The sequence below is a fragment of the Venturia canescens genome, chromosome 1, assembly GCF_019457755.1.
Source record: "Venturia canescens isolate UGA chromosome 1, ASM1945775v1, whole genome shotgun sequence".
NCBI lineage: Eukaryota > Metazoa > Arthropoda > Insecta > Hymenoptera > Ichneumonidae > Venturia > Venturia canescens.
This window is the reverse complement of record NC_057421.1, coordinates 10194288-10442263: the sequence shown is the minus strand read 5'-3', so window position 1 is coordinate 10442263 and position 247976 is coordinate 10194288. Positions and strand designations below refer to the sequence as shown.

At 40.9% G+C, this 247976-nt stretch overlaps 10 protein-coding genes and 6 long non-coding RNA genes across 32 annotated transcripts; 8 read left to right on the top strand and 8 right to left on the bottom strand.

Annotated features, from left to right (window-relative positions):
- Window positions 1–1357: 1357 nt before the first annotated feature.
- On the bottom strand, window positions 1358–31504 carry Hipk (Homeodomain interacting protein kinase). Of its 6 annotated transcripts, none has more exons than XM_043427954.1 (16): window positions 30599–31504; window positions 16584–16922; window positions 15124–15438; window positions 14588–14680; window positions 14273–14491; window positions 13391–13763; window positions 13009–13226; window positions 12579–12902; window positions 12172–12498; window positions 11596–11760; window positions 10549–10967; window positions 10086–10364; window positions 9791–9950; window positions 9131–9354; window positions 8187–8516; window positions 1358–6891 (listed from the first exon to the last, which is right to left on the bottom strand). In XM_043427954.1, exons 2-16 carry the CDS (start codon window positions 16917–16919, stop codon window positions 6693–6695), a joined length of 3981 nt encoding a protein of 1326 aa, XP_043283889.1. In that variant the 5' UTR covers window positions 16920–16922; window positions 30599–31504; the 3' UTR covers window positions 1358–6692. The 6 variants fall into 6 exon arrangements, with proteins under 6 accessions (XP_043283889.1, XP_043283880.1, XP_043283905.1 ...); XM_043427945.1 differs by having other exon boundaries at window positions 9791–9953; window positions 30599–31503; XM_043427970.1 differs by having other exon boundaries at window positions 8220–8516; window positions 9791–9953; window positions 30599–31503.
- A 1528-nt stretch (window positions 31505–33032) lies between these two features.
- Window positions 33033–38059, bottom strand: LOC122415750 (uncharacterized). 2 transcript variants are annotated; one of them, XR_006261965.1, is made up of 2 exons: window positions 35403–38059; window positions 33033–34321 (listed from the first exon to the last, which is right to left on the bottom strand). It is a non-coding gene; the product is annotated as an uncharacterized lncRNA (long non-coding RNA). The 2 variants fall into 2 exon arrangements; XR_006261966.1 differs by having other exon boundaries at window positions 33033–33254.
- Window positions 38060–52723: 14664 nt separating this feature from the next.
- Window positions 52724–57844, top strand: LOC122415561 (mucin-5AC-like). Of its 3 annotated transcripts, none has more exons than XM_043427780.1 (5): window positions 52724–52809; window positions 54735–56224; window positions 56297–56531; window positions 56639–56815; window positions 56910–57844. In XM_043427780.1, exons 1-5 carry the CDS (start codon window positions 52764–52766, stop codon window positions 57068–57070), a joined length of 2109 nt encoding a protein of 702 aa, XP_043283715.1. In that variant the 5' UTR covers window positions 52724–52763; the 3' UTR covers window positions 57071–57844. The 3 variants fall into 3 exon arrangements, with proteins under 3 accessions (XP_043283715.1, XP_043283725.1, XP_043283707.1); XM_043427790.1 differs by lacking the exon at window positions 52724–52809 and adding an exon at window positions 52884–53143 and having other exon boundaries at window positions 56931–57844; XM_043427772.1 differs by lacking the exon at window positions 52724–52809 and adding an exon at window positions 52884–53143.
- On the bottom strand, window positions 57810–60593 carry LOC122415578 (uncharacterized). Its single transcript, XR_006261944.1, has 3 exons — window positions 60073–60593; window positions 58656–59581; window positions 57810–58522 (listed from the first exon to the last, which is right to left on the bottom strand). It is a non-coding gene; the product is annotated as an uncharacterized lncRNA (long non-coding RNA).
- Window positions 60594–70718: 10125 nt separating this feature from the next.
- On the top strand, window positions 70719–78036 carry LOC122415904 (uncharacterized). Its single transcript, XM_043428481.1, has 2 exons — window positions 70719–71464; window positions 77063–78036. Exons 1-2 carry the CDS (start codon window positions 71179–71181, stop codon window positions 77176–77178), a joined length of 402 nt encoding a protein of 133 aa, XP_043284416.1. The 5' UTR covers window positions 70719–71178; the 3' UTR covers window positions 77179–78036.
- Window positions 78037–91833: 13797 nt separating this feature from the next.
- On the top strand, window positions 91834–101686 carry LOC122413830 (cyclin-dependent kinase inhibitor 1-like). 3 transcript variants are annotated; one of them, XR_006261628.1, is made up of 4 exons: window positions 98219–99709; window positions 100322–100508; window positions 100609–101095; window positions 101182–101686. XR_006261628.1 is itself a non-coding variant. In XM_043424451.1 (3 exons), the coding sequence occupies exons 1-3, from the start codon at window positions 92201–92203 to the stop codon at window positions 100807–100809; spliced, it is 408 nt and encodes a 135-aa protein (XP_043280386.1). In that variant the 5' UTR covers window positions 91834–92200; the 3' UTR covers window positions 100810–101686. The 3 variants fall into 3 exon arrangements, 2 of the variants coding, with proteins under 2 accessions (XP_043280386.1, XP_043280377.1); XM_043424451.1 differs by lacking the exon at window positions 98219–99709 and adding an exon at window positions 91834–92220 and having other exon boundaries at window positions 100609–101686; XM_043424442.1 differs by having other exon boundaries at window positions 100609–101686.
- A 5631-nt stretch (window positions 101687–107317) lies between these two features.
- On the top strand, window positions 107318–118932 carry LOC122408211 (uncharacterized). Its single transcript, XM_043414863.1, has 2 exons — window positions 107318–109772; window positions 116431–118932. The coding sequence occupies exons 1-2, from the start codon at window positions 109082–109084 to the stop codon at window positions 116529–116531; spliced, it is 792 nt and encodes a 263-aa protein (XP_043270798.1). The 5' UTR covers window positions 107318–109081; the 3' UTR covers window positions 116532–118932.
- Window positions 118933–126131: 7199 nt separating this feature from the next.
- LOC122408221 (uncharacterized) lies at window positions 126132–137900 on the top strand. The gene is made up of 8 exons (XR_006260395.1): window positions 126132–126254; window positions 128195–128282; window positions 129038–129456; window positions 129794–131187; window positions 132759–133344; window positions 133465–133581; window positions 133685–133872; window positions 137486–137900. It is a non-coding gene; the product is annotated as an uncharacterized lncRNA (long non-coding RNA).
- Window positions 137901–143046: 5146 nt separating this feature from the next.
- On the top strand, window positions 143047–148353 carry LOC122419336 (uncharacterized). 2 transcript variants are annotated; one of them, XR_006262874.1, is made up of 6 exons: window positions 143075–143367; window positions 143476–143656; window positions 144757–144934; window positions 146749–146857; window positions 147497–147664; window positions 147866–148353. It is a non-coding gene; the product is annotated as an uncharacterized lncRNA (long non-coding RNA). The 2 variants fall into 2 exon arrangements; XR_006262873.1 differs by lacking the exons at window positions 144757–144934; window positions 146749–146857; window positions 147497–147664; window positions 147866–148353 and having other exon boundaries at window positions 143047–143367; window positions 143476–143923.
- A 3992-nt stretch (window positions 148354–152345) lies between these two features.
- Window positions 152346–166742, bottom strand: LOC122419335 (vascular endothelial growth factor D-like). The gene is made up of 5 exons (XM_043433784.1): window positions 166327–166742; window positions 162208–162313; window positions 156958–157280; window positions 156202–156386; window positions 152346–153709 (listed from the first exon to the last, which is right to left on the bottom strand). The coding sequence occupies exons 1-5, from the start codon at window positions 166453–166455 to the stop codon at window positions 153583–153585; spliced, it is 870 nt and encodes a 289-aa protein (XP_043289719.1). The 5' UTR covers window positions 166456–166742; the 3' UTR covers window positions 152346–153582.
- A 1413-nt stretch (window positions 166743–168155) lies between these two features.
- On the bottom strand, window positions 168156–176614 carry LOC122419334 (tetraspanin-21-like). The gene is made up of 11 exons (XM_043433783.1): window positions 176519–176614; window positions 175306–175369; window positions 175134–175224; window positions 174098–174269; window positions 173839–174020; window positions 173295–173477; window positions 173030–173206; window positions 172629–172934; window positions 172413–172542; window positions 170277–172313; window positions 168156–170193 (listed from the first exon to the last, which is right to left on the bottom strand). The coding sequence occupies exons 2-9, from the start codon at window positions 175338–175340 to the stop codon at window positions 172489–172491; spliced, it is 1200 nt and encodes a 399-aa protein (XP_043289718.1). The 5' UTR covers window positions 175341–175369; window positions 176519–176614; the 3' UTR covers window positions 168156–170193; window positions 170277–172313; window positions 172413–172488.
- LOC122419333 (phospholipase D2-like) lies at window positions 175600–184522 on the bottom strand. The gene is made up of 14 exons (XM_043433782.1): window positions 184273–184522; window positions 182631–182991; window positions 182430–182550; window positions 181690–182349; window positions 181075–181342; window positions 179800–179962; window positions 179320–179520; window positions 178519–178792; window positions 178046–178269; window positions 177717–177953; window positions 177399–177639; window positions 176782–177111; window positions 175840–176622; window positions 175600–175716 (listed from the first exon to the last, which is right to left on the bottom strand). The coding sequence occupies exons 1-13, from the start codon at window positions 184463–184465 to the stop codon at window positions 176521–176523; spliced, it is 3375 nt and encodes a 1124-aa protein (XP_043289717.1). The 5' UTR covers window positions 184466–184522; the 3' UTR covers window positions 175600–175716; window positions 175840–176520.
- Window positions 179762–181629, top strand: LOC122419337 (uncharacterized). The gene is made up of 2 exons (XR_006262875.1): window positions 179762–179968; window positions 180996–181629. It is a non-coding gene; the product is annotated as an uncharacterized lncRNA (long non-coding RNA).
- A 1043-nt stretch (window positions 184523–185565) lies between the features above and the next one.
- Window positions 185566–194263, bottom strand: LOC122419332 (phospholipase D2-like). 3 transcript variants are annotated; one of them, XM_043433778.1, is made up of 13 exons: window positions 193165–194263; window positions 192200–192560; window positions 191999–192119; window positions 191259–191918; window positions 190271–190538; window positions 189756–189918; window positions 189230–189490; window positions 188426–188699; window positions 188127–188347; window positions 187798–188034; window positions 187474–187714; window positions 186840–187169; window positions 185566–186679 (listed from the first exon to the last, which is right to left on the bottom strand). In XM_043433778.1, the coding sequence occupies exons 1-13, from the start codon at window positions 193352–193354 to the stop codon at window positions 186578–186580; spliced, it is 3429 nt and encodes a 1142-aa protein (XP_043289713.1). In that variant the 5' UTR covers window positions 193355–194263; the 3' UTR covers window positions 185566–186577. The 3 variants fall into 3 exon arrangements, with proteins under 3 accessions (XP_043289713.1, XP_043289715.1, XP_043289716.1); XM_043433780.1 differs by having other exon boundaries at window positions 192200–192533; XM_043433781.1 differs by lacking the exon at window positions 193165–194263 and having other exon boundaries at window positions 192189–192330.
- Window positions 194264–197345: 3082 nt separating this feature from the next.
- LOC122411699 (mucin-17-like) lies at window positions 197346–240933 on the top strand. Its single transcript, XM_043420705.1, has 16 exons — window positions 197346–197605; window positions 202047–202137; window positions 220530–222536; window positions 222948–222986; window positions 223325–223528; window positions 225619–226956; window positions 227057–227206; window positions 228918–232076; window positions 233748–233957; window positions 234141–234224; window positions 234534–234734; window positions 235150–235614; window positions 235766–235840; window positions 237312–238616; window positions 238862–238905; window positions 238992–240933. Exons 2-16 carry the CDS (start codon window positions 202048–202050, stop codon window positions 238993–238995), a joined length of 9375 nt encoding a protein of 3124 aa, XP_043276640.1. The 5' UTR covers window positions 197346–197605; window position 202047; the 3' UTR covers window positions 238996–240933.
- On the bottom strand, window positions 205761–210641 carry LOC122411707 (uncharacterized). Of its 4 annotated transcripts, none has more exons than XR_006261199.1 (5): window positions 210350–210641; window positions 207176–207317; window positions 206925–207072; window positions 206755–206845; window positions 205761–206667 (listed from the first exon to the last, which is right to left on the bottom strand). It is a non-coding gene; the product is annotated as an uncharacterized lncRNA (long non-coding RNA). The 4 variants fall into 4 exon arrangements; XR_006261197.1 differs by lacking the exon at window positions 210350–210641 and adding an exon at window positions 209635–209719 and having other exon boundaries at window positions 207176–207703; XR_006261198.1 differs by lacking the exon at window positions 210350–210641 and adding an exon at window positions 209635–209717.
- Window positions 240934–247976: the final 7043 nt, after the last annotated feature.

Here is a 247976-nt window from a genome sequence, read left to right as displayed (position 1 = left end):
CATTGCTCTAAAACTAACGATTCTTGCTAGGAATCGCTCATTCCTTCGTTTCCAACTAGGCTTTACCCAAACTATCCGTAAAACGGCATGCGAACATTCAAGGATTAATTTTGCAACACGAGATTCGGGCTTTGTTATGAAAATCACTCGTGTACAAAATTTCGTGTTAGAATATGACATACATATTTTTGTATGCGTATATATATATATAGTTATGTATTTTTTCCTCAGTTACTCGACCCATAAATTTTTTTTGTCACTTACTCCAAACTAACTAATCTAATTTACTGTATCATCGACGAACACAATTATTCCGCGTCGACGTTTTATTTTTTTAGGCACTAAATCTAAACCTAACGATTATTTATAGTCGTTTCCCATTAATAAATGTATTTACACACTTTTTTTTCATTCTCCAGCACGATCTAATGATCCATTTTGTTAATAGTTTAGTACTTTAGCAATATATTTTTGTCCCCTATCCTATTTTGCAGCTTAAATATAACGTTATCATTTTTTTTATATGTGTAAAATATCACAACTAGAACCATTGATACAGTTAACGTATGTTTATATATACGCGAGTGGTTTTTTTGCTCCTTTCTCAATTCTCGAGGAGCTCAAGATTCGATTAGCTCATTTTAATTGGTATGTATTTGTAAAAATCGTAACTTGTATCATTCGTGGTTCAGGGCATCAATGACTTGCGAGTGACTATGGGTGTATAAATCATCGACGACTATTATACTTTCTATTTCCAGGGGCTTCATTATCCAAATTCCTTTATACGACCTCGTATTGTGAAAAAACAATAAATCTACAATCGATATGTTATCTCTTTGACACTGTGAATTTCAAAAGATTTATTTTCATGAGAATTATTTTGGAGAATATTTAAAGTCGATTTTGAATTAGCCATTCTTTTGGTTACGTTTTTTTTTCATTTCATTCATGGGAAGAAAATAAATGGGTGGTTAAAAAATACGAATGCGAATATTCATTGAAGCTCGAATAAGTGCATGAAATTTCATGTTTCATGAGGCCGAATATGACAAAATAATTTTTTACTGTAAGCGTACCTCGAAAACTTATGAAATGCGCAATTATTGTAAACTCCTGCAATCAAGAACCGATTGATGTAAAAGAATATTTGTCAGGATTACAATCATTTTCAGGCTGACTTCGAACCCACTCCATTTGCTTATTACGACCAATGCTAATGAACCACCAATAATATTTTTCTTCATTACTTCGAACCATAAAATAATTTACCCACAAAAAGATTTACTCCATAAGAATTCATTAACAAAATGCCATGAAAACCAAACGAATGGAGAAAGCAAAGGACTTCTTTCCATTAGGCATTATCCAATATTATTTATTTTAATGACATTTACAAATAAATTTATGTGGAAAAATACATATTTTCGTTTCTTCACAATAAATCGAAACATATTTGTACAAATAGGATACACTGTGACAAATTCCTATTTGTCCAGACACATATTATAATTGTACGCGAAATATAATTCGTGCATTACAATTCATAGCGGATCAAATCGTTAAATCGTTGTTTTAGAAAACATCATTGGACGTATTTTTCATACTAAACAATTAGAGCGAGTCCGAAAATGAATGCTGAAAGTACGGTGTAGGTACGATCGGTCAAATTTCAATTTTCCTTTTATCGGAAAAAAAATCGAGCTTCAAATTCGTGTGATAAAAGAACTAGTCGTAGGAATAATCGAAGCCATAAACTGGGGTCGAAATGAAAAAACGACTCGATGCATCGCGTCAAGGTAAATACAGATAATTATCGTCGATCGTTGTTTTTACAAATTCTACAAACATATCTGTGGAGGCGCGGCGTACGCATACATTTATATACATATAGACATAAACACGCGAGGAAATTGTAATTTTGATGTACAAAAGTCCCATTCAGTACTTCTATTTCCTCTTCTCTTACGTTTCATGCGTTTATACTCGAACTTTTGTTGCGTTATTCAAAGGATTCATTAGAACGTACTACCGTGCACGTTTTTTGTTCTCGCCTATTAATATGTCTCATTTATTTTATTTTCATACCCAGATCTTAAGTAATTTATTTATATATTTGAGACAATAAGAATGAAAGTGGAGCAAGCCTCGTGGGTAAGCACAAAACTAGTTCACTTTGCTCCCGGCTCTCCATATATGAGTGTGCTTATGGGTATTCAGTATTACAGTATATACATATAGATATATATTTATTACGATTAGTCGTCAAACAGGCACATCGACTTGGTTAAATATTCACCTTTTCCCTTTATTTCACAGCAATCATAGCAATGATAATAATGTCATAAACGATATACGTGTCGTTAGTAGGTCACGCGTTATACGTCCTCGTCAATAAACGTTCAATTCCCGGACTTTTCCTTGCAATAGTCTTTGGAAACGAGGAGCTGGGCCTCAAAAACAAAAGGGAAACACGTTAGTCTCCTCGGAAAACGCGTTACTGGGGACCCCTCGTTAATATTATTTTCTCTTCTTCGCTAAGTCGTTATTCATGAACGACCCAGGAGGTGAGAACGCACATTGATTTGATTGAGTCTCCTCCGAGGAAGTTATTGACCGTAGGACGCAAACGATAAATTTGTACAAAGTTTTTTTCTTTACTTGTATCGTTTGCTAACACGTTGATAGATATTCGCCTTCTACTCGAATGTTTTAAAAAGGCTGGAGAATGGCTAAAAAAGGAATAACACAAATGTTTACCACTCTACTCCCGTACTTATCGCGGGTTTGATACGTTCAATTATCATGTATAACGTAGCGAATATAATTAACAACGCGCTATTCATCCCTTAAAACTCCGTTTTTCACGGACACCTAAATTGAAAATTGTTCCTCTTTTATTTTTCGTAAATGTGTGTTGTTCATTGGGACGCCTTGATTCAGAAATGAGCACGAGTTGTTAACTAAGAAAGGACTTTTCGTGTCTTAAATTTTTATCGATTATTTTGTAAGAGCTCGCACATGCAGTCGCCGCGTGGTTTCATACTCCAAAAGGAAAGTTGACCGGGTGTCGCGACGCAACAAGGAAAACAGAAAAAATCAAATGCGACTGTTGCTGCTTTCCTATATTTCGAAGATTTTAGCCGGCAACTAGAACCGTTTATAAAACTCATGATAAAAATTCCAGAACTATAAGAGCAGATTCTTAGAAGGAACGAGATTTCTTTTCAGCAAGCAATCCCCAAAAAATTTTCATGTTCATGCTGAGGAAAATTAATTTTTCGGGTTATTCGGGTCAATTATTTTCATATGTACACAAAAAAAAGCCACGAATACTCACAGAGGAACGTAAGAATGGGCGGTGGTTACTACTTAATGCGCAAAAAGTCATTCTCGTTTAACGTAACATTGATTTTTCATATTTTCTTTGAATATTCTGCGATGATTTGCCATTTCGTGAGGAAGAACATGATTCGGTAACAAAATGAGGTATTGATAAAAACTATTGCGACGAAATAAAAGATTATTTACATTTATGCACGATTTACCGTTCTTTCTGTTTTCTTTCTCATGATATTTCATTGGGGATTGTTGCGTTTTACTCTCCGACTGAGAACGCGCGACGGGCAATTATTATTACTTTCGTAATCCGACAATGGATGTTATGACAAAACCACACATTCCCGAAAAAATTACAACATTAATAGAGATGTACGAACCAGCCCAAAAATTTATTTAAAAAACACTTCCTGGATACCAAATTTTTTTTCGATATATGTACACACGTCCAGAAAGTAAAAGGTTCGCAAACGAATACATCTCGATTTTTTTCTTTCAAATATTCCCCCTACTATCAATTATTTCGTAAAAGTTATGTGATGTATTTTTTACTTCATACTTTTATCTCGTACTCTACCATTGATTTCAATTTTTTCTTTTTCGTTATGGGAAAGAACAAACCCTGACAAAACATATAACGACGCAAACATTTCAAATATTTAACCCTACCTTTATCGTTCAATTCTTACTATTTTTTTTATGAACCATCATGTGTCGCAATAATAATATCTTAAACCATGTGGTAAAAACTATATTTGTATTTGCAAATAAGGTAGATCACTCTTATGAAATAATTGATAAGAAATGATAATGATAAAAATACCGATATTCGCAATACACCGATAATAGCAATAATAACCTTGATGATACTAATATAAATGGAGGAAATATACACACATAATGTTTTTCGTAAGTTAACAAATACTTTTTGTCTTTTCTCAAGAACCAGCTAGTGGATGCAGTGCAAGTGTAGATTAAGAAACGTGTTCTAATCTTTGTTTGTAGATAAGTTTTCTCGATTCAATGATTTTTGTTCAGGGACAATAAAGCAATCGATAACTATCAATTAATAAAAGAATTATTACATTCCACTGACTGAGTTTCTTTGCAAAGATAACAAGACAGTGAACAATAAATTTACTTGAAACGACAATGTTTCACCATATTGATTGGATTTTAAACTGGACTGAATGTCAATTATTTCTTCGTTTCCGGAAATTCCGTGTAAGCGATGAAAGAGAATCGATGAAAAATATTTCCTGTACAAAAACTATTTAAATGTTTCTCAAAATCCACCTTTCTGTTGAAATACATCCACTGCATTTCGAAAGTTGCAATCTATTTATTATTTAATGGGTTTGCTCAGAGTTATAATAAATTGGAAAAAAATCACACAGCACGCAACGAATTTTGAAAAAAAGGCCTTTACACTAAAAACCCCTCGTTCAGACCCAATGCACTACGAAATACCCCTTAACGAATACAAAAACAAAACAATATCCTCATGCTAGTAAGCTGAGGAATCTTGGTGAATATTTTACGCAAAATTCCTAAGCTATCGAAAATATTTGAAAAACATTCCGTATGGTAATGGATTCGTCACAAGTAACGAAAAATCTCTTACAATCCCTTTTTTCCTTCTAATATGTACAATTTACCAGGGAAGAAACACGAATCATGAAAGACGCGGGGGTGAAATGAATGACGTATACAATAAGAATTATTAATGAGCAGTGGAGTTAAACACAAAATATAAAATACGAATAATCGTAAAATGATAAATATATAGGTTATGTTACGAATAATTTTTTTTCACGTCAATGTCATCTTGATTGTAAGAAATTCCATATACATTCGTGATATCGAATATAAATCCACTATTTCCCTATCTTTCCTGTTATTTTTTCTTTCTTTTATGCACAAACCTCATAATGGGCAATACGAGTTCTATGTTATATACAATATTTCATTATGTTTTTTGATAATGTTAGTTCTAGTTGATAAACTAGAAACTCAACTGAATAATTAGATCAAAAGTATCGTGTGAAAATTTTTTTGCCGATACGCTTGGACCTGAGTATCTACATTTCACCTTCCTTCCGTATCTATTCAAATAGAACTGACGAGCGTCCATGCTTAAAACATAATTCGTCCAATCAATCAACACTCCAGTTGAACCGAAACATTTGTTTCCACCACTTTTTGATTTAGTGTCGCAACCGTAGGAGTAAAAGAAAATATTCATACATCACACTATGTTCGTGTGAATATTTTCAATAATTTCTGCCTGATCCAACGGTTATTGAAGATAAAACGAGATGTCAGGGTAGTCCAAGAACGTGGTATGAAAAAAATGCGAAAATTAGAACCTCAACACACTACTCGAAAGAATTAAAGGATAAAGCTGGGAGCATCGAATTTTCAGGCTGTTTTCAAACAACTGTAACTCCGAGAAAAATAGTTGTAAAATTTATTTCAAAAAAGCAAAATATAGCTTGAGACGCGGATGAATTGCGAGTCATTTTGAAAACTTAAGATTTCAGGCGACATTTTGCTTTTTTGCAATAAACTTTGCAAATATTTTTCGCGAAAATACAGTCGTTTGGAAATAACTTGTAATTTCGATTCTCGCAGCTTTATTTTTTAATTCTTTCGAGAAGCGTATTTTATTCTACGCCTCATTATTTCATCCGGTCTATTTGACCATGTGTCTGAGTCGACCGTTTTTGCGATTCTGACATTGGAATTTCGCAAGTTCAACAGAGTCTCATTGCTTGGGAATGCGACTTTGAGGTTATACACAACAAACCTCAGGCAGAGCTGAAACAATTTTTTTATCTTCTGTGTATGGTTGTGAGTGTATTCAATTCGGAAACGGGCAGTACGAAGGGAAAGAGCGACGTACGTACATTTCCCTGCGTAGGACGGATTTTTGAAGTTTCAACGTGTCATAAATGTTGAAATAGCCTAACTTCTCCGCTTTTAAATTTTTTCCCTTTTTCATGTTTGTTTGTTTAGTTCCAATGCGCTAATTTTGTAACTCGATAAAATGTGAAAACGAGATTTTTTCGTCTCGGAGTAAAAAAATTACGTTCTTTGTGTTTCTTTCTTCGTTCTTCCACTTTCTTCACGGAGATTCCCTTATTGTCGAGTGTCAACGTGAGCACCGTTCAGGCTCGGACTTCGTCGACTATTTTCTTTCCTGGTTTTCTCTAAAAAAAACCCAAACAAAAAGGATGTCACGTAGCCATTTTTCATGACTTTTTGCTCCGTTTTGAGTCGATGAAATAATTGAAAATTTGCGCGCGTTATATTTCAAATTCCTCGAGATGAGAACCGTTCATTTTCTCAATTTATTCCGTGAACCATAAGCCAGAGGACTGATATTGATGTTTAGCCGGTGATAAGGGAGCCAGTCCGTAGACTGCTGTTGGTTGCATATGAGCAGGCAGTGGGTGAGCCGCGTGACTCGCCAGCAGTGGTCTTGCCGAGCTATGATGTGCCGGTGGTGGCAATGCTCGACTAGAATCATACAACGTTAGTGGTGACGAGCTGTAAAGAGAAACAAACAAAAAAGAACACGCGATAAAACGCATTAGAGTCTTGTCGATTCAGTTGCAAATCTTCGATCTGCATTTTCATCATACTATTTTCTAATTATTTTTGTTTAGAGGCGAAAAGTGTGACAGCAAAGCTCTGAATTACTCTGACAAATGCGGTTCTTCGAAACAATTTGACGATCATTCAGAGTGCGTGCTTATAAATTGACACTAATTCATATTACACCAATGGGTGAAAATCAATTCAGTAAGAACCGAAAAGAGGATTATTCTTCAAATTAATGATAATTCATTTAGTGCTGAGAAAAAATTCATTTTGTCTGCACAAATACAACACAAAATGATAGAAATTTTGTCGATAAATGCAGAATAATTGTGGTGTTTATAAAAAGCTCAGGTAAGTAAGTGAAGAATCAGTAAAATTTGTATTGTCAACTATACTGAACCGAGACTACCAATAATTGAAAAAAATTCTTGCAATCATTATAATAATAGTACTCAAATCATGCAACTTTTCTACGTTTCAGACTTTCAAAGGTCGATTGATCAAATCGATTGATTACTTAGAAATGATGCACTAAACTACGATATACTTGGACATGGTGTATTCAGCGGAAATTGATCTATTTCTTTGCCTCAATTGTTCTGCCAAATCATTCTGATATACAGGTCACATGAACATACTTAATTTGTAAAATCCTCAATGGTCAAATTCAACAGTATTTATAATGAGCAATGAAAAGTATACAAATCCGTAATTACAGACTCGATTATTAATTGCTAAACGAGTGAGTTTGGGTAATAAAGAAAAGTAGCAAGATAATAATACAGTTATTGAAAATAATACTTTTCGCTTATGAAATAAATTATCTTTTCGTAAACATGTTGAAGCGTTCAATTTCGTCTTGTTTTTTTAATTATCAAAATCCATTGAGCTACTATCGAATCAACGAATGGACATTTCTGTATTTAGCATTTGAATACATTTTTTTATCAAGACATCACCGAGAAATCACGAGTATTTAAGGAAATTTTTGAATCAACTGTCCCAAATAAATCCATAGAGGTAATCTGACGTAAAACTTAAGGAATCCATCCTAATTGTTGCTCTTGATGAACCAAGAGCATCGGCGGATAGCAGAAATAATAAAGAAATCAAATGCTACTTATCACACGCAAATATTCGCTCTGAGTGGTCAAATAATTGGTATTTTAAAAGATATGAGACGAACGAGAGAAATAATATTTAAAGTAAAGTAGAATAAAGTAATAATAAATGGTACACACATGCATGCATCAACTAGGTGTCTAGGTACCCACCCGGGTGTGAATCCCTGATAGGTGGGCACTTGCTGTTGCTGAATGGCGGTTGGAGCCTGCGAGGGTGCGGCGGTAACGTAAACAGGCGGTGGTACCGGATGTGCCCGCGATCTGACATGAGCGTATTCCTGGTAAAGGGGTTGACCCAGGTGTTGAGCTCCCCCAACCACCGGTCCACCAGCGGGACTTCGGCCACCGCCACCTCCACCTCCGGGACTCAGATGAGCCGGGTGCCCGTGGTGGCTGTGGCTGTGGCTATGTACCGGATGACCCGCCGAACCCACCACCTGGCTCTGCCTACAAAAACCCCAACCAACGAACACCGTTTTTGTTTTTCTTTACAATTTATGCATTTAACAGTCCTCCGTCACGATTATTTCAAATACGCGCTCTTCATCATTTTTTCGTTCGGGCAACAAAAACCAAAGAAAAAAATACGCCCGAGGCTTCCAACAATTCGATTTGATGCAGTTTTTTCGATTACGAATTATCAATTTTCAAGCAATCACCGCAATCCAAATAAACTATATACGCTTTTTTCAACTGCAATATTTTCAGTGCAAATATAGAGGAATACAATCTGCAAGAATTTCTCGATAGCGAGCAACCTTGCTTTACTCACGTTCGATTAATTTCAAGCCCAGGGCATTATTAAAAAGTGACTATGAATATGTATCAAATAAATTTATACCATTTTCAAATAATTGATTCAATACTCAACAAAAGAAAATAAACGTAGCTCGCTCAAGGTATCTGATGAATTAATACATGTATTCCCCTTTTCATTCGGTACTTTGAACAGTTTTGTAACATTTTCAAAATTCCACGAGTGCAATTTGAACTTCGATGCAAAAAAAAATAATACATGCGTTTTACTGATCCGAGATAGTTCATTCCATTGAAAAACTGACCTGTATTGGTGAACCGGATTCGCGACTGTCCACTTTTGATGATCCCTCGAGTGTGCCGCCGGCGGTTGTACGTACTCGTGTTTGTATTCCGCTCGTTTGCCTGGCCATGATACGCGCTTTTCTGCCCCAGTCGTATAAACAATATGCTGCTCTTGCAGATGAGGATGCGAACTACTCGTTGTAACGTACTGTAACAAGTAGTCATGCATGTCATAGCCGTCGTCCTAGAAAAAAACATTCCCGAGACGTTTTATTGAGATACGAGTGGCCAAGTGTCTCCGTTCGACGCAAACAGCTTCTCTCGTCGTAATCCTCAATTTTTCAAGTGTTTTTTTTTTCCCCCATGGTAATTAAGAATAAATGTACGATTCTACAGGATACAGAGTTCAGAATCGAAGTAAAAAATATTTTCATTTTGAGTGACATAATAAAGAAGTGAAACTTCAATCAAAGATCAAACTCCATTTTTCGTGACAAAAAAGGAATTCTTGAATGGATTTCATTAAATACAATTCACGCGGAAATGGTGAGGATTCATTTACAATTTCTTTGAAATATACGAAAAATGTTTGTTAATAAAATTTGTCGTAGATGAGTAAATCAGTTGGGGAATAAAGTAAAGAGATACAAAAACTAGGGGATTGCAGGAAAAAATCTAACCTGATAAGTCGGTGGTTCTTTGCAGGCTGGCGCGTGGCACGGATGAGGCGCAAGATACTCGACTCCCGGTTCAGGTTTTGTTGCCACGTTGATCATGTTGCACTCGGACTGTACTTTCGCCAAAAGTCGTTTCTTCTGGGATTGCGACGAATAGCCGGAACTACTGTGCGCCGAATAATCATCACAAACAATTAAAGAGTATGCTCATTTTGGCATAACCACATAAAGGGAAAAACAATGTGAACTTAAATTCGGCTCGAACATCTTTTTTTCGATTTCAACGCCGTACACAAACCTTATGTGATGTTGAAGCTGTGGCTCGTGTTTTATGTGCTGTGTGGTGTGTTGAGGCTGCGGATGATGTTGCGGAAGGTGTTGGTACAAATGAGCATGACCTCTACCGGGACTAGCTTCACCATCGCTATCTGCTACAGTTACGCAACTAATGACGTTTTTACGCTGGGCCCTTGTCGTACTGTGCTGAGGATTAGCATGGCCGTTGCTGTGAGTTTGTTGATTGCTGATCGAATGTGTCGTCTGCGAATTCTGGACGATTCTCGGGGTCGATTGAGTGCTGGAAACAAAGTTTTTATCAGAAAAAGTTTTAAAAAAACCGAATCACGAATTCCAACAGACAAAAATAAACTAGATTTAAAAAGATACAGGATTAAGTGCTCAAATTGTCTTTGCTCTCGAAGAACTTGTGATGAAGTTAGTTTTCTTTTTATACTGAGAGAACTCATGGTGCAAAAAATTACCATTTTCCCGGAGTTTCGTCCTCACTATCGCTGATAGTAATAACGGAAACAGCCGGTGAAGGGGTATCGTGTATCGTGATGGTTTGTTGACGAACTGACGTCACTTGTTGATGTTCGACATTGTGATTACTGACGTGTTTACCACTGTGGTGATGCGACTGAACTGGCTGCTGTTGCCAATGTCCGTTTACAGGGGAATGACGCCTCATACTACTCGGTGGTGTGCTTTCTTTGACGCGTTTTTTAACCGGACTCAATTGTTGAGTTTCCTTCTTGTGCTCATGCCTGTGTTGCGATTGTTGCGGTACTGTCAGATGATGTTGATGATGCTTTGTTACGCTCCGTTTTCCCCAACTCTGCGAAGGGTGCTCAACCAATGCACCAGTGTTATAAACTTCGGCAACGGGGAACACCGGCCGCTGCAACTCCCCCAAAACAATAATTTCATTAATCTCATTGTTTCATTCATCACATATTATAATATAAATTCGCGGAGTTTTGATCGAACCACCACTATTCTTTTTCGAAACGATAAATCATGTTTCATGGAAAGCAGAACGATTCTAGTGCAATCCAACTCAGTTTTTGTATTCCTTCAAGTTTTTTGGATTTGAAGCGCGTAGAATATTCTTAAAATTGCAAGTCTTTTGGAATCAGAGAGGCAATTTATTTACTGTGTATATTTTTCAACGAAACACGTCCAGTTTTTGATACTAATAGCACAATTCGTTTCAACAACCGAATCTCTTGACCTGAAAAGTGAATAAAATGTTCGAATACTCGGATACTTTGTAAGAATAGTCTGGTATTTGTCGAAGACATGGATTGGGACCATACAAAGGGTGAGCGAGAAGGAATTTTCGTAAAAATTTGTCGGCAAGTTCGTCCAAAGGTGTCCAAAAGAAACGCCAACGTTCGATGTTTCTCTCGATTTCGTTCCATAACGATCTTGGAGTTAGTAAAAGAAGGAATATTAACATGCGAATGAAAATGTTTAGAAATGCAGAAATTAGTAGGATTTGAAGATGGGAAGGGCAACGTATTTACCTGCAGGATCGCGGAACTATCTACGATGAGAGGTCTACCCCAGTCACCAGCGTCGCTCAAAAGAGGCTGCTGAATGGCTGCATGTTGGGGTGGCAATTGTTGCCAGGATGGTACGATTGCGGCCATTTGCCTACTACCACCGGGCCACGAAGTTTGTACCGCATTCTGAAAACCGATCGTGGGACACTTATGTACACGCGGAAGGATCATTCACCAGGTTATGAAATCACGATACAAGTACCAAAATTCACCTTTCACCAGGAATTTCATAGGGTCATTAAATTATTCTCTGATAATTCAGATAGAAACACATTTCGACTTTTTCTACATACTGTGATACACGTAAAATTTATATCGATTTCACTTGATGAAGAAAAAGTTCTATAAAGTCTTCGCAATTTCTGTTTATATGATTTTTTTCTCTTCTATTTAAAAATTGGGTGTTTCATGAAAACTTAAAGTTTCGTTCATCTTTCTAAATGGAAAATTTCCATTATTTCAGATTCGACTGTGACTCCTTTTTTGCTATAAAAAATATTGATACATATATATTTAAATGAATGTATTGTAACTTACGGTAAGTAACATTTGCCGTCCGGTTTCAACCATGGAAACCGGAACTGCGGCGTATTGCTGTTGAGCCGCGGCGGCCGCAGCCACAACTGCTTGTTGCGATATTATCGACGGTTGAATTTGCAACGGTGCCTGTTGAGCTTGTGGAGGTTGTGCAACGACGACGTGTTTCGCCGGGCTCGGCATCGTCTGATACCCTGGAGGTGGACACAGAATTCCGGGCACCAACTGATGCGGAAAATCATGAACAGCACTTCGTCCGCTGTTCGATCCGCTCGACGACCCACTGTATTGCGTTGCTCTCCGACTGCTGTTGCTGTATATCTGATACTGAAATATTAAATAATTCAACAAAATATAAATCTTTGTTTTAAAAAATGTTTGAAGAAAACTCCCTCGAGGGTACTAACCAAATTGTCATATCCGGGCTGGGCGGTGCGATGTTCTCTGACTAACCGTTGTACTTGATTCGTCAATTGATTGTTGAAAGTCAAAGTAACTGCGCTACCGTTGGTCGTGGGTACAAAATTAGCGACGAGAGATGTCGGTGGTGGTGGTTGTGGAGCCGGTGGTGGTTGATGATGTGCCGGACTTGCGGTGAAGTCACCGGCTCTTCGGGCAACCTCCATCATTTGTACCGATGCCTTGACGTTGTTGCAATGGGCGTAATCCACAAGATGGTTGAGTGATACGAAGAGGTGATCACGCGCTTCGACGGGCGTAATGCGGCGCTCCTTTTACCAATTAAGGGGGAAAAAACAAAGTTACCGTTTGATTGAAATGAAAACAGAATCATTGAGAAATTTCTTCAATTCTCCTTTATCATCAATTAGATATTACTACCTGGTCCATAGTGAGCATCCTTTTGAGAAGGTCGATGAATTCTCTTCTATCGGCTTTCTCAGCAAGAAGCTGACCACCCTCGAGATCCGTTGGTACATTCACCTGACCGATATCGTCCAGACAATTGAATATATACTTTCTAGCTTCTTTGGATTTTATACCGGTCTCTGCCTCATGCTCTTCTGGAGTTTTCAATCTCCAGAATGGATATGTACCTGCAACAATAATGCAAATAGAATGAAATATTGAACAAACATTCACTGGGTTTTCTGCCCAGCAGGAAAACGATAAAAAATATTTTTCCAATTCTCGTGAAGGAAACTACTAATGAATTAAGGAACGATTACTCATTCGATCATGTTGAAAATAATGGACTCACTGTCGGTGTCTCGGTAGAAAAATTTGGTCGTTTTGCTGGCATTGTTGAGCATGTGTTCAGTCGGCAAGCCCTGCGTTTGGCTGATGTACCGAATTTGATCGTACTCCGAGCTTCCAGGATAAAGCGGCCATCCGAGAAACAACTCGGCCACGACACATCCGAGCGACCACATATCAATCGCCTCGCAAAATGGTAATCCAAGAATAATCTCGGGTGCCCGATAGTAACGCGATTGCAAGTAAGTATTACAGACGGCCTTTGACACGTGAGAGGCGGACCCGAAATCGATTACTTTGACGCGATATGGCTGACGAACGGGGTCAACCAACATTATATTCTCTGGCTTCAGATCGGCGTGAATTAAACCCAATTGCTGAAATTACCATTACAATCTTCATTAGTCAGTCGTAAAGACAATAATATTTAAAATGAACGTCGAAATAATGATAAAATGTTTTGGGAAGTATCGCAGTCCACGTATTTTCACTGTATTATACTCTTATTATTGAGTCTGACCATATGTTACGATATCTCATCATGTTTTGGCGAACATTTTGAGAAACACGCAAACACAACGGTTTATCGAAAAAAGGTCTTGATACCACGCCAAAAAAGCTTACGATTACTAATTTACTTTAGAACCATTTTCAATTCAATGAAAACTCTACAATTTATTAAGTGAAATACGTAAACGAGTGCACTGCACAAACTTCCGAGCATTTGAAGAAAAAAAAAAAAAAAATTGTTATTCTTGACAAAAATCGATCTTTTTTCATGAGAGAAGCAAATTCAACAATGATGATCGTTTTATTTTTTTTTTTTTTGAAACTTCAAATTTATTTCAAATTCAAATGTTATTTGTATAAATGGATTTGTACATACCTTCAGTTTGATTAAGGCTGAAATAACTTGTCCGAGAATGGGCCTAATGTATTTGAGCGGAAGAGGCGAAAACTTGTTCTGCTTCAGAAAATCATAAAGATTTTGTTCCAACATCTCGAAGACGAGACACGTGTGTGATTTGTGTTGAAAACATTCGTAGGCGCGTACAAAGTTGAACTCATCCGCATTTTCCTGACTGAGACGTGACAGGATGGAGACCTTTGAGGGGAAAGTAATTTTCAAAATGAATTTCACCATTCCTTGTTAACGCGGCGATTTGTATTTGAGAGTTAAATAAGTCAGAAAGGAGCTCACCTCAATTTGTCCTTGGCGTGCATACGATGGATGATTCTTGAGAATTTTGATAGCCACGATTTCGTTTGTTCCCTTTTTCCAACATTTCACAACCTAAGAGAGGCAGAAAGAAAGAAGATTTAGAAATTTGCTTTGATGAACAAGAAGTTCATCTGAACTGAAATTTCGAAGCAGACCTTGGGATCTTTCATTTTTTGGTATAATCAAACTTTCTCATCAATCAGTATTTGCAAATCCAATTGATCGAAAATAATAATTAGCTAACCATTCAATAGGTGATGAGCCATAATAATTGACGATATTTTGAAAAACCAGACCTACTGACCTTCGACGGTTCATAGTAATTGTAAATTTCAATTATTCTTTCATTACTCTTCCTGCTTGAAAAAAACGTCTTTCGATCGACCGTTCGGATCATGAAAAAGTTCCTCGAAGCAAATTACAGCGAAGATAATGGTTATGATCGAGACTCTCCTCCGCTCGATTGACTCAAAGTCATAATTGCATTGCGGTTAACAACACTAGGAAATTCTTACTTGTCCAAAAGTGCCCCGTCCGAGAAACTCGAGGACCTCGTACTGATTGGTCATCGAGTACAGGACTTCGTGCTGGACCAATTGGTAATCACCGTCGCCCTGTGGATTGCTGCCACCGCCAGCCCCGTTGCCCGTATTGGCAACCTGTTTGCTGTGTGACGTCATCGTCGTCGTTGTCTTGTGTTGTTGTGGCTGTTGTTGTTGTTGCTGATGTTGGGTACTGACTTGAGGAACTACAGTGTTCCCCCCCGTTGGATTCGTCGTGGAATGAACCGCGAGTTCCTCACCATTACCCTCTCTCGACCAAGTTTTCCGCTGTCATTCAAACAAATAACAACGTTAATAAAAAATGAATTAATGTCAGTCCAGATTAGTAGAAGAAGCGAGATTTTACATCCTTTTTCGGTTGGAAACGATCTTGATTTTGTCCCCATCAAATATTTTATAGCATCAACATTGAGGAGTGAAAAACGAACGTAAAAAATGGTTCAACGAATCGCGAAGTGAGCTCATCGTACACAAATCGATTTTGAAAGTTCCACGAGGTTCGTAGACCGTACTTTCATCTTCCAAATTCTTTTTTTTTCCATTTACAGTTTTTCATCTCACTGTTCATGGGATTGCTTTATCCGCGATGGAAGCAGAGAGCGAAATGTTTACTTGGATCGTTCGTAACTCGTCGAGTTGAACCAGTCAGTCAAATTTCGTTACGTTTTTACGTGAAAACCTATTTTACGTGAAAACAGCGCGAGGTGGTTTTCAATCAGCCAAAGTGTAATGAAATTGGGCCGTCTCGCGAACGTCTATCGACGCCTATTACGTGCACATATCGTATGCCATTTATCGGCGCAATAGCATCGTCTTGTACGGCCCCCGTATATAGCATACATCATCGCGGGGCAGGCATGAAATATGAATAGCGGAGAAGGGCCTTGAATGTAATCGATAGTTTTACCAGCGCCATGCGGAAATGTTATCTGGGCTTACAAGATAGAAGTAGAGACGCACAGTTAGAAAGAGAGCGAGGGAGAGTCAAGGTACACGTATGTATCTGAAAAGGGAAGCCGGGAACAAAATCAATGTGTACGTGCGACGTAGGGGCGAACCGCGATCTCTCCGATTCGCTTTCAGCGTCGATAAGCTTGACGAAGGAAATGGAATCCCGAGAAGTATAATAAGCTGGAAGAGCTTTTCGCTCGAAAACAGAAAAAAACGAAGAGGAAGAAAAAAGATTGATTTGCGGCTGATACGGAGAGCGGGATGATCAGAGGCAAACAAGCAAATGAAATTGACCTTCGTGCCGCAATACTCGATCGCGCAAGAGTCATGAGGCAATTAAGAACTCCTACTCCCACGCCTGTTCCAACAACTTGAAATGGAAAAATGTGTGATAAAAGTTTGAAACGAATTTACAGGCTGACAGACCCAGTGCCCCGATCGATTTGATCGATCTTGCCCACCTTCTGACCACAGCGCTGATACGTGTCTAGAAGCTTGATAGTCGATGCTCGCACCAGTGTTTGTTGATTTGGACTTTTCTGCAGCCCATTATTGTGCAGCGTTGTAAAAGCGGTGTTGTTACCGCTCACGGAGTATCTTTGCAGTCCGATATTGTCGAACTGGTAGTCACCGGTCGATTGGACCAACGGGTGCTGTATTACCGGCTGACTGACATTGTAATCCAACTTGCGCTTTTTACTGTGATGATGAGCGGTATTGTTGCTGGAGCTGCTGCTGTTGCTGCTGCTGCTGTTGACGCTGCTCGTCTGCTGAGTTTGGATGAACATGTCACACATTCCCTGCAACAATAAAAGCGAGGATCAGCATAACGAAATCAAGGAATCTCGCAGGTTTTTATTCACTGGAACCTCGCAACAGGAACGAGCACCGATTTAATGGATGCCAAATGCCTGAATTATCAAAAAATCGACGACCTACGAACTCGATTATCCCCCTCCAATCGGCAAAATACTTTCGATCCGTCTAAAGCGCGGAGAACTCGTGAAACTGAGAAAGCAGAATGACAAGAGAAGCTTCGAGGCAAGACATTTGCGTGCGTGCGCCTCTTCGTTGAGCCCTGATGTTCGGATATTTTTTTATCAACCCGCACTCGATTGTATGCTCCGAATATAAATTTCGCCCCGATAATCGGGTTTCAACATGGTTCGTGATGATTCAGCGTAAAGAGCGCGATAATGTTGAATAGGAAAGTTTGGAGCCAACGTAAAATCGATTATTCTCATTGTAATCGTCGGGAACGCAGACACACGCGCGCACCACGTTGAACCCAGAGCGAGATGGACGCGATCGTAGCGATACGGGCGTGTATCGTGCTGGCTACAAAGCGTGGATTTGTCGCGGTGTACGTGAACTATCCGAGCTTAAATTGGCGTAGATTCATGAGGAAGCCAGGTTCGTCGTTCGTTCGTGCGCCACACGATGAACCAGGATAATCCTACGTCTATATAAGCTCGTAGGTGCCTGTGCGCGACGACCCACTTCCCAATGAGTCAGCCTTCTCGTGGATTCGCCTCCACAGTGGGAAAAAAAATAACAAGAACTACGTACAGCCGAGCACACACTAGGCAAAAGCATCAGAAAGTGAGCAAACAACAGGGACGAGCGCAATAACAGAACGGCAGCTGCTACGAGCTCGCACAGAACGCGACGAAAAAATAACGTGGAAAGAGAGCGAAGTAGATCCATGCGCCGGCATTATACTTTAACATATTAATAATAATGAAAACAAAGCGCTCATTCTCTCGATAACTATTTCCGAAGTTTCAATCAACGCCCCAGGTATTTCTCCACTGAGAAATATAAAACATTGAATAACGCGTGATCGAAAGGAAATGAGGACTCCGATTGCGAGTACGCTCGCTTCGTCTTTCCCGGGATTTTAATACTCGCGGGGACGTGAGAGACGAGCGAGAATAGTCGTGAAAGAAAAGAGCTACTTCGAGCCACTTGTCATAACCGAAATTGCACGAGGAGGCCGCGTGTCCATCGCGCAAGAAACTTTTCTTTATTTTTTCAATTTTTTATTTATTCTTTTCAAGGATAGCAAAACTCCGCGAACTCGAAATTGCACAGGGTTTGCTTGACATTCTGGGGAGGAGAAACGCGAAGCAGCCCAGCCGCCCGCCGACGGACGCAGATTTCCTTTTTCCGACGGAAGACTCATCGCGTGTAAATCTTCAGAGAAAATCTCCCGATCGACGAAACGGAGCGATTATAATTGCCAGCAGTTGAGCTCATTTAGACGACGCTGAAGTTTGCAACGTTGGAGTCCAACGAAATTAGGGAAAATGCCATTTGTAATTCACCATTTTTTTAATTCCACGAATCACTGGTGTAGACTGAAAAAATACAAATTGCAAATTAGGCAGGTAACAGAATTTCAGAATTACTGGAATTATTGGAGAATCTTTTTTAAATTATTTCGTTGGACTCCAACGTTGCAAACTTCAGCGTCATCTCATTTAGCCGTTTCTACTCGAGTAGAAATCAATCGATGGCATGACGCTGAAGTTTCCAACGTTGGAGTCCAATGAAATGATCGAAAAAAACTCTCCAATAATTCCAGTGATTCTGCTATTTTGTTCCCTGCCAAATTTCCGATTCGTAGTTTTTCAAACTGCACCAACGATTCGTGAAATAAAAAATTGGTGAATTACAAACGTTTTTTTCGTTCATTTCGTTGGACTCCAACGTTGGAAACTTCAGTGTCGTTCGATGTCGAGATTCGATCGGCGTTTCGTTGCAAAGTATCCATCGATTCGTTTGTTCACGCTCAAGATTATGAAAATAATTTGAGGTAGATCGTGCGCGAAGAATCGTATTTTAAGGGTGTCTAAATTGCATCGATTTTTACTCCCCAATTAAAAATATAATCGCTTTAAATTAATGACAGTGTTATTAATTCGAATTTGTAAATAAATTTTTTCAACTTATCTTTCGACGAATGAAATTACAAGCCATTAATTAATCGGCGATTCATCATTGACTTAACCCCAAATTTCATTCGGCCCTGGCTAAAATTATATTGATTTTTACGTAAGAAATCGCATTAGAGAGCGCAAAGGGAAAACACAACGGAAAATGGATCAAGAAAAAAGTGTTAATAAAAAGACAGAAGGCTGTGACAGGAATGGACCAAGCCAAGACGAAACAAAATGCCGAAATAAGCAAATGTGAAGTTATACGAGTGCTCATTACCAATTTTGTTCAATCTTTAACGTAATACATTTTTATTACTAGCAAGACAATCGTCTCGAATTTTCCCCAAACCTTCATTATATACTTCGTTGTTATTGAGTACGTTTTTCGTAAACTTCGTAAGAGGCGTTCATTCGTTATAGTGAGAGATAAACGATTTTTTACCCTGTGTATTTTTCTCCATATTTAACCCTTAATAGTCACACGGGGTATATTGGACCCCAGCCGTTTTCGAAGGACGATACCAAATAGAAATTTCGAGAAAATGGGACTTGTGGTGCCCTCGGTCGATAGTTCGAACCTTTGAGAAGAGAGCCTCATCGTTATTATTTGAAAAGACTCGTTAGTTTAGTTTTGGTAGTCGATCAAGTCAGACCGTGCGAAGATCTGGGGTCCGATCCACCCCAGCGTGACAAATTTAACTAATACTACCTGAAAGCGTGATTTCTCAGGTTTATAGAACGAGTTGATTTTTGTTTTTAACTAAAAATTACGATTTCTACATCAATTTTTGTGAAAAAAGTCATTTTTCCTGCATTCTTTTCTTTGACATTTTTTTTAATATTAAAAATAACACGAATAGAGTAAAATCGTTATGGTCGTTTCTTAAAGGTTCAAAATACATTGCAGTATTTTTATTTTATTTTTTTTTTTACAGTTTTTCAATTATTTATCGTCTCCCCAAAGTGAGTGGGGTACTTTAAGACGAACCCTTTAAAATTTCATGTGCTCGTCAGTCGACTAGTCATTCAAATTGTGTAAATTTCAAGACTTTTTAAGAAAATCGTTTCATGTATGAACTACCTTAATTCATCAATGTGCAAAATGACCGAAACTCATGAAAATATTGAGTCGAAAACTGTGAAAAAGTGGAACGAGTAAATCCTCAAACGATCTATTCACTGATCGTGAAAAATGTTAAATATTCGGAATGAAATTTTTTAATGAAGAAACTCAAAGATCCTGCCAATTTTGTCTTGCTCTCAAGTGAACTGTCCCGATAGTTGTTCACTGAAGTTCGCCCATACATTCGCCGGACCGATTCGAAGTTATCATCGGCAAATGAGTAGTAATTTGTCAGATGGAATTTGAGCGTAGATGAGAAAATTTTTCCATAACCTTTTAAGGATGGGGATTTTTACGTTGAAATCGGCCTTTCTTTTTACGCGAAATTTGTGCATAATATCGATGAATTTATTCAGGTGAAGTGCCCGACCAAGCTAGTGGTCGACATTTCGACCAGATCCGCCCTTCAAAGATTAAAAACTCACCTCAGAATCGATGAATAGAAAAATAAGCGATTAAAGTCTGAAAATTCAGTTGCAGTTAAATTTTGTTTTTTCTATTTTCCCTTACAAAACCTTTCCACCGAGAAAACTTGGGCAGATGTCGCTCAAAATTTCATGAAGAACCGACGTTTACGCTTTTGAGAAGCGCCACTAACGTGCGGGGCTGTCAAGCTTTATGAAAATCTCAGTAAAAACGAAACTCCATTATTTTCATGTGCCTTTTCGTGCATTCGTGTTTATGAATAATTAATAAATAAGTACCGTATGATACGTGAAACAGGCGTGCGATAATAGCCAGATCGACAAAGAGGTTTTTCGTCGAGGTCTCTCGTTTTAATGTTACGAGGGAGGGTAGCTGCGAAATATGCAGCGGTAAACTCGTCAGGTCGCGGCGTTGTTGTGTCGACGTTTCTTAAAGGTCTCGTCACACCAGGCCAAACCGCAGTGGCGTCGTATTTTGTACGTTTTTAATGAAGCACCGCGCGTCGGGTAACGGGCCCGGCCGAATCGTGGCGGCGGATTCCTCGGCGAGAGGATTTCTGCACCGCAAGCGGGCTGCGATCGGGCCCGATCCGTCACAGAATGCAGTGGATACAGGCGGAATAAATCCCGCTAGGTCGGCTCGAGATCGTGCTCGAAAACGTGATAATTTATATCCAGAACGTTTGTGAATTCAGAAGTCTTTGATTCCTCGAGTTTCATCGAAATTAATTTCGATGAACTGTATTTCAAAATGGAGAAAAATAATTTTTTTTTTATCTCATTTCCAGTCTCCAACTGTAAGCTGCCATTGTTTTGGCATTCAATAGTTTTTTCGGTGTTTTCTTTTCTTTTCGTTTAGAGGGTAAATCCATTGATTTACTCTACTCTATTTTTCACTTTTGTTTTTAAATACACCATACTTTCATACATTCATACTTACATTGATTCGACAATGCTGAAGTTTGCAACGTTGGAGTCCAACGAAATGAAGGAAAAAAACATTTGTAATTCACACGACGCTGAAGTTTCCAACGTTGGAGTCCAACGAAATGAACGAAAAAAACGTTTGTAATTCACCAATTTTTTATTTCACGAATCGTTGGTGCAGCTTGAAAAACTACGAATCGCAAATTTGGCAGGGAACAAAATAGGAGAATTACTGGAATTATTGGAGAGTTTTTTTCGATCATTTCGTTGGACTCCAACGTTGCAAACTTCAGCGTCATTTCATTCGTACACATATACAATTTGCGCTACAAACGCATGTTTATGTAGAAAAAAGAAAATGAAAAAAAAAAAAAAAGAGAGAAAAATCGAAGTTTTACCCAAAGTTCAAGCCCATTTCCAGAACTTCTCAAGGCCGAGTGAAACTGAACGACTTTTTAAGGATTTCAAAGTTTCCAAGGACTGCTAGAAACCGCATGTTTTTGCTTCATCTTCCAATCGAATATGATTTTCAAGTAAAAAAGTACTTTTTCAGAAATCTACCTGCGATCTATTTCGAAATAGATTGCTCACGAACGATGCGCAGGGCTTATTGACTCGCGGTGTATTCGCACATCTGTCGAGCAAACGTGCCAGCCACGCTGGTGCGATTGGAGGGTTTGCACAATCGAGCCCTCGCACGATGAATGATTCAAGGGTGTTCGATAGCGAGACTTCTTCAAATTCAACGCTCCTAAGAATCGATACTTGTCCCGAGTAATTTTATAAACCCATAAAAATGAGAATACTCAAGACAGGAAACGAAAAAATTAAAAAAAAAACGCTTTTTCGCTGCAAAGTGTGACGCTGAAGTTCGCAACGTTGGAGTCCAACGAAATGATCAAAAAACTCTCTAATCATTCCGGCAATTCTCCAATTTCGTTCCCTGCCGGATTTTCAATTCGTAGTTTTTCAACCTGCATCGATACTTCGTGAAATAAAAAATTGGTCAATTACAAATCTTTTTTTCCTTCATTTCGTTTCGACTCGAACGTTGGAAACTTCAACGTCGTTGTAAAGTCGCGCATCAGCAGGTAAACTGCGGATTGAATCAGAGATTTTCCCGAGCGATGCAGCCGTTGAGCAATGTGCACGGAGCTTGAAGCGTGTTTACTGGCCGTTCCTGAAAGTGCTCCACTGCAAGTTTTTCTCTGACGGTGAGTCAACGCGTCGGATATTAACGTCACTCGTGCGTGTGTCCGTTTCTGCTGTTTTCATTTTGTTCTCTCGAAATATTAAATCCGCAAACGGCGCCTTCGTAAACGTAAAAAAAATTCATTTGCCACAATCTTAGTCGTCGATCAGCGAGCAGGAAATCTGTGAGTTTGAGCCGTTCATGCTCGAAGCCCGAAAAATAATATTTTTGTTGCTACGTGGCTTGGGTACGATTTCAAAAACGATGTGGATCTTCCAGGCGAATCAGTTCGCTTGTGCCCCCACCGGAAATCGTGGCTTCTGCGATCGGTCAAGCCCGCGACTTCCGGGTTGCGTACGGGATATCGCGATAAGAACGTGAGCGAGGAAAACGTAAGCTTTAAGACGCGAAAAACAATGACAATCGGACGATAATGAGAGACCGCGGTCGAGTCTCCTCGCGTACTCGCCGGAGCGCGAATCTCGAGTGACGATTACCGACGAAAGTGGAAGAACGAAGGAGAACGCCGAGAATGAGAAAACAATATTGCGGTCGTTTTGATACACCGCATAAATTACCAAGTTGTTTTCGCGCTAAGATTCGTGATCGAAATCGCTGTGTTTGGGTAAGAAGGACGCTGGTGTTTTTGCTAATGAAAGGAAAAAAGTTTCTTCCAAGTTTTTATAAAAGTATCGTTTCTTTTCGCATCGAGAAAATGCAAATAAATTTTTATCTTCAACTCATTTAATGTCAAACGGAAAAGGTCGTCTAATACTTGAATCTTTAAACGCGATTATCTCAGAATTGTATTTTTTGAAAAATACCTTTGCGGTGGACACGATTACTAAAAAACTATTAATCCGATCCATACGAAATTTATACCACTTATTTATTATAATAAAATCTAGGGCCTGGACGAAGGATTTCGTATTTTGTTGGAAAAAAAATTGTAACAAAAAAAATCGAAAATTTAGCGACTCGAAAAATGAATTTTTTGTTAAAACTGTCGCCATTTTTTTAAATCAAAATTTTTACAAATCCTTCGTCCAGGCCCGAGCTATTATTTTAATGAGTAAGTGGTATAAATTTCGTATGGATCAATTGATACTCAAAAAAGGTGCCATTGGAATACAGCTGGAGTTTCGCTATTTTAAGAAATTTTTTGATAGAAAAAATTGTACAAGTTCATGAACATAAGTACAAATTAATGTCGTTCACAGTTTTTCAATAAGCATTTATTTTCTTGTCAAAAAAAAATCAAGAAAATCACGTTTTTTCGGCCGCTGCGAGTCTATATAAAGGCCTTAACGAATTTGAGAATGCGAGGAAACGAGTAAATTTAAAGTTAGGCTGGGTGGGGTTCAATATGTCGAATAACTGAATTGTAGAATGGTCGATATTTCGAAATTTTTAAAGTTGTGATTTCAGTTTGGAGTAAAATAAGTAATTTGAAATTCTTATTCCTGATCATTCGTATTTACCCGAAAATATATATTTCAATAGTTTTCATTTCGAATGCAATTTTAACAGACCATCCGAATGTTGAAAGTTCATATTTTCGAATTCAAAATGGAGAATAATTGTTTTACAGACAGACCAGAATATAGAGTAGCAAAAAATCGAAAGTGAATTTTTCGAACCTATAAAACTTAGATATGCGGAATAGCGATAGCTCGAAAAGGCGAAAGTCAAAATGGCGATGTTTAAAATTGGAGATCACCGGTCTCAGTAAGTGAGTGAGTGAGACGCGTGTATTCGGAGCTCCGCTGCATTTCTTTATTTTGATCGATCGACTTTCCAACGTTTCGCTATTTTGACTGTTCGACTTTTTGGTGTTTCAGTATGTCAACCTCAGTAATATTTGGTCTTTCGTTATTATATTTTCAAAATTGTGAATTTTCACAGTATCGCTGACTGTAGTAATTTATGAATCGAAAGAGTAATAGTCGAATTTTCGAAAAATCGTTATTTTAGTCATCGTCCTATGGGCGATTGTTACATTCTATTTTCGATGTAAAGGTGCTTCGAACCTTGCAGTTTCTGCTTTATTTATTTTCGGCATTTAAAGCTCTAGTCGAATCTATCTGTCTCCATATTATCATTCGAAATTTATAAACTCGAGATTTTAGCTGTTCAAAATTTTAGTCATTCCAACATTTGATCCCCACCCAGTTAGGCTCTTAAAATTTAAGAGTCTCATAGATTTTCATAAAATTTGCAACAATTATCCATTATTTATCAATTGTTAGTAGATTCAATAGTTGAAATGGTTTCCTGATATCTTTTGACGTGGAAAAATCAACCTCGCAAGGTTTTTTATTGCTGCAACTGAACTCATTGCAACGTTTTAATTTCATCTTTTCATTGTACCGTTCAATTTTTATTAGTACGTTCGTATATTATTTAATTTTTTTTTACATTCTTTTTGCTGTCGATTACGGGGCAGTGTAGGGAAACTGGAAGTTTGAGATTTCTTTTGTGTATATTTTTCTAGTTTTTTGTACATTCGAAATGAGCATAATTAAATTTGAATTTTTAAATATGAAGAATCCCAACAACCGAAGCTCGGAACTTATAAATTTTGCTCAACTTTTGACTTTATTGAAGGAAAATTTATGAAAAATTGTTTGTTAAAGAGATCAACCAATGAATGAGAGCCGCAGTTACAAAAAACTCTCAGTTCAAACTACGTCAACGTCGTTGAGCTAAATATGCCCCTGGTTTTTTCAGAGGCCGAAAAAATGTCCTGAGATCCGAAAATTTAGGATTTGTCTCGGAACTCGCGTGCCTTCGCCGAACATCTTGGAATTCGTCGCTCGTATGACGTCTTTTTACGGAACTCGTCGAAACAAGGCTCGCATGCGTTTTTCAGAGTCCACGAAGACGTACGCAGGCGTTGAAAAAAAGTATGACGCTGAAGTTTCCAACGTTGGAGTCCAACGAAATGAACGAAAAAAACGTTTTTAATTCGCCAATTTTTTATTTCATGAATCGTTGGTGCAGCTTGAAAAACTACGAATCGCAAATTTGGCAGGGAACAAAATAGGAGAATTACCGGAATTATTGGAGAGTTTTTTTCGATCATGTCGTTGGACTCCAACGTTGGAAACTTCAGCGTCATAAAAAAAGTAACAAAACCTCGAGAAATGCAGGGAGGAGACAATTTTGGAGAAAATTCTCAAAATTTTTCGATTTGCTCCATATTTATTGGCTGCCGGCAACAGAACTCGGAAATCATTAGAAAAATGAATACAGCGAGCGGACAGTGACAGAAAATTTCGAAAAATTCAGACGGTAGCGTCGTATCCAGTTTCCGAAACCGCAGCTTTGACGTTTGCCATCGAGAACGTGATTTTCCATTCGTACAGCCGGAAGAACAATATTAAGGTACTTTCGACGATGGAACTGAACGAAAAACGATTTTTCGGAGTTTGCTCCAGAACTTACTTTCGTTCATTCGAGTTTCGACATCTTTTTTACAGGAAGTTTGGACGCGACGTTTGGAGCAGCCTGTAAGTAATGAAGCGAGGAGCCGAGCGAAAGAAAATTGAACGAGGGAAGCCGGGACACGTGTGGAACCGACGCGAATGCGGTTCTCGAACGGTCGTTCGGCCCGGTCTCGTTTCACTCCGTTGGCCTGAACGCTAGCACCTGCGTTTTCTCATCTCATACAAATCCCCATCCCGTTGATACACACGCACACGGGATTCCCACCGTCCAGCATTCGGGCTCAAATTCACTTTGAAAAACTTGCGATATATTGTGACGAAACGAACTCCCCGGAACGCGATCCCTTCGGAAAAAAGTTCTTCGAATTTACTTCGATTTGAAATTTCCTCGAGAAAATACGACGCTGAAGTTTCCAACGCTGGAGTCCAACGAAATGAACGAAAAAAACGTTTGTAATTCACCAATTTTTTATTTCACGAATCGTTGGTGCAGCTTGAAAAACTACGAATCGCAAATTTGGCAGGGAACAAAATAGGAGAATTACTGGAATTATTGGAGAGTTTTTTTCGATCATTTCGTTGGACTCCAACGTTGCAAACTTCAGCGTCATGAGAGAATGGCGAATCCAACGGGAAATCGAGTTCGCACGACACCGAGGAAAGTCGAATCGATCACTCCGTCGTTCAACTCGATCGGATTTTTCTCAATGCACTATTTTTTTACGAGCAACTGTGTTCACCCTCGATATTTGTTTCATGGACGACGAGAGCAAATCAGAAGATAAATCGCCAGCATTCGAATGAAATTACTTGAAAAACACGCAGTCTGAGGTCGAACGGCTCGTGCAAACTGGTCAAACGGGTGCTACGTTTTCAAAATACACTTATCCTATGTGTTATGCACTCATTGACGTGGGCTGAAGGTTCATTTGCGTTGCGGAACGTCTTATCAATCCTAAAAGATATTAATAGCGGTTATGGTGCGCGGAATATTTAACCGGAGAATGCCGAATTCCACGACGTCATAATTTCAAATGACGCTGAAGTTCGCAACGTTGGAATCCGACGAAATGGTCTAAAAAACCCTCCAATAATTCCAGTAATTCTTCAATTTCGTTCCCTGTCGAATTTGCAGTTCGTAGTTTTTCAACCTGCACCGTGAAACAAAAATTGGTCAATTACAAATGTTTTTTCCTTCATTTTGTTTCGATTCGAGCGTTACACAATCGAGTCGTTAATTTCAATCGAATTTTCAGAGTCGACTGTGTTTTTCCCATTTTACTTTCCTTCAACTGAGAGAAAAATTTGGTTGAAACACTTGAAAAATGTTGAATTTGACTAAAATATTAAGTCCCATACGCACGAAAAAATATTCATTAAAATTCACTAAATATTTAAATAATGGTTCAAGACAGCGACTTGGATTGAGGAAGTCGAGTTCGTGGAGGCATGAAATAAAATGCGGTTCGTTAAAATCGGTTGAGAAATCTGAATTTTCAAAAGTTTTACGAACAAGCTCCCTCACGACGCTGAAGTTTCCAACGTTGGAGTCCAACGAAATGAACGAAAAAAACGTTTGTAATTCACCAATTTTTTATTTCACGAATCGTTGGTGCAGCTTGAAAAACTACGAATCGCAAATTTGGCAGGGAACAAAATAGGAGAAATACTGGAATTATTGGAGAGTTTTTTTCGATCATTTCGTTGGACTCCAACGTTGGAAACTTCAGCCTCATGCTCCCTCGCCATTGATGGAAGACTCTTGCGAGTCGACTGCTTTGCGACGCTCCGTGAGGGACTTGTCACAGTGTGCTGCAGCAGCGCAGACAATCGTGCATGATTCGTTGTAGAAAAATCGAGTGTGTTTTCATGTCTAGAAGTTGATGAGAGAATAAAGCAGCTACGAGTAAACCCCCTTGTTCTTTATTCCACCAAGTGAGCGAAGGTCCTTTGATTATTCATTGCAATTTCCCGATGCGGCCGGTGGGCACCGTTCGGTCTCGTCACTGAGAATCGAACCCCGATGGCCTCGACGTCAATCTCGGCTGCCTCTCTCTGCGCTGGTAGCGGGACGTGGAACGTACTGATAGCGCGATATCTCCGGTCGTGTGCGGCGTTAAACAACCGGTTGAATAATTTAAGTGGAAAAATATAATGGAGAGTTTTGAGGGTTCCTCCATTTTGAAAGTTTCTTTCCGAGGAATTGAGCAGAGTGCTCGAGAGCCAAGAGCGGCAAACTTACGAAAACATCGTTCTCCGGGCGTCTGACATTTCGGAAGTTTTCGCGAAGCGTGAAATCGACGGACAAGAACTTTCGGAGGCTCGCGTTTCCTAATTTTCTCACGAGTCAAAAAAAACCGGTCGAAACGTCGAGAGAGTGACTTGGGCCAAAAATTCGAGGAATAAAGTCAAACCGCGCCGGAGAAAAGTCAATCTGACGGAAGGCCAAAGCTGATAAGAAAGAAAAATGGAAATGCAACCGGGCTGCAAGCGTAGTTGACGAACGAAACTTTCGATTGAAAATTATACGAGTTCCGGTGCAAGCACGACGGACGCGGGGGCGCGAGCGAACAGCCGGTTAATAAGAGGACGGGGAAAACGAAGCGAGTTATTAAATTCGTGTCGATAGTCGGGCGATCGATGGAGTTTGAGAGAATTTCCTCGAGGAGAATGAAAATTTGCTTTCCTCTTTGGCTTATTCCGAGGAGAGAGGCGCGCCGATCAAATAATTCCGAGCGCTCGGAACGATCCGGTGGAAAGTACCGACGGCGTTGCGTGTGTAAAAATAGATAACGCCGAGTTACACGGGAAGAGAATGGGCTGAGAGATACAGAAAGGCGGCGAAAGAGAGGAAGAAAGAGAAAGAGAGAAGATGCGGACGCAGGCGTGGAAAAGATCACGCACGCGAAAGCCAGAACGCGCGCGGTGAGATGCGACGAGCCAAAAAGAGCGCCGCCTCTCGTGCGGCTCGTCTTGGCCACGTTTCTCTTTCCCACACTCGTTTCCCTCCAAGCTCCTTATTCCCCTGAGCATAGAAACCGAAATCGACGATTTTTCATTCGCCTTCTCTTCGTCCTATTTTCCCGTCTCTTATTCTCCTGCTCGCGGGAGAATAATCTCGGAGAAAAACCGTGAGCGATATGACGCGAACGAGATTAGCTATTCGTGGACATATGTTTGACAGATTTCCGAGAAAAGTCGACCGACGATCGAACTTTTTATAATTCCCTCGGACAAAGATCAGTTTCAAATTTTATTTCAAAACAACGTCCGACGATTGTTTCCCTTGAAATAAATGAGCTCGTATCAGAACGAAAGAATTCCAGAAAAACTGCTTTTCGCGCCACAATATTTTTTGAGGTATTTAACACCAAAACTCGGAATTGTTTCAGTTCGAATGTCATGTTTGAGCGAGCAATTGGAAGGTTTCCAGTGAAAGCGTCAACAATTCCAGTTTTTCGGAACGATTCCACGAATAATCGGGGGGTCGAGCGGTTTCTCTAAGAAACCATCTTCGCCGTACTCTCGAACAGGAAACAACTGTTTTGGAACGATTTTTTCTAATAATTCATCTCCCGGATCAAGGCTCGTTGAAGAAACTTGGTTCCGGCGAAGGATTTTTGTTTGATCGTCGTAGCGGGTGAAAAAGCGACGAACGGGTAAAAAAGTTATTGTGCCAGTATGTGCCGTTGGCGAATGCGCCAATGAGTGTAAAATAATGGGACAGAAGAAGCAAGCAGGAAAAATGTTGATATCGTGTCTGGCTCGTACAGCGAAGGCGATTCGCTCAAGTGGTCGGCAAAGTTCGAACAGTCGACAGAAACCGGCCCCTTTACAGTATATAAATTACGTAAATATATGTACACGAATATACGGGCTGTGTGGCAGCGAAGCAACGGAATAATCGGCGAATGGCGCATCTATTGGCGTGTCGAGTACAGCAGCGTTGTCATCGTCATTTCTCTTTCTTTCTCTCTCTCGCTCACGCACACGAGGATACAGAGACACACATACACACGCGTAGGTAGGTAGACTGGAAAACTTGGCAAACATGTGACGCGATAATGAACCATTTCGTAAATCCTAACCAACAATATTTGCACGAGCATATTACGACTTGAATTTACGAGTACGGGAATACGCAGTACGCCAAGTTTATTGTGGGACAACCGACGAAAACGTGTGACTCAATTATGAATCATTCCTAACGACTTAAAACCGTATTGGGAACTAAGACAGTTTTTTCCAAACTGTGATTGAAAGAATGTAGCAACTGCACCGTCGGAGACAATGGAAAGATCGATGATTGTACGAGTCTAGTTTTGTTTGTTGGATTTCATCGTTAGATGACGTTTTGTAATGACACAGTTAATAAGAGGTTTCTGAAAGAGAGATGGAAGGCAGTGTTTTTCCTTTACCTTTCACTCCTCGGCCAGTGTCTCTCTCTTCACGGACGGGCCCGGTCACGTAGCGTCATGTTCTTATTTAAAACCTCGACCCGGACGCAGACCAGCGAAACGGCCGCGATTTCGGGTTACCCAGTCTCTCCGTTTGTGATGGAGAATTATTTTTTTTCTCTCTCTCTCTCCCTCGCTCTCTTTCCTCCTCACTGGCCTTTTCGGCTCGTGTTTTCTTCGTGGTTTTTCGTACTTTCAGCGAATCCCAGCCATCTTGCGCGTGTATTCGGCACTCTCTCTCCGTTGCCTCCGTGTCCCCGTAAGACAACTGGAGTGCGAGAGCGAGAAAGAGAGAGAGTGAGAGAGAGAGAGAGAAGTGTATTGCGTTGGACCCAAATGTGTGGGTACGATATGGTCGCGCTGTCCAAATCCAGCTCGTATTACCACGGGATGTCTTGCTCGATGAATTTTGAACCCGACTGTTGTTGTTTTAGTTTGTTTTTTGTATCAAGAGTAACGGTTGAAATATACTTTTGTTCAGTATTAATGTCGCGTATTCCTGTCACACTATTTTCGCCACTTTTCGATAACCTCGCGCACCCCAACAACGCACATTTTATTTTTTATTCTGGCTCCTTTCTCCGTTACTTCACACACTTTCACACGTTTTTGGCTTCTTTTTCACACTCCCCCCGAATTTATCTTGCTCGTGTCACTATTTAATATAAACTTTATTATTTATTTTCGCCCAGCACTATTTTATTTACAGTATTGGCTGAGCGCTCTTTCCCGCAGGGTAAACGCGCTATTTACCCCCCGTGCAAATTTGGTCAAGCTCTCATCTCTTGGCCTCCTAGTAGCGTACACACCGCGGCCATCCGTCCTCACGATCGAGGAAACACACTCGCCAACTCTCGACTGACGACGGTGGCGACGAGCCGCGGCCGTTCTAAACATTCGCCTCGCATCGTTCAACCTCGGCTAACCTCGTGCTTTTACGCCACTTTTTCGCTCAGGGCCGTACGACCGAGTGACTGGATTCACATGAAAAAAAAAACGTTTCGATTTTTAACGTTCTATCGACATAAGTGTTCCCATTTGAGTTCAAGCCCTCTTTATATTTGGGTTCCGGATATTCAAATGTCACGGTTTCATTTATGCACGCAATATCGTTGCGATTCATCATATTGCAGAGTAGCAATCAACTCACTCTTTTGGAAAACGACAGCAAAAAATGAAAAACGTATAACAACATGATACAGTTATATACTGAAATCGTTTCGATCGATGATTTCAAATCTGGAAAACTTTCGTGTTTCGAAAAATTTGACGAGATAACCTCAATTTAAGTCGATTTAGCACCATTTTCGAGCTGTTCGAATAATATTGTGTTTACATCCCATCATATTTCGTTTTTCAATGGACGAACGATTGCATGGTTAAAAATGAATACAAAATACTTTGACGATAATACAAAACCAAAGTAATGTGAAAAAAGTTGAAAAAATGATTGTCCCATTACGTAATATACTGTAAGAGATTTTAATATTGAAATTTGACACGTGCATCCATCGCATCACGAACGCTCGTGTATACGATCACCATGGAGATCGAAATGCCGCCAAAGACCGAGCGATGGTCAACGGATCTTCGTCCCTGACCACGCGACGTCACTAGCGATTAAAGATGATGTGAAATACCCGACGTTGGAGCCGTCGTCGGACGGTCACACAACCTCGTTTCCTGTCGCACTCCCACCCGCGCGTATACGCATCGCGATGTGATTCCCATCGACTTAAAGTCCAATGACATTGTTCGCGTATCGTCGATTTTACGAATTCAATACACGAAAATAAATGACCTATGTAGAAGGGACTACGGGCAAATTCCCCACTCTTCAAAGTGTTTCGACCCGCATAATAAAAATTCAGGTACTCGCAGAAGCTGCTAACGTAATTCTTCGGATTGAAAAGCTTGGTACAACTTTTAGGTTACCGTACCGCGATCGTCGTATAACGTTATTCCCCAATCCTCTTTGAATCTTCCTTTGCAATAAGGGTGGGCGTCGCCCAAACTATCTTTTCTTCTACGATGAATGGAAAACAGCTGCATGTGTTATCAATTTTTTTCATTGAAACCCGATTCCGTTGAAATATTAAAACACTTCGTTGAACAAATCCAATGGAACGGAATGCTGCACCAAAACTCTGTCATATTTACTCCCTATAAAGAAAACGTTCTATCTATCTGATCACATTTTTCGAGAAATTTCGCTCTCTACGATTTGAAGAACCGTGTCATTTTCACCACTTTTAATCATATATTCATCCCCTGTGTATGGCGATACAAACGTATTTTAGGAAAATATCTCAGGTGTAGGAAAAGAAGAAACAGGAATAAATGTTTATCCGCAGAGTATGGAAGGTAATAATGAATCAAGTGTTTCGCGCAGTAATCCGCCGTCAATAAAGAATGAAAGTTTTATTGGAGGAAAAATACTCGGAGGGTCGTTGTCTCGATATTCATCGTATTTTGCGGTTATAAAAATTCACACGAGCCGCGTCCGATGACGTAGAATCTGAGGGGATTGGAGACAGATTCGTATCAGTTTTTCCTCGTTCGGTGTGGGCGTCCAGACGCGGCATGCTTCGTGGAACATGCCAGTATTTTGCCACTCCTATATATATGTATACATACACGAAAATTTATCATATATGTAGTGCAACGTGAATCTTGACACGTGTTTCGTGCTTCGTCACTACAGAAGCGGGTGTTGCGAAATTTATATCACTAATTCCAGCGGTATGAACGGGAAAAAGCCAATAAAGCACGTTTGTTGTTGAGGTTATGTTTTCAAAGGACTGAGTTATATCGCGTCGTGCGTGAAACGACGTTCACCGAAATAGGCCCAAAATTATGTTTGTTCTCATCGTCTCATGCTTCGCGTCGTCCAAAAACCTTGTCGACGTATCTCGTGTTTTTATTATTTTCACTTCATTACGATATGTGATAGTCGCGGACTTTTATTTTCGTCAATTACGAGAATACCAAAAGTCCGATAGCTCGCGACGAAAATGGCAAATTTTTTTCCGGAACGAATTGTTCCACGTCTAAAGAGTTTTTGTGATAAAATATTTACAAAACGTCACTTTATCATGCAGCACTCTCCATTTGATCGATAAATGGGGTCCATTCAATTGAATTATTTTCTCGAGAAATTCGTGATTCTGTTCAGTCCGAACGGAAGATAATTACCGAATTGCTTTTCGCGACTACCTATTCTGGCATTTTTCGACTCGTACGAAATTCAGTTCGACGACACGAAACGTTGAACTACAAATAATAGAATCTTCAAAGATATTTTATTGAAAATACAAAAATATGATGAAATGAAAGACTTTAATCAATGAAAATGAAGTTGATGGATTGAGTCAATGTTTGCTTGCTCGATTGGATGATTTTCGAGCGTTTTTTCGAGGCTGAAAATGCGGCGGCATATCTTTTTGGTATGTAGAACAACGCGTAAAAGATTGATTGGATCCATACGCGGCTTATACGATCGTGTGGCCTTGGCTAATCGTGTTACACTCAGCGTGTTCAATCCATTTCGTACACCGTCGTCTACAGTTCAACAATTCACTGCTGGTCCTTGAGACAGATTTTTAGCGGAGCACATCCGCCGCTAGTCTACTTATTTGTGTTTCAACCTGTCAATGGATTTCTGAGAGACTGATGACGGCGCTCCTGCGGTGGAGAATATCAAAGGAGAATTTTCGCTTTCATCAAATTAATCACGAATTCTCTGCACATGAAAAAAAAACAGACTCGACGTTGAAATATTTTTAATTCGAGCGTTAATTCGAACACTCAGTAAATACTGGCGCCAACGATGTTAATGAATTTAAGGGGTTTCACCAGAGTGAGGGGCCGAGAACGCGGGCATTTTAAACCTTTTTAAACGTACACAAAAATTTTCATTTTAAATTTTCATGAGCTCGGTGAATGAGGCTAAAAATTTCGTCACAAAAAAATCGTTTGCGCAGGGTTAACGGCGGAGTGGCGTCGCGCGTGTCGTCGGCTCTCTAAGAGTCGGAAGAATTTTCAAATTCTTTTGTTCAATGGCTATCGTCGTATGATCGAGAATTTGGGAATTTCTAAAAATAGCAAAACGGCGAGTGGATTTAAAAACCTGGGAATTGTGCTCACTTGTCGAGTGCAAAAAATGCAATAAAATGGACGTCAATTCGATCCTTCAATGAGAGCAACGTGGGCCGATGACGGAAACGGTTTCTCGCGGATGCAGCTTTCATTAAGGGGATCAAACCGAAAAAACATTTTGGCTTAAAACAAAATAATTAAAAAATGCTGGCCCAAGTTATCGGCAGACCCAGCAAAATTTTAGTCTCCAAATTTCGTTACGTCATCTGTCACCAAACACCGAAAAACGGCCATAAAATTCCTGTAAATGTTCCGCCCAACAAAATGTCGAAAAGGCTCAAATTCGACGAGCCCAATTGTCTTCCCACCCAAGAAAAAGATCGAAAACAACAAAGACGAAATTTTCTCCGGATTAGTTGCGAGCTCAACCGCGATTATCACTTTTCACATCGAATATCTCGGTAGCCATGCGCTTTTCGGAATAAAAGGTTTAGTCACTTTTTGCAGTGAATTGATCCAACTTTGAGCCTGCAAAGACGGATTTCCAAAAAAATATTTTTTCATTGTTCAAAAACGTGCTCAAAGTCGATACGTGCGCGTAAAAATCACTATTTCGGTTAAATCTCTCGTAAAAAATTAAATTTTGACTTCTGAAAAAAATCCTTACAGAGTTTTGCAGACAAAGGTCCATGCTTTAAGGGAAAAATAGTCCACTTTGCAACCCTTCCAAAAAGTCTATTTATTTTGGACTACGAAGTGGCTATGCTCCCTGCCTTTAGAGAGGGAATAACCATTTCTTAATATCGGCGGTTTTACTCGTGAGATGCTCATCTGTAAATGCAATTCGTGTGAGAAAAAAATGTTGGGCTCAACCTGACCCCAGATGCACACTAAGGCTTAAAATGAGTTGAAACGTCCGCGGAGCCGGTTGAACAGTTACAATATAGGAGACGCGTTGATTGTCGTACCAATTAATAACAATTTGTTTTGTCGTGTGTGCCCAGCGAGCTCGTCCCATCGAGAGTGTCGAGTGTCAGCTCGTGTGCGAGCATATCCGGGGACACTGAACTGTCCGCAGTCCGTGCGGGCAAGACTCCGAGGTACAAATGTATAAATATGCATGCGAAGCAGTGCGCATTGGTGAGTTCCGAGTCTGGATTCTCTGCGTGAATTTTTCTTCCAACATTAATGTTCCGGCGGTGAGCGACTTCTCCGCGCGGCGTACGAATAACTCGCGGCGACGCGCATTCGACGAGCTCTTAGTCAGCTTCGCCGCGGACTAATCACGGCTACAGCAGAATTGCGCACTGCCGACTCTTTTAGCACAATGAAGCGTTAATTCTTGGAAGAGAAAAAAAGTATCTCGGAGTCGAGTCGACGAGCGGGGGAGACGATCGAGTTCGTCGTGATTGAACATCTTTTTGGGCCCGCGGAATTTTATCATCTCCGGAGAACTCAATGAATCCGCTTCGAATAAATTTCGTAGCGCGACGCTTTCGATCCGCGCGAGGCGAGTGCGCTCGTATTCTCTGTTCGGCATCTCGGCTCTTGCGCCAAGAAGATTCGGCGCATGAAACAACGGTTCTGCGGCGAGCCCAAGCCGGTGACGTTCGAGTCTGAAAATATTTTTGGCTCGAGCGAATTTCCGAAAATTTTCATCGCACGACCTCTCAAATTCGCAAGTTACGCGTCGAATCCTCAAAATACTCAGTTTTTTCAGTCAGACTTTGAACATGTTGTGCGAAAAAGTGCTCGACGAGCACTCTTGTCTCGACAAACATAGAAAATTTGGCCTCTAAACACGGCCGAACGTTTTCCACGGCAGGTGGCAATAAAATGAACACGAGACTCGTCGCTGTGTCTCGCTATGAACATTTTTATTCCGCAGGGACGAGGAAAATGCTCAAACGCTCGGTAATTAACTCCCAGACGAAAATATCACGTTTTCTCCGGGCGAATCGACTTTTCCGGAGCAAGCCGTCGGTTTTGCGGCGTTTTCACCATTAAGTATGCACAGAATGCTGCTTTATTAGAGACCGTTATCTTCGTTATGAAAAAACGAAGAAAATGATGTATAATTAAAGTTCATTGGCGCACGCGAGAGGCACTTTATGCCGGAGATAAAATTGGGCCGATTTTTTAGCCCAGTGTCGGGTTAACGTCGGAAAAAATAGATAGTGGGGTGTTCCAGGCTCGAATACCGATGCAGCCCGCCCGGTCGAGCGAGCTCGGGTTGGTTTGCAGGCTCCCGAGGTCCGAGCGTAGGATTCTCGTATCGATTATTATTCCGTGCAATAGAGAAAAGGGAGAAGAAGCGGACAAAGTTTCCGTCGCGTTTGTATCGTTGGTCCTCTTTCCCCTCCGCACTTTGGAGGAGCTCGAGGGAGTTGCTGTTCCAACGAGATAGTAAAAATAAAGTGAGCGGAATAGCCCGAGTTTTCATCGGAGTTCTTCGACGCGTAACGTCGCCGAGTAATCTCGGAGCGCCGGTTTTCAGCTCGTCGCGCCGCGCGTCAATTGTTCCCGCACCGTGAAAAACTGCCAGGAAAGATTTTACGGCTGGCTGAAACTGCGCCGTTCACGAGACTTCGTTCTGGCCGTCCAGCCTCGAGAACGCGCTAGTTTTTTCCTCCGCTGGTGCAAACGCCGCTAAAAACTGCGTCGGGGCACGAAGAAACCAGCGGATCGAAGTCCCTCGTCGGTTTTTCTCTCCGCTGATGAGCCTCCGATGATCGGCGTTGCCCAATCGGCTGCTGCTGCTGCGTCAATTATCCGATGATTTCTCGGGGGCCATCGAAGCAGGAAAACAGCAAAAACTTCTCTCTCGAACAGCGCGATAAACCAAAGTGAGTTTTCCGCTGGATTCTTGCTCGGCTGAATCGACCTCACTTTCTCTCGTAGCGAGTTTCGTTCGCTCCGTGCTCCGCGGCTCTATGACGCACAACAGCGAGCCAGGCGAAACTTTCGAGTTAAAAGTAGCGCGATATTCCGAGGCTTTGCGCTCTTCGTAAACCGCGAAAATGGAAAACATTTCCTGAAAATTCATTAATCTCTGATAAAACACACTGTACGAAAATATGTTTTGGGGGCGGCGAATAAGTTTCGAGTGAAAAGAGACGATTCGGGGGTCTCTCGTGACTCGTCGCTCGTTATTTCACTTTCCGTCATTCTAAGAGTCATTAAAAATCGATTATCCGCGACTATTTCCGAAACTACTGCTCACCGGGACGCGTCGATTCAAATGGATTTCGATTCTACTCGTCATTCCGTGTCACGTTGACTTTCGTCTCGGTCCCCGATCAAAAAATATATGCGTAAAGAATTTTTCAGCTGCTCCCCGACTGCGGATATCAAACGCCATCAAAGCTCTCGCGCAACGGACAAATTCTGGTGAGACTATCGCTCAATGATAATGTCGTTTACTGCATCGATCGTGAAGTCTTTGCGCGGTAGTAAAGATTCAATCGACGTTCAACTCATCGACGGTAGATAAAGAAAAGAACGTTCTTATCGGCGTACAGTATTCAACGAAAAGCTACTTATCCGTAGCGATTATTTGTTGTGTTACATCTCTGTAGGTTAGATGTCGCCACTGTGTTACAGAGATTTGTTCTCAAAATGTTCTCAGTAGATTGATTAAGGAAGTTGAGGCATTAGAATGAAAATGATGTCATCGCTTTTAAACCGATTGCATCTTATAAAGTGAAGTGTAAAAAAAAATCAGTTAAATTTTCAGACAGTTTAGAAGCGTTGTTGCTGAGAAAAATCAATAACAATTTGGGCCAAATAACATGTAATCTTATGGAAGTCAAGACACATTCAGTGATATCTCCGTTAAAAATGATGCTAAAAATATGAAATTTTTTGGGCAACATGAGCAAGGCTTGCTGAACAATGTCAATTTTTTTCAGATTTATTAGGAGATTTACTGAGATTATATTAATAATAATCTGTTTAAGGCATACATTTACCAAATTTTATTAAATTCTTATGATTTTGAAATTCTTAATATTTTTAACATGGTTTAGCATGGCAACATTGTATCGTCGCGATCCACCCTCCTTAAAATAAAAAAAACTACTTTTGAGCTGCACGACATAAAAATGCACTTTTATACTTTCGGTACAAGGAAAAAAAAACAATTAATTTTGAACGATGAAGTATTGATTCAAATTTTAATACCTTTGGTTGGCTTTTCTGGTGAAGAAACGATTTTCAATGAGCTGAGCTCGGAATTCCTAACGACGTTGAAGCATCGATATTTTTTATGTTTAGCGCCTTAACGATGTCAGTTGACTTCAAGGTAGATCGTGTCCGGAGGATCGTATTTTATGGGTGTCTAAATTGAATCAATTTTTACTCCCCAATTGAAGAATCGCTTTTAATTAATGTCAGAGTTATTAATTCGAAATTGTAAATAAATTTTTATCAACTTATCTTTTGGTGAATGAAATTACAAGCCCTTAATTAATCGAAAATCCATCATTGAATGAACCCAAAATATCATTCGTCCCTGGCGAAAATTCTATAGTTTTTTACGTCAAAAATCACATTAGAGAGCGAAAGGGAAAACACAACGGGGAATGGATCAAGAATGAAGTAGTAATAAAAAGACAGAAAGCTATGACAGGAATGGGTGAAGGCAGGACGAAATAAAATGCCGAAATATATGTTTATTACTAGTAAAACAGTCGTCTCGAATTTTTTCTGAGACCTTCATTAAATACTTAATTATTATTTTGTACGTTTTTCATAAACTTCGTAAGAGGCGTTCATTCGTTAAATTAAAAGATAAACGATTTTTCACGCACAGTCCCTATGACCCTGTATATTTTTTTTTATATTTAAACACGTTTTTCTCAATAACCAATAAAACGAACCCTTTTAAATTTGATGTCCTCGTCAGTCGTCTAGTTATTTAAACGGTGTAAATTTCAAAACTTTCTTAAATCGTTTCGTGCATGAACTACCTTAAAACGCTAACGAAAGCAAGAAAAAGGAAAAATGAGTGAAAAAGAATAGCATTTAATGGAAATCTCGAACTTGACGTTGACGAATTGTCTATAAACAAATTTTTCCTTATCAAGATTGGAGGGCTATCGCTAAAATTATTTCGTTGCTTGTACAGGTGTGGGAGGTCTGTCTGAGCGGAGCCGTAAAAATGCAGGTGCATCGTTTTCGTTAGCCCTGACACAATGGACAGTAAGTGTGTCTTTCGATAATGGAGCAAGAGAGCAGTCGTAACTTTGACTAAGGAAGCAGCAACTATCACATCGCGGATATCCGGTATGACAGGAGACCTATCTTTGAGAAAAAAAACCGAAGAAAGAAGGTCGGGTCGTTGGTGGGTGCGTACCGTTGAAATTTAATTTATCACGTTAATTGATCTCGATTTTTCACAAAAACCGAAACAAAAAGTAGGACGGCGCAGTTGTTTCTGAAGAAAACACTTGTTGACAAGTCCCTGCGTCGGGGAATTTGTAAGGAGGAGGAAAAATACAGAATTCGAGGCGTACCCGGAGGGACAGAGTCGAGCGGACTTCCGAAAGCGAAGTCCATCGAGTGCAGTCGATGACACGTGTGCGTCCGCATGATTGACTTGAATTTAGTGAAAATTGATAGGCCGGCGACGAAAACATCGCGCGATATAAAATTCGAGGCACAGACCGCTGGCGGAAGAGGAACGAAGAGAAAGATGGAAGATGGAGAGAAAATAAGCGTCGCGCCTTCGTTCCGTGTCTCCGGGGAACGCGAATTTTAAACGAGATCGCGAAAAGAGAGACCGAGAGCAGCCAGGAGAACGCCATATGGCTCGCGTGTGCCCCCAGCATGGAACTAATGGGTCAATGTTACCTTTGTATACCCGGACACTGCGAAGACCTTCAAGTGCTCGAGCGTCTTTCGCACCTGAACAATCAACCGCTCTGACTTGTTCTGCCCCTTCGAAAAATCCACTCTCACAATTTCCTTCCAAAATGTTCTCCCCGGTGCTTCGGTTTGCAGAGCCACCCCCCCGGAATCGTTGGATCCATCTTCGAAAATGACTGATCGCTCCATAAATACGTTCACACTTAATTTACCCCCAGCGTTCCATCAATCGAGCATGGAAAACCGTTGTATCCTGCACAGGCTCGCATGAAATATTTTTTTACAGAGTGCAATTACTGAGAGCTATAAAATTCGAGCGGAGGAAGCTCCAACTATTTTATTGCTCTCACCCCCGCAGACAAAAAGACTCTGCTGAAATACAAACTGCCACTTTCCATAATTCTCTATTCGTGCGTCGAGGAAAACTCATGCTCGATGAGCTTGTACACTCATCGAGCCGGAAAGAACGCTTTTACAGTTTTTGTTTCTCTGGAGTAATCGAAGGACGAATCTTCACAAGCAGTTTGCTTCGTTTAAAAGAAAAATATTCAAAAAAGTTCAGTAATTTGCTTGTTGAAATATATTTTTTTATGGTACCAAAATGCAACGACGAAGTGACAGGTTTTGAGGTCAAAGTTTCGATGTTTGCTCGAAAAAAGCTTTTCCGGGGTATTTTGCTCTTCGACTTTGGCAAAGTTGCTTCGACACAAACTTGCTTCGACACAAAGGCTTCGGTCAAGCGCCTTAGAACAGCGTGAATTTTGACTCACTTTCAATCCTTCGCCTACGAATTTGGAGCAACAAAAGAAGATTTTTCCAGTCCTCGATTATTCAACAGCTCGAAGATTCCGCTTTTTGCGTAAGAAATTTTCGTGATTCAAATTTGTCGGTGAAAAAACGGTTTGCCTACGCGCCTGTCAAGTCGGTTACTTTATCGACGAAATTATTCTCCCTGCAGTAGAAAACTTCAGGTTTTGTGGGCGAGAGAAGTCGAACACGTGGCGAATATTGCTACGGAACATAAATTTCGCCGTTAAAAGTGAGCAAGAAGCGCCACAATGCACGCTTTCTTAACAACTGGATCGTTAAAGCCCACCCGAAGCCTTGCCCACGGACGTACAGTGTGAAGAAATTTACAATTGTCTTCGAGATGGATCGCAGGTGAAGTTTTTGCTTGGGTGAAGCAACGTTTTCTAGAGCGGACATCACTCGAGGCGCGGGAAGATCTTTGCGAGTGAATTGTTCCGACGACAAGCGACACGTGTAACCGCTCCGAGTCCCGACATAGTTCCGTTTTCAGGCAGTGAGAAAACTGGCGAAGCATCGGATCGGAGCGGAGGCGAAGATTCTTCATTCGTGACAAAGGAAAGTTCTTCGAATTCGTGTTATCATTTAAGGGTGTATGTAAAAAATATCGACGTGTCAAACTTTCCATGAATTTGAAATATTTAATAGAGTTGATCACGTTGCATCGATTAAAAGAAAAGAAAAAGGTACTTAGCCGATGGTTAAAAAGAAATATTTAAGAATTAAAGCCGCATTTAACTCCGTGTCATTTGTACCGGAAGTTGACAAAATCGAACTAAAATGATAAAAAAGTATATGAATCGTTGTCGCAACGCACGGCCAAAAAAAAGATTTTTATAAACTTCAAACTTTTATCGTTTTTTTCACGCAAAAAAAACCACTGTTTCCAATTTCGTTGTGGAGATGTTTGGGTTTAACTCGCTCGTGCATGACCACAGTTATCAAATTGGATATTAATTTTATTAAAAATTGTAAATTATGATTCAAAATGACATAGTTTTTTTTATTAAAAATTATAAAATGCAAACAGAAATGATTCGCCAGTGACGTTTTAACATAAAACATAACCTTAAAAAATAAATAGATGTACTGCGGAATTGACCTTATATACATCCTTAAGGAGGAAAATAATTTTTTATGCCTCTTTTTCTCAGGCACGAATTGCGCTGGTGAACCTGTGAGAAAAAAGGGTTCCAGTGTCTGCAGATCGGAAGGTCCGTACCCGGAGAACTCGAATTGCGAAAAATGTTTCTCGCGGTAGCAAAGACAGTACGCGAAAGCCATCGGCAAGGTGAATTTTGACTCGAAATATTGGCACAAACGAGGAAAAATCGTCGCTATGTTTAGCCGGGCATTTATTAAATTTGATTTTAATCGCGTGCAACAACAAAAACGTGCCAACTTTGTCTCGCTCGGAGTCACATGTTTTTTCAATCCTCTCCGCCATCGATCTTCAAATCCTCACTCGATGTTTGTGCTGAATTGGGTGGGTGGCCCGGTGAACCAAACGCGGAACATTCCCGTTCGGTCGAGCGTGTCTGTGTTACCGATCATTATAATTCGTTGAGCGGGCATAAATATTATTGTTTTCTCATAAAAGAGACTGTTAAACTGATTAAAAAAATGTTCACGAACCGTAAACGCCGCGATGGATCGAGACACTGTTCGTTAAAACATCGGAAAAATACTCGATGCGTCACGATTGTGAGAGATTTAGAATATTTATTTATAGTCTTGGGGACAAGGGATGAAAAACTCGAGAGCACCTCGATCTGAAAATATTTTTCATCGATCCCAGAAGTACTTATGAATTTCGAAAATTTCAGAATCTTTAAACGCGTTGTGAGTACCGGAGAAAAGCTCTTCGATGCTGTACACATCGAAATATTTGTTTTCCCAATTTACTTTTGCCGGAATGCAATATTTAAATTTCGATAAAATTCTCACCGCACATGTGTATGCGTTTCGCGGTTCTCAGAGACCAGCGAAATTTATGAAATTTATGAAAATTGCTCCGAACCGTCACACTCCGCGGATACACGAATTGCGGGCGCTCTGTCCCGTTCACAGGGTGTCCGAACTGTAAATTCATCCTCCAAAATAAACTCCGTTAAATACCAAAAACTGTTTCTGGGCCGTATGTTTTTGGAATTCTCACGATCGTTTTTGTGGAAAAAAAGAACGATGAATTTCGTACTGAAATCCATCGAGGAAGATTTTCTTCTCGCGCCTCGAGGAGACTTTCGAGCCACGAAACAAAACGTCGTCGTTTCCCGAGTCGAAATCGCCGCAGTGTTTTTGACGAATTTTGTAAATTGTTGTCCCAGCGATTCTCATGAGAGCGATTATCGCGGAATTGAAGCGCAGTGTTAGGATTCACACCGCGGACACCTTGTATAAAAACCGTGTTTGCAGGCCCCTGAGAGGCAAAGAGTAGTAGCTCCTTTCCGGATGCTCGAAGTCGAGTCTCGCTTACGCCTCTTTTCGTACGAGCGTTTGCTACGTACGAGTAAAATATTGACACGAAAAAGACTCGCGCGAGCAAACAATTCGTGCGTGTACAGCGCCCATATTTATGCATATATACGAATGTAAGTACCAGGAAGTACATAAATAATTTATAAGTCTTAATTCTGTTGGGTCACGTCGATCGCTGGAGAGAAAAACGGCTCGGTTGTATCGGCGGTGAGAGAGCGGTGCGTGAAACTTTTTCACTTCCGGTCACTCGTTGACTAGAATTTCACATGCATCCGTGCACCTTTCGTCCTAGATTCGAATATTGAATGAATTTATTGCTCGCGCCTAGGCGATAGATAACGCAGGGGTTTCTATTGAGGGGGTGGGGAACGAGCGACCCTCGAATTTCGTTCGGTCGTGGAGTCGCCCGACCATCTATTCAAGTCTGCTAATATCAACATCTGAATTTCCGTACAACCAATGATTCGAAGGCACTTCCGGTTGGGTGTTCAGAGGGGAAATCGAGCGGACGTTTTTCCTCGTTTTTATCGCCTGAATAAAAATTTCGGTAGGCGAGTGATTGATGTAGAATTTCGAGCGGTTTATCTGCTTCCTTATTCCTCAAACGGGGGCGTTCATAATTTTCATTATATTTTCAATTCCAAAGGAGCAAAGGGTAGAAAATATCGTTGGCAGGGCTGCCACCGACACACGCTCGCGTCGAGAAGACCGTTTTGTTTTCTCTCGTGCTTTTGCTGAATCGCGGTGACGTAATCTGATGGATGTGTCTGTGTTTTTATTTGTGTCTCCCTCGCTCTCTCACTCGGCCCTCTCTCCTTCTCTCTCTCGCCGAGCCCCCTTCCCCCCCTCCTCCTCCTCTTTTCTCTCGCACTTTTCGCGAGAGGATTAAGCCGGAACGAGCTAATAAAGAGGCACGAGTCGATATCAAGCGTATTCATTTATTTGAACAAGAGAGCTTATCACGATACACGCAACAATGATTCACGGTTTCGTCTTATTGAAATAACGGAGAATTTCTGAACGTCGCTACCTCGAAAACACACGACACACGGAGCCGCGTTTCGCTCGTGTTTTTCTCGCGCATCCCCGCGCTTCTTACTCTAGTGAACCACCCACCGATCCGATGAGACGCACCGGAAACTCGATACAAACGTATCGAATTTATCCTTCAATCTGTCGTTACGTGTGCCTTACCGATTGAAAGGGATGTTCGAAACGCAGATGACACTCGGGAAATTTGACACGAGACACTCGCCTCCATTTCTTACACTCTCGTAACCCGCACCCTCGACCTTTCCTCAAATTATCGGAGCTAACCGTCTTTTTCTCCGTCTCAGTGATTCCTTTGTTTTAGTAATTAAATCTCTCATATAATTATGCGCATCATCGGACCTCTCCGAGGTCCTCAGAATGAGCCATTTTTGCGATTTTATTCAGAATAATTTTCCCGGTTCGGGAAAAAACGGATTTTATGAACGAGAAAAACGTTGTTTCGTGGTGCCATTGAGTTGAGAGGGTCAAATCAACGATTTTGTGCTTCAATTTCCCAAGATTTTCAATTTAGCGAAATTGCAGAAAAAGTGTTTCATCGTCTGCGACTGAAAGCGAGGCTGATTTGTGAGGTTCCGCCAATCGTCTTGAATGAACTGAAAAAAATGACGGAAAACTGCACTATTTTCATCGCAGGGAAGTAAAGTTGTGATTCAGTCACTCTCAATTTTCTAATTCTTCATTTTTTTAGGTCAATCATGCCCGAACGATCGTATTTTAGGAGTGTCTCTAAATTAATGTCAGAGCTATTAATTCAAATTTGTAAATATATTTTTTCAACTTGTATTTTGGCGAGTGAAATTACAAGCCATTAATTAATCGAAAATCCATCATTGTCGAATGAGCCCAAAATTTCATTCGTTCCTGGCTAAAATTCTATAGTTTTTTACGTCAAAAATCACATTAGAAAGCGAAAGGGAAAACACGACGGGAAATGAATAAAGAAAAAAGTATTAATAAAAAGACAAAAGGCAATGACAGGAATGGACCAAGCCAAGAAGAAACAAAATGCTAAAATAAGCAAATGCGAGGTAATACGAGTGCTCATTACCAATTTCGTTCAATCTTTACCGTAATATATATTTATTACTAGTAAGAAAATTGTCTCGAATTTTTCCCAAACCTTCATTACATACTTCACTGTTATTGTGTATTTTTTCATAAACTTCGTAAGAAGCGTTCATTCGTTATATGGAAAGATTACACATTTAAACTCTGTGTAAATTTCAAAACTTTCTTAAGAAAATCGTTTCGTGCACGAACTGCCTTAACTGTTTTTTCGCATTTTCTTTGACAATTGCCAGTAAAAAGCGCGTGAATAAAAAATCTTGATTAGCATCATGAAAACTTGAGTAAAAGTTGGGAAGGAAAAAAAATTTGTAGAAATTTTTATCCCGAGTCCATGAATTCGTGGTTCCCACGAAATCCGTATTTTCAGGATTTTCGTCAAGGCCCCCTAATGAAGGTGTCAAAACATTTGTTGGGGATTTTATGACGAAGGAGGCAATTTTCGAAAGAATTTGTGGCCGTTTCGAGGGGTGCGAGATGGTCATGAAGATATCGACAGGGATGCAAAAGCATCGAAGATTGCTCCAACAATTTTTTTTCGGGAGTTAAAAATCATGGTAGACTCCAACGTTTTTCTTTTTTATGTGCTGGTCACTGCCGTTTATCCGGCACGCTCTTCCGGGCGAAGATTTCGTCAGGACTCCGACGAAAAGGATTCTGTCCGTGCAGGAAGTTCGTGTTTTTATTGTTATAAATAGTACTCGAGGAGAAGCGCACACGCTGGAAAGGAAGGAGGCAGCTGGTCGAACGGAGGAAAAGAAGAAAAAGATCGAAGCAAGGCGTGCGTTGGATGGAACATCGTGTTATTATTGCCTAGTAGTTTCGCCTCCAGCTCACAGCCCCAAATCGATCAAAATCACTCGCCAGGCGAGCCCACTGAATCGCTTCGAGATTGCTATCGACCCTTGTACCTTAACGACATCGTGAAGCATTTTTTTTGTTTTATCTCCCTCAGACATGCTCGTAGTAAAACGAAAGTTTTTTCAAAATGTATTTTAACGGAGCAACGTATTTTCGGAAGCGATAAAGTGCATTTTCATTGAATATTTGATTGAGCAACTCTGGGAAGCAGCACTCGTAAGAAAAAATTCTATTGAAACGAATTTGCAGCTTCTTTATTAACGCGGAGCTCGTCAGACCCAACGGGAAAGGAAGCGTTGAGAAAAGAAGTTTGAAAATTCCTGCAGGAGCGTTATTTACTGGAGGGTTTTTGCAGTAGCGCCAAAAAAGGAAAGCTCTCGTTCGTCTACCCTCGGTTAACGAGAACCCCCGCAGCGACGAATGTGCATCACCTGGGAAAAGGTCCGCAGCTCGTACAGGAATCTGAACATTTATCACAGGAGGACAAATTGTGTACGGGAAGGTAATGACCGCGAGGATGCGGACTTTTCTTTTGCTCTGGGAACTACAAACATCGGAAATTACCGTCCAACTACAAAGCTAATGTCTCGCCTCTGATGGCTCTCTCCTGCGGTTCTCTCTTTCCCTCTCTTCCCTCCTCGGTTCGCACACATTTATATTTTTATTTTTTCGAATGAGCCCATCTTTCGAACATCGCTGATTGAGGAACAGCTGTGAAATTTCGTATGTATCTCGTTCCTGGTTAAGGCAGCTCGCTCTTCGTCGCTGGTTTCATCTGCTTTTGTCGCGTCTACAGCATCAAATGCTCGTTGACCTCTCTCAGGCACGTGGCCATTCTCGGGGAGTGATTTTTCGTCGTCTTTCACTCTCCTCTGTCCCCTTCGTGTTTTCTGTAACTCAATGAGCTTCGTACTGACTTAATTCTCGATGCTTTTGTAGCAAACTTATTCGTCCGCGGTTCAATGAAGCGGGCAGTTGATTTCGCTGCAGCGGACCGTTTGTTTGATCTCTCAATAAGATCGAGAAGCGATGAAGTTCGCTCGAGCATGAGATTGCAACGCAGTCTCAACAATAAAACGACGCTATTTGAAATGGAAACTTGTCCGTTAACCCTTCGGCTGCACACCTGTTTTCACTGATTATTTCCAAACCCTCGTTTCTCCGACTCAGACCGCTCGATTTCGATCCGTCATGCTTGATTATTTTTCAACTCGAAAAGTCTTCAGATTTTTCAACGTCGTTTTCATTTACAATTAAGTTTAAGTCCAGCGAGCAGAATGCAACATTTTGAGCCACGTTAGCCAACATTTGTTGGAGTTTTGATTCTGAAAAACCTGAAATTTATATGGAAGCAGACGAAGATTCCACCATCAGCACAATTCTATTCAATGATTTGTAGACCGAATATTTTATTTCAATTTTTCATTCGAACAGGCTCAGACGTTGAAAAAAAAAGAATATTAAGGATGGAAGTTGGAAAAATGATCGAACTCTTTTTTTGAACGCGGCTTTCCGGAGATTAAGGGGAGTCCTGCTTTAGAAAGTCAAAAAAATTGATCGTTTTCGGAAATGTTTTTAGGATAGACGAATCAACTTAGCATAGAGAACTTTTCGGTATAGTTTCAAGAATATTTAAAAAGTGCAAAAACATTTTTTCAATGTGAGAAATACCCATTTGTACGTGGTTTATGCGCAAAGCCTGATTGTCGAAATTTCTCAGCTGTGTATAATGTGGAGATCGTAATTATTGTCCGAAACGAAAATTCCAAATTTTTCTTCCATTTTCATATATTTCCCTTCCATATGAATCTATGAAAACTCGACAAGATTGCGAAATTATATATTTACAGCACGTTGAAGTGCTATTCTTCTGTTTAAGGAGCGTTTTTTTGAAACTCGCTAAAAATATAAAATTTCGCAATTTTTTCGGGTTTTTACAGGTTCATATGGAAGAACAATATGTGAAAATGAAAAAAAAAAATTGAATTGACTATCTCCACATTGTACCCAGCTGAGAAACTTCGACAATTAGACTTGACGCATAAACCATGCACAAATTAGTATTTCTCACATTGAAAAAATGTTTTTGCACTTTTTAAGGTAAGAGTCGCGCGACCCTATGGTCAAATGACTATTTATTAATCGTCCAAATAAAATAGGTTATAAGAAAGGTTTTCTGTATTGAATAAATCTTAGGGCAATTTAAACCGTATTCGTATAAATGTATACAAGATCATATTTAATAATTTATGATTAGAAATGTCTTATGATTGCTTATTTGACTCGGTTTTTCAATACATACATATCGGTTCTCTTCTCACCTGACAGTCGACAAACATCCTAGCCTCCAAACTCGCCGACTATCACGAAAAGTATACATATATGTATACATTCTTAACGTTGCCAAGTTATCGAGCCACTTCATGGGAGTCGATCTCATGCCATTTTCTGAGTTTTCATCGAGATTATTTTAAAAATTCTCTTCCAATGTGTCGATGGCCTTATATTTTTATGGTCACATTGGAATCTTTATAATACAATCTATGAGGAGGAATTTTAACATAAACTATATCTAATCGATAAGGAAATGAATTCTGCAGTCATAGTGTTGGCGGGATGGGTTTCTCATGAGATGCCGTGTTATATTTATATTTTTGATCGTAAATTTCTTGATATAATGTTCGGTAACCTATTAAATCCTTTAGCCATATGAAAGTTTATCACGTAAAAATGATATAATTTAAAAATCACGAGTTCGTCTAATATCGATTGTCGCGCGACTCCTACCTTAAATATCCTTGAAACTATACCGAAAAGGTGAGCTATTTCCGTCTGTCCTAAAAACATTCCCGACAGCAATCGATTTATTGATTTTCTAAAGCAGGACCCCCCCTCAAGTTCAGCCCCAGGAATTGATCAATGGGAGAAAAATGTCCAACTTCTGGTTGGAGTGGGGTGCAATTATTTTTGTACCAGAGTGCGGCTGAAGAGTCGGAATCGATTTTCTGATGGACGTACGAAGCCTCTGATCGATTGAAAATCCGTAGTTTATGAATATTGTTGAAATGCGAGTTCGGTGGTTGAGAATTACCGTTAAAATCGTTAGCGAAGATGGACAGTTTGGTGATGAATTGTATACGAAGTTAATATTCGATGCTTTACAGATCTTTCAGCGTGCCTTTAAATTAAAAATGCTTGGCACGATTGTAAATAGTCGGGACACGAATTATCGCAATGTTTACCGATGGCAATTGCCGTAACTCTCCTCGCGCAAGATGCGCCCATTCTCCCGAGTGTCTCGTTCGGCTCGTTAATTTACATGGACGTCGAAGCCGGTCTCGGTTAGTCACGAACCAGCTAAGCGGCGAAATGTCTCGTCAACGTTCAATAAAAGTGCTATTCATAACTCGGCTTCGGGGAAATAGAATTCGTTACCTATATACAAAGCCTTTCTGTATTCTTCAGGATCCAAGGACTGCCGGTAAAATCGTATCGATTAATATCCCACCGGATGAACTGCAGCGATGATATTTTTCAAACACCGTCAATATGCTGCTCACAATTCTTCATTCATATTTACTCACCTTTCAGTCAAAAGTTAACGAAGAGAAACGAGGATGCTTTCGCATGAAATGTTTACAGGGAACGAAATATAAACGCACTCGATTTACAAACTGCATCGAACTGAACTCGCTAAAACATTTTGTTGATTCCCAACGAATCCCATTTCTCTCAACCGGAATATTCGCTTCGATGCTGGCACTAAAATGTTTTATAAATTGGACAAAATAGTGGGAAAAAGCGAATAAAAATAATTCGTCGAATCAGCAAAGTTTTAGGGCACCTGAACGAATTCGCGTCAAGCGAAATATCATGAAAAGAAACTTTCGTTTGTTTTATCCCATTTTTTATAATTTACTGTTAACTTCAATTATTGGTCCAATTGATGGAGTGAAGTGAAACTGAAAGTGGTAAAAAACCAAGTGAATTTGTCCAACGAACATTTTGTTTTCTTGCCGTTGGCCTCGAGCCACGATCGAAACGAAAGACTAGAAAAAATCCGTTTCTGTCGAGGGTCGTTGGTGCTTATCAGAGCAGATGGAGGTGCAGGAGCGTGTAGGATTGAAGTAGAAATCGAACGGAGCGATTATCTCAATTATTTAAGTTGAGGGGCCCTAAATTTGAGAATGGATTCGCGGAGGTTGTAAAAAGTAAAAACACACATTGAAAATAATGGTCGAATTCCTGTCGGGGCCCACGCGGGGGTGACTCGATTAACGAAATTAATCGTTAAATTATGAAAAACTGTCTCGGTCGAAGGAAGTCAATAAATGTCGTTCGCCGGACAGCTGCGGATATCAATGACATTGGCGGGCCTTTTTTACAAGTCACTGCTAGATTGGGCGAGCGAGCTGGATTGCGACGGTGCATTTAAGTACGCGGCTCCTGCGGCAGGATAATAATATGCGTGACGAGAGAGGGAGCAGAGACTGGGCAGTTCCCGTCGTGTGCGCTTGTTCTATGCGTAACCGCACTTCCTATTTATATCTATATACGCACGTATATGACCAAGAAGAAAGAGCATGCACACACAAAAACTTACCTCTTTTCTCCGACACCCCCTCCGGCTCAGAAAATTACCGGTTTCGTAACCACGAGTTGAGTTACGCCCTCCCCCAACAACAATAAATCGAAGGGTTTGTTCCGGTCGCCTGAAACATTTTTTGTTTTTTTGAAATCTTTGACATAAAACCGTTGCATTTCAATTTCAAGGAGGAGTTTATGGAATTTACACGTTAACCGTCCAACACATGATTACATTCTAATGGATTTGATCGATCCGTGGATGCAACTGCGTGCAAGTTATTAATGACAAAAAATACGATTTTTTATGGTTTGTATAATGAATCCGATTCTTTTGGTACTTTGGAATTACATGAAAGGTACTGCAATGCCACAGTCACCGGGTATTTAAGGTAGTTCATGCACGAAACGATTTTCTTAGGTTTTTAAATTTACATAGAATTTTAAATTGTGCGTGCACGCACATCGATATTAAATTTAACGGGTTCGTCTTATTGGTTATTGAGATAAACGTGTTCAAATATGAATAAAAATACACGGGGTTATAGAGAGTTTTTGAGGTTCAGTCGGTGGTGGATCCCCGATTAATGAATGGCTTGTAATTTCATTCGCCAAAAAACAAGTTGAAAAAATTTATTTACAATGTCGAATCAATAACTCTGACAATAATTAAATTAATTGGGGAGTAAAAATCGATCGAATTAAACGATCATAAAATACGATCGTTCGAGCATGATTTATCTTAACCGGAAGTCCGATCATTTATACCAAAAACATCGTTAATCTTCATTTGGAATTACGGTAATTCGATGTTTTACAAAATTTGATGAATTTTCACTAAAAATTTACTTCGTTTATGGTAAAAATCCTCATAATTCCGTGACGGCAAGTCAAAACTGTTGCGTTCCATTAATTTTTCATAAATTTCCTTCTCCGTGTGCTACCAGGAGAGAAATGAAGTCATGAAAAAGATTTGCGACAACGCTATAAAAGAAACTTCAAGGTCGTTACTTTTTTTTCTATGCAAAAAAGTAACTTGAGTTGTCAGGTTTATGAAAGTGCTCAATTTTTAGGTGTGACGGTACGGCCTCCGCGGCCTTAATCATTGTTGGAACGAAATGAAAAAAAAAGAGAGCAAACGCAATGTCATGAGGAAGAAATGTGATGTCATGCACGGAGATTCCAAGACGGAGAGGGCATAAACATGAAATTTGATTGTTACAATAGCAAGCAGAACAAACGACATTGTAACGTGGTAAAATCATTAAAATGAGTAAGGAACAAACCACGTACGACAGTGTTTTACCAATTGATGATGCATCGACGCTCACGCTGGTGGGGGGATCCACTGATATTGGGTATTACAATTATATCGTCTTCAATAACCACGCTCAGTTTATCCGCGATATTTTCAGTTTTTCCGCAACTTCGACAACGCGCGGTTCACCTCTTCGAACCAATTTCGCTTTCTCTCCGTCGCTTCTTAACGAATTTTCTTATTGCAGCAAAGTCAACATTGCTGTCGATCGATATCGCGATCTTTTGATAGCCTTTTGTATACCGGTGTGATGAAGTGGATGAAACAAAGTTGAGAATTTTTTTTTTTTTTTTTTTTGAAAATAGTGATTTTGAAAATGAAACACATCTGGGGGTTGTTTATTGTTGGCTTGGCAGTACTCGCCATCACCGAGGGTAAGATGTGCCCTGATTATTCGTATTTTGTTCTTATCATTCCATTTTTATCGCCATTTTATTCAGCGTGTGGTGTTTCCAGCCTCTGCTTTGATAATGATCTTCAAAAATTCATTGGTAGACGTAATTTTGAGAATAGAAAAGTTTTTAAAATCACTGAGACCTTTGAGAACGGAAAGAAAAATCGATCGCGAAATCGAACCCCCTAATTTTTACAACTAGATTTTAGCCATTTTCCAGAAGGTGAGAGTAAAAATAGTATATTACACCACAAGGGCAGAAAGTTTGATATTCCTGCACTGCGCGTCACAATGCCCGAGGCGAAGCCGAGGGCATTTGACGCGCAGTTCAGGGCTATCAAACTTCTGCCCGTGTAGTGTATACTATTTTTCTTCATAGCCGGTCGAAAGTACGTTTCTTCCGAAATACGCATCTATCGATAGAAGATGTTTTGATGCCTGCCCCCGACATTTGCTGCACGAGCGAAGCGAGTGCTGCTGGTCGGGGGGGCAGGCATCAAAAAAACAAGATATTAGCAAAGATAATTAATATGAATATTTGCATTCCTATGAACCTGAAAATAGATCATTATTCCGAACGACTATATTCATTTTATCAGCCTGGTCACTTTATTTTTGGTTTTCACATTGATTTTATCTGGAAGGATAAATGTGTGTTATTCGTTCGGATTTGTACTGTTTTGATAATAGTGCTTGGAAATAATATGGCATTTCCATAACATATTTCCGAATGAATAACATAATCTTATTCGTACGGTTTGCAGATGACTAGACCCAACCTTTCAAAAAACACGTAAGCAATATCTGTTCAATCGTCAAACGTCAAAAGTAAAAAAAGTAATTACGTCAAACCTTTCGGAATGCAGAAAAAAGTTTTTGCTCCCGCCGAGACAAATGAAGCGCATGCAGTTTTGACAGCGCAGAAATGTTATCTTTCGACTGAGGTGTGCAGAGAAAAATTTTTGCTCCCGCTGTCACAGCGAGCGTGTTTTTTTTTTTACCAATGCAGGAATGTTGAACTTTCGGCCCTGAAATCGGGGCCGAAAGTGCGTACTTTCGACCGAGGTATGAAGAAAAAATTTTTATCATAGCAAGCGCATAAATCACATTTTCATATGGGACTTTCATTTTTTTCATCAACACACGGTTCGTCTTGACTCGCTCTGCCTATAAAATTTTTCTTTTTAATACTTGGCGTCGAGACGCTGCCACGTTTCTAGATACTTAGAACTTGCTGAGCATAAATTATTGTTTTTTACCTCGACGACTGATTACTTCAATTCATTGCTAAACCTGCAGGCGAACGGCAGATGAAAACTACTTTGTTGCTTGCGCTATTTGTTTCTCATACTACTTCGTACGTTTAAACGGTAAAAGTGTTGATGAAGAAAACCGAAATAACCAAAATTACTTGTAACTGTAATTTACGAACCGGAAGAGTCTCATTTGAATTCATCAAAACGAGGAAATCATAGAGAGGAATCAGAGAATCGATTTTCTGAAGGACAAGTTTTCTAGAAGAAAATGTTCTGCAGCTGTTGAATAGTTCATTGTTTCTTCATCGTATTTAGCGAAACGGCACCATTCGAGAAGAACGACAAGTACAACGACAGAAGGGAGTACGACAGTGGAATCATCGACGAATGCGACAACCTCGATGTTCCAGGATTCGACCTTGAGTCTGGTGATATCAACGGTTCCAACGAATGCGAGTGAGGCGAAGAACAAAACGAGTGGCAAGGGAAGCTCCCACGGGTCGACGACAGCCGCGCCGTCGAGTGCGACATCTAAAAGTGTCAAAACTACCGCGAGCCCATCGAACGGTACGACGCATTCTGGGAACACGACATCATCCATTTCCACGACGACTCCGAAACCAGGGAAGGTGACGAAGCGTCCATCCAAGTCTTGGAGAAGAAAATCGAAGTCAAAGAGCACACCGTCAACTTCGACAACCCCAAAGCCAACTGCCGCCTCTTCGACAACGAATTCCACAAACAGTACGAAAGCTTCAGGAAAAAGTTCCACGCCGACGACAAATCATCACGCGACGACGACCGCGCCGCCGAAAACGGCGTCAGCGAACGCTACCAACTCGGCGAACACCTCGACGACTGTCGTCCCACTTGTAACAACAAATAATACGGAAAGTACGAAGCACGCACATGAATCATCCAAGAGTCCGCATAAAACAACGAAAAGTAGTGTCGCCTCGACGACACCGCAACCTTCCTCCGCGTCAAAACACGCCAGCAAAAATACGACCGCAACAACCGTTGCCAAAACAACTACCGCCAAATCTAATCACAGCATGCACGCTACGACAGCATCACCGAAGACGACATCTCCGGTGAATAGTACTACAGCACATTCCAACGTCACCACTCATCCAGCGAATCATACCGCAACGACGAAACCCTCCGCCGGAAGTACGAGCCCCAAACCCACCACGATAAAGCCATCGAAGGTCACGAAGCCGAGTAAAGTGCCAATGGAAACAACGATCCCGAAACCTGTGACTGTCCGACCTACCGCATCCATGAACGTCACCAGCCGCAGTAACAGCACTACGATCCATGCGAATGCAACGACGCCTCATCCAAACGTAACTACCAAACATGTCACCACCCCGAAGAGTGCTCTTCATCATGCAACGACCCCTGCCCATTTGCCAACGGGCACAACCATAAAATCAGCAAATAACACAGTGGGGAAACCAACGACCAATTCGACAGCCAAAACCTCTTCTCTCACGACGACAACTCCACACCCGAGCGTTCTCAAAGGAACAACGAAGAAACCATCTTTCCTCGAAACACTGAAACACCTGACACACTTGGGAAGTCATGGAACAACCAAACATCCGCCTGCTTCGAATTCAACCGACAAAAGTAATCAGACGCTGCCTGGTACAAAGGCCACGACTGTTCCAATATCAACGACCGCTTACACCATGCCAAAATTCAGTTACGTCGTTAACGATAGGAAGACCGGTGTGCCTTGCATACTTTCGAAAATGTCTATCAGCATGTCGATATCGTACGAGAAATCCGACAACGCGGTAAGTAGCTCTCTGAACAGGTCATTTGGTCCTTTTGCCATGACGATAGTTGCGTATATTCATTATATTTAGATAGCGGATGGTACTATGGTGGTGCCGAATAACGCGTTGACCGATGGTACCTGCACCGAGGAAACTACGGAGATGAAGCTCATGTGGAGTGCACCGAGGAGGCGGAAGCGTGATTCAGGGCACAACGGACTCAACACGGTGATTCTCAATTTCGTGAAAAACGGTAAAGTCTCTTCACTCGACAGTATGATCTTCGAATTCTTTTTGGACCCGGTGCATTTCCCTGGCGCAGTTGGTGAGTCAGCTCGACCTGAAAAGATACGAAGGTTTTAATACCAATCGAATAACTGCTTGAAGATTCTTCGATAACGCAAAGGAATCGTTTGACTTTATTGATAACAGAGAAAGTTCTGAAGAGGAACACGACCAAGGGCCTGGGACTTTTCGCATCAACGCCCAACACGGGACATTACATCTGTGAGGACGAGATCTCCATCAGCGCAAGTAACGTGAAAATCACGATAGCAGACGTATCTCTAATCGCTTTCAACAAGGACAAGAATCTGAATTCAAAGAAAGGTGAGAAATTACCGAATCACTCATTATTTTCATTATTTCCTCGTTTTCGCCACATCATTCAAAACGTTGTTTTTCTGTGCCTCAAACATGAAAGACACTTTGTTTTTGTCATTAGTCGAAAAATGCACACACAAAGTGAGCTTCAAGAAAATCGCGGTGATCGGTGGAGCCGTTGGTATCGTCCTCCTGGTTACCGCTCTGGGAGCTTGCATCTGGCGAAGTAAAACGCGCCGAGACAATTCAACGCTTCCTTGAACGAGAGGAGCAGGAGCCTGAAAACCTTTGAAAGCAGGAAAACGAGTTAGCGCAGTGTGATCTTTTTTGTAAATAAAGAAATTTTGATGATGGGGTTTTATTGGAAGATTTATGAAGGTGAAACACACACACACACACTTCGCAATGTCAAGGCCACACTTCCGAGTGAAAGATGACATTATTTAGTTAATTTAACGATGAATATTTATCTAGGTGCCATGCATTGATAATAATGTAGAAAAAGGGGGGGGGGGGTGCAATCGTTCTATGGAAACCAACGATTGTTTGGCTGAAAGGAAACTTTCGTTCATAAAAAACTAGAAATCGTTGATAAATGAGTCTCGAAGCGCGTAGGCCTGGGAATTCGTTCCTTCGAGAATAGCCGCTGTTTGACGAAAAATTCAGGGACTGATGGAATACTGACCCTCGCACGTGGATGTATAAGCGTCACGGGTATGCGCCCAATTAGCCTGTTACTCCTGTAAAATCGAGCATTTATCGGGCGTCATCTGGTCGATCCCCGTGTGAAACTCTCTGCATCCCCCCCTCAAAGCTTTCCATAGCTTATACGAATTAATTACTGAAATAAAGTAGTCCCCGTAGCTTGTAACACGATGTAATAATTCAATCCACGTCTACGATCAATTAATCTTACGCTTTACTTTATTCCGTGCAACGCAAGTTCAAATAAAATTAGCCAATTGGTTTGTCTCAATAAACTGTAACGACAGGCACAGCAATCGTTCATTTTGAATAAATTACGTTTCGCAATGACAGGAATGAATTATTTTACGAACAGAAGAGCCGAAAGCACTTTCGAACGATGTTCTCGTGAACTTTCAGCTCCCAATCGACTCCAATTTTTGCTGGAGGTTCAACTGCTGCCAAAAAACAGAATCGACTCCACATTTATTTCGAATCCTGGAGGAGCGAGCGAGCACTCGAGAATCGTCACTTTTCCCATCTTCATTTCAGCCTCTCGATTCCTCAAAATTTCTCATTACGTTTGTGCCACATGCTGCGAAACTTTGCGAAGAATATTATCGGCATACCGATCTCAGGATGATGGGGCCGAAGACGTGATACGACGATCCCTGTGGGCACCAAACAATGCGGATGTCGTATGGCGCACAATACCGCAACAAGCATCTGTTGCCTACGAACCGCGAATGGAATTCGGGAAACAATTAAAATCGTGCAACAATCCAGAGTGCCAGAAATAGTTGGGACTCTCTTGTCTATCTGGTGTTTCGTTTGAAAACGAAGCGATGAATTTATTGTGGGAATTCGTGAAGCGAACTCGCTTGAAACTCGACCTTTCGAGCACTCGCTTTCTCACAGTAATTAGAGGGACCCCCTTGAGCCCTCCGTCATGGATCATCGGCGGTTTTCATTTTTTCTCACTCCAACTTAACGGGAGGTTTCTTGCACCCAACGAAGACCGACGAACATCTGCAAAAACCGTTTTATAAGTGAGTTCAAGAGCAGTGAGACCAATAACAGCAAAAAATATTGTAACGTGGGAGTTATAATAAAGCAACGAAACGGTTTGGAGGTGCAGCTAATTTTCCAATTTCCGGGCAACCTTTGGCATATGGTTCGCCATCATTCCTCGACTTTTTCTCCAATCGAAAAACTCCGGAGGATCACTTCACCGCTGAAGACTCATCGTTCCGTGAAACCTCGATATCTCATGCGAGGGTACGCCTCATATGTGAAAATCACTCGTCGCTGGTGGCCTTTTCTCTTTCGTCCATTTCTTACACTAATACTGAAACTTTCGATTCCTTTTCAATACTTTATTAGCGGAGACTCGGTGAACTTTGGCTGCGATTCGATGTTCAATTTCTGAAAAATAATCAGAGACAGACAGACAGAGACAGAGACATGCAAACGCGACTGGCACACACTCTTCGTATGCAAATATTTGAACTCCGCTCAAACAAATTCTCAGTTTCCGTTGAAAAAACCAACATTTTTTCTCGCCCTTTATACGAAACAATGCATCAAGCTTTGAACGTAACACACTTGCGTGTCAGAATTGGGTGTGTATCCTTCAAACAATTTGAAAATTTTAGCTCGCCCGATAAATTGTTTTCGTTCTCGAAAATATATAACTCGCGGGGCAGGTGGCACAAAAAAAAACAGTGTAAACTTGCACTCTAAACAGTACGCGATGCAGGTGCACGCACGGACACTCTTCTTTTTCTGCAATTCCTTCACTCCCATCAATTTTTCTGGTCAGTCGCGATAAAGACGTGATGCGAGGATTTTTGGACCAGGATTTTTCACTATTTATTCCTTGCCTGGCAATTACGTTCCAAAATTTAGCCTCATTATCGACTCGTTCATTTTCAAAAAAAGAATTTAAAATGAAGGAACTTCCAATTTTGACATTTGCACGTCCAACGACAAATTGGACTCAATATTTTTACTGCTTCTCTGGAACACGAATTGCTCAAAAATGACGGAATCTTCTTTGGGGTTGGATGGATTTCTGAATTGCAGATCCTGTAAACAAACAACGTTGCATTTCGTCAGAGATGTTGGTATTGCAACTCATAAATGTAAATTATACCTTACAAAGTAAAAATGAACCCGTTTTGCTTGCAGAATTTCAGGAATACATTATAAGAGCGGCACGCGAATCGAAACCTTTCGCAAAAGTCGACATGAATGTGAAACTGAATACTTTCGTGATATCGTGCTGTGAGAACAAACTGTGGAATGAAAGATCCAAAAACCGAAGAGTTCGAAAAAAAATCATTGCGAAACGTTGCATTAAGAGAGGAGAATTGATTTCTGTCATGTATTTCGACTGTATTTCAACGCATTGCAAACGTATTGCTATTTTTCTTGGTTTTCTCGCAGCAATTGTATTTGCCAAAAAATTTGGAGTTAGAAAAGAGAAACGATGGGAGACTGAGCGAGGCTTTTCTCAGAGTTCTGAAAGGAAACGACGGTTGTGTGTCTCGGGGCCTTGTTAAAAATGTTCCTTTTACCTGTCTGCTGTGGGTCTTTCCTCAAGGTGCAGACGCTCGTCAGCTGTTCGTCGTCCCACACATAAACGTTAGACTGCAAGTACGAGGGGTTCTCTTTCTCTCGCTCGACGTCTCTGTCTTGCACTCGTTCTCAATAGACTCTGCGATCGCCCTTTAAAAATTTAAAGATCCCTTCCAAAGAAATTCCATCCACGCTGGTGCTAGTTGCTCTTTTCCGCGTTATTCCAAATCGGACGAAAAAATATAAAGCGCGCGTTTGCTCATAACGACGAGGCTGCACCTCCTGTGGGTGTAGAAATATTCATGAGCCTCGACCTCTTGTCAGAGAAAGAATGTAATTGTCACGATTCACCCGGAGAAGACTGATGTCGCTCGATGCCCTTCTCCTCCGCAGGTTAAGAAGAAAAAGAGCATGAAAGAGAAAACACACCGGCACACAGGAACACGAGGGCATTGGAAAGGAGGCGAAATGGCCCATCGAATCGTCCGGATCCACGATCAATGCTTGGCAAGTGCTGTCTTTCTACATTCATTTTGCAAGGTCGATGCTGAAGAATAAAATCGAAAATTACATTGTAATATTATCGAAATTTGACACTCGGCTTCACGTGCTGAAGGAATTGAGTATGAAAAAAAGAAATAAAGTTCATTTTCTTGCGCGCACGACGAACATTCGTGGCATTTTTTTCCATCAAAATTTGAGGAAATCAAATATGTTGACTTGACAAAATTTCATGATAAAAATATCAAATTTCCCTCGCACATGTGTTGTTCGTATAAAAATATAACTTGAGACTGATGCATCGTATTTCCTCGTACGTATTAATCTCATGGAATGAGTAACTTTCTCTACGAATCGAAATGCACGAAAATGAATCGGCTGTACGTCATAACGAAGGATTGTCAAACTTTTTGTTCTAAACTATGGTTTTTTAAAAAAAAACTTGAAAGCGTACTGCGTCTCGTCGAAAAATATTGATATTTCTTGGCTGTAATAACGCGCGGTCGAATATACACGGGAATTTGACGAGCGTTTATCGATCGTTTGTATTTGTATTCGATAAATTATTGGCGTACATACTCTCCGTGAGATTGTGACAGAGTACAGTTGAATAATCGTCGGCGTGTCTCGCGGCGGAGCCTGAATTCTCGATAACATAATATCGGTGTGTTGTTAATGAGTTCCGCGTGACAAAAACACACCGAGCGGCCGGGGGGGAGGGATTCGGGAGGAGAAAATATGTCGCGGATGGTAAATGAAGGTTGGCGATGGCGAGGGGAAGAAGAGGGTTAAAAGTATACGCGCAGCGAGCGGCGGACTGTGAAAGGACGGCACGCGCTTCGTGAAGTTTGCCACGCGACACGTAGCAACGAAGAACACGAGACAGATCCTCTCTCGCGTTCGGAGAATCGAAGAGATGAAACGAGGCACTCCGGAGCCTGTCGGCCGAATCGGAGACGAGGTGATGCTTTATTCTATGGAGGCCTTTGGCGTTTTGTTTTCTTTTCCTCGTAGATCTCTTTTCGCGTTTCCTCTGCTCCAACGGCGTCGACCAGGAGAGCCTTTGTTCTTTGAAGAAAAAAAGCCTCGTGGCACACTTCCTCGGCTCATTTATTTCTCCTTTATTTATTTATGGCTCTCGTCTCTGTTTGCGTGAAAGTTCTATTCGTACAGTTTTTTCAATTTTTTTGTGTACACATTTCGTGTACGGCGAGTCTGGTTCCGTGGGTTCCATGAAAGGATAGAATCGAAGGAGGAAAATGGCTCGGAGGTAACAGAAATCAAGACCTTCCTTATCTCCGAGTACCCACCAGATCAACATCGTAAAGATAAAGCCTGCAAACAAAAATTGGTGAAAAAAAACGTTTTCTCCTCTTAGAATTCTTTTAGCCAAGGATCGCCTGGCGTTTCAAGCCCAAGTCCGAATTACCCGGCACATTATAAACCGTCGTTCGGGCACGAAGACAGCCAGAGCAGCTTCTGCACCGCTCTCTCGTCCAACGGTTTTTCGTACGTCCTCTTCGTCTTGTACCTCGCGATCCTCTCGCACGCCATCTTTCTTCGTCCTCGCGCCCTCTTCTTCCCGAAGGAATGCCTGCTCGCACCGTCCCGACGATCGTGCTCGCTCTCGCTTGGCTCCTTGGAAACACGAGGAGCAGGAGACGCCGCCCGGCGCAGATGGGATTGCGTTTAATGAAGTCTGGCAAACACGCTCGAAAACGTTCGGTGCACCTGCCGCTTTCGAGAAACAGCACAAACCAGCATCGCTTCCAGGGCCATCGCACAGTGCGAGTACCTAACCGCACACGGCCACCTCCGAACTGGCAAGTGAGTCTCGAGCGACCCTTTTCTGCACAACTTTTCATGCCGAAAGAAAGAACCTCGTCCGTTATACTTGCAATTGCCCTAAGGCTCCTCCGCTCCGTCTACAAAGTAACGATTCACGATTGAATATTTACTCCGATACTTTTACACTCTAAAACCTCCCGATGGATCATGCAAATCTCGATTTCCGGCGATCTTACAAACCTTCGAGTTCACTCACCATCTTCGATTTCATCGCGGCAGCTTTTAGCCCCACAATTGCTCAAACTTCAAAGATTTCGTCGCGTCGCACAGCTCGGGATTAACTGCAATTAAAAAATAATAATATTAGAACGATTTAGTAAAAATAAACAATAAATAAAATCGAATGTTGCAGATTCTTTAGCTCCGAAAAGAAAGGAAGTCTCCGAAAATCTTGATTCCCGAAGAATTTATGAGAACGGAAGTGGCATTCGGTCAAAGGTAAAAGCGTGTCGATCTATGGCTTTGTACGAGTGTACAAAGCTCATGGACATTATTTACTCGAAGATGACAAAACTTATCGGTACAAAAGATGGATCGATCTCCAGGTAGATCGTATGATAATCGATGTGCGGTGAGTTTAACACACGAGTGTAGGTACGTGCGTCGGGAGAGAAGTAGCAAAACAGGACGTGGGAATATGAGATCCTTTTAAGGATGCTGAGTGGGGTGGGTGTACGGCTCGAATGTATATTCTAAATATAAACGCGACGGTTGAAGAGGAAGGGACTGCGGGGGAGATCCTGTGCGGCGAGGAGCCTTTTCCAGGCGGGCTTTAATTACTCTACCACGCATCTGGGATATTCGTTTGTACCGGAAGTGGTATGATACTCGAGGGTAGAGCACCGGGAGTGTGTGGAAGGCTGTGCGAGTTTGGAGTCACGGAGAGTCTGCGATCGATCACTCGCACGCCCGGCACTTCGATGTTTATTCTCGAATAAACTCAACTCAGCGAGGCGACAGTACAGTTTTATGCTGTTCTCTTTACCGAGTCGTCGAATTGGATCGTTATGAATAACGATCGGAGAGATACGAGTTTTTTTCCGAGGCTCTTATTTCCAAGGATACCCGACTCCGGAACGATGATCTTAGGAAGAAAAACATCGATATCCTCGAATAGAACACCCCCACGAACAACGACATGTGTTCTACGCGAAACGGGTTTGCTCCTACGCGTTTGCTCATACGAAGGATAGAAAAAAGAGGATCAAGGGCCTCATCATTCTCTTGCTCTCTCGCTGTCTCTTTCTCTCCGTCCGTCTTCCTCACTCGAGGCGTGACTGGGTATTTTCAGGATCTTTCCAAGGAGCCACAGCTGCCCTCGCCACGTTCGCTCTTGCTCGCTCACCGCGTAGGAATGAAAATCATATCCGACCACGAAAGAGGTCCTACGTTCTCTGCCCGGCTCTGTGTGGACCAACCGCCACGAGCCGGAGCAGAATTCATCTTTTCATCTCTCTTTCTCTCCTTCTTCCCAAGTCCTTCGCTTAAATTTCGGGCTTTTTGATCCTGATAGCCCTCCAGATAGAACAAGCTCCAGCAAAAGAGAGGAATCAACTGGAGAATCTCTCACTTGCGAGTGGGAGGCTGAGAACAGCTGGTCGCCTGGCTTCGAGAAAACTCGGCGCTCCCTTGCCCTGCTCTCCTATCGCTACGACGTGGCCTCAGACATACGCGTACAAAAGTACTAAATTCTGCGGTTTCGAGCCCAACAACCAACGGATTTTTGGGGCCCCTCTTCCTTTTTATCTCTCTCTCTCTCTCGCTCTCTCTCGGTCCTTTATTTCCTAGCCAGATATCCTTCGTCAGCTCCGCGTTTTTTAATCCATCCAACCCTGAGACCACAGTCTCTCCACAATCTGCATCGTTGATATGAATTGCTTCCATCAATCCCTCCACTCCACGTTTTCGAGCCAACGAAACGATAAAAGTGAGCTCACGAGTTACATTTTTCCACACGAAACGTCAACGGACATTTTTCCATTTGTTCCTCGGACTTTGATAATCCACACCTGAAAAAAACAAAGTCAAATTTGAATATCTCTCTTGCAAACGAAACCCAGAGGAAGGCAGCAGATCGTCAGAACAAAAAAACGAGACAAGACGCATGGGAGTGCGTAATTGAACCGGCGATGAGCCCGTGGAAGAATTATGATGCGTGCTGCTCACGCACACGGAGCGTTTAGCACAGGAAATATGCTCGCCGTAATTTACGTTATATAACTTCACGCATGCATGCGTTCTTGCTATTCGCGGAGTTTAATATTTTCGTGCATGCCCGTCGCAGACACGAAGGAACGACTACGCGAGTGACAATCCTCCCGTTGCCCATGTGCAGCATTTCGGAATCGTTCGGTCCGTCAGACGAAAAAGTAACATCAATATTTATAGGGTTCTGTCACAAAAGCGAGGAGAAAAAGTTGCACGAGGGAAGACACTCTCAGGCCCGTTCAAATCTTACAGAAAAGCGCACGTGCGCGACGTTGCGGTTGTATATTTACGAGGAAACTTCCTCGGGACATGCGGCGAGGTTGGACCAAAAAATAAAAGGCTCCGTATCGAAGGAAACGAACATTTGTTTATGTCCTCTCGCCCTACTTCATTGTTCAATTCCATTATTATTCCACTAAGAAGGCAAGATTGTCGTCAAGGACTCGAAGAAATCGCTTCGGCTCGTCCTTCAAACGGTTGCGTATCGCATTACCAGAAAATGTGACTGGTCATCCCGGCTCTCTCTGGTCATCCTAGTTCCATTTTCATGATCTTGATTGAAAATTGATCTTCCCATCACCAGTTCCAAAAGTACGTAGATCGAGAGGTTTCCCTGAATCAAAATGCGAGTTGAGAAAAATGTGAGAAACTCTTTCCTCGTGCGTGCGGAACAGCTGTTACATTCGTTACTTTCCTCAACCTCGAGGCTTTTTCCGATTGCTATTTCGTACCCTTTCGTCGGTACAGCTGCCGGGGCCAGCACCGATTCGCAGAGCCATCGGTACTTCACGAAATTCATAAGAATTACAGGGGAATTCGTTTCGCCAGTGTCGAGGAAAGAAAAAGCACTTTCCGAAATATTAGGAGGCCCCAAACCCTGCATTTTTCGCCCCCTCGACGCTACTTCTACGTGGGCTCTTGACGAATGCGAAAATTTACGTCCACTGTAAATTAATGCAGGTAGACTCGGGCCAAAAATGGTCGCTGGTCGAAGGAATTGGCTGTTGACCAGGGATTCCCAAGAAGCCTTGCAGTCGGCAAAAGGTAACGAGACGGAACAAGACGAAGGAGAAGCGCTCCGAGAGGGGGCCAGAGATAGAGGCATCTCGCGTCGAGATAAACCACAAAATCTCGTAGGGAAAAATTGATGGGAGAGGGAAGTTGGATGGGAGGGAATAGAAGGGAACAGATTCGCGGTCACGTGGCACTGAAGGGCAGATGACCAAACACAAAGTGGATATCGGATTTCCTGCTGGAGAAGGTGCTTCGTGGAGGATGCGCTCCCCACATCCTCTCGTCCCAGGATATGTATATACCCCCAAGAAAGATACCATATAATACGAGGCACACGCGCAGTTGTACCGACGCGAGTCCAGAAGTCTACGCAACAAAGTGTTTCCCTGTGGATGGGAAACTTCGAGTTCTCCTCCTCCGAGGATTCTGTTTGTTTTCGAGTTTTTACGTCATCGTATTTTTTCGCGTTGGAGAGGGTAAACGAAGATTGAATAGCTCGACTCTTAGCGTCGTCGCGGACGGCGAGCACACGTTCTCGGAGTAAATATACTTCGAGGAAAATGTGATTGATGATTTTCGGGTTGTCAGCTGAAATGGTAAACGGCAGAATAGGCTCTCGGATGCTCCACGTCTCTTTAGATCGAAGGGAAGGAACGATGCCTCGAACATGATCCTTTTCGGAGGATGCATAATCAGGAAGTAAAACCTCTCCGCGAAGACGTTTCGGAGACGATTTCATTTGTCTCGAAAGTCAAATAAAATGATACCGCACAGTTGTTTTTCGAAAGTTAAACGCACTTGGATGCGCAGACGAAGAGAATGCACCGAGTGTGTGTGTTTAAACTGGCGTTGCTCGTGCTGCTCGCATCCCTCGATTATATCGAGGCTCTTGGTGCTCCGGAATACCGGAACGCCCTTGACCATCAACTCCTCCAGAGCTCAGGATCACGGAGCGAACAGTAAGAGAGCGAGAGAGCGAGCAAGACAAAAAGATGGAAGATACGAGACTTTTTGCTCGTGGCAAACTCTTCTCGACTCGCTTTTAAATCTTCTAAAGCCACGAGTATCGCGCATATATAGCCAGATGCGACCAGGTGTTGGCCTCTCCTTTTCTTCGTCGTTTTTGACAAACCGATCGCCTGCGAATAGCAGCCAAAAAAGGGTAGAGTTACGATTCCCAAGTCTTTTTGTCGGTTGTATCGATACTCCCTTCTCCCTCTTTCTCCTCGCTGCCTTCTTGCTCGAGTAGGGCCAGCGTCGATCTCACTTTCAAAACCCTTTGCTTATTCAGCTCTACGGACGATCATCGTCGTCTCGACTCCCGCACAAGGACGATCGATTCTCCAGGACGACAGTCAGCTGTTCCGATCAATACGCGTCACTCACAACTGTAACAAAAGAACAATATGAGAGAATCGATTTTTCATTCGTTATCAAATAATAACAATAATATTACAAATCAAAATGAGAGTTTCACTCATTTTACCCTCGACCAATCGCAGTAGGAGAGCTTTTTCAAGCTCTGTCTTTCAAAAACGAGCTAACGGCGGTTGGCCATCTCCGGGAGGTTTCCACCAGGAAATTGAAGCTTCCCTCGCTCCCTTGAACAGCGAGACATCTCGAAGGAACGTTGTTACGAGTACCTGAAAGAGCATCGAATAAAAGGGTCGCATTAACTTTCGTCGGCATTGGCATTCGCATTGCAGAGTCCGAATGAGCCATCGGACGTTAACTCGGACGGCTCGTCAGACGCGAAACCGTGAGGATCGTTCTCCCGGATTTCGGCAAAATGGCAGTTGACGAGCGGCTATTTACGGGGGGATTCAGGAAGTGGGTGTGTTCGACGTGGGACGAGGCAACTTCCTGCGGGCATCCGCGTGTGCGTTGAGAAAAAAAATCTCTGAAGCGCCCCGTAAAAAACGATCGTTTCTTGGTGCGAACAATGAGGGAGGGGAGCTAATAATGATTATTCGTGCGAGGAGCCCCGATCGCGGGAGTGTTTCGCGAACGGTATTGCGGAACGGACGGAACCGAGTTAAAAAATCATTACATCGAGTGACCGCCGCAACACACGTGCAAACGCTCTGCTCTTCCGATCCGCGCGTGTGTGAGTTGCACAGCCGATAATGACAACTTCCTCGAGAGCCACGAAACCGCGCGCGTACCGTATCCCGGTGGATTCATCGTGTCGTTTAAACGTCCCTGCACATCAGTGTGTGTGTGCGTGTGTGTAAACTGCATATCCTGGCGAGAGAACCCCCGCAGCAGAGAGAGAGAGCATGAGGAGTGAATGAGAATGGCGAGCGTGGACTCAACGAAATCCGAGAGCACGCGTTCCGGTCTGGGGAGCTCCCATGACCGGAAGTTGTATCTGACAGCGTGAAGCGACCAACGCGACGGTGCACGGGCTCGTCGATTGCTTTGTATTTCGGAACTCTCCTTGTCCGGAGGACTCTAACCGTATCATCGACGTCGTTGTACTAACCCCTTGGCAACAGCCAGAAACGAGCTCGATCGCTGACGAATCAATCGCAGGCTCCGCGCTATCCGCGCACTCGAAAGGAGGAAAGGACGCCACTGGCCGCACGAGTTCGAACGGTTTTCACGGTTCTACAGTACTTTTCATTTCGACACGATAATTTTGTGCACTCGTCTAATTTGCAACGATAAAACTGAAGAATATCGAGGATAAATAATCTTTGGGAATCGAGGATCGATTGTTCGACGAAAATGGTGTTTCGAACTGTCAATCGCGAGCGTTTCAGTGTCCAAACTGCGGTGGAATCTCAGGGAATACGAAATTCGTAAAATTTACGGTGTGTTGCCGGTCGAATTTTCAGCGCGCAGGGGACAACGATAACGAAAATTTTCCCTTTCAAATGACCTGCCTCTCGAAGGTTATTTCACTGTGTGCTATCCCGATTCTGTAGAAATTCATACGGAATGCGATGGCTAGAAAGAATTATTGAGAATATTCAAAAATGAATTGACAGCTGGAGAATATTTGGAATTTTTAAATCCGTTTTGAAGAATTTTATCGTATTCGCACGATTCTGATGGGAATAAGTTTATATTTCTGGCACCAGCAGATTTTGTTTGGAATTTATCGAAGAATTGACGCTTACACGCACGTTCGAGATGAATAATCGGAGGTTAGAATATTCCATGAAAATTTCACGAAAAACTGCCGTCAATTTTTTCGTTACAGTTCAACCGTCGTTCTACCGCCAGATCAAAGTGAGTTGAATCACATTAAAATCTATTTTGATCGTTGAATGAGTTGCAGAAAATAGTTGAATCGACAGGGGGCGAGTATAATCACGAGTGTAATGAATAACGAAGCGGCAAAGTAACGCCCGCTGGTTACGCGATGCGGTCTCAAGCCTTCACCTGTCCATTCGTTGCGTCCGCTTTGCAGCACAGTCTCAAAAATACTTATGCCCCATGTACGAATAACCCGCATGCTAAATGTAGGAGGCGCGGGCAAGAGGAACCGAGGGAGCAAGTCGATCGCGCACATTTTCTGTAACGGTCAAATCTACCCCGACATCACTAATTCTTACTTTACCGTGATACTGTCACGCGTTTTACAACGCTCTTCTCTAAAGCGGGCCCGTATATTTTCGTGGCGCATTCATCGAACCCTCGCGGCTGTTTCAAGATTTCGAGATTCTCGATCTAACACACGACGCCGCCAAACGCCGCGGTGCACGGAATCTTTGTTCGTACACTCGGTGCTGACACAAATTTTCGGTCGGGCGCGGTACTAAAACTGTCTCACTTCACTGCTCGCGTTCTAGCGATTGCCTATTCGGAAATGCATAAGACGATTGTGAACCACGGATTACGACAATTCGACTGATGTGCAGTAATTTTTCATACTTTCGAGCATGCTTTTTCTCGTATGTTTATTTCGAGAAAAAAATTCGGAGGGCTTTGTGTATTTCGGTTTCCCGAAAATTCCACCAGTTTTTACTCTGCCGCGAGAGTCGAGCGGCCGGAGTAGCTAATGATTTACGCGCGAACGTCGAGTCAAAGAGCAAGAGAAACTTATGGGTGGAGAAAGAGGGAGCGAGAGAGGAGGATAGGGAGGGCAGTGAGCGCGAGGGAGATCGAGGCGAAGAGAAAGGAGACGGAGCGAGAAAGAGCGCGAGACGGGCGCGTAGTTCGGTAGCACAGATAGAGTCCCGCCGAAAAACTCGCGTCCCGTTGCCGACGGGATCCCGATTGGTCAGTTTAAGAAAGTTCCGGTGGCGGGGCCATAAGCGCGCCTCACCGAAGACTTTCCATTCACGGTAATAGAGACGAAGAATAAGAAAGAGAAAGAGAGAGGAACGGAGACGAGTCTGAAAGTGAGAAAGAGGAAAGTTTGCGCGGCGGACTGCGATCTTTCTTGATTCCCATTTCGAAATAAAAAATTCAACCCACATCGAATGCCAAGGAGGAGAAAGAGACAGAGAAACACAATCTGATTCGTGATCGTTGTATGCAGCGGGGTACTTAAAAAAAGCATATATACGTGTACGTATGAAAGAGTGGAAAAAATAGAAGACCCAAACGTACGAGCAGAGGGGAAGGTGCGCGCGGTAAGCAAAGTTTCGTGAACGCGATATATACATATATTTCTCACCTCTGTTTCTCGTCCGTCTCATTCCAACTCCCGATTACACTAGCGCAGTCCATCTTTATCGTCCACTCGATCTTTCTCTTTTTGCTCTTTCGTTTTATCCCCTCCGCGTGCCCTATATGGTCACGTGTCCGTGTGTACATATATATATATATATATTTATCATCGACAAAGCCCAAAGAACACGAAACGGAGTATACCTGGCCGGCTTTTAAAATCGCTTAGCATAATACGTTGCTGATGTGTATGAATGTGGATACGTATTTCTGGGTACACGGATGTACGGCGCGCACGCACACTTTCACTGCGAAGGGGCACGAGGGAAGCGCTGAGCGCGTGTGCCCGCCATTTTTCGTGCGCAACTTTAACGCGCACCAATAAAATTCGAACTTTCGAACGTTCGGGATGGTGGGGACGACCTCGTGGTCGGAGCCCTGCCGCGGCAAATCCGACGACGAACACTACACACCGCACAACGCCTAACGCTTCCCTCGGATCGCTTTCGAGCTCGCCACTCGACCGCGAGCTCACCAGATCGTTTCTGACCGTTGCAACGTTAAGGCCGCGAAATTTTCTTATACTTCGTATTATTATTTTTGACCATCACTCGATCGACTCGTTCTCTTTATATTATTTTTTTTATTTAATCGAAAAATACCGAAGCAGCTGTCGCCACGAAATACGTCAATTATCGACGCAACAAAAATTATTGTGTTAAATTCTTTCGAAAAAAAATTGAAATCGCCCCTTCACAATTCTCCGGCGCACACACGCCCGGACATCTCCGTCCAATTTCGTTCTTTATTCGACAAATAAAGACGCATCGAAGAGGAAAAAAAACACGAGCGAGTGCTTCGCCAATCGAGGGAGGGGGGTGAGGGAAGAAACGCGTGACGCCGTCGTGAAGATGCTCGCCGCGTCACTGCGTCGTGAAGTGCACTTCGGCAACGTGTTAGCCTCGAGGATGCAGTCTCGTGTGCCACGTTGTCTGTTCGGCTCACCAAACCCGAAGGAAACCGCCGAGATGCTTCAGGATGCCCTCGACATGGAAAGAACGAAATTCGCCAGGAGATGGGGTGTCGATCCAAGCTCCGAGGACAAGGAAAATTTCCAACGAAAATATGAACGAGTCGACGGCCGATCGCCCAGGAAAAATCGCACGACACCCTATTCGCGACAAACTAGCATTCACGGTGAGCTTCTTCGCATTCACTTTGTACTATTTTTTATCGCTTTTCTATCGCCATTTCACGTACTTCGTGTATCCGAGTGTCTTTGCTCCTGCGCCGTTTATTTGTGCATTATTATCCTCGATGCCTGATTCCCGTCTCGACTCGTCGTTATTTCCATTTATGGTTACATTTCGATGAGAGTTTTAACCTCCACAAACCGCATTAATATCGAGAGAATATTAATGAAAAGTGAAATTGGTCGGTAGTCGATAATCGGGGGAAAACAAATGGCTTTGTAAACGAATAAAATGTTGTTGGTTCGATCACGAAGCAAAATAGCTTACAAGGCATGCGGCAAAGAAATTGAAAGAAAAAAAGTGCTGAAGCTGCGACACAAAGTCGCGGCGTCTCCGTGTCCCGCGGCAACGGAGGCGCAGTTTTGGCGGGAAATGAGTTATCCACGACGCAGCAATCTCGCAACCGTCTCGGCTGTTTACCGGGTCGCCGAGTGCGAGGGGCCCCTGCTCCCCGGCCTCACATTTTCTACGCACTTTCTTCGCGTACACAAAAGTTTTCTTCCCTCTCATTGTCCCATCTGGAGACGCACGAACCCCATTAACGATTTTTCCACTCTGAGCGGATGACACGAGAATACACTTGGACGAGTCACTGCTTTTCGCCGATTTTACCAATAGCCGTAACGGCCCGGCGACGCCAAATATTTAAAAAGACCTTTGTGCCTCTTTTCTGAGCTTCAGGCAAATAACAAAACGTCTCGGAAATCCGCTTCGACTAATTCTCGAAAACAACCGACCGCGGACAACAAACATTGGAATTAAATGGGAAGATGATTTTTTTCAACCAGACCGAAAATATTTTCGGAAAGATCGTTCCTCTCAAATCCGGCTCGAACAACGAAAAATGAATTTTTTACTTTTCTTATTTATTCGCAAAACGCATAATTTTCAACCAATTTTAATATAAAATATCGCCAATAATTATTTTCTATAAAGGAAGCAAACCTCCAGAAATAACTGCAGACAGTAAAAGTAGTAAAAGCTAAAATAGAATCCACATTTTTAAAGTCATGAAAACGACGCTGAAGTTTCCAACGTTGGAGTCCAACGAAATGAACGAAAAAAACGTTTCTAATTAACCAATTTTTTATTTCACGAATCGTTGATGCAGCTTGAAAAACTACGAATCGCAAATTTGGCAGAGAACAAAATAGGAGAATTACTGGAATTATTGGAGAGTTTTTTTCGATCATTTCGTTGGACTCCAACGTTGGAAACTTCAGCGTCATGTCATGAAATTGAAACTCGTCAATATCAAAAGTCTTGAAAAAAAAAAACGTGAATCGTGGCTGGACCACAGTTTTTCGACACGAAATTACACTTTTCGAAAGGTCACGAAAAGAGATGAATTTCGTATAGTTGAAAAGTGAGTTGGTCAAGCGAATTGCGGGTCTAGACTGGTCGAGGGTGAATCACTTTCGGCCGGTGGTATCGTTCTTATGAGTCACCATAAACGCACGTATACCTGAGAGGACCTCATGACTCGAGTCCTCCGGACGTTTCATCATTTTTTCTTTTGTAAAGAGAACGGGAGATAAAATTCTCGGAATATATAGTCGGTAGCTGGGTCGGAAGAAACTTTCGTCACGAGAAGCGAGAGGAGTGTCGAAAATGCTTGTTTTTTTCAATTTTTTATTTTCGTAGGGTTCCCTGTGAGAGGAGCAGCGGTACAATCGTGTAGGAATTCCCATCGCTTATCTCGAGTGAACGGTGGCAAGGGCCGGGAAAGTGCCCTCCCAGGATTTCCAAAATTTTTAGTCTAATCTTGAAAAAGCCTCGGAGCCGTTCCGGAGATCGTGCTGCCTCGAACTGGTCGTTTTCCACGTCACGTTCACGGACAGTGAAATCCTCGAGCGCCAACGAGCCGAGACAAAACGGGGACCGCGTGACACCTGTTCGCACTGCTTACCACCCTCGCGCCGTACGTTTTGCACCCTCCTCAGAGGCGACTTGACAACGACGTGTGACGATCGTCCACAGCGATGTTCTCAAGACTCGACCCTTTGGGCTCATTTTCGCCAGTTTTTCTCACGATTTAATCCAAGTACACACGCGATCTCGGCTGTTGTGTGTGTTTTTTTAAACGCATTCTCCCGAGCCCGGTCTGCTGAGTGACGAGCCCTTTGCAAGGTCGAACGAGCACCTGTTTCTTTCGTGAGCAAAATCCTCTCCGCAGATACGCCGAGCATTTAGCACGCAAAAGAGCGTAACCCACATCGATCCGCGCATAGAATAATGCGAATTATGCGCGCTATTGCTTCGATAAAAGTCCGTGCATTTTTACAATCGCAACAAGGCAGACTCGGCGAATCCATTTCCGAAAGTAATTTCATTGTTGGGAGAAACGAAATTCGGGATTTCTCCTTGGTTTAACGAAAAGAGTTTTCTCAGGATTTTATTACTTTCTATTAAAATGGAAAATCACTGTGAGAGTATTCGAGAAGAGCGCAATTCTCATGCGTAACGAGCGAAAGGTAAAGGGAAGTAAAAAAGATGCTTCGCTTACTATTATTTTGGGCACAAATAATAACGATCCTCAAAAATTTGATTACGATCTCGTGAGCTCGAGGGGCTCGAGGGGTCTTAAACGAGATCATTTCTTTGTTTCGGAGCATCGTATATATTCTCTCTCTCTCTCTCCCCCCCCCCTGCCTTCGTGCATCATTTTTTCTCTTCTCCGAGATAGCAGGAAAGTCAGTTCGAAGTCGGAGCTCCTCGCTACTTAGTGTTCTTTATGATTTGCTCGTTTTACGATCGGTAATAACGTTACGAGAAGTTTCAGAGGGCCATTGTGCCCAACGGATTCTCACGAGGTTGTACAAGCGGCCGCCAACCGATGTTGGTCTCTTGCGAGAATATAGATCGAGAAAAAGTTCGACGACCGGCTGTCGAGGATTGTGCGCCACAGAGAAAAGTGGGAACAAGGAACCGAAGAATAAGACGTTGGCCGGGAGGAGAGCGCCGGTGAAAAAGGTTTTTCTGTGCTGGCGGGGTCCGGAGAAAATACAGGGACAACTATTTACCCCCGTGGATTCGATGCGTTACTTCCCCGAGGGTTCTCGAGCAAAGCTCGTAAAATCCTTAGCGATCCCGCAGGGAGCCGTGAGAATATCGAAAAGCCTGAAGGAAAACACCCCTTGCATCTTTCCTCGTACGATTATATTCGAGGAAGAATAAAAAAAATGAAGAAAAATAAAAAACCGACGAAGAAGAGAGGAGAAAAGAAAAAACGGCTCCTGCCCCTGCTCCAGGGACAAGGAAAAGAAAATGGTCCGAGGAGAGAGGGAGCTTTTGCAGGTGGAGTCTTTCCAGTACGCGATTTTTTTTCTTTCACTTCCCTCGTCACTCTTTGTACGTGGATCGAGTCGTGAAGATCGGGCCACGTGTGTGCCTTCGCCTCGAATCTCGAGTTTTGTCTCGCTCTTCGTGCCTCGGCTGTAGATTAATGCCCACACACTCGCGCACTCGACGCGAACGAGAAACCTCCAGAAGAGAGTGGGCTTTGTCGAGTTGAAGGAATAAAGAAAAAAGGACTCGAGTTAAAACTTCTTGTCACAGCCAACACACGGGACAAATTTGCCGGCGAAAATCTTCGGCTCTTTCTATCGCGAGTCGAAGTCAATCGGCGGGGTATAAAAATCCAGGCTCGTCGGAATTGTCGAGCCGAGCGATTGTGACAGAGGCAAATATTTTTTCATTCTTCATTTCTCGATTCCTCCATTTTAATTTGATGCTGAAGTTTCCAACGTTGGAGTCCAACGAAATGATGGAAAAACACTCTCCAATAATTCCAGTAATTCTCCTATTTTGTTCCCTGCCAAATTTGCATTTCGTAGTTTTTCAAGCTGCACCGACGATTCGTGAAATAAAAAATTAGTGAATAACAAACGTTTTTTTCGTTCATTTCGTTGGGCTCCAACGTTGGGAACTTCAGCGTCGTATTTTAATCCTCATCGACTCGAATTCTGGAGGACAAAAATGCAAGAGCTAACGAGCCAAAAATTTTGCTGCGCCCTCGAAATCGTTGGCGGATTCACTGAAATAACATTTTGCGTCTCAATATCCGATAGCTCAACTCACGACTGCGGGTTCGGGAACCGGAGCAGGAAGTAATGCGAAAAAAATGAAAAAGATTCTCGCGAAGGGTTTTTTTACACCAGAAAACAGATGTTTTGGCGTGGTTTATACGCGAAGTTTCAAATATCCCTGGTCAAGTGGAGAATGGACGGCTTGGAACGAACGAGCCAACAAAAAGAATGGGGAGAAAGAGTCTGAGATACTGATGGAAAGAGGAGAAGAGCAGGAGCGAGGAAGAGAGAAAGTGACCATGCGCCATATGGTGTACCCGTAAAACTGTCTTCATCCATTTTTCTCTTTTTGTCTCCCATGCTCCCGGTCTCTTGAGCAATAAGGAAGAAGCAGGATTGTGTGACTCGGAGAATAAGCTCTGGAGTTCAAGAAATTGTGCTTGGTCCGGAAGATCGTCAAGCCTTTCGATTGAGCGACTGAAATAATCAGAAGAGCGAATTTCACGACCCGATGCTCTTCCCCTTTTCTCTTTGGTTCTGTCGCTGGAGTTGCGAACGATGAATTGTAGCAGCGAAAAAACAAAGGAATCGACTCGAACTCCGATTTTTGTAATTTCCTGAAAATTGGGAGCGGACAAAGGCGTCGAAATAACAGGCCTACAAAACGATCGCGGGCAGAGGGTGCGAACTGAGAAAATAAAAAGAAATTGAATCGGGGAGAGGGCGAAGGAAAAAATCACGTTCCCGTAGGCGGATCATTGGTTTCGCACCTGTCCGCAGACTTTGTAAATGTTGTGTACGACACTTTTTATATGTCTACACTAAACGACGTGTGTATGTGGCAGAGTGGTTGGATGGAACAAGAATAAGTTGATCGTCTCGGGTGTGGTGGTTTGCAGCGAAGGGTCTTTCTGGGCTCAGACCCTTCGCTGAAACCTCCAAAGACTCAGGTGCTACCTGACCAAGGGAGAATATTCTTTTAGGGTGGCTCGATCCTCGAGGGGAGCAGGCCCCTTCGTCGTCCTTAATGTCGTCGTAGTTACATGCCTTGTACGAATCTTGAGCCCTCGAAGACGGTTGTCCAAGCTCTCGTCTCTTTGTTGTGAAAATTTCCTTTTTCATGTGTTTTCTTCCCTCTGACACGTGTGTGCGTGTGTGTGTATCGGTCTGTATCGACAAAATATGCGTGCAGCACGTCGGCATGGCAGGGTGTCACTTTTCCTCGTCTTGTAACCAGCGATATTTGGAATAGCAGAAATATTTTCCGACTTTCTACTCTCTCGTGAAATGCGCGAAGGTTTTCTGACACGAGAAAAATTTCAAAACTTTATTCACTGAATAGCAAAGTACGATAGCAATAAAAAAGGAAAAAAGTAATAATCATTTTCGTCATGAGGCATTGCTGTTTTTTTGTACGATTATATCGTTCAATTACGAACAATCGCTAATGCAAATATTTCAATGATTCAAAGTGATGAATTATCTTAATAATTTTTGTTCATTTGTTCCCACAGAATACTGGCGAGTGCGAAAAGTTTGCGAACCTAGCAAAAAAGGCCTCACGATTTCTTCGGAGAATACGAAGAAGCAGTCGCAGGATGGTCAAAAATTGTTGGGTTCTCCAAAGTGATAATTATTTCGAGAGGAGCGTTTCGGAGGATGACAGAGAAAAAGAAGACGAAAGAAAAATGCGAAAATCATCGACATTGTCCGAGGATGAGAATTCGTGGAACGATGTCAACGTGATCGACGATTTTCGATTATTTATCAACGACGTAACGTCGCGAACTTGTATATTTATTAATTAATCATAATTTCGTTACAACTAAATGTAGCTCATCGCGTTCTTCGAATGATTAGTTTTACGGGACCGCATATACCTCTCAGTCAGGTTTTACGAAATATTATAACGAGCTTTCGGAGTTTCTGTGGTATTCAAACGCTCCGTACTCACTTCTTTTTTTCTCATCATTTTTTTCCTATTGTATATAACTGGATAAGAATTAATGGAGGTTGTGGTGGACGATTGCTGATGTTGTTGTGTGGCTAAAAATGTTACGAAATCGTTGTCATCGAAAGACTGATCTGCCCCGTGACAGGCTTCGATCTCAGTGCGACCATGCAAAATGCTCTCATTGAGATCGAAAGATCTTCTACAGTACGAAAGTATGAAGAAAAATCTCACGAGAAAATAAGCTACGAGCTCGGTAACAGTGATCGTTCACTGGAAGCCTGAAACTGTCGATTCGCTTAACAAAGCAACGATGCAGCGCCTCCAAAGACTAATTAATGAATAAACGAGATAACAACTGTATTAATTACTTATATAGTTACCTCGGCTTAACCGAGACGCGGAGCGCCAGATCCTGTGTATATCTCAACCTAATATTAGCCAATATTCTAGTCATTTAGTCATTAAACGTCAATCGAATTTAGATAAATGACATCGATCAAATTTTGTATAAAAATATATACATTTTTAAACATACTGAAAAATCTACTTTTTTTCGCTATAACGTTATGATGCTCCCCTTGTTCCTAAGAACGTAAAAGTGTGGAAACCCATTTGCGTTAGTAGAGAAAATAATATTTTTGTAAGACAATTTTCTACTCGACAAGGAGCAATTTTCACGCTACAATCAATGCTTTCTCGCGAGCATTTTCACGGTGATTCTATCATTTTTTTTAATCAGTCTTCGTTTACTGAACCCAGATTTAATAAGAATAGTAATTAGTAAGAAACAGTTGGCGTATTTCTGTAAAAATTGTTTGAAAAGAAACAACTTTTTTGTTTTTGAGCAGCGTTATTCCACTGCGATTATTCCGAATGATAGAAACATGCAAATCTTCAAGATTGAATGATCGAGTGTACATTTTGAAAGAATAGACATTGAGTATATATTTGTCCGAGAGAAATGCCTCCGCAAAAAGAACATTTATCTCTCGGCAACATAATCCGTGAGAATCGAATCGAATGATAAGTGCTAAGCCGTTCTTGCTGATGCTTTCTACACAGAGAATTGATAACGAAACAAGATCACGTCTTCGAGAGGTAAAATGACACTATCGAGTTCGATACAATAATTGATTCTGCGTTTCGATTGAAGAAGCAAAAGGGGAGCTTGTAATCGATATTTGTGGATAAACAAACAGCGGCTTCCACCGGCTCCGTAGTACACGAGAAAAATATTTTCGATCCGGTTGCTCGATGAGTCCACACGCCGTCATTATCGGTGGTGCGCTGCTTCTTATGTTTTATTTCTTTTTTTTTTTTTTTCACCAACTGTTGGTACAGAGATTGCTGAGCGTGAGTTACACGCTCAAATAAATCGGAGCTACCCTTTGATTGCTGAACGAGCGCGGATACCACGAATCCTATCGCCGAACCCCTCGAATGAGATCATTTTTACAGGCAGCAACCGCTTAAAAAATTATATTTAATCTTGTCAAACCGAACGCTGATCAATTGTTGCGAGTGTGATCAAGCTCTTCGTGCTGCTTCTTCAATTCCATTTGACGAGAGAAAAGAAATTTGATACAAGAACATTTTTATCGGAACAACGAATCGTGTCGAACTAAATAAAAACGATTGACTCAACAGAATATTTTGTTCACTACAAAAGTTTTGTTGGATCAACGAATATCTCTTTTCAGTATAGAAATGAGCAAACCAAACCAGAAATAAAATCAAATTCAACAACTTCAATCTCGTAAAATTGTCAAAAAAAAATGCTAGAAAATACAGAAATTCTTTGTTTCGACATCACGAAATGCCTCGTCATGTCCTTCAAATATGTACACAATACCCTACTCAAGGGAAAATACCATCTGCCCGCACGAGGCACACATGATTCATTAAATTTTCGAGTTCGACGTGAAACTGATAAAAAAAAATATAAAATAAACCTTGAATTATTGGCCACGTGGCGATAGCACGTGCCTACCTCCTTCTCCGTTTGGCAGGCTCAGCATTTGCTTTTTTTCTGTTTTTTTTTTTTTTTTTTTTCAATAACTACGGCCGCGCGACTTTCAAAACGTATAATTATACGACCGGTTTTTTGTAATATCTATCGTCGAATCTTGCGTGTGTGTCACCCGCGTCCACGTGTTCTCTGCGATCACCATCAATCCGCTGTAGCAGCGAGTATCAAGGGCATTAAAAACGCACGCACACACATCCATGTGGTTTCGCTACAAACTTTAGCGCGGTTCGAGTCTATCCAAATGTACTTTCATTAGCGAATTTTTTGCTCGGCGACAAAAAATGACTTGGCGTATAGTTTTTTCTCCTCTGGCGGGAAGAATTGTCGGAAGCAGAGTTGACGAATCCTTCCGGCAATCCAAACCCAAAACCCCTCGAAGCTCTCTTTTGAAAAGGAGTTTTCGAAAAATAGTTTCGGGAGATTGCGTGGCTTGAGAATCGATTTGATGAAAAAAATATTCTAACTTGCTCCCCTCGTTCATTTCTACCATGTTAATGTATCTTTAAGGCATTTCTAATCGATTCAAAACCGGTCATCGGATCCGGTGTTTCGTGGCTTTGAATTTCTATCATTTTTTCCTCGAGATACTAATGGATTCCAGAAGAGCGACGATCTTTCGACGATATTCCTTGAATGCGTAAATTTCTTGAGTCAACTCCACACAGTGGTTCGAATAATTCGAAAAATCTTGCGTGATTCCTTGGCAGTGGTGAGTGTGCGGTCGGTGCATGACTTTGACGATCCCTCGGGACTGAAGTCTCGAGCGAGGCCGACACTCGGATGGGAGACCGCTCCGTCACGAATTGGCAAAAACCCTGCGGGACCAATCGGACGCACTTTCGCAGTCGAATACGTCGTCTAATAATTCTCCTGATTTATAAATGCCTCAGTGAAAGTTTACGGAACGAAGATAAATGAAAATTCGATACGACGACCAAAAAGTACTAAAAAAATGGAGACCCCCAATCGGATTTTCCCTCCGAAGAGAAAGAAAAATCAAAAAATTTTATTTTAATATGGAGAAAGAGGCACGAAAACGATTTGGGAAAGCCCACGTACGCACGTTTTCGCACATCGATCAAGCTAAATGGGATCTCGCCACGCAAGGAGTTTGCTTGCGTGCCGGATCGCCCACGCGAAATCGTTGGCACGCGTATTCGATCCGTCACCCAAAATATCGTGCAGTATGCAGACCACGTAATGTCGTAAACGAATCGTATATGTGTGTAGTAATAATTTGTGGAGATGGCTGAATCCTCGGAAATTAGGCAGCTGAAGAGCGAGCCAGGATGGTTCGAGCTCGAGTTTTGTAACGTACCAATCCACCTGGAGGCCTTCGCTGGGGTATGAGGGTTCGGTGATTCCCTGCCTCGACACCCCCCTCGGATCTGACAGGGCTGAGGCATCTGGGGGAGAAGGGGGGTCCGGATAGGACGGCCAGCAGGAAGACCGAAGCCCGTACACACTTTTCCGCCATCGGGAAGCCTCCCCCGCTTTTACATAGTAATGTTCCCCGCTGTACGATCCGAGTAAGCACGCGATTTGTGCTCGAGCACGCACCCCCATATCGGCCACGTGTACACTGCGGACCAAAAGTATTTCGTCGGGTTGAAAAATCGTTGCTGTTCGAAATAAACGACTTTGGGACTGAACCTACGGTTTTTGGTTTAACTGAAGAATTTTTCGACAGCAGGCCTCATCGGTGAATTGAATATAAATCGATAATAAACATGAATTTTTATATTTTTTATTACATCCTGTAAAATACCCTATTCATGGAAATGGCACAGGCAGACATTTGCCTCTTCTAAGAGGATCGCGATTTTCATCAATTTTTTTCTCGATCCTCGAACCCTGGACGTTGAAATTTATTATTAACCCTTAGTGTGCATCTGGAGTCAGGTTGAGCCCAACACTTTTTTCTCACATGAATAGCATTTACAGATGAGCATCTCATAAGTAAAACTCCCAATATTAAGAAATCGTTGTCCCCTCTCTAAAAGCAGGGAGCATAGCCAACTTCATACTCCAAAATAAATACACTTTTTGGAACGGTTGCAGAGTGGACTATTTTTACCTAAAGCATGGACCCTTGTCTGCAAAACTCTGTAAGGATTTTATCCAAAACTCAAAATTTAATTTTTTACGAGAGATTTAACCGAAAGAGTGCTTTTTACGCGCACTATCAACTTTGAGCACGTTTTTCAACAATGAAAAAAGATTTTTTTGGAAATCCGACTTTGCAGCCTCGAAGTTGAATAAATTCACTGCAAAAAGTGACTAAACCTTTTATTCCGAAAAGCGCATTGTTACCGAGATATTCGATGTGAAAAATGACCTGGGCCAAAGTGACCCCATGTGCATGAAATGTCTCACTGTGAAGGTGTGCACACCAACGGTTAAGATCGGTAGCAACGACAAATACACAAAATTCAAAAACTCTTTCCCACCATTTCCCGAAAACGAGGACCTTTTTTCTCAACTCAAAATCCACTGATTTTTTTGCTTGGAATTATACGAAAAAAGGAATCGGCAATAACGTAGGCTTTTTGAGTTTCCGCGTCTTTGCTGGATTCCACACAATGGTAAAGATAAAAATGACTGGAACGTTCGCTACCCGAATTTTCGAATTCGATCCAGTCATTTTGACGGTTACTGTATATCGCAGTTCATGTAACGATTTATGTACGGAAAGAGAGCGAAAGGGAAGGGGGAAGGAGAAAGGATCGAACTTGGGGGTGGCGGCTGCAAGAGCGCGGCACGGTTAATTATAATGCGCCGTGATGCACACCGCAGTGAGGTCTGATCGGAAGGGAGGGGTGTGGAAGCTCTTAGGGAGGCAAAAGGCCCGATGAGCGAATATACGTGAAATGAAGAGAGAAAGAAAATTTGAGGAGGGAACCCCCGCGTGAGCGCACAATTCGCCGCAGCTGGTATTCACGTGCGGCCTTAATGGTTGTCATCCTAGCTGGGCTATTTCGATAATGCAAACTAATTCCATAATACCATAATAACCCATAGCCCTGGCTTCACCTTTTCGAGAGGACGCCGATATTTCATGAATTTCAAAACAGTCGAAGAAAATTGAAAGTGTAATTGAATATGGTAATAATCGGAGTCCGGATCCGCCTCGGTACTTGGAATAGAGAGAACCATTTTTTTCACTGTTGCCCAACGGATCGATGATTCGAGTGTGTGAATGTCCCCATTCGTTCGATGTACCAAAAAATCATATAATTGAGAAGCGTTTATGGTCGATAAATTCAACAAAATAGTTCAATTAATATCTCAATTGGAGTCAGCGATTCAAGCTTTTTTTGCTTCCAATTAATCGAGAATTTGTTCGATCAACAGAATGCAGCTTAATTGGACGAAAAAATGATGGATTCGATCACTCGTTATTAATCGAAAATGGTAACAAATTTATTTTATTGAACAGCAAAGCTTTTCACTTTATAATCAAAACCTCCCCGGAAATAAATGAAAGGAATATCCGCCAAGAGAGCGCTTCACTGCACCTTTTATTTTGGGGACTTCTAAAAAGACTGAAGTAGAAGGAACAAACATGACTGTGGTACTTTTTAAGGCAGTTCATGCACGAAACAATTTTCTTAAAAAAGTCTTGCAATTTACACAGAGTTTAAATGGGTAGTCGACTGACACGCATATCAAATTTCAAAGGGCTCGTCTTATTCGTTATTGAGATAAACGCGTTTAAATATGAAGAAAAATACAGGGTTACAGGGACTATGCGAAAAAAATTGTTTGTCTCTTTCCATATTACGAATAAACGCTTCTTACCAAGTTTATGAAAAACGTACACAATGAAAATGAAGTATATAACGAGGGTTTGGGAAAAAATTCGAAACGATTGTCTTACTAATAATAAAAATATATTACGTTAAAGATTAAACGAAATTAGTAAAATGAGCATTCGTAACTTCACATTTGCTTATATTTGAGCATTTTGTTTCTTGGCTTGGCCCATTCCTGTCACAGCCTTCTGTCTTTTTATTAACACTTTTTTCTTGATCCATTTCCCTTTGTGTTTTCCCTTGTCCTCTCTAATGTGATTTTTTACGTAAAAAAGTATTATTTTCGCGAGGGACGAATATGAAAATTGGGGTTCAGTCAGTGATTAATTAATGACTTGTAATTTCATTCGCGAAAAAATAAGTTGAAAAAATGTATTTACAATATCGAATTAACAACTCTGACACTAATTTAAAATGATTATATCTTTAATTGGGGAGTAAAAATCGATCGAATTTGGCCACCCATAAAATACGATGATTCGGGCATGCCTCAATATGAAGCTTTCCTGAAATCAGAGTCTTCGTATTTATTAAAGTTTTTCGTTTACATTTCGATCCACCTCTGGAACTGCATTAATTCAGTACGAAGGATTCACAGTCCGGTAAACTGTATAAATAAAAATACAGAAGATTTTACAAAATACAATGTTATGAGGAGCACTCGATAAGATCTAATGAGAAAAATAAACAAAAGAGATTCAGTTATCGATAAGAAGAGAGTCGGAGGGAAAGAGGGAAAGAGAAACTCGTCCCGATAAATCATACGATCGCCTTGGCCGCCTCAACGAATCGATCCACCTGCAAAGAAAAATCAAACAGGATATGAGAGCGTCACGCATTACTAGAAATCTCAAGATATCTCCGTTACAACTTAATCGTCTGTTTATTTTTTCGATATTCATTACTCAGCCTGTATCTTGTTGCAGCGTAAATAACTCCGGTTTCTTCGCTGGTCGAGTCAGTCAGCGAAGTAGGAAGAAAATGCGAAAAAAAAACAACACTTTAAATAATTAGTGAGACGCGTGAATGACGGGGAGAGCCCTAAGAAAAAATTAACGCGAAGAAAAAGATTTTGGCACTCGACACAAAAGAAAACCGTTGCAACTCGGCCTGCGAGGGACATTCGATAAAAAATTGATCTCATAAACGCGGATATCAGCCTAATGGGCTAAGATCCAGCACCGAGGATTACAAAAGTAGTACATTAAGACTGACATCCCGAAAACATCGATCATTCCCAGCCAGAAAATGCCGATGGCCCGAGAGTCTCGAGCCCGCATCCGAAAATTCATGTTTGTAAAGTTTTCGCGCGCGCCAATCCCCCGGATCGGTCTAATCGACTCGAAATTCGATTCGTCACAGCGCTTCCCCGGCAGGACTCCGCGCGATCGTCGTTCCAGGATCTCCCGCGAGCAGTGACTTCATTATCGAACATTAACGCGCGTTCGATCGATCATTCGACATGTTTTTCAGACCGCGGGGTTACAAAGGTACCTTAACGTACCGTTTATTCGTCAATCGAAAGCGCCTCCACGAGGGTGAAGCTCTCGTCGATTTTTATTTACCGCGAACGGAAATTGTCGGGCGCATTCCGGTCCAAGTTCGCCAAAGATTCCTCTCGGCTCGGCCACGTTTTTCAAATCTTTCGCTCAACATTCCGAGGAGCACTCTCTCCCCTCGATTCTCATCAACCACCAAGAAGATTAATTCCCAACGATATTTTTAGTGAGCCATAAAAAAGTGTGTTTAGCCTCTGAGCCAGGACTGCCTGGACCAGTGAAAAATCAATGTTAATTAGCGCGGGGAGTTTTCGCTACCGGAGCCCAATCCTCGCGACTGTTTACGCTCGCATTTACGACCTAAAACCACGAGATGATTTACGGAGGGCCTTCCGCGCCTGCAAGCGACAACTTATGGGCACAAACGACGCGAATACACGTGGATTCCTGTGCATGCGAGTTCGACGCCTAAATACGAGGCTGGAAGAGCTTTTCAACGCTTTGAGTATATCGAGTGCGAGCGGATGCACAGCGTAATTTTAACGTTTACGCCCGTGCTCCGTAAAGTGTAACATTTTATTAGTTTTTCGTATTATCGTCTCACTCCGCCGCCGTGCGTAAGTTTCGCTCGTTTTATTTCGCCTCTTCGTTCGCGGAGGTCCGAAAGCCTCGCTGGCGTAGATGCCCGGAACTGAGGGGTAGAGCTCGCGTCCAAACGCGTTGAAAATGAGAGAGAAAGAGGGAGGGAGAATGCGAATAAAAATGGGATACGATCCTAAAAATACAATGTTCCGAGAGCGCGAGTAAGCACCGCAATTACAGTGCTTAACGTTCGAAACAATTTCGCAGCATGCATATGAGGACGGGGGAGAGAAAAAAGGCCCAATCGCCGAGGTATTATCAGGCATTTGCTTACAACATAATTATCAGTCCGAAAGAGAAGTACGCGCTCGCGGAGGATCTGCGGAGAGGAAAAAACGCGGAGGAACATTGGCGCGCAGCGCAATGACGCGTTCCGACCACGAACCTCTCAAATGCTTCTCTCATAGTCGAAAATTACGAGGTATCATTACCGAGGATTATTCCCTCGACGAATTGCACTGTATTTGCTGCAGGCCTCCAAAATGTTACAACATTTTTTTCCACTTGGCAGAGTTACTGCTTTTAACACGAGATATCGAGAGAAGAGTGAACGTCCCGTTGACGATCTGTTATTCTTTCTCGCCGGAACAAAACTTACGAGTGTCAAATTATTGTTTTTGCTTCTCCGAATAATCGGAGAACTGCCAAACTTCAAAAGTTTGCCAAAGAAACACTTTGTGTTCAAACTTTCTATCAACTCGAAGAGCCTCAAAATGTGTACACTGATTCAGCGACCAGAGCCGAAGAATCGAATGACTGAATCGACCAATTTCATTTTGCTCGCCACGTTCTGCAGTGATCGAACAAAGCTTTGATCGAATCTATTATTTTTTCATGATTTCGATATAATCGTAGGTTTCCGATAACTGGAAAGGCCTGCGGGGACTTCCCCCCTCCCCGTTCGCCGTTAAAGGGACCGAGAAATTTAAACGGTCGAAGCATCCGAGAATCTCCACTCGTGTCGTCTGCGCGGTGCAATAAATTTCTATTCAAGATCGATATCACGGTTGGTGGCACAGGAATTTTGAACTTGGAATTTTGGGGGTAATAAATAACGACGAGGAAGACGGGTCGTCGCGAGAAGGGCTCGGAGGGGTGAAGGGTTGCGTTCGTAACTCGGAGTCGAGCTCGTAGTGGCGCAACGCAACATTGACAATGGCATTATGTGCGAGGTCCTAATGAACTCGTACAGCGACATTAATCTCGTTTTCGCGTTCAACGGTAGCGTCCAACAGAAGGACTAAATGCATCATTTCGGCTGTTTACCTTCTGCTCTTTTTTATAACGACTCCCCTTTTCTTCAAAATTGCTTCTGACACGAGCTCGCTTCATCTCTCTCTTCTCTCTTCATTCCTCTCGGTAGAGGCATTGAATATAGATCCTAATACGAGCGTGTCAGGGAGTCTCCGGGAGACAGTTATTTATGCAAATTGACGTTGATGTTCGCACTCTGGAGCACGCGTGTCCTTCGAGAGTTGTGCGAGGGAAAAGGACGTCGGATAAGGAGCAACCGACGTTTCACCAATTAAAGCCCATTCATGGCCCAACGCTCTGGACGCGTGGTTTATTTATTTTTTTTTGTTCGCCGATCGCAAACTGTGCAATCTCGCTTGCATGAACGTCCGTTGAGTAAACCGGTTCGGTGTACTTTTACGGTTTTTTGGATCAATGGAATCTGGCGAGCGACGAACGCACGTTTTTTTCGAACTTTTCGGTTGCGAGGCATCTCGACGTAGCAGGAAGTTTTTCGCTCGAGTCCTCGAATACGAGTTTCCTTGTTTCCAGGGACAAGCAACTTTCCCAATGCAGAATCCACGCCCGTCGCGTCGGCGATATGGTTTCGAGCGTTCTCAGCAGTGTCAAAGATCCTCATTGAATTTCAACTCATCGCGGAACCGGCGGTCTACGCATACCGGGAGCAAACGCATCTTCTGGCCTTGTCCGCACTCGTGAGACCCGGCGAAGGCTGCGAAAAGGGCGCGAGCTGCCCTCTCGGTATGACTCGGAACGTACACCTCCAGAAACACCTTCCACGAGCACTTCTCCACTCGAGACCGCGTCCCACGAGGGCCACGGTGGCCGATCGTTGGACCAAGACCACCGCAAAAAGCTTCTCACAGTACAGAGACCGTGGGGAAGATCGAAAGAGAGAGCGAGGGGGAGAACATTGACAAGTGAGAAAGTGGCGAGTGACCAGGAACATCCGGCGACCAAAACTCTCGAGCTGTAACTTCAGACCAAGATATCGTGTCTTTCGATTCGTCTCACGGTGGTGAAAAGTAAGAAGAAAACTCTTGGGAACTCGGAACTGCACGATTTATCTCAAGGGGCTACGAAAATCGAGTAAACCCCTGCCAAGTCAAATTCCTGGGCGTGGTAGCTGAGCCTTGTCGCTGAGGAAACTTGCATTCGTTTAGGTTTGCAAAAACGTGGCTTTTTCCCAACGATTCAATGGCATTGAATCATGGATTTCAACTAATTTATCAATCCCCCCATACTCAGATGGACAAATTGATAAATTCGATGACATTAAAAACTATTTTTCAAGTACCTCTGCAGCATCGAGAGTTGAGACGAAAACTTAGGGACGCACTGCATCAATCGATTAGTCACGATCGACGTTAAATTCGATGAAAAATCACAGCGATTTTGTTCGATTGATCGTGTTCTCGTGATCAGGAAGGCCACTGATTGGGGATGAGGGCAAAAGTGCAAGCGTTAGCTCGAGGCTCGCACTTCGTGATAATTTATTCTCTCAGCGATCTTTACGAGCGTTCACGGTTCCTTGGCGAGCGTTAAAACGCACTGTTCCGGAGACCTTTTCCACCTGATGGCTTCTGCTCATCCTATTCGCGGCTTCCTCCCCTCTTTCCAATTTCCACAATGCGGTTATTCTCGACGCAGCTTCCTCGTAACCTTCTTTCAGCTTCGTCGTTCCTTTTTTTTCATTATTTCCAATGAGCGCTTCCGCAGGTTCGTCGACATTCAATTTTCGTTCGAAATTATTCGGAGAAAATAAGCTTTTCAAAAGGCAAATTAACGAATGTGATGGAGTAATTATTCTCAAAGGTGCTCATTTCCTTCGATCAGTAAAAGCCTTTTAGGCCCATTAATCACCAATTTTCAGCGTCGCACATAATCAATATGTCGAAAATTACTCAGGCTCGAGAAACAAAGTTCCGAGACTCGAGTACGCTGTGAATAACACAAAAATCTGAAAGTTTTGCTCTTCGTCGAGGCTGCAGATAAATTTAGCCCAATTCTGATCTATCCCACGAAAAGTCGATTTCTTCTTTGAATCAAAAAGGAAGGGAATTTTTCACTCGAGAATGTGTGGGATCAAATAAAAAGGTCTGAATTTCAATAGCTTCGAACGTACACAAAATAATATTTTTTCATTTTATTTATATTGAAATTACAATTTTATTGTTTATTTGACAAAAATAAACTGTTTTTTGCAGAGTTGCTGTTCGCGTTGAATTTTTATTTGAAATTTGCTCATTTAATCGCGTTTTTAGTGACCAAAAATCGGGGACAAATCCTTGAATTTTATTCAGTCGATCACAACGATTGGGTTGAGCGACGAGTAATTAATTTTGCTTCCAAAGTTTGAGAGCAGTCGCTATCAAAGACTTTTCATTGTAATTTCAACAGTCAGTATTTTTGTGAGCTTTTTGTGCGCTTACCTCGCAGACTTGCAGGTACAAAAAGCGTTGGTGACGCTCGATCTGAACGAGGCTAACAAGGACTTGGGCGATGTCTCTCGCGCCACTCGTAGCATATACGGAACAACAGAAGGGCAGGATGCCTCACCTAAATCCTGTCTGGGAGGTCGGTGAGGATGCTCCCGAAGCGTGAAATCACTTCCACCGCGTGCTCGTAAATACGAGTCAAAATGATCGCTCTTCGTCGCGAGGTCCCTAAAAGTTCGAGAATCGTGGCAGAAACTGTCGACTCAAAATTCCGTCGATTCGATCTATTTTTGGGTGTGGAGAGCAACGTTCGATGATTGAGTCAGCGAATCGAGCGCCAGAATCAACCGAATTTTTGTTGAGTCAACGAACTTCCGTTCGTTGCAGTTCGCGATCCATGCACTGATCGAATTTTGATTTCGCCGAATCGCTTTCCTCCCTGAAGAATAAAAACTTTAGTAACTCTTTTGTGAAACTCTCATTGGCACAAATGGAATCGTCTGTTCCGATGCGCCTCGCAAAAGGCTCGCTCGAAGACACTGTGCGTGTCGGTCGAGTCATTTGATGAAACGAAATATCGTTTTTTTCACAGTTGGCCAGTTCTGCGAACGATCAACATCCTCCCTCGACTCTTTCGTTCTCATGGTTCTTCTCTCCGTCCATTCCTTTCCCTCTTTCCTTTTCGCTTCGAATATATCGTTCGTTTCCGGGGGTTAAACACTGAGATTACTTCGGGGCAATGCTTCGGTCAACGTTCAATGACGCCAAGGAATTTAGGTTGCAGTTTGAGACCTGCAGCTCCTCGCTGAAGCGCTTCAATTCGTGGGCTGCTACTTCGAAAAAACGTGAATTATTCTGCGGTCGAAGAAATCATATTTTCATAAAGAAACGGTGAAATTGTAGGGAAACCGCGCCGGAAACTTCAAGAAGTGTCACTAATTTTGTTCAACGTCCCTGAAATCATGTTTTAGAATCTTGACAACTTCGCGGTGAAAAATTCGCAACGAAGCTCGAACGAGCGGCGCAGGAAGTTGAAGTATCGTGCGCAGAGTTCTCAAGGCCACCGTCCATTGTGATATGGACGACGCGCTCTCTCGGTGCTGTTCATGCGGCAAAGCGGTGCGAAAAATCGAGGAAAAACGATGACAAGGTCGAATGGAGATTGTAACTCGAAATTTTGATGATTGCACAGAGTATTTTCTGAGCCTACTTTTCCTTGTGGTGGAATCACAAAGTCGAGGATTTCGAGTGACCCGAACGCGTCGTCGCTCAGGTACGATCGACCGGAAGTACCGCGAACTGGCTTTCTCTCTTCCAAAATTCAAGATTAGCGTTGAAAAAGTGGACTTTGGTGGATTGGAAATAAAAAATATTGTTGAATATTTGAAAAATCATTGCTTAAGGGGTCGCTGAAGCAGTATTATTACAAAAACTTGCCAACTTCCGGTCAGAAATCGATGTCGCCGGCGTATTTAGCATGATCAGCGAAACTAATCTTCCTTTTCTCTCACTGCTGAGTCACCGCCGAGTCCAAAATGAATCCAAATTCGCAGGAAACAGTCGAACACTCTTTCAATCATGGAATACGAGGATTTCAGTGGTCCTCGGAGTTACGTTTGAAGAAAAGAAACTGAGGAAGGGAGAATGGAAATTCGCCATGCGTTAAGTACCCGTTTTATAAATAGGCGTTCGTTCTTTGTCCGAGAGCGGTTGGTTTCGCGAGAGGAAGGATTGCCGGTTCCTCCGAAGCTCCGTCCTCTCCCTTCGGTTGCTTTTAGCGGGTGAAGTAAAATTCACCTAGCGTGAAAAACGATTAAATAATAAAATAAAAGTTGGCTGTGCACGTGCGTGCAGCAGCGTACTTCGAAATTCATCGACGCGACCACGTGCGTCCCTGGGCAAACTAGTCTGCAGGAGCGGACGGAAATACATTTCTCTCACGGTTACGTACGCTCTTTGAGCCTCACACGCTGTTCGTTTCTTTGACTTTCTTCTCCCGTCCTCCCTCAGCCGTGCATGCACTCGTACAGCCGCACATGCGACGCCCCTTCTTCCCAATCTTTCTCTTCCTCTCCCTCAAAGAGGGTGAACCGAGATCGTTCTAAAAATTCCGGAATGACGTGGCTCCTGCGTCTTTTAAAGCTCCGTACATCGCGCGATCCTCGCACGCATACAGGGTGCGCCTCGTTCAACATTGCCTGAAAGTCTCGTGCGGAAAATCGAATTTCTCCACCAAAATAATCGTTCCGGAAAATCGATCTGGAAGACACAAACTTAGGGGAACGCTGCGGAAATGTTGATCATGGAAAAAAGGTTGGAGACCGATAAGCCGCGAAGCGATTTGCCCTTTTGTCTTCGAGCAAATCCTCTAATTCGATCCCGCCCGGTCCACGAGCCGGAGATTCGCCTGAAAAAATATCATCTCGGTGCCTCGTTACGAAGCGTTCGAGTCGCGGAACAATTTGAATGCGGACACCCTGAAAGTACGAGCTGCGAATGAGCCGCGTTGTTGCATTGGACGAGGAGAGTCTAAAAGAGAGAAGAGAAGAGGAAGGGGAGGATGCATAACCGCGGGCACGCGTATAGATCACAACCGAGTTCTATGTACTCGAGTCGTTTCCACGCAGAGAGCATAACGCTCCGGCAGTAGTAACAGCCCGAGCCGGGAATGAGACGCGGCTTTCGAGGCAGACTCCTCGGGTTTCGGCTCTCCAATAAATTCTCTTGTTCTCCAGTCAGCAAGACTCGATAAAGCAATCGTATTTTCACACTTTCTCCGCGGACTGGAAACTCTCGGAATTTCGCGAGTGCGTGAAAGCTCGGTTAGGGTCGCGCCGCTGGACCGCGAGCGAAAGACCAAAATCGTTTCGACGCGATAAACGAACTCGGCGAGGTCAAAAATCCTCGAAAATTAAGGTCACAACCTGGGAAAATTCACCACCGGTCCGGACGTTTTATTCCAATGGTTTGATACCCTGCGCTCGAACTTAATGATTCAGCTTCTGTCATCGACGTTCGATCATGTTGGCCGCAAGACACAGGTGAGTTTGGGGACTCGTGACAACAACTCAGCAAACGAGCCACCCAATTTTCTCAGCGACGATCTTCATTTGGACTCTGATTGCAGCTTTCCAATCATTTTTATGCAATTTTTCCATAAACCTTTTTTTATTATATTTTTTTTATATTCATATTTAAATTCAACATCAATTTCAATGAGTAAAATGAATAAAATTAAATAAAAAATAAAGAAGCATCAAAATTATATTCGTAATAAATCAAAAAACAATTTTTATGCGAGTAAACCCATTTCGAGACCCGAGAATCTTGAATTCCTGGTCACCGAAAATTTAGCGCATTTACAACGTTTCTGCACCAGTTTTTCAGGAGAATCCCAAAAAAAAAAGGCTTTGTGCCAACTGCACTGAGCTGCATCCAGAGCAGTACTAACTTTGATTCAACGATTCCCTAGGAATTGATCTCGAACGCAGAAAATTAGTAATTGGCAGGGTTCAAACTTTGCAGCCCAAAAATACTCTGATTAACTGGTTTGATGTGAGTTTTGGAGAGAAGGAAAGTGTAGCGTTGGGATCTGCGGTGGCCTCCCTGCATCCGGTAACTTCGTGCACCGTCCAAAGTTCTCGGTCTCCCGACTAACGTTACATACGGGATTTAAACGTGTTACGTTACCGGCGTGCGTGTCTTTTCGTCTTTCGATTGGGCGTTCAAGTAGCCGCCCATATTATAATGCACGCGGGGCAAAGCGAGTAACAGGAAACAGGACAACTCGAGGGCGATTAAATTTCACGAAGCGCCCGGCCGAAACGCAACGAGAGAGCTTTTGCGCGCGCTCTCTCGCTGGGTTTTGAGTTCAAGGGGCGAATCTCTCGCCTGCGAATTTGAGAGCCCGAGATCGGAGCCTCAATGGGCCCACATTGGACCAGGGAATCGAGAGATCGCAGTTTTCCCTCAGTTTCTCATCCGTGTGGTTTTTACCTGCAGGATTCCGGTCGGGGCTACCGGAAATGGAAACTTTTTCCTCTGCATCCGCGGACGTCGTAGAATATGTTTGTAAATTTAAGATCGCATTGTATGCGCGGGATACCGAAAGTTATAATTAGAGCATTGCTATCTTGCTCGCCACGCGGGGAGGATTTGCTTATCACTCGAGAGCTATGACGCCAGTGAGAGCATACGAACACGTTCTGCCACTCGATTTCGCACGTTTGAGAGAGAGCGAGAGAGGAAAGCATCGGGATCTGCGATTGTTAATCCGCGGCTCGAATGGTGGGCTCGTCCAAGCCATCATCTTGTGTGCTCACTGACCTCGCATAACTTCGAACCGAGAAACGAGGTCATGACAGACAGACAGACAGAGACGGAGAGGAGAGCGAGAGAGCCTTTCCGCGACGCTAAACTCTCAAGTACATAATTCATTCGATGCCAGACTCCGTGACCCCGGCGATTCTATCAACGAGCCGTTTTTTCTTTTTCTTCTTTTCGCGAACACAAAATTCATTGTAGAGCACGCGCGACGTCGCCGGACGTGTAGGCGTCGAATGAAAGCCCACTTTTCACGATTTTCCCAAAATAGAACTTCGGAGCGGAACGAAATTACGGGCGTCTGCTCGACAACGTACATTTTGACTCGTGTTTTTATGCACGCAGCATCTCTCTCGCGGATGCAGCCCTCGGGGCCGTCGACTTGATGAATCTCCCATCCCTCTCCCTCCGGATGCGAGCACACCCGACAGGAAACTCTGTCTCCAGCCCCTGCGAGGAACGAAGGGTGTTTCGGAGCCTCCGTCACACCAAGCTGTGCTGCACTCTTTTCTCCTGAAGGGAGAAGCTTTCCTACGAAGCGAGTGTATAGAAAAACATCGAGTCAGCAAGCGTTGAACAGTTCTTCAAGGGATTTTTTCGACTCGGATCTCATCCGAGATTTTATGCTTTATTCGATACCCGATTGCGAATGAAACTTTGAGATAATCTTCAACTGGAAATCGGGGGGAGTTGAAAATACAAAAATACGAAGCGAACAAATGGCTCGAGAGACAACGAGTCAATTTTTCTTCGCAAGCTTCTGATCCTACACTGAAAAAATTTACTGATCAAATATTCTGCTGGAAGATACAAAAAAATCTGGACGATTCATCGTCGTTTATTCCGTCAAAAATATTTCGTTACCAAAAGACACAGGAAGGAAATAACGACGCAAAGAATTTTGTAATCCTGTGTCCATTCTTTTCAAATATCGACTCCAACCGTGGACAATTTTTCGTCTACCAAAAGTGTCTTTGTAACGGTCGCCCAATAATTCTTTCGCCCTGTTCAGGACACCATAGATCCTCGTGTGAATATTCAATCCGAAGCAATTTAGTTCCACTGATTCGTGCCTTTTTTGTTTCTCTTCGAACACGTGCGATCCGGCATTATTAACCCTCGTTACATCCTCTGCGTCGAGAGTGTAGCGCACATTGAGATTTTGAGAATAAATTTAAAGGTTGACGGAATAGCAGGAAGCGCCAGTTGGCCTGCCGAGATTCGGCATGTGCCTTCGCTTCCCTTCACCCTCCTTTGCCTTCTTTTATCGCTACATTCTTGCACTCGCATGCTTCAAATATATCTGCAGGATGACGGAGATTCTGGCACGTGCTTCTTCGTCTGTGCGAGAGGTTCGTTCACTGCGATCCCGATATGAGACTCGAACGAACGTCGAATTTCTAAGAATATTTATTCAAAAAGATTTAAAAAGCTGGTCGCTTTGAAGTACTTGGAAAATGCACAATTACGACGAGAATTCGTTGAAATGGTGAGGAAAAAATCCGGTGTTCAAGTGCCTGCGAGCTTGACAGTTGCCAATGACGTCTGAGGTCGAAATCAACATTTTGATTCATGAAAAAATTTCAAAATTCGACATTGACATTTAAGTACGAAATTTGAGTAGATTGGTTGATAATATTTGAACGAAATAAAATTACGAGGCATGAAAAAGTTTGCTTTTGTATCCAGGAGAAGGTTTGAATATTTTTTAAAATCAGCGATTTCAATTTTTATTTTATACTAAAATCATGACAATGAAGTTTGCAACGTTGGAGTCCAACGAAATTATTTGAAAAAACTCTCCAACGATTCCAGTAATTTGACAATTCTGTTACCTGCCGAATTTGCAAATCGCAGTTGCTCAGTCTACATCAACGGTTCGTGAAATAAAAAATTGGTCCAAATGTTATTTTCGTTAATTTCGTTGGACTCGAACGTTGCAAACTTCAGCATCGTTTAAAAGCATACAAATATAAATGTGTATTAATTTAAACTATCAAACTAGCTGACAAAAAAGTGAAAAATTATTCGAAAATGAACACGGGCCCTGTTGTTCCATGTAAATCTACGTTCTCTGCTCGTACAAAACACCTGATTGTTATTTATCACTCGAGTGCCGTCTGGAGACACAGTGTGAATGTAAGAACCCCACTTTTATCCCGGCGTTTTTTTGAATGTATCAAAATTCATTAAAATTCTTCTGAAAACATGAAAATGAGTATTATTTGTATAACTATCACAAAAGCAAACTTTACGCGAAACAAAAGTATTTGAAGAAATGAACTTTAGAAGAAACAACAAAATGTTAGTCGTGTTGTCCAAGTTCGTTTCGTTTTTCTCCTCAACTTATTTCAAACGATGTTGAATTTGGATTGTTGAACGATCAGGTTGGACCGAAGTTGTTGAATTTTGTCCAAGTTTCTTCATTTTAAGGCCAGGGGAAACGAGGAATGAACGTTTTGTCGTAAACGCCTTTATTCAACGACAGCAAAAATTGTCCTCGAGAGAATTTGACGACTGACACGAGGACCGAGCTACAGTGCATCGTCCAACTCTCTTTTTCTCCGGCTCTCTTTATCCCTCTGTTTCGTGGTTTCGTACAGACGCAGCAGCAACCACGACTCATTTTACCGCAACTTTGCGGGGCTCGCGAGAGTGCGTTCATTATTGTGAGAATTTCCTTCGATCGTACTTCCCACTGAAAATCTCATCGAGGCACTCCAAATCGTTCTTTGTCCTTCTCCATTCTTCTTCATTGTTCATGTTTACGGCGAATTTGATGAAAAAGTTGAGGATTTTGTTGAGAAATTGCGGAGAAAATAAACCGAAACAACTTTTAATCAGCATCAAAAAACATTCTTCCCTTTCTTCTTTCTGCCATGATTCTTTGAGATTACTTCACGTAACTGACCGCTGCGAGCCGGAGTGAAGCTTCACGGAGGAAATGTTGAGGGGTGACAGTCGTATAACGGAAGATTTCATTACTCCGGGAGGTCATTCATCCCGGAAATACGCTCGTCCGTTCCAAACTCGCGCACAATACCGTGTAAACAAGCAGGAAAAACTCTGTTGCTTTTCTCATGTCGAGAAACTTTTCACCTGGCTAAAACCAGCATAAAAATTTGCAAATTGCTTCCTCAAGATGGTCAAGATGCACGATGCTCAAAGCTTACTCTATGAGGTGTGCTATATTTTTCATTTTGGCTTCCTCATAGAGGAAGCTTTGAGCATTGTAGATCTTGACCATCTTGAGGAAGCAATTTGCAAATTTTAATTTGCAGCATTTTTTTTTGTATACAAGGAAATAATGTATTTTCTCTACCTTCTTTTACGAAATTTAATTTATCTCTTTGTTTAAATTGATTTAAAAAAAACTAAATGACGAGCCATCAGAAAAAACAGTTTGCAACTTTCTATTTTCGTCGTTTTTCTATTTACATTGAAATTAAATAATTCCGACAACTTTGCTGGAAAGTATAGAGGAAGTAAAAATTTCCAAAATTGAAGCGGTTAGACGATTTTTTGAAAAACTCATATTCTCGTAAAATTCAAAATGTCATAAAATTTAAACCGCTCAACCGATATTCACCAAATTCAATACCAACCTTCCTATTATGATAGTCTGTTTATATAAAAAAAATTATTAGTAAATCTTAAAATTTTCGAAAGTTAGAGCGTCGACACGCTTTTTATGAAAATTTCAAAACGTCATCAGATTCGTAATTTTTTACAAATTCTGACAAAATTATCAGAGAATGAAGAGCTTGTATAGATTAACATCTGTGCAAAACGGTAGCCCTGTATCTCAAATCGTTTCCGAGTTATAAGCGTATGAATTTTGCAGTGCCATAACACACACACACACACACACACACACACACACACACACACACACACACACACACACACACACACACACGCGCGCGCGCGCGCGCACGCACGCACACACACACACACACACACACACACACACACACACACACACATCCGGACATATTTTCTAGATATGATTTTTCGATGTTTTGGAACATTTTGAGCACATTGACATGGAAAACTGGAAAAAAAAATTTTCATCGTCACAAAGCTTCCTCGATGAGGAAGGAAAAACCACAAAAACGTAGTTTCAGAAACGATAGACTCGATGAAACCGAAAGACAATGGAATCAATTGATTTCATTTTTGTCTATTCACTCCCAAGAAACCATGGATTTTCGTTGCGTCTCTGGATCATCGTAAAACGATTCAATCACGAATTCGAGTGAAGAAGTTTCGATTTAAAAATCTGGCCAGTCTGAAGCTCCAAGAAAGCGATGCTTCGACGCGAAGATTCCGACACTGTCCATGAACTGTCAACTGTTTTCCAAGCTGTCACATAAAATTCAAACGAGCCGGAAAATTTGCGACGTCCCGAACGCTCGACACTCGGAAGTATTTTTCAATAAACACGAACGTTTACAAAATGCAAGCTCGAAGGAATGTTTAGCAAAAGCCGAAGGAAAAGTGAGCTCCGGTTAACTGTTACGAACGTGAATAGCGCATGCGTCCGATGGAATCTAGGCTAGCCCGTTGCAGCTCTCTTTATACTCTATGAATGCGGAGGTGCTCGAGCCTCGACGACTTTTAACTGCAACACACATCAGTTTCAATTGTGCAGCCTCCGTACGCGTTCGCGGGCAAACGTCAAGTGAGCAAGCTCTATTCAGCACTATTTTTCTGTCTTTACATTTCCACATCGCTCGTCGCCATAAGCTTCTCGACTTCTATTTATTCTCGTGTCAATTCGTCGTTTGCTCACGTGCTTCAAACTCCTCCGATCGTCCCCTCAAAGCCGTGCTGCTCGACCAGCTTTTTCTTCTTCATTCTTCGAGTAATTTCGTAATATTCGAGTCATGTTCGTTCTGAGGCTCTACAAGAGTGCGCGAAAAAACTCGAATTTTCCTTCCCGAGCTACCGGTTTTTAAGGGCATTGAAATCACACTCGCGAGCATTCGCTCTTCTTCGAGCTGTCGTCATCGAGACCTTGCATTTATATTCGCGCTCGAGCACGTGTGCAATCGCATCCTTATCTGCGCTCTTAAACTATTATTCACTGGCTATCGACAGCGATAAGATAACGTCGATATTAAGCTTCTCTTTAAAGAGCTTCATGTGGCATATCGAAGCTCGTAACATTCGTCGCTCGTGCGTCTCTGTCCACTCGGCGATTACGATGCACGAGGCTTGTTACTGGAATGGGAAAGTTCGCGGAGCACGACTTTCGCCGGCGACTGGATCCAATGAGTTAGACAAGATTCGTGTCCGTGGTGACTCGCTGGCGCAGAATTTCAGTGGGGAGAGTTTCGAAGATTCGGAAAATATTTTCGACCAATTTCGCCGATCGTTCAGCCCGGAAATCCGCGTTTTTCCATCAGGCGGAAAACCCTTCATCCGGAACTGAAAATCCACCAGCTCTCGATTCCCGTTTTCGCCTTTCGTTCTTCCGAAGTTCGAGTCGCTTTTTCGCTAGACTTGGCCTCACAGCTGACGTCCTGACGTCCAGCAAATTTGTCCTAATGAAGTCCCCAATTAGCGTCGATCAACAAGGAAAATGAGTAATCGCGGGCGTTCAGCTGCCCACCGGGACGGAGAGCTTCGAACCTTTTTGGGGCAGAATGAGCCGAAAACAGGGTTTCTCCGGTGCGAGAAGTGTCCATATGCTTGTAGCTTCGATCGCGTTCCATCGACGGAAAGGAAGGAGCCGGTTCGCACGCGGCGACAGAGTTTAGTCGAGTGCGCGCGCAGGCTGAGTCATCCCTTGCGCGTGGCGGAGTCTCCCCTCGCGATGAAGCCACCCCCACGAGGAAGGACGGCCGAAAAATCGATCGCGATTCGAATGCTCGCGTCGGTTTCGCAGCTCAGACGCCCGAGCGTCTGGCGCGCTGTGCAATTCTCGGAAAATTCTCCTATCGCGTTACGCAATTGTCGCGAGTTTTGCGCGATACGTGCACTCGCGGAGGCACGTCAGCTGATAGACGCGTCTGACGCTCGAGCGTGGAAAAGACCGTTTCGTCGAAACAGTTCCGCGAGCGCCTGGCATAACGCGAGCCCGACTCGCTTCGCTCCTCCTCGATACCGCAGAGAATCAACCTTTTTCAATCTTCATCGTCGCTTTTCTCTATTCCACTCTCGCATCAGTCTCAAGGACTCGATGAAGTACGAAAACAGTCCGTAAGTTTCAACGAATTTTCTTTCGCTCGAACCACATCTTTTTGTCTCCGCGTTCTTCGTTTATTAATGCCGAATGGAAATGGAGCTCCGTACTCAATCGATGCCTTCCTAACCTGACCTACACGGAACTTGGATCACTCTCGTGACCTCGGTCCTTGAATCGTGAGCTGTGAAGTTGCTAAAGTCGTCGGAGTGTCTTTGCTCGGAATTTTGCCACGAACTGTGAGAGCGTAATTTCCTTAAAACTTTCAAATACTCTGCTGAATGAATGCAGCGAAATATTTAAATCCATGCGACAAAAGCTTCGTCGGTTCAACGGAGTTTTATTTCGATACTCAAGAAGTTCGTCTCCAATATTCGAAACTTTATTGTTTCGTTGAAAAATATTGTTTCAATGAAACCTCGAGCGGTGAAAATTGAAACGGAGTTTCCAATAAAAAAGCTCACTTTTCGTGAATGACCAAAAAATGTCCGAGCAAGTGACCGTGTCCCAATGACCGGAAGTGACGATTCCGCGTTTCACAAGAAAACATCGAAACGAGTGGCGCTTCGATGCTCGACGAAGCTCCTTACTGCGGCGACATTTAACATTGAAAAACATTTTTGTTCAAGAGCTCGACTCGCGATGCAAGACGGCAACGGAGACGTGCGGGAAGCTTTTACGAGACGAATTCCGGCGAACGGAAACGTGCGAAGAAGGTTGTTCGTCGACGCGGATGAAAACGAGGGGCACGGTCAAGGTCTCTCTGAAAATCGGACGAACGAATTTTTCGAGGATGCTCGCAACAACCTCGAGCAGGTTCCCTTCTCACGTTCCCATGTCAAAACAAGTTTTGACACTTCGCCGTCAACCTGCTCCTTTCGATTCTCGAAATTTAAACAAAATTTACGTTTTTTAGGCGAAAGAACGATGGAACTTTGATTTCGTGACCGAAACACCGCTGCCTGGAAACTACGTTTGGGTGAAGCTCGACAAAGATGGTAAAGAGGTGCCAGCTCCAGACTCCCCTGGGCAGAAAGACGTGAGCGAAAGCACGAGTGATCGCGGGGCGTGCCAACTAACCAGGATTCAAATGATGGCAAAGTTGGACGATCAGTAACCGAAATTTTCTCGGATTTCTCGGATATTTTGATATTGAGAGGACACTTTGTTACTCGAGTATTAGATTTTTCGTGTCGATATTCAATTGGAAATACAAGCGAGGTCATTGGAAGGAAGTACGATCACGAGGTCGAGTCCCGGCTTCGGAAGTTGATTTGATTTCACGAAAATTTATGTCTCGCGGAGTCTGTCGACCGGAAGTGTCGTCAACGGAGTTTTTCTTCCCCAGGATCCAAATTTCGCCTTCCAAAATTGGATGCTGATCGACTGACCTCAGAAATATGGTAAAAAACCAAAAAAATGTAACCACGTTGCATGCTTACAGGAGAAATGGTACAAAAAATGTTCAACTTCCGGTTAAAATTCGAAGGGCACCGACAGACTACTGGGCATGAGGGCTCGGAACAGCTGAACTCTGTTTCTTCGTCCCACGAGCTTTTCTTGAGCCCCAGGAAATGATCGTACTTCCTTGAACTAGTCAGACAGCTCAAGTTTTTGCTCGAATGAGTAAAAAGCCTTCTCGATTAAAATACGAAACCAAAGTTTCGGGTCAGTGATGAGAGCGAGGATTTTCGGAGGCTTTTATTTATTCTCGTATTGTGTGAACTTGAGGAGTCCAATCTGATATTGAAAGCGAGCTTTCCACGCAACGAAATTGCCTTTCTTTTTTTTATATTCTTAGAACTGTCGAATTACCATTGATTTTAATCAGCAGAAAATTTATTAAATTATTTATTAATACTTTTTTAATGTGCAATATTTAAAAATCTGTATTCATCATTATACTCATACGTATGACCAGCGCGAGATTCATCGTCGCATTACGTTTTGTAGAAAAACCAATAATTATTGTAATATATTTATACAACATTTGATAAGCTCCTTTTTCGTTATTTTCCCCATCCACAAATGAATGATTTTACAATAAAATTGTTGTTGGGACCCAACATAGAGACATGACATCTGGTGGCCGAGGGTGGAAACAGAAAAAGGAGGCATGAGAGTAGACAGCGAATACGTGTTTTTCTGTAAATTCTATCAATTGCAAGGAAATTTCAATGAAACTGTAAAAATGCACCCGGAAAAATATTCTTCACGTGCACCACCGAGAAAAAAAAAATTCCCACGTATATACAAGCGGTTTATAAACACGTTACTGATTTCGTCACTCGATTCATTTTCATAGTTTATACCGCATTTAATTATGTGATTAGCTGCTAACACCCGTTCGCCTTTAACGATTTATGGTACAAAAGTCTAAATAATTAGAAATTGATCAAATTTGGTGATAATGTTCTTCAACATTAAGTGCGAAAACACAATTTTTTTTCAAAATTTTCTTCTGCTTAGTTATCGAGTAATTACGTATTAAAGCAGATTTCTTATGCCCGGAATGTATACCTATATATATGGAAACGCTATGCTTATACACGTGAACTTTAGTGATCAATTACTCGATAACTGTACAGAAGAAAAATCTTAAAAAATTTGTATTGGCAAATTTAGTACTAAGGAATATGTTCACCAAATTTTATAAAATTCTGATCATTTTGAAATTTTTTATGTTTTTAGCATGACAACATTGTAAGCCTGTACCAAATATCCTTAACGACATTACGTTGGGCAGGATTTGTACCTGCCCAATCACAAATATTTTCTAAGCTTAGCAACACTTTGGCAGAAAATCAATGTGACACATAAATGTTCATACGTCACTGGTACTTTTCTGCGCCATTTTGAGCAGGCCACATGTTGGATCCCAATCGCTGATCTGTGGAATGTTAATGGATTCGAGGGAGCAACAATTGACGAGAAGCTCGTTAGAGCTCGTCGGGAGTGGAGTTCACAGATTTGTGATAGCACTTTTTCCATTGTTGAAGAGATTTTTCGAGGAAATGATTTTTTGTGGAGGAAAAAAAGTTGAATCTTTCCAGACTCCGATCGACAGCTCCAAGCCGGATTTTCTTTCGTCTTCCGTTCCGATCGCGTTGCTCCAAAAGCGAAATAACGAGAGGGCCTCGTCGCCGAGCCTCGTTTTTTTCGAGCGTTTGATTTCGTACGTGTGCGGCGATGTCAAAACCGCGAATCTTGGTCTCGCGGTAGGGCCTCGAGTCGCAGAAAGCTCCGTGAGAGTTGCACTTCCGTTACCAGGGTTCCCACGGAAGTCGGACAATCGCCCACGAGCCGAACAAAAGGATTGGTGCACACGATCGGCACCCTCCCCCGGCGCAGCGCTCGTTCTCTCCGTCGCAGCTCGTGCGTCGTGCACACGTGTTCGCTTTATTTTCGAGGAAGCTGTCCATCCCTCTGGTCACGTTCTTCCATTGTCGAGGTTTTGCTGAAACGAAAAATGATTTTTTCTCGTTCGTTACACTTGGACCGATCACTCAGTAAATTCGTATGCAACCATCGCAGCTCCGAACGCAACAACTTCAGTTCTCACACTAATTAACGAATGTAAACAGTCCGAATTAGGAGAAAGGGGAAAATGGGGCGAACGTAAAGAGAAAAAGGCGCACGAGTCTTCTTTCCCGCTCTCTTAACCCCGATCTCGTTATCTTCGCCCCACCTTGAGTCGTCCGCCCCAGCGAGTGCGAAAAATAAAAAGGCGGAGCGAGAAATTTATCTCAAACGGTTGCAGCAGGCTCGTGCTAAACTCGTTGATAAGGCGACGTGCGGGTGCAGCCGCCTGCTTTCGACGATACGGTTTCTCGCGTAAGAGAGCGAGAGTACACTCATAGTACGAATGTATGTATACAAGAAAATACGTACAATAACAAACGGACTCATTCACCCAGCGATGAAACAGGTGCGCGGTTCTTGTCCGGAGACAAACTCGCAGCGCCGAGCCTCCGGCTCCCCTCTCGACGGGGACCGCGTTCACGCGCGTCTTCCGCTTTCGGAAATTACTGCGCGGAGCGCGCTGTGTCCAGTTCCAAAATATCGAGATCTTAAGGGGGCTGGATCGCGACGATACAATGTTGCCATGTTAAAAATATATAAAGAATTCCAATGACGCTGAAGTTTGCAACGTTGACGCCAACTAAATGATGTAAAAAAGTCTCGCATAATTCCAGTAAATCTCCAATTTTCTTATCTGCCGAATTTGAAATTTGCAGTTTTTCAACCTACGCCAGTGATTCGTTAAATAAAAAATTGGTCAATTACTCTTTTACTAATCTTCTTTCCCGTTCATTTCGTTGGACTCGAACGTTGCGAACTTCAGCGTCGTGAATTTCAAAACGATAAGAATTTCATAAAATTTGGTAAATTTATTCTTTCAAAATATATGAGACAATATGAATTTTATTAGATTTTTTTACCACTTAGCTCTCGAGTAATTGAACACTGAAATTCACGTCTTTAAGAACTTCGATTCAACGCTCAATTATTCGATAACCATGTGGTAAAAAATTTGAAAAAAAATAGTATTTGTACACTTGATGCCAAAGAATGTGACCACCAAATTTGATAAAATTCTGATTATTTTGATTTTATGTTCGAGCCTCCTTAGCGAGCAGACAAACGTTGATTTCCAAGTTCGCAGGATCGTTTCCTTTCTCACGGTTTTGTTTCGAAACAAGTGTCAATTCGACGAAGCTCTGGTGAAAGGAAGCTGAAAATGAGGTTGGAATTGATTTTTAATACTTACGGTTCGGATTTTTATTGAGGGAAGACTTTTGAATGTTTCGTGGTTTCCCGCGTGCTGGGAAAAACTTATGACCTCCAGCGTCGAGGCTCCGAGGCAGAAGTTTCGAAGACCGCGAGGCTGGGAGACAATATCGTGGGACGTGTGCGTCGGTTATATATGCATATACGGGGCGAGTTCCGAGTTCACGAGCTTCGAGGCGCACACGTACGTCCGTGCGAGCCGAGTGTGAGACGCGACGGTCCCATTGGTCAGTCCGCTCGGTCGCTGTAGCTACGGCATGCTCCTCGAGAGTTTCGGCGATCTGTTTACGTGCGGGAGAAAAAGCGGGAGGCAAAGAGAAAGACGGAAGAAAGAGGGAGAAAGAGCGCGCCCGCTACTTTGACCGAAGACCTGAGCAAGGCACAGCTTCTCTCGGCTACACGAGACGAGATATTCTCATTTTCCCGCTCTTCTCTTTGCCGTGTCCAATAATAAGCCACGCGAGGCGGCGGCAACAACGTAAATTTGATAATTGTCAATGAAAAGTCTGCGGACGACCCTCGAGTCTGAACGATTCCGAACAATCACATAATCCGCGATGTTTTTAGCTCCATAACCAAAGAAATAGCACGATGCGATCGCGTCACTTTTGCCCACATTTTTAACGCAAGATTTATCGGAATATTATATGTAAAAGGAACAAAACTGTGGCTCAAAGTCATTGGATAACGGACCGCGCATGAACCGACTGTAAACACAATAAACGTGATTTCAGTTTGCTAACGCGCCGAATTTTTCACGCATGTCGCACCACGAATATGGCGGGAGAGCAGAATTCGTCGCGAAAACAAGATAAGCCATCCCTCCCTCGCGCCCGCCCCCCACCTTCGGCCCTCCACGCTTTTCGTTGTCCATCTTTTTCGTGAGATTCTTGTCTCCGCGGGCGAGCGGGCATTTTGTTGCCAAATGCCGCGCTCGCTCCCACAGAAACATTTACTTCGCGACCTGACAACGTTCACGGAATAATCACAATCGTATTCACAACGAATATTCGTCGAAAAACTCATCGGGGCAATTTCATCCAACTAATACGAGAAAAAAGTCATTTCCACCGTTTTTTTGCTATCGTCATTGTAATTATTCACCCGAGGAGTGGAGCTCGCAAATTTTCATTGTTCAACCAATTTTTGCATTTCATTTTTTGTTATAAAAAATACATCAAAGATCTGTGACATTTGAGAAATAAACATTTATTGAGAAAAGAATTTGAGAAAAATAAAAAAAAAAAAACAGAAGAAAAAAAATGTAAAAACGAGCAGTTTGTGTCAAACAACGAACAAATTCGCTCTGTTGTTTTCGTTCTGAAGGTTTTCGCACACTCCTGATATTTTCGCTCAGATTTTTCGACATCCGCACGTAAATAGTATTGTAATGAGCCTCATAAGCGTGTGCATCTTGTATATGTTAACGTATTATAATAGTATGTGCAGTACGAGCAGCGCGACTGCAAAACCAGCGAGAGAGATCAAGATAAAGATGAGAGAAGAAGGGGAGGAAAAAATGCTACCGTAGTACGCGCCGGATCTTTTGAGGAGCGCATTAAACTACCGAGATACGCACAGTGAGGCCGTGAGGCCTCGGTTATCCATCCGAGGAATAAGCATCGAACGAGAGACGAGAGTTGTATTTTTTCTAGTTTATTTCAAAAGCTCGTTGTATTTATGACGGACGGAAAATGGTGTGAAAATTTCTCCCCTTCCCGCCCCGCTTATTTGTTTCTTTCGTCTTTTCTCACGTGTACAGTCGACCGGAATTCGCAAGGTCGTGGCAAAAAGCAACGAAACGATAGAGCCCGAGTGAAATGAGCGTGTGATCAAAAGTACAATACCTTCGAGAAGCCTTCGTGTTTATGGAAAATTGCGTGAAAAAATGATGTGCAAGTACGAAACGAGATGAACGTTGCCGCAATGGAAAATGTTGACTCTTCAACGATCCAACGAAATCTGCACTCATCGCGTCGAGCGTGAACACCATTGACACTTCCTATATAGTCAAATGAAAAACTTTTGTTTTTTTTTTTCAAATTGTCACTCGAAGAATATTTTTACGGGAATAATCAAATGATTGAGCAAACTTAAAATCATTTTTCTTTAACAAATAAAATGGTAAATTGGTTGTGAGCTCCGAATCTTAGATAGTAGTAGATTTATTGAGGTTACGAACGTTGTGCAAACAACGATAAGCGTACAAAAGCCATATTGTTGCCAAATCTAACATTCGCGAGAGAAAATAAAATTTGAAAAAAATTAAAGTCCCTAGCATTTTCAAAACAAAAATAATTGGAGATAAAAGAAATTGGAGTGTTCGGGAACTCTCAACGGTTGAATGTGCAGTGAAATCATTCACAAATATATCTATATACATTGATATACGCATGTGTAGATATATATTATTGGAGATTTCGTGTTGAGCGTTGCTAAGAGGTGACGGGAGCCGCCGTTCTATCGTACGGTGTGTATTTTTGTCTCTCGCGGGCTATGAGTGCGCGGTGCGCGAGTTTCTACAAGTTAGCGCTGGCCCCTGGGCGCGTCGACCTCGTGTGTGCTCTCGCGTCGAGCAGAGCGTACATGCCGCGTAAGTTCGAAGAGTGGCGGTTATGTTTTTTCCTTGTTGCTCGTGCACGGAGTTCATGATGATGGAAAGGGTACGCCGTGAGGTGGGGGCGGGCGGGAGTTTTGAAAAAAGAAGGGAAGGGGACGAAGCATGAGATAGAAGGGGAAAGAGCGCGTCGTTCGAGAGGCCGAATGCGACCGGACTCGACCGAGGCGAATCGTGTTGATTCGTAACGAAGAGAAGAGTTGGCCGCAGTGAGCGAGGCTCGAGTCAGTCGCTAGAGAGCGCTTCGCACGTGTAACACGCCTCCTTACGGCTGTACCGTTTCACAATCCGCCTCCCCGCCAGTATAACTGCGCAATCGTTTTCAAACGTCGTTTCACGTTCGCCCGGGAAACACTATACTTTCTCACGCACGAGATCTCCCGCGACTTTCAATATATCGCGACGCGTTAACGGAGTTAAAGTAATATTTTTAAGTAAGGCAATAGAACGGATGAAACTTGACAAATCGTTCGGCGTCGGTTTTTGAACGGGGTCATCAAAAGAGAAAACTTTGACTTAGCAACAACAAATTGTTGTATGTATATTGAGAAAAACATCGTGCCTACGGTCGGACTGATTCGTGCAATACGGACATTTACGTGTGATCAATTTTTTGTTATCTCGTTTTTTAAATTTTATTCCATTGTTTTCGAGATTATTCTCTATCAAGGTTCGTTCGAATCAAAGTTTCGCGACGCTGTGAGCTCCGTTTTTGTGAACCAAGTGAGCGGGGCTCTCGATCTCGGCGCCTCGATTCGAACGTAATATCTACGTATATACGCGTACATACATAGTTCCGTTTTGTTCGCTTGGTGTTTGGGCCGTCGCACGCCACACGGTGCAAGTGCAACGTTGCCGTGACTTTCGGAGCGGGGGGGGATTATTTTGTGATCTCTGTTGTTACACCCCTGGGACGCGCTTGACGAGTGAGAGAGAGAGCACCGATGTTGCCAAGAGAAAAAACTAACGAATGTGTCGCGTGAGCGAGCGATCAAGCTACGTCTATACAAACGAGTAAAATTCTAGTGCATCGCAAGCACTGTGACATTGGGACGAGGAAAAAAGAGCACAAATTCGCGAGAAAAGCAGCAAGTGTCAGGTGAAAATTGATTACAAATGCGTGGAAAAATATTCTTTCCGACATTGTATTAAAATTCTACGAGTGAAAAAAATCTAAAAAATATACAAAAGTACAAAGATCGATGAATTGATAATTCGTGTACAACATCGTTATAAAGTGTGCGTCATCGAAGTTCGAGAAACGTGCTCCGTTCCAACTCCCGCCTAATCGAGGCGGATAACACACACAGCAGTGTCGGGTCACCATTGCCGAGCGGAAGATTCTTCATAAACACACATACAAGCACGCACACAACGCGCGAGCTACAGATATACGCATTCTCGTGACTTTCAAACTGGGCGAGTGAAAAAAGCGGTGTTGCCGGATCAGAGTACGAGTTGAACTCCCTCCCCCGAGGCGGTTCCCGGAGAATTGAAAAATAGGAGGAGTGAGAGGGAGAGCGCGCGAATAGCGGGGCTCTCGATCACGTGCTTACGATCCTGCACCCATCTCTGTCTCGCTCTCGAAGTGTGTCCATCGAGTGTATTCGCTGCGGCCCGCGTTTTTTTCGCTCCTATGTAGAGATAATTCGCGGGCGAGTGTGTGAGTTTTAAAACAAGAGGGTGAGAACGTTCGTTCGAACGGTTGGCTTTTCGCGTACGTGAAAACATTTATCGCGGCTAAATTTGCGCGATCGAAATTTCTCCCTCTCTCGTGCCGAGTGTCCAATCGCGAGGAAGCGCGAGACCGATGGTTTTTGAATCCGTCTCGTCCCGTCGCTATTTACGAAACGTCTGAACACGCTTTACCGAATATATCTCGGTATTGAAAAGGCAGCAATACGCAATCACCGAACTTGCCATTGAAAAATAAAAATCAGACAGTTGAAAAAAAGTGCCGCGGAACTTTTCCGAGTGAAATATGAGCGCCCGTGTATTGAATCCAGTGATGATGAGCGAGTTGGGTCATCGCGGTGGTATGGTCGGTTCGACGAGAGTGGCACCGAGCAGAGTTGCTCTCGCCCGAGTCCGACGGGATTTGTTCGGTCCCGTTGACCATTCTGCAGCCCGTGCTCTCGCTGAGCGCGAACTACGGGCCCAATCGTTGCTCGACGCTGAGCGTTGGGGCTTCGATTTTCATCTTGAAATACCGCGTAAAAACTCGCGCTACGAGTGGGAACCCATTACCGACGAAGATGTTATTCCCGAACCTTACGCTCTCCGAGGAATGCCCTATCTCCGGAAAAATTCGCCTGGCACATCCCGAAAGAACGAAGAAACGACGACGGGCGAGACTCTACCTCAATCCTCGTCTTCCTCATCGTCTTCTACCTCTTCGTCGTCCTCTTCCACGAGAATAAAACGCTCCATTGTCGTCGTCACGACCACGACACCTGTCAGCATCGCTAGAAAAGCTGAGAGAACTCCTCCCCAAGAACCGAGAGTACCAGAAATCAGCGAAACTGGCATTCTCTCCGATGAGCCGGAAAATTTTGAAGAAGACACCACCGCTGTGATCACATGCCGGAGAAAGAAAGTCAAGTGCATCGTTACCCACGAACCAACCACTCCTGTACTTAAGACCACAACGAGGAAGCAGTCATCTATTACAGGTAAAAATCATCATTCACATATAGAAAACGATTGAAATTTGAGATTCCCTGGAGCGGGGCCTCTCTAGTCTTTGCTAAATAAAGTTTCGCCACTTCTCGTAGCCTCAAGTTAGAAAATTCAGTCCAACGGAACGATTTTAAAAAACTCCAATAATTCCAGTAATTTTCCAATTATGTTTCCTGCCTAATTTGACATTGAGATTCAAGTATGAAATTTGAGTAGATTGGTTGATATTTGAACGAACAATAATTACATGAAAAAGTTTGCTTTTGTATCCAGGAGAACGTTTGGATATTTTTGGAAATCAGTGATTTTTTATGTTATACTAAAATCATGACACTGAAGTTTGCAACGTTCGAGTCCAATGAAATGATTTTAAAAAACTCCAATAATTCCAGTAATTTTCCAATTCAGTTTCCTGCCTAATTTGCAATTTGTAGTTTTTGAATCTACGCCAACGATTCGAGAAATAAAAAGTTGGTCAATTACAAATCTTTTTTCCTTCATTTCGTTGGACTCCGACATTTGTGTAAACTTCAGCGTCGTTGTTTCCTGACAAGAATTTCGTTGCGTTTTATGGTGCAATTTATGACTTCGAAACCTGTCACAATGCTACGCCGATTCGGACCACAACGAAATTTTGTTACAAAGTATATTCGACTTTTCAAGTGAAAATTACGATTCCCGCCCTAATTTTGTTTTCATTCGGTCAACACTCGAATGCGACGACCTCGAGAACGTTGAAGTGACAGAAAAAAAAGAAACTTTTCTGTGAGCGATGGCTGCTTAAAAATAACGTTTTTAATGCGCACGCAGACAAGTTTATTTATCGGCGATTCATCGATATAAACGTCTTGAAGCGTGACCGGATTATTTTGTCTTAATGTTTTCACGTACGGTGACAAAAGTTCATCGTTGATACCCTCCCAATAAAAAATCGTCATGAAGCATTTGCATTCGGCGATTATTCCTGTTAACGGTTCACGAGCAAGTCGTGTATCGGTCGCGTTTGATTACGAGCTTCACTCGTTGCAAAACACGCCCGTATGCAATTAACACTCGATTCTCCGCTCGTGCAATGTTTTCGTAGAGTTGGCATGACCTTGGTTAACGAGCCTGCGATTCGTCGGGCATGTTTTCACGCATTATTCAAGCCTTTTTTCCCCAGCATGTTCTAATTTGTGTTTTTTACGTTGCGTAATATTTTGTGCTTCGTAATGTCACGTCCCCGAAGGTTTTTCTCGTGAAATTCATCATTTAGGTCACGTAGATGATAAAAAATGTGAAACAGCGTGTTTTTTTCTTGTTTGCTCAACGATGTTGGTGCGAACCTCGATTTTTTCAGGCAATTTCGAGCCTCGATAATGAAATCCGTCGTTGTCGCGATATCGACGTTAAACTATGTAAATTCATTGAAATAATTCGAGCATTCGGTCAATAGCGATCCGTAAATAAATAGGAGGCACGCGATCGGTGATAGCGCTGTAATAATACCGCGCGAATAACGATCAGAACGGATAAACGAAAAATCAGAAGTGCGAGAGCACTGGGTCAAGTTGATTCCGGCGTTGTCGTACTTCCCGCTTGTCTTTGCGCCGGAAAAAACAACCATTAACGTTGCCACGGCTTCGCCCGTCGCGGCCAATTGAAATTTCGTTATTTACCTTCACTTCGACAATTTGAATTGAGACGCACCGCGCCTGATGACGTCACGTTACTTACCGATCATCGATCCTGTAAGCGAGACCCTTTTTTATTTTTTACACCCTCGTGGTGATTCACTCGACACCTCTTTCGCCCAGTTAACGACTCAACGCTAATCTCTGCGAAATGTAAACGCCGAATTTATGCTCCACCAGACGCGCGTCCGGAGAAAATTCATTTCGTCGAGTTTCCCTATTTCATACGCTTTTTTTCGAGGTTTTTTCTAATTATTAGTAACAAAAATTCTGCTTCACCAGAATAATTTATATTTCAAATTCAAAATCGAGACGACGCTGATTTGAATTTGCAACGTCGGAGCTCGACGCAATGAAGGAAAATAACATTTGTAATTCACTCATTTTTTATTTCACGAAGTATCGGTGCAGGTTGAAAAACTACGAATTGCCAATTCGGCAGGGAACGAAATTGGAGAATTACTGGAATTATTAGAGGATTTTTTCACATCGTTTCGTTGGACTTGTAACGTTGCAAGCTTCAGCATAAATCGAGCATCGCTCACCGCGCATTTGCTTATATTTTGACTAAATTAAGGAAGTTTTGAAGTGAAATTGGAACTAAGTTCTTTTTTTGTAATTCCAAATACGTTCGACCCGGTATCGGAATTTTTGAACTGTCAAAAAAATCGATAACCCCAAATTGGGTGGGGTTCAATATGACGAATAACTGAATTGAAGAACGGTCGATATTTCGAAATTTTTTAAGTTTTAATATCAGTTTGGAGAAAAATAAGTAATTCGAAATTCTTATTCCCGATCGACTATTCAGCAGATTGCGTGTTTAATCAAAAATTCCTTCTTTCAATTCGTATTTACCCGAAAATATATATTTCAATAGTTTTCATTTCGAATGCAATTTTAACAGACCATCCGAATGTCAAAAGTTGATATTTTCGAATTCAAAATGGAGAGTAATTGTTTTACAGACAGACCAGAATATAGAGTAGCAAAAAATCGAAAGTGCATTTTTCGAGCCTATAAAACTTAGATATGCAGAATAGCGATAGCTCGACAAGGCGAAAGTCAAAATGGCGATGTTTAAAATTGGAGATGACCGGTCTGAGTAGGTGAGTGAGTGAGACGCGTGTATTCGGAGCTCCAGTGCATTTCTTTATTTTGATCGATCGACTTTCTAACGTTTCGCTATTTTGACTGTTCGACGTTTTGGTGTTTTTGGTGTTTGTAATATTTGATCTTTCGTTATTATATTTTCAAAATTGTGAATTCTCACAGTATCGCTGACTACAGTAATTTATGAATCGAAAGAGTGATAGTCGAATTTTCGATAAATCGATATTTTGGTCATCGTCCTATGGGCGATTGTTACATTCTATTTTCACGACGCTGAAGTTTGCAACGTTGGAGTCCAACGAAATTAACGAAAATGCCATTTGTAATTCGCCATTTTTTTTATTCCACGAATCATTGTCGTAGACTGAAAAAATACAAATTGCAAATTAGGCAGGTAACAGAATTTCAGAATTAATACTGGAATTATTGGAGAATCTTTTTTTAATTATTTCGTTGGACTCCAACGTTGCAAACTTCAGCGTCATCTATTTTCGATGTAAACGTGCTTCGAACCTTGCACTTTCTGCTTTATTTATTTTCGCTATTCAAAGCTCTAGTCGAATCCATTTGTCTCCATATTATTATTCGAAGTTTACAAACTCGAGATTTCAGCTGTTCGAAATTTTAGTCATTCCAACATTTGATCCCCACCCCCAAAATCTATTGAAAATTCGGAACGAATGACTCAAAAAACAAATTCATTGCTATGTACGAATTAATTTTCACGTCATATTCCGAATGAAAAATCATGCAATTTTCCTCCACTATTTTCAGATTAAGATTGAATGCGTGTTAGAAAATATTGTCGCCGGTATTACCGCGATTGAATAGAATCGTGTTGAGTAAAAAATGCGGCGGCGGGGGCGCGTCTCTGTCCCCTTTCGGGAGTTGGAGATGGAGGTTTTGTTTTTGTTTACGAGGACTATATACGTATCGAAAGAGGCCGCGTTATTGTGGCCCCGTTGGAACGAGGAGAATCGTCGCGCGAGGAGGACTCCGCATGTACTTTTGTTATTATTATTCTCGACGATGCACCGTCAACCCACGCGTCGGTACTATTTCAGGACGTGACGGGAGACCAGCGAGACTTCCCTGTGACTCTTCATTCGAGTCTCCTCGCTCTCGTAGCTCGTGAATTCATTTCTCTTCGCGGCTTCTTCGAAGCTATCGAAGGAGTCACGTGACTTCGAGTTCGATGGAAAGAAAATTTCGGGCCTCACGGTTCAAACGGTAAAACATGACAAGCGTCTCGACTCACGCTCGTCGACGAATTGAACCGTATTTCGTCAAGAAAATCAGTTTTCCCATGTATACCAACGCGCATCGAGTTTCTCCAATTCCATTGCCCAACTTTCTACTTTAAAACCTGAAAAGATTCTCATCGGAATGTCTCCAAGCTGATCCGATGCTAGGGCCGACCATTGAAGTCCATCTTACTGATTCGTTGGAAGCATTATTGGCTAAAAAATTCATAGAAATTTGAAAGAAAAATCTATTTTGCGAAATTTGCGTGCACCGATTGGTCAAAAAAACCAGAAATTCAACGCTGCATAAAAATCGAATCTTTCCACATGAATGCGAACCCTTACTAGTATGAGCCAGCTTCGAAATCGCCATCGAAATGCCAAAATTTCGTTTTCTCTTCAATAGTGCAATGACCGAATGATTTGAAGGGCCCCTGCGGAATATACCGCCGTTCTGTACAGTGAAAATTATCTCTCGGGACAGCTAAGATTAAAAAAAAGGGGGAAAAATAGAAAACGAGGGATGATAGAGCGTTTGATCGCAGGCGAAGGACGTCGGAAATGTCAAACCGGGGTGTGGAAAGTCCTGGGACGAAGAGGGACCGGAATTTTGTAACGTACTTTATTAATGAGGGAGCCGGTCAGCTGTTACGAATGGGGCATGCGGGGTTCAAGTTTTGTTGTCAGTATCTCCGCCAAGCTGTGTCGGGAGGGCCCCCTTTTTCATAGCCTCTTTCCAGATACGTTCCCCCGTTGATTTTCGTTCTCCCGTATACGTTCGAGTCCGCATGCATCGGGCAGGAGAGTCCTTCACCCCCACGGAACGAAACTCGTGCTATAGCAGAGCGGTGACGCTCCCACGTGGATCGCGCACGGTTTAAGTATCAGCTGTGGCTTCGTAATGCACATATGCGAACTCGTGGCCCCCCTGCCCTCTCCCACTTTCGAGGATTTACATAAAACCTTTGGAAGCAGCAGCCGGCGTCTAGGAAATCCCCGAGCCCAATGGTGCGACTCTCAATTAAAAAACCGACAATTAAGCCTTGATTCGTCGAGGCTCATTTGATTTTTCCCATAATCACAAGCATTTTTGTTGCCTCCGCCCTCGAAGTTATTTCGAAATCACTCATGGGATTCGATAAAATTTATGAATAAACGTGGAGCACGCCAGGAAATTATTCGAGATTTGGAAGATTTTTTAACGCGGTCACGCGTTTCGATCTGAATCTCGAGCTCGGTTGACAACCTTCACGAGGGCAGTTGAACCGAGAATTTTCCTCACAAAAAAGCAGCCCGCATATTCAAAGCTAGAAAAATCGTTCTTCAGAAAACCTTGAGAATGTAACGGACAAAAAATTATGAGAAAGAAAGTTTTTTTTTCTACTAGAATCTCTCGATTGATATTTTTCATGTTTTTTTTTTAATTCTCGATTTACGCACAGTACGAACGAATGCAAACGCTCTAGATTTTCCAGGTTTCGTCAGAGTTCGCAATTTTTTTTCTATTTCGTCGGTTGGATAGAAGCAAAACAAAAATAGCGGCTCTGTTTCGCAATTTACGAGATCTCTTCGCCTCTCTTTCTCTTGCGTAAGCCATGACCAGCCCCAACTTCGGCGCAGTCGTGTCCCTCGACGACCCACGATGTTTCTTTGCTCGCCCGCGTACGTATTCTCACACGCTCGAACCGTAGGCAGCAACGCTCGTGCTGATAAGTTATTGCAAATGTTGTATCCGAGCGTTGGTACGAGCGGGGATCCAGCCTCGTTGGCTCTGCCGGCTTCGAACGTCGAAAAACAAGGAGAACTGACGAATTCTCGTTCCCAAAAATCCAGACGGTTTTTCAGTATATATTTTCGAGAATCTTTGCGACCGTTCCGTTTCCCGTGGATCAGCTTCCAATCAGCGGTGGATTGAGATGAAAATTGTGTCTGAAAATTCATTCGGGAAACGCTGTCAATGAGGCCCATTGACACTTTTTTACATAAAAAAATCCTGACTCGTGTCGAGTGATTAATGTCTCGCTGCAAAAAAAAGGGAGAAGAGCGTGCCCGAAGGGACGCGAGGTTAGGGCAGGGGGCTCACTCCATAGATGTAAATCTGGGCCGTAGGGAGAAGACAACACAAAAGACGTGCGTGTGCGGATCGTGCGTTCGTCGCGTGCGACAGAATCACGAGGGAAAATTGCGGCTTCGCAAGGGTTCGAAAAATCGAACAGATGTGCAGTCTTGCAGTCTTACTATTAGCGCGATTCCCAGGGGGATTTTTGAGAAACTACGTTTGACGAGCATTCCAATTGGCTGTCAAATTCGAAGCATTCGCTGGAATCTTTGAACGAATCGATGGAAAATTGGTTTGGGAAAGCACGCAAGTATTTGCCTCCGGAACTGCTGACGGTTTCGCAGTCAACCAATAATCAACGAAACTTGCTGCGACGGAGAAAACTCACTAAAATGCGAATATTCGAGCCTTGAAAGTTTCAACCAAATTTTCATTTTACTTGAACTTTTATTAAAGGAAATATTTCGTGATTGAGAGGAGTAATATAAAGATGAAAAAAACATTAAGAAAATCTCATTCGACCGAGCCACGATAACGAATATGTTTTTCTTCGATGTTCCAGATTTCATGAAGAGCCGCAAACGCACGCTAAACGGAAGCACGAAAAGCATCGTCGAACTGCCAGAGAAGATTGCCCGTAACGCGGGTCAGATACGCAGCTAAAGCCCCGCGACCCTCCTTCAGCGTAAAATTTTCCATAAATTTACTTCTTTTTAAGATATTTTTTTATAAAATTTCATCGTCGCGTAAACTTAGACCTACGTACCCACCTCTCTCAGCCACTCTGCGTATTACGAATCCATTTTTATAATTCGTTTTTTTTTTTTTTCTTTTTCGTTTCTTACCTCTCGTACTATTTACTTTAGTTGTTCTCGAAACGAGAAAGAAAACACAAGTGCGCGACGATCCTCCCGACGGAGATTCAGTGAGTCGCTTCGACCTCCGGATCACGAGTTTTTTCTTCTCCTTATACATATACAAATACTTCGTATGTACATTGAAATCGGGATCCGGAGCCCGGGAGGATCGTCAAGTCCTTTGGCTGTGCCATTCAGTTAGATTATCAATCCGCCTGACACGCACCAGAGCGACCAAGTGTCCATGTACACGAAACGTGTGTGGAGCTGAACGAGGGAATCGCGCGCACGCGACAATTTCAAAGAAAAAACGATCATTCAAAAGCGTCGAGGGGGAGGAGTGGATCGAAGAACCGGAAGCTCTTCGTCGTCGTCGTCGTCAGTTCAGCCAAAATTTCGATTGAGAATGTTATCTCAAAATTCATTGTAATATATTTGATACTTTCTATCTCCCCAAAATCCGCATATTTATTAACAGAAAAAAAAACGATTGAGAAGATAAAAGACAAAAACTCGGAGAGAAATATCGGATTGGCCGTGCCTCAGCCAGGCGCGAAGCGCAGCCCAAGCGTACGACAATTTTAGACTAATCAGAGTTAATCTATCGGTAGCAACGCTAAGCAGAGAATTTATGTAGATTTTTTTCTCCATCGAGTCTTGGACTGGTCGTGACCGGTGATTAAATCATGTGCAGGCTCATCGTCCTTCGCATCGATTCCATTTATTTTCTCGATCTTGGTTTCTATCGCTTTGAGGAAGCGCCAACGATCGTCTTGACAAACCTCGTTCTCACTTCCTCAAAATAATACGCTCGAAGAATAATATCCATGAGCACTTCCAACAGGATATTATTCCCGGGTGTAGCGCCTTCCAAATACCTCATTTTATGTCAAACCACCTTTTAAAGTCAATTTGAAAATCAATCAAAATAATGGAGATTAAAATAAAGGAGAAAATCGAGACTGGAATGTGCTCTGATGGATCGATGAATCGACGATCCGTCTCCGAGGGATCGTGCAAAGCGAGAAAATCAAGATTTAAACGAATCATCGTTCGAGTGAGAAAATCACTGTTCAAATTACTTTTTAAAAAAAAAACAAACAAATTTTGCTTCAAATCGTTTCTCGTTGGTTGGGATCATAGAAAATTTTCATTCCCTTCAGACTTGTCGGGATACATCGAACCTCGTTATTTCGTCGTGAAATCCTTTTTCGAATATTTTTCATTCGAACGATGTTACCGGCTTTAAGAAAACTGTGTAAATTCGAGACCCAAGAAAACGTGAAGTACGAAATTGAATTGCCGTTCGTCCGATCGTGGCGGAAGTAAACAAGCTTTGTTTGCTTTACCTTTTGCCTGGATCGTTGCTGTTAAAACTTGTTTCGAAAAGAACGTCGCCGGAGTTTGAACAATGTAGCTCTACAACGCTGGATCGTCAGTCGCGGATAAAAATCCTTTCTTCGGTCGTCACATTGCCACTTTTCGAAAAGTTTGAGTTCGTCGAATTTCCAATAAATTTAACTCTCTAAAATATTTCAAACAGGATTAAAAAGTGGATAAATTTGAAAAATTCGTCTGCGAAACTTCGATCGTTGTTGAAAAATTGTTTTCCTTTGTCTCAAAGGGGAACTAATTTTTTCTCAATAATTGAAGAAACCATTGTTTTGGAATGTTTTTAAATCGATTTTGGTTCGACGAAACCGTCATCACGGGACACCGACAATTCAATTTCGTACGCTCTTGAACCTCGAATGTTACGCGGAAGGGTAGAAATGTAGGAAAAAAAATCGGAAGAATCGCTCGCAGTTCCAAGAGCTCGTTAAAATAGCATTAAAATAATTGTACCCTACGTTACCCAAGAGTTTAAGCATTGATCTCCTGTACGACTTACGAGAAAGTACAGCCGATGCCAAATCAGTGATCCTCCATTATTTGTTCATGTTTTTTTCGTTCGTTATTTTCTCTCCTCCCATATTGTTCATTAATTCAATTTTTCTGAGTAAGCGAACAACCAAAAGTTTCATTTCACTCGCTGCATTTATTCTCTTCATTATTTTTTTTCGAATTAGTTCTAAATATAAAAGCCATTCGTCACTGATATATTCCTTCGTACTGTCATCTGCGTGTCAGTGATCAGGAGCAGAAGACGAATCCTCGTTACTTGAAAAAAAAAAAAAAAAAAAAAAAAATGAAAAATAATTATAAAAGTAAAATCTTCAATCAAATTTGTCGTTTCAAGTGTTTCATGTTTCATGAAAAACTATGCTGGGATAAACGGCATAACTTTTCCATGCGACAATTTTATAAGCAACAATTTTTTGAAAATTAAAATCAAGGCGGAGTTTTTTTGAGTAGCGAGCATCGTTCGGATGCAAAATTAAGAGAATTCGATGTATCGGGTTGAATCGAAATTTTCGTTTGCTATGATAAGCGGTGGATTGAAAATGAGAGAAGTTTTCGAATGTTTTTCGTAAAATTTCCTAACGATTATTTATAATTAATTTTAAGCAAGATTCGTTTTTTTTAATCTGTCGTTTTTCTCATTCGAACGTTCGTCCTTTACCGATCATGTGTTTAAAAATTTGATCTCACGTTTTCAAGGACACCCAATCCCTTATGCAGCGGCGTGAGAAAGATTTTTGTTTCTTTTTTTCTGATAGTATAATATTAAAATAAAACGATAATGAAGCCACATTACAATCCGATATACTTTTTTCACGAAAATTCTTTCGTTTCTTTTATTTTTTTATTATTATTCTCTTTTTCTTTCGATTTGAGATTATAGCCAAAAAATACGACTGGTGGTTACAAGCGATTTTTTCCAGCCTCAATCGCGGGGGTGTATTTAGAAAAAAATATTAGTCGTTTTGGATCTTTGGACAGCAGCTCGAAAAACTTGACTCGACGCGACGACAATAACGTGGGCAATATCAACGAAAACAAACAAGATCAAGGCACGAATAAAGTTAGAGAAACAGCAACGAAAACTAAACAAGAAAGAAGGACAGGAGTTGGAACAAAAAGCTAGAAACATAAGTAGAATAATTCCATTGACAAATTATCGCAAAAGCGGACAAAAGCTGAGTCTCATTTAGAGGGGAAAAAGGGCTCGATAAGTAACTTTTTTTTTCTCTAACAATTTTCACTCAAAATTCATGATTCGTCGAGGTGTCGTAGATTTCCCAAAAATCACGAAGTTCGTAATCCGAAATCACTTCGTTCCGATTCTACGAATATTTGGGAGACAAAAATGTGGATTCCAGCGACAAAAATTATTAATTCAAGCAGAAAGATACGAGCCCACGAAGAGCTAAAGACGAAAAAATGGCCACAATTGAAAAAAAAAAAAAAAAAAACAAAGTAAATAAATCTATTGTCTATGTAACCCTGTGATGTATTAGTATGATCTCAGTAAGCATAAATTAGCTCGTACGTTTTTATAATATATAATTATTAGATTAGAAGTCGCGGGCTGAAATAATGTGCGAGTAAAAGAGAAAGAGAGAGAGAGAGAAAAAGGTCTAAATGCCTGGCAAAGCCTGAGAATAAATCTTTCGCCTGTCCGTGTGTGAGTGTGAGAGCGTGCGTATATGTGTAGGTAAAAGACGCGCAATTGCGTGGGTGTAAGTGAGTACGGACGTCGAGGCGAAAGAAATAAGTGAAAAGAAAAGAAAAAACGGCGGGGCGGGGAGGAGGGAGGGGAGGGAGCGATAGTGGACAAACCAGTGAATCATGGCTTACTTCCGTTTAGTTGTGGCGCGTGTCGTCTCTACAACAATCGTCAGCTTGTTTACGCGCACGTGCATGGCACGTCCATATACATATATAAATATCTATATATTGTAATATTTGTATAATTATATTGAAAATCTTAGCTGTAAGAGAGTCTAATAAATGAAAATAAAAATAGAATAAACTAACCTCAAAAAATTCAATAAAATGTCTATGTTTATGAAACGGAAAACAAAAAAATCATGATTCTATTAAAACAAATGTGAAGTATAATGGTCGTATTTTTTTCATTAGCCCCATCAGTCCTTCTACAGTGACAATTATTATCTCTCGAGCTGCGAACACGTTCGTGCTTCAAACATTAGCCACATCCCGGGCCACGTAGCGACGCTGAAGTTTGCAACGTTGGAGTCCAACGAAACGAACGAAAAAAATATTTGTAATTCACCAATTTTTTGTTTCTCCAATCATTGGGGTACATTGAAAAACTACAAATTTCAAATTCGGCAGATAACGAAATTGCAGATTTATTGGAATTATTCGAGAGTCTTTTTTACATCATTTCGGTGGAGTCGAACGTTGCAAACTTGAGCGTGTCATGTCACGTACGATCTCGTCAGCTTTTTTCGATAATAGAAAAAAAATATTGTTTTCTCCGCGTCCGTTCGATCGGCATCATTTGAAAGGCGCGTAGCATCAAAGCTTGAACTCCATTTATTTCGATTTTTTTTTATCTATTTATTTTTTGTCGTTTATTTTTCAGCGTTTTCGAAATAATTTGATTTTTTTTTGTGCTTCAAAGTCGTTTCCCTTGAAAACAAAGCACGAACGAAAAATGATTTACACAACATTTGGTCCGGGAATCAGCTGGCGAAAGTGAATTGAGCCGAGGGGCAAGTTCCTCGGAGACGCGACGATGATCTCGGGATTATTTGGCGAGACTGGAGTCCGAGGACGTCTTTAAGAATCGGGGGCGCATAGCGCTCAGTAGCGCAACAGAGCAGGAGAAAAAAAGTGCTCGGAATCTGGCGAATAAAAAGGTCCAGTGTGGGAAAAATTAGACGGCCGGTGCAGGTGTGCATTACGCAAGGATTAGCGGCGTGTAAGTGCTCAGGAAATCATGCTTATACGGAGGGCAGAAAAATTGAATTTTTTTGAGGAACGAGTATGAAAATCTCACTTTAGAAACAAGCTCCTCGCTGAAATTCCAGCGGATTTTTTCGAACTGTAATTACTGATTTTTTATTAGCGCACACATTTAACTCTTAGTGTGCACACCTTGACAGCGAGACATTTCGTGCACTGGGGTCACTTTGAGCCCAGGTCATTTTTCACATCGAATATCTCGGTAACCATGCGCTTTTCGGAATAAAAGGTTTAGTCACTTTTTGCAGTGAATTGATCCAACTTCAAGGCTGCAAAGTCGGATTTCCGAAAAAATATTTTTTCATTGTTGAAAAACGTGCTCAAAGTTGATAGTGCGCGTAAAAAGCACTCTTTCGGTTAAATCTCTCGTAAAAAATTAAATTTTGAGTTTTGAAAAAAATCCTTACAGAGTTTTGCAGACAAGGGTCCATGCTTTAAGGGAAAAATAGTCCACTCTGCAACCGTTCCAAAAAGTGTATTTATTTTGGAGTATGAAGTTGGCTATGCTCCCTGCTTTTAGAGAGGGGACAACGATTTCTTAATATTGGGGGTTTTACTTATGAGATGCTCATCTGTAAATGCTGTTTATGTGAGAAAAAATGTTGGGCTCAACCTCACCCCGGATGCACACTAAGGGTTAATAGCGTTGAAATAAATTGCTCCTGATGGCAGAGTGAAAAAGAACCTAAATTTTGAGAAACATTTTCTCGATATTTCTTTGAAGGAGTCGAATAAATTGAGAGGTCAAAAAATGTCTGTCAACGTTTTTTTCCTTCCAAGTCGTGACTCATTCCAGCGTGAAATTAAGACGCGAATTTTGGGACACCCGGTATGTGGCTGCCACTGGAGAAGGCAGCAGGTGCCGTGACCGTTGAACAAGATTTTCGTTGGAGCTTTAAACTCGGGATCGTCTCAACATCCAAATTGGTTCATTCTCCCTGGCAAGGTCGGGAAGAATGTTGCACAATAGGATATTTCTTTTGAATCGGGTACCTGTGGCTACGCGGGATTCAACAGGAGGGTAAGAATCTTCGGGCAACGGGTGCGCGGGAGAGGGAAGGTCGCTACAAGTGCTCCGGACGACAGTTTCACCCTCCTTTGCTTTGGAATGAATCGAAAGTTGAGGGTAACACGTTCAATGGAGGAGTCCCCTTCGGGAAGTTTTCTTTTTCGAGTGCCAACTTCACAGGCCTTGCGTCCTACTCTCTTGGGTTGCGAAGTGTCGCGGGTTTTGGGGCTCGAAGCGTTCAGCGTTTCTTGAGAGTTAGAAAAATTTGGGCCCACGCATGAATTACGATTTAAGAGCTCGAGAATGAATTAATTGGAAAATTGATCCGCAGCAATTGGCGAGGACTGAACCGGGTTGACAAAGTTTGAATTATTTTAATGGGTCGAAATATAATTGAACGTGATAAGTAAATTTGATTGATAAAACTCAATTCAAATAAATAATATAATCAATTGATTTTGTCAGTCATAGTACCTTAAGACTTGAATAACGAAAGCACTAAATATTTTCTAGCGAAAAGTTCAACATCAATCAAATCTACCAGTCTCGTTTCTCGAATGTACGACAAAATATTCTTTTTTACTCACTTGGAATGCCGAGCGCCATCTATAAATATAACGGTTAACTGTAACGCCAGAAAATTCTCACCAGTTCGTTCTTTTTTTCTCTGTATATACTCAAAGGGAGAAAGTTTTGCGCATTCGTAAGAATTGAAATTGGATAAATATTCTGATGTGAAACATCCTCCATTGTGCGCTGGTTTTCACGAAAAAGTTAAAACAGCCATTTTGTTTGCGGAATTTCGTTTTATTTTAAGTCATAATAATCGAGCGTTGATTCGAATAAAAGCACAACAATCGTTTTGATTTTATCATTTACAAAGTGGCCTGCGAGCACGTTTATTTTTTTCCCATTCCAGAATAGAAATGGGACAAAAATTTCAAGATTATTCGGAGCCCGATGCGTTTCGAGTCCACCACAATTATTGTGGCTTGTGAAAAAATCGAGGCACTCGAGACACTGAATATTAGAAAACCCAGAAAATACGTCGAAGCGAACAAAAAAGTAGGCTCGACTACTCGTTAATTTTTTACGTCCGTGCCAACGGTTTTTGTGGCGGAAGGAAGCCAAAGAAAAGCTCTTCATCCCTCTAGTGGTTCGAGAGGAAAGTCCAAGTGACGAGAAGGTGGGAGGCGAGGAAACCAATTGACGTTACCGAAAATTATATTTCTCAAGTTACACGCTAGGGGCCACGTGCAGGCGTGCTTTACGAGGAGATAACGAGAGACATTTCCATATCCTTCGATGTTTCGGGAAAAAGCAGAATTCTTTACCCTCTCATTATATTATACACTTCTTTACGAGACAGTTAAGAGGGAAATCGCTTGTACGGAGTTGGAAATATCGAACCCATTTTTCATCCGCATAGACAAAGCTTTGTTCGAAGAGCTGGAAAGAAAGAAAGAGAGAGAACGAGAGAGAATGAGAGTCGTGCGTGAGCGAGCAGCGATACGTTCGCTGTTCGCTAACAATCCAGCGAGAGCCTCTGGACGCATCGCATCGGACAGTTCCTATATGCTGCAACCTTCTTCTGTTGCTAAGGCGCACCAACGACGCGGCTAACCCATTATTTTTAGAACGTAACGCCGCATTATACTACCGCGTGTACGTATCTCTATACATATTCGAATATAAACATAAATATATATGCATTCGTAAAGGTAACTAAACGAGGAAAGCAAAATTCACGTACTTTTCGTTACGAGCACACATTAAAGCTGCTACTTGACCGTAATACTCGTTGTTTCGTAATGCATGAACACAATCAACCGCTTAATTTACGGCTCCAAGTTTTTTCAAATCCTTGACACTTATTTTTTTGACGCTTTCCAAGTGGTGGAAATATTTTTTGCGTGAAATCAACATCGAAGCGCTATGAATTCTTGTACCTATTCCATGCATTGTCAAATGTTCGATCCAATGATACTGTGAGAAAATTAAATATTACGCTTACCGAAATCCTGTCGAATCGTTCGTAAAGAACAGAAGCCCCGTCGAGATATTTCCTTGATTTCGCGTAAATCGTAAAAAGAAATTGAAGTGTACAACACAGTAGCTCGAGGATAAGGAAAAAACTAGTTAGAAATTTATAGTATTTCGAAATTTCGTCTAGTTCACATGACTATCTATTAGCTTGTATTGCGCAAGCAGATTCGTCGGGGTCTAATTAAACACGACAGATCCATATTGTTGTGAAATTCAAATAAAAATATTCGACGCATCGACTTTTATCGTTTCGTTTATTTTTTATCTTTTCCGTACTTTTTCCACATGATACATCGAGTCGACACCAAATCTGAGTTGGTCTACTTTTTTTTTTCAGTAATGACGTAGCCAGCACTTTTACCATTTTTTCTCGTTAAGTAGTTATTCTTAAAGTGATCGTCGGATGCTTCGTACAATTGTGACTTTCCCAGTCCTCTCCGTCATGTTTTCACAGGAAATTGCCACTTTACTCACCGATCCCCGCGGTGTACACGTACAATGTTGTAAAGATATTGCGCTTATATTCCGATCTCGTGTTGTACATAACTCCGTTGCTGATACGAATGAGTAAAAAAAATGTGCATCCGGCCAATAATTGTGTCTGATTATTGTAGGAAATCGAACTCTGAAGTGACTTTTACTTTATTCTTCAATCTACGCACGAGTCGAAAATGAAACTTTCACTGTGAGCGAGTGACAAAGTTTTGTCGAGAGATTGTGATGAATAATTTGCGATTTCATAAAATTTCTTGATTTCCATTCGAAAAGATTTTTTCACAATAGATTTAACACATCCTGCATCGAAGATTTTTGAGGAACGTTTCACGACCAATAATGTGAAGAAAACAATACTTTTGGAGCCATTTGAACTGGTTGAGTATTTGTTCGTTGTTTTCCCGATACGTGAAAAAGTGCAGGAATGTTGGATGACGGGTAATTTTCGAATCGAAATGATAGACAAAATGGTTGATGGTGATCGAATGAATGGGGCGCAGCCTGAAGAGGATAATTATCGACCGTCTCTCGCAACGCTTTTCGAGGCTTGGAACTCAGTGTTGTATGGTGTTATATCGGCAGCAGTGCAAGAGGATCGAGGCAACGAAGAGCTCACGCGAAAGAAAAGCCACAGAGGTTACAGTAGCGTCTTCCCACTTACCTCGGAGCTCTGTGAGTGAGCCTCGATAAACGGAAAGCGCCTCTACCGGCGGTTTGTCGAACTTGAAATATCCAAGTCGGTAAGAGACGCTTGAAGGGACTGACACGAAAGAACGACCGATAGTTCGTGTGTTGTGTCTCTCCTCGTAACGTATAACAACATTTCTAGCCGAGTAAACGCGCCTCCTCCGCCCGGACAAAAATCGCTCGTCCGATGAGCAACCTCTCCTGCCCTCGACCCCTCTCTCGCTCTGTCTTTTTCTCGCTCGTTCGCGCGCGCGCTCAGCGATGCTTTTCCTCGGTCGAGTCGAGCCAGCATAGCTCTCTACGAAACCGCGTCAAAACTATTGACAAAATCATCAGACTTGAAATATTCTTCGAACCATTGTTTACTGCCGGAAAAACTATCGTTCCTATATTAAGACAAGCCGGTTCCTTGAGGTATAGTATAAAAAATATTTCCTTTCGTTATCACCAGAAATAAAGCTTTAGTGAACGTTCGAACTTTTTTTAACGGACAAAACTTTGCGCAGCAGCGAGTCTCCGTATACGACATAGGAATGATAAAACGGGTCCGTGTGGTATTTCAGCGTGTAGGCTACGTAACAGTCAAATCCTCTTCTCTGTGTGCATTGTGAATAGATCACGAATATTCACTCGCACACATCGAAGAGTTTTCGTTTTTCCTCGAAACTTGAAAAACGTATTGCACATCAGAAACTTTGTTCCTGATCGTCCAAATTTTTACGTTCTCGCAAATTATGCGAGATGAAACAACCAAACAACATCGAAGAGTTTTCGTTTTTCCTCGAAACTTGAAAAACGTATTGCACATCAGAAACTTTGTTCCTGATCGTCCAAATTTTTACGTTCTCGCAAATTATGCGAGATGAAACAACCAAACAACATCGAAGAGTTTTCGTTTTTCCTCGAAACTTGAAAAACGTATTGCACATCAGAAACTTTTGTTCCTGATCGTCCAAATTTTTACGTTCTCGCAAATGATGCGAGATGAAACAACCAAACAACAAAGTTTCAATTTTGCTTATCCGAAGTGTGTCGATATTCAAACAGCTGTAGTTTAGAAAGCGATAACCAGACCTATATAAAAAGAAAATTTGAGATACTCCGTAAACCGTGTCATGCAGCATCATATTTTTTCGAGGACGTTGAAAGTCTTATCCACACTATAAAAGGAAGAAAAACAACCTGCTCATCTTGCAGTCATCGTAGGGCGGGAGCTGTGGAGAGGGAGAGAGAGACAAAGAGAGTGCAACGAACTTGTTGTTTACAACGTTCGCGCAGTGCAGCGAAGTAGGTTCGTCGACCGTCCACCGCGGCACTGAGAAGGTTGTTTTCGCAATCCTATCTCCGATGAAAAAAATGTCGAAAACATTGAATACGGCATATGCGTATAACGTATAACCAAACTTTTTTCTTCCTCGACTAAAAATTGTGTACAACAGCAAAGGACGTAGGGGAAAAAACTGCCGTTTGTATTCGACCCGTCGAGTATTTTTTTTCGAATCATTGACAATAAAATTCCCGTGAATATTTCGAGTGAGCGAAATCGAAAAAATCGGCCCCGCGGTTATTGACGTTCTCGAAAGTCAAACAAATTATATTACTTTCTACAAACCTGTTAAAAAAGTGTAATGTTTCATAACGAAGACAAAGGTTCTCAGTTTAAAACTTGAAAAGCAGAGAATAGAGGCCGAAAAAACGTGACCCTGATGCTGAAGCGTACACAGTAGAAGGCCAAACACGGGGGTGGGGATGATCAGGAAGAAATTCAGTACAGCTCGCCTCGTAGTAGGGCGTGTCCTGGCGAGGGCCGTTAACTCGCGATGCACTTGGCGTGTCGTCGTTGTGCATCGTGATTGCCACGAGTTTTCTACTCCACGCACACAGATCTTTGTGTGCGTTTTCTTCCTACGTTTTTATCTTTCGATCGCTGCTACACTCGAGTGCGCTATCGAGTGAAGTTTGCTGCCCGGTGAAGCTTAGATGTTTGTTTGTCTCTCTCCCTCTCGCTTTCTTTCTCCATCTTCGTATCTTAGCGCGGTGCTTCTTTGCTTGGAAATCACAGGGGTGCAACGTACCTGTTGTTTACCCGTGGGCTCCGGGGTCAAAGTCCGGTCGATACAACGGTCCCACTTTCCCGAGTGCGTTCTCTGCGCCCCTTTTCTTTGCGGCTTCGAGCCGAGTCACGCTCTCACTAGCATCTCTTCTCAATTGCGATATATTTTGCCTCTCCCTTTTCTTCGTATCACTAAATAAATATTCTGACAGAAAGGCTTCGAGATAATCGAAAAAAACGCTAGAAAACGAACTCCCGACCTTTTGCGTTCGTGATAACCGACCGTGAATTATTTTTTCAGGTACTTTTTCGACCGGGGAGAAAATCAGGGTCCGAAAGTCTCGGAGGCGAAGACGTTTCGTCAAAATTTCACCGGATCCCAATCGAAGGTTCGGAAATCTGTCGTCCGGAGGAACTCCAGGGCGTGAAGAACTTCGGTGTTTGTCGAAGTTTTACCGAAGCAGTCTATTGGTTTAATCCAAATACGGGACTAGTTACGAGACAGCACATTTCAATTCGCCATTTTCATTCAATTTTTTTCTCATTTAAGAAGTTGCATCTAGTTGGCGGCCGAAAAAAGGCGTGTTTTTATGATTTTTTTTTGGAATAATGATTGCAGGTTTCGAACCGTTTTTTTTCTTCCAAAGCGTAGATTTTTGATTATGTTTCATAATTTTTTTATTGTAAAAAAGTCTCAAATATAGCAGATTCAATGTTTATCCAGGACCAACGTTAAAAAAAGACGTTCCGCGATGACCTGTAACTTTTTCACCGATAATTTGAAATCAAAAAACCGAATGAATGCTCGGCAATCCAGAGTGAAAATCGCTTCATTTTCCTTGATATAAAAAAAAAGTATGTATTGAAAAGAAAAATCCTTCGATCGAGGACTGCTTTCTGATATAAAAAAAAGTATGCAAAATTCCAAGTAAATCGGTTCACTCGTTTTTCAGATATCGTGGTCGCCGATTTTGAAAAAACTGTTTTGAGAAAAACACGGTTTTATTTATACCTAAAATAAAAGTAAAAATGTTTTCGAAAATTCCGACTAGACTCCCCTTAAATTTTGCTACTTTTAGAACAAACAATTGGTTTTTCGACATCGATCTAATTCGTGTCATGTCTCTTTTATTTTTCAAACTAGACTATCGGGTATTGATACGTACGTGAAATGAAGATATACCAGTTCATTGGAGCTGTGGGATTCATCGCTTCCGTAAACAAACTCTGTGACCTGGAGTGAAACCAGCAAGAGTCGTGTCTTGCCTCAAAAGAGTGCTCGGGCCTCTCGCAGTGTGTACGGGACTTGATGCATAGCGTGAGAAAGACACCGCATCGACTAGTGACGGAGAAAGAGCGTATGCGAGAAGCAGAAGACTTTGCAGTTTCAGCCAATCGCCGGGGCCTCGGGATTCAAGCCCCTCTTCGGATTAAACGGGAGTTTCATTCGTCTGGTCATCGTACGAGGACGTTGAAAAGCATCCGTTCGCGATGGTATTTCTGCATGTAGATTTTTTCTTCATATATTCCTATCTACATGAAGGAACCTACATATTTTCTGTGGTAAAAATGCAAATATTGATGTTCTCGTTATTCAAGGGGTTATAAGGAATGTTGTGATGGCTCGATACATTTATTTTCATTACTCTTCTCAAATCGTGTCATCAACACGATAAAAAGATGACCCGAAGCTTTCGGTTGCTCTAATCAATGGCAGGAATAGGGAAACGGAGGGAAATCGATTTGCAATATTTATACTGAAATCCCACAGAATTTTCTTCTCTCACGAATTGTTTCCCTCGTTTCCTCCTTATTTTTTCCTCGTAAATGAGCGCTTAAGAATATAAAATAATTCCGATGATCTGTGTCGATTAAATTGACCGAAATCTGATTTTTATAGAGCCCCAGAAAGCTGCTTCGGTCAACTGGCGTGCAGATTCGATGGGGAAGATCGTCGACGGTTGTTCTGGAATGAGAAGCATCGAATTTCGAAAATTATGATGAATAATTCTACTGTTTCAAGTACTTGGCTCGACTCCGAGTACTTGAATTCCTTTCAGTCCTCCTCACATAGAGACTGAACGCATGCGAGTAGAAGTATTTAATAATTACATGGGGATCGTTGGAAGATGTGCACGAAGGTCGCCATGGATATAATTCCTGTTTCTTGCGCAAGGGTATAAAAGCGTACGAAGGGAAAAAAGAGGGGCCGCGAATACGAATAAGTTTTCAAGTCGAAGAATAATAAAAAAAGAAAATCGGAGTAATCACTAGTGAGATCGTTGCAGTAAAACCGCTACAGAAATCATACTCATTCGTGAGTACCGAGTTCTCGGACTCGAGAGGGACGAGCGAACAACAATTTCAGAGATATTTTTCTGCTCACGATATTTATCGACCGGAAGACCCTCGACTCAGTATTTCTCAATACCTCAATATCGCGCACAGAGTAACGACAATTTTTCGTGCTGGTATGAATGCTGGTTTAAAAAAACGTGAAATCGAACCACGCATTCCTTATCATCGCGATAAAACGTAAACATTTTTCAGGGCGATTGAATATCTACAATTTTCACTTTTGAAATGAGAACTAGGCCAAAAGAAGAAAAAGTATTTTTGAAAATTATTATTTATAGATAATGCTGATTATTGATCCCAAATTTTTCCGCTGGAATGCAATTTTGTTGTTTAAATATTTCGATAGATGTGGTCAAAAAAATACTTTCCTCTACGCAACGAAATTTGTCTCGTTCCCCTTCAGATTGGTTTGAGTTTAAAAAAACGTTTGTTGGAATATTATTCCGAACGAAATAATTTTCTGGGGGTGGATAATTTTGTAGTTACATCAAAAAAAATATATAAATTTTGATTTTACTGGCGCACTTAATGAACTAAAATCATCATGAATTAACAATACGGACTAATTTCCTTATAAGTGAAGTCCGAACTTAATTGGAAACTGCCTTGGACCAGTGTGAATAAAAATGAACTTGAACTCATGTTACAGTTTCAGTTTTCGTTGGGATCAACTTCCTGCGTTCTGTGCAAAAAGTGACTAGAACGCAGATAGGGGAAAAAGGAGTCGAAGGAAGAGAAACAAAGAAGAGAAGCGGCTAGGACTCGGATGAGAGGAAGAGAGTTGCGGATAAGAAACCGTAATTGCCAGGCAGTGAGGAGATTGCGCTCGAGAAAATTGCTCTCAAGTGTATACCCACTGTCGAAACGGTCATGACGACGAGTTGACGAGAGAGAGAAAGAGGGGAAGATGAGTGCAGCTAAATTTTTTACCTCCGTGTACGTATGTATGCTTTCATATACATGAGCAGAAAAGGGCCGATTGCAGAAGATCGTTGCGATCGGTACGTACGTACACGATCCACGATTCTTTCTCGCGAGAGCAGCGCCTGCGGCGTCACGAGTTACAGAGCGAGAAAGACCAATGAAGTGGGTACAGAGAACAAGGAAAGAATATTTTTATACTTTTGTGGCGAACAAGCCTCTGGAACTCGTGCAAAAACACTTTCTGAAACTCGATGAACATGCATTGAATTTTACAAAAAAAAACAGCAGGAAGAATACGCTGTTGAAAACCAGCAGGCTTTAGACGAGTGAGACAAACATCGAATTGAGGCTGTGTTTCAATGGTGAAAAAAAATCTATTCATAATGCGATGAACAAACTGAGAAGATAGTTTGAATGCATCAGAAAAAAGAAATTTTTCAACGGCCAGTTTAACAATGATACGGTTTAAACGGTATTTTACTCAGCACCTGGTTGATGTACGAAATCAACGGGTTCAAGGCTGACCGTTCTGTGTGTTACTTTATTTTTGGAGGAGTACACAAAGCTATTCAGAGTACGAGATTCGTACTCGTATTTCTAAGAAAAACATTCTTCTTGACAATGAAAAGCAGATACAAAGCTTTAAATATTACGGAGAAAAGTAACGAGAGTTGAGTGATTCTCATACGTTTTCACTTAGATGGGTTCAGACGATAAACGATTCATAAAGGGAGATTTCACGATTACACGAATCCAATCCAATTTGACTCCGACCAATTATGGTCGGAGTATTATAAATTAGTATTATAATTAATATTATAATAAATTATAATTAGAAGAGAATTAGAAAAGAATTAGTATTATAATAAATAAATGTAGCAAGTTAGCACTGCCATGAATTAATTAAACAATAATTCACGATTGCTGAACTTATTAGACGAAAGTTTGGCATCGTCAGTGGAGACTTTAGTAGATTCTGTTATAATTAACTCCTGAGTCGAAGAGGTGAGAGAATAAGAATTTTTGAAAGCTTGATAAATTTGTTCGACCGGTGATTATGGCAAGGAGTGGATGCCAGCCACGAATAGATGGCTGGTGAGAAAGAGATAGAGAGGGAGAGAAAACGAGATTCGCAGTGCCATTGACCCTCTGTGCTAGACGCGAACTCTACTGTGTACGATCATGGGGCAGAGCGAAGCGAGTTGCACCGTGTGTATGGTACGTCCGAGAAAATCGCTACATCCTGGAAGTACTTTTTCCCTATAAGTGTACTTAGGGCAAAAACGATCGAAAGTCCACCAACTTTTCAATTGTGTAGAAGGAGGATGTCAATGGTCAATGGGAAAGCAATCCTCACTGAATATGAGCTCGAAAAAATTATTTTAAAAATCTGAAAACTTTTTAATGTTGAGAGTAAAAATCGTGATAAGATTGTTAGAACATAACAGAGTTGAAAGTGTCTGGAGACAGTGAGCATCGTGCTCGTCTCTGAGATTGCTACTGAGAGTTTCTATGCCAATATGATTTTTGTCAGCATCGTAATGATTGTTTCTGCACTGAGTAACCTTTAATTGTTTCAACAGGAAAGGAGGACAAACTCAAATTTCGCAACCGGAAAATTCGTGAAGAGTTTGGGGAAGAAGTTTTTCCAGTCAATTCGAGACTCTCCAATGATGCCGTGTGCATACAGACGAGCTGGGATCGCATATTTTGCAAAGAGATGAATGAGATCGTGAATAACAATGAGATAGTGGGAGCGATTCTGAGGAGGAGAGACTGAAAAAGGGAGAGATTCGAGTGCGCTTCTCGTTGATCATCTTGCTCCAGCTCAGGACCTCATGATGAAATTTATATTTTCGTGGAAGTCCCTCGTGTTCTCTCGCACCCCCTCGTAATTACGTGACGAGCCTCTGTTGCGAGGGACGAAGGAAGGCAGAGAACGGGGATACAGTTTTCGCGCAATTACGAATGCTGTTGAATTCGTGTTCCCCTGTACGAGATCGCTCTCGGAAGATATCGCGTTGCTCTAACAATATGATTCATTAAAACAAGAAGAAAAGGTGCGTGCTGTGATTTATCGACGAAAAAAGGAGCGAGGGTCGGACCCTGAACGAGGCTCAAGGGGAGCGAAGGGGGAGCGAGTGAGTCGCACCTTTGGCAACCTTCGAGGTAATTTTTTTACCTTTTTCCTTCTCGCTCATGTTGGTATACCAAAGAATTTAGCTTTAGAGCGTGCTATTAGTTATACTGCGCATGTAACATCGCCGTAAAGAGGGTTCTTTGCTGCAGTCGCGAGCCCCTTGCTCAACCGACTGATCGGCCGTGGCTCGATGGGCATCGCGAATCGGTCTACGGCTCGATTTGACGTAATCGCTTGGGCCTGACCGAATATTCAAACCTTACAAAGTACGCTCATTTGAATATATGCATATACTGATATAATAATCGCACTGAGACTAACGACAAACAAGCCCTCTTCAATACCGAACATAAATCATTCGACTTTCAGGACAAATGTGAATAAACGCTTATTTGGCAGATTATCAGATTGAGCGTCCCTTCCTACAAGTCGAAGAAGCTCCGAGCGGCCAGAAACGGATGGAGACGAAACTCGTCAGATTGATCTTCGATAATCAATTGATTTCGGTATCCCTCTTACCTTCCACTCTCACCAAAGGAGCCTCATGTTTGGAGAAGGTATTAATAGAAGAGAAAAGTCAGATGCAGGGGATGAAATCGAACGAAGTAGCGAGATAAAGGGGCGAAGGAGGGAACGCATTTCTCTTCTCGTTTCCTAACGCAAGATTTATGAAGAACAAGAATTTGCATCCTAAATACGTGCCTCGATGATGTTTCATACTCCAAAACCTTCGTTTCGTCAATTCGTATAGATCAATCGAAAGGAATTTTCCGCACATTCCCAACGGATTTAAAGCCAGTAAATGCCGACCGGGTATCCTAGCCACGTACCGACAAACAACGTCAAATTTTCTCCCTGAACTTGTTCAAATTTTTGCTGTGAATTGCTGTCACGGCAGAGAAAAAATTCAACATTTCTCCCGCTCCGTCGAGGCAGTTGACTCGCTAGAGTGTTTTTTAATTTCTTTTTTTAAACTTATTCGGGGCAGTGTCATTCAATAACGTGCAACATTTCAAAAAAATTGACAGTTCCGTGTTCAAGATATTGGGAACCAAAGATCTGAATAAGCCACTAATTTTATGGGGAGTGCCGGCAAAAACCGTTTTTGTCGCCATTAAAAAGGCTCCAAAACTTTTCGAACTCGGAGTTCAAGTTTGGATTCATTGACCCTGAGAACTGCTCGAACGTGATAAATTAAACTTATCTTTTTGATTTCGATATTCTCTGTTCACGGTGTTCGTATTGTACGTATGGCTACTGCTCTGTGGCGTTGAGGCTGGGTGAATTGGGATTGAGCTTGGCCGTATCCTCCTTGCGTCTTAGTCTTATTTTTATTCCGAGCAAGGAGGCCCTCTTTGCTCCCCAACTCGTAAACCACTCGTCCCCGTCATTCTCTTTCTTTTTTATTAGCTCCTCTTTCTTTTTTTTCCCCCGGGAGCTCTTCTTCCTCTTTCCCTTTCGCGATCGCGGCCGAAGCCTCCGCTCATTTTATTTCCACTCCCGATCTTCTCCTCTCGGTCTGCTCCTACGTGCGAGTGCTACTGCGCAGCTCAGGAGGGTCCTTCGTCTTCTTCTACCTCTCAACTTTTCTTCTCTTTTCTTGGCTACCGGTGTGCTCCTCCGGACTCGGAGGAGCCCCCGAGATAAATACGCCGTACACAATAAAGCTCGAGGAAAGAGATGAACGCCAAGATGAGCGAGAGAGAGAGAGAGAGAGAGAGAGAGAGAGAGAGAGAGAGAGAGATCGGAAAAGGGTGGGGTATTACCAAACAAACCCTTCATGCTTCTTGGAATAATCGAGAATCCAATCGATCCCCATCTCCTGATACGTCACTGAATAACAATTTACGATTCAATTATTGATGCAATGAGATACTCCCCGGCAAACGAAACACTGGAAAGGGGTTCGGTGCAACGGTAGAGCGTGTAAATCGGAATGAGTTGTGTGCCTGTCTTTGACCGTGGCTCTGAGAATATCATATTCAAATCTATAGTCGTGCACGGTGCGTATGAATATTAATGTGAATAGTGATGACGAAGGTGCGTTTCATTCCCCGTTCTTTTCAGGTTGATTAAAGGATTTTGAGAATCGCATGGTTCCCTGTCGCAGCATTTCCCAACGTTAGGATCTCCGAATGATTTTCCTGCCAATAATTTATGAGGGAGAGCTTCGCCAGTGAATGGTTTTTTGTCGAGATAAATTGAAACTCGTATCGATAATACGAACGTGTTTTTACGACTATGGCGAAGGGGAAGGCGCTTCCTGATTGAATAAACGTTCATTATGACGTGGATGGGCAAGATTGGAAAGCTCGGAGTTGATAGTTACTTGTATGTGGGCCGAGGAGCAATGACAGTTGGCATTTTTTGCTCCAATAATCTTTAGAAGATACGTTTTGGTGCTGCACGAGTGTCTAAATATGGGGAATCCTTTTTCGGAGATTTTAATCGTATGAATGCGCACTGATAATTGCAGCGACGTGACGAAACTAAATTTAAAGAGTGAACAAATGAATTTTTATGTGTGATTGGTTCGTTGGCGATTGCAAGGATCTACGGAATCGATTTCACTGCTCAAAGTTAGCTGGTGATGGTCTTAGATTTTTTATTGTCGAGTATTTGCTGAGGCACCAAAAAATTGAGATAAGACAGAAAAACAACAGCGGTGAAAGCGAGAGTGGAAGAGAAGGAGGAGGAGGAGGGAGAGAGAGAGAGAGGAAGAAAAGAGTGAGTCAACGTGCCGAAATCGCTTAGGACGTTTGGTCGCGATGTTGCACTCTCCTGAAATCCCCCGTTTTTCGAATCTCTTCGGACTCTTCTTGCCTGTTGGACCTTCTGTACACTCAGTTGTGTTGCACTCTTCTTCCTTTTCCCTCCCCTTCCACTCCCCCACTCCATTTTTGTCTCTCCGCATCTCCTGTTCGCCTTTAGCTCTTTTTTTATTTTTTCTATCCTCCGTAGTGCCCTCTCGTTCTCTCGCTGTTGCTCTGGCTCTCGTATTTTGTCTTTCGTCTCAGACCACGAACACGTGCGTGTGCGATCCATCCACCATTTGTTCAAGGGCCAGCGAGCCCTCGTTGTTGTTTTTTAAAGCTTCTTCGTTCTCAAATGAAACTTCTCTCTTCCTCACATTCGCCTTAGCCACGAGCACACGAGCTTCACGCTGCTCTCGATGGCCCAGCGACTTTTCTGCCCCGTTTTTATCTTTTTCGTTCCCTCCTCTTCTCCATCTTTTCTATCTCTTTCATCGCTTTTGTTCGCCAGCCCGTCTCTCTTCATTCGCACTATTTTGCCTCTTCGCATCTCTTTCTCTCTCTTTGCTTGGGTTTCTCCTTCCTTTCATTTTGTGTCTCCTTCTTCGTCTCATTCGTCACGCCTGTTCTGTCTCTTGTTCATTCTCCCTCTTCTTCTTCTTCTTCTCGTTGATCGTCACGCCCGCTTCGTCTCGTATTCATTCTCTTTTTTCTCATTTTCTTCTTATTCATCTTCCTTCTCTTCTTCCTTTTTTCCTTTCCTTCTTCTTCTTCTTCCTCTTCCTATTCTTCCTCCTCGTCTCCTCGCTCTTCTTCTTCTCTTTCCTCGTTTTTGTTCGAAAGCTTCTCGACGCCTCTCTCTCTCTCTCTTTTATTTGACTCTACTGGACCATTCCATCGCCATGGAAGTGATGTTCTTGACTCAGCATCGATGGAGTCGTTCTTTTATTGTGCCAAAAGATTCACAGGGTGGAAGAAGAAGGAGACGAAGTCGAGGGCAGTCCAGAGTTGAGCGGGCATGTCCTGTCTCGACTGGACGGACAAGCGCAACAGTGTGGACAACTTTAGCCAAATATTCTGGGATTCCCAATCACCGGAATAGCCTGGTATATAGTTTGAGGTCATAACGATTCGGAGAAACGTTATGACCAGTAAAAAGTGAGATGAAAAAAATGTACTTTTTAACCAAACAGCGATTGAAATGATAAAAAAGAAAACTATCGTTCGACAAAAACGAGTTCGGATGTTCCAGAATCACCTTTAAGATCTGTAGCAGCGTTGAAAAATGTTTATCCGCGTTATGCAGCTTTCTCAAACGATATAGCAACTTACATAATCGTTTTTAAACTGAGGAGTTCCAAATTTAGATGTGCCGACTGTTCTATTGGTTTTAACGTTATTTTTTTTATTTTTTTAGCGGATAGAGGCTAACCACAAATTACTGCGAGAAAGGTTCGAACGTAAACCCAGCAAGAACGGATAGAAAAAAGAGTCGACGGACTGTAACGACTCTGGCACAGCTGGATTATTCCTTCGACAACGGGGCACCGACTCCCTAAACGTCAACTAATATTAATGTTACAGCAGTCTCCAAACTCTCTTTCCATAACCAAACCCATAACATTCCTTTTGAAATTTTAATCGACTCCAGTTCCGCACAAAACAACGTTATATGATAATGATAACAAATCCGAATGAAAAGAGCTCACAATTCTTTTTTCTTGTTCTCTCAGACCTCGCTGTAGTTCATTTCGAATATTGTCTTTAAAAAAAAAATCAAATTTGCAATAATCTGACCATTAAGGGGTTTGTGACCAAGACAAATGTGAGAATCGATCGTTCAATATTCAGCTTCATTTAATCTTCGCACCTTGCATGCTTGGCTGTGTCACATATGAGCTTGACGAGTCGTTTTGGTTGATTTTCTATTTGTTAAACTTGACGATTCTTGGAAGACAAACTACGGGGCAAGGAAAATAATAGTAAGAACTGGGAATTCGGTTAAGTCCGAACCGAATCCCTTGGTTATAATAGCTGTGGAAGATTTTTTGGTTTTTCATCAATACACGCTATTAAAAGATCCACTAAATATGAATTTGCTTTTTACAGCTCTACGCTTGGCTGAATCGAAGCGAATCCACCGGTCACCGAGTCGATCGATCGTTGGGCCAACGATTTATAGAAATTCTGACGTAATCCAAGTGGAAAACGTGACCATACAAATAATCAGAATTCATAGTGACTTTATTCGTTTCGTTTGAGGCTGCAGCGAACACGTTTCGTGGCAGAGATTTTGACAAATCTTCGAGCGACTTCCGTCCCGGCTACGTGCTTTGGAGATGGGAACTCAATTTCATTTTTGACGTTACACAAATGCAGGCTTCTACCGGACCGAAATTATGGGCGAATCTGGTTGGATGAGAAAATGGACGCGAATGCACACGAAAGTTCAAACTCTTTCCGACCCCGGAGCGTTTGACTGATCTTCCCAAAACATACGAATTGTGCATTTCGACTTTGCAATCTTTCGAGAGAACGGACACGTGGCGAAATGTATGCGGCAGGGGCGAAGATACTTTGGTCGAGTGCGCTGACCCCGCGGTATACTCTTACGTGCTGCTACCAAAACGTCCTCATCTCTGGAGGCACAGTCGCAACTTTTTGCTCTCTTCTCCGCTCCCCCCTCGCCTCTCTCGACTCTTCTACTTCACTGATTTACCGAGCAGCCCTCAGCCCTCACACCCTCATAGGAATGACGTTTTTCGATCGAATCATATTGCGGCACTGGAAAAATGAATCGAAAACTGTAAAAGTGACTTTTCTCGTATCGGCGAGAAGCTCGTTGAGGATTTTGGAATCGTCGCTGTTCCGGTCACGATTACACGATCGCTGAATTTCATTCGTGCGAGAAATCGTTACAAAGCTTTCCTCCAAAGTGTCGAGTCGATGGAATTTTCAAACTTTTTTGACTTTCCGAATAAGGCTCGAGGGTGAAAATCCTTTTTTTCGTTTGGAGAGTAAAAAAGGCTTAATCGTGATACAGAAGAATTTTGTAGAGGGCGGTAAACGCTTGAAGAGTTGGGTTTGATCCTTCGTATATGGGATGATGGCCACTGAGAGGCTCAACTAGTCCCTCGACGTGCCTTTAATGCGATTTAAGCCGTGAACTACCGTGTTACGAACTCTGGGCCAGCGTATTATGCTTTTTACCTTTTTTCATTTTTATTCCCGTTCCTTTTTTCTCTTTCTTTTTATGTTGATGAGTTGCAGCCGTCTACGACCTTGAAGACGAAAGCAGCTCGGGCTTGGGTCGTTCGCAAACGAACTCTAAATTTGTTCTTTTTTCTCCGTTTGTTTTTTCTTCTCTTTTTTCTTTGTGCTGATTTATGGACGAGTCTTTGAAGCTTCTTTTTTTCTATTCTGCTCAGTTGTTCATGATTTCTTACTGTACGAGGCTGTTACTGTGATTTTAAAATTACTAAATCGCTGCAGGGTTAATGATTCTTAATGCAGCATCGAATTATTTTCATTTTTACTCTCCTTTCCTACTCTTGGGGTGAACAAAAAATTGCGGTACTCCGGAGGTGAAGCGAAGCCGAAGTTTTCATTTCGAGATTTGCGCAATCTAAAATTCGCCCGAACCCAAACGATCCACTTCAATAAGGTTTGGAAATAAATGGAGAAAAAAAAACCATTTTTTTTCATCATTCAACGTTGCGGACGTGTTCTCATTTCGAGTATGAGCAGTTTCCAATACCTCGTTCGGTCGAAGCAAACCTTGACCAGGAGTGGACACGTCGCGGCGGTGTACCGGTCTCTTAAACATTCAACTAAAACCGATGCCTCGCGTCGTGGCCAATTATAACGGATGACAGAAAAAAATTGTGGCGCCACGCAGCATCCGCGAGTCATTAACTCTGTTCGAGCCCCACCTCCCGTTTTTATTCCCGGTTTTCAACCGGGAACGAGGAAACCAGTCCGAAGTTCTTTGCCACTGTTGAACTCTTCTCTATTATTCTCGAATTACCTCGATATATTTCGGTCTCCGTAATCATCGTAACGGTAAATACGTAAATATTGATCGAATCGATAATGGCCAAACGGGGCTGCGTCACTGCGACGATTTGATGGAACGTCAAACTTTCAATGTTTCACGAGCTCTGAAAATCTTCGTTCAGGATTTCATAAGCGCTTGTTCTCCAGCTCCCATTCAAGTTCGATCGTCAAATTTTCTATTTTGAGAAACCAAAATTAACGCCACACTTTGATGATCGATTTTCTGAAAAATGAGAAAAACATTTCATTATTCGTACAAATTTGTTGCTCCATGTAACCGTTTTTCAAACCCAAAGAAAACGGATGATAAAAAAATGTTGAATATCAAAATAGTCTGCAGGCATTCACAGCTACGGAAGGTGCGAAAACCTCGAATTTTTCTGAACTCAAAACACACCACAATTTGGCAACTGGATTTTCTTAAATTTTGAAAAATATTCACGTTTTTGGTAAATTCAAAAAATAGTGATTTTTCGAACATTTGACGGCGGTGTGCTGCAAGGGATTATGCGAGTACGCGTGGCGTAAGCCGCTTTATTATCGACCTTAATAAGCCTCATGACGTCGTTTCGAAGTGTCACTTTTCGTCCGTGTTACAATTTCTTTTTGTTTTTTTTTTTTTTTTCATGGGGAAAAAATTCTATTTTTGTATACGCATATATTTACATATCCGAACGCATGATAAATGTGTGTGTGTACAGACGAGCATATCAGTCGATTCGAAGTGAATACTTTTAGAATGTCAGTCCAAATTTGCATGGATTATGAATTCGAAAGATCTCGGAGAATCATCGCGAAAAAAAAGCTTCGGGGCAGCGCGAAAAGGAAGAAAAAAGATAGACTAAAAGAGATACACAATGAATGGAGGAGATGGGGGACGAAGAAAGATATGAGATATACCGTAACCCGATCGAATCGCTACGCATACATTTGCCTACAAGAGTTGATATACTTCTCCCTCTTGCGCGCTTCGATCCTGAAAAGGATCGAGGAATATAAACACGCTTCAGTGGCTCTGCTGAAAATCTGTCAATCTTTTTTACATTCACATTCTTATTCTCGGCACGTTGCGAGCTCTGATATTGAATTAATGGTTATGCATTGGATTGGATCGAGTTTGGATTTAAAAATATTTTGTTGCGATGTGAAAAGTTGGATTAAAAGAGCCGAAGAATTATTTGGAGAGAACCTAACCTCAAATTGGAGGTTAAAAACAGATTTTCAACTTGCACCTTCGTCGTATCACTCGGAATTTTATAAAAATACTTAAGTCGCGAACAAAGTTGGACAATGTTAGATTATGGCGATAAAATGATGAAAACAGCGACGAAATGGGTCGCTGAGAAATGCGTGTGCGATCACTTTGTACACCGCGAGCAACGGCACATCCATCGAAATGCAATGATTTGCAGTCGGCAGGCGCTTTCAGCATAGTCAATGCAGTACTCGCGGGGAGTCGCCAACGCCGCCCGCGACTCTTGATTCTTCGGGTCAAGCCGTTAGCGTACGTGTCTCTTGATTGCGCCGAGTCGAATTCGTAATTGTATCTGCGAGAGCTCGTTCCAGAATGATAACTTTTAGCCACTAGTGGCTCACAGTGTACTAATCTTTGGGGGCAGAATGATCTGAAATGATGGTGAAAAAGGGAAAAAATGTAGAGAAAGAGAGAGAGAGAGAGAGTTGGTTGGCAAGTTCGTAATAATATCGTGTCCCTTGTCCGCATGGAGACTTGCAAAGATTTTCGACGAGGAGTCCCCTGTAATTACGAAATTGCGTTTTCTTTCGTCCGATGGATCGATCCGAACAAATTTCGTGGTGGACGAAAGAATAAGGAGAGAAAGAGACAGGGACGGAGGAGAATCCGGCTGAACGGCTTCCGCAGAATCCTCGAACGCGTTATAAATAGCCGTATCGCTGGACTCGGAGAATCATGCGGTGCAAAAGATTCTCCCGACGCCCAACAATATTAATGCCGCCCTCTCCGCGCCCCTTGGCCAGTTTCACCGAATAGCATGCATCCAGAGCAACCGAGATCCCTATCGTTACAATCGAATAATTATAGTTATTTCAACGAATCATCGTTCGACGAGTTCACGATTCGTATGTGAAATTCAATCTAAATCTTCGAATACGTCCAATTTTTGTCCTGTCAATAAAATATCATTTTTCGAAGTTTCACGCGTTCCGGCGGTTTCGGATGATCTTCAGCACTATTCGCATCCGAGTTTTTCGGAAATGTCTCTCTTATTTATTTTCTGAATATCTCTGTTACTAAACTTCCCCTCATGTTCTCGGTTCTCTATTCTACACTATTTATTCCTAACGTGAGGGAGAACGTGTTAGCTTCTGTTGGAAAATCACCGGAACCTCAATAACTTCGGAAAAAATCCGTTAGGTATAGGTCAGCCTGAATGACGGTTGAGGAAGGAACTGCATAGGCGAAAGGAAGGCGATTTATTTTGGCCTATTGGCGGTACCCTGCTAAATTTAATGGAATTGAAAATGTGTGGAAAATTTGAAAATCGTCAGAAAATTCCATGCGCTGATCGAGTCTCGAATTTTCTAGTTTTTGAATCCTCATAGCGGATAAAAAAAACCGTAGTTTTTTCTCAATGTGAAATGTCATACCGTTTATGAGAATAATACCGAATTCCTGTATCGAAAAAATATCAAAGAAATAATTCCAGTTGTCCAAAAAGCATAATAACACATTGGTCAATAGGTTAGAAATCCATTTTTCGAATTTTTCTTTGTTTAATTCGAATTTCACTTGCTATGGATAATAATAAAAAGAAAGATAAATGTTAAGCAAGTAATTGAGTTTAATCAACAAAGGATATATCACGTGTACTGATGTCAAGATATAAAATCGTTATAAAAATGAGGCAGCAGTTCTGTTGCGACGGTTGCGACAGTAGCGTTGAAAGCGATTGCCACGCTGTTTCACGGCGTTGTTCTGAAGGTGTTCTGAAGCCACGGTAGCAGAGTGTTTATAGCAGTCGATATACCAGTAACGGTTCGTGGTGCCATCTAGAACGCTCAACTGTGTACACCGAACTATAGTATGCTTAATTTTCTGGAATTGTTTCAATTCAATGTTTTGTTTTGACGAGGGCACTTGATCCCGGTGTTTTCGTTGTTTATAAAACGTGGGAATTAACAATTGAAAAATAATGCCGCATGCAACGAAACGCACAAGAATTTCTGAGGAGGTTACCATTGGAAATATTGCCACTTCTATAGGTCTGTTTTCATCGCTCGGTTAAAGAAAGTGATAAAAATGATCGAATCTTCAGCTGCGTGAGGTATTAAATTATATTTTTTCTTATGTTTCTTCGTTGTTTTCTGCAGAATCACTATCCTCCTCCATCAAGTCCATAGCGGATGTTCATAGTTCTCTTTTACAAGGGAATAAAATGGTCGTTGAGTATATACAAGAAACGAAGAAGCTACGGAATACGAATCAAACGACTGTAGAACCAGCCAACGTGGATCGTCTCGATGAATCGAAACGATAAAATACCGAGAACAGGTCAGCGTCGTTTTAAAGAGACAGTTTACATCAATCATAAAATTTAAATATAGGATTTTGAAAACTAATATAACGCATAAGCAACATTTATATTTGTGTATAAATGAAAATACTTTAATAGGAGTGGGATGCGAGTTTTTCAGAATCAGTGTAAAAAATTAACAATGTGGAGGATGAATTTGTTTTTATATGAACCGATTGAATTATAAGACACAATTGATCTTGGAAAAAATAACAATAAAATGACATATTTACATTCCCTAGCAATGATGAATTAAGTACAGTAATCGTTTGGGCACTACTTTTGTTAGTCAGATGGTTAAAAAAAATGTCATCTATTATGGTAAGTTCTCATTCGAAGCTCCTCGCGTCGTCGGGTTTCTTCTGTTAATTCACATTTGCACCTCTCATGGTTGAATTCAAGACCTTCGGAACATGGCTCCACTTCTCTGCAGTGACAAGAACAGGTGTCATCATTCCAAATTTTAATGTCACTTTCGTCATGACACCTTGCAAGTTCATTCTTATTTTGGCATATACATCTACAGTCCTCTAATCGCGCTTTGGCATGGCATTCCTGGAAAAAATGAAACAGCAGAAACTATGATTTTTAGTAATAAAAGGGAAAAATATTTTAAATCCACTGGAATTATATTGATTTAAATGCATGGCAAAATTGAGTCTACTATCAATATGGACCTTTGAGTCCATATTCTGGCTAGATTCACTCAAATAATCCGTTCTTATTATATATAATAATATATATAAGGAAAGATTATTTCCTTTGTATTTTCTGAACTATTCATATCTTTCAAAGTCTGTTGGAAAAGAATGCTTGAATATAAGTGTTTTGTTCATTTTACTCCATCCAAGTTTTGCTGTTAGTATAATAGGCTTTAATATTATCTCGTAAAATACCGAACATTTGATTGACAGAATGTATAGAATTATTTTGTCGTTGATTATGAGTACCTGTGGCTGCTTGGTACAATCGCAGCTGCAACTTGTATGTTCTTCTATGGAGATCTCATCCCATACCTGAGTATCGCTCACATCATTCACGTATGTTACATATAACTTTTTCATAGTTGTGTTTGTAGGTATACATGTGAATGTACGTTCACTGCAACAACCATTGCACCGATTGACGCGAATACACTTTGGCTGGACACGTATATAATAGTGTCTATTATCAGGAGTAAGATGGATGATTGTCGGTGAAGGTATACAAAAAGCTGGCTTAGCTAACGTCACTCGGCCAGCGCCTGAAAATTGCAGGTTTGAAATGAATTTTTGACAGGGTACAAGTATAGTTAAATGTTGATTTATTATTTGGGTTCAAATTGGATTCATTGTTTTTATTTTGCGTTCTTCGACCATATTTCATTGTCGATCAGCCGGATAAGAAAAATGACCTACCCAAAACAACTCGAGCTTGCAAATCACCCGGGGATTTTTCTTGAGTTTTTTAAATACTCTGAGTATTACAACTAATGAGTCATGACAATTGCACAAGAACAAAAAGTGAGTGAGTCTGCGTGAAGATTTTCATAAAGACACTGAGAGAGATCTTTCCATTTCTACTTTTGCTAGAAAAGTTGTTAAATGCTGTTTTGGAATTTTCTTGTTGATTCTTTTTTAATGATTCGGACGTTTGTTCGAAAATCATCTACTAAAACACCTTTATACGTCACAGTAACGCCTAAAATTTGCGTAATTCACATTTTCGTACTTATCACTCGCGCATCACAAAACGAAAGAATAATATATCTGATGGTTTTTCTAAAAAATGAGACACGAATACAAACTTTAGAATAACGGTTCAAATATCGATCGGAATAATGCATTTTAATTCCATTTTTGATGATTCTTCGTGTGTGCTGAAACTTATTTACTTTAAAGGTAGGCTCGAAGGGAAAATACTTGATGAGGACGGATAGTTGATCTGTCAGCTGGAAGTAACGAAAGATGTTTTTGTATTTTTTTTTTCGCCACAGACTATAAATAGTCTGTTCGAATAACAGCATAATTTTTTTTTTATATGAGCTACGCAGGGTTAGTACGAATGTGAAACAATCCAAACGTTGTTATACGTGTCACGAGAAGTTTCCTCAACACGATATTTGACAGTTTTTGACAGTTTTTTGATGAATAGCATATAAAATGAAACGTCGTTCTAGAAATGATGGAAAAGTTGGAAGGCATTGAAGGGTCAACACGCCTCAAAGTTGTAGATTTTGATAACATATAACATAAATGTTGAGTTTACATTTTTGACGTTTAGATATGACGATGTAATATCTATCCTTGTTTCATCACATTCAACGCAATTTTTTTTATTGCTACCCACAATCCCCTCAACAGTTTTTTTATTTATCGTGAAGCAAAGACTTCTCTAATTATGGCTTGATTGACAACTGATATCGAAGTTGAGTTCAGTTTGATCGATAGAAATTTTGGCATACGAAAATTCTTCCTTATATTTTCTTACAAATAATAAGAACATTTCGGTCTCAATTGTCCTCAGTAATCGGTTACTTTCTTGATCTCACGACAGTCATGTACAATTGCATTCAAGTTGTCAAATTTATAGCGCGCAGTGTATACAGAAATTCAAGTTATTTTACCTCTTGAACTTCGTCCCTTTGGTATATTTTTATTCTCACTGGGTACATTTAAAACCACGGTAATTGGAGGAGAAACAATCTCTTTGGATACCAGTGTTATCTGCAATAAAATAACAAAGTTGCCAGAAAGATCTCAAAATTTTATTCGTGCTGTAATTTTTTAAGGAGGGTATTACGATCTCTGAATTTGGTATTTATAGACATACAGAAGTGCCTGAACGCTCAGTGCTCCATGGCAGAGAGAGTTCTCTTAACGCAGGTACTCAGACGGACTCAAATTGTACGTTATATTTGATGCCAAGAAAGCTTCCTGGTTGGATCGAATAGCAGAACTGTTAATTAAAATTTGACTTCTTCCAATGATTGATCTGAACACAAATTTGAGCTGATATTTTTATGAACGTATAAGTTAATGTTTACAATGTTTATGAAGTTTAACAGTAAATTGCTCTACTATGATTTCAGGATTTCGTTCACTCCTCGATTTTTTCTGCTTGGAGATTAATTAATGTGAAACAGCAGAGCGACGATTGGCAGGATACTGATGACACACGACGAAACATTATTTGATATGGTGCTTTATTGGATCGTAAAAATTAATTGCTCTTAAGAGGATGGATCAGTCGGTATATCGCAACCATGAGTGCGAGAGAGATAGTTGCAAATTTCGAAATCGAAATTCTTGACACAGTTTGACCGATTAAAAAAAGGCTCTGTCAGTTGATTTTTGCGTAGGCTGACAGAGCCTTTTTTTAATCGATCAAACTGTGTCAAAGAATTTCGATTTCGAAAATTCCAAGTGAGATTACCGACTGATCCATCCTCTTAAAATAATAGAAAGCATAAGCGAATTCAAGAAAACTTTGAATACTTCCGAGCTTTCCCTATTATTGAATTTCATGATTAACTCACTATCATTTATCTCTAAGAGATAATTATAAATTGTTTGGGTTTGTTCGTTTGATTATTTACATCAGGGAATAGCGATAATACAAAAATTGAAACAGAAATTTAATCTCAATAATAAGCGATGAACAATCAAAGTTTTAACGAGTAGCTTCCTCAAAGTACAACTCTTGTTGTCACTCTATTCGAAGTATTTAAACTTGTAAAAAAAGTCGTAGTCACAGTTCAATTGCTCAGCGGGATAACATCGACTCCAAAGATATTTTTTTGCCAGTCGTTATGAAATCTGTTTATTTGAATTGCATAGTAATGATAAGGAATGGAATTCGATCGAATAGCTGAACGAATATACAGGTGCGCCCGAGCTGAACATTCTCTTCAGTGCCACCCAGATCATTTGATTCGTCGAAACTGAGATTAGTCAGTGGACTTGCGATCACGTACCCCATGCTGATCCCGTTGAATTCTCGAACCGGTAGGCACAGATTTTGCACTCATAGCAAAAGATTTCATCGTTTGTGGCGAAACAAGAAAGTACATTGCAATAAACTTTAATATTACCATTATTATATATAAAAAAAAACGATTTTCTATTATCTTCCAACGTGTATGTAACTTTTATATTTCGCTCTCTTTTTCTCGAAATCTTCACCAACATTCCCGACGACATTCGAAGACTGAACTGTCTCCTGCTCAGACAGAACTTTCGAGGAATTGGATGAATTTACATCTACAAACTTGTGTACGCACACATACGAATATAGCAACATGTGTGCCTCCAAAATGTTTGATACTCCAGCTCGTTCAACAAGTTTCCCAAGAAGAGGAGTTCCGATGATTTGTCAAAGATACTGTCGATAGTATGATGGGAAACGTAGAAGAGAGAGGGAAAATATTGGAGGCACGTTTGATGTATGGTTTCTGCGTGAACTCTCAAGTTACATATTCATGCATGAGGTCAAGTTATGGCCCAATAGAGTAAATTCTTGTTTTCCGCGTTCCTTACTAGTTCCCTCTTGTACCTCGCTAAATGAATAACCGATGGTGAAGGCAATTTTTTTCCTCATTCCCGTTAGAACAGATGCGACATAAATGAATCGTCAGTGGTATATTTTATACCAGTGTACATTGGTAAGGATAATAAAAGATAAAAGTTCACGAAAATACTGAAAATTGATGAAATGAAAAGGTTTTTTACAATTGAGGGTTGTGAACAGCATAAACGTTGAAATTTTAGGCGCTTTTGTTTATTTTATAAATAAAAATTGGTTAGATTTAAATAAAACCTTGTACACATTTTTTACATACTCAGAAGTATTGGAAAGAAAGTTTTTTAAAAATTTTTTCAAGGTATTTTTTTGTACAGTGGTGTGTTGAAAACCAAAAAGTTTCTCAAAATACATCGCATGACGTAATTTTCAAATACTGTTTAGAAGAAAGAGGCGATCGTTTGAAAAAAAAATCACAATGTTTGTGGATTCCTCAGTAGAAAATTCTTTATAAAAGAATACAAAAAAGTTATCAAAAAATAGCTACGTCATGCTGAAAATATAAGTTTGCCCTACAAAATGCAATTCGAGCCAAGTCGCTGGGGTGAAAACTCGTTCCGTTTTGCTGTTGCATACCCTCAAGGCCACGATAGAATAAATCTCAAAAATAAACGGATTGATCCAATTTTTTAGGGAACTTTTTGAATAAAACCAAACGTGTTCAGACTGTCCAGTCTCCAGAGATCAGAGGTCGACATTTTTTGCTTCAGACGAGTTTACGTCAAACCTCTGGAGCCTGGAGTTTACTTGATACATTTATTATTGAATATAGACGCGACCGAAGTTCCATCGCACGTGCAAATAACGTAGAACGTTGTGCAAACTCTCTCGCATTGAACCATATTTTTCAAAAGTTTGCCACCTCCGCTCGATACTTTTCTAGTAAAATTGGTCAAATTTTTTATTTCGTTGGATAAAATATCGGTTTAGTGTATCCGAGTTTATGGAAGGAATGCCTCGTAGTGGTGAGACAAGCTCGCATGAACGGATAAAAATAAAAAAATAAAAATAGAGAGGTGAGAAAGAATAAAAAGTTTTTTGGGAGCATGATAACATGTGCGAAACACCTTCGCAGCTAGCGAAGCGAGCTGTGCGCGGTTCGTCATTCCTCCATGTTCCAAATTTTGTTTCCGAAAGATCAACTACATCACCCAACACCGAGTCAATCAATTTCCGTCAATGACATAATTATTCTACTCTAATAATCCTCGTTAATTTTACATCGCCAAAAACTGTCTGCTTTTTGTCTTCGTTTTTTTTATCTACGTCAGTTTGTTTTGGCGGTATCACCGACTGTAAAACAAGCATCATCAAGACTGACTACTGCGAGTAATTCGTGGAAAGTCTTGTGTAGAAAAAATTTAGTTTCGAAATTTTCTAGTTCATTTCTTCTTCAAGTTTCTGCTAACTCGAAGTTGTACGTCGGAAACGTGCTGGAACGATGATTTTTCACCGTCTTTCACAGAGATCCCAACTTTTGTGTAGGAAACATGCCAGTCCCACTTTCAACTTCCGCATTTTCTGCAGGAATTAAAAATTACGTTACACGCTCCGTCTTTAATAGATTTTTTTACAAATTTCTATTTTAATCTTGGAAACTCGTGAAAATAATGGTTTCCAATTAAAAAATGTTGTATTTGAAGACGATTATTAATTAAGTATTTGGACACAAATATGACATCAAGCTTCTTCAAGTTTTTTTTCTTTCCCCATTTCAAGATGCTCCTAGAAAAAAATTATGCAACTCCGGTTGGTCAGTGATCTTGGTAGTCTTGAATTCTACTTGTTTCCTATGATTTTTCAATTTCTTTCACCGACTCTTTCTGTCTCATTGTACGAACAAATCCACCTCCTTCCGCATCACTTGTCACTTCTATTAGTGTTGTCATAATACACTGGTAAATGCCGAAAAACAAAAACAGAGACGTGAAAAAGCGATTATGTCATTTGTGCTCGATAAAAATTCTATCAGATCGTCCTAAGCGACTAATATTTGTATTGACGTGATAGACAATTGTAATGAGACTTTTTCACGTGCTAATATAGCTGGTGGTTGATTTCGTATTTGTTTTGCTTTTGACGTCTGGAAAAATGTGATGGAGAGTCTCACAATATTTGTGTTGGTTAATGGAGAAAAATGGTTTGCACGTTTTTAATGGATTTGTCCATTTTTCATGGAGATTGAGAAAAATGTATCTACTGGGGTGGTTCATTCCTTTGATTACCATTTTTTTCATGCTTATGGAGGATTCATCATCGCTCTACACGCCTGAGAAATATTTTCGTTTTATAAAAATGGATGGAAAAGAAAAAAAGACAAAAAAACGTGTGTTTGCTTTTCCATTTATAGGAGTTCCAACAAGAACGGAGGGGAAGACGAAATTGATGATTATGCGCGTAGTGAGTATCGTTTCGACGATTCTAACGATAAAGTTTTGGCTGCCTTCCAGTGATCAAGGTTAAAAAGTATTTATCTTATCGAGATCGAAAAAAGTCGGTAGATGTAAGAAAAAAAATGTAAACACGAGATAACTGTTTGAATTTTAACTGCCGGGAAGCAGCTCACTCAACGTCGAGTAATAACGTTGAGAAAAAAAAATGTTTATTTGAAAAATTGATGTTTGTGTCAAATCTTCTAAAATGTTGTTTAGGAGAGAGGATTTCATGAAGATGCTGATTTATCTGTTAGAAACACGATATTATCTGGTTTAATCTTAACAATTATGACCACCTCGATAGACAATTTTTTGGTGATGGTATTTTTAAAAACGTGCCAAAGATTCGATTTTCGATACTTTTACTTTGCTCTAGTTCTGCTAATATTCCAAATTCCAATTTCAGAGTTAACCATTACACGTGGACTTTAAATGTCTCATTTTCTCGTCTTGATCGAAATACTGTTGGAATAAAATATAATCCGGTTAGATCGAATGACGAAACAAACGTTTGGACAAAAGCGGCAGCATTTCGACGTCTTCCATTAAGGAGGGTGGCTACACTCGTCAAAATGATAAGAAATTGATCAAATTTGGTGATAATGTTCTTCAACATCAAGTGCTAAAACACTATTTTTTTCAAAATTTTCTTTTGCTTATTTATCGAGTAATTACGCATTAAAGCAGATTTCTTATGCCCGGAATGTATACCTATATATATATGGAAACGCTATACTTATACACGTGAACTTTAGTCATCAATATTACTCGATAACTGTATAGAAGAAAAATCTCTAAAAATTTGTCAAATTTGGCATTAAATTTCACCAAAGTTCACCAAATTTTATAAAATTCTGATCATTTTGAAATTTTTTGTTTTTAGCATGGTCTAGCATGGCAACATTGTATCGCCTGTACCGAATATCCTTAAGGATATTTTAAGGATATCCTTAAGGATATTTGGTACAGGATAAGAGTTAATAATTAAGATATTTGTTAATCCTTATCCTTAAGGATATTTGGTATAAACAAATGGTACAAAAAATTGTGTTTTCGCACTTGATGTTGAAGAACATTATCACCAAATTTGATCAATTTCTAATTATTTAGACTGTTGTACCAAACATCCTTAAAGCCTACTGCGAGGCACTCGCGGGAAACGACTCATCGAGAAATCAAATTTTTTCGTGTTCCAAATAATCAATGTTCTCCCCAATAACCTAATTTAACTTAATTTATCAAATTGTAGCTAATTTTAGTACCCTACATAACAATATCATGATATTAGTATACGATTGAGGATTTCGAATGTTTTATGCTTGATCGCGCCTTAGGTAATTATGCAGTTTAGTTACTTTTCCGAAAATCGATGCTACAATTTTTTTTTAGCATTAACTGCTTCGATTAGCCACCATTAATGAAATTTCGTCGGGGGAGGCAGACATTTTCCATAAAAACCATAAATTATGGGGTTTTGAAGTTGTTGCGCCTCATAAAACGGATTAGCGGTAATAAATTAAAATCGCCCACACCTTGTTGCACGTCTCGTCCGAATGAGAATCGTTCGTTGAGCGATTCTTCTGAAATCTTCTAAAAAACTCGTGTAAATCCTGCTGCACTCTCATAAGCTTGAACACAATGATTTTTATTTAAATATACAAACATTGGCATGTCAACGAAACAAAATAATTTTATTATCATTGTTCGAATACAATTTCTCAGTCGATTAATTTATACAGTTCGATCCATTCTATTGTTTCGACAGTCGATAATAATTCATCATAGTCAGCACTGATGCTACACTTATCTGTAATTTCCTTTAATATTACAAATCTCATTGGATTTTTTCAACTTGAAGATACCTTGCTTGGGTTTCTTTCGATCGTCGATTTTATTTCAGAGTGTATTTAAAAATTACAGTATCGAGGGGAGAAAATGGAATAAGAAAATCAACAAAATATAATTTGCTCTCTGACATTGCATTTCGACACTCCGAAATCCTTGGATCACTTAACGAATTACTTAATTAATGGAACTAGAGAAATTCTGTGGAATAAATTTACATGGAAGAGGAAAACTTTTTTTTTTTATTTTCTATTTACAAAACATCAACTATACAAACTGAAAATTCATATCACTAATTTAACAATCATAGTACGAGCACGTTGCAGAGAAAAATATGTTTTTTTTAGTTTTCAAATAACATGAAAAAGATTAACAGAGCCTTATAATATGAACGAAGAGAAAATACGAGTCGTGAATTTATCAGTTACATTTTGGCATGGTACAATGAAAAGTTAAAGTTAAAATATGAGTCCAAAAACAAAAAATTTGATTTCAAGCCTGAGCATTGAAAACAAACGAGACTGTTGGAGAATCGAGTTATGTACTCGTGTCTTGAAATGTGTACTTTCATGTTTACTTCGTTTTTTTGATTATTCACTCTCGTCTGTTGACATATCAACTAGAAAGCATTTTTTCCGCATGATCTTATTGAAGCATGGGAGGTTATAATAGTAGTCGTTTCAAGAACCGCATTAAGGAACTAAAAAGAAAAAGTTGCAGCCACAGGCACCTCGATATGTTTGGTTTGACGGACGATTCGAACCAGCATGAATCATCCAGAAATGGAGGTAGATTCTGCGAGTATATTTCGGTACTTCACTTTCTGGGAAGAAAATACGCGAAAAATGAAGTTGGAAGGAGTGCGAGCGCCAAAATTGGCTGAAGAAAGAAGCTCGACGTAATAATTTTAGTTCGGAATTCATGTCCAGTTTCATCATCAATACTTCTGCGTGGGGCGCACGATCAATGGATATTTTCCAAGAATCGCTCCTGCTTCATGAGTCTTCAATTACCATCGAGAAATCTACTGATTTTTATGCAGCTATCAGTCCTCATTACTCCAACTAGTATTCGGGATCGTCCTTGTTACCTCTTCGCCGAGGTCCGGAATATTCACCAAAATCGTGATAATCCCTCCAAATCGGTCTCGGTGATTCCGTCTGTCTTCTCGCAGTTGATTCCATCTCGCATCTGTAAAATATATTGCTTTATACATCCGTCACCTGTCAACGTTACGAGCCGTTTTTCGTTAATTTAGCCACACTGAGTTTGACATTAATGAAATAACAGTGCGGATGGACGAAGGTGTCGATGAATATTTGTATTTGTTCGTTGTATTTTTAAATTTATTGCGCTTCACATAAACAGTTATAAAATTTGTATTACCCTTCATCATCACTTGACTCGAGTTTTCAAAAGACAGTCGAACTTTTAGAAAGTTTTTATTGCCAATCATCGTATTACGATGTATCACTGGTCTCATGATTTACATGTATACACTTTTTTTTCTAATCGATTTTGATCTGCACAAAGAAGCGGATTTCCAATAAAACGCATTCAGATAAAAAAATGTTGATCAAATGTCACAGTGTTTCTCATGGATTCGAATAAATAACGATTCTAGAGTATCGAAAATGATAAACTTCTCATTCAATATTTTTCATTCCAGGCAATACATGCAAATGTCAAAATCTTCGGCACGCACGCCATTTTTTTTGACAATTTCGACTAGTCGCAGGCGGAAATGCCCACCTACTTCGTGTCTCTAGCTTCAACCGTTGTTACTTTATCACTGGTGATTTTACAACTTTGAAATGCTTCCGAATTATTCGTTCGTTATTACATTGAGATCAAAATAATTCTAGCGTTATTCGGAGCAGCGAAGCCCCCACAATCATCTTCACAATTGATTGTCCAGTCGATCTGTGGAACCTTGAACGCTACACGGAGAGAATTAAACGTTAATATTTAGCGTGAAATTCACTGTTAAATTTACTTTAGTATTCATTTCTGTAAGGCACTGTAAAACTTCAAAGATTTTGAGAAATTTTCAATTTTATATCAGTAAATACTGCAGATAGGACGTCAAAATTTACTAAATACTTCGATAAAAGTTCCTACTTGGAACAATAAATATTATTTAATTTATATAAAAATTCAATTTTTCTCCCATAATAATATAATGAATTGCAGCTCATCCCTTACGGTAAATTACTCGCGGTAATTTTTCAAATTTCATTCTCTCCGTGTACTCTCGAAATAATTCATATTCGTTGCTCCATACAATTAGAATCTTAAGGAAGTTGAGGCTGTACAGTCATTTTTTTACCCAAAAGTTATGACCTGTACCTTTCAAAAGTTAGGCCAGTTTACAGTTTGGCAATGTTGCATACGCTTTAAAGAAAAATTGGGAAAAAAAAGACGAAAAACTGGTGAAAGCTCAGTCGAAAACACAAACGGTGACGATCCTAGCCTCAAGAAACTACACGGGAAACAGATTATTTTTAATATAATCTCAGCAGATCTCCTAATAAATCTGAAAAAATTGACATTATTCGGCAAGCCTTGCTCATGTTGCCCAAAAAATTTCATATTTTTAGCATCATTTTTAACGGAGATATCACTGAATGTGTCTTGACTTCCATAAGATTACATGTTATTTGGCCCAAATTGTTATTGATTTTTCTCAGCAACGACGTTCCTAAACTGTCTGAAAATTTGACTGATTTTTTTTACACTTCACTTTATAAGATGCAATCGGTTTAAAAGCGATAACACCATTTTCATTCTAATGCCTCAACTTCCTTAACACACATCGAGTCTCATATCCAATGCACGAAGTTTGTCTTTTCTGTCGCTACATCCTACATCTCCTGAAGTGTGCGGTAAAACTGATTGTTCTTTCTCCAAACTCCGAAATACTTTTTCCCTTGAGGTAGGAGTCCCGCTTCAATAATCTTCAGAAGTTAACTTTGTTATAACTTATTGCGAAACGAGCTAATCATCAACGAGCTAAACCTTTTTCTTAAATTTTCTCAAATTTTGCACGCTTTTACATGATCGAGCTCGGACTAAGTTGAGAAAATTTTTTAAAATTCTCGCCAAAAATGCTTCAGCGAGACTGCTACCCTAATTGGAAATTCCAAAGAAGTCTGTAGAAACGACTGCGTTGATTTGAGTGTGTACTCTTATTGCTTTTTTCATTTAACGAGTAAACACGTTGACGTACTACGCGAAGATTCTCTGCACGATTAAATTAGCGGTGCAAATTCGTGTCGATCTGAGAGCAGCCAAAGGGTTGGAAAGTTCAAAAAATCGTATTCAGAAGGAACAAAACGTCCTTCGGATACAAAGTTATGACTTCAATTGATAGATTTCTCACATTGAACAATGAATAATCATTTTTTACCACAATATTTTGATTAGAAACTTCCGAAAATTAAATTGGTCCTGTAGAATGTACGGGAGCCTTAAGAATGTACGATTTTTATGGATTTTCAATTAAGTACACAATGCAATATTGCTTCTGCGCATTCCTTTATCTCGAGCTGTTGTCAAGAATTGGAAAAAATATTTTCAGAAGATTTTTTCTTTGAAGACGAAAACTTCTGTTAGTATTTGAACTAAAATTCTACCACTCGAAAACTTAGGTTCGATTTGAGTTTCTGCGGATCCTTTCACACCTGCACGTTTCCCGATTGAGCTGCATGCCTGTGCTGCAAATTTCCTCTTCTCTGCAGTGACAGGAGCAAGTCGTATGGTCCCATTCCTTGACTGGATGCTCGTTTGCACACTTCTGTTCGTCTTCCTCGTTTTGGCATTTGCATTCACATTCATCCTCATAGTACTTCGCTTTAGGGGGACAATCCTGCAAAATATACAAAACGATTTGAACAATTTCAACTTCATTGTTTACTTTCAGGTGTTGGGAACAGGACTGTAAAATCAACCAGGAATTTCAAATACCTAGCCACGATTCGGCACTTTCACTCGCAGCTGATCGCAGAAAATGTCATGTTTCGTTTTTCTACTCGAAATACGAACTCAAAAACAGTTACGATTTCGTTCTTTTGAAAGTATCCCAAAATATAGAACTGCAGAAATGCGCTTTCGAGCGAAAAAAAACTAATGAAATACCTTCGAATGACGCTCTAAAAAAAATCTTTGGGCTCAATTTTGTTCTCAATCTCTTCAGATTCAGATTTAGTTTCTAAGATCAAATTGTTATCCACTCGGAAGCGATTTTGAGATTCACTGTTCGCTCTATAACAACGAAAATGCTTCAACCCTCGTTTGCCTTTTGTTCTGAGCGAGTCAAAAGTTTTTTTTCTGATAGGAACGCTGTGAAACCATTCGCTTTTGATAATATTTCGAAAGCAATAAATACATTAATGTTATGCTTTACTGAGTTACTTATTCTAAAAAAAATGGTCTAATACCTTCGCCTTGAGTTTGCAATCGCACTCGCAATCGATGTGTTCCAAAAGAGACACGATTTTCTTCTCGTATGGTAAGATTTCCCCGTTCGGAAGTATCTTTGACACGACAAATTCGACATTTTTTTTCCTAGCGTTCCTTGGCTTGCATTCGAGCAACCGGCTGCAGCATCCACCACACCGGTTGATGCGAACGCACTCCGGAAAGTACATGATATCTGGTTCGGATGGAACTTCATCGTAGATGCGAACAGCTTTAAATTCTGGTATGCAGCCTGCTGATCTTGTCAGAGCTCCCATCGATCGTTCTAGGCCATCGAAGCTGTCTGAAAATATTGCAAAATGAGGGTAAAAGAAGCAAGTAACGCGAGGACGGTACATTGAGAAAAAACGAGGTCAACGATGAACGATGAAAATTAACGCGTTTTCATGCTCTCCAACTTCATTTTCGCACTCCAAAAATACACGCGATATCCGATTTCATCACACCGAATACTTTGCCTGGCAAAATTTTCACCGTGCAATCTCATCTGTGAAACCGTATGCGATCTGTGAATGAATCAACTTCCAGCCACGTTGGAAGTTTTATTTTAATTTACAAGTTTAAAAATCTGTTATTCGTAGAGAAGGAAGCGAATGCCTCCACAAATGCTGCGTTGCCGGTGGCAATGAAAGTCTCAAAAACGCCGCGTCGAGCACCCGGCGAGACTGCTGTGTTTGCGAGAGTCGGGGGAGCATCGAAACCAGGTCGATTCGAAAAATCGTGTTTTCGCGTTAGGTTCGAGTTTTGAGCATCTCCAGTAGCCGAAAAATAATGTCTTTAGTTCCACGAATGATGCGCGAGCCGGTACATGGCTGATGAGCGTTATTTAACCAAGTGACGGCCTCGCCTGGGGCCGCTCAACACGGGGAATCGTCAGAGCCTCGCGCACGCACCGACCGCAATATCTCAGCTTTGAATGGGAATACTAATGGAAAAATAATGTCTAGTTTTAATAGGACAAAAATGGACTGCTGAGTTTTTGTCACTTTCGCCACCGACGACATTGACATTCAGAACGACACTCAACACTTTTGACAATTTATGTCAAAGGAAGTGCCTCGTTTGGGAGTGGATAGAGTCACGAGAGGCCCAAATTTGACTGATTATTTGAACGTACATCGCGTTTTCTCAATCGCTGATCATTAGCGTAATTACTAGACTGGATTTTGTTTGAGAGATTTTTCATGTCGTAGAAACTCGATCGTTTTTTTCTTCTTGATGAAAATAATTTCCAACATGTCGGAGTGAAAATGTCATTTTTTTCTACTCTATTTTTGTATAAAAACGATTTTTCATCAAGTTTTACATTCCACTCTTTATTAACGCGTAGACACCGCGCTCCCTTTGAGGCCACACTCACCACACTGGTGCAAATTCCCACTTGGACTTTTCAAATCTCTTTATTTCACCCATGAATGTGTGGAATTAATTTTACAACGAGACTTTTTCGGGGTAACAAATCCTCAGTCATTGTTTACAACGATTAAGAAAATTGAAAAATAAAGTTTTATTATAGAAAAATGGCCAAGTTGAAGAAAGGAATTTTGAAGTTCTAGACACTCGGAATTTTCGTGAGTGCCTATTTGCACCAGTGTGGTGTCTACGGGTTAAATCACTTCGTTCATAAAATAGTTTTTAATTATTTAAAAAATTTGAGTTGAAGAGAGTTAATACGAATGGTCAATTTCCAATGGAGTTTTATATTAAAAATATGCGAAGTTCGTTCTCCGAAGGAAACTTCTGAAAACCCCGTCGGTACAGGCCACTAGATTCTTATCGAGTTTCAGCCACTCGGGGTCATTAAAAACTGAGAAAAACGGTCGCCCATCCAAGTATCGTCCTCGCAGGAAACCGCTCAAATTATAACATCGCCAGAGCTACACACCGACCGCACACCCATCGCTGTTAGTAATTCGTTTTGAAAAATTTACGTTCGTACCGTCACTCTGAATACACACACAGACGTTTTATCCTCATTTTCAACTTTTATTGCTCACAGTCAAGCAGTTATGTAAACATTTATGTACTTGAAAATATAAATAGATAGCTGCTCTATGTATATTCATTTAATAGATAGCGAACCACTTGAATAATTATGATCACTCATCTTGAAATTAATCATTCGTTCTTGCCTCAGGTCGTCGCTCTGAGTGGCAAATTGGATCGTAAAAAGTATTTATTCATGCGGTTTTTCCCTTCGGTATGCCACATTTCCAGATGAATTAGCATCAAACGAATAGCAACTTTGAGGCATTATTACGAATGTCGCTTTATGTTTTGGCTAAAGGATCTCCGAAAAATGGTTCGATAACAGAAATTCTTTTGAATTATAATTAAAGATGGTTATATCGAGCAGAAATGATAACGGCTTTGCGCCAATTTTGATTAATCGTTTCCAAACAAAATGCTCGTTTCAACCTTCTGTCAGTTGCCGTTACGATCCGCGAGTGTCAACACTCGTGGCGCGGTGAATTTCGACATGTGGATGATTTATAGTATTTCGAATATTGATGGGAAACGATTAAAAAGCCGAGCGAGAACTCGCGTGACGCAAGCAACACCGAGTTCCATCGTCTCCGCAAAGTACCCGGCCTCGATTTACCTGTAATTGCCATAAATTTTTCACAAACGTGCCACGTGTCGTTGAACATTTTTATCTTTATCGAAAGTGAAGGCAGAATTCTGGCAAATCCGGATTATTCGAATATTCGAATAGCTCGAAATTGGCATGAATACGTCGCTCGCCCTTCACACTTTCAGACTTCATTTTTTCCTTTTTCATGCACATTCGTTGGTGACCGGTTCCAAAGGGGATCGAAAGGGCAACTTGTACGGTTTCTCGGTCAGCTGTGACCGAGCCTTTGGGCAAAAAATACTCATTTTTCTAGATAAATAAATGAAGTCTTGAAAATTCTATGATTTTTTTCGATTGCGCATTTGTACGATAATTCCACGATAGGTTGATGTCTCGTGAAACTATTTTACGCGTGGATGTGTGATTATTCAGGTTTCTCGATCATATTCGAACCAACGTTATGAAAATACAACTCCCTGCGGGCGAGCTTACGAACATTCGTACGAGTGTGTTTTCGAAATTTCAGTTTCTCGATGTTATCTTTCACAGCATTGTGTGCTCCAAAGGAACTTTCTAGAATACTTGCGCTTCGAAGGAACATTATTGGTCGCGTTTTATCAGTACGCAAAGCCGAAACCCGCGCGGATGAAGTTGCAGGGAGAAACTATCAACGCATCAAATAAACGAACACCGTTTTCATTTTCAAGTGTTTTTTCTAGTAATACACCGTTAGGCAAAAACAAATTCATTCTTCATTGCATTCGCACATATTTCGCCTGAAACCGTGATCTATATTAAGGACCCTATGGAGGTTGAATACGAGTGAGTAACGAAAAAACGATTAAAGTATGAAATTTTCGTTGCAAAAAACATTCTTTTATAGAAGATTCGTGCGCTCTTTTTCTATTGGAAATCAACGTGGCACGGTGCGGGTCTTGTGTTCACGAAATTCGACTGAAAAAGAGTGAGTCGTTGGATGACGTTGAGCAATGTGTGTACCTTTCAAATAAATTAAAATCGAACAAAATTTTTTTTTTTCATCTACCAAGACTCAAATATTTCAAAAACATGAGTTTTGACTTTTTGAATTTTTATTCCACAGGCAGCAAGGGTCATGCGAGCAATTTTGCGATGACTTTCAAGGACAGGACCAAAACCCATGGGGCCAATTTTGATGATGGCTTCTGTAGAGGTGTCCAGTGACCAGATTCAGGTACTTTTTTGTGGTACTGTGCATTCGTAAAAAAGTGTCCGTCCAATAGTTTTAGACCCAGAATGTTCAGTCATCATTTTCCTATCCATAACTAGAGGAAACGCAATAGTTCGAAGGAGTACACAATCCGGATATCATATTTCAATCCTCTCGAATTCTGAATTTAATATCCAGCATAGGCTTGTTGAAGATACTCGTTTTCCAACATGAAAGTATATACTGGGAGTTCTTAAGGAGGGGGGATCGCGACGATACAATGTTGCCATGCTAAACCATTTTAAAAATATAAAGAATTTCAATGACGCTGGAGTTTGCAACGTTGGACTCCAACTAAATGATGTAAAAAAAAGTCTCGCATAATTCCAGTGATTCTCCAATTTTCTTCTCTGCCGAATCTGAAATTTGCAGTTTTTCAACCTACGCCAATGATTCGTTAAATAAAAAATTGGTCAATTACTCTTTTACTAATCTTTTTTTCCGTTCATTTCGTTGGACTCGAACGTTGCGAACTTCAGCGTCGTGGATTTCAAAATGATAAGAATTTCATAAAATTTGGTAAATTTATTCTTTCAAAATATATGAGGCAATATGAATTTTTTTAGATTTTTTTACCACTTAGCTCTCGAGCAATTGAACACTGAAGTTCACGTCATTAAGCACAGAGTTTACATACACACAGTTATAAATCTCGTGCAAAAGAACTTCGATTCACCGCTCAATTATTCGATAACCATGTGGTAAAAAATTTGAAAAAAATTGTATTTGTATAATTGATGCCAAAGAATGTTATCACCAAATTCTATCAAATTCTGATTATTTTGATTTCGTGATCCAGCCTCCTTAACAGTAAAAGGACATGAAACGAATAAAAGCGAAGCGTTTGCCTTGAAAAACTGTTCTCAGAGTCGACGGACTTGACGAATGGATCGGTTTCAAATTCACAGGAAACACGATGAAGAATGTTGGGAGAGCGTTGACGATCTTATTTCCCCAAAATCAATCTCAATAAGTAATCACGTAGAAATGAAAATTTCTGTTTATATGTTTTGTATGTTCGAGTTTCCACTGTACAGAAACCATAGTTTGGAAAATCGGTGATTGTCAACAACTCGTATTCCCTGCTACCTTGAATCGTTCGTGCAGAAGACTTCGCCCTGAAGATCGCGAAAAGATTTAATTGTACGCCAGCAATCATGTTTTTCTGTTTTCATGTCTGCGATTTCCTGTCAATGCTTCCATGGTATGAATTTTCATGTTGAAAAATTCGTTCCTTAACCAATTATATTAGCCAGGAAGAGAATTCGGAATTCGGCTACTTTTTTCAGTCAATTCTTTACCCGCTCAAAACTCTCACAGAGCGTAGTGCTCCATTAAAAATAGTCATGCGATATAGTTACTAATTATTTCCGATTAAAAAGTCACCGGTAGAGTGGAAGTTCTTCGACTGATTCCGACCGTCGGTGACCAAATTCAAAAATTCGTCAATAGTGCTAGCAGCGCTGATGGCCTTGGCTAGTTTCAGAGATATCTGTAACAGAAATAAAATACCAAGATTGAGAAAAGAAGGTAATTTTCAGAGCTCACTGCCGCCCGGCAAGCTCGAATTCTCCTGGGGCAATCGGAAATCGGAAACGAAAAATCCGGTAGATCAAAACCGCACCTAAATTTACGATTCGCAGGAAAACCGCACCCAGCGTTCAACGAGCGAGCCAACAGATGCGTCAAACTCATTCAGATTTCACATCAAACTCAAGAAAAGACTTGAGATGATTCATGAACTGTCGAACACGAGTAAATGTGAATTTTTCTGTATATTCACTTTCAATTTTCACGAAAAAATAAATTGGACAAATTTCTCACAAAACAGACACTGAAACACAAGAATTTTGGCCATTGAACCCGGCCCAATGAGTTGGACGAAAACATATGGTGAATTCAACTGTCCTTCTCTTGGAGAAACTAAACAATCTGCCATCTAAAAAATATCTGATCGAATTAACAATATTTACGTCCCAATAAATGGATTTTGTTCAGCAATTTTTTTTCTTTTTGGCCATTGAACCCGGCCCAATGAGTTGGACGAAAACATATGGTGAATTCAACTGTCCTTCTCTTGGAGAAACTAAACAATCTGCCATCTAAAAAATATCTGGTCGAATTAACAATATTTACGTCCCACTAAATGGATTTTGTTCAGCAATTTTTTTTCTTGCTCCAAATATTCATGAAGCGTAAGATAATGAAAGTTTGTTCAGCGAATTGAAGTAGAAAAATGTGAAGATAGGTAGGACGTCGAAGTCTGTTTTTGAGATTCCTCAATCCTCGCGTATGCTAATCCGAGATGATAAATATAATAAGAAAAATCCAACGGGTTCAGAAAAAAGTAGTCGATTTCACGGAGAATCCCCGCATCCTCGAGCATATCTGTACGTTGAAGAATTCTTGCGGTAAAACCGAGAACCTCGAGTCTGACTCACCCCGGCCATTTACACCGAGCACGATCCTACGTGTATTTTTATAACTGGCTAAATTAATTATTTATATCGTCGGCACGGAGAGGTCCGTGAGGGTTTACGATAAATTGTAATCTCGAGTGTTTCTTGGAGCATTATTAACTCTCACTTTTTGTTCCTCCTGCGTACATCACGGCGAAACTATCCAGAGATATCGAATGGAAGGGTTTTGGGCTACGCATGCATAACGATAAATCAACGAGGCTCCTGCGTGTGCAGATATTTTTCGCCAGCAACCGACGAGTGTGAGCGAGGAGTGCGAAAGCAAATTCATTATCGGGTTGGATATTGTTTTATCTTTTTATTATTTATTCTCGTTGGTGATCCATCACTAATTCGCCTTGTTTGCAACAATAATTGTTGAAATTCCATAAAAAATTGTAATGCAAAGTCTTTTCATTGTTTTCATTTTATTTTTTAAAGTGTTTAACTTTCTGCATTTGGTCTTGATTGTAACTAAACTTTCTAATGAATTTATGTTCAAAAATTATTTTCAGATTGGATTCAAAGGACGGCGGTTTGGGGACTTTGAAATGAGAAAATCGAAAACGGAGCTGCGTCTTCTCGAGTAAGCTTGTGAGCGGGGTATCTCGTTCCCGGAGGCGCCACATACGTCAAGCAACTTCATAAATATCGCGACTTACGTTAAGCGTGCATCACTTTCTCGGAACTGTTGATTCTCAGTAGCGAAACGGTAAAATAAAAATTTCGAATATTTTGCCATTCCTTCATGACTTTGAGTCTTCCGTACGCAATCCAAGGACTATTCTCACTTGGATTACGGATTCCAGATATCAATTTTTCGCAAATCGATGTTGCTACGAGGGTTTTTGAAAAAAGTTAAAATGAGAGAGCCTAAAGAAGTGAAACCGTGGAGCAGAGCAAAAGAATATTTAAAAAAAAAACGTCGTCAGTTTGTGAAATCGAATGAAATCGCATTCTCAGCTCAGGTATAAAAAGAATCCTTGAATTTCTCGATATCCCAGTTGATTACAAATTTTTCAAAGACTATCCTCTCGGCTCTGCACAACGGGAGTGTTATCAGCCAAGTTTTTATCGAGATACTAAGAAATAGCAATTTATCCTCCAATCGATAATAACATTTTTTGCTCCATTTTATTACGCGCGTAATAAAATTGAAGCCGGACAGTAAAATGACCGTTTCGTTTTTAGAAGTGTCGACTCGATCCATTGATGCACCGCGAGCAGAGCTGCGAGCAGCGACGCGTCGTTCTGCGACCTTGTTGGGGAGGGGCAAGGCTGCGACGTCTCCACGGTACCAAAAACTCGTCAACGAATTTCAGCCAATTGGTATAATGGACTTAGTATTCATGACACGTTTCCTTCCGGCTTTTGTTTTGAGGCCAGCACTATATTTTTTGAGGTCATCCTCTTTCTGTCCGGCAGTTGGACCAAGTAAGACGACGCTGAAGTTTCCAACGTTGGAGTCCAACGAAATGGTCTAAAAAAATTCTCAAATAATTCCAGTAAATCTCCAATTTTGTGCCCTGCCGAATTTCCAATTCGTCATATTTCAAGCCACGACAATAATTCGTGAAATAAAAAAATAATGAATTATAAATATTTTTTTCGTTCATTTCGTTCAACTCCAACGTTGCAAACTTCAGCGTCGTTCAAGTAAGTGTATTTCATATTTTTTTCTTTTTGAATTATTCTTCAAATCGATGGCAAAATTAATTCTCGTGGTAGGAAGAAAATCAACGCTCGGATGGATTGCTTTCCCGTACATTTTTGCTGTACGTGAGCGAAGCTGCTATCTGGGAAGAAACGTTTGCCGAGAATTGGCAGAATTTCTAATGACTCGTGGCAAAACAGCTTTTCAGTGGGACTAAATGACAATTGAAAAGCCTGCGATAGGAGCGTACTCGTTTGCTGGTCGCGTGTGTCGCGTCAAAATGCACGTATCCTCTGGCATCGTATTGCAATCGCGGTCGACCTTCGCTACGTCACTTGCGGGCCTTGTTGTTCCAAGGAAGATTGTAGCGAGCGGTAGGGATCGAAAAGAAAACAGCTCCGTTTGGTAGATTTATTATCTCGCCTCGGTAAACGCGTTATTTGAAAGCTACTGTTTTCCCCCCTCCGCACGCTGCTTCGACCGATTTGTGTGTCGCGTACGTCGAAGATCGCGAGCACGTGGGAGAGCGGCCGGATTTTTACACTCTTTTTTTCGCTCGTACACGGAAAAATCCGTGAGTTTATGTAAGCAATTAATCTCGAACTCGAGTACGTGACACTTTTGTCATCGCGTACGTATTGATAAGGTGTAAAAAAATAACACACTTTCCAGAGTAACATTCTTTTGACGTTGTTCATGATCGAACATAAATATTCGTCAAGACGAATAAATGAGCGAGGAGCATTCAAAAGATGGTTAATAATTCTCTTTTCAAACTCGTGTGCTTGCGATTGTTTTAAAAGTTTTTTGCCATTAGCGTAACTCACTGTCGCTCAGTAATAATTTTTATTGTTGTCCTGTCACACGACAGTGCACGAGCAGGAAACGTAGATCGCGTTTTTTCAAGCACTATCAATTTAATATTTCGTTTCGATAACTTATTGATGTTATCAGCAAAGTATGACTCAAGGGAAGTGATAAGATTTTGTGATTTGTGTACTGCATATCGACATTTTGATCCGATGTGTCATCGAATTTTCGTCGCTTAAACTCACCAACTACCAAAGAAATAGTGACACAGAAAAAAATATGATGCTATCAACTGATTAGAATCGCGGCTCGACCTGCGTCTGCTGTTACTGAATATCGTTAAAAATTTCACACTCTTCGGGTGGATTATAAAAAAAATGCTACACTAAAAAAAGGAGGTTATTTCCGGATTTGTTTGTTCAACTCGAAAAAACGTCGGATCCACGTGTACGATAATTTAATGTAAATATCCAGCGTTGAATCATCCCCGCCTTTCAATTTTTTAGTTTACTTTGTCGCGTTCAGATCGATTAAATAACAGACCGAAGCTGAATATTAATTGACGGCGGTGCAACAACGTACCCGAGGTTCCGCGATTTTGCTCCGTCGTCTAGTAGCATTGACATCTCGGTAATCGGATTTTTCATAAGGATATTCACGGCTCTGTGCCGCGACAAGGCCGCACAGTCCGAGGAACGTAAAGATTTTCATAATTCACTTAAAATAACACTGAAAAACACCGATTCTGCTTTCAAGACACGTGTTGATCCTTCTGCCTCTCGTGGTCGCTCTCAACATGAAATGTAACACTCCGCAGAGGCTTATACGAATGCACAAGATGATTGAATAACAAGCCTCTCCTCTACAGTCCTCTCCTAAGATTATTTGAATGGATCACCGAGCGACGAGATTCTCGCGCCGAATGTTTCAACTGTCCGGCACTAATGGTACCGCGAATATCTATATATAAAGGAGTCCTAACATGTGTGCACGCTATGCCGAGCGGAGCCTCGAGCCTCTACTGTCTACCTAAATGAAGTCTCGAGGAATTTGTAGTTACGGAGAGCCACCACCACGGGCTCGCCTATAGTCGCACACGCGCTAACGCGTGCGACTATAGCGTGTTATAGCGTGTGCCTTGTCCAGGTACGTGAACACGTTTTCGCGAGTGAGGCTCAGGTGTTTCGCAACGCGGAGCTGTAACGGCGTGCGCCTGAGCTCGACAAGTGTTCGTGCTCTCGAATATAAAACCGTGCAGCAGCCACGATAAGAGCACTCGATTCCTTTTTTCTCGCACCACGTCCTTTCGATTGAGCAACAATCTTCCGGAGCGCTTTTATACGAGTGGGAAAATATAGGAAGAAATATTTTCCGTGTGTACTCGCGAACGTGATAAGATACGTGATTCATCAGAGGAGGCCCATCACTCGACCAATCAACTAATGACGTTCACTACTCTCGCATTCAATTCGCCCGACTTGTTGACCAGCATACTCGTCCCTCGCGCCTCTTCATCCTGCTTATATTCTCGTTCTGCAATCCGTCCTCTTTACTTCGCGTCATCAAATTGTTCAGTCTCGGTTATTTAAATTATTTTGAATTCGTACGAGCGAACTTCGTTGTTGCTGAATCTGTTTTGATCTCGAGAATCTCGGTTTACAGGAGAGGCCTCGGGATCGAATTAATGTGAGAACGCTTTTCGAAGATTCTTTTCGAAACTTCGAGCTTGGGTTGAGAGATTTTTCAAAAAATCGACAAAAAATTTTGACGAGAATTTTGGAGGACAAAAATATACACTTTCTGGGACGACGTATTACTTCAGGAAAAAATAGTTTTGGGGGGCATCATTATGGATTTCGTTCGGGATGGCAAGATTTTCTTAGTACTTGGTGCCACGTGATGTACTTTTGTGTAAGATAGGGATACTGGGATCTTCATAAGAATCGTTTTTCGTCGCCTCAGAATTTCTTGAATAAAAATCTTTTCAGGTCGGATTATTTTGGGAGACCTTAACGCTCTACGAAGTTAAGGGCTTCAGATTCGACGAAAGATATAATTCCATGGAAGATTTGTTAATAATGCACGACACTCGAGCACCAAAGGCGGCATTTTCGAGTGCCGAAAACATTTCTCGACACCTTCTGACTCAAACAAGCATTCGTGCTTTCTACAAATTTTGAAAGATTCCGCCGTTCGATGGCCAAATTTTCCTCGTTTAATTCGTAAATTCCACATCTTCGGGCAACGTGGACATCTGCGATAGTAACGGGCCAACCAATTGAAAGCGTTTCTAATACGAACCACTTTCCATTTGGTTTTATTGGCATAATAGCTAATTGTACTGTTTCAATAGCTCGAATAGACTTTGACGATTGAAGGGCGCTACATTTATCGCAGCCGGACAGAGCAAAACCAAGTGTCAACCGAACAGCACATTTGAATTTATGGATGGTTCTCGTTGGTTTTTTTCCTTCTTTTTAATCCTAGTTTAAACAGAACTGCTATTCCTATGTTCCACAGTTGTTATACGATCTTAGCATATTCAAATTTCCATTTAAATATACAAATAGCGATAAAGTTGATCGAAATTATGAAAAACATAATTGACCTGTCCAATTCGTATCAAATATGAAAAAAAAACTATTGAAAAGTAATCGAGTAGAATTTGATGATTAAGATGATCGAAATGAAATTGAAAGCATGAGAGACCTCATGCTTTGGAACTCGACGTAGCAATATAGCTAAATTTAGAGTTAGGAATAGTTCGATCGAGTTCGAATAGTGTTTGGTTTTGAAATTTTTAAATGAACGACTTAACAATAATGACGACAAAATTGCTTTTGAAAATCAATTTTATAGAAAATGAAATTCAGCGAATAGCGTTTGCTATGATAAATAATGTAGACGACAATTAATTTTTAGGAAGAGCTTTGTTCGACTGATGCATAACAGATTAGTGAATCTGTGAGAATGTTTGGAGGACAACCTCGAAAATGTAGCCGTGAGGTGAATCTCTCAAAAGTTTCTCAGGCTCAGAGCCATCGGCGAAATTTTGATGTCAAAATAATCCAATATTTGTCTCAACAGAGTCAACATTTTTTTCAAATTTGCTACCCGAGACAGGGACCAACAGGAAAATTTCCAAAAACGCGTTGTTCGGGGAGTCGGTACTAAAACGCCAGATTCTATGACTTAGGAAACATAAAAACTTCATTTAAAAGCCTGCTGTCAGCGCTGTCACCACGTAAAATTACGTCCAATAATTGTGTTCAGTGCTCTGTGTCAGCGCTGCAGAACATGATGACGTCACGAATTTTGTTGTCACTTCCAGTTACAAGTGCTGTCGTGAATGGGTGAAGCAGCTAAAGCACTCGCTGCTCCCACTAATTTTCAGAATGACGGTCATCTCGAAAACAACCTTCGTTTGCTCGATCATTGACAATATTGAGATTTTGTTTTGTTGGAAAGACAAGGATTATTGCCACTCAACATTTCCAATCTAATTTCCATGGCAGTATCCCTAAAAGACGTTGCAACTGCAGTCGTCGATTGCTATTCCAAACAAACGGGAATGGAATGTACAGCAGCTTCGATTTCAAGTGTTTTTCCGTAACGCCACTGTAGCAGATGTTGTTTCCATGCTTGTTGAAACCGATTCTAATAATGACCACCATGACGACGATAACCACGTTGCTGTGGAGAAGAAACCTGGTTACAGTTCAAATAAACGATTGGAAGTACCTCTTCAAACTTTCTGTACAGAATTCTACGTCGTTTGGTTGAAATTTTTAACATCTCACTTCCATTGTGCGAAGACATGCATTGATGAGGAAAGCAGTTTGACATTTATCATCAGTTTCTAGAAATCCAGACAAACAATCAAAGCCGAGAATAATGCATTTAAGATCCAAACAGACGATAGAAACAAAATTTTACTTATAGTGCCGCATTCGGTGTAAGCTTCGACAACTCCGCTACGCTCAGGTAAATTTTCGGGCAAATCTTCAATCGCCTTTTCAACGTTGTAAGTTCCATCTTCCTTGAGCTACTGTTTTTCATCGTCATGCAAATAATAAGATTGTGGAAGATCATTCAGTTTCATTGTCTCCGCGATCTTTCATTATACATGCATGAGTGCACTTTGCCCTCTTATCATTCCATGGGATTCCTGTAAGGTTTCCGCCCTTGATGTCATTTTCCTCGAAACATTTCCACATCCTAGTAACATGTTTTGTTTGTCCCGGCATAATGGGAACCTGAATAAGATCAAAACGTTTTTTCAAAAGCAATCATGAGGAAAAAAAGGGTTTCGTGTTATTTTGCTTATATCCAACCTGATGTCATGACAATGACGAAATAAATTCGTTATTAAATTTACTTATTACAAACTTCTTTGAAAGACACCGGGAACCTTCCTAATCATTTTGCACACATTGTCGATGGACATTGCTAAAATACAAAAGCAACGATAAAATACGGTCTAGATAATTTATGGTAACCGCATTATAACGAATGGTTCGAGCGATGCATACTTTCGTTTCCGCATGCATTGATCGCAGCGACGAACCGTTCACGGTTGGGGATCTCTGAGGGTAAATCACTTACAGCTTTTTCAATGTTAAATGATCCATCTTTTGTGAGCTGTGACAGCGAATCAAACGATTATTCGTCGTTGCACGTCGAAGGTAAAATGGAGTAAAAAAAATTATCAAAGCAAGAGTCAACGATAAAGTTGTCGGAGAGCAGCACATTCATTTGCATCATCTCACCAGTCCATAACTTTTGTACGTGCATGCAAGAATACACATCCGGTTGCGGTGAAATTGGGGAGACCATGGATTAGATCCGCCCTCGGCTTCTTCAGCTTCTTTTCGACATTTTAAGAGTGTTGCTTGGTATTGTTCATCTTCCGGATCTCCGAGAGCCTAAAATGATGAAAAATTGTGTTTAAGAAAAGATTGAGTGGTTCGAGAAAGCTAATATTCCATTACGCATGATGCGAGCCCAACGAGAACAACTAGAGCCACGTTTCGAAACATTTTCGAGCTTTTCGTCGTGCCAATGAAATTCATTTTTTCAGAGCATTCCCTCTTTATATAGGAAACGAGATGCCAACTGTGCCTGGAGATTCCGGAAACATTATCAACCTCGGACCATTAGTGGGAGTTAAATAATACCTAAAAAATGTATAATTTTTTATTGTCCGTGCATACACGAAGATAACACAATGGTGAAGTCAATTTGAATGTCCCAAGTGAGAACCCAAATCGTGCTGTTCTTTGTACATTTGTTTTGTTGAAAATAATTTCTATTTCGTCCGTAATGCGATCTCGAGATTTTTAATTAGTCAGTTACGATTGTTCAACCGGATGTTTTATGGAAACGTGAGGATAAAGCGTAATTTGTAAGAGACTCGAATTTTAAAGATGAGAGACGAAAAATATGGACAAAGTTAGCGTCCAAAATTTAAGGAAAACTTGAACTAAAAATTTTTAATTTTGGAAAATCTTTCGAGTCCACGGATGTTTCATTCATTTTTTCTCCCGATCGTGCGAACTAAGCTGTACGCGTAACGCAAGCAGCTCGGAACACGCGCAGGTTCTAAACCATGGGACTGTCGGCAAGAATTACGGGAAACGCTATAATTTCACATCGTAAGTAGATGACCGAGCACTCTGCAGATTTCCGCATCATATCGAGGTCGCGCAAGTGAGACCCACGCATGGAGCCCGGATGCTGCAAACGGTGCACGCAATGCGCGTATAACCACAGCTATGCACAGCTTTGCGAATAGTTTTTGCTCGTATGAATGCTCACATAAGCGAACCCGTGCAACCCCGTGGCCACGCGTTTCTCTACGAACCCTCTGACACGAATTGCTCTCGTCTATTCATCCGTTTGAAAACGGTATATTGACAAAAGGAAAATGCGTCGATCGAGAAATGTGTGTTCGTTTTTCAATCGTGCGTCACGAAAATTACAAAATCTTGATACATTCGTCATCCTTGTAGTATTTTGATCATACCAAAATCTTATTATTCATGTCCTATCAATCGATTCAATTTTGAAACAAACGGAACAGCCTGATGCTTCTCGATTGTCTTTCGAGTTCCTCGCTGGTTCAATTAAGTTTTTGGCGAAAAAATAGAGTTTATTCAGAACAGAGCGTCTGAGTATGGAGGAACAAGCCACAAGTTAACCAAATATAAGAAATGCCTTCGTTGAGGACTATCAAAGAGGACGAGAGAGATGATTGGAAGCTATACTGAGATTGGGATATGCCAATTTGGATGAACTATTTGTACTGGCAGATAGGATTTCAAAGCAAAGTAACAACTATTAAACTGATTGAAGTACACTTCAGAGGATAAATTATAAACGGGTTGGATGTGTTACGAAAAGATTTTGAATGAATAGCATGGATAATCAGGTACAGAACAGGCCATGCTGGCAGTGTAAGCTCCAGAGGGTTCATCAATCTTGTCCATCGAATGGGTTTGGAATCGATATTTGAAGTTATTGAAATACCGATGCGAAGTTTCTTTCGTTGCTGTTTCAAAAGTTGATAACTGAAAATATTAATTTTTAGTTTTATTGTTCCAGCTTCTACCATTGCAAGTTATTATCAGCTTATCTCATCAATTAAATGGAAAAAGAACGAAACTTACACAATTTTTCTGTCAACCCTTTAATCGTATAGTATCACAGATGTACATCGAATCCACAAGTTTTTTCAGGGCTGTACTAAATATCGATTTGCACGATGGAAAGTATCGCGGCGGTGAAGGTTGAGAGGAACTGAAATGCAAAACCCAAAAAAATCAACGCCTCACGAAATCGTCTACAATGCAAACGAACGTAGAAAAATTTTGAATTTTCCTCACCAAGAGTAGCGCAGGTGTGAAGTGTATGATTTTCAATAAATTGCTCATGTACTGAATCTCTCGGTTCACCAGCCCGAAACAACCAGCGCTATAGACTTTTGATGGCAACGGCAGAACAGCACAAGTTACATAATCGAATTTGGGATTCTGGTTGAATTTTTCGGAAGATAGTACCTCGTCAATGTCTTTGTTGCAGCATGATACTGGTAAACTGCAAACATACATGCCCAATAGATAATCTAAATTCCTCTTGTACCGAGGTCTAATGCACCAATTCATGTGCCCATCGACGCCACAGCATTTAAACTGAAAATGTTTCAAATAGAGATAGCAAACGTTGAAAGTATTTTTAAAACATCCGTGATTGTCGTTTGTCCATGAAATAGCTACAGAAGCGATACCGTTTTCTGGATTGTATCCCAGCCAGCTCTTGTCTGCGTTGACATTTCTGTTTTCGTTAACATACTCGCTATCATATTTCGTCGAACGTTGCTCTGTACATTAGAGTGAATCTTGTATTGGTATGTGCCAAGGATAATTATGATTCCAATAAGGTGCAGAGAGCAGGCGATAAAATTCTGAAAAGTGAGAATGAAAATTTTTTTATTTGATTTTAACGTGTTCAAAAATGTCTTGAGAAAATCATTGTTCATGTAATGTTCATACTTTTTTCCATGATTTACGGTAAGCCAGCCAGAATCCAGTTAATGACAAGACTATCAGAATAACTGCGTCAATGTACAAGGTTATCGCATATGCAACGTAATACCAATAATTAACAACGAGTAAAACAGTGTCTTCCGATATTGACAGAATTATTGCTGCTCCTACATGGACAAATCCTACAGCCTGATGAACAGATATTCGCAAAAATTATTAGATCTTATATTTAAAAAAAAAAAGTGTTATTTAACTAAAGCTTTATGAAAATATGAACTCCGATACCGGGCTGGGTCAAAACAGTTTCATGTAAACAATGTTACTTTCATGAATAGTATTTTACAATTGTAGTATCACCACTAAATTCTTCATACCAGTTCATGAAAATTCTATTTTGCACTCAGTTTTTGAATGACAAAGTGAAATCCATGTGAATTGAATAAAAAAAACTGGTTAACTATGCTAGTTTTTTCGACATGGTTTCGGAAATGGTTTTGGAGCAAGTCAATATTCTCATGAATAAGATAAGAACAAAAAGAATCTTACTCACCAACATTATACAATTGAGAATGATAAAAATGAGCTCGAAATTGAAGTAAATTTTTGCACGACGGAGCATCATCCATTTCACAATTCTTTCACGAGTCTTATCATCAGATTCAATGTTTTGATTTTCCACCTTAAGATCGGGTGTCAATACTGTTGTACTCCTTGACCATGGTGTTTGTACAACTGGTTATAAAAAATAAGTGATTGTAAATACCGCTTATGAACAGTTTGTTCCTTATTAAAAATCGAGGAAAACTTGCTGGCTGGAAGTGCAGTCGATTGGGTCTTCCGGACAGAATTGTTCACATCCTCCCAGTCAAGAATCAGCTCATTCTTCGACAATGAACGATGCGGAGACAGGTGTCTGCTTGTCGGAGATTTGTGACGGAATTTCGATGACCCTTGGCCACTCAAAGATGGAGGAATATTTGACTGATGGAGTATTATAATTAAGAATTTCTATGAAATGTAAATTTGGAATATTCCACCAATCACTCAACATGTTTTGAAAAATCCCAAATTATTGTGACTAAATATGAGCTTACAAAAAAATTTCATTTTAATTGAAATTTCACGAGATTATATTCATTTTCACTTTATTTTCAACACGCTAAACCATTTTTTATGCTCTCAAGCAATTGAAGAAATGCATGGATGAACGCACGGTCTAGTCATCCGGTTACCGTATATATTCAACCATTAAGCTATTTGTCCGGATTATATATTGTTGAGAATTTTTATCGTGTGTACTTTCGTCAAGTAGTTAACAATTATTACGAATATTTGCCGTTATAGTTGACAATTTATATGATTATTTGTTCCTCTATAGTCTGCATCATAATTCCGTACGATTATATTCATTTGGTTAGTCTGGTTACATTATTTTCTGTTTTTGCATTAAATTCATTTGGACAAATAAATGTGTTATTCGTCTGGTTTATGGTATATATAATGCTGTTTTGGTAACAATGATTGGAAGTAATGTGACGTTTCCATAACAAATTTCCGGACAATCTAACATAACCTTTTGTACTTTGTACGTACGGTTTCCACTGAATCTGAATGTTTAGTGCAGGCATCGATGAATTACTGTTGCTAGCACTGAATCTTCGCGGTTGGAAAGAAATTGATCTTACTGTTTTGTTAAAAAGTTCAAATGTCTTTGTACATATTTTTATTATAGATACATCGTCGTCGAGGGAGAAAAATAATGAAATTCATTCAATATTAAGATAATAAATTGAGTCCCAATTCAGTCTCAGTGTGCTTTGAATCGCGCGAGAAATGAAGACTTACCGATGTTTTCGTAATTCTGGGCGACCTCGAAATTGGAGATTTTGGGTAGACGGGTCCTCCAGTGTTCACGTCCAAGTCGTCCTTGAAGAGCCTTATAAACACAAATTTTCGGATGAAATAAACTTTTATTCAAATGAAAGTGACCTATTGAGAAATAAAAAATGCTACCAACACTCGTTTCTGTGATGACGTCGTATTTTCGGACATCTCGTTCGTTTGAAAAATTGTTCAAGAATCTGAAAGTGAAAGGGGAGAGTATAACGACCGTTTAAGTTCTCGAAGCTAAGAAGAAAAAAAAGAGGCTCAAAGTAGCAAAAAGTAGTAAAACATCAAAACATTTGTGTGTGTGTATGTGCGTGTGGGGTTGGTGTGGGGGTAAAAACAAACTAAAAGCGATGCTCTGCGATCGCTCGAGCTTCACGCTTTGGCCACTGTGTTTCCGGGACTTTCTTACCAAAGGAACGTCTTCCAGTTTCCAGAAGGATGTAGGAGTCTTTTAATTATTACTGATTCGTTCGATGGAATAACAGGCTCCGTCGTCAAGTTTCTTATGTCTCTTCCTGATATCGTTACTCTCGCTCGTCTGATGTAAGTATCAAAAGTGAAGTTTCCGAAACATCAATTTCGTCATAAAAATTCGATATGTTACGCAAATTCAATTTCTTATGAATAGTGATAAAAATCAAAATTTTATTTATTCATTCACCTTACAAAACAAATGTTCTTATTTTTGTTATGCGCTCTGTATCTGACATACACTATACTAGACTCGCAACGACGAACGAATCATCATGCAGTGACGACATGCTTGACGCAAACACTGTGCATTATCGCTACTGTGTTTATATTCGAACAATGAAGCTTTTTTTTTAGTATTTGTCCACGAACGCTGATTACTGGACGTTTCTCCAGGCAATTGTCAATTTGGCAAATGATATCGCTTATTTTTTAAATTGAAAGATCACAATTTGAATTATTTTCAAATTCTTGATTATACCTCTCTGAATGAAAATGAGAAATAGAAAACCTTTAGAGAAGCTGTTCGAAGTTATCGTGTAAAACGTGAAATTTTTCACTGCTTTTCTGTGAAACACGTGAAACGTCTTTCGATGAGTTTTAATGTCTCAATACAGAACGGTTGATCTTTCTGATATTTGTTTTTTGAATCTTTAAAACTTTAAACAATTCAGTTGAAAGTCGCCTCTACAAAGTCACTATATTACCACACAGTGTAGGCTTTAAAAACTATCATTATCTATACACATAAAATATAAAATGCATGATAAAAATGCAATAACATTTGTGCACTTAACGATTCGATAGTAATCGTTAAGTGCACAAATTATTGTTATTATTGCCACAAAGATAATATAAATTTTTACTACTTTTAAACCCAGAGAGATGTGGGTAAAATTCCTTCGACAGATGTTGTGGCTGGTGTTAGAGTCTCGTAGGCTAAGAAATTCAGAGGCAAGTCGACGAGATGACCCTGTTGGACAGAATAAATCATAGAATTCAATTAACGAAATCGCTATTAGTTTTCTGCCCGTCACGAAATGAAGATATTGTCATTTGTAGAGACAGTTATTTTTTCAATTGTCAGTTATTTGAAAACTTTGGGATTTGATGAACTTCACGGATTACTTACTTTTACGTTTGCTAGTAACTTTTGAGCCAAAACAATATTGGATTGACTTAATGGTGTTTCTTTCTGATAAAGTTTCAGTGCAGCGAAATTCGCCACTTTGTTCGAAGGGATACATTGGAAAACTTGCTCAAATGTTTCTGTATTTTTTTTGCTTCGAGCTTGCCAAACGTCGTGATAAAAGCTCTTGTCTGTAATGTTATTCAGCTCTATTTCTTCGTCAGACTCCAACAGACCAAGATGTTCTCGGAAAAGATGTTTGCGTAGAGAACCAGCAAATTTCCCACATTGCAGAGTTACGCCACCAATGTTGTTTTCAGTGAATTCTTCATCCTGTTGAAGTATCGTTTAGCAATTTATTAATATAGCAGATATCAGAATTGTGAAGTTCAAATCTGAGTCTCCTTTAAGGAGTAAAATGTATACCTCTTTTAAAAGTTTTTTTTTCATACGATCCGATTTTTTCGTTTTTGTATCCACGATATGCAAAAATCTAATGAATAATCCAATGATGTATCATCATTGTGTTTCTTATACCAAATTTTTTTTAGTCTTTCTTCATTAAAAAATCCGTAAAAAACGTCGAATATATAAGAATGTTTTTATTCATTTACACGTACGTGTATAATTGCGGCAATTTCACTGTCTCTCGTCGCAATCAAACTTCTGTCGTTGATATTAGCAGATCCACAAATGACAGTATCATCATCGACGATCATTAATTTACTATGAACATAAATGAGCTCAGTGACCATTGTACAATTGAGAAGTGAATGAGTCCTCAGACCGTGGAATGTAATGTATTCGCTTGGATCTGCAATTCCGGAAGCTCTCAATTGTTCGATGATAGAATCTTTGCCTCTGTGGTTTGCATGAGGGTAAGAACAAAATTAGTGATTTTCTCCTTTGAATTATAAGACAAGACTTTAATCATGTACCTTGATATTGATGCATAATTCCAATGGGTTATCGTGTGGAGGTAAGCCCCACTATCCTCCCCGACTTGTCCTTCGAAACCTGGTAGCAATGGCAATACAACAAAAACTCGGAAAATCGCCTTTTCTTTAACGGCTCGAAGTATTCGTTTCAAAAGAGTATCCGCAATTCGATTTTGCACTGAAGTATGATCCGTCGTAGCGAGACTTATGAAAAACTGATTTTCTATGTAGATATATCTATGCAACAAATTCACAGGGTTTTAGAATTTTTAAGATGTTACGAATAGTGTTGATGTTATTAATTACTCGCATTTCGTAATTCTAATTACCGTTTCGCATTCGTTATCGCATCGATATAAGCTTCGTGAATGCTCTGTTCCTTAGTCTCCGGTTCCAGAAATCCAGCGGACCAGGAACTAACGGATCTTAGTACTTGACACCGAATTTGATGAACAGCTGGATGGTTTACAACGTTTGAATGAATTTTAAAATTTTTGTACGATTTTGGTAATAGAAATGGGTACATCGGATTAAGTTTATAAGGCTTATTCATCTGAAAAAAAATGGAATACTTATTAAACTCAATTTATTCCCATTTTCCACAAAATGGGAAATGACAGCTCTCATAACAGTTCACGAAATTGTATTTCGATGAATTATTTTATTCTAATTTGTCTGAATATTAGACAAAATTTTTATATCCTCATATTTGGTGCAATGTGAATTTTCCAATAATCTTACTGACATGTCATTCGACTAAATATTTGTAGAGAGAAATTGGCAGTTCATCCTCTTTGTATACCTTAATCGCATTCCAACGTTGTATAAAGTGTCGAGCAACGTCTCTTGCTGCACAATTTTGTACCATTATGCCGATATCGTGCCAAGGCATTCGAGGAGTTGTGTTACGGTCCACCAAATCCTGATAAGGGTGCTCGAGATCTTCGAAATTCTTGACTATAGAATTGGTGTAATCTTTGCCTAGCCAGAGTCTCGTATCACCGGTCGAAGAATGACTGGCATGAAAATCCGCATTGCTCGTGCCCTCAGTATCGTCAGAATTTTGTACAAACACACTGTAATATGCAAATTAAAAAAGAATATTATATTCAATAAAAAACAAATTACCAGATTTTTCGAGGAACAAGGAATCTATAGAGTGATCGAAATAGTAAACGCATTATAGAGAAAATAAACTCAAAATCTTCACAATGCAGAATGAAGAAAAGTAGGGTATCGACACCGATCGTTCGGCTGTAGAGTGCTAGCAAGAGAAATTTGTCAAAATGGAGACAAAATTAACGAAAACCTTCGCTTATCATGATCTTGATAGATTATATTCGATCGATTTTTACTAACTTTAATAAGGTTTCATAGTTGCGAATATTTTTTTCTGTGAATCGTGTCAGTTTTTCATAACACTGAGATCAAAAGTTTTAGAAGCCAACTGTAACTTGTGATTTCGTTTGTCAATTTGTATAATTTTTAGCTGCATTTTTAACTCTCTGCTAATTCGGTGTACGGACCCCATAATTGGATTACATGAAAGATTGAATTTCCGACCAGAATGTGATTACCAAACGATAAATGATTTAAATATTACTGATCAACTTCATGGTTGCCGGCCTCTTCCTCGTTGCGTTCATTTGCACTGTGAACCTCGTTCATTCTCTCTTTTCTTTTTATCGTCATGCAACTCTTGACTCCAGCAACATTGTCGAGAGCCTTGGTAAAGAAGTTTTTCCATTGGAATTCCGAAGAATCACTTTCGGGTATTTTCGTGAATGGTTCTTCATTATTGTGTCTGCAATGAAAGTTTCAATTTTTTGAGAGCTCATCAGTAATATGGAAAGAATACAGAAGTTTTCTTTATCGATTAACTAATATTGTAATATCGTAACGCGCAGCCTCAGTCTGGTTATTTTTTTCCCTCAAAACAGAATTTTGATCGAAAACATTTTGTGATCATCATTCACATCAATGAAACATATTTTATTAACTCGTTGGTTTGATTTCATGATTACGAAATGAAATAAAAGCTCGAATAATCATAGAGAAGTTCAGTGTGCTTTTGTGTACTTACGTATTGAATAAAAATTTTGTTGTCGATAGAGCAACTTCGTTCGTCTTAGCAGCTAAAGTTCGCAAAACGTGCTTGTGGATTTCCATATTCGATGTTCGTCCGGAACTGGTGGTTATTTCATTCCCTGTCCGGGGAGTGTAGATGCAGGCATGAGAAGTATTTCCTGAGGGTAAAAAAAAATTTAGTTCTCGTTAACTTATCCTTAGTGTAATTTTTTATCTACTTCAACTGAGAAATAGAATAGAAATAAAGAAAACAAAAATAGAAAGAAGAAAAAGAAAAAACGGGAAATTGCGATTTAAATTCATGTTCATTTTGCTCCACTTATTTCAGGCGAATTGATAAAATGTTGAAAAAAATTCAAACCTGTGTAAATTATGAATAATAATTGGAAGATTCATTGTTGGATATTCGAAGGATATTTACTGCAGTAAAATAATGCAACCTTCAATATTTAATAGTAAAACGCAAAATATTGACTAACGCATTAAGGCCTTATTACACTTGCAGCAAAAACGTGATTTTCTCGATTTTTTTTGACAAGAAAATAAATGCTTATTGAAAAACTGTGAACGACATTAATCAGTACTTATGTTCATGAACTTGTACAATTTTTTTCTATCAAAAAATTTTTAAATAGCGAAACTCCAGCTGTATTCCAATGGCACCTTTTTTGAGCATCAGTTGCACTGGACACGATAACTAAAAAACTATTAATCCGATCCATACGAAATTTATACCACTTATTGATTAAAATAATAGCTTGGGCCTGGACGAAGGATTCGTAAAAATTTTGATTAAAAAAAATGACGACAGTTTTAACAAAAAAATCATTTTTTGAGGTGATAAATTTTCGGTTTTTTGTTACAATTTTTTTTCTCCAACAAAATATGGAATTCTTCGTTCAAGCTCTAGTTATTATTATAATAAATAAGAGGTATAAATTTCATATGGATCGGATTAATAGTTTTCTAGTAATCGTGTCCACCGAAAAGGTATTTTTCAGAAAAGACAATTCTGAGATAATCGCGTTTAAAGATTCAAGATTAGACCGCGCGCACCGGGCGCTCGATTGAAATACTCATAGCAATGAATCTAATGCTCCGATCTTTATGGAATTTGGTGAGAATATTCTTCAGACATTGTACTTGAAGAATATGTAATAAAAAAATTTTCGATTTTTCCGCCCATCACAGGTGTATATAAGGCCTTAAAATTCGCTTTATCTGTGACCCAGACTCAAAAGCGAAAGTGAGAGAGAAAGAAACGAGTTACCGAGGTCAGTTAATTGGTGCTTGTGATTATCCCAACGCCCGTAGCAAAGATCGAGTCCACCAAGAAATGCGATTGTTTGGTCTACGACGACGATTTTCTCGTGATGAGCCCATAGAAGAACACCGTCTCGCATAGGATTTGGGTGCCGAAGTACTTTTATATTCTTCGAACCGCTTTCAAGGAGTTTCTGCTTGCTGTAGGAACTGTCCAACTGTAGGACGCGTTTGACATCGTGATAAAGCATTACGAATACTTTGACTCCATTTAACTGGAATGACGGAAAATAAATCTATTAATTTCAGTTATTCACGTAAAAAAATATTTATGACATTTTCTCTTATACCGATTCAAACCTAATTGATCCAAAGCAACAGCAAATGCAAAAGACATCAACGGATCAATAAAATATTGCATGCTCGATGAGATGACTGCTTCGTCAAAATGATGATTCGATCAGAATGTGTGAAAAATACATTTTCAAAATATATATATCAGCAAATGAAGTTCGGCGAAGTGAATATTTTCAATAAATGGCTTATTCAATGATAAGAAAAAGGAACATTGAAATTATTGTGGCAATTAATGAATTCATCAAAACTGGTAGAAAATTCTCACCGCTTTACGTTGAAGTATTTTATCTAGACGCCAATAATCATTGTGATTAGCAGGTCTCTTCAAGTGAATCTCAGGCGAGAGCCACCAATCAGCAATGAAGATTTCTTGACTAGCGTTTTCAAGAGCGTCCGCAACAGCAGTCATGTAATCAGAGCCATCGACGTACCAAGCAGCTGGTGTTTGCGGTCTGTAGGGAGCGAATGATTTGTGAGGATTCTCTTGGATAAATTGTTTTCCCTCAGTATTGGCGACATTCTGCAAGAATTCGAGCCATTCCTTTGTCTTCCTTCGTGACCGACATTTTAAAACTATATGTCTGCTTAAATTCATGATTTGCAAGACATTCTTCAATCCCGTCGAGTACATTCCTGAGCTGACTTCAAAACCGCTGTCCATCAGGATGACAGTTTGGATCGTTCCATCCTTCGGGTTGATATACACCACAAATGTGTCTTTGACAACTAGATGTCTCGCATGCCAGGTACCCCATACAGATGTGCAAAAAACATTACATCGGAAGCATCCTATAAGTTTCCACAAATTCCAAAAGCAACAGGTCGCTTGAGTGCCTGACCCAGTGCGTTTCAGAACTAATCCTTCTCTTCCTTTTCCTCCAAGATCGTCGATGAACGATAAACGTGACAATTCCATGAATTTAATCTGTAATTCATACTTTTGTTAATTAATACGAATGGAATCACAGAATAATAATGGAGTAGGCAGACTAATTGAATATTTACTGTTTCTGGATGACACTTGTAGATCTCAATTTTTAATAAATTCCCAAGATAATTCTCAAGCATTTCCATTCTTTGGGGTAATCGTTCGTTTGCCACGAGACTCTCTGGTCTGTTGGGGAATCTAAAAGACAGATTAGTTTCTTCGATTGTCAAGATGGTACAGCTAGTGTATTATACAGGGGAAACTAACTCATCGTTTACCTGGGAAGAGCCCCTCTGTTCCGTCGCTTCTCTTGATCATCTCCAAGATTTTTCAAACTATTTCTATGTTTTCTGTGATTTCTTGTCGGAAATGGAATATTCAAACTTGCCCTGAATATCTTTAATTGGTTATGAAGATGCTGAATGTCGCTGTATCTTTTCTTAGCGGTCCAAACAAAAGAGCCATGTTTGAACTCTATTGTGTATAAATTTGGATTCAATGGATGCGTTGTAACACTGCGCTCGCTATCTATTATCTTTACAGTTATATCTTCACCGGGAATGAATGTTGCGCAGCTTCGACTGTCAAACTTTACAGACAGTGAATATATTCCTGTGAACGGTATAATCCTCGGTTGTTCTGTGTTGAAAACAGAAATTCCATATGATAAAATCCCATATGATACAGGATAAAAAGTATTTAAAAAACCGTTTAATGGCTGTGATTCCCGTACAGCTGGGTGGGTGTGTGTAAGAGAAAAAGTTCGGGTGCAGGTTTACAGTTTTCATCATCGATACTTCAAATTTTGTGACAAAAGAAAGTGAAGACTTATTTTTCCATGCAAGGAATACGATTTGTAACTATTATTGTCTTTAATCATTCAAATACTTTGGTAGTAATACGTAGCAGACTTGTGAGTAAACTGAGCCGTACTACCTCAAGCTTTCCAAAACAGTTGGATGTGAGCTAATTGAAAGGTAAAAAGAATCGAATTGGTATTCCCATTATTTCTAGTAACTATTTTCGGCTGTACCTCCTAAAGCCTAAAACCGAATTTTGCGATGAAATTTGGCATACACTTTCTATTTAGCAATACAAGACTCTCCTTAAAAGGATTTTTGGCGACTCGCAATATTTACTGAGACATTGAATGTTAAACTTGCTTTTTAAACACGAGTGAGTATATCTGTATCGATCGTCTCGCTCGGCCAGTATCCCCACTGTGCTAGTGGTGGATTTTTAGATTATGACTTAGGAGTTGGAGTTTGAATTTTATAGAGTTCAATCTTAAAAATTATGGCATCGTTCAAATCGGGTATTTTCTGGATTTTCAGGAAAAAACACCAAGATTTGGTTACAGCAAGGTTTGAATTTTATGTACGATCCAAATCTTATTGTAACCAAACTCGGTTTTTTTCCTTTGAAAAAATCTACTTTGAGAAAAACTTAAATGAAATAATAAGATACTTCAGTCACATAGTATAAAATTCAAACGTTTTGCCAGAGGTTTTGCTGTATCCAAAACCTTTTCCTTTAAAATTCGTCTCCCCGGCGCGAAGCGCCCCATTAACAGTATAACATTTGAATAAATGTTTTATTTTTTAAATAATTTTAATAACAACAATCGAGAGATTACTTGGAAAGAGGAGACGTGGCATGTAAAGAGTGGGGATAGCAACACGTAAGTTGTAGGGGTAAACTGAAGTGCCTGTGAAAGCAGCAATAGCGCGTGGCCAGAGATATATAAAGGTATATAAGAGCGTGTTTCAATTATTCAGAAAAAATTTAATATTTTGGAAAATATTGCGAGTCGCCAATAATCCTTTTAAGGGGACTCTTGTATTGTTAAATAGAAGGTTTGTGCCAAATTTCATCGCAAAATTCGGTTTTGGGCTTCCGGAAATTTATCCAAAATCATACCTGTGTCATTAGATTGAACCCTTTGACAATTTCCTTGAATATTATCACTGGACTCCCCATTTTCATGGTTTTCCAAGCAGTCAGACACAGCAAGAGCATCGTCAAATTCTGAATCAGAAGTATTTAGACTCTCTTCTATGACATCTTGATTTGAAATGTTCAGTTGGCTTATTGAGTTGTCATTAGGCATCATGGATTTTTCACGATCACAAAATTCACGATATTGCTATGTAGGACGGATTAAGGAACAAGACACCACAGATGAATACTCAGTCGCAGACTGCACTGACCAAATGGGAAAAATAGTTGAAAAAACTGTAAACCGAATAGCTTGAAGTCTGATTCGCGCCAGTATTTACGTCATCAACATATAACAGGACATATATTTGGGGGGAATACGAAATTATACGTAAACTGGTTTCGAAACGATATTCTGCCTAAAAGATTTCGTAGAAAATGTGTCAAGGGAAACTCGTACAGGATTAGCATGGGAATTACTGTGCAAAATATAATATATTCTGATTGAGCATAGTTTTGTGGTACCAGTATATTCTCAAACTGGAGAAAGTTGCGTTTCAGATAATACATTTGAGGTATGTAAAGGAACCGTATAAAAATGATTATTGATCATGATCTCGTGAATCCGTTATTTGCACACATAGTTTCTGCGCTCATTCTACTAAAACGGTGTATGAGGTGACAAAATATATTTTTTAACTTGACGTTTCTCTGGCCACATTTGCATACCGAACGAATCTGAATATCCTCGAGCATTGTTGAAATTGCCGAATGTTGTACGAAAAACTCGGCTTTGTCCCACGTTTTATTTCGAATCACACGTTGTTACACGCATGTTTCAGCAGCGTGCTCTTTTAGCCGGTAACATCTAATTTCCTCCCTTTTAAATATTTTAAAACAAAAACTAAACTGAAAAACCCCCTAATGAATAGAATTAATAACTCATAACCCCCACTAAGCGTCTTCCGCCGAATCAGGCTTCGCCTCTACTTCACTTCTCCCATCACGCGTCCGCTTTACTCGGGTATAAATAGAGGCCCTCCCCTGTGGAGCTAAATTGTTATTTTTCGTGGGAGCAAGCACCGAGCAGGTGCCTTCGCATACAAACTGCTGTTCAACCTTTAATATATCTCTTTCTCTTCATCTATTCCGTCGATTTCGCTTCATCTCTTCAATCTTCAACAAGATTAAGGAACGTTCTATCATTAACACATCCAAGTTGCAGAGTAGCTCGTATCTAATTTACCTTATAAAATAAACGCTCAAGTATCTCGATTGAATGGGAAAAAGGATTTATTTCGAGATGGTTAATGATTAATTACGTTCTTGACATGACTGGTACTATAGTACTATAACATGACTTTATGGACAGTATTACCGACGACAGCAATATATAATTTGTATATAATCGGGAAGTTCATCACAGATAGTTTTATTCATATCTTCAGTCGTTTTGTGAATAAAAATGACTCCTCATCGGCAAGAAATCAGCATATATGTACTATTAAAGGTGAATCGTCACCGATAAAGTTAAATAAGTTAAAGCGAGATGAACTACAAGAAAATAGAAAAGGTTATCGGATGATTTCTTATGTCAGCCTCTACGATTTAATATTTGAACTGTATGATTGCATTACGATTCGAGACGATAGTCTCGCTAAAGTCAAGTTTAAAAGTTAACCTTAAAAATATAAATATCTAGAAAAATATTTCATTTAGAGTTTCCGAGATAATCCATCTTTCCAGCATATTCTTGCAAATTTAAAAAAATACGAGAATTTGATGGAAACTCTTGAGAGCTATCACGGTGTTTCTAGTCGAAGTGTCTTGTGCGATTCGCTTCTCAAATGTGCTTATCTCAAGTCGGTACCAATACTGCTGGTTTTGTTATATGTTTAAACTGAAGGATCAAAATTTTGGATTTTTTTCAAAAACTTCATTACATTCCTGTAAATGACAATGGAAAATAGAAAAGTTTAGAGAAGCATTTCGAAGTTATTGTGTAAAACGTGAAATTTTTCATCGCTTTTCAGAAAAACAGCTTCGATATGTCGAATATGGAACGATTGATCTTCATGAAAGTTGTTTTTTTGAGTTTTCTCAGAAATCACTATCTTGACACACCGCGCGGAGTCACTCTTGAAAAACTATCGTCATCTGTACACATAAAATTTAAAATGCCTGATAAAAATGCGGTAACGTTTAGGCGCTTAACGATTCGATAGAACTCTGTTATTGCCATAAAGATAAATTTATACTACTTTTAAACCATAAATTTTCACTACTTTTAAACCCAGAGAGACGTGGGTAACATTCCTTCGACAGATCTTATGGCTGGTGTTAGAGTCTCGTAGGCTAAGAAGTCCAGAGGCAAGTCGACGAGATGACCCTGTTGGACAGAATGAATCATAGAATTCAGTTAACGAAATTGCCATTAGTTTTCTATCCGCCATGAAATTAAGATATTGTCATTTGTAGAGACAGTTATTTTTTCAATTGTCGGTTATCTGAAAGTTTTGGGAGTTGATGAACTTTTTGGACTTACTTACCTTTACGTCTGCTAATAACTGTTGAGCCAAATCAGTATTGGATTGACATAACGGTGTTTCACTCTGATAAAGTTTCAGAGCAGCAAAACTCATCACTTTGTCTGAAGGAATACATTGGAAAACTTGCTCAAATATTTCTGTATTTTTTTTGCTTCGGGCCTGCCAAACGTCGTGATAAAAGCTCTTGTCTGTAATGTTATCCAGCTCTATTTCTTCGTCAGACTCCAGGAGACCAAGATGTTCTCGGAAAAGATGTTTGCGCAGAGAACCAGCAAATTTCCCACAACGCAGAGTTATGCCACCAACATCCTTTTCAGCGAATTCTTCATCCTGTTGAAGAATCGTTTAGCAATTTATTAATATAGTAGATATCAGAATTTTGGAGTTGAAACCGACTTTTTGAAATCGTTACAGATTTGAGCCTCTTTTATGGAGTAAGATGTATACCTTGTTTAAAAGTTCTTTTCTCATATGATCCGATTCTGTCGTTTTGGTATCCACATAATATGCAAAAGTCTAATATATGATCCAACGATATATCATCGTTTTGTTTCTTACAGCAAGTTTTTTTTCATAAAAAGGATTCGTAAGTAACGCAGAATATATAAGAAGGTTTTTATTCATTTAAACGTACGTGTATAATTGCAGCAATTTCGCTGTCTCTCGTGGCAATCATACTTCTGTCGTTGATATTAGCAGATCCACAAATGACGGTATCATCATCGACGATCATTAATTTACTATGAACATAAATGAGCTCAGTGACCATTGTACAATTGAGAAGTGAATGAGTCCTCAGACCGTGGAATGTAATGTATTCGCTTGGATCTGCAATTCCGGAAGCTCTCAATTGTTTGATGATCGAATCTTTGCCTCTAGGGATTCCATAAGAATAAGAACAAAATTAGTGATTTTCTCCTTCGAATTATAAGACAAGCCTTTAAGAAATACCATGTACCTCGATATTGACGTATAATTCCAATGGGTTATCGTGTGGAGAGCAGTCCCAGTATCTTCCCCGACTTGTCCTTCGAAACCTGGTAGCAATGGCAATACAACGAAAACCCGGAAAATCGCTTTTTCTCTGAAGGCTTGGAGTATTCGTTTCAGAAGAGTATCAGCAATTCGATTTTGCACTGAAGTACGATCCGTCGTAGCGAGACTTATGAAAAACTGATTTTCTATGTAGATATATCTATGCAACAAATTCACAGGGTTTTCGGATTTTTAAGATGTTACGAATAGTGTTGATGTTATTATTTATTCGTATTTCGCCATTCTAATTACCGTTTCGCATTCGTTATTGCATCGATATAAGCTTCGTGAATGCTCTGTTCCTTAGTCTCCGATTCCAGAAATCCAGCGGACCAGGAACTAACTGATCTTAGTACTTGACACCGAATTTTATGAACAGCTGGGTGGTTTACAACGTTTGAATGAATTTTAAAATTTTTGTACGATTTTGGTAGTAAAAATGGGTACGATGGATTCAGTTTAGCCTTTTCCATCTGTAAAAAAATCTTCCTGACATTCTGTTCGAGCAAATATTTGTAGAGACAAACAGACAGTTCATCCTCTTTGTATACCTTAATCGCATTCCAACGTTGTATAAAGTGTCGAGCAACGTCTCTTGCTGCAAAATTTTGTACCATTATGCCGATATCATGCCAAGGCATTCGAGGAGTTGTGTTACGGTCCACCGAATCCTGATAAGGGTGCTCGACATCTCCGAAATCCTTGACTATAAAATTGGTGTAGTCTTTGCCTAGCCAGAGTCTCGTATCACCGGTTGAAGAATGACTGGCATGAAAATCCGTACTGCTCGTGCCCTCAGTATCGTTAGAATTTTGTAAAAACATACTGTAATATGCAAATTAAAAAAGAATGTTATATTCAATAAAAAAACGGTACCAGATGTTTCGTGGAAAAGGAATCTATACAGCAGTGATAGAAATAGTAAACGCATTATAGAGAAAATAAACTCAAAATCTTCACAATGCAGAATGAAGAAAAGTAGGGTATCGATACCGATCGTTCGACTGTAGAGTGCTAGCAAGAGAAATTTGTCAAAATGGAGACAAAATTAACGAAAATCTTCGCTTATCGTGATCTTGATAGATTATATTCGATCGATTTTTACTAACTTTAATAATGTTTCATAGTTGCGAATATTTTTTTCTGTAAATCGTATCAGTTTTTGATAACACTGAGATCAAAAGTTTTAGAAGCCAACTGTATAACTTGTGATTTCGTTTGTCAATTTGTATAATTTTTAGCTGCATCTTTAACTCTCTGCTAATTCGGTGTACGGACCCCATAATTGGATTACATGAAAGATTGAATTTCCGACCAGAATGTGATTACCAAACGATAAATGATTTAAATATTACTGATCAACTTCATGGTTGCCGGCCTTTTCCTCGTTGCGTTCATTTGCACTGTAAACTTTATTCATCCGTTCTTTTCTTTTCGTCTTCATACAGCTCTTGACCCCAACAACCTTGCCGACAGCCTTAGCAACGAAATTTTTCCTTCGAAATTCCGGAGAATCACCTTTGACCGTTTTCCTGAGTTCTTGCGGTTGAGAAGTAGGTAAAGATTTGACGGATAACAGCTTCGGTATTGTCGTGAACGGTTCCTCATAATTGTGCCTGCAATGAATGTTTCGACTTTTTTTTATATTCGTAACTTGGTACGAATACAAAAGTTTACCTTTTCGATTAACTAATATTGTAATATTGTAACGCTCGGCGTCAGTTTGATTATTATTTTTCCTCAAAACGAAATTTTACTCGAAAATAACTCATGATCATCATTCGCTCCAATCAAAGATATTTTATTAACTCGATAATTTGATTTTGCGCTTAAGACGCTCAAATAATCGTAGAGAAGTTCAGTGTGTATTTGTGTACTCACTCATTGGATAAGAATTTTGTTGTCGATAGAGCAACTTTATTCGTCTTAACAGCTAAAGGCTGCAAAACGTGCTTGTGCATTTGCATATTAGATGATCGTCCGGAACTGGTAGTTATTTCTTTCTCTGTCTGTAGAGCGTAGATGCAGGCATGAGAAGTATTTCCTGGAGGAAAAAAATTAGTTCTCGTAAAATCACTGTTAGTATAATTTTTTATCTACTTCTACGGAGAAATAGAATGAAAAAAAGAACATGAAAATATAGAGGAGATAAAAAAAGCATCAGGAAGTTGCGATTTAAATTCATGTCAAATTTTGTCCGATTATAAACTTGCATGAGTCCAGTATAATAATTGGGAGTTTTATTGATCGGAGGATATTAGCTGCAATAAATTAACGCAAATTTCAATACTTTGTATTAAAACTCGAAATGTTAACTACAGCATTCAAATTCGCTTCGTTGTAATAAATGCAATCTGAACTCAGAAGCGAAAGCAAGAGAGAAAGAAACGAATTACCAAGGTCGGTTAATCGGTGCTCGTGATTGTCCCAACGACCGTAGCAGAGATCTATTCCACCGAGAAATGCGATTGTTTGATCTACGACGACGATTTTCTCGTGATGAGCCCATAGGAAAATACCGGCTCGTGCATGATCTGGGTGCCGAAATACTTTTATATTCTCTGAACCGCTTTCAAGGAGTTTCTGCTTGCTGTAGAAACTGTTCAATCCTAGGGCGAGTTCGACTTCTTTGTAAATCATCACGAATACTTTGACTCCTTGTAGCTGGAATGATGGAAAATAAATCTGTTATTTCTAGTTATTCACGTAAAAAAATAGTTATGATATTTTCTCTTACCCATTCAAACCCAATTGATCCAAAGCAACAGCAAATGCAAAAGACATCAATGTTCCATTAGTTCATTCCGTATGCGCAATGACATGAATTGTTGACGACTAAAATTGTGCTTTTGTGTTGTTAACGTATTTTTTAACGGATGTATTATTCTTTTTTTCAATTCGATTTCAATACTCATCATTGTTTGTATCGGTTTTCTTCTAATTTGTATTGTTTTACAGTGAGCATTTCTTTCTTTTGATAGTAAAGTTCTATGCAGTAATCGTGTAAATTATACAATTTGTGAGTATTTTTCAGAACAACCGCAAGTGATACTGCGAAATACTTGATAAGAATTCGGCTTGCAAATGGCCCTTTTTTTCCCAGTTTTCGCTCGTACTCACGTAGACGGGTTCAGAATACTATCTACGAATTGAAAAAAAGATTGTATGTTCGGCAAGACAACACCTACGCGAAATTGATGATTCTATCAGAATAAGTAAAAAATACGTTTCCAAAACATATCAGCAAATGAAGTTTGTGATGTGAATATTTATAGTGAATGGCCTATTCAATGGTAAGTGTTCCAAAGCAAAAGATAAGAATAAGGAACATTGGAATTATTGTGGTGAATAAAAAATTCATTAAAACTTGTAGAAAATTCTCACCGCTCTGCGCTGAAGTATTTTATCTAGACGCCAATAATCATTGTCATTAGCAGGTCTTTTTAAGTGAATCTCAGGCGAGAGCCACCAATCAGCAATGAAAATTTCTTGACTAGCGTTTTCAAGAGCATCCGCAACAGCAGCCATGTAATCAGAGCCATCGACGTACCAAGTAGCTGGTGTTTGCGGTCTGTAGGGAGTGAATGAGTTGTGAGGATTCTTTTGGATAAATTGTTTTCCTTCAGTATTGGCGACATTCTGCAAGAATTCGAGCCATTCCTTTGCTTTCCTCCGTGTTCGACATTTTAGTACTATATGTCTGCTTAAATTCATGATTTGCAAGGCATTCTTCAATCCCGTCGAGTACATTCCTGAGCTGACTTCAAAACCACTGTCCATCAAGATAACAGTTTTGATTGTTCCATCCTTCGGGTTGATATACACCACAAATGTGTCTTTGACAACTAGATGTCTCGCATGCCAGGTACCCCATACAGATGTGCAAAAAACATTACATCGGAAGCATCCTATAAGTTTCCACAAATTCCAAAAGCAACAGGTCGCTTGAGTGCCTGACCCAGTGCGTTTCAGAACTAATCCTTCTCTTCCTTTTCCTCCAAGATCGTCGATGAACGATAAACGTGACAATTCCATGAATTTAATCTGTAATTCATACTTTTGTTAATTAATACGAATGGAATCACAGAATAATAATGGAGTAGGCAGACTAATTGAATATTTACTGTTTCTGGATGACACTTGTAGATCTCAATTTTTAATAAATTCCCAAGATAATTCTCAAGCATTTCCATTCTTTGGGGTAATCGTTCGTTTGCCACGAGACTCTCTGGTCTGTTGGGGAATCTAAAAGACAGATTAGTTTCTTCGATTGTCAAGATGGTACAGCTAGTGTATTATACAGGGGAAACTAACTCATCGTTTACCTGGGAAGAGCCCCTCTGTTCCGTCGCTTCTCTTGATCATCTCCAAGATTTTTCAAACTATTTCTATGTTTTCTGTGATTTCTTGTCGGAAATGGAATATTCAAACTTGCCCTGAATATCTTTAATTGGTTATGAAGATGCTGAATGTCGCTGTATCTTTTCTTAGCGGTCCAAACAAAAGAGCCATGTTTGAACTCTATTGTGTATAAATTTGGATTCAATGGATGCGTTGTAACACTGCGCTCGATATCTATTATCTTTACAGTTATATCTTCACCGGGAATGAATGTTGCGCAGCTTCGACTGTCAAACTTTACAGACAGTGAATATATTTCTGTGAACGGTATAATCCTCGGTTGTTCTGTGTTGAAAACGGACATTCCATATGATAATGAACATCAATGCAGGGTAAAAAATATTCAAAAAATCGTTTAATGTCTGAGAAAGTTATGGGGTCGGTTTACATTTTTCACCATCGATACTTCATATTTTGTGAAAAAAGAAAGTAACAATTTATTTTTCAATGCAAGGAAAACAATGTGTAACTTTTATTGTCTCTAATAAATAAAGTACTTTGTTAGTAAGACATAGCAGTCTTGTGAGTAACTGAGTCAAATCACCTTGAGCTCTCCAAAACAGTTGTATGAGAACTATAATTGCAAGATAAAAAGAATCGAAAAGAAGTCTCATTATTTCTAGAATAATACAGTTCTGTAAATACATTTCGTGTCTTTTTATTTCAAACTATTCATTTCAAATCATAAACAATCTCGTAGATAATTTCTCAGAACGTGATTTCTCAGAAGTAATTTCTTTTGTAATTAAAGAATTTTAATAATACTAAAAACTAATATGTGAAATTTTCATTTTAAAAACAATTGATGTATATAGAATTCCATATAAAACTGGAATGGTTTCATGGATGTTAGATTTAGATTGATTTTATCAGTTGAAAAATATAATACCTGTGTCATTAGATTTAACTCTTTGACAATTTCCTTGAATAATATCAACGCATTCACTATTTTCATGGATTTCCAAACAGTCAGGCACAGCAAGAGCATCGTCAAATTCTGAATCAGGAGTATTTAGACTCTCTTCTATGACATCTTGATTTGAAATATTCAGTTGGCTTATTGAGTTGTCATTAGGCATGATGGATTTTTCACGATCACAAAATTCACGATATTGCTATGTAGGACGGATTAAGGAACAAGACACCACAGATGAATACTCAGTCACAGACTGCACTGACCAAAAGGGAACAATATAGTTGAAAAAAATTGTAGACCGAATGCCTCGAAGTCTTATTCGCGTCAGTCTCTACGTCATCGTGATGTAAAAAGACATATATGTTTGGGGGAAATACGAAATTATACGTAAACTGGTATCGACAAGATATTTTGTCACTGGATGATTTCGTAGAAAATGTGTCAAGGAGAATACAGTGTTAAACAGAATACGTACAGGAATAGCATGAGAATTACTGTGCAATAAAATATAATAAATTCTGATTAAATACAGTTTTGTGATACCAGTACATTTTCAAACTAAAGAAGGTTACGTTTCAGAGAATACATTTGAGGTAATAGTACGTGAATGAGTAATAAAAAATTTATCATTGATCACAATCTCGTGATTCCGTTATCGTCACACTTTGCGATCATTCTACTGGAACGTTGTATCAGGTGACGAAATAAATTTTTAAACTTGACAGTCCGCTGGCCACGTTCGCATGCCGAACAAATCCGAATATTCTCGAGCATTGTCGAAATTGCCGAATGTTGTACGAAAAACTCGGTTTTGCCCCCATTTTATTTCGAGTCACACGTAAACAAATCACTAAAGTAATCATTTTATAAATGGGCGGGTTATCAAATAGAGGTTATGATTTCGAACGAACGTTGCTTCTGTTGCTCGTCAAACTGCTGTCTGCTGCTGTGCTGTTGTATAACTTATGGCCGTTTTCTCCGACGCAGTTCAAACTCAGTTCAATTTTTTTAATATAATTTCGAGATAGGATAAACCGAGTTTAAACTCAGATTAACGTTGAAGAAAACGGGCATTAGGTGGCGTTTTTGATGCATGTATAATCAAGAGACTCGGTAGAGTCTCGGTAATAAGTCGCTTATTGAAATTGAGTGTGTGGCTTTCGCTCGATCCTAATTCACAACGACTCGATTTTTCTTGCTTAATAGAACGCGTCCCGATCGTTTTCCCTATGTGTTCCAAAAACTGTCCATCGTGAAATTATTGAAAGGCAATTATCTATATGCAATACCCAATTCATGTATATACGTATTCGTAAGTATATAAATGGTGCCTCACAAACATATAATGTTTCAAAAATGATAGTTCAATGCTGAATATTTCTTGATAAAGCTCTACTCTCCCAGCAAATTATTGTCAATTTCAGATAGTATTGTTTCTTTCATTACGCATACAGAATATTATATACAGGCACACCGGTTGGAACGGCAGATCGAATATCTATAGAATATCGGTGTATAGCGTACGAATATTCCTCTCGAAAAATGTACCCACTTTTTATTCGTCTCCGGAGCTTTAGTTCCAGAAGCATTGCAATAAAATTTCTGAAAACTGTAGAATTGACCATTGAAAATATAGTTTTTTTTCAATACGCTCTCAGATTCAAACCAGTACCTCTGTTCGAACTGCTGAAGACAGAAAAGTGTTACCGACGACTGTTCAGTACGAAATTTCTAACCTCTAACCGACCTCTGGCAGTATGCGAGATGATGAAACAACGCACATCGCAGGAGTTTGATAAACGAACGTAACGAGAATTTTAGACGTTGTTTTATATAGTCACGAATTCAAGTTTATATTCTGTACGATTGATTACTGGGTGAAAATGACAATCAGATCATATCGAAGGCTTTCTTATTTTCTTTTTATTACGGGCATTACGTTTGCGTAAAGAATGAAAGATTTCAAGCTGAATTTGCAAGAAAAGTTCATTATTTTCCGTCAGTCCTCGTTTACGTGGAGAAAACAAAGAACGACTCGGTATTTCCCTTGACGATTGAATAACCATCAAATTGATGTATCCAAACAATCGACCCGAGGTCATTGTTCTGAACTCTCAACTTCTTCAGAAAGTGTTTTATTTTTCCTTCTTTTTTAACCTTCGAAACTAAAACGAGAAGTATCCTCACTACGTTTATTTCTTAGCCCCAACCGTGAAGACACACACTATATATAAATGACGTTTTCATTGCTCCTGTGACCGAGTTATAGTCTATGATTATGGACTGTTTAGACTATTGGACGAGTCTCGAGTTCTCTAACCGTTAAAACAAATCAATTCGGAATGTCAAGGGAAAGCGCGACACCCTCCAGAATTGACATACACGCGTTCATCCGTATACATGCATACACGTTGTGGAAATATAGGCCATGGATATGTGCGTCTTCGTTATTTTCCTGTAATTACCAGTCACGTACTTTCCTTTAATCTATTTTATTGTTACGTTCGCCCAGTGAATCGTCCATGTAGAAATAAACTTCCATTAAAAATGAATTTAGTCAAAGAAATTTCATGCCTCTGAATAGTAATAACCGTTTGATGTGGCGAGGACCCATTTCTTTGAAATGTTTATATTTTAAGGGGTTCTATCGAAGTGAAACGTCGATTGGTGACTATTTTCACTATAAAAAAACGAAAAACAGTTAAATACGAATTTTTCAGTTCGTTTGGGCTGAAATTTCGCATCTTTGACCAAGTTTGCATAATTTTCTCAAACACTTTGTGTCCATGAAAAATGAACAAAATTTCGAATTTTTTGCTCCACACTGACGGGTTTCTTACCTTTCGAAATTCTCGTATTATCTTCATCGTTCGGCGATTGCTACCGATCTGTTCTTATCAAATTTCACTGATTCTCGAAGTTTGACTCTATTGACCTCGTTTACAGCACTTTACACTTCATCAAAGTCGCTCAAATTTTTGCCTTGTTTCATTCCAAAATCATGATTTACGCGCACGATGAAGGAAAAAAAGTTGACAAAAGCCAGTGTCTGCTTTCAAAAGCCTCTCAAAAATATTTACGATTTTCGTTCGATCGAAAAAATAATCATTTTTCAATAATCATAATATTTTGCTTCCTCATATAGAGGAAGCTGTGTGATGATGAACATTTTTTTTTTCCAGTTTTCAATGTCAATGTGCTCAAAATGTCCAAAAACATCGAAAAATCATATCTAGAAAAAATGGCCGGATGTGTGTGTGTATGTGTGTGTGTGTGTGTGTGTGTTATGGCACTGCAAAATTAAAACGCTTATAACTCGAAAACGGTTTGAGATACAGGGCTACCGTTTTGCACAGATGTTAATCTATACAAGCTCTTCATTCTCTGATAATTTTGTCAGAATTTGTAAAAAATTACGAATCTGACGACGTTTTGAAATTTTCATAAAAAGCGTGTCGACGCTTTAACTTTCGAAAATTTTGAGATTTATTAATAATTTTTTTTTTATAAATAGACTATCATAATAGGAAGGTTGGTATTGAATTTGGGGAATATCGGTTGAGCGGTTTAAATTTTATGAATTTTTGAATTTCACGAAAATATGAGTTTTTCAAAAAATCGTCTAATCGCTTCAATTTTTGGAAATTTTGTAAGATATCGTGTATAAGTCTGTACTTAGTCTATACTTTCCAGCAAAGTTGTTGGAATTATTTAATTTCAATGTAAATAGAAAAACGATGAAAATTGAAAATTGCAAACTGTTTTTTCTGGTGGCTCGTCATTCAGTTTTTTTTATGGATTTGAACAAAGAAATAAATTTATGTTCGTAAAAGAAAGTAGAGAAAATACATTATTTCCTTGTATATAAAAAAAAAAATGCTTAAAATTCAAATTTGCAAATTCCTCAAAATGGTCAAGATGCACGATGCTGAAAGCTTCCTCTATGAGGAAGCCAAAATGCAAAATATAGCACCTCATAGAGTAAGCTTCGAGCATCGTGCATCTTGACCATTTTAAGGAAGCAATTTGCAAATTTTAATTTTCAGCATTTTTTAACAATAATTTACCATTAATCAGAAAATCGTTGTTTTTTTTTTTCAAATTAAATAAAACTCGTTTTTGTCTTTATTAATAAAAATCGATGTCTTCAAACGAAATTTCATTGTTTTCTGATGAAAACTATTTATTTTTTTTTTCAAGCCATAATCAGTTAATTTTTTCAGCACACTCGGTCACTCTGCTCTCCGTTGAGTGACGATTCCATCAGCAATAAAATTTCTCGGCTGCTTCGTCGGGAGGAGTCGCTACATCTGGACCGACCGAATTGTCGTCTGGCTTTTACGTCAATCCAACAGAAATGAAGAAATCGTGGGCAGTAATGACTCCGGAAGTTGGCACCGAGGAGGGTCCCCAGGTAGAGTTTATTTCGAAAATTACATTTTTTGTATCATCATTAAAATGTGAATACATCTCGCTGAAGACATACACGCGAGCAGTTGCATATTTCAACTTTTTTAATCAAAATTTTGGTGTTCAAAAAATGTTGCATTCCTCGGGTAAAAAAAGGACTTATGAGTCGAAATATTTCCCGCCACAGTATCCAAATTTCGAGCGACCATTTTCAGCCCCCGTTGGAACGTAGACACGTGAAAAAGTCCAACGAAATCCACCGCTAGGACTCTTCGATATGTTTCCACCTTGTTTCGGTCCCTTCGAAAGAGTTTCGACAAAACGAATGAGTTGAAGCCTGTTTTTCCGTTGGGAAACGTATCGACGTCGAAGTCGAATAAAACCTTGACGATTTCCTGCGCAAATATCTAGAAATAATCCAGCCAAAAGCCAATTTGCTTCCGGGTCGATCGTATGATGCTGAAGTTTTCAACGTTGGAGTCCAACGAAATGATCGAAAAAAACTCTCCAATAATTCTAGTAATTCTCCTATTTTGTTCCCTGCCAAATTTGCATTTCGTAGTTTTTCAAGCTGCGCACCAACGATTCGTGAAATAAAAAATTGGTGAATAACAAACGTTTTTTTCGTTCATTTCGTTGGACTCCAACGTTGGAAACTTCAGCGTCGTTCGATCATCGAGTCCCAGAATTCCACAAACTAGTCAAATTCTTTTCTCTTTCTGTGTCGAATGCTCGTCCCCAGAAAATATTAGCTGTCCAAGCGCCGTGTTTCTCCGATATGATCGAGACATCGTTAAGGGGACTGCGTTCATAATATCTCCGGAGTTCAGGACGAAATAGAGAGTAAATTTCGTCTCGATCGAGTGATCGTCCGAGCGGACTTTAACCGGTGTAATAGCTGGCGCGTTGTCGCCGCGGTATCGCGGCGCGAGCGCGTGGACGGGTATCCCCACTGGCGGGGGGAGTCCAAGCTCCGCGGGGCCCGAGTGGGCCCAGTGATAAGATCGGGGTGGGGGAAAAACGGCGCGCGGACGGGTGGGGTAAATCGGACACGAGCGAAAGGGAAAATGCCGGGTTGTCGGCACGCTCCCTCCCCGGCCGCTCGTATCGTTTCTTTCTTTATCCTTTTTCTTCTCTTTTTCCCGCTTTTTTAAACTTTTTCCTCGTACCTCCCTTGTTGCTCGTGCCCCGTTTTTTGACACGGCCCATTCGATCGAGTTTCATTTATCGTCGACACTCTGCAACCGACCGTCAAACCGCTCACACCGAACAGCAACAATGCCTTTCGCGATATCCGCCTGATCCGAATCTTCGTCGTATTTCTGGCCCTTTTTCCTCAATCAGTCACTCGGGAATCGTCGATATTTAACGGGACAAACCTCATCGAAGTACAGTCGAACCTTTTAACGTCGCAGCTCTCATTCGGCCGAGTCTCGACTCGCTCGAACCCTAACTCGAGCATTTTTAGTGCTGTGCTTGCTTGCCTCGAACGTCGAGAAGCAAAGTGAACTGTGATTTAAATACATTTTTATATATTTATTTATATATTTGTGTATTATGAACCTTAGATTGGATTAGAAGATCAAGGTGAGACACTCGTTTTATACTTTCTCATAGTTATCCGATAACCTCGTTCCTTTTTAAGGGGATTTACAATAAACATTTTTTATTCAATGATTCCACGGTAGATCGAGAATTAATAGAAACCAGGGAGCGTCATTTCGAGCACAATTATTCTCCCCGCAACACCATTTCGATCGTCCTCCTCGAACTTTTGTTTAATTACACAAAATATTTGCTTTCCTTTCGTTCGTACGGTGTACGATCAACACGTTTGGCAAACGTTATTCATAAAACAGTTTATCGAGGTCTTTTAGCGAAGTTATTTGTTAGAGCTCAGGCCCCGAGGGCTCCGGCGATTTGCGGATGCTGAAAAAAATTCAGCCGAGCGTAGTCGCGAGCAATTCTTGCGAGCAGTCACCGTGTTACACGAAGCTTGCACTGTAATATTTCTACTCTGGCGTTATACACGTAGAATGGAATTGTGGAATATTAAACCAAGCGAACGAGATTAACTGAGCGTTCGCCGCTTGTCCCACGACAGGAGAGAGAAAGAGAGAGAGATTGCTGCACGACTTTCACGAGATTATTATAACTGACCAGATGTTCCGCAGCCACCTTACGTAAAATATAGAATAGCTGGAGCACTGGGTTTCTCGGAGACGGAAAAAAGGTTTCTACTCCAAATTCGAGAGCGAAAAAGGCTTCTCATTGCTCGAATAATCGGGAGCGTGGAAGGACACCGAATCGTGATAGCGTTCGATTAAATAATTTTTCTGTCAGCCAATTCGTCGGAGTTTATTGTCACTTTTAAAAGAATCTGAGAAGACTCGGCTCGTTGCTTCATTTCCATGCGCCTCCACTTTCCAGCTCACTCTTTCGAGTTCATTGCCATAAATTTGATTTCCGTTATTAAATATAAAAGCTGCACACGGCAACATTGTTTCCGTCTCCGGTTCGGTAATCGTTCGCAGAGCCATAAAATTTGCGGTACAGAAATCGAGCACGAAACACTCCGAATAAATCGGCACCTGCCACAAGAAAATTCATTTGACACACATATTTCATATTCAAGAATGAAATAACATTGCGAATTATACGTTTGTATACGGTGTGAGTGGAATTTCACTTTTTCTGCGAGGAAATCGACAGGACTGTGCTGATTCCTCGTAGCGATTTTCAGCCTGAAATTTTCCATTTTATAATTCGAGATTTTCCAAACCTCCGGAGCCAAAACCCGAAGTTGAAAAATAACGCTGTTTAAATGTTATTCGATAGACTCGAAATCGAGTTGAGTCATTTTTTTCCATACCTGGAGTCCACTCGCCCAATGAGGGGAAAAATTCGTAACCTTTTCTCCAAGCTGTTCGATATTTTCGAGCCAAACAGATTGAAAACAGGAATTTGCACAAAATTCGAGTGTAAGGCCTTTCCAAAAGCATGAGATCCAAATAAAATCGAACAAAATATAGCTGCAGTTGCACAACGAGCTTTATCGCTTCGACCGGAATCTCGGGAGCTTGTCTGCCCACGAGGAGGTCTCTCGTCTAACGGTTTCGTGTGTACTACGACCCAGCGATCTTGCCATTTCATTCCTCCTCATCTTCTGCTCCACCGTGACCAGGTTTTTCGATTGTTCGAGTCTCGGCTCTCGCGCGATCAATCTTCTTGGCTGAAATTCAAGTCCAAGGTCCGACGAATCGCAGGTGATATTCGTTCCTGTATTATTGATTCCCAAAAGGATTCGAAACCGAGAATCATTCGAGCCAATTATAACGGCGCACTCTCAGTCGTCGAGTGTTTCATTATCGTTCACCCTCCATGGAAATTCGAACGCGCGGAAAGTGAACGGTCGATACTAATTGCGCGGTATATCGCAGCAAATACTCGCTTTGAATCGAATAGTGCGAATTTGGATCGAGCCCCCTGGAATACTGGTGGAAAATCCAACGCAATTTTCGTCGATATCCTGATCCGTCGAGTCCTTCGAGTCGGCCATGAACACTCGCTCGGTGGAAAAAATATTTGGGTTGGATTTATTCCTTGGCGAGTCTGAAGGTCGGAGGAGGCGTTGGAAATAATTGAGAAATAAAAACACGAAAATTGTTTCATTTTCGTCCCTTCCAATGCTCGAACTTTAACGAAAACGCGAGTTTTCGATCTTCGCGCTCTTCGGAGATTGTTTTCCAACCGGAAATATTGTTTTCTCCTGAACTGCTGAACGAAAAATGCTGTAACTTTTCTACCTGCGAACGAGGATAATCTCGGGACGTAAACCATGAAAAGAGATTCACGACGATTAGCTCCAATGACTCGGACGATTAATCAAGCAACTCATGCTCGATTCCTTTCGTCAGCAAAGTGCACTGGTCGAAAGACTGGTCCATATTACGACGAGTGAGTTGATGTGTGCGCATATTTATCCATGAATGTAATTTAATGAGCAGTCAGTGCGGTTGCGAGCTTGCTGTGGTCGTTATGAATTTATTCCGAAAGGTAATAAACTCGAAAAAATACAGTTTGACAGTGTGCAGGCACACGTTTCTATGCGAAGCCCAAAGTTAGGCAAATTTATCTTCTAAGACTTTTGGACCGGAGACCTGAATCTTTGTAATTCATATGAAAATGTGTTGGAAGCATTGGAAAGTATTTCCGCCAGAAGGAGCGGCGGGATTCGTGGAGAGAAAAAAAGCGAGTCTCGCGATGAGCGATTCGTTCTTTCATTATGCTCCGTCGACGTGAAAATCGATCCGCGTCGAATTGCGGCAGTCCTGCGAGCTCGTGATATAAATTTTGAGATTTCACTTGAACGTTCCCCGTCGAAAAAGTATTTTTTTTCAACGAAAACTACGAGTTTTTGAAAATTAAAAAATTTTCTTTTCCAGAATGGCGAGGAGGTTTCAGTGCTTTTCGGTGGTCCTGCTCCTGGCGCTGCTCTCCGTTGGAGCGACCGGCCTCCGAGGACCTTCCAGCCAAGTGAGTTTACTTTTTCCATGTAAAACAGCGTCGCAACTTTGCTTCAGTCTTTTTCTGACAATTTCCCATGGCTATTCGACGCTTTATGGATCATTGTCATCCAGACTCAAACGATTTGTACGGCTTTGAAAAGCATCAACGTTCTCCGCCTCAAAGAATTAGCTATTTGCTCGACATTTTGCTCAGTCGTTCAGTTGTAGACGCTCGAAGAGAAATGTTCGCCTCTGCAGTACGGTTTATTGAATAGAATTAATCCTCGACAATTATGTAAGTAGAAAAATCCTCGTTCAACGGCATTCGAAAGAGGAACGAATATTTAGAAAATAATCTTACACGATTTCGTCGCAATTTTTTCATCTTTTCATTTATTCAACATCCTTAAAAAACGCTCTCACAGCTGTCTCGAAAGAGGCCACGGGGTTGCGTGAAAACGTGCCGAGTGATGAAAATATTGGTGGAATAGAAGCTCGTGCTCATTCCCGAAGGGCTCCAAACGGAAGTGCATGCCGCGATGCAATTTCGCGATCGTTTAAGCACCTCGCAAAGACGAAACATGTGCACTTTATTTTCCTATAACGTAATTAAGGTATATCCTCTATAATTCATCGACCTACCGGATGCCATGTATTTAGGTTGTTCGTAAACAAATTGCGCGTTCCTAATGACGAATGTGTGGCTAATTAAGCGCTTTGAAGGAAACGATGTATACGATGTAACGCTCGGATACGTACTCATTTCACCTTTTTATTATGAAGTTATTTGCGTGCAACACACCTTGAACAAGGAAATCGCTTCGTAAGGTCTTCGATCTTTCGAAGCAGATTTGGTAATTGCTTTTTTGGTTCGATTAGCTCTCCTGCTCCTCCAGCATTTTCTGGGCTGCGAGCGAGCTCCTGGGACGGATTAAAAAATAATGAATTCGATCGCGGTTTGAAGGATCTACTGGGAAAACAATTTTATGGGGAATCCAAAGTGCTTTGAAGAACTTGCAGAAAAGCGTTCGAATTATTTCCATTCATTTAGTTACTTTCAAAATACCGTGGCGCCCCAAAACGATCATTCTTCCATTCAAAATTCGTTGCAGGTACGAAGAGTTGTTTTTTATCTCATTTTAAAATGCGTTGCATTAGAATTCCTGGTAGCGTGCAATGTCATAAGCGGAAACACGATTTTCCGCAGGTGAGCCAATTACGTAATGCGTAAATATTCATTTTTCTCGTCGCATCAGGAATCGATAAAAATTCGTTAGGTTTTATGTAAGCAATTAAGATAAAACGAATATTTGAACGGGCAGCTTGTATAAAAGAAAATTCTCTTTCTCTCCGTCTCTCTTCAGTCCATCATCGATTTATCGCATCGAAGTTTCACTAATTTATTCCTGGACATTTTCATTTCCTCGTCAGTGTGAATGTTGCGGAGTAAGCGTGATCGATGTGTGCTGGTAGAAATCAGGTTTTTATTAATATCAAGCATGCATATTCCGTTGACTTCCCGACGATTAAACCGGTCAGCCTCTCACTTCGCGATGAGAGGAACATCTTTTCTGACATCGTTCATACGCGTCCTCGGCGCGTTGAGCTCTTTCGTTCTCTCCTCAAGCGTATTTCTCCTCGCGGGTCATGAAAGGTCGATTGTGTAAAAAGGTTAAAAAAGCGGGCGCATCGGTGGTCAAAACTGCTGCACGAAAGCGACAGCCTTCGAGACTAAAATATTGGCGGTTGTGGCAGGACTTTTCTGAGCAAGACTTTGACAGTCTTTAAACGTCAATTGAAAATCACAAGGAACAATGATGGAGCGAGTTTCGTTGCTGAATTGTGGTCCTGAAGGGGCAATTCACGTTTACCGTGTCCGAATGCTCTTCGAGCTTGAAATTCCAAATTTTTTCCATTTTCATATATTCTCGTTCCATATGAACCTATAAAAGGCCGAAAAAATTGCGAAATTCTATATTTTCAGCGAGTTTTAAAAGAATGTCTCTAAAGAAGAAGAATATCGCTTCAGCGTGCTGTAAATATAGAATTTCGCAATTTTTTCGGCTTTTTATAAGTTCATGCGGAAGGAAAATATGTAAAAAGGGAAAAAAATTTGGAATTTTTGTTGCAGACGATAATTACGTTCTCCACATTGTACGCAGCTGAAAAACTTCGACAATCAGACTTTGCGCATAAACCACGTACAAATGAGTATTTCTCGCGTTAAAAATCTTTTCGTACTCTTAAAATATCCTTTAAACTATACCGAAAAGTTCGCTATGCTGAGTTATTTCCGTCCATCCCAAAAGCATAAAAACATTCCCGAAAACAATCGATTTTTTCGATTTTCCAAAGCGGGACCCCCCCCCCCCCCCCTTAACGAGTGATAGTTGATCCGCCATGAAAGTATGGCTCACAGAATCACGTTTTGTTAGCCCCAAACGAAATGAGATTTCAAAAAGGCGTGAAAACCGAGCGGAATTTTGAGATAAAGTGAGCCCGAGTCGAGACTTTTGTGCAACCTCACACACGCGCATTCGTGAGCATGTTCGGTAGTTTATGCAAACGAGATTGAAAGAGACTCGGATACGAGAAACGCGTGTTCGAGAGCCCTCGAGGAACTGGAACTCTCGCATCGAGTTTCTCGAGCCGTTGCAGCTAATGCACCGCGTGTGTTCACGAGTGCATTTAAAGCGTAAATCCGCCGTATCCGTATCGGTGTTGTGAGCCTTTCGTAGTGTAGATCCTTTGAAAAGCATGTCTGCAGGTCGACGCCTAGTGGCGGCGCGCGCCATTCGCCAACTCGTGTATCAGCGAGCGTCTATACAGGGTGTCTGAGTTCAAACGATTCGAGCATCCGATGGACAGGCCTCGCGCGTGTCACGCTGCTTTTCGGTCGTCACGCCACGCCGGCTGTTCGGCGACCTTTCGCCGAGGGAGCGTTTACGCACGCGTGCGCCATTTCAGCACGCGATACTTGAAAACGATAAGTAAATGCATGTCATTTCGTTGACTCGTTGTTTAGAATCGAAAGACAGAATGAGCCAAGTCGATTACGCTCGGAGTTCGGCTTTTGACGGCTCGACGTTAATTATCGTCCTCAACGAAGCGCACCTGCGGAGAGTTCAATCAAAGAGAAAGGACAAATCAACGGATTTCAGAATCCAATGGTCTCGGAGAGCGATGCTCGGCCCCTCGGACGAAACGAAAGTGTCAGACCCTCGGAGATTTCGAAGGGATTAGCGCCTTCGCTCCGAATCCAATGTTTGCTTTCCTCTAATATAAAATTGACTCGTTTCGTTAGTTGACACTCGGACCACTCGAGTCACTTCCGCGGCCCAGTCTCCACAGGAATTTCGTCATATTCTACAAAGTCGCTCTCTCTTATTTCTCTGAATTGTACTTCCCTGAGAAACCAAGTTTCCTAAGTCAAGCCTCATTTTCGAACAATGGAAAATTCAAAAGAAATAATTTATCGAACGTTTGCACGAGTGTGACGTTATTATAATTAGAACACCCGTTGTTTATACGCGTGGTACAGTTCGGCCACGTTCTCTCGTCGACTCAGACACTCGCTTCGCAAGTCGTGTTTATCACGTGTGGCGCATACGTTTATATCAAAATGCATATGCTGCATGCATTCAACGGGGAATTAATTCTAGGATTTCGTGATCGTGGCTCTCGTTCTACTCGTATCTTCCATCGTCCGTGGTTCTGCTTCTTCAGGGCAGCAACGAGTGTAGCTCTGATACATTAACACTCGGAGTATACTTGTTCATTGTATTATTCTCTCGTTTCAATTACCTCCTTTGGACTCTGTCTGTAGATGTGGGTACGACTGCACACGAATAAATCCATTCGGGACGAATAATGTGAATTCTATTTTCTTGCTATTATATTACTATTTGAAGCATCATTTCGCAGTTTGTTTACTGAGATTATTCAAAATGGGTTATAAATTAGCGAATTCCACGCGAATCGTTTCGTTCAAAAACTGTCAAATTTCTCCTTTTCGATTTTTTTCGAATAAACTTTCTTCAAATATCGTTTTTTGTTATTCCATTTTTTAGAGAATAAATTACTGAAAATATGCTTTTTGTGATTATCAGTTCTTCTCATCGATGACTCTTATTGTTGGCTTATATTTAAAAAGCATATCGAAACATAGAATATTTCGTCGCTACATACAATCTCACATCTTTCCTATATTATTCAATATATTTTTTCCAGCATACAGTTTTTCCATAGGGGAATTGAATCGAGAAATTTGAGGAGGGAACAAAAAGTTCGTTTTCTTTTACGTTCTTGAAAAAAACACCGAAACAATAAACGAGTTTTCTTCTTATGTTCTCGATGAGGATTTTTATCAACAGATTCACATGTATGAAGAAATGAAGCTCTTTAGTGGACCCCAACCCCGTCATGGTCGAGGTGGTCCATGCTGCAAGGCGGAAGGTACCTTCGACAAACGGAGAGTTCAAGGTGTTTGGATCGCGTCAAGTTACTGGGTAGTTTCCGTCTGCATTTTCGAGGCTGAAGTAATGAGAAATGTCACGGTCTGAAAGAGAATTGAACGCGGACCTAGTGAACGCGAGATTCTCCAGAAGTTTTCGTATGTTCCAAAAAGTTTGGTGAATTTACTAACGTTCAGGAGAGAAGAGGCGAAAAAAATAAAAGATTCAATAGCTCAGCCGAGTTCTCGATCGCGAATTGATAGAGCCGATTTTCCTGGAGAGCTGTCGAAAAAATGATGAAAATCTTGGTCGCTTCGAACCTTCGCCATCATTCGTACACTCAACGTAGCTTTGATTTTACCTGGCGTTGAAAATGACTTTCGTTTCACGTACACCCCACGACTCGAACTTTCCGGTCTGTACCGCTGTGTGTACAACTTCTCGGCATGATTCCCAACTCTCAGATCCCCGAGGAAAACACGCCCCGTGAGATTCGTCTTGCCGGCTGCCTACGGAAAAACAGATTTTTTGAACGATGAAAAAGCTCCAACAGACATGAAAATTCACGTAATCCCGTCAATGCTACTGGGGAAAATCTTCCAGCATGAATACCATTCGATCCTCCAATGAGCTGTCAACTTCGGTTGAAATGACTATTACTTGCTCGTCAGTCGCTCGTACATCGTGAAATGGCACCGCTGACGCAATGAGAACGAAATTAGTCAGCACGAGAATCTTCGCAGCGGAGAAGAATCTGCAAAACATGATGCTCCGACGATTTTACGCACAGTTTTCAACCAGTTTGACAAAACTTTGGTGTATTTATTACTAATCGCTATCGCTTAATCCATCGCGATACACGAGGAAATCTGTTTCTACCGTTTACCAAGAAATTTTCTATCGTAACTATTCGCAGTAATAGCAGAAGATTATTATTCTTTATCGCTTTGTTGGCGTTCAGTTCTCTGCTAGATTACAACGAAATTCGAGATACCGGCGCGATCACCGTGCAATAGTGTGATGTCTCGATAGACCATCTCGATGATTAACGTTTGATAAGAATCGCGGGAGCTCTTGTCGAAGGACAGTGCTTTCGATTGGGTTGGAGATTTGATTCTTGGCTCCTCGCACATCGTGGGTCTGTACGAAGCAAAAATGGGATTAAATTATTGGCGGTCTCGGAATGATGGAGATTGCATGAGCAAGGAAGTCTGACGGTTGCGTTGGAATGAGAATGAAGCTAGTTTTCTGACGTACGGTTCAGGGAGTTTGCTTTCGCTGCAGGCAAATGAGAACGAGATTTGAAAAATTGATCGTCATTAATTTGATTCGCGTGTCCACGATTCCGCGATTGGCTGCCGGAAAATCGCGAGCATTTGTCGCTTGATCAATCGGATTTGATGAAATCAATGAAACGCGTAATTCTCCGCTGCCGCGTAAATCAGTCGAAGTCTCCTCTGATTGCAAGCGGATGCTATCAACGTCGCTCCTGACACCGAATAATTCCCGATCTCAATCAAGAGTTGCTAGAATTGGTTGCTAGAATGCTAATGATTTTGCTCAATTTCCCGTTGAATCGGTCGGAAAATGCGACGAGAAAAAAGAGAGCGAAACTTGTAACAGATGCGAGCTGTAATGCAGACGGTTCGACGCAGAAAATCGGCAGAATGACAACCGTCCACTTTACCGCTAGCTCAAAAACAACGCTGCCCCAAACAGCCCTACTCTCAAATTTGCAAAATCAATACAACGCAATATGTCTCCTCCTTTGTCATTAATAATCTGTCTTATCCGCCTCGACGCGTTAAAGAGTAGAAACGTCATTCATGCACAAAATAAAAATCTTTAGAGTGGACATGTTATCGAGTAGATTTATAAGAGTCGAGTCATGTTGCAGCGAGTCAACAATTCTACTTTCAGTAAACGTATTCAACGACAGTTCTCCTCTAAATACATGCTTAAAGAGCGGAGCTGTTATCGAGTAGAGCTGTGATGGGTGTAGTTGTGCATAGCTTTAACAACTCTGTCGGTAGCCATTCTCGATAACGACTCCGCCCCTTAATAACTGTGGATCTACGTAGAGAACGCGGTGTGATATTTAATCTCCAGTGTCTCTATTCACGACGATTTCAGAATTTTTCTCATCTTGAGTAGAGATACTGAAGATCATGGATTATACTACGATGCTGAAGTTTGCAACGTTGTTGTCAAACGGAACGAACGAAAAAAACATTTAGAATTCACCAATTTTTTATTTCACGAAGTATCGGTGCAAGTTGAAAAACTACGAATTGCAAATTCGGCAGGGAATGAAATTGGAAAATTACTCGAATTATTGGAGAGTTTGTTTCAGATCATTTCGTTGGACTCCAACGTTGCAAACTTCAGCGTCATATTGTACACGAAGCAGAGTTTTCTTTTCGAGCAGAGGCGTAAAGAGGATGAAAATCATGCAAAAAAGGAATCGTCCTCGAAGCGTATCATTTTCACGCAAGTGCATTATTTTTATTGCAAGATATACGAGGAATAAACCCACGATTTTTTATATCGTTATTGACGTTAACCGGTGCAAGGACGATTGACTTTTTTGTCGAAGCATGCAGGGGAGCGTCGATCCTGCCAACGCTTTCTCTCTATCCGTTCTCTTCGACGGAATCACATCGCGTGCGTCACTTGTGTCATTATTGAATAAAATTCTCGCAGATATTCCGTCGAAAATAATCGCCGATACTGCCGAACTGAAAAACACTTGGGGATATCGCAAATTTGATTGTACATTTTGCAGCAGACGATTGCCGATCATTGTCACTCGAACAGACCCGTAAATGAGCTCGCATAAAATCGCTACGAAAGTAAATCGGTTCTGAGCACACATTTTTTCAATCACGACTTAGAGCACATGAAGAATCCACAGAAAATGAGGTTTTCAGTGAAAATCAAAGGAAAATGAAGCTCTCCGGTAATTGCGGGTCATTAGTTTACAACTTAATTTCCCTACGACCGTAACACGATGCGTAATGAAATGATTCGCGTGCGCAACAATCAATCGACGGTGCAGTTATAGAACGCACGAGTTATCTTGTACACAAGAAAATGAACGAGCAGGATAATGCGGAGCGAGCGGAAGTCGAATGAAAGACATCCACCATCGTGATTATACGAAAGACTGACGTTGTGCAATTTTGTTTGCGTATGTCTTTGATATCTCGTTGTGTGCGCGAACGACTGAAGAATTAACTTGTCCAAGGCCGAGATTAGATGATTTGAATGGCACGTAAGGCTTCGGAAAATGATGAATTTCATTGGTAATTCATTTGAAAATCTCTGAAGAAAAAAACTACGGAACTTTCCGATCTCGAAGTTTCTGTGGCCTCTTGGACGGGAAGACGATTTTTACTTTACTCCGAAATTTATGATATTCTCGTCATAATAAACACAAAACTTTCTTCCCGAGGCTCGAAGCGAACCGCGACAGAAACAAAACTTTCAGTTTTAAAGAACTTTCAACCGAAAGTCCGATCGTGCGAAAAAATGTAACCGATTGGTACCCAGATTACGGAGCAGGCGCTTGCATAGATCTGGTCGAATGGCATTCACAAAAATGAATCTCGCGTCGTTGGAGAAGAGCTTGAGTGACGCGCGTTGGACTTTGTAGGAAGAGTTGTGCGACCCGCGGAGAAGTCCTTGCACCACATTTCTTCTCCAAGGATCATTATGAAATCGATTATTGATCGCTAACCGAAGTGCCGGCGCTTCAGGAACTTTGGAATTGAGTTTTTATCTTACCGGTGTGGTGAATCGGCGAGCCGATTTGTAAACGAGGCCGCGAAGTGCCCACCGCAATTATGATTTCCATATGGGAATATCAATTATAAAAACTGATCGACGCCGAGCAATCGGAGGTCCATTAAAATCGAGGGATCTTCGATTCTCCAATATTTTAACATCCGATCGTCTCTCCGCGCACTTTTACCTCGATCGACACTCTAAAGTGCGCAGTATCAGCAGAATATTGTGAAAAAAATGAAAGATTCTTCGCGTTATGAACTTTCTAACGCGCGTTCGATGTTCCATTGCGATATTAAATCATTATGGAGAGTCCTTGCACTGGATGCCTCTTCCTTTCGAAACCCCCGTCGAGAATTAACTATGCGTATTCACGAGATTGCAACGTGTTCTCGTTTTTTTTTTTTTCAAACTAATGTACAAGCCGCTTAATCCGTTGAACGCAATCACGTAATTTTCTACATTCCTCGTACGTTTATCTTCACTGCTGTCGAAGGGAGGGAGACTTTATGTGTTCATCACAGCTCACCTGTTGCATCGATGTGGTTTCCCACTCCCATATTTTAATATCGTGATGTGAAAAGAATTCGATTCAGAAATGCACGTGAAAGATACATTTTAACATTTTGCGTTGGGCGTACTCGAGCAGACAAATATGGTACGCTGAAAAAGGATGTTGGTTGATACAACAAAGCTTCGTTGAATCTAAAAATTGTGACGAGCTGGATGAAATTCGTTAAGCAATATTTGCTTTCTTCAAATACTCGATTTGATTCACGTAAATGTTATTTTTAATCGCGACCGAAACATCGCCGAATCGACACACGTTTTGTCGAATCAACTTTTTCGTTTACCACGGTTACTTGTACCAGGCAAAATTTGTTGGATCGACAGAAGTTTTTTCTTTGCAGTAAAGAAAGAAAAAAATTGTGAAAAAAGTCTTCTGAAGCGTCCGAGTGGCTGAAACTTTACACTGTTTTGCCTCCTCGATGAAGGAGCCAAGATTGTAGACCTGTAAATTTAGGATGAGAATCCCGCCAATTCGAGCTTTCTCTATGAAGATAACGAGGCATTGATATAACGAGCCGACTAAACATTTGCTGCTCGCAATTGAATTTGAGCCAAACGATATTATTTCTCGTCGATCAACATGAGTCTGACTGTTTTAGTTTTTTTACTGAATCATCGCAATTTGTTGAATTTGACCAATTTTTCGCGTGCCACAGTGCGTAGAGATTGAAAATCGAAGCGTACCTTGCCGATTGTAGCGGAGCAAGCAACTTGCGTCATAACCGATTGGAGCATTCAAGTGCTCCGTTACGAACCGGTCGACCCGTCATTTTTGTACCCTTCCCCGTCGCCGGTGCGTCGACCATTTAGCTACTCTAGTCACGGATAAATAGTGCGACGTAACAGACTGGGTTCAAGCAAAAAATGCGAGGAGAGAAAAAAGCGGGTAACGATACAATACTGCACCGTTACGGGAGCTCGTCCCTCTCGATTCTTTATCAAAAGCGGCTCGCACGTTCCAAGCTGTTATGACAGAGCTTCTTGATTTTTCCGCTTGGGTGATATGCAATGCGGATAATTGGGAGCGACGAAGACGAAAGGGGCTGGCAAATTATTCATAACTCAACGTCGAGCTTCCTTTCAGTTTTTTACGATCTCGAGCGGAGCGTTTTTCTGAAATAAACGACTTGACAAATGACGATTATGGCGAGGGGTGTCGTCAATACAGCGCTCGATCGTTGCCAATTAAATGGAAATGCATACGATCGCGGTGTGGATCGTCGTACTTTCTCCGATCGCGCGAATCGCGAGCTCTGCCACAGATCTCACCGATGTTTTAGAAATTTGCGATACTTTGACATCTTCAAGCTGGACTTTTATAAATTCTGTTGAAAGAGACGACCACGAATGAGCCATTTATGTTGGCGCATGACATTTTTATGTACTCAACTGAGTCCCGCATCCTTTCACATCCGAGGCAAGCTTCGTTCCAACTTTTCTCGAGATAATTAAAAAGTTCACGACTCACGAATAGTGGACAAAAGTTTCTCGGTGAATGGGGGTTCGTTTATCGAGGCTCTTCGCTCCACCGTCGTTCGTCCCATAAATCTTGCGAAATTCACAGCTTAGAGGAGAACCGAGGAGAGTGTGGCGGGATCGCGTGCTGTGTCCTAGCCAGTGAAAAAACACATAACAAAACACGAAAAATAAAGGACTCGCAAAACAACGGGTTGAAAAAGTGGAGCGAAGACCTTCTCTTCTGCCTTGGGGAGATTTGTCGCTCGCAGTAGAAAGTAAAGGCATCGCTAGCTCAGATTGGCGCGTGATCGGGGGCTCTCTTTCCATCGAATTCGTAACGGAAGAATTCGTCTGTAACTGGGTGTCGCCTTCAAGGTCAATTATATGTTGCAAGAACGGATTTAATGAGACGGTTTCTCTTCTGGATCTAACGAGAGGTTGAGAGCAAGTAAGATCGGAGGAACGATTAACGAATCGATAAAAATAGGAAGGACCGAAATAACGATCAAAATGGGAAAGAAATTGATGAGTTGCTTTTTTTTTTTATTCACGAAGAACAAACGGCAAACATGCAGAAATTTGCTGGATTTTATGGATTCAGCAACATTCATTTCTGTATTGAAGTGCCAAACATTTGAAAAGAACTACGAATTCAGTTTAATTTCTATGGGAACGCCTCGAATTTGTCGCTTTCCAAGTCCTCGGCGTGTTATTTTCTCATAAAATTGATGGCATCTGAAATTTAATCGAGTTACGAATAGTAAACTAATTTTTTGCTCTTGACGCAGAGCACTCGAATGTCCGTGTAGCCAGCGACGTGAGAGAACTTCGTGAAAGGCTCGTGTCGTAAATTATCCGAGCTCACACAGAATAAAGGGATACGCCCTCTCCCAGAATGCGCTTATGGGCCACTTTTTCGAGCTGAATTTGCACAAAAAGTAACGCCGCATTGATTAATGGTCACTATTCTCCGAGCACTCATTACTTTCCTGTAATTCTCTTTGTTTTTGAGTTAGTCGTAGCAATTTGAACTCGTGCAGCGATTCGACTCTCACGGAGTTGAAAAGCTGATTTTTCTGTTTCACATCGATTCGGTTCGAGTGTCTCGCTTGAGTTATAAAACTTCTTTGCTTCATAAAGTATGTGAATTTACATGCGAGCGTGCATTTTTATATGATTCATCAAAATACTCTGCACTCGATCCAAGAAAGTATTAGAAATTGCGACTTTCCAACTTTTGAGATGCGAAGGAGAATCGCAAAAAGGCAGCAAATGCTGAAAGAAAGGACGAAATACCGAGTTTTTTGGAAAAACAAAAATACACGAGGCTCCTTGAGATTCGATTCTACATTCGATGACGAAATTTCTTTGTTACAAGAGTCCTTCTTAAGGTAGTTCATGCATTTTCTTAAGAAAGCCTTGAAATTTACTCAAAGTTTAAATGGGTAGTCGACTCACACGTATATCAAATCTCAAAGGGTTCGTCCTATTGGTTGTTGAGATGAAGAAAAATACACAGGGGTGTAGAGACTATGCGTAAAAAATCGTTTATCTTTCCATATAACGAATGAACGCTTCTTACGAAGTTTAAGAAAAAATATACAATAACAATGAAGTATATAAAGAAGGTCTGGGAAAAAATTCGAGACGATTGTCTAACCAGTAATAAAGATATATTACGTTAAAGATTGAACGGAATTGGTAATGAGCACTCGTGTAACCTCACATTTGCTTATTTCACCATTTCGTTTCTTCTTGGCTTGGTCCATTCCTGTCACAGCCTTCTGTCTTTTTATTAATACTTTTTTCTTGATCTATTTCCCTTTGTGTTTTCCCTTTGCGCTGTCTAATGCGATTTTTTACATAAAAACCTACAGTATTTTAGACAGGAACGAATGAAATTTGGGTTTCAGTCAGTGATGGATCCCTGATTAATTAATGGCTCGTAATTTTATTTGCCAAAAGATAAGTTGGAAAATATTATTTACAATTTCGAATTAATAACTCTGACATTAATTTAAAGTGATTGTATCTTTAATTGGGGAGTAAAAATGGACCCAATATAGACATCCATAAAGTACGATCCTTCGGACATGATCTACCTTAAAACATTACACAGAAAACTCATGCGGCATGAGAGTAGCGTGATTGACCAAGCAGCGATTTGGAAGTAGGCAAAACGTCCTTTCCCGCATGGTATCAGTAAACCTTTGAACAAGTAATTATTCCTCGTCGTTTAACTTCTTTCTTATCCACAACAACAGCATCCAGAGTTGTTGCAGCCGTTGCAGGGTGATGAGAATTTTCTGGCTTGTACGAGTACGAGCGATATTCGTAACAGCATCCACTGCTGTAATGGGGGTTCTTCATTTACACGAAAGAATATTTAACCCGTTGCTCGTTCGTGCTATAATTTTAATTTCTCTCGGCCTCGGTGTCCATGCTCTGCAGGTCGTTGCTGCTGGCTAAGCTAATGGCGAGTTTGATCTTCACGTGCATCTTCACATGAACTGAGAGAACGATGTTGCACTCTTTTGCACGAAGCCACCGTGTCACGAGATCAAGTGTATTCTCATGAAATGTCAAAATGAAACGTTTCACGATATTCAATCAATAGCGCGCTGTTAGTTTTCATAAACTCTTCGAATCTCTCTAAACCTTTGCACAACCTGGTATATCTTTGTGTGCATGAATATTATGATTAAGAAAATAAATCGGCGAATACGTCGATAAAATGTATACAACGATTAAGAAAATCCAGGTACAATCATTTCTTCAACTTTTTTGCATTTTCCTCCGACATATGCGCGAACATATTTTAGTGGGAGAATATGATCTCGCGGTAAATTCCAAGGATTCGTGGTTAACCCCTCTCACAAGAGCCAAACTCGCCCGAGACACCCACTTTTACTTTCAGAAACGATTGTCCACGCTCGTGAGATAAAACGAGATATGAGTGAGACAGCGCCAACCGGACCAGCGATATTGCCAGCAGCAATCGAACGGAACGATGAGGGTCGAGCAGCAGAGACCCCGGCATGTAAATAGCCACGATCGCGAATATGTTGCATGACCAATGCGCACGCAAATGTACGTGCGTAAGGGTTGCTGCGTGTGAGGATCAAGAAAATGGAAATTTTCGACTGAGCCATACTGGCGGTTGGAGGCGTGCAAAATCAGGTCGTTTGATTGCAACGAAATAAGAAAAACTCTGCACTCTAATGTTGGTAATTATGAACTGAAACGATCAACGAAATTCAATCAGATCTTCAGGAGACAAGTAAAAGTCATTGATCCAACGAGCGCAAATGGTTCCAACAATTTCGAATTTAACATTTTCTATGATTCATTTTATTCGTGAAACGAAAAATTTGACATTGGCATTTAAGTATGAAATTTTGATAGATTGGATCATTTTTGAACGAAAAGAATTACATGACATGAAAAAGTTTGCTTTTGTACCGAGAAGAACGTCTGAATATTTTTGAAAATCAGTGATTTCAATTTTTATTTTATACTAAAATCTTGACAATGAAGCTTGCAACGTTGGAGTCCAACGAAATGTTCTGAAAAACTCTCCAACAATTCCAGCAAATCTTCAATTCTGGTACTTGACTCATTTACAATTCGTAACTTTTCAGTCTACATCGATGATACGTGAAATAAAAAATTGGTCAATGACAAATGTTATTTTCGTTAATTTCGTTGGACTCGAACGTTGCAAATTTCAGCATCGTTTAACACCATACAAATATAAATGTACATTATTTAGATTCATTTTAACTATTAAACTAGTTTACAATAAAATGAAGAATGATTCCAAAATGAACAGAGGCCCTGTTGCTCCATGTAAATCTACGTTTTCTGCTTGTACAAAACACCTGATTGTTATTTATCACTCGAGTGTTATCTGGAGACACTGTGTGAACGTGAGACCTCCACTTTTATCCCGAGGTATTTTTGAATGCATCAAAATGAATTAAAGCTCTTGTGAAAATATGAAAATGAGTATTATTTGTACAACTATCACAAAAGCAAACTTTGTATGAAACAAGGGTATTTTTTCTTCGTTTTTGTGTATAATTAACCAGAAAATCATGAAATGAACTTTAGGACAAACAACAATATTTTTTTTGTAGAGTCGTGTAATTAATAATGTTGCCTGGATACCGAGTCGTTGAGCAAACGAAAATTGAAAGGATTCCAGTCCTCTCTAACATCACCGAATATTGAATAACGTGTTTTTACAGTATTCTCATTGTCAGTGTCAGTTATACGGTGATTAATATGATAGAGTATTTTGAGAGAGGAAATGACCGTTGTCGGAGGCTGAAAGTGAAATGAGACCTCTTTCGAGATGTTAATTTAACGGAACACTCAACGGCTCGACCGTAACGAACCGGTAGATTAAATAGCGCAACAGCCAACTCGCTCGTGTGTCGAGTTAGGCATACGGTGGGAGTGTATCGATGTGTATCAATAGTTTAAAGACTTCACAGAGAGCGACATGCACGCACTATGAGCAGTTACCACTCGAAGTTTCATAAATCGACGTTTCATCAAAAATAAAAAATAGGGAGAGATAATTTTTTGGTATTGTTCGTTCGATTGGCGTGAATGAAGTTTCGGTTCATATGGAAAAAAGGTAAAAATTTGTTGAGCCTATTAATTGTGATCGGTGTGGAAAAAAATCTGCTTTGGAATATTTGTTTTGAGAAATTACCTGAGAATTAAAGTGGAGGAAAAGAAGTACAAAAAACGATTAAGTTGAAAAGGTTTAATAAACGCCGCTTGCAATTATTTTCAATAAAGAGTTCTTCAGTTGGGAAACAGACAAAGTCTGATCGTTATTGATTGGTCCGTAGTTAATAATCATGGAAGATTGTCGACGCGAGAGAAGCACGATTCCGCCAGGGCGATTGCGGATCGTCTTCGGTTTCTCGAAAATTGTCAAGTCGAGGCGAGCCTCGAGCATCAAAATAGTGTCCAAATCGGTAGTGAATCTTCAGGAATTTTTCTTCATTACAACGTTGTAGTGAAATGGTAAATGAAAAAATGGCGAAATCGCAGCAACGCGATTGACATTTGATCCTGGGGAGTAGCGATCATCAGAGCGATTCGATCGCGAGCGCTGTTTAAATATCGGTGGTCGTTTTTTCGCATGCCATCTTCATTTGTCTGCACGAACATTTCGCTGCCCGCTGATTATTCTTCGACATCCGTGAGCGCGTAAGCGACCGCGGTGATTATTCAAGCAACAACGAATATTGCGCCGATGCAATGTTGCAACCGATTCATATTGCGGGATTGGAAAAAATCGCTGTGACACAATTTATTTGTTTTATGTCGTGGTCGAGTGCTCCATGAAAGTGTCTTTCACGGAGACCCCTCATTTAGCCTAATAATCTACCGACGTACCGAAATTTACATGCGAATCGATCGTGGCACGATGTTTCTGCGATGCTGGGAACTAATCGACTCGACGAGATCTAACTGGAGGCGGAGAATCGCGATACGGCTTAAAAATTATACAATTAAAATTAGCCGTGCGATCTGATCTCACCAATTTTCTTTTATCCTCGTGATTCCCGTGTGAATCACCGCTTACAGAGTCAAGTGGATCCATGAGGAAGTTGTATAATCTCTTCCATCGAGAACGATCGATCCCTCGCGTCGCAATTATTCCTCTGATTCGATCAAATTTGTACGTAGCAACTCGCTGAAAATTGTGCTTGTTAAATGGGGCTCCCTCAATTAACCACGAACTTACAGATCGAGATTTTCACTCGAGTATCTGTGAGCTTATTTACTTCGCGTGGAATACGAGCCTTGGACCCAATCGGGAGCGTTCTTCATGGGAAAATACGACGATCTGTATCTCGCGAGATAAGATTCTCGTTGAATTCTTCGCCCCTTTTCCATCTCCACATTCCTCACACGGAGAAAACGGATTTGTTTTGTATAGTGAGGAATATATTATTTTTCAAGAATTTTATAAGTATTTAGGCACCGATTACAAACAGCATAGTATTTTTTGAATTTTCCAATTTTTCATCCTTTCAATTCTAAACAGCTTTTATGTGCCTAGCAAAAAGTGATGCACGTGTTAGAACTAGGAAAGGGAAAAATCGAAAAAAAATCAACACCAATTTTCATGTTCTTTCATAAAATGGTTTGTTTATGAGAGCCATTTGAAAATTCTGTGACGTCATAAAACTGGCATATTCGCGTATATAAGAGTAGCGGCAGGGCTCGCGCTGGCTTTTCTTTTGCGCTGCAGTTTTTCCTTTTAATACTTGGCGTCGAGCCGCTACCGCGTCTCTTGAAGTAGCGGCAGGGCTCGCGCTGGCTTTTCTTTTGCGCTGCAGTTTTTCCTTTTAATACTTGGCGTCGAGCCGCTACCGCGTCTCGATATTTCGTTTTGTTTTCGAGTGTTATTTATCATGTCAGACTAGCACATACTGATAAGTGGAAATGTATTGTAAATCACAAATTTTGACTGTCAGCATAGTAAATTCTATGATAAATACACGAATATAGACGGAATACGTGTGACATTTTACCATACATATCGTTTTTTTTTCAGGGTTGCCCGAGCATACTCTACAATATAAACATTTGAAATGAGTGAAAAATTTTTTTACTATGCTTATAGAGAAAAACGCTCTTAAGTCTTTTGAATATTGGTCTTTTTATTATAGTGGATAGAAAAATTGCCATAACTGCTCTTCGAATTAATGCTGCAACCCAGTTATATACTGTCCCCGAGATACTATATTCTTAGTACTTTCCTTAGAATTTTCGGCCTCGTTTTCTCCGTGCACTTTAAATATTTCCGTGCCTCCATCGAGTCGTATTCGAGTATCAAAAGCATTAGAATATTTTATAATCTGAAACCACAAAATTTCTATACGAGTCGACGATCTACAGCCGAAAGCCGTCACTCAAACGAGCAACGAAAGAGCGTCGAGTCATATCCACCGAAGCGTACCGGGCATCAAACGATGTCTTCACTGAACGAAAATTTCTTAAGAAAACAAAGAGAAAAATTTCCCATCGAACGTGTCGATACACGGAATAATTTTCCTCTCATTCCGCCTAATTAAACCGCAATTTATCACACGACGAATCTTCAGGTTTGCACTTAAAGTGCAATGTTTACTCTGCATTAACGATCCGTGTAGTTTCGCAGCGACTGACGCGAACAACAATAAAAATGTAAAGTGAACCTTGTACTCGATTTCCCATTGCGCAATGGTCTGCGTTCGCGCTACACGGCGCTTTGTTGTTCTCGCTTACTAAATGTTTATTGTCTGTATTTAATATTCACTCATAATGGACAACAGAGAGTCAAGTGTACGCGTACAATACACTTTTGAGTTCGGTCAGCCGGATCTTGATCGCCGAATGACGAAAGGACAAACCACTGACGAGAGAGAGAGAGAGAGAGAGCTCCGAGCAAACGGAATAAGAAAGACGTCGTTGATTAATCTTCATGACGAATTATTTAAGCTAGAAAAAATATGGTCACGGCGCATCTATGAAGTGCGTTGTGTCATGTTTATGCAAATTTTATTCTCGTACGTTTATTTCTGGAGCAGAAGGACGATTTGTTTTAGTTATGCGCAGACGAACTTAGCTCCGTCCACTTTCTTCATATCGGATTCAAATCTTAGTTCAAGTCAGCTCGTGCTCCCGGAGACGTTCTCTTATTTTTATTTCAATTCGATCGCCCTGACCGAGGATTTTGATTGAAAGCGCTGTCTTTTAAGGTAGTTCGGTTGAATAACACACGGGAAAAAAATCCAACCGGTTTGCACAACTAAAATTATTTAATTTCAATACGCATTGACATACAACAAACGCGAGAGACCCGGATAACCTTGCGGGAGGATAAAAAAAGCCTGCGGGTAATTGGATCGCCGTCCACCGCAAAGCTGTTCCTTGCCAGCTCTGTCTACCGTGAGAAGGACGCGGAGAAAGGATTGTCGCATTTGTGGACACTGAGAAGGAAAATAATTAGATGAAATGTAACGATTGCGGAGCGTCGGTCGACTCAGTTTTGTTGATTTCTCGCGATTTTGCGATTTGCGTATGGATTTACCGGTGAAAGGAGTTCGAGCTGATTTCCTTATTTTATCGTCCTTTGCAGGTGGAAGGTCACGAGGCGAGGACGCCATCGAGAAATCGCGGAGGGTCCCGTTTCAATTCGAAGGTTAGCGAAGGGCTCGAGACGAGCACCGCGTCGTTCTCTTCGTCGAGCCCACGCTCACTCGGCCGGACACGTAATGCCAGAAGAGGAAGTTTGTCCAGAAACGAGGGCACTCCAAACCACGAAACAAGCGAAACCAGCACCTCCAGAAGTTCTCGCCTCGATCATGATATCAAATTATCAGCTGGCAACGCTCGAAAATCCACTCAGTCCCCTTCACCTTCTTCGAGTTCCGACAGGAGGCGATTATCAGCGAACTCCAGAAAAAATCCGTCCACGAGCCCGCGAAGCGACGTGAACGTTGATGCTGCGGCTGAAGAGAAAAGAGCAGGAAAGACCGAGACTGAAAGTGGTACGAACGGCCATAAGGACGTTAAAATCGAACCACGAAGAGCTTCGTTGTTTCGAACCAGAAATGCCTCTTCGAGAAAAGATGCCATTGAACCGACGATTGCCTCGAACAGCGAAGATTTGAGCAATCGTAAGATCGATCTCACCGGGCCCTCCGTGTTTTCCGGAACAACGGAAATCCCAAGGTCGAGAACAGGCCGAAAGATACAAACGACCCTTTCTTCCAGGGATCTTCGCAGCGGATTACCAACTTCCGGCAGGTTTGCCACGTTGAAAGAAAGCCCTCGGAAGCATGCCACGAAGGATGAGCCACTGTCATCCTTGCCCAGTCATTCCACCACATTTCAAAGACGTTCAGATGATTCTCCAACGAAAAAAGACATCGTCTCCGCCGCATCGGAAAGTGTCAGTTTCGACATTCCACTGGAGAAGGAATTTAAACCAGAAAAATTAGACTCGCCCTCATCGAAAGTGAACTCTTTGGACCGAGGTCGCAGGAGCAGGGTTCGATCTCGTTCCGACGACGACAAATTTTCGGAGGCCACAACACCAACATCCAAATCTGCGGGGAGAGGGTCGTCGCGGTTTTCCGAGCTCGAGCAAGCGGACAACGTTCCCGAGAAGAAAACCGAATCCCGCAAAGAGCTCCAGCGCTCCAGGGCTTCCGAGACAAAGTTACGAAACCCTGAGAAAAAGGACGCCAGAAAACGTGGGAGAAGTCGAGAATCGAATTCGAGCAGGTCTCAAGCAGTCTTGGGACGAGCCGAGAGCGAAGGCCGCAAGTCCCCAACTGCAGGCAGCCCCGAGGGGCGGAGTAGAGTCCGTGTAGCCAAGAAACCGGCTCCTCTCGACAAAACGACGGAACCGGAGAAGCGAGCAAGATCCAGAGGAAAAGTGACGTCGAGTGAGACGTCGGGGAATCCCGCAACGACGACGAGGAACCAGGAAGAGCCGAGCGTGCTCGCGACTGCCGAAACTACGATATCCTCCAGCCGCGTGACTTCTTCATTGCCTGCAAGTTCCACCACTCCGAGGCCTTCGAGACATCGAGAAAAAACCGACACCACGACCGCGGCACAGAGTAGAACTCGCGGAAGAGCGTCCGCGGCTTCTACAACGCTCAGCCCGCCTCAGAAGGAGGATTTTTTCAATCACGGCCTCGGCTTCCGCGGCAGAAAAATTGCCACCGAAGCTCCCCAAGCTACGTCTGCGCCAGGTCCTCAAAACAGCACTTCCAGCACGCCATCACCTCTCCGAGGAAACCCGGGCTGGACTCTAAAACGAAGACCCGCGTACTTCGATGACGATCTGGCGACAACGTCAACGGTCCCGGTGACCAGTACGACAGCTCAAAGTCCACCGACTGCCATCAGCAATGAAATCCCTACGTCGAACGACGTGGCCAAATCAATGGCTTCGAGCGCAATCGAAGCCACGACCAAATCCCAGGGGTTCAGACGGCCCGGCAATGCCTCCGGAAAGGGTTCCAGGGGCTCGAAGACCTTCCCGAAGACATCCGAAGGCAAGAAGTCTCACGGGGAACTCGAAGAAAGCGATAATTATCCTGCAGACTTCAAAGCACGTCTCGCGCAGTTGGTACGTAAACGATCTTCGGACCCTCGATTTTTTCCACGTTTCGTGCCCTTGCTCAACTCTCGAGTGTTTTTTTTACTTTTCAAACTCAAATCTTACGATTTTGTACTCTTCAGAAACTCAGTAAACGCTGGATAAAAACTTTGTTGCGTTACCAACAAAATTATTGAATTCTCGGTGCAGCTGGAGTTGCAATCGAATGTACTTTCGAGTCTGCTCTCGAGAAGATACACCGCGAAAGAAACTCGAGCAGCTCCACTACATCTCAAGAAAATAATTGAAGCTTTCGTGCTAGAACAGCGGATTGCGTGGCTCGTTTGAAGTACCATTAGGAAAACTGATATTTTTAAATTAAATATTATAGTTGCATAATTAGCGAGGTGATAATAGGCTTTTCAAATAATTTGTTCGCAGAAAAATACGAACTCCAAAGAGGCGACTGTACGACCAGGGGTGAGTAATTTTCTCTCTTCTTTCCCTTCTCAAAGCATGTGATCCAAGAAAGTTACTATTTGCCTCTGTGACTATACAATTTTCTTCTTCACCAGCTCTATTTCTTATGATCTAACACTTCCTTACACTGACACAAACATTCGTCTGTTTAATATTTCATACTCGAGTGTTTGTTCCAAAAAAACTCTGGAAATACTAAAAGTATTTTTTGCGCTTCGGGTGTTAGCGTTAAAATGCTGAGAAATTTATTCCCTGCGAATGTTTGACGTTATAATTCCATGATTAATCGTAACTAAAGTGTGCTTAAAAAAAAACGATGAATTGCGACGTGCATATAGGAATATTCGGATAAATATACGACTCGGCAAACGCGTTCGACGTCCGTATCTTCGGAGTTCAAAATCCTCGATGAGAACGTCGAGGAGTCAACCTCGGAGCGTCCTTTTACAGAGGTTACTTCCGCTATTTCCGTATCTACTACAAATCTTCCGGGCCCACCCATCAACGAAACGACGAACTCCTGGATCACTACGATCGAACCGGTGAAATAGTGTTTCTATTTTTTTGCTTGAAACTTCGTGGCCTGGAATTTACACATGTGACTCGAGCCAGGTCAGCTTTTCGAACGTCATTGATCACCAATCGAGACTGGCCGATGACGTTTCGCTTGGTTTTTTGCACTTGGCGTTCACAGTTGCCGATGACTTTTATCATCGAATGATAAATACCTGGAAATACAAAGGAAGTTTGAAGAAACGAAAAAATATTTGTTCTTGAGGCTCATTATAATTTTCTTAGACCAAAGATATCAGTTTTTATGAAAATTTAAATCTCGCTCCATGTGCAGTCTTAAATTTCGAAAAACATGAGAATTTTGGAAAATTTATTTCCAGACTCCGAGCCAGTGACTTCTACTTCTGTCGATTCTTCAATTTGACGTTTCTTTTTTCCTCCATAATGATCGTATTTTGTTTAAAACTTTGAACGCCAAAGATGTTGAAATTTCGAAAATTTTGGATAATCGACGTATCTGACGATACGGTTATTGCCTCGTTGGCCGACATTCGGAGGGAGGCCCACGCATCATACCTGCACACCTTGCATTCGAAATGCGAGTCTTTTGTTCGGAGCGAATGGTTTTTATTGCAACTTGGGGGAATGGAAAATTCCAGGCTGTTTGTAATCGGGCGTGGTCTCTTAATTCTGCATTTTTGATGGTCGCCGCGCGATTGCTCTTATTTTGGTTCCTTTATACGTTTTTTTCGGGCATTCATCCTTGGAGAAAGTAACCGGATCGGTTGCCGGTGGAGGCGGGCGAGGTAAACGCGTTTCGGCTCGACCGTGCGAGAGTAGATAGCTCATTGGATCTCAGCACCGTCCAAAAGGAAAGGAATAACGTTGCGCAATTCACCATTTTGGCACGTGAGCCGTGTTCCACATCGAAAAGAAAAGAAAACGAATGACATTGCCAACAACAATCGGGTCACTAATGGCTCCACTTTTATAAAATCTATTTCTCCCTCTCTCTGCTCAGAATTCTTCGTTTTCACTCAACTGCACAAATCATTTTTCAGAAAAACATTCAGTGGATTCAGCAAATTAAGCCGACGTTGATCAACTCCGATTTTTTTCTCTTCATAAACATTGCACTTCAAAAAATGCATTTAAGCGATATTCGTGAATAATTACCCGAGTTGATCCAACTGTGCTTCGAAAGTAAAATTTGGGATTCGGCTTTTTTTTTTTTTCGTAACCTGGTTTTTCTACTTTTATTTTCGGTTGACAAGTTTTATTGGGTAGAAAATATTTGATTAACCCATTGGAATAACGGACAAGTCCACCGTCAATGAAGAATTTTCTCCGGAAATCGTTTTCAGTTTCTAACCGATGCAATGAGCACATGGTTCGGGAAGCTAATGCGACCATTCGTCGTCTGGATCGTCTCGATATTTCGTACCTCGTCCGTTCCCGTAGATCTCGTCTATCCGTTGTACAAATGAGCGATAAAGATTTTTCCCGGGCTCCGAGGTCCGAGGTAGAAATGCTGATAATTGGCACATTGCGGTGAGCCGTTGTAACACGTTCATCGAACTCACCCCTGTCATAAATTCATCGCACGTTATTCACGAGGGACGGGAGGGGACGTTGTCTGGCGCGCGAGTGATTTTGCCAAGTGAAAGATACGACGATGCTACACGCTGGACAGTCTTTCCGGGAGCAGGCGAAAGAGAGAGCGAGGGCACGTCGCTGCTTCGCTGAGGCTTTCAATGAAAAAAATCAAACTTAACAAAAACTCTCCAGCTAAACAGAGCACGTCTCGTATATATTCATAAACGTAACAAGTTTCAAGACAATGTACAATAATATAACTCGCGAAGTGCATGCAGCATGACCAACGACAATAAAATCCAACTTGCGAATGCTTATGGAAATGATATTTGTACTTTCGGGTAAATCTTTAACTTCATTTCTCGTGTGCAACTAACCCAAAACTTTACCGCCTAAAAAAAGGAAAATTGCAAGCGAAGTCTATGGAAAAGAACTAAAATGAGGCTTTTTATGATGTTGATGTTAATGCGATACGTGAAGCGACCGCAAGACCGTGAAAAATTAGAGCGAAGACCGGTTTCAGGAACACTCGAAGAAGACCATCGATCCCCAATACCTTGCGAAATCGAGACAGAAGCTGGAAAGTGCTACGAAACTCGTAGTTAAACATGAATCGAGGAACGATCATAGTGCCTCGTCGGTTTCCAATGCTAAGAAACCCGATACCACGGGAAGATCGCCGGGCGTGACAACAGCCGCGAAAATCATCGAGGAGAAAAAGACTTCAACGAAAGTGTCGAAAAGATTGAAGTCGGTAGAGATATCGAAAGACGCGAAAGACGAGAGGAAGCTCGGCAGGGTGAACAAGCCTCGGAAACTCGAGGACAAGGAGGAAACGACGAAGTTCAGTGAAAACGAGGGCGACAACGATCTGATCGAAACGACGACAACCCCTCGCTCAACTCTTCGTTCAGATACGAAAAAAGAAGAGGCCCCGACGACGAAGACTCCAGCGACAAGAGTTCCGATCCTGTCCCGTCGAGCGAAGGAGCTTCCCCGAGAGAATATTTCCACGACAACGAGAAGGCCGAGAGCCTGGATCTCGGCCCACACAGACAAAAACTTTCAGGAGCCTCCTCGAGCGAAAAGCACCGAAGAATCGTCGACGAGACGTCCCGTGAGTTCTTCGACGACGACGAAGAAATCGCGGGCTTGGAATTCCGCGTACATCGACAGGAATTGGCAAGAGCCGACACGAAAACCGGCAGCGGGAGCTTCCACAAGAAAAGCGCCGACTAGACCACCAGCTTCGGAGTCTTCGGTGAGCGCATCATCGACAACTGAGAAATCCTCGACGAACGATTCATCCGGTAATCGTTACACGAGAAAAAAGTCTGGCGGGTTCAAGCAATTCGAAGCGGCGCCTGGGCTCGGTACGACCGAAAAGTCCGTGCAGCCGGTTAGACGCCGCGAGTTTCGTCCTAGAACCGCAACCTACCGACGACACTCGGAATCACCAAAAGTGGTGATAGTGAATGCAGTACCAGCCGAGAAGTCATCCTCGATTGGCAGCGTAGCGATCACGCCGAAAGCGCCGTTGAAATTCCATTCGATAGTGAGGGAATCGGCCCCGAGTTCGCCTCAGAGTCCGGCAAGGCAGGAACCGACACTCAATGTCCAAATCTCGAACGAGACTCAGCCGGCGAACGCGAGTAGCGTGGCATCCGGTATCGTAGGAAGCAGCAACGGCGACAGTGGCCAATCGGGCAGTAACATATTCAGCCCAACGAGAACAACGTTTCTTTTGAACAGTAACGCAACTTTCCTCGAACAGCTTAGGAGCACGGTAGCGCCTCTTCTTGGTGCCCTGGGCAATAGAACTCCCATTTTCGCTGGAGCCTACAGAGACGTCCAAAATTCGGTAAGTCGAAGTGAAGAGGATCGGTAAAAAAAGCTTCGACCGTTTTCAATCCTCAATATTATATTTCCTCAATTTTTTCATGAATTTTCATCGGCATTAGGATTCAGAAAAACGGATCACACCGAGCGGTTCACCGCCGCGGTTTAGCGCTCGTTACAAAGGTGCTGAGTTGTTTGTAAGAAAGCCAAACGTCCTTGAACCAGCTGGACCTTTTCTCACAAGCTCGACCACACCGTTCACGCCAACTGAAGTAAGATACTTATCATATCATTTTTTTCTTTGCCACCTGTAATATAGGCTCAGAGTGCTGGAATTGTGAAAAAAATAATGGTTCGTACTCGTTTTTCTACTGTAAATATTCACCTGTACATTGCTAATTGTTTCACGATTGTCAGCGGGTCCAATCACCAAACGAACAAGTCAGGATCGAGGTCCTTGTAAATAACAGCAGTACTTTTGAGGCTTCGGGCCAGTTCAATTCTAATTGCACGTTTTTATCGTAGATTGTAGCAACGAAATTCATAATTATAATACTACTCGAGTATAACAACAACAGCAACAATAATAATGGCAATAATCATAATAATTTTAATAATAATGAAATACTGATAAAGATCTACGGCCTTGGGGGTAGAGTCCAGGAACAAAATCGCAGGTCTGAATATACATTTTATGATTGCATCGAAGGTACTCACGATCACCAGATTGCCTGATGAAGATACCGAAATAATATCAGAGCCCCTTCTGTTCGGTCGAACGAGAGTCATTTGGACCGATGATTCTGCCAGGCCTGATAACGCCACCGGAACTTTCGCTGTCCTCGGCACGAACGATCTTCGTTGATGTATCAATTCTTCTCCCCCCTCCGCCCCTTTACTTCCAGGCCTTTTTTCCATGGCTACCAAGCTTTTCACTCCTCTCCATATGGTTCGTTTCAGAAATTGGAATAAACATATTTTCCTAGCAATGTAGGCTTATTCTTACCTCGCCTGTGATAAGAATTCATTGTAAAGCGATCAGCCTCACTCGGAGAAATTTTTCTGACGTCACGCTCCTCGTAATCCGCTGATATTTAACTCTCATTTCTCGTTGGGAGCAAGGCTTTTGTATCAAAGGTTACACGCACGGAGCAGTGAAAGTATAACGTTTTATGAGACACTCGAGTGACTCTGGCCGTCATAATATCGTTTGCGGATCGGGTCCGGAGGCTTATACGATCTGCATATATCGCCGGTATACCTGTTCACGTGCGTTCGCATTTTTAGGGACTTTGGTATCTGGGACAGTGTGGGTGGATGTGGGAGTACAGGTACAGAACTGATGGGAAGAGGGGGGACGAATGATGCATACGGTGAATTTTGTTCGACAAGAAAAATTGCACAAATTGAGCGTCATGGTACCGAAAATCTGATGGCTTTGCTGGCTCACACGTTTTTTACAAGTCCTCGCCCTCGTACAGATTCGAAAGCCAAAAGACAATTGGTTCCACCGAATAAGTTAGAGATTTTTGGTTTTCCTGTGTTGTGACTCGAAGCGTGACATTGGTTTGTCGAATCGACTGTGAATTGGCGGGGGTAGATCGGTCAACTGCATGAAAAATATCGAAAGTAGCCGAGCAGGTTTCTGTCGCAGTGAGCATGTGGAAACGTAACTGCCTCATGCAAAAACTCCTACTTGTACCAGTGCCGGCTTACCAACTCCCTGTCACGACAGGGTTCCCCTACCTGCCGCTAGATGGAGCGAGCTTACTCTATTCCCAACCGCTCAGCCACATTCTCAATTCGCACCTGTGAATCAGCCATGGCGATTCGCGTTCGTTGATCGTTCGTAACCGAGGATCAAGCAGGGTTTGAAAGAACTTGAGCCTCGCAGCAAGTTCGAAACGATTCGACACACACACACGTGCACAATCGTGAATAAAAAGTTGTACAGCACCCCGCACCGTTTCTTTATGCTTGCAGAATTCAGGCTCGGCACCACCTATCTCGATCGAGAGCCCCGGCGAACCTAACGTGCTAACCTTCTACCATGCCCTGGAAACGGCCAGCATAAGTAATGAACTTGACCAGACTGACGGACAACAACAACCATTTGGCAGAATATCCCAGGTAGCCCAGACCCAAAACGCAACAGCCATTGACTCCGTCGACACGACTAACGCTAACAATGACACTGCCACTACAACAACTCCACCTAGCCCTCCGTCAACCAATGAGACAAACTTAGAATCAGTAACAATGGATGATAGCTCCGTTATAACGATAGAGACCACCCAAAACTCAGACCCTCTTACTGTTGGAGACACTGCGACCCAAGGCCCGGAAACCACTGCGGCTGTACCCGAAACCACTGTTCTTACCTCCACCGAAGCGCCTACTGTTAATCCGGAGGAGCTCACAAGTATGACTTTTGCTCCTGACAGTGAAAATGATCTCTTGAGTACCGATGCAACCTCGACCTCAGAGCCACCCCTAGCGACGACCTTAGAGTCTACCGAAGCCCCGATACCAACTGTCCCGTCAACCGAAATTCCCGTTATGTCAGAAATTCCAGTCACGGTAGCTCCGACAACTTACACAACTGGGGAAACAACGGTCATTGCAGAATCTAATACTGAAAGCATTACGATTTCTCAAGATACAACAAATTCGTCATTTCTTGGTCGGATAGTTTATTCGGAAGATGTCGAAAATGTGACCGTTTCTGACGACGAGTCAACGACACCAACGCCGGTGGCCGAAATTGATTTGGAATCTGGAATGAGCACAAGAAATATGCCCGATACAACTACACCCCCTGATGTCACCTCTTTAAATGTCACGATGGGCTCTCAGTCGAGTTCAGAAGTGCCGAATCTTGGACGAATAGTTTATTCCGAAGACGTTGAAAATGCCACGGTTCTTTCGAAATCTGTAGACGAAACCACGACAGTATTTTCGACAACCGAGCCCAGTGCAGATTCCATTACAAGTACTGTTAATGCGATCGATTCCACTACATTCACTGACGTCACTAATTCAAATCCAGACACGGAGACGGTATTCCCGTCAAGCACAGAAGCACCAACTACGACAATGATCACTGCGATAGCGAGCACAACTCCTGAGGCCCAAGAAACGACGACCGTCCTTGAAATTAGCACCCCCGAAGCTTCGAACATCAGTGGGACCGAATCTAATCTTGAAATCTCCGTGGAAACGGAAACCGCAGTGCCTGAAACTACGACCATTGTGATGATGACCGAAACGATTACGATCGCTGAGCAAACTTCACCCGAGCCTACCGACCTGCCATCGACGCTGCCCACTTCCTCGGAAAGTCCAATGGAAGAAACGACAATGCTCGTCTCAACGAGTGCAGACGTCACCAGTAACGTGGGGTCTCTAGAAATCGTGGCACAGTTAACAGATTCGAATGCAACAGAAATCACTACAACTGCGTCCGATGAATCTGGAACAACGGAAACGTCAACGTTCATTACCACTTATGAGGGTAGCGTGAATAATGGCACTAATTCTGAAAGCCCAGTCGAGAACGGTGATTCTCTCATGCGTGATCGAACCATCGTAGATATGATAGGCGCTCAATTAGCTAACACGACAGATACTTCAAGGCCATTTGGCAACAGTTTGCTGTCGCGTATGATGTTAAGGCTCATGAATATACTATCCGATTCAACCGACCAAACGGATTCCGCCCTTAATAGCATTGCTCAGGGTCCTGAGGGAGCGAGCACCCGCAGTACTCCGACTGCGAATACCACTGAATCAACAAGCCCTCCTAGCGTAGACGAGGTACCCCAACTTTTAGGTGGTTTCCTTGATAACACAGACAATAAAAATGATACGAACGATGTCGCTTTGACTCGAGGTAGCGGAAGCGAAAGCATTGAAAATAGCAGCATCACAGAAATCGAGTCGAGCCAGCCCGCAACGACGACACCGATGGTTATAAAACAAACAACGTTGAGTTCCGAAGTAACAAGTACACAAGTAACAACGCTGACAATTATACCAACAACACAAATGCGTTCGAATGCTTTGGAAGAAACGACACTAACACCATCGAGTACAACAAATGGCTCGACGAACCCAACTCCCCAAGAAGGTTTAACGTCGAGCCCGGCCGGCGATGTTACTAACGTCACAACTAATCAGCCCTCGGAGACAACACTAACCACAGAAAGCACCGTAGAACAGTTGGACTCTAAAGTAGAAAATGATCCGAGCCAGTCGAGTCTAATGGCTGTCGGAGACTTAGAAAATATGACAGTAACAACCGGCGATCCCGGAGTAACCACTAACAACATTCCAGAAACGTCAACAACAATGTCTCAAACAAACCCGAGCCTCACGAACGAAATTCCTAATTCGCTTGCCGGTTTCCAGGACACAACAACAGCAACCGCCCAAAGGACGGCAGGTGACAACGAGCAAGCGAACACATTGCCTACCCAAACAAGCACTCCCCAGACATCCACCACTCCCAACCCTCCCTCAACAACTACCGAATTTTCCACGACTACCGAAACAACCACCGTTCTTCCAATGACGACAGTCCCCGAAGTCATTAGCCGCGACGACGGGGCGACGACAAACGCACCATCCCAACCAGAGACAATGCCGACGCCAGCTACCACTGCTGTTCCGTTGGAAACGACTGTTCAGACAACTTCTGAACCCGTTACCGAGACGACCAGCACGAGCCCAACCGGACCCATAACGAGTTCGGAAAATCCAATGACGAGCACCCAATCGAGCACGGAGACCCCTCAAACCAGCACGACCACGACGCCTGCCAATGGTACAAGCACCGCGATGAGTCCTTCCACGACGAGTGCGAATCCGAGTGCGTCGACGACGCCCCCGAGTGTCGCGACCACCCCGTACCTCGGTCGGTTCGGCACCTCCAGAATGACCCCGGCCCCTCGTTTCAGCGTGAGTTCTTCGACGAAAACACCGCTCCGGGACTACCTGGTCTACGGCATATTCCCCAATAAGACGATCGTCCGGAAACGCCCCGAGGACAATCTCATCGACGCTCGAAACGTGGACAGCCCCTACGTCATTTTTGGCATATTTCCGGATGGCAAACTCGTCCGGAAGTTTCCAAATGGAACGGTAATACCGGATCCACCATCGAATCCCGTAGAGGTCGTGTTCTCGCTTAGCACTACCACGAGCACAACTAACCGGCCCAGACCCGTGTTCATTGATAACCAACAGAATAATAACCAGGCCTACTATTATAACCAGAATGCCGCTCTTTATAATAACCGTCCATCATCGATATTTGCCAATCTCGGAATCCAGCCCGGAGGCTTACCCGGCCAAGTCGATCTCGGACTTACCGGTAATTCGATAGGTCCCATCGGAGATGCTCCCAATTCCGTCGCTAGTCAATCTTCCACCACGACAATGGTATTTCTACGCCTGTCTTATTTATTACTCAGTTCGTGACCTCGAGTATCCAAAATATTTGACCATTCAATTTTGTTATCTTCTATCTGTTCAATTTTGCATCTGACTTAACGCTTGCATCTCAAATTAAGGTATTCCTTTCGCGAACCCGAATATTCTACAAATAACTGATTTTTAATTACGGCAAGGTGAAAGTTCATGCGAATAGATTGGCGAAATTTCAGCTCAGGTTATCGAACATTTAATAAAGAACTAAAACTTGAAAAATCGTAAAATTTATACGGGAGCTTATGGACATTTCATCATCACCACATTTATATTCAATAATTCGTATATTAAACAATTCTAAATTCCTGATACAAACTTTCTCACGGATTGTAACAATTATCTTTTGTATTCAGGGAAATGAGACTATGATTTTAAAGATCGAACAAAATTTATTCACTTATTTAGTTATTTGTATCGTTGACAATAGTTGTAAATTGAAAGAAAACTCATCTTTTTATTTTCGCTTCGAATAGTCCCTTTCCGTTTCATCGGACCTACTCGTTCGATCGTTCGATCACAACTGATTAAATTCAACTATCTATCTTGACTCACCAAAACTTGGAGAGGGGGAATCGAGTCGTGAAAAAATATTTTACTCGTATTATATTTGTTGAAATTTCAAGGCAGAACTCGAGATTCAATTTCTCGTTGCAGGATAGAAATAAATGTAAGGAATCCATAGTGATGATAAAAATAAAGGCTTACAGAATGCTTAAAAGAGATATTAACAATAAAAGTTGGAAAAATGGCACAATCGGAAGCTTTTCCTGTATAATCGCGACTTCTCAGAGGTTAGGAATCAGTCCAAATTTCGAGTGTCCCAATTGGCGCCATCAGAAAATCCGCTCATGTGAGAGGAATACCTTAATTGTTTCTCGTAACTCTTTGTACGTTTCTCCGTTCCGAGTCGCGGATTGCCAAACGTTTGCCTTGTGTTTTGTGTTAACCATTTTAAATCGTTTGTGTTTATCAAGTAATAATCGTTAATCGTGCTCAAATACGCAGGTCTAACGAATCGTTATAAGTGCGTGTGCTCGAAATAGAATTTCAATATTTATTCTTACAGCGTGAAAATATCGAAACATGATGTTGCTCGACTGTACATAGATTTTATTGTAAATTGTACAAATACAGCACAACAGCACATTATTATTATAATTGCACTTGGCACCAATTCGTTGTAGAATATTTTGACAGTTGGAACATGTAGCGATGGAGCAGCACGTAGTCATTTTTCGATATATTTATCGACCTCGTAGCGTTATCCGTTTAGGAGAAATGGCACGAGCTTTCGTATTGATCGAAGGGTTGGTCGATGTTTAGAATGATTTCTTGCTCAACGGAGGATCGTCGAATGCGAAATCGTCAAGTTTCGGAGGATTAACGACAACGCCACCGGTAGGACCACCAGCAATCGTAACACCATCGGATGTCAATCCTCAGGGTGGTCGTATTATTCAGGAAAGAGAGAAGGACGAGGCGAGCAGAAGCCGAGAGGCCGGAGGTCAACGTAGCACCGTGTACATTGGACAGGTATAGCAGAGAGAAAGAGGCGAACGCCAGAGGAGGTTCGGCGGACGACTCGATCGGTTAAATAAAATGGGGGAGGAGGGAGGTCAGGCTCATGGCGTGATTTACGATCGAGTTGAGACTCGCCGATCGCGTTGTACCGCGAGGACCTTAACGGCCAATGTTGAATCCTCTTTGATGTTTCAGGAGAAGTTCATCAACTACTGGAGCGGTGGCAACACGGCGAACAATAATTCGAGGCTCGTTAGCGTCAAAATCAACTCGGTGGCCGTGAGTAGCTATTATAATAAGTATTCATATATATAGACGTGGCTAAATGGATGCAAAGAGGAGTATAAAAGCTCTTGAATTCCGCGCGCCACGAGTGGACGGTGATCAAGTGTTTTCGAAAATTTATTGTCGTTGTAATCGCTCCTGCTGGGTGTTTTATTCCTGCCCACTTTAATAGCTGTAGACAAAAGTGATTTTACCTCGAAGTCGTGGTGACACAGTTTAAATGAGCGTACCTTTTTTCCTCTTAAGGCTATTCGAAATTTTTATACTTTCTCGTTTTTCATTGTACTTTTATATTACTTGAAGAGCTCGTTAAACGAAGGCGCAGCATCCAACGCCGCTTCTCGACAACAAACGTCCTTCGACATCCTGCCCAGTAGTCAAACCGATGGCGGTCAAGTTACTGCTCCACCAGGCTTCCCGTGGAAGGATCCACTCGATCAAATCTTTGGTATCACCACCGAATCACCGGTCATCACAGCTTCTGTAGCTTCTAACACGCTATTGGTAATCCGAACACTTTACTCCTCAGTTTTGACTTATTATAAATTTAGTTTTGTTATTCAATTGAAAACCATACCCACCGACGATTATCTGTGCAACGACTCGTGCAACTGTCATTTTTTTAACATCTTTTTGATGGTCAATATTTGAAAATGTTAAAAGAGAATTGGAAAAGTTCGTTTTATTCGGTTTAACGTCATGCTTTTCTCAATTTAATTGAAACTTTCTCGTGGATAGTTTTTCAATTTAAAAAACGTCATTCCTCGTCTGAATTGCCACATTATATATATTCGAAGGATACTGTGTATACACCTACGGTACCTTCCGAGCTCGTAGCCTGTGTTCGATTTTCGAATGTAGATATTTATCGAAGAACTGGTGCCTCGTTGCGCGGGGTGCACATAATTATGTTACACAGGAGGACTCGAATCCCTCGAGATCCCCGATTATGTCAGCTCCCATAAATCCCCTCGTGGAGGTCTTCAGTGGCTCGTCGGTTACATCGGGATCCAGGCTCTCGGACACTTCAAGTACCTCAACCCAGAGTCCCGATCGAACCAGCACAACGCTGACCCTGACAACCGCGCCAACTACCACGACCATTGCAACATCTACGACCACTACAACGACGACGACAACGACTACGACGACGACAACGACTCCAGTTCCCACTACGACAACTCAGGCTCCTACAACGACAAGCACGACGACAACGACACAAGCTCCTACCTCAAGAACAACAACCCTGGCTCCAGTGACGACGGCTTCAACAACAATTTCAACTCCGACGACTATCGATAGTGCCATTACCAGGGTGACGAACGAACCGGGTCAAACACCCTTTGGGACAACTTTCGATGACTTGGCTTTCTTAAATTCTTTGGTAATTCGCTTTTTTATCTACGTTTTTTACGGTTGTTCGATCAGAAGGTGAACTTTCATTCACAGCAGCGAATTTAAAATTTGAGGATTAAGATAAAAGACACGCATGAGGAATCGAGTGATGGAACGATTTAATGTTTTTTCTATTGCAGTTGCAACAACCTAACCCGAGAAGCAGCTCGACTCCGAAAACTCTTACAGAAGTGGAAGAATTACTGGCGAACAAGGCAAGTTCCAATCGCTCGTTAGTGTTTTATCGATACAGTGATCCGGCAAACTTTGTGACAGGCCCTTCGAGCTAAGCGAAGCTCGTTTTCAGTATTAGTATGGAAAAAATTCACAATACATTTGTGAAATTTCATCGCGAAAGTATTTGGTGTTTTGCAAATATTTGGTGCTTTGCAATTTGACTCGTGGTCTGACGAAAGATCCCAGGAAAGATTTAAAAATTCACTAATTCATTTGTGGGTGTCGCGAAAGCTCATTTAAGAACGTACCAGCTTTGTCGAGTGCGATTTTTATCGGAAATTCTGATGAAAATTGATTTAATGAACTTGTGACAGTTTTTCATTCGCATACGTTCTTACTATTTTTCACTAATTTGATAAATTGTTGAAAAATCCTATTTCATTCCATAAATGTGTGCATTCATTAAAAGGTTTCGCAAAACAAATACGTGAAAAATTCCATGGATAAAGGTGTGCAATTGGCGAGCATTTTATAACGATCATTTTCATTTCATTCCTCTTCCATAACAGTAATAATTTTTAACAAATTTTCGAAATATTTGGACTGATGAAAGGGAAATTTGATTTCGAAAATTGGTAAATCTCTGCGGCACGAATGATTCACAATCCTTGCTGAGATATCAGACGATTGTTCCTTCGTCGAGCCTACACGGTTTCAAATTCTTCGACTTGAATAGCCTAGCGGTATGACTTTCAAACGCAGTTTTTGCGTGGGCTACCCGTCATCGATAATTTATAATCGTGTTTATCGTAGCCCACACCCTAGGCGAGAACGCAATAGTGGAACGCTGGTTAAAAAAAACGAAAAAACAAACTGAACAAACCAAATGAACGTCGTTCGTTCCTCCTAAGAGCGTTCACTAGCAATCGTAACGAGGTCACAATCGGCTCGACCTCTCGCAATCACTCTGTCACGCTTTATTCTTACGGGGTCAACACTTTTTGCGCCCCATCGATTTCGTCCTTTTTCTCACACTAACAATCGATCGCATACGTTAGGATTAATATGTCTGATGCTTGAATACGAGTGGGAATGAATAAAAAAGTTGAGTTCAGTCCATTATCTTTTCGACAGCTACTCTGCTCGTATCTCTTCTGATACGACTAAATGAGGGTGAAATAATTCGGAAATATTTGTAGTGTCAGACTCACGAACGGTCTTGAATATCACCAATTTCTTCAATTAAATATCAGCATTAGTAGAGTCGTTGGATCACGATTGCCAGAAGAGTGAGCATAAAAAAGACGTGCAGAAAGGGAGAAAAAAAATTTCTTCCATAAATGTACTTGTCTTGAGTCGTTGCCGAAGTATTTGATCGAAAAAATGTTTTTTGAAGATTAAATAGCAAAGCGTCAAGTGAAAAAAGTCTCTGGGCAAGTGCCTTTCCGAAATCTACCTTAAAAACTACGGTGGTTTTAGAATTGAAGTTCTAAAAGATTTGGTTTACAGATTCTCAGCCTCGCCCTTGGGAAGCCAGGTCCAACGCGATCACCGAAAGCCATACAATCAGCGAATGCGTCGCCCAACTCGATAAGCTCGTACACGACGCCGGGCCCTTCGTCGCAGCCGATAATAATCGACCTGCTGCAACCGAGCCAGAGACCCATATTCAGAGGTACCGAACAAGTCACTTGGCGTCCATTTACGACAAGTGCATCAGCACCGATAACAACGACGACGACGACATCGCCACCGCGAACGTTGCCAACGGTGACGACAACCACGACGACGACGGTCAGGTCGACAACGATTGCGCAACCCATTGAAACAACCTCGAGCATTCCAACGACGCCAAAAACGGTCACTACGACTCGAGCACCAGTCGTTATAACCGCGAAACCGATTGCCACCTCGCGGCCTCGGATAACAACGACAACGCAAGCTCCTTTCGGATTTGGAGCAAATATTTTGAAGGCGTTATTCGGAGGGAATCCTTTCGCTCCCCCGACGACGCAGAGGCCGGTGCAGGTAACTCAGAGACCGATCCAAACAACGAGGAAACCGATTGAAACTACGCTGGCAGCGATCACAACGAGTGCACCAGAAAAATTACGCGAGGTTCATGTGACGCCGCGTCAAGTCGAAACCCTCAAGACCCAATCAAACACTCCAAACTTCTTGAGCTTAGACCCGAAACCAGCTGGTTCAACGTCTTTACCGAAAACACCAGATTTCACGAATGAGAATGACGCTAAATTTCTAGCTGCCCTCTTACAAGCCGTGGATCAAACGAACACGCCAAAAAGCAGCACCACCTCAGCTCCAAAGTCACAGAATCTCTCGGACGATGACGAAGCCTTCCTCAGGGCCATACTCAATGGTCAAGCCAGTGTCAAGCCATCGATGCCTTCCTCACATTCAGCAGCCAGTGACGCTGCTTTTCTCGCAGCCCTTTTGAAAGCCCAAGGCATTGAACCTTCGACCCCAGCCAACAGGCTACGAGAACAACTTCAAATGGGTCAACGAGTCTCGCCACCAACTAAAGCAGCTCCAACGAATCCACCGAGAACCGTTCCATCTACCGCGAGAAAGCCCTCCCCCGTCAGAACAAACGTCGTTCAAACCACTTGGTCCCCCAGCTCGACTTATCCACCTCCGCTGTTCTCTAACTTCCCCGGTTTAGGCTCCGCATCTCAGGGATCCAGGGCTCAAAGCAACACTGAGGAGGCGGATGGCAGTGTTCGTAGTCAAGTCGTCAATGCAGCGATTGGCGCGACGAGAGCATTCAGTCAGTTCCTTGGTGCTGCTATCACGGTAAAAATTTATTCTTCACCCTCCAAAGTAACATTTCGTTCAGAGACCTTAACGCCATTCAGAAACCACGAAAGTATTTGTAACATCGAAAGTATTATTCGATCAATCATCAACGATTTCAATTCCAACAAATCAGCAGTATTTTTCACCATTATTTTTCTCTTTGATCCCTAATTTATGAGCGTAGAAAAAACTTTTTGTAGCCTGATAATAATCGAAACGTTTGTTTGGTTCTTCGAGTACAGGGTGCAGCCCAGCAATTGCAGTCATTCGTGAGGAATAGCACAAGGTATGGTTGGTTAGGTTAAAACGACGAATGTAGATGAAAATAATTAGAATGATTCACGAGCTTTTGGTCGGTCTTGTTTTCCGTAGTTAAATAGATACTACCTGGACAGTGTGATGTATCAGCATTCGAGCATCTTGGGGAATACCACTTTGCACTGCACTTTCTTCCTCCTGTCTTTTTTTCTTCGCACGACCCTCCCGGTATCATCAATATGTATATATCACACGATGGCACATCTCGAACGATTTATCCACCCATGATAAATTTGTATTGTATAGTAGTAGTCTCTAGTTTCGTCCCCTTGCTGCTCTCTTTTTTCACACTTAACATCCCTGTGAACGCATCGAATAATTATTTTTTCAGACAGACTCGACGCAACTTGACAAATGAATGTTAATGCGTTTAAAAGTTTGCTTCAGTTTGAAATATTCAAAAAAACTTGACAAAGAATGAGGTGAACGATCCCATCATTCTATATGCTCTGATTTCTGATGGTCTAGCCCATTTCCCATTTTATCTTCCACTCGCTATAACCTCATTTATTTGCTTTCCTGCTTAGACCAGAACTTTTTAGCGCGGTTTTTATCATTTCGTTGTCCATGACGTCAGTAATTTTGGAATCTGCGTATAGAAATTAAAATGCAACGGGATTTAGAGACTTTACGTTTTAATAATTGTAAGTAAAGTTGACCTCAACGTATCTCCTAAATATTAGTGTTCCTTTCACATAATCGTGCTGTAAACATTTGTATAAAGTATTATTTCTTGTACAATACCCCCAAATCGGATAATGAGTTTAATTTTTTTCTGTTTTCAATTTTATTTATTTAAACGTCAAATAAGATTCTTTCGATGAATTATTGTAAAGCTATTATTTGAACTCCTGCCTCGAACGACGTGTTGATTGGGTCGCGTGCACTTTTAAAAGTGCTTGAAGATCTGCAGGTTTCCGTTCGTTGCAATATTACATTTTCACAGTATTTTTAGCAGTTTTAATCTCCCAGTAATACGATAATTTTTTTCATATTTTCCTGAGCTCAGACCATTAGTTTTCGAGTCCCCCGACGTTTTTCAATTAAAATTGGCGAAGAGCTGCGTGCACGTAGTTTGTACTATCTGATTCCCAGCTAATTTGCAGTTGCTTCAAAAGTTTAGCTGAAACTGCATTTCAAGACAATCGTGAACCGTGTCGAGTATTAATTCAAAAAATCTCGATGTCCTGAATGTCGAAGGTGCTTATCCATTTGTCCCTCACTTTGGTAAATGTTGTTTCTACAAATAACTACATTTTGTATCCTTTTTATTTATCAAGCCTCGAATAATTTCGAGGAGAAAAAGTTGTACGACGCTTTGCAAACGTTTCTAGGGTAAGTCGAAGGGTCAGTGTTTATTTTTCGCGCACGTGTTATTTCGTCCATTCGTGTGGACTCGAGCGACGTACTCGTGAGACATTTGCAACGTAATTTGTAATTAATTTTATTAGTTTGGAGGATGCTGGCTCCATTGTGATCGACGATCACGTATAGGCTGATGTTTTCTGAATTTCCATTCCCAACAATGTTCCGCTGATCGTAATTCGTTCGCGGTTTAAATGTTTGACACATTGGACAAAAAGACCTCTGAAGGACCAACTATTCGTATTTTTTTTTGCATGATAAACTTCTTGTGTATAAATCGTACATGCTCTCAATGAGAATTCTCTAATGATATCGAGCTTGTGAAAATCAAATTTTTTTCACCACATCGACCGAGTTTCCAGTTTCGAATTTCTTTTTTTTACAGTTTTTTTTTTCATTATGCATTTTGATGCACAAAAATAAAAGAATTTCGAGGAGTCTCGAAGTCTCTCGGTGTGGCTGGAAAATTTGATTTTTACCGTCTCAGAGTGATATTTAACTAAATCCTTTTTTTTTGTATAGTAAAGCTTGTGTATACAATAATATATTATGGATATGTAATACTATTATATGGATTTTTATCCCGTCGTAGAGTGTTGTGTTTTGTACAATAAAATATGATTATTAAGTACATGGTAAAAGTGGGTATTTCCTGTCCTCCCTATTGTAAATGATTTTTCTTCGAAAAATTTCGCTTCGGCGTTAACGCACATTTTCTCGGGAGAAACAAAGACATTGTTTGCAATTTTTTCATTATCCTATAAATAATATTAAAATAATGTAACTCTTGCTGAATATTTTCAATAATTTTTGAATAACGATATGTATTCATATGTAAAAAAAGAAAGATCAATAAACCAGAAAAACTATCATACGACTATTAAGGTAGTTCATGCTCGAAACGATTTTCTTAAGAGAGTCTTGAAATTTACACAGAGCTTAAATGGGTAGTCGACTCAAACGCATATATCAAATTTTAAAGGGTTTGTATTATTACTAAAGATTGAACGAAATTGGTAATTTCTTCTTGGCTTGGCCCATTCCTGTTATAGCCTTCAAGTCTTAAAATGGCTTGTAATCTCCTTCGCCAAAATATAAGTTGAAAAAATTGAATTACAATTTCGAATTGATGACATTATAATTGACGAATATGACATTAATTTAAAGTGACATGTTTAATTAGAAAGTTAAAATCGATCCAATTTGAACACCCATAAAATACGATTCTTCGGCATGATCTACCTTAACCAAATTTCTGTAAGGAAGAGATTCCAAAAAGAATTGAATCTCCAGGCTCCATTAATTTTTCGTTTAATAAAGAAAAGCAATAATCGAAGAACATTTGATAAAAATCGATATGAATTATAAAGTAAAATTTGATATATCGAGATTTTCACAAAAGTTATTTTAAGATAATCCATTCGATGAACAATATCGTGTGAAAAAGATCTTCAATCGGTTACTCCGAAGTCTCGACTCGTCGTACGTAATAAATACTGCAAAGTCGTCTGAGCTATGCATGGCAGAATGTATTAAACGTACAGCAATTCTCGGCATGAAAATAGTACTTTTTGTTGAGAATAGTCATCGACAAGAAAATCGCGAAAAAGGGTAGGACCTTCGCGTTCCCATGGTTGGGTCAATACGATCTTCTGCGCAGAACGTCGTTTTCTCTTTCTCTCTTTGTCCCTCATTTACGGGGGATCAATTGAATGAGAGAATGAGAGAGTAGGATGAAGATGAAGAGGAAGAAGAAGATGGCGGCAAAGCGGCTTGACCCGCTTGGACGTTTGCAGAGGTGAAAAATGCGATAAATAACGAGAAATCCACTGACAATGGGGAAGAAATGTGCGCGTGTCCCGAGCCGTGTTCGTATATCGCCGCGGCACATGCCATTCGCGCGCCGGTAATTTAAATAAATTAACCAAGACGCCACGGAGGCTTAAGGGACTTATTGTGGCCATATATATATTTGAAAATCACGGCGAGGGGAAAAGAGAGATCACACGGAGAATAGCGCGACAGAAATAAGCAAAAAAACAAAAGTAAACGAAGCTACTGGTGTTTTGCTAGCAGAAGAAAACGACAACCTTCACCAGAGGATCAGAGCAAAAAGGAGAAAACGACAGGAGAAGAAGCACGTTACGAAACGTGACTGTATTGGAACACCCACGCGTTACTGGACGCTCGCATAGTCCTTCCTCGGCTTCCATCGGACCCGCTCCGTGTACCAGGATCATTTTTTTCCGACGAGAATAATTACGGCTAATGGCAGTAATCGTGAATGTCCGCTGTTCCTGCTCACATGCTAACTTCGAACCGCCAATCCCCGCATGGCATATTTCGCATAGGACAAACCGAATTTGTGTCTGAGCGATTCGAGGAGACCCATCGATCCGGCGAGGACCCCTCGTGGGCAAAACTTGAAGCTTTTTCCATGCTTTTTTTTTTCAGAGAAACTCCAAAGTCCAAAATCGTAAAATAATACTGAAGTATTATTTTACGTATGGCATCCGCAAATCGAGCTTGGGAACTCGATTTTCTGGGGGAAAAACAAATTCAAACTTTTCGGACGTTCCATGGAAAATAGGAAGCTTTTCTGATATAAATTTGAGAGCGCAATGAAAAAATGCTTGAATTTTTAAAAGTACGAATCTTGGAGCAAATTGTCCCGCTAAAATGCATCCTACAATTATTGAGTGATGAAAGGAACGATTGAAAACTGGGACGAAGAATCGAAATAATAACAAGGGGGCGAGTAAAAAATTAGAAAAAGTAAGCAGATCGTCATGAACCGATGAATTTGAGCTCGCAACTGCATTCATTAAAAGTAATGCTGCACTCATTCTCGGTCTTCGGTGCAGCCTCCAAATAGATCATCGAGATGAAAAAAGCTATGAAGAGCATTATGAAGCAAGTCAGAGCTGTACAATCTCTGAAATAACGGGCTCTTAGAAGCAGCCTAGCACGTCGATGTTTAATTTATTGACGGAATTCTTAAGTAGATAGCAGCAAGATACTACTATCGTGTTCCACCGTGCGATCTCTCTCTCGGCCGTCGTGAAGCGCTAACTTTTCGCTATACTCTACTTTCTTATTCTCATCGTTCCCCTGCGGCCGAACGAACAAAGATACGATCAAGAATCGCGCGGGAGGACCACTCGGCTCGCTCTCTATCTTCCTCTAAATCTTTGTCTCCCTCGGTCACTCTGTCTCGCTCGTAACGAGATAGAATTGAGACGTTCGTTACGTCGCCCGAGTCAGTAGTACGAAGCCACGAAATGCAGTCGAGAATGAAATCTCAATATTCGCATTAGAATTCAACGGCTTCGAGTTATTCGGAAAAAAAAAAGAAAAACATTTTCTAGGCTGAATTCCAGCGGCTGGAGTCTATTTCGCGCCGTCGATCTAGCGTTAAGCACTCTTCGTCTTTGAGTACCTCGTTGCAGGTTGAATTCACCTATAAATATCCATGAGGCTTCATCGATTCAGGTAATCGTAAATGGTTTCTTGAATCACTGAAAAAACACTCGTTTCATTCGATAGTACGAAAATCATTGCACGCTATGATGCATCGGGAAATCCGATGCTGCACACGGCTCTAGTCCCATCCAGAATTGCGGCGCAGGGGGATCACAACGCGAATTGATGTCGATCGAGAATTATTTATTTTCTTCTCGGTGAAGACCAGCAAGGTTCGAGATAAAATTGACGTCTGGTTGGCTTTAACTCGGGCTATAAAAAGATTTATGCTTGAAGAATTTTCTAATGAAGAAACCAAGAATGGACATTTCGACGAATCTCAATGAAAATATAGTGAAATTTATGAAAATCACTCGACCAGACTGTATCCAATCCAACGGCGTAACACAGCAAATACGAAAAGCTCAAATTACCAATTTGTCAGAGATTTTTTCATTAAGGTAGTTCATGCACGAAACGATTCTCTTAAGAAAGTCTTGAAATTTACTCAGAGTTTAAATGGATAGTCGACTGACACGCATATCGAATTTTAATGGCTTCGTCTTATTGGTTATTGAGATAAACGTGTTCAAATATGAAAAAAATAAACAGGGTATGGGACTATGCGTAAAAAATCGTTTAACTTTCCATATAACGAATGAACGCTTCTCACGAAGTTTACGAAAAAGTACACAATAACAATGAAGTAAATAATGAAGGTTTGAGAAAAAATTCGAGGCGATTGTCTTACTAGTAATAAAGATATATTACATTAAAAATTGAACGAAATTGGTGATGAGCACTCGTGTAACCTCCCGTTTGCTTATTTCGGCATTTTGTTTCTTCTTGGCTTGGTCCATTTCTGTCATAGCCTTCTGTCTTTTTATTAACACTTTTTTCTTGATCCTCTTTGTGTTTCCTCTTTGCGATCTCTAATGCGATTTTTTACATAAAAAACTCTAGCATTTTCGCCAGGGACGAATGAAATTTCGGGTTCAATCAGTGATGGATTTCCGATTAATTACTGGCTTGTAATTTTATTCGCCAAAAGATAAGTTGAAAAAATTTATTTACAATTTCGAATAAATAACTCTGACATTAATTTAGAATGAAAATATATCTTTAATTAGGGAGTAAAAATCGATTCAATTTAGATACTGATAAAATATGATCCTTCGAGCATGATCTACCTTAAATTATCGAGATTCAACAAAATTTTTTCAAACTCATCCTGATACTCACTTACCATGGCATTGTTTTATGGCATATTAACATTTATAACTTCGAAAATTGAAATAAATTTTCACTGCTATTATTATTTACTACAAACTCGCTTACGTTCGGATACATCGGATTATTTATACTGCGCAGTTTCCCATAGCTACCCGAAGTCTTGAGACATGATTCCCAACAAATGCTGAAAGAAAGAGATGGAAGAACGGAGGCTGTGTGCATTCTCTCGTCGCAGACAGCGATGTCGCAATTGAAACAATGCTGCAGAAATTACGCTCCGATCCCGACGAACACAGGAAAGAGACTCTCCAGCGAATCGTAAGTTTCTAGGGTCTCAAAAATTTTCGCGAAGTGGAATATCAACAAGAAAAAAATAAAATTCAAAAGATCCTTAACAAACTTTCCATTGATACTCATCAGAAGATCTAAGAAATGTGATTAAACAATCGATGGTAACAATTATAATATTAAGGAGGTCGCCCCGTGTGTGGGAGCTGAATATTTTGGGGTTTTAGATTTTTTTGCGGCGAGGAAAAAAACATAGACTTTTGGAATTTGAAGGGTTTATTTATTGGTATTTCAACTCTATGATAGAATTTTTTAACTCCGATTATCTCGAGTAAATTCGGTGTAAAACTACTCCACAGGAACCCATATGTTTCTCCATGGTCTCCACGACTCCGGGGGCTTGGTTGATCTGAGATGAAAAAACCAAAGAGCGTTTTGGTTTGTAAAGCAGTGGCTGTCGCCTGAACTAAAACCATACAGAAATATTAAAAATTGAAGGACTATTGCACTTTGAAACATAAGATTTCAATTTTAAAAAATGTTTCAAAGCCCAAAATCCTTCAATTATCGAGTTGAAATACCGATAAATAAACCCTTCAAATTTTGAAAGTCTGTTTTTTTTCTCGCAGTAAAAAATTTGACACTCGAACTCTGCACGCATGAGCCCAGGATCATGTGTGCTTTAGCCCGTTTATGACTTTATTCTCTCAATTTCTTCATTCTTGACCCGTTCGTGTTGACGCGTTACTGTAACAACAGGTTTTTTCGATGCATCTGTATTTAATCGTTGTATACAGGGTGAGGCTTCAGCTGAATCAGTGCCTCGTACATCCTCGCACTCGGAGACCCATACAAGACTGTGCCAAGTTCGAACTCCTAACTGTATATCTGTTTACGAGACAAACCTCCTTAATGTTGATTCGAGTGGCCGAAAATCATTGGATTTCCTCAGGACGACGATCGGAATTAACAACGAAATGAAAACGACGTGAAAAATTGATGGTTTCATCAAATTTTCTGTCGTCACACAATACTATGAAATTTAAACTGAAAATATTTTTATCCGGAATTTGTGTGGTTCGATATACTGATAGGATGGCAACGACTATCATTCCACCCAGTATATTTTCCACGCAACCGGCTCACATGCTTCGTGTGGTTTCATTTATTTGTTTTCCGAGATTATTGCTCGCGTAGAGTGGGTTTTCATACTTATGTCTCTTTTTAAATGACTGGTATAAATAATAAAGAAGCTTCCTTCGTACGAATGCGATTGTAAGGGCCGTTACGACTCTACTTTAAATTTGCACATAATATTAAAACGACCATGGGAGGTAGATCAAATTACTCGGCTGCGTTCCGCCTGTGTCGTGGAATTTGCTCAACAAGAAATATTCACTTTATACCTTAACAAAATACCACATCATTAATTTAACTCGTTTTACCACGATAAACTCTTGGCCTGCTTGCCTCGAAACACAAACTGATCTATACACGTATGCACATTTACGAGTCTTTACGTGCGCTACGTCGTTGAATATTCTTCGATGTATTCATCATTGAATTATTTAAAATAATGAAATTTTATTTGTTCCTTATGTGTTAACTTGAATTTGGATGCTGGACGACGCCAGGACGTTTGATTTTGTCTAAATTCGTGAACCGAAACTTCCACTTTGGGCGAAACATTAAAAAAACAACGTGCTGGAGATTAAAAAATCCACGGATTCGAGTGTGAAAACCATTTTTTTTATTCGCACAAGTGTTTTGTTGTTGCAACGTACTTTGATTCGTGTACGGGAATGATACTTCGTGAAAATAATTTTTTGTTGGATCAATCAGAAGTTAATTCTGTTACAGAAATAAAAAAACTGATTTTCGATATTTCATTACTTATTACCGTTGGTCACGATTTGTATAATTTTTATGTCTCACATTTATCTCCGAGAATGTTTGGATAAACTGGCACGATGAGATTCATTCGTCTGTTGCAATGCAACATTTTTTTGGAATTGCTGGCTTATAATGCTGCGGATACCGAAATATGAGCCACAGTGGATCAAGACTCGACATTAAAGCATTATACGAGATAAGGATTTTCCCTCAAGTAACTGAGGCACCGGCGAACAATACTTGGAACGGGAGAAGAATAAGGGAAAAGTAAAGAAGAATAAAGAGAAAAGAGGTGGCAGAGAGTATTTGAGTATGAAAGGAAGCGTCGTCTCGGAAATACAAAGAGTGGAGAGAAAGAGTACGACGACGAGGGGCCAGGAGAGAGAGAGAGAGAGAGAGAGAGAGAGAGACTCGACGCCTGAGCCACACACTACATAAGTTGGATCGGATGCTGTGTAGGAAAAAGAGAGCGGTTAGAGGAGAAGCGTCGAGGAGTAATGCAGGAGCAAAAGGCAGAAAACACCGGTAGGCAGTTTTGTAGCTGTTTTTATCAGCTTCTGGGCATCGGGGGTCCAGCAGGAGCAAACCCGGCAGCATCAGCAGCCGGCCCGACGCCGGGACGCATCTTGGGGGGTTCGTGTGTGGGAATGTGGTACGTCTCTTTAGTGTACTTTTATCTCACTCTTTTTCTCGACTCCTTGCCCGCTGTATATACCCAAAGACGACGATATGCCGAAGGCTTGCTAGTATCAAAGCGCACACCATCCTTTTCCTCTTTCTCTCTTTAGCTTCAGCCTT

Bases quoted from the DNA above. Each gene is read 5' to 3' on its own strand.
- LOC122408211 (XM_043414863.1), top strand. From the start codon at position 109,082: ATGAGCGCCCGTGTATTGAATCCAGTGATGATGAGCGAGTTGGGTCAT. The intron at 109,773-116,430 runs GTAAAAATCATC...TCGATGTTCCAG, and splicing joins GAAGCAGTCATCTATTACAG to ATTTCATGAAGAGCCGCAAA.
- LOC122419335 (XM_043433784.1), bottom strand. From the start codon at position 166,455: ATGAAAATCTTTACGTTCCTCGGACTGTGCGGCCTTGTCGCGGCACAG. The intron at 157,281-162,207 runs GTGACTTTTTAA...CAATATTTTCAG, and splicing joins GAAGAACTTCCACTCTACCG to ACAGCTTCGATGGCCTAGAA. The intron at 153,710-156,201 runs GTGTGAAAGGAT...TATATTTTACAG, and splicing joins CTCAATCGGGAAACGTGCAG to ATGCGAGATGGAATCAACTG.
- LOC122419332 (XM_043433778.1), bottom strand. From the start codon at position 193,354: ATGCCTAATGACAACTCAATAAGCCAACTGAATATTTCAAATCAAGAT. The intron at 190,539-191,258 runs GTGAGAATTTTC...CCATCATTCCAG, and splicing joins AAATACTTCAGCGCAGAGCG to CTACAAGGAGTCAAAGTATT. The intron at 188,035-188,126 runs GTAATTAGAATG...TTTGTTGCATAG, and splicing joins GCAATAACGAATGCGAAACG to ATATATCTACATAGAAAATC.
- LOC122413830 (XM_043424442.1), top strand. From the start codon at position 99,090: ATGAGTAATCGCGGGCGTTCAGCTGCCCACCGGGACGGAGAGCTTCGA. The intron at 99,710-100,321 runs GTAAGTTTCAAC...TTTTTGTTCAAG, and splicing joins ATGAAGTACGAAAACAGTCC to AGCTCGACTCGCGATGCAAG. The intron at 100,509-100,608 runs GTTCCCTTCTCA...TACGTTTTTTAG, and splicing joins CTCGCAACAACCTCGAGCAG to GCGAAAGAACGATGGAACTT.
- LOC122415561 (XM_043427772.1), top strand. From the start codon at position 53,086: ATGAAACACATCTGGGGGTTGTTTATTGTTGGCTTGGCAGTACTCGCC. The intron at 56,532-56,638 runs GTGAGTCAGCTC...TATTGATAACAG, and splicing joins GCATTTCCCTGGCGCAGTTG to AGAAAGTTCTGAAGAGGAAC. The intron at 56,816-56,909 runs GTGAGAAATTAC...CAAACATGAAAG, and splicing joins GAATCTGAATTCAAAGAAAG to ACACTTTGTTTTTGTCATTA.
- LOC122419333 (XM_043433782.1), bottom strand. From the start codon at position 184,465: ATGATGCCTAATGACAACTCAATAAGCCAACTGAACATTTCAAATCAA. The intron at 181,343-181,689 runs GTGAGAATTTTC...CCGTCATTCCAG, and splicing joins AAATACTTCAACGTAAAGCG to TTAAATGGAGTCAAAGTATT. The intron at 179,521-179,799 runs GTAAGTACACAA...CTTTCATTGCAG, and splicing joins ACAAAATTTTTATTCAATAC to ACACAATAATGAAGAACCAT.
- LOC122419334 (XM_043433783.1), bottom strand. From the start codon at position 175,340: ATGTCCGAAAATACGACGTCATCACAGAAACGAGT. The intron at 173,478-173,838 runs GTGAGTAAGATT...TCTGTTCATCAG, and splicing joins TTCTCAATTGTATAATGTTG to GCTGTAGGATTTGTCCATGT. The intron at 173,207-173,294 runs GTATGAACATTA...CTCACTTTTCAG, and splicing joins ACCGTAAATCATGGAAAAAA to AATTTTATCGCCTGCTCTCT.
- LOC122415904 (XM_043428481.1), top strand. From the start codon at position 71,179: ATGCTCGCCGCGTCACTGCGTCGTGAAGTGCACTTCGGCAACGTGTTA. The intron at 71,465-77,062 runs GTGAGCTTCTTC...TTGTTCCCACAG, and splicing joins GCGACAAACTAGCATTCACG to AATACTGGCGAGTGCGAAAA.
- Hipk (XM_043427945.1), bottom strand. From the start codon at position 16,919: ATGTGTGACATGTTCATCCAAACTCAGCAGACGAGCAGCGTCAACAGC. The intron at 14,492-14,587 runs GTGAGCTCCTTT...TTCCCCTCAAAG, and splicing joins CACGCCAAGGACAAATTGAG to GTCTCCATCCTGTCACGTCT. The intron at 9,355-9,790 runs GTTAGATTTTTT...GTTTTTTTCTAG, and splicing joins AAGAACCACCGACTTATCAG to GACGACGGCTATGACATGCA.
- LOC122411699 (XM_043420705.1), top strand. From the start codon at position 202,048: ATGGCGAGGAGGTTTCAGTGCTTTTCGGTGGTCCTGCTCCTGGCGCTG. The intron at 202,138-220,529 runs GTGAGTTTACTT...CGTCCTTTGCAG, and splicing joins TCCGAGGACCTTCCAGCCAA to GTGGAAGGTCACGAGGCGAG. The intron at 227,207-228,917 runs GTAAGATACTTA...TTATGCTTGCAG, and splicing joins CACCGTTCACGCCAACTGAA to AATTCAGGCTCGGCACCACC.